A 287,359-nucleotide genomic window follows, 5' to 3' on the forward strand; every position below is an offset into this window, starting at 1 on the left:
GACTCCCCAGCTGGGAGGACGCCAGGTACCTCTCACCCACGGGCTGGAACCGGGTTGGAAGCAGAGAGCCGTTTGCGGGGAAACCCCGGTGCCAACCCTTTGTCAGCTGAATTGCAAAGGTGCTTGGGTATCTCTGCCAGTTGGCAGGTGGATGCGGTCCCACTCCGCGCTGCTAACGACCGTGGTTGAGAAGAGTTAACAGACGGATCAGCTGGGAACAGCCAGAAAATTTTCAGTGTCACTTAGCATTTAAAGGAAGGGGCCACGGGGGTAGTTTGCTACAGACGCCTTCTCGCTGACGAGCCCAAAAGAGCACAAATCCCATCTGATCGCTGTGGAAACACCCCCATACCTGGCAAACAGGCCATTTGCCTTCTCCTCCTCATGTCTGATGACTCTTATGTGCCCTGGGATATGGTCCGGGAGATCACAGAATCATAGAAAATTTGGGCTGGAAGGGACCTCAGGAGGTCACGTCTAGTCCAACCCCCTGCTCAAAGCAGGACCAGCCCAACTACATCATCCCAGCCACGGCTTTCTCGAGTCGGGTCTTAACGTGCTCTGCAGACCACGCTAGGTCTACTCTGCACCGCAAGCTTTTCCTGACACGGCGTCAGCAAGGGAAGGAAGAGACCGCACTCCTCAGCTATTGCAGCTCTGTGAATGGGTGCGGATGCAGGGACCAAAGAAAGCTTCTGTGCACTTGGCTCATGCAACTTAAGGAGGTGGCTAAGTGGACGGAAAGCTCCTCTCTGTCTCATGAAGGCACTCCCATGCCCTAGCTGTAATGGCAGAGGCTTCCTACTGTGCAGACAAGCACTTTGCATGGTGTACGTTGGAGAACAGTCACCGAGGAATCAGGACACTTGGGGTCTAACACCAGCTCTGCCCCCGACCTGGCGTGGTGGCCTTGGACAGGCCATTTCTTATCAGCTGCATGCACAACGGAGACCCAATTCCAGCTGGGTGCAATCACCACCGCCTAGCAGCTTGCTGGCCAGGTCATCTGCAATTTTTAGCTTCAGGAGAACTCTACACCCCCTCACTGCTTCTTGTAGTTTTAATAAACCTATTCATGAGTAACTAAAAAGAAATACCATTTTCAGCTGGCTAACCCTCTAGCAACACTTGCTCAAACTGCTGGGCTTGGTTTCTCTGTCTGTCACTGGGCTCTGGGCAAGACGGACCCGTGGCCTCGACACAGCAGGGCACCCAAAGCAGGCCCCAATGAATATGGATCTAGGCTCACTATATACAGTCTGCACAGAAAGCACCTTGTCAGTCTTAGAAGTGCCTCCAGGGGCACGAGATTGAGGGTGAATCAAGAAGACCAACACAGGAGACCAGAACAAGGCTTGGGGTATCCAGGCAAGCAGGTGGCCCTGCCTGGAGGGCAGGGTGCGTTAATGGGTGAGGAGCCGGGTGTCAGTGCTGTCACCTGTAGTACTCGGTGGCTGTGGCAAACATGAAGTTGCTTGGACTGGTGCATGCAAGGGGTGCTGGAAACCCTTCGTACTTTATCCTGAGCTTAGTAGTTATGGCCTGCAAATGGCCCAGCTAGCACCAGGGACCGGCTGGTCATGGATGCTCACGTCTAGGCGTGTTCGTAGACAATAAACCCGACCACGCTCTTTGTGGCCAAAAACCGATCTCTTTCTTGTCACAGCGAGGTGGTTAACGGCTTAACGTCCCGGACGGGAGGATTCCTGATGGCGCACACGGGCAGTCCCATCCAGCCTCCAACTAACACGAATGTCATCGGACAACGTTGCCGGCACAGGCGAGTCCCTGCAGACCTACAGGTGGTTCCCCGCGAAGGGAAGAGAGGCTCACCTTGGGACCAGGGACGGAGGAGGGCATCTCCAACATCTCATTTGTGGACCGCAGAACAGGCAGGGGCAGGCCACTGCTCAAGCCACCGAGCGTCACCCCGTGGCCTCCCTTCGACTACCACGCAGCCTCTCCTGGAAGGGCCTTGGAGGCGACAGCCGCCCCAGGCAGCAGCGCAGCACTGCAGAGGCGAGTCGGCCCTGCCAGCTGGTGCCGGAAAAGCCAGGCGGGCATTTTCTAACCCGTACAGGGAAGGTGGGCGCACACGCCTTGGACGGAGAACAGAGCCTTGCTGGGAAGCCTCCCTCGAGGCGGGGGAAGAGCCTCCCGCCGGCTTCGCGACTGCACAGACCGCACGCTGCAGATGGTGCGGCAAACGCTGGGTGCAAAGCTTGTGCGGCGATAAGGATCTTAACTGAAGAGCGTCTGGGGGAGGTACCGACGGCTCCTTCCCAGCTGCTGTTATCTGCAGCAATCCCTTCCTCCAAGCCAGTGACTCACTGTGCTTCGAGGCTCACCTCAAAGTTTCCCTGAGCCTACAGCCGGCCAAACCTGGCTTCCCGTACCCTCGCCCTTCCCGCACCTGCACCGCCCAGGCCTCCCCATCAGCACCGTGGGAGCTTGCTGGGATTTGGCCGCCTTTACGCAGGGGACTTTTCTGTCGACTGGACTGCAGCCTCTTGCCCCCTCGGCCAAGCTCGCCGGGACGAAGAGGCAGCCTCCCCCAGCCCCCAGCCAGGAGCAGGAGACCTAGCACAGGCATTTCATTCAAAAGATTGGGTCTTAAATGAGAACAAAAGCCACCTGAGGCTGTGACGGGGCACTGGGTCTAAACACGACCCCATACAACCCCTTGCTACAGCACACGCCCGGAGATCTCCGCTCACGCCATGCTGTGGGCTACGTCCTCCATTAGGGCACGGACAGTCCCTCCGCACAATGCGATGGGCACTGGTTTTGTAAACGGATGAACGTTGTCCTGGGATAAGGAACGGACAGATGTGCGGCTATCCTGGGACAGTTCAGCTAGGGGGCTCGGGAGAAGGTAGCAGCCCGCTCGCCTTTGGGATGGATACGGATAAGGGAAAGCTCAGCTGGTCTAATGGACCTTGGTCATGCTCATTGGCTTCCTGCAGTGGTCGTTAGCTGCTGGACCGGCTGAAGTCGTTCCAGTTCAGAGGTCTGCATCGTTTGTCCACTGCCGGGTTTTAGGCTACTGCAATGCTAACTACACCAACACAAGTGTGTCATCTGCCCATCCCCTTCACCTGCAGCAGAGCTGGGTGGGACCTTTCCAGCCAAACAGGTTTAGGTTTCTGCCAGGACGTATCAGAGGAGGCAATCGGCGCATTGATGGGCCGTGTCAATTCTGCACAACTTGGCGCAGGCACTGGCCATCCTGGCTTGCTCGCCTCCCTGGCGCTCAGCCCCTGACCTGGCGAGCCACCACGGGCCTGGCATTTGGAAGTTCCCAGGCTTTTCTGCAGCTCGGTCAGAGCCGGAGCACGTTGGAAAAGCTCCCCTGGCAGAAGGTTTTGCATCTCCATTCAGGACCTGCCTTTTCCCACAAGCGAGAGACGGCTGCTGGAGGGCAGTGCCAGCTCCCACGCACCAGCAAGGAAGTGAGCACCGTCAAAGGACCCGCTTTGGCCCTTGCACATTAACTCTGGGTTGCAGTTCAACATCGGTGGGGATCCACCTCAATCCCCGTACTGTGCTACCAGCCTCAGTCTGTCCGAGGCTTTTGGATGGCTTAGGGTACAAATCAGCCAGGCATGTGCCCAGATTAACGTGGCTTTGTCCGGCCCATCTGCTCACAGCATCATTGCTCCCCATTAATCACCTCCGTCACTACCTAGAGTTGGCCTCAACCAGGTAGGTGGAGTTAAAAGGTGTTAGCCTGTACCTAGTCTAGAAGGAAAAAGTCACGACAAAATGACTGCTAGCTTCAACCTTCTCTTAATCTAGATGTGGCCTTCAAAAGGGAGCGTACGTAAGACTAGATTGCCCCATGCCGGAGCTAGGCCCTCCGCTACTGCTTGATATCACAGCTGTCATATTGGCCACTTACTTGGTGGAGCTGCCAGGCCGCTCTAGGACACGAGTGGCACTTGCAATATGGAGTGGGCCGGAGCGAGCGGCTCGACACAGCAGGAGATTGAGAAGAACCTCACTTCTGCAAATCCAGGTCTGGCTGCTGCCTGCACAGGGGCTACCCAAGGCATTCAAAGGGCTTGGGGTCTGCCCAGCGAGGCTCATCTCTGATTTGGGGTCACGGAGTTGCAACACCAGGTACGACTTCAGGCACTAGACAGCATCGCCCCATGGCACGGTGTACACACGGCTGGGCGCTCCCAGGTGCACACAGCTGCCGCCAAACCCCAGATGTTTCTCCAACGAGCAATGCAACACGCTCGTTTTGACAGAGGCACTAAGATAAATTCACTGATGTTCAAGAGGCCTCGATACCACGGGGCGCCAGGGAAGATGCCGTAGTCGCTGATGGGCCTGGTGCGAAGTTCAGGTCACAGTGGCCCAAACTTCTGGTCCTCTGCTTTGAAGGTAGTGGGACTTCATATCCACAGACTCACAGGGCTGGAAAGGGCCTGTAGGATCGTCTGATCCATGCAATCTCATGCAGGAAGGTAATGCAGAGATCACTCATACGAGATACAACAGCACCTGTTTAGTGTGGTGTCTATCCCAAATGAAGTGGGTTTTTTCCCTAATGCAATGAGGATCGTTTAAGGTCCCGTGCTGGGAAAGGTTTGAAGGTTTTATGACATCTTGTTTTACATTCCTCCCCTCGCGACTGTGGTTACCTGCTGAGAAACTGGAGTAACGTGCATCACCACATCCTCCTTCCTGGCGCTCGGGGACCTACGGACTCTCAGGGGCTGTAACACCTGCCTTGCAACCTGGGTCTCATGCTGCACAGCCTCAGGTTTGCAGTGCCCGAGGCAGGTCTGCACTCCTTCCTTCGACACCCCGAAGCTGCTACTCCTGGGGCTTTCGCACGTGGGTCCAACAGGCAGACAACTCACCAGCTGCCCGACAGACGAAGCCGAGGGCGGCTGGTTCCACCCAAGCAGCAGACTGATAACAGGAAACAAGGAGGGAGATTTAGGCAGGGAACCATGCGGGCAGCACAGCAAGTGGCCCAGTTAGCAGAGCATAGCATGGAGAGGCTAGAGACCTGGCTGACCATCTCTGCCACCGACCTGCTGTGCAACCATGAGCAACTCGCTTCACCTTCTCTGCACCCATTTCCCCTACCTCGGCCTCTGTGTTGTGAACACGGCAGGGCACAGGCTGTCTCTGCCTTTGCAGGGCACAATGGAGTCCAGATCTCCCAGGAGCTCAAGCTTGTCCCATAGTATAGCAAGGACGAGGACTTAATAACTTTAACGAGCTGCAAGACTCAGACAGGCACTGAAGAAGAGCTCATGACACACAGTGACATACAAAACAGTGAAGCCTTTTATTTTCTCTTGCTTTGCCGGAGGTGAAACCACCTTGGGAATTTTATAAACTCAAAAAAAGTGATTACTAAAAGGCGTACATTTCTTTTTCTTTTCTTTTTTTTTTTTTACACAAGACGTAAGTAGACAGACAACTTTTTTTCATTTAAAAAAAGGTTATAAAGTGTCAAGATCCTATACCTCAGCTGCATATCCAAAGTGATGCTGTCTGGTATAAAAGCACTGGGCATAATAATTTAGCTATGGCTCAGACAAAACAAACAGAAATGTCGACTGGGTTTAACCTACAGACTATCAAGATTGCCCAGAAAAATCGAAAGGAAAGTATGCAATTCTTTGTTGCAGAGAAAGAACCAGCGGGGAGGGAGGGGGGTGTCTTTGGGAGAATATATTATCTAAAGTAAAGCAGAGCACTTAAAAGAGACCCCAGGAATGCCTGTTATATGCTCGAAAAGTGATGCACAGTATTTCCCGGCCCCAGAGTGAGTGAAGAAACCAGGCAAATCCCTTCCTTCCTTCACCAGACAGCAGCCACCAACTAAATTAACAGCTGATGCCTGGCTACGAAGCCAGGCGCCGGATGCGAGCGGAGTAGAAGACCTTTTAAACCGTACTTCAGTCAAGCATCTTCCTTTTGCTTCAATGCAATCAGTTTTGGAAAAGATAAAGCAACTGCTTTCGTTTGGGATGACCGAGACCCTCCGGGTCTTCCAAAGCTGGTTCCTGATAACCCTGCCGTGAAAAGCTCTTCAAGCCCAAGCACCGCCACGTCAGCTTTATTGCAAGACCCACAATCTAATTTACAAATGCAAAGTTACTGAAGTACGCCTAACCAAATCGCGAGCTGCCTATTTGCATGGGTGCGCCACGCTCCTGCCACCGCCTCCTTTCACTAGTCGCTATTTTTAATTTCCCCTCCCCGTCAGACAGCATCGAAAGCAGACGGGAGCCACGGCCGCTTTCAGAACACGCTCGCACACAGGAAGCAAGAGGAAATGCACATTTATTTCTGTTAATAATGTCCCTCCCGCCCAAAGCTCACACGCCGCTCACTTCCTTCGCAAAGTGCACGGCGGCGCTGCCGATGTGGGGAGACGTGTGCGCCCGTGTAGCTGTCCCTTCGGGCGGCTGAAGCGCGTGGGAAGGCATGGAGCCACGCCAGCGCTCGGCGTCTCAATGCTGGGGAAGGTCTGAAGAGGTGATGGGCTGGGGGAGGCCATCAGAAAGGTGGGTGGCCCTGTTTTCGCCCTTTCCCCCCCTTCCCCTGAGGAAAGGCATGGAGTGGTTATTGTTCCTGCTTATTGGTTTTAATTCAAGCGCTCAGAAACGTCAGGCTAGGCGTCCCTGGTTTTTCTGGGAAGATCCAGCGAGGCAGACCGTGGTCTGTGCATCTCCTGACCCTTTGAGAAGGTGCCCAGGGTGCCAAGTCTCTACCTAACAGTTTTCTTCCCCTACTGGGGCTTTTTTCGTTTTTGTGGAGATAAATGAGGATTAGCATTAAATTGAAACAGAGCAGAAAAATCTCTCGCTTTGCCTTTTAGTCAATCAGGTCTGCTTTTGTTGGTATAATACCCACAGCCTACCAAGCTTTCCATTCATCCAGAGGCTTCCAGGAGGACACAAGTCAAGCTGTGGATTTCTCATGTAAAATAAAGCAAGCTGGAAAAAATCCCAACATTTCAGGCCCTTTGTGGTTCCTTTAGGGATACTTCATGGCCAAACATGGATACCCAAGGCCAGGGCATGAGTCCAGCCACTGGGTCTGAAGAAAGCAGCAGGCTTTCTGTAAAACTAGACCATTCATTCAAGGTGTCTACAGATGGCTTTAGACACCTGCTTTTGGACCACAAAGCAACAAAAGGTACAACGAAGCTGCTTTTTTTGGCTCCACGGGTCACCACAAAACCTGGCCGCGGCTGCTCAGCCAAGAGGTCGGAGGGAAACTGCGCGCAAACTTCCTCTCTGGCAACTCAATGCAATGGCTGCAAGGCCGCGTGTCAGAATTGCTGTGCGGAGGCCACCGCTTTGACACCAAACCTGCCACTGAAATCACAAAGCGACTTCACACAGAAGGACAAAGGGCAGATTTTCTTCTCGGTGTTTAGGGGGAAGTCAGTAGCCTCACTGGCTGTTAGGAACATCTGCTGCTGGCCAGCAATGGCAGCACATCTGGAATGGGAGACATCCAAGCACTTTGGTGGAAGGGGGGGTTGCTTGCCTCATCTAGATGGATCCTACAGAGGAATTTAGCAACATGGTTCTTCAAAGCAAGGTGGAAACCAAAGATTTGTTTTTTGGAGCATCTGGCAGGAGCCTCAGGCCCTCAAGCGGGGCCATTCTTGCCCCTCACCCCCACTGACACAGATCCCTGCTCCTCTGCTAGGATCAGGAGGGCAGAGAGAGAGAGAAGCCTCCTTCCAGGAGATAGTAGCTTTGTTTGGCAGCCCCACCATCATCTCAAGATGCCTCCGCACATGAAAATAATAGCAGTCCCCACTGAGGTGGGGGCAAAGCAGTGGCAGCTGGATGCCCACCTCAATTTTGGACTGGTCATGCATTTGAGAGGATTGGCGCCACAAAGAGGAAAACAAGGGTTTGGTGGAGAACACGCATGTGCTCCCGACCTAGCGCGGGAGTGATGGAGCCACACAGCAATCATGTGTCTAGCAGCTCTTGCCTGTGCCAGCACGTTGGATACGATGGAAACACAGGCCACCTTCAAGCTGCATCAGCTACTGCTCCAGCAAGTCTCTGGCCCTCTGATGCAGCCTGTGGGGTCCTCTTCCAGACCAGACATGTCTGCAAGGCCACCGTCACCTTTTGGGAATAACCAGGATGGGGTTTTCTAGGCCTTGGACTTTGAAGCCAGGGCCCACTACAGGCAAATACGCTGCGGTGACACCCAAGGGGCATCTTCGATGGTAGGCTGCCTGCCCCTAACCGAAGGAGGCGAGTCCTATGTCAGGACAGGCCAGCGCGATCCTATACCGTTTAGGCAAACCTGGATGCTCTCACTTCCAGAGACTCTCCCAGGTGATTTCTGCTCTGATCCCAAGGCAGGCAAGAAGAGGGGCTGGCATTACAGCAATGCCGTGCTCCTCGGGAGAGCCCAAACGGGTCTGGAATAACGCACTCGCAGGTACGCAGAGGCACTGGGCGGGCGAGGAGCGAAAGGGTGGGCAGTGGGGCTGCAATGGTCTCCAAGCGCAGTGCCAGGCAGAAGAGTAGCCTCCCTGAGGTGCTGGGAAAAACCCTCCGGGCTCAGGCTGCCACACACGACTGGCGAACGCCTGGCATTTACGCTGCTGCATTCTGGAGAGCTAAGAAGATGCCTGAGTTTTTAAGAGGTGGCAGCTGAGCACTTCGGGAATGTCAGGGCATTTAAGGCAGCTCAAGTCAGGTACCCCCAAAACTGAGGCACCCTTGAGCATCAGGGCCCACAAACACTTCTATTAGAGACAAAAAGCAGGCAGGTGGGTGCTACTAAGGTGGATCAAGATCCCTTCCTAGGATCCCCCAGGACAGGAACAAAGCTGGCCCGCGCACTGTGCAACGGGAACCGCTCACGTCACAACGGCTCGGCTCAGCCCGGCAGGTTGAAGCATCTGTACGTTTGCCGCCTTTGCATGTCTGCAGGCGGGGAAGGGGAGGATTCCCTTCTGCTCGGATGCGTGTGCATGTGTGTGTGCATGCGTGTGCAGGGGGGCGGTTGTACTTCTCTCTCCCTTCAGGAGTCTCCTAGGACCTGCCCGACAGCCACACGCGAACCCGGTGCTGCTTAGAAACAGCCCATGGAGAGATGAAAGCCCCTGTGGAAAGCAAATACCTTCCATTTTAATGCGCTAAGTCCTCCCTACCTTTTGCCAGCAGGAAAAAGTGTTTTACAAGAGGCACCTACAATACTACGATGAGCGCTTGATGCCACAGACGTGGCACTGCTCCCCGGCCTGCTGCATGACGCATGGCCCGTATTCACTGGAAAAACCATCACAGATTTCACCCAGGAGAAAGGTGGCTGAACGAGTCAGTGGTCTGCTACTGGCGGGGAGCCCCGAGAGGCGGCTACTGGAGGAAGCTCAGAGCCAAGCACCTGACTGAGGGGACGAAGCTTCAAAAGCGTGACCAGAAACAGCTCGTGTTTGAACGCTTCGTGGCATCGACCTAAGCAGCATCTCTGCTCAGAGAAAGGTGCCGTCTTTACCACGGCGGCTGCTGCTCTGGGGCAGGCTGGGGATATGAAGGGCACGTGCTTGGAGACGGAGACGGCTCAGGAAGCAACAGGCGGATGCAACGTCTGGCCGTGCCGATACCACAAGAACAACGCGGTGGCACTTGCTGCGGAGGGGTGCGCTGGCCATTTATCCTCTGATCCAGCCGCCGTGCTAGCAGAGCCACCCATCACGGGCCCGGCCTTGCCACTAGCAGACCTGGGTGCTTTGAACTTCCCCCACAACCCATCCATGGGCAAAGCAAATGTGGTAGTGGCAATGCTCACATCAGGTGGCTCAGGCCACGCCAGGGCACCTGTGGTAGCAGCTGTCCCTGTCATCAGACCGGCAGCAAATTAAACAGGTTCTTCACTTTACTATTTTTTCCTTTTTTTTTTTTTTCTTTTAAAGCTTGTGCCTTTAATAAAAAGCTTAGAAATTGCCAGCAGACACACAGACAGTGCTCAAGAGAGGGGGCTGCACAGGGCAATACCGCTCTCCCCCCTCCAAACCAAGGTTGCGTTAAAAAACCAGAGCGGGGCCTCCGAGCTGCCTGGCCGCCCGCGCGCGACCAGAGCTCTCTTGGCGTCACGGCCCTGTCGGCGCGAGGAGCTGGGTGGCAGGGAGGAGGCAGGGTGTGCCCCTCGAGTATTGCACTTCTTTCTCTAAGCCCACGGCACACATGCAAGCAGGGAAGGGTCTCCCTGTGTTACGCGGCCCACTGGGGAAGCCAGAAAGTGGCTACTAGCCCCTTGAACAGCTACTACTAGCCTCTTGTGAAAGACCTGCAGGGCCATGGGGTAATGGGGGGGGAAGACCTGCAGGGCCATGGGGTAATGGGGGGGGGAAGACCAGCAGGGCCATGGGGTAATAGCAGGGGAAGGGGCATATTAGCCCATGCAGGGAGCTGCTGGGCCACTTGCTGGGCTAAGAGAGTATGGAGAGAGGATCAGCACCCAACCCCGCATCTTGAGGGCTGAGCCTTTCTGCTGGTCTTTCAGCCCAGCGGTGGCCTTCAAGGCTGAGCAGACGCTTGCTGAAACCCACCCACCCGCCCACGAGAGTCCAGAAATCGAGGCCAGAACTTCACATTCTGGCACTTTACCTCTCGTGCCTTCCCCTTCCCCCTCAAACGGCCTGGCTGTCCCTTCTCCCGTCCAGCTGGCCCCGTCTGGTCTGCATTTGTGAGCACCCAGACGACCTCCCTCTCCTGCCGGCAAGGAGACCCTTTAGGGCCACAATCCCTGGCAGTCCCTGTGCCCACACTGCCTCCCCAAGACAGACACATTTTAAAGTTGGAGGAAAAGAGCTTCCGGGGGGCTGCGTGCTCCCCGCTAAAGAAAGGCGAGGGAGAAGAGGTCCCCTTAGCACGGACTCTCCGGCCAGAGAGCTCAGCTCTGCCGAGTTAAGGGCAGGGTCAGTTTACCGACGCGATTCATGGGGAGGCGGTCTGTACATACGCTGCTTGTCCTCGCCCCCCAGCCCAAAGCCGCCGACCGGCGCCCCGCTCCGAGGGAGCCCGCCCAGGACAGATGGCAGCCACGCGCGGTCTCGGTGTGAGGTGATCCCACGGCACGGGAAAGGGTGGGCGTGTGCACACGTGCGTGTGTTTGGAGTGGGAAGGGAGGATGGGCAGCTGTGGCTGGCATGCAAACAGGATGTCAGGGCACAACCCAGCAGATCCCATGCAAGGGCTCAGCTGGGTGGCTCCAGCCTCAATGGGCATTCGATCCAGGGCTGGTTTGTGGCTGTTGCGTTCCCAGCTGCAGCTCCGCTCCTCCCCTCCCCGTCCAGGCCCAGGGTGTCATGGCAAGGACCAGGCTCTTATTGCAGGGGTTTAAAAGGGTTGCTTTCCAGCCAAGCAGCCCAATGGACTTAGGCCCTGACTCTGTGTGTGGGGAGATGGAGGGTGGAACAGAAGGAGGGAGAGGATGGGGAAGTGGGCCACGCTAAACTGTCCATGAAAGCCCAGGGTCAAATGCACACCCGGCCTCCCTCCTTGGCTGCAGCTTGCCAAGGGTGAGGTGGCATTTGAGAGAGAGCGTGCCCCTTTACATGGGAACGCGGGTGCTGCCCGGCCCTGTGCGCGTGTGTCGGGTTGTGTGTCTGCACGTGGTTGTTTTGGCAAGAGGTCGTCGAGGTTACATGATGCAGCATTTGTTCTTGTGGTTGTGAGGGTCCTTGAATCGGAGTCTCTGCTTTGGCCGGTACTTTTCCAGGTAGGTGAGCTGCTTGCTGTTGATGGCTCCCCGGCGCTTCCTGAAACACAAAGGCACAGACGTGAGTGCTCGTCGCCAGGCGCCGGCCTCTTCTCCGGAGCACAAGCTGGGCCCAGAAAGACTGACCGGGCCCCTGGGGATGGGTCAAGCAGTGAGCTGGTGGAGACAGGCGACCTACTTGCCCACCCTCAAGAATTAGAGGAGGACACGTCTATGTCCGTAACATATTCCTTCCCTCTTGAAGGAAAAGCGTGGTTGAGGGGCATGCAGGCTAACCGATCTCATGGGGACAGCGATGCCAGGAGGATTCTGGTCTACAGAAGACCAGGGGAAGGACCGGATCCCCTGAGAGGGCTCGTCTCTCCCTACCCTTGTATCCACGGGAATTACAGATGTCTTGCTGCACGTGGGAAAGAGCAGTATGAAAAGGAAGCGAGCGCGAGCAGCATCCCTCAGCTGGCAGCAGGAGCTGGGGACCTGCCAGCGGCCGAGGAAGGGCTGAACTCGCTCCTGCTGCACGGGCCGCTGGCGGTCAGCGCAGGGGGAAGGCGCGGAAGAAGCCACGCTGGAGCAGCGCTCGCTGGAGCTGCCGGGCCGGAGCGGAGCACGGCCGCGGCCGTTCGAGTGAGACAGCGGAAGAGTGCAGAGCCTGCAGCTAAAGGCAAGGGTCAGCAGCGGGGAAGGATGTCTGCCCTAACCCAGGATGAGAGATGCAGCCAGATGGCCTTAATCCTCCCAGAAGGACAGTCAACTGCTCCCCTCCGCAGAGGTTTCACCGGCGCGGAGAACACCCCAGCTCTGCAGAGCCCGTCCCCTGGAGGGCTTCATTCTTCCCTCCCTCTCCTCCCCCTTCCCCATCCCCATCCCCATCCCAGTGCCGAGCCAGAGCCCTGGACCCCCGCTCTGGGGAAACAAACCTCAGGTCGACTCCGGAGGCTGTGACACGAGCATCTCAGATACACGTGCAGCAGGGGACCCGCGTCCTGCCCATCCTTACAAGTCAGCAGCCTGCTGGCCTAGCATCAGGCCTCTCTGCTCGTCTCCTTCCCTCCTCCAACTCCTCCCTAACTCGCCTGACCCAGTTCGTGTCGGAGCCTTTGATTTGCCTAACAAAAAGCTGTCGATACCGAGGCAGCCCGGCCCTTTGCCTGTGGGAGTCTTGCTCTATTAACCAACCGCTCGGGCTTCCAGCAGGAATTCTGCGTTTGTAGGTCACCGGGAGTTGAGCAGACTAATTATTCCCCGATCCCTCCGGCTCTCAGCCACCAACGTAGCTGGGAAATGGTCACCCCGAGGCCGAGCAGCGTAACAGCTGAGCTGGGCTGGGCTGGGTCTCATCAGCTCTGAAGGGAGAGCACAGATCAATCCAGACACCAGGTCGAGAGCGAGGCCCAAGACATGCACAGTCCAGCTGGCTGGGGCGGAGAGGGAAGCAAAGGAGAAAGCGGCGGGAGGATGGGGATAGTGCCTGGTTTGCTCTCTAAATTAGAGCCAAGCTTCATGTCAGAGCTTTGGAGGAGGAGGAGGAGGACAGGCTTTCCCCCACCTCTTCCTACGCAGCCAGGAGGCAGGAGACTCCCTCCCTGCACCCTGATCTCCTTTTGCTTCAGCATCTGGATGCTGTTCTTTTAAACAGCTTCCATGCAAATAGCTCCGAGCAGATAAATCCACATACTTGACTCTGAAATGTGCCATCTCCTGGTTCCCTTGCATGACCCCATCATGAGCACCCCGACTGACCCCTCAGGACAGCCGCCTCTGGGGGACGGCCAAGTTAGCCCGGCTACTGTACGCAGTGGACCTGCTGTGGGGCACATGGCAGGCAGATGCATGATGGGGCACTTACTGTCTAATGAACTGAATGGCATCTTCATACTTCATCCCGCTCTCAATCAGAGCCAGCGCCACGAGAACTGGGGCCCTGGAAATAATGGAGAGAGATGATTTTCTCGCAAGGGCTCGTTTGCTGCTTTAAGTACGGGAATACCAGAAGTGAGGCATGAATAGTCACATACTCTCTCCAAATTTAAATCGTACTAAGTCCCCTCCGCTCCAAACCCTCAGCACCACACATACCCACAGGGATGACGACCCACAGTTACGCAGCGTACATAGCTCATGCAAAAAAAAAAAGCAATGCTCTCACATCTAAGCATTACGGTAGATCATGGAAGGGAACTGCAGCAGCACAAATATAACGAGCATTGATTGGCACGAGGCACCATATAAATGCCGGTTTTTAGGCCTTCTAATCATGGGTTAACATCCAGGTGGAGGCACCGAGCGTACAGAAACGATGCACTATTGATCGTGGGTCAAAATAAGGAGGACAAACCCTGCAGCAGTTGGCCGCCCTCCTACAGGAAAAGCTTTGACCTCACATGAATTTGACAAATGATCAGTAATTAGATAAGATGAATTACTGGTAGGTTCAGTATGTAACAAAGTGAGGAGGGTTAGAAGCCAAGCATCCAAAAGGCACCTTCCCACTTTAATGGGGGAAGAGTTTGCAAACTGTGGCTCCAAAACAGACTGGAACGCAACCTTAAGTCCTTGCAATTATCCGTCACAAGAATGACGCGGGCTTCCACAAGGACCGTCAAGCTCATTTCAGAGGCTGCTGCAGACCGACTGTGCAACAGCTTGTGAAGGGAAACACAAGCAGCTGGCTGCTAGCACACAGATCACCTCCTTGCACATCACAGTAAGGGTGCCAAGGATAGGTATCTGCATATCCACAGGGGTCGGCCCACCATCATCTCACCCCTACCTAGTTCAGGCCATGCATGTCATTTCAGACAGTGCCTTGCACTCCCGGTGCTTCAACAAGCAGCTGTGGCAACAAGGATGCCCACCACACCCTCAATCTTTAGGCACCGGCTGCAATTTTCAAAGCTATCTGGAGTCTCAGTGCCCCCGAAAGCTAGCCTGACTCTTGCATCTAGATCCCCAGGTTTGGAGATGGCAGCCTGGAGCGTTCTTCTAAGTGACAAGACTAAGAGGCCATCTGGGCTGTTTAGCACCGATGGACTTTCCAGACACATCACTGCAATGTATACTTATGGACCAAGGGTTACGTGTCTCCCATCAGCTGGGCTCAAGCAGATGCACAACAGGGCTGTGCTCTGTGCCGTGCTCAACCTTGCACCCGAAAAGACAGAAAGAAGCTAATGAGGGACTGATCTGGTCTGGGGAAGGAGGGAGATCAGGGCTCGGGGTGCCTGTGACACCATTTGGTCTTCCTCCTGCCACATTATGGAGCAGAGATACCTGTAGGTATCAAGTATTTCGCAACACCAGGACTTTCAGGAGTTTCCTCAAAGGGCTGGAGGCCCTTTGTCATCCTCCCCTGTGCCCAGAGGCAGCAGCTAGCCCATGCACAAATGCACATGGAAAGACAGGCCTTGGAAGAGATGGGAAATGTGCTTTGCCTTCACCTCGTCCTCCATGGCACGCTCACTCCTAACAGCTGCAGATAGTGCCCCCCCACCTTGCATCTTGCTCCCTTTGTTGGGGAAGGTTTGCCCCAAGGGCGGCTTTTAACCCCTCCTGACCCTGCTACTTACCGGCCCAGGCCAGCCACGCAGTGAACTGCCACGCAGCAGCCGGGGTCCTCGCAAAACTTGGTCTTCAGCAGGTTGAGCCAGTCATCCACGATCTTGCTGGGGGGAGGGGCGCCGTCATCAAAGGGCCAGTCCTAGAGGAAGCACAAGGTGGGGGTTATGGCTCTGCGGCACTGTGCCCCCAGCCCCACGGAGGCAGCCTGGCTCTGCAGACCCCCAGCCCGGAGAACGGTCACACTCTGCTTCCCTGGGAGGGCAACAAAATCCCGTGGGATCAGAGGGGTCGGAGCACCCGCACGGCAGAGGGAGACTCTGCGGCCTGTCTGACCTCCTTTGCTCACGCCCCACGCGGGCGCTTTGCGGGCCCACATGCTGGGCGATGCATTTGCAATACGTGATGAGGTCGAGGAGGGTGAGACCGTAGGAAACACATGCAACTGCCCGCACGCACCTCCAGTAAGTGACCCCTAACGTGGCTGCTTCGCCCTCTATCACGGAGCATGGCGAGGGTGACGAGAGTTATATCACTTCCCTAACTTGACAAGAGCCCTCCTGTGCCACCAGTGCCTGGGCCCACCCCGGGGGTTTTGCCAGCACAGGCTGGGCCCGCTTTGTACCAAGGCATGCATTTGGGACAACCACCCTGCTTCATTACAAGCTCATGGGGAAGTGACTGCTCTGTGCAGACCGGGGCGTCCACCGTATTTGACTCCCCGTGACGGACACAGTCTGCTCAACCATTCGCTGGACGGTCCAGCTCCTGCCCCACAGGTGACGGGGCCACTTCAAAGGGATGGAGCGACGAGGCTTCAACCTGGGCACGTGCAGAACGACCAGCACGTTTGAAGTCAGCCCGTGTTCAGCTCACAGGGCAGCGAGGGGAGCCCTTGCCTTTCTACGCCAGCTTGGCCGGAGGGAGGGAGGGAGGGAAGGAGGGGGTCCCCCCCGTCCCGGCACACACACGAGGGCAGCTTCGAGGCCGAGAGCTGAGACAATAGCCGATGCGAGCCTCCAAGGTTCATTTCTAGGATACGTGGCCGTGGCTCAAGAGCCCTGTTGCTTCAGCTAGACAGAGCGGCTCATCTCCTGCCTCCACAAACTCAAACCACATGCGGAGCTTGGCAGAGGCTGCAGCTCAGATGGTCGAACCGAGCGTGGGTGGGAACAGTAACTCGGTGCTGCAAGGCTGCCAGACCCACCCGCGGGGAGGGGGCGGCGGGGGATGCCGAGCGTCGCAGGCTGCCTTCCCCAGCCAAGGAGTTACAACTTCCGAGCAGGCACACCCCAGCCGACCACCGAAAGGGGAGCTGCAGACTGGCCCGTGCCCAGGAGCCCGAGGAGGCAGCCGGCGGCAGGCCCCCTTCAGAGAGGCAGGAGGGAGGAGGCCTGCAAGGTAAAAAGGGCAGGAAAGCGAGGAGGCTCTTAACCGCAGATACCGAAACCACAATATTCCCGTGTTTGACTTGAAACAAGTGCTCTCCTGTCCCGCCCCTGCCCTCCCCCCGCGCGGCCTGCTCTCGGCCAAAACAAAAGGAGCTCGGATCCGCTTTGCATCCACTTTGCAGGACTCGGGAGGAGAGATATGCAGGGCTTGAGAATTTGCCTAGGTTAAAAGCAGCCCAAGCCCAGGCTCGTATTAAAGCCTGCTATACAAAGACACAGGCGCCACCCACGTCCTCGGCGTTGCACCCACCTCGAGCAGACCCTCGGAGCATCCCCTGGGCGTGGGTCGGTCACGTCAGGCGTGGGGCAAACAGAGACGGGGTCCAAGTGCCCAGCTCAGTGCCCTGGAAGTGCTCCTGGAGCTGCCTCAGGCGGAGACCCAAAAATATGCCGGGTCTTTTCTGAAGTGTGACCTGGGGGACTTGCTCTAGAAATAAAAGGCAGCGATTGCTAACCATGAGGGTAGCAGAGCTCTCAAAACCCCTCCCGTAGGGACAGGATGGACTCCCCATTTCTTGGGGCCTTTAAATCAAGATCCTTCAGCAAGACTTGGTCCACCTACCCGCAGCACTGCTGGGAGCTTGGCGGGGGCTGCTGGGATGAGCATGAGGGGGAGGAGAGCTGGGGTCACACCTGGCAGCACCCTTAAAGGGGTTTTGCAGCACTCAAAACCTGCTCTCTGATAAGCAGGCCTCCCTGCCGCGTTTAAGATGGGCGCCCAGTTGGAGAAGTGATGGTAGCCGAGACCACCAGGAAACTAGTTACCTAGGGGGAGGCAGGAAGGGTGTCAACAGCTTGGGACCCCGTTTCATTTGACCCTCCCGAGATCAGGCCTTTTTAAAGGGTTGAGTCCACAACAGGGAGCCACTTTGGACAACCTTGGCCCCTCTTGCTCAGATCGGCTGTGCACGTCCTGCATCACGACCGCTGCCTAGACGATCAAAAACTAACACTAAATCACTGCCGACTCCTGTCGAGCTGAACATCCGCTCTCTGGGCATCGTCAGCCAGTGCCTCGTTAGGGAGCAGTCACCCAGATGCCGGCAATCCTCCTGAAATCAAGCAGGGCACCAGCTGGGGATGATGCCGGGGCTAGTCCAACACGACTTGGGCAAAGTTGGTTGCATTGCCAGGGAAGCTGGAAAGGGCCTAAATTTGATTCGGGGTTTGTCTGTGCCCAAATCGGCGTTATGCCAGCGCTGACATTTTGGTCCAGCTGCAATCTGATTCACACTGAAATAAGCCTTTGCAAACCAAGCCTCGTTCAGCCTGGTGCAATTCTGCCATCGCGCCAGCCCTTGAAGCCTGGACAGAGCTTGCAAACCAGCTGTGCACAACCAGAGCGCGTTCGGTACGGGGGTGCCTGCGGCACGACCGCGTGGAAGTGCCCCGAGGGCCCTGCACCAAATCCGGCGGGAGCAAATGCAGCCTTTCAAGATCCCAGCACTGCGGTTGCAGACCCACGGCTTTCGTGTACTTGTGACCAGACTTCCTTACAGGAGACCCGTCTTCAAAGCGCTGCCCGGCAGGGGAGGAGGAAGCCGAACGGCAGGATGCCCGGCTATCCAAATGGCTCCCGGCCCATGCCGTCCATCCGAATAAAGACTTCCCCACCAAGTGCTCAGGCTTGGAAAGAGCCTCTTGCTGGACGAGCTCTGGCGAGAATCTGTTCTGCAGTCGGCGCTGCTCACGAAAGCCTGGCAACTTCGCGGCGCGGGGCTTTGAACTGCCCCGGGCTGCTCCCACGCTTCGCTGACAAGCACGTGCAGGGCTGGGGGCGCGCCTGGCTGCGGTCGCGCCGCTACCCTGCCACATCACCGGGCCGCGTGCTCTCCCGGCGGCGCGTTCCCGAGTCCCGCGAGCGTTTCTCCCCCGTTCCCTCTGCCCTCTCGCAAAGCCTCTCAGGCCGAGCCCCTCCGCAACCCGTACGCAGCTCAACGCTGCATCTTCCCTTTTTCGTTCTCTTCTTTCAAACGCTTATTTCCTCCTTCCCTCCCACCCGAGCTGCCGCCCTCCTCCTCCTTTCTGCCAGTCGGACATCCCCTTCTCTCAAGTTCCCACTGAATTTTTCCTCGAACAGGACTTTGTGCGGGGCAGAGAAGAAAGGGAAGAGTTAGTGGCTCTGTTTTCAAGAAGGGGCTTAATTTCCTCCAAGTCCCAAGCAGCACTAAGCACCGAGGTCTCTTGCACTAGCATGCTCCAGCGTGAAAAAGCCTCCAGCTCTCAGCAGAGGAAGGAGGTGCTGACCTAAATAAGTGAGGACACGTGTCAAAGAGCTTGCACAGCATAACAAGACCACAGAAGTTGTCTACTTTCATGGGAGCTGGAGAAACCTAGAGAAAGCAGGTCGCAGAGGACAGAGAAACAGGCTGGCAGACTCGCACTCTATTCCCAGCTCGGATATATGGCACGACCACATTTCATTTATTTGCCCATCAAACGTCTGCCTTCTCTATTTAGGCTCATGGTGTTTTGGGGATGAGACCATGTCTAACGGTGCCACGACCTTGCTTGGGACCTTTACATGCTGCCGTCATACAAACAGCATTACTTGTGCGATATAATGCCGCGAAGGCCGGCACGCTGCACCATGCAGGAGGAATGCATGCGGTCACTAATCCACGCTTAACGACCGAGTAGTTAAGCTGCCCTGCTGAAGTCATCACTGGGACGGGATTATGCAAAAAGCTGTTGAGGCGCATGGATTATTTCAACCAGGTGATGCAATGTTGCTGACCCCGAGCACTGCTATGAAAATCAGCAGCCGCATCAGGAGGAAATCCTCCCTGCCCGAGTCACCCCACATCCGGCAGGGCATCGCTGGGCAGACACCACTTCCTTCAACTCAGGGGCCTGGCATGCCAAACGGGTTAGCCTGAAGCGATCCGGGACTGGAGATGGTAAATGCAGACTCAATGCATAGGCTTTAGGGGCAAGGAAAACTGGGCTGAAAGGCCTGATCTCCTGCAGGAAGTCCGTCCAGGTCTCCGATCACGTGGAAGCAAGATCGGCACGTGCAATTAGACCAACCTAGCACCTGAGCCTCTGCGATCCTGCCCCCTCACCACCCTGCACAGCCGCCTGCCCTCCAGGCTCAGCCACCTCCTCATCCCGACACCTCTGCAGGCCTCTGGCTGGGAACCGGGGCTGCGAGACAGGGTGGTGCAATTAAAAGACTGCTGCATACGTTAAGAGAGCTCACAGCTTGCCCTGAATCCCTTTGCATGCATTGCTGCTGAAGAAAACAATCAAAAGCCTTGGGCTCCTCCTGTGCACGTCCTGGAGAAGTGAAGCAGCTGCCGAACAGCGAAAGCCGGCAAAACCCTTAGCTTGCGGCTTTACAGTGTGCGGGGCAGAGACCCGGTCTGCTGGGGCACATTAAAACTCTCCGAGATGAGGATGTGCTGCAGACAAGCTGCTCTCCATCACACGCATTAGTGCTTATGGCCACGGCGCTGCTTTTGTCAATGAACGGGGACCGCAAAAGCCACCTGGACTCTGTCGACCTGAACTGGGGGAGGCTCCATTTCCACATGAATGGCTACTACCAGGGCAGCCTTTTGGTAGTGAAGAGCATCAGGACACAGCCTGGCCCAGTGGCTTTAGCACTTGCATACTGCTGCACCGTGGTGGAGACTGAAAGGGCTCAGAAGAGAAGCGGGGTGCGCGTGCACTTGAAACAGGACTTCCAGCAAGCCTGGATGCTAGCGGGGCCGTGTGCAGGCGGACTCGAGCCTCTCCATACGCTCTCGCCAGAAGGACGCTGCGGAGAGACTTGGGCAACTCAGAAGCCTCTGGCCTGGGCACTGTCAGGAAAGAGCCCAAGGCACATTTACAGGTCACAGCCCCTGCTTTTCATAATTCCTCATTGCTGCTCACCTCACCGAGGCTGGATTGTGGAGGACAGTGTTGGTACAGCACCAAGCACAACCAGGATCGTTTTATGCTGCCTGTTAAGGCAAATCAGCAAGGCAGCGATCACCAGGGTATTTGAAGCAAGCTGACAAGGAGGTCTGGGGTCACCACGCCTGCCGGGGTAACACGTAGCTTCAGTCACGCAGCCTTGCTGGTGCACAGCAACGGCCCCACAAGGATCTCAAAACGCTTCCTTGGTACGAGGGACGGAGGGCGGTTCTTGCCCTTTCGACAGGCTAGGAAACAAGTCAGCCACGATCCCCCCGAGTTAGTGTCACGGCGTGGAGAGACCCCAGCAGTCTCCCCGGTCCTGATGCACGTGTGCAACGCCACGCTAGCACTCTCCATTTTGGCAGGCAGCTGTGCAACAGATTACCTGGCACGGGCCGCAGGAATACCAGAGCGCTGCTATCATGCCTGACCTCATCTTCCATTATCCATGATTAGAGAAACAGCCCCAGCTTTTAGAAGATCCATGTCCTTTTTTCATTTTTTTGCTGACAGTCTCAAGTGCCCGTGAGTGGCACCATCCAACTGCTGAGCCAGCAGGAGCAGGGATAACTGGTATCCCCCAAGGATGAGCTCACGCTCGAGGGCAGCAGGAGCGGCTCCCGTCATTCGTTCGGGAACGGGACCTCTAATACTCGGAGGATTCGCGGCTCCTGGGCACGCCGCGTGACAGCCCCCTTCGCTCAGCTCTGTGATCCCCCCGCACCGCGCCAAGCCTGTGGGCATGAACCGAAGGGATTTTTGTAAGACGCTGGGAGCAGCTAATTGAGGAGCTTCAGCAGAGCCTGGATTTGCCAGGCCTGTCATCAATTCGGTAAGCAGGGGCCAAGCCCAGACTAAGGAGTGGTTCGCAACCAGGGTGTCGTATCTGGAGTCCTGTGTCCAGTTTTGGCACCCCCACTACAGAAAGGATGTGGATAAATTGGAGAGAGTCCAGTGGGGGGCAGGAAAGCTGGTTCAGGGGCTGGGGGACAGGACTTGTGAGGAAAGGCGGAGGGAACTGGGCTGATTTCGTCTGCAGAAGACAAGACCGAGGGGGGATTTAATAACAGCCTTCAGCTCCCTGCAGGGGGGCTGCAAAGAGGATGGAGCTGGGCTGGTCTCAGTGGGGGCAGACGACAGGACAAAGAGCAATGAATGGTCTCGGTTGCAGCAGGGGACGTGTAGGTTAGATGCTAGGAAGCACTTCCTCACTAGGAGGGTGGGGGCCAGTGGCTCTGCCCAGCTCTCCTCTCTCATGCTCGGCACAGCCCCCTTCCCGTCCCCAAGGCACAGAAGTGACTGGCTACATTGGGTTCACTCTCTGGTTGGGATCAGGGATGCCTCCTCTGAAGCGGCATCAACCCTGCCAAGAGCTTTTAGTTCTTCCCTCCTTTTATTGTCGCAGACATGGGGATAACTAACAGACGCAGCATGGTGTCCTAAACGCACCGTATTATGGTCAGTGCTTGCATCCTGAATGAAAAGGCCCTTTTTGAAACTTTAAGGTCCAGGTTCCTGGACGGATGTGTATCAAGCGGGCTTGAAGGTGCAGTCAGAGGACAGCTGAGCTGGCAGGTCAAACCCCAGTGCTCAGACCGGCCGCCGTAGATATCCAGTGGCCCCGGGACTTGAATTCTGCAGCTGAACACACAGCTGCTCTCTCTCCGGGGACATTCCTGCAGCTGGGCCGTGCTCCAGACTGCAGGGGTGGCAGATAATGCAGAAACATGGTGTTGTGGGCATCACAGTCTCCAGGGCTTGACTATGGCTGTATCTCCCCACGCCAACACCTGCCAGCACTGAGACTGCCTCGAAAACACGTGGATTAGGAGCGGAGGCCAAGATGAAGTGCTCGCAGTACAGAATTCTCACAGTATTAAAACAGGTTTCCATAAAAATAGACAGACCCGATTCAATACAGCTCTTCCCCACCAACAGACCACCCCTGCCCCCTCCCTCCCCAACACACCGAGATCTGTACACGTCCCAACTCTGGGAAGAAGAATATGTGCAAACTTTGCATCTCTGAGCATCCTGGATTAAGCCAGCCTCCACATAACCATGTCCAAACTCAGAAAACCGACAGGCTTGTGGCCACCCCTGTTATAGGGTTTTCCTTTCTCCTTTCTTTTAAAGCCTTTAGGTTGATTTCCAAGACAAACGTGAGCCTTTGCTGTTTCTGGAAATTACTGCCGTGTTAAAAAACACCATTTTGTTTCAGGTGCCGGGATCTTATTAGAGAGAGGGAATTTTAGCTCTTTTGGGTGAGGCTCAGGCTCAGCCACACAGCAAGATGTTGAAAGAAAAATTAAAGGGACAATGCAAACCAGCTTCACATGGTCTCAGGAGGCCCGGAAAGGCCAAGTACACAGAACCCAAATGAACCCTCCTCATCACACCTCTCTCATTAGGGGACACAGCTTCTCTCAGGCTTTCAAAAGCTTAGTTCACTCATCCATAAAGCAGCTTCTGCCCAATGCGCTGCTGGAGTCTGCAAAGCAGCAGTGCCGAGCTGCTCACAAGCATCAGTGTAGGGCAGGAGGGAACAATTAGGTGCGAGCTGGTCCCCCTCACTCCTCCTAGCAGGCTGCAAGGACAGCAGGAGCAAACTGCACAGCACTAGAAGGATTGCAGCAAGCTTCTGGATTGCAAGAGGGGGGCCCTGATGTCAAGCAGGAGGGAAGCAATGCTGGCAGTAAGCAAGCTAAAGCTCACGGGGGAATGCAGACAGGCATGCAAAGCACTGCTCTAGTGCTCGTCTTTGCAGCCTGCCACCACATCCCCTCCTCTGCAAGAGCTGAAACTCGGGGCCTCTCCCTACACCGGCCCTGAAGCTTCACGGCCTCTCGTTTCCACCACAGGCCGACCTCTCCACCGGAGCATGGATTTGGGGTGGGAATATACCAGGCTAGAGGAAGGAAGCTGCCAGAGTCCCCGTGCCCAGAAGGGTACAGCTTGGTCCCCTGCCAGAAAGTCTCAATGGTGGCCTCCACCAAACCCTTGAGAAATCGAAAAGAAACGGAGAGATTCACAGCTGAATCCACGCACGGATCCCATGGCTGCTACGAGACATGCACAAAGCCCTGAACCCAGAGCTGGCGAGGACCGGGGGGCACCGGATCATACTCCCTACTGGTGCAGAACTGTTCCCAGCAGCACTTCACCACTCGCCCCGAGGCAGCGTGGCGTGAAACATGCATTTCGAGGTACACGCGGAGGCCCTTGAGCAAGGCGCTGCCTTCACACATGCAAACACTGGGCTTCCAGGTAACCTGTGGCCAACGCACTCCAGGCTCTCCAGGATTGGGCTTTTCCTCCCCGCCTCTCTGGCATGTTGGGAGGAGGTTAGAGAGCTGCAGTCTCCTGGTAAGACCCAAGAACACACTCAGGAAGGGAAAAGCCTATCCATGAGCAAGGCTTGGTGGCCCCCAGACCTTGCACCCATTTGGCTGAACTGATGAAGGGCTGCATTCACACACGTCCCCAGCATAAAGGTGAGGGCCATGCCTGACTGGTGCCTGATGGCCATTGTAGCAACCTCCTTCTTCCAAAAGGGGGGAGCAAATTCTCCCTCCCACCACCTCTCTCCAGGGTCTGACCATGTGTTGTTTTGCTACCGGAAGAACCGAGGTGGCACAGCTTGCCTGGGCACCCAGATCTGAACGGAGGGATGAACTGTGCCAAGACAGGCAGGACCATTAAGACCAGCAGGGAGGCCAAGAAGCCAGTCACGGCCTGGTGCACTGATCTGGGGGCTGCCCTTCTTTGTCCCCAGCTGGGATCTGGGCTGCTGGTGAGGAGAGGAGCGATGCACCGTGAGATGTTTGAAAATCAGTGTTGATCTGGGGAAGCGGAGGTCACGCTTGGATACAACCACTCTGCAGAGGTACAGGACACAGATCTCACCAGCACAGGGTGGCTTCCAGCCTCTCCTGCCTGGGGCTGAAGGGCTGGCAGCGTGGTCAGCCGGACTGGAAGGAGACTGCGTAGCCCCGCTTGGTAACTTGCTCCCACCCCACATCTCCATGGCACAGAGTAAAAGGCACTAGGAGGAAGGGGCTCTGTCCTCTCTGGGTAGACCCAAAGCAACCACCTACCATAACAGTGATGCCGTCCTTTTCCAGCGGGGTCTTGTCATAGGTCACCTCGCAGACCCTCACGACCGTTGTCGCGCCGTACTTCTTCAGGTCCTAGGGAGGGAAGGGAGATGGCTTCTGTAAGGGCAGAGGTAGAGGAGATGCACGTATACCCCCTGCCCCCATCCCCTGTCTCACCCAGGCTATTTGTGCAGCTCTCCTACCAGAGAGACACAGGGACTCACCAAGAGACCTGGGTACATGCAAGCAAGAACCACGTGCTTGATGTTACGCACGTGACAGAGTGCCTCGGTGAGCCAGGACCATACAGAGCGTGGCTGGGGCAGACAGCAGAGGTGACATTTCCTGCCATCTCCATACCAGCGTTAGCTCTTTAATCCTCTCTTCCAGCCCACCCAAGATGGCTTCCCTTCCCTGTCCCCAGGGCTGGCAGTAAGCACAACGCACACCTGCACAAAACAGCCCTGCCTATGTGCAGGTGAGGTACAGGGGGCAGGGGTCTGTCCTGGCTCCAACACCAACTCCATGCCCTTGGTCATGTCACTTAACCTCATGCTCCTTCCCCATAGGGAGGGGTCCTGCTGCCTGCCTCGCAGGGGTGCAGCGAAGGCGAGTTACAGTTTGCACAAGGAGGAGAAGGAGCCATTTGTTGGAAGGGGAAGCCTCTCTCTTTCTATGCACTACAACGGTCACCACCCTGGGAACACTGTGGCGCCTTCATGGCACACGGGGACGGCCTGTGATTTCATTACAGGGGCCGGGCCGTCGCGCCAGAGCTCTCCACAGCATACTGGGACAGGGGCGTTTGTCAGTCTGCCCTCGTCGCTCCAGCAGTAGCACAGCTCTGCTTGTCGGAGGGGAAGCGGGGCAGGGACCACTGTTTGCTCTCAGCACCTAGCGCACAACGGAGGTCCACAGGGGCCCTGAAGTGGGGCTCTGGGAACCTGAGCTTTCCCCCTGGCTCTGCCAAAGTCCTGCCACGGACCCTTGGGCAATCTACTCTGCTCCTCTCTCTCCCCGGGTCCCGATGAAGACAGAGCATCTTGCTTTGCAGGGGGCTCCATGCTGTCTGGGTCTCCAGAGCCCTGCTCAGGCACCGCTGCAATGCAAAGAAAGGCTTATCAGCACATAGCTGCGGTGCTGGGACCAGCCTGCTCGGGGCATGGCGAGGAGACCCAGAGGTCACCAGCCCTGTCTGGAGAGCCTTGGAGAAAACAACCCTAGCATAAACAAGGGCTGAGAGGCAGGCGGAGGTTAAATCACAGGGCATGAATGCAGGAGACGCGGCGTGGGCAAGACCAGGACTTCCGAGCAGCCACCAGAGAGGCTGGGCACCTTCCCTGCGCCTTCAAGTGGTAAACACACACACAAGGACACTTATTTTTAATTCTCCGGGGTATTGCCAGGGCTCCTCTGGTTACTCACGTAACCAATCAACATCTGCAGACAACAGAACCGGTTCTAGGAAGAGGGGCGGCTAAAAACAGCCTCTTGGCCCTAATCCCAAGGGCTCGGCAGCAATACCGGAGAGGCAGCTCGTCGCTCCCTGTGCAGATGAAGTGTGACCTCTCCCACCTTCTGCTGCACGGGTTTCTCCTGCTGTGTGGCGTGTGCTTTCCCCTGCTCTTGGAAACGTTTGCAACCAGAGAAACACACAAGTGCTCCACGGACCTGGGTCTGGACTGGCTGCTCTGCTGCCGAGTGGCAACACGACCTTGGGCAAATCCCCTCACCTCTCCGTGCCCGATCTGCTTCTCTGCTTATTTTGGCAGTAAGCTCTTGGGGGCGGGGACGGCCTCTGACTCTGGCTTTGTACCTGGTCCAGCCCAGCGTGTTGCTGGAAACCAGCCTCGCTGGGATGCTGGCACGCGGTATCCCCCGGTGCACAGTCTTCGCTCTCTGCGGCATCCTTCTGGCACCTCTCACCACGGTACCCCGGCACCTGACAAGTGTTAATGCCCTTACCCCGTGCCACCCCCACACGACAGCCTGCCAGGGAAATGGTGGATCAGAGAGAACAAGCAACTGGCTCAGGAAGTCTGTAGCGGAGCGGAAAAATGAAGCTGGGCCCCCCCCGGATCCAGCAAGCAGCCTAACCAGCTGGCTCTGCCTTCTCCACTTGTGACCCCATTTCCCCCACCGTGGGTGCTCAGGGAAGTCTTCTTCCTACATGAGCCCGACTTGGTGGGATTGTTTCGGGCTGCGCCGGGGCTGACCTTGGCCCGGGCCGCTCTGCAGACTTGCCATCACCGCAGAGGTTTTCATGCCCCAACTGACTTCTTTTCCATGGTTGACTTTGTTGTTCTGTAAGAGGCTAGATTATGGATTTGTATGGGATGGCTGGATATGGACGATCCTGTTCAGGCAGGGGCTTGGACGGGACGTGACCTCTGGAGGTCCCGTCCAGCCTCACTTCTTTATGATTTCCATGAAGGGTAGGTGAAGTTTCCTGCCCTCGGCATCACCGCGCGCTCCGAGGAGCTAGTTAAAAACGCACACAACCCGATGCAGCTGGTCAGGGCTCAGGGGGGATTACAGGGGCTGCAGGGCAACATGCCACGAAGCGCTGCAGAGACAGACGCACACAGACACGGAAGCAGCTGAGGGTCCATTTTGAAGTGGGACCTGTTTTTCCAGGGATTTGGGGCGGGTATTTTTTTTAGATCCATTATCAATGCAACTCTTCTTCACTTAAGCGGCCTGAGGAAGCTAAAGGAGATCATGGCTTCGTAGTCGGACTGCGCACAATACGACCAGACACATGGCTTCTCGGTCTCCTGTCCAGCCAGAGCTGGCCTGTTGCCCCCGCTGGGTGAAGAGGGCAGAGCAAGATTTTAACGAGAGACTGGGCTGGGTCCAAACCACACAAGCCTGACAGAGGGACTTGAGGCAGGAGCAGCATTTGCAGCTTCTTTTAAAAGGTTTTTGACCAGATTTAAAGCTGACGGTGCCCTGTCCAGCAGCCTACACAAAACCGCAGCGTGTTGCAAAAGTGCCTGACGGCAGCGTCTGGTCTGGCACGGCTGGGAGCTCCGGGAACACGTTTTATGGGAGTAACTACAGCACAGTTCCCTTTTGCCCTGTTAAACCAAACCACGCAGTCAGGAAGCCTGGTTTTGTGAGTGCTCGAGGCTTCAGAGCCGCCTCTGACTGGAGCAGCTCTCCCCGCAGCCGCCCTTGCAGAGTTAACAGCTGAGTCTGTGCAAAGGTTTCCACTACACTTGAAGCACATGCCAAATCATTTTAATGCAGCTGGAAGCCAAAGTTCATGCCCCAGCTTCAGACAATGTACTGCGGAGGCTGCACTGTAAGGGATCCGACTGAACCGGAGGCCTGCCTGCATTCGGCTTGGCTCGTCTGTCCCCGAGATAAGCCCTGCTCAAACCACCCTCCTCCCTTGTGCGGCTGCCCACTCGCAGACAAGCCCTTCCGTCTGCTTTTACAACGCTGTGCAAAATACCCCCCGGCTGCTGACAGCCATGATCAGGACATAGATTTCATAGACATCAGGGCTGGAAGGGACCTCGGGAGATCATCGAGTCCAGCCCCCTGCCCAAAGGGCAGGAAGTCAGCTGGGGTCATAGGATCCCAGCAAGATAAGCATCCAATTTACTCTTGAAGGTGTTCAATGTAGGTGCTTGAACCACCTCCAATGGCAGGCTGTTCCAGACCGTGGGGGCTCGGACAGTAACGAAATTCTTCTTTATGTCCAGCCTGAAACGGTCTTGCAGGAGTTTGTGACCGTTCGACCTCGTCATCCCTCGGGGCGCTCTGGTGAACAGGCGTTCCCCCAGATCCTGGTGGTCACCCCTGAGAAACTTATAGGTGGCCATCAGATCACCCCTGAGCCTGCGCTTTTCCAGGCTAAAGAGCCCCATGGCTCTCAGCCTGTCGTCGTAAGGTCTGGTTTCCTGACCTCTGATCATGTGCATGGCTCTCCTCTGGACTCTCTCAACCTTCCCCACATCCCTTTTGAATTGTGGAGCCCAAAACTGGACGCAGTACTCCAGCTGCGGCCTCACCAAGGCCGAGTACAAGGGGAGAATGACGTCCCGGGATTTGCTCGAGAAGCACCTATGGATGCAAGCCAGCGTTTTGGTCGCTTTACTAGTCGCAGCATCGCATTGCAGGCTCGTGTTCATCTTGTGGTCAGTGATGACCCCCAAGTCTCTTTCTTCTGTAGTGCTAGCCAGTGTAGCACTGCCGAGCCTATAAGGATGCTGCAGGTTTTTTCTCCCAAGGTGGAGAACCTCGCATTTTTCAGTGTTAAACACCATCAGGTTCTTGTCTGCCCATTTACTGAACCTGAGGACATCCCGCTCTCAGCCCCCTTCAGCAGATCTGAGTCCCCTGCAAATTTCTTAGAGCATCTTCTTTACCAAGGAGGGTGCTGGGCTACTACATCCTGGAGAGGCCTCCTCTTTCCGAGCCAGTGCAATTCACAGCAGCAGCGGTGGGTCTGTGCACGTGTGCACCTGCACATCATGCTGTGTAGCAACTGCACGTCTGGGATGGCGCACGTGGCTCAGAGCAACACCCTGAGCATCCGACTGGGCCCTAGTGCCTTGCCTCTGGACCCGAGAGCCTCCTGGAGCCTAGTGAGAGAGCTCAAGACTGCAGAGCAGCCTGCTGTGAATCCCAAGACGTCAAGGTGAAAACAGGTGCAATAGGCCCCAGCTACAGCCGGACACAGGGGTGGCTATTAAGCTCCTTATTTCCGGCCTGCCACAGCCAACTTCATCAGTGCTCGGTATCTCTTCGGCTCTGGGGAGCCCTGCATGGCTGTGCATGTCCATCGCCATGGCTCTCATCAACCCCAGCTCACATGGACGGCTCAGGTGCACGGCTGACACCTGCTACACAGGCAGCTTCACCAGCAAGGCAGGGGCAGGCACTGCAAGCTCCATCTGATGCCACATTTCACCTCCTGGGCAGGAATGCTCACTCCTGAAATGTGTGCCGGAGCAAGGCTGGATGCCAGCTCTCCTACAAGACTGCACCTAAAATGCTTGGGGCCTTCAGGATGGAGTGTGCTCAGTAAGTCTTAAGGGAAAATGCCCACACAGTTGCAGGATCCCACCAGCACTGAGGTCTCCTCCAAGCCATCCTCTGCACACTGGTCAGCAGCAGGTGGATGGAGCCTGCTGTTGGTGCACCCTGGGCTCTTGCACTCAAAGACTAGTGGAGAGGTTGCTCCACTTCTCACTTCCAGCCCTTTCATAGTCACTCAGGGTTGGGGCCAGGTATGCTGGGCACCGTGCAAAGTGTTTGGCTTGCAAGGCATGCAGATGGCATGCGATACCCAGGGTGCAGCTGCCTTCAGGATGGAAAAAAATTAAACCTTCAGGCACAAGTAAGATACAAAGGTGATGCCCAGAAGGTGAATGCACAGGGCTTGGGGTCCTGAGGAGAATCCATTTCCAGCTCGTTTGCCATTCTGCTGAACCCTGAACTCAAGCCATGTTCTTGCTGGGCTTTGGCCCTTGGAGAAGCAGCGCCCCACCTCCACCCCACCACATGCAAGGAGCAGCAGATAATGCCCGATGCACTGCTTCTCACTGGACCATACGCTACAGGTAGGTGCTTTGCCTGTGTTGTGCTCAACCCAGGCAGAGGGCTCGCTGAGCTACTTATCTGTGCAGCAGTACCACACAAGCTCCAACTCACTTTTAGCCAGCTGGACTCAAATCGGGGACAGGAGCTGCTGGCCTGTGGCTGCGAGCTGGGCGGGCAGAGCTCCACCACCGAGACGGCAGGCAGCAGAGACGGGTGCAACTGTACAGCCATGGGATTGTGTCGCTCAAGCCAAGACGCTGCTTGCTGGTCCCCAGCAGGAGAGGACGGGAGTCCGCTTCTGAGCGCACGCTATGAGTGGCGTCGGCTAGCTACGGCCCTAGTCCAGGAACATGGGGTAGGTCTGCAGACCTCCCCTTCCAGGAGAGATGCGAGCGCAAGGGAGGGAGGCAGAGCACTGCCTGCCTCACTGTGGCCATGCACAGCCCAATACAGACACCCTTGCTTGACCACTACCACATTCGTGTGGGACTGGGCATCCCCAGGGAGACTGCAGCTGGGTCACCTGCTCTGCGTCCTCCTGCAGAAGCAGCCCTAGGGACATTTGCAAAGCATGCCAGCCAGCTCAGCCCAGGCATTTGAAAAGCCAAGAGAAGCCTGCAAGTCGGAGCAGGGTGCTCTGGACTGACATGGCCCTTCTGCAGTCTGGGACAAGCGGCCCCAATAGCTGCGCCCCTGCCCGAAGCGAGCTCCAGTGGGCAAGAGGTTTCACTAGGGAACTAGTGCATTGAAGCCAGTGCTACATGCGATCAACACAGAGAATAGGGATGTGCTCCCAAGAGGGGAAATGCCAGCTTTCAGTGCTGGGGTTACAAGCTCATGCTCTTCCCCGCAGCCAAGATGCGAGGGGAGTGCTGATCCGGTCAGTAGGAAAAGCCCCCCAGCCCCAACAGCTCCTCGCCATCACTTGAGGCCGGTTGATGGAGAGGGAGCCGAGCCAGCACATTATCCAGGGAGCTGTGAGCAGAGGTGGCCTGTGCTGGACATGCCCATGGGCTGGGATCTGCCCAGAGAGCTCCCGCCGGCTGCAACGCCAGCCCTGAGCCTGGCTGACAACGCAGCCCCTGCCCTGAGGGGCTTCCCAAAAGCACTGGCAGGACATGGGGCAGGAGGAAGGAGACAGTGCGACTGCTCTGACTCACAGGCCAGGTGCAGAGGGAGACAGCTCATGGCCCGTGGCCTCCACCTCTACTGCAAGTGCGAATGAGCACCACGTGGATGCTCATTAGCAGGGAACTGCCCCGAGACCAGCCACCCCCTTCTAGCCCCCTGGTGCAGACCAACATTGAGCTGCCCCACAGCTGGGCACGAATGGGTGACCCACGGGTGGAAGGATGGCTCCATCCCCTCCTCCTTACCTCGATGAAGGTGCTGAGCGTGGCATTGGTGGGGTTGTGGGTGATGAGGAACCTCATGTTCTTGTAGCAGACCTCCACAGGTGCCGGCCGATTCATACGGGCCATGGCGCAGCAGTGCGGGGAGCAGCGCGTGCAGGCAGGGAGATTCAGAACAAATGTTGTGCAAATATGCCCAGCGCCGGGCCCGCACCAAGAAACCAAATAATATTAACGATGACAGTCCACAACAGTCTTCCTTTTTGTAGTGTCAGTTCCCTTCGTGTGTGCAATGGAGGGCTGCCGCCTGCCTGGCCGCCAGGCTCCCTCCTGAAAGGCCTCTGCGTTGGGTGAGCTCCTTGCGTGCCGCTCCCTCCGTCACGTTACCCCATCTGGATACGTGGAGTATTTGGGAGCAGCGACGGGAGCCTGGAGCAGATCAGGCCGCGGCTGCAGCCAGCAGGAGTCCCTTGGGCATGAAAGCCATGCACGGGGGCCTTGAATGGTTAAACCCGAGGGCGCGGACACGGGGCCAGGCGAGCCGGCGACGTCTCTTCCTCACCGGGCACGATGCTGCGCGTGGCAATACTCAAAGCCGCTTCCTGGCGCCTCCATAAATCCACAGCCCGTCAGTGGTAGAGAGAGTCTGAGGGGGAAGAAAACAAACAGGGTAAGATCCCTGCAGGAGCGAGCAAACTCAACCTGTACGGGGGCGCGTGGGGCGACAGCACCAGTAGGGATGGCCAGTGATGTGCTCACACCGGTGCATGAGGGGCAGCAGCAGACAGGTCACACATACCCCTGAACTGGGATAACTCTGCGCAATGCAGGGGAACAGACAGTTCAGGTCCAGGGTTGCCTGTGCCCGATCCCGATCGATCTGCAGGGCTGTCCCACCAGAAGCCATAAGCAAGCACACTAAACCAATGGCTGTTCTGGGTCACGTGTTGGACTGCTCCTTGCCCTACGTCACACCTGGCCAGGCTCACGCTAGCACCACGGTTCTGCATGGACCTGCTTGGAAGCTGCAGGTTTCTTCACACGCAGGCCGGTCACCCCGTCTGGATGTTGGGGACTCCTGCACTTTGGAGGAAGAGGACCTTTCTCATGCAAATGCCTAGCAGAGCCTGCCTGAGGGGAGGAGGCAGCCGTAAGGGAGGTCAGAGCTCTCTGCTAGGATGGGACTGCAAGAGGCGCCCAGCCCTGATGCAACTCAAATCCTAGAACCGCTGCTGGATGTTGGATGGCAAGCAGGGTGGGCATGTCTCCTGGGGGTACGGGCTCTGGACAGCAAGCGGGGTGGGCATGTCTCCTGGGGGTACAGGCTCTGGACAGCAAGCGGGGTGGGCATGTCTCCTGGGGGTACGGGCTCTGGACAGCAAGCGGGGTGGGCATGTCTCCTGGGGGTACAGGCTCTGGACAGCAAGCGGGGTGGGCATGTCTCCTGGGGGTACAGGCTCTGGACAGCAAGCGGGGTGGGCATGTCTCCTGGGGGTGCAGGTTACAGCGAGCTAAGCAAGAAAGGGCAGCTGCTGCAGATGGAAGCCTGCACCCCGCAACCAGGCACTCACGAGCGCACCTTCCCTCCCTCCCTCCCAACCCCCAGCTCTTCTCCCACATCAGGTTTTTGGCTGGTTTACAAGCTGCACCAAACCTGGGCCCCTGGCTGGGTGGAGGGAAGGGCTGGGCAGCGATGGGGAGAGCTGCAAGGGAGAGGAAGTGCCTGGAACAGGCTGCATCCAGCCCAGCACGGCTCTGGGAAAGGCGGAGTGGGCGTTGCTAGTGGCAGCGTCTGGGCACGAGGACTTTTCTTATCAGACGCACCCACATCTGCGTTCTTATGCAAGCACTCGCTATTAAAAACCAGCAGCTGCCGGGAAGGAACCTGGCCATCTGGTTCGGAAAGAAGGGATCTACCCTTGAACCCTGGGTGCAGGCAGCCACCTTCCCCAGCTGAGCCTGAGAGCAGGTTTCCTGCGGGGCATGGGAGGGTAGATGGAGGCACCCGGGTGCCAGCGAGTGGCCGGGGAGTTTCACTTCCCCAGAACAGCCCTGGCCAAAGGTGCTATTCTGCAGCTTCACCCCGAAGGCGGGCAGCAGCAAAGGCAGGACTGGCAGGCAAATGCACAGCTTGATTTCAAGACACTGTCACAAGTTTCACGGGCTTCCCCATTCGCTGCCTGCAATGCCCAGGGACTCCCATTCCCCTAATACCTCCTGGTCCCAGGGTGCCCTGTCCCACGCCCTCAGGTCCTGGAGGCAAACCCTAGAGCAGGAAGGAGCAGTAGCCTGAGTATTTCGTGGCTTGTCCCCAGCCAGCTCCTTTCAAACTTAGCTAGATGGAGCCACCACTGAAGTGCTCTTCAACCATGGAGCCCAGAGCATGCAGGGCCCAAGAGCTGCACAGACACACGCGAATTGCTGCATGGGCTGGGAATGGTACGAGGTCTCCTGGGTGCCAACCCAGTGCCCTCCTCACCAGATGACTCTGCCCCCTTCCCTGCACCAGAACAGAGCTTGTCTAGACTAAGGTGTGCAGGGGGATGTCTAGATGCACAGACACCAGGACACAAACTTCCCAAACATGAGTGGACCTGCACTGATAAACCATATGTTGTCAACACAGCTGCACTGTCCCATCCCATGCAGCTCAACAGGGTCAAGAACTCCACCAAAAGCCACGAGGACCTCCGAGGCTTCCTACAGGTCCAAGAGTGGCATTAATATACAGTGCATATCCTGACCTACGGTCTCCAGGAGGCACGAGAGGAGCGCCTCGCTCAAGGCCTGCCCCGAGTTGGGAGCTCTGCTACTAGGGAAGATCTTCCCCTCCGGCAGAAGTAGGGGAGCCGTTGGGAGAAGCTCCTGGCAGACGCAGGGAGAAGCGCACGATCTACCCAGGAGGGAGCGGATGTCCCCCTGTAGGGATCTTTCCCTTCTGCATGCACCTCCCTGGCTCAAACACCCACCTGGGTGCCAAGAGCCTCAGGATCTGAGCCAAGCAGGGCTGCCAGCTTCCCAGCCTGGAGCGATTGCAGTGGGAAGAAAGCCAGGAACAAACAGGACTTGTACCGGCTTCACCAGCGCCATGGAGGAAGGATGGCTCAGTGGTGCAGGCGCTAAGCACAGGGATGGGGAGACCTGCACTCGGTTCCCTGCCCTGCCACAGACTTCCTAGGGAACCCTGGGCAAATCACCTGACCTTCTCATCTGCGAGCAGAGGTCAAAGGCTCTTGCCTACCTCACCAGGGTGATGGGAGGTTCAAGGCTGGCAACTGCTCAGATTAGCTCTAGCACTAGCTCCCAGATGCCAGCAGCAAGCAGTGGTTCAGCCTGGTGCACGTTTCCAACACATACAACACCAAGGGCTGCAGAGATGGGTTGGCTGAGAAACTGGTTTGCGAGAGCCTGGCTGGGGGAGTGATCCTGGGAGGATTTACAAAGCAGGCAGGAGATTAAAAATGACAGGCGACAGAGAGAGAGAGAGATGCTATTGCAGAGCATCCGTGGTGCCGGCGAGCGCGGGTCCTTCCTCGGGGCTGGAAGTGAGCGCTGCGGGGAAGCGCCCTTGGCAGCTGCCGCCGCCTGCGTGCCCTGGCAAGCTGCACCCAACTCCTGCCGTCACCTGCCTCCCGAGACAGCACCGACGGGGTTCAAAGGCAGCTTTACCCACCACGCAAGGCAGCCGCTGCGCTCACCCTCGCCCTGCTGTGGGGCAAATGAGACTGATGTTTCCAGGGTAGAGCAGCTCCCCTAAAAAACTCCCCTTTGGGACAAAGCCACGCGACTTTCCTCCTCCTTCTCTCCCCCGCCACACCGCTCCGCTAGCCGGGGCCGAGGAAACCCCTTCGCACCGAGACACTTTACCGTATCCCTGGCGGTGGAGATGTCTGCTGTCATGTTTGCCCAGGTACCTAAGCAACAGCAGCCTATCAATCACATGCAAAGAGCCCGGCAAAGGCTGACCCGTCTCTTACCTTTAAGTCTCAAGCGTCCGCACCAGCATACGAGACCCCCGAGCAGGACGGAGCCTGCACCGCTTCTGGCCGGAATAGCCCCTCTGCTTGAAACCAGTCGAGTCTGCCCCGAGCGGCTGCATGGCACGGACACCGCTCAACCGCTCATATCAAACTAATGCGCCTCTAATGCTCTTAGGTCAGCTAAGCTTTCCACGGGGTTTTCTCCATCCGGACCCCTTGCCGCAACACAGAAGTGGAGGTTGGCTCTGGAAAGAAGCCTCCTCTACTGCCGGGCTGTAAAGCTTGAAGCCTGTGATTGGACGAGCAGGAGCACGGGGAGCTTGCCGTAGGTCCGCACGCGTGTAAATAAGTAACGAGCAGCACCGGGAAGCAGCCGGGCTGCGAGGAGACACGTGCACTAGGTTAGCCTGGCCAGCCGGGAGGGCAGCCACTTCCCTGGGGTGTCTTACTACTAAAGCTCTCCTGGTTTGGTGCTCTCAGGAGCCTGCACACCCCCACGTGGACACACACGTGTGCACGTCCCAAGGTGTAGCACAGAGCAGTTCATCTAAATTATATAACCTCTGCTGACGAACGTGGATTTGATGGGATCGAATAGCAGCAGCACAGGGGCTGGCTCCTTGCATTGGAAGGGTGCAAGCAGGAGGATGAACAAGAGACGTGCCAGTACTCGGAGAAAGTTGCAGGGCATGAAAATCTCTCCAGGGAATGAAGGGATACCCCACCTTCTGCTACAGGACATTTAGCAGTGTGCTCAATTAGAAGGGAAAGCAACAGCAAACTTGTAGAGCCCCTCCTTCCTGCAAGCATACCATTTATGGGGCTTTCCAGAAAGAAACAGTCCCAGCACATCACTGCTGCACAGATTCAAGCCTCTGCAACTCAACAGCCCCAAAACGAAGGGATGCATTGGCTGGGCGATGACGAACACGTGGGAGAAAGGGGAGAGCTCCAGGTCCGACGGGAGCGCTCTACCACTGTCCGCCGCTCTCGTCAGCGCCCCGTTATAGTCTCGCAAGGAGACTGACTCGACGGCGAGACTCTTGTTTTGAAGCCCGTACCTTCCCCAGGTCACAGGCTGCTTAGCACGATGCGGCCAGTTCTCAAAATAGAAGCTAAGCACATAAGTAAACTGAAACGGGAGACGATCGGCCAGAGCAAAATGCCTCTCCTTGCTGTGCGCACCACGCAAAACCCGGCTGGCATGGGGCTCGCCTGCAGGGGGGGCGGCTACCCCGCGTTTCTGTCACCCTCACCGTTCACGCTACACCATCAATCATGCCCATGTGCCACTGCCCAGTGCGCCTACACGCACCACTGCTAACTGGAGGGGTTAAAGACTGAAGGCAGGAGTGCTGGTCTGGCCAATTTGACTTTGCTCAGGAAGTTCAGGAAGACGGGTACAGCTCCCACTGCGACCCAGCAGGACCTCGGTACTACGTGCTCCATGAGCACAGGCAGTCCTTGTCCCAAAGAGGCTCCAGGCAGGGGAGGCTAGGAAAAGGGTGCAGATGGGAGCGACGTGTGGATTCACCTTAGGAAGTGGGGACCCGGCACGGAAAGACAGGCTAGTTTTCCCAGCAAACGCGGCCTGTGGCATGATGAGCCCATCTGGAAAATCTGGCCCCGATTACAGGTCCGGGACTTTGGCCTGGTGGCCAGTCCCTCAAACCCTGCTCCCGTGCCTTCACCCCAGCCACCACGGTGTTGGCTTAGTCAACAGAAAGGTCTCCCAACAGAGGGGATGGCCCGATTCTCTCAGCCCAAGCCTGCAGATCGAGTCGGGAGCGGAGCAGAGCCTCCCACCTCCTGCTTTATTCCCCCTCCGATCACGTGGGCTGTGCTGACCCCTTCTCCCGTGCAAACTCAGTTCCCTGCCTGGGAAACGTGGTGCTTCCGTGGATGCCTCTGCACTAACATACGGCTGTGGGGGTTTCACCCGCCCGGAGCCGGATGTGGAAACCGGATGACCCAGCCGGATACTGTGCCGTGCTCCAACATAAGCAGCAATCCCATGCCTGAGTGGCCAGAGTCCAGCATGGGGCTCAAATGCGCGTGCATGCCGTCTTCTCACTCCCTGGACATCCCGGCCTGTGGGCGAGGAGAAGGGGATCTTCTCCACCCAGCGAATCCCCCAGCCGGGCAGGGAGAAACTGCTGGACTGGCAACAGAGGAACGAAATATCCACAGAGCAACCCCAACCCCCTCTTCTCCCCAAGTCAGCACGCATGCAAAGGGGAGGAGAACAAAAAGCAAAAAGGCAGTGGAAAGGGGAAGCCTGCTGATGTCCCTGAAAAGCCCTTGCTCCTGCAGAAAGCAGCAGTGCTTCCCAGGTACCTCCCAGGAGACAGAGTCCCCATCCTCGCTGCCTCCCTGTGCTCAGGGGCTGAAGTCTTACCCAAACCGAGGACAAGCTGCAGCGACTGCCGCCAACAAGACTTGGGAGCAGCTTCCGTCCCATGCTTCTCGCCCTTGCAAGGGGACAGCCTGTCCCTGGATGACGACAGTCCATCCAGCACCAGCACAGGCAGCGAACGCCCAAGCTCAGCGGCCTCTACTGAGCCCGCCATCGGGGCAGCCCGGTCCACGCCGGCCTGCAGACTCCACTCATGGCCCGCGTCCTACCGCCGAAGCAGCGAGCTGCCCTAGTTCGGTCCCCGGGAAGCGGCCCCGCGTCCTCGCAGGATGCAAAGTGGCTGAGCAGCTTGCTTCCACGGGCTATTTATAAGCAGTCCGTCACCCGGGCCTGCCCAAGTGGCTGCAGTCGGGACGAGGCGGCTCCGACAGGCTTGTTTTGCACGGAGTATCCGGTGAAAGCCCCTCTGCACTCCAGATAAACACTGGGGTACTTCTCTTCCAGAGAGACACCTGCTTTCTATATTTAACACCCCTCTCACCCCTGCATCTGGTGAACGTGTTTGGTTCAGCTGAAGGAAAAAAAAAACAAAAAACCAAAAAAAACCCCCTGGAGCCGTGAAAGGCCAGGGAGGCTGGGGAAACAAATACGAGTTCACACCACTGCGAGACAAAAGCAGACATTTCCACTCGCTCCTTGGCTCCGGGAAGCAGGAAACGCACATCTGGGGCCCTTGTTCTGTCATCGCGGCAGGAAACGGCCAGGAAGCGACTCTCACAGCCAAAGAAACTTGACCATTAAAACAAGTAGCTTAAAAAAAAAAAAAAAAAAAAGTCACCTGACTTGGCTGTTAAAACCATTAGGTTTTTTTCTAATGAAAAGGTTGATTACCATTCACCTCTCTCAATGCAGTGGCTCTCTCTGGGCCCAGCTGTGTTAGGTGCTGTACATCTGCCGAGCAAAATTTACAGTGGGGAGTTGTCAAAGGAGCTTCAAGTATTAAGGGCTGGGATTTGAGCAGGATTCAAAGGGATGTGAATCCCCAAGTGCTGCCAAGCTCTTTTGAAGAGGTCAGATTCATGGCAAGCCATGGGGTGCAGGAGGAGCAGAGTGCTCGGGCAGGGATGCAGGCATTTGCAGACGCGATCCCAGGCGGCCGCGCACACCCGCCTCCTATTCACTGGCAGAGTTCGGATGCAACGATTCAGCCGCCGCCACGCCGATACCATGAACTCTGCATATGGGCGTGGGTCTCCACGGAGCCGCCCGTGTTGTCCATCGATGCCGCTGTCCGACTCTGCCAGCGCTGTCCGGGGGTTAGGCGTCACCCGTCATCCCCAGCAACCTCCGTTTGGATGAGCTGTGCGTGTGCCGTCACAATACCTCCCGTAATGCCACGCTCTTAACAACCTCACTGCTACAAGAAAGAGGCCTCAGGCTTAGCAACAAAGAGCTCGGCCAGGTTTATTGTCTACAAACAAGCCTAGACACGAACATCCGTGATCAGCTGGTCCATGGTGCTAGCTGCGCACCTGCAGGCACGGTGCAGGCACGGGCGCAACCTCCAAGCCCAGGGCCAAGAGCTAAAAGGACCCTTTTTAGACACAGAGCAAAACAAGTTCATGTTTAGTGCAGCCACATCCTTGTTCTCACCAAGCACTAAAACATCTTCAGGGGACAGTATCCACATCCCACTTCTTACCCATTAGTGCCCCCCAGACAGGGCTCCCTGCTTGCCTGGACACAGGTTTGATCTGGCATTAATTAACTGGATCTTAAAAAAGAAAAATCATCATCATTTCTGAAGCATTTCAAATACCCTCTTACCCAGGACACCCGCTGATCAGAAGACACGGGCCAGTCTGCGGCACATCGCCCTGCGGACAGACCCCAGCACCGAGAACAAGGAGTCTTACAATGCACCAGCAAGGAGGGCTCTTACTTTGGAGGACCAACTTCTGTGATCCCCCAGTATTAACCGTCACAAAATCGGTTACCTGCTACCACTAAATTCCCTGCGATCACTTTTAAGAGCTGGGAGAGCACTGACCCATCTGTATCGGCCTGCCTGCTGCAGCATCCACCCTACCACGCTGTTACACTGCGAACATTAATCCCCACTGCTCTGGAGTTTGCAGCACGTAAAAATCAAAACAGGAAGCGACAGAATTACGGGAGTAATCAAGCAGCCCCTTCCTGGCAAGTTTCACCCAGGGGTGGGACGGATTGGCCGCGGCAGCACCGAAAACCCCCTACGGTGGATTTTGCATCACTATAAATGGAGCCTCAAAGGTACACAGCAATATAAGGCTTCGCCCTAACAGAGGGCAATAAAACCGTTCTGCTGGGATGCATCAGCGAGGTGCAAAACGCCACTGCGTGACGCAAGAATAAAGTGAGAAGTGTCCACTTCTCCCAGTGTTTTCCTGATCTGGCAGTTAGCCACCGGGGATGGAAAGTGACACCTGCAAGCATACCAGCTTTTATTCACGCTACACAGTCCCAGGTCACGGGATTTACATTGGTCTTGCCAGGGTCGAACCTCCCCCGCGTGCACACCCCAACCTGAGGACAAGAATAAGCCCTGAATCTCAGCTGCGGAGCAGCAATTCTGCTGCTCTTTGGTCAGCTGCGTACCACCACGCCGTAAACGCCACGTCACGCGGAGTATTACCATCTCGCTGCTACGAGCCGGGTCAGAGGGTTTCTACCCGGCGCCCTTTGTTTGTGCAGCGCTTTCTGGACAACTAGGAAAAGATGAGCAGCAGCTTATGCTGGAAACACCCCCGCCCAGTTTCTGATGGAGTTTCAGAGGTCGCCATCTCGACTTACACCATAACGCGACACGCACAGATCGAACAGGTGAAGAAGTCTGAAGCTATTCGGGTTTCTGCTGTAAAACATGCGGTCAAGGAAGGTGGAGCGTGTGTCTGAGGTCCCCACTTGCTCTGCAGCGGGGGTGGAGGGGAGAAGGCAGTCCTTGCTCCCACCCTCTCTCCTATTTTTCCCCTCCCCACCCCAGAGAGCGCTTTGCGGCAAGAAGAGAGATGATCTCTTTGTTGACAAGGCGTTAAGTGGCAAGCTTCAGACAAAGCTCCCTATTTATTACCAAGGCTGAGCTTGTAGCAGCAGCTGCATTTCCCTGGGTGTCACCACCCTCCCAGCACTTATCCTTGGGCTTTGCAAAGTACTCTGAAAAGCTTTTTATGCAACCCACCCCAATATAAAGCCCTGTGCTGAGACTTGCCAGTCACTACAGAAACCAGGGGCGCTGCTTCTAGCAGGCATCTCGCCTGCGGCTGAAGCAGGTGGTTTGCCCAGCTTCATCCCGCTAAGGATGGAGACTCGCTGCGACTCAGGGCCTTGGAAGGGCAGGTAAAGAGAGACGCAGGGCACCCAGGGAGGGAGGTTCAGGGCCAGCGTTTGCAAATTGGGCTCCCAACCTAGGCGTCTCAGCCACGAGACGACCCCGATTCTCAGGGTGCCCGGCGTCTCCGGCTGCCCGCGAGGTCTGCTAGGGAACTGCAGAAGTGTCAGGCCACCGATTCAGCTCTGAGCCTACAGCCTCGATCGAAGCCAGCTTGTCAGCGAGAACTGCCAGAAGCAGAAACAGGGACTCCTCCGTGCCCAGCTACCACGACTAGCCCTCTTCACTGCCAGGCTGCTCCGGAGGGCATCCCCTTCCCGGCAAGGCATCTCTCAGAGCCTCAGGCTGTGTCTGCTGCTGGTGGAAGGTGCCCCGCACGCCCGAGCTAGCGTGCCCTTTGCTCCCGCAGAGGACAGTGCCGCGCAGGTGCTGCCCGGGCTTCAGCCTGGTTACGTCAGTCCTACTCACGTGGCCAGTGCTTGCTGCACCTTCACTGCACCCTCAACCCCACGAGCAAGATCGGGTGCAGTACGGGGCTGGCAGCACATCTGCATGCAGTCTTCGAGCGCGAGCAAACGTCAGCTCCTCCTCCTGCAAGGGGTATTCATTCACTCCTGAAAGCCAGAAGCCAGGGCAGCACGGCACCTGGGAGCAACCGGTTCAGCTGCTTCGACAGGCCGACACAGGTAGTGACCTACAGCAGCTCATACCTGTCCGAACCGCTTCGTTTAGGGGCCCCCCCACCCCGCCCTCTACATCCCCCTTTTCACTTGAATGACATTTTCTCCAGCAAACAGGTTTGCTTGCTTTCAAAAGAGAGCTGAAGCCCTTCGAAGGGCAGGGGCAGATTCTGCCCAGCAGCTCACACTCTGGATCTCATCAGTTCAGCTCTCCGGGAGGAGCTAACGACCCGCTCAAATCAGCGCCGCTACGATTATTCCAGTCAATTTACTGGTAACCGATTTGAAAACGGAGCCCATCTGTTCCCGTAGCGCAAGACTTATGTGGTAGCCGTGATGGGCCAGAAATTATGCGAGAGGCAAGGATTTCTTAGGGGGATATCAACGCTGCAGGGCCAATGAGGCAGAGACCCGACGAAGAACATCTTGCATTCAAAGAGCTTGTCTAACTGTGCCAACTACAGACCGATAGGAGACCTCACCTTGCCTTTTCCAACACCTGTAACACCAGCCCCAAAACCCAGCTCGTTTCTTCAGCACTCGGGTGATGACCAAGGCAGACGGTTGCTTAGTTTCTTGGCAATGTCCTCATCGGCTTTATAGCTCTTCAATGCCCCCGAGATCTCTCATGGGCTTCTAGCCTCTGACTAGAGGATTTCTTTTACTTTTTATGCTTTCAGCGATGCGCTCTTCCACCATTTAAACTTGCATCCTAATGCTGGATCCATGGCTGTCACCTGCTTCTAGCGATCTCTCTTGGATTGGATTTCCCATTCCCGAAAGCCGGCCGCTTGCCCCGAGTAACTTCTGGACTCCTCCTCCCTTCCCTGACTACACGTCCTTTTTTTTGGTCAGCAGTGTTAAGGGGTCACCACGTGGAGAGCAAGAATCGCAGCGTCCTCACGTTGGGCGCCTGGGGTCTTTCAGTCTCCTTGGGAATCCTTGGAAAGCTGTGTGTCCAGGGGCTTCATTTCAGGCCTTAGAGGATGCTGAACTTTGTTGTACTGTGGCCATCCACACAGTAGCCCAACAGCTTTGTAAACCAACTACAAACATCAATGGCTTGCATTTAAAACGATGCAAAAGAAAACCGGACTTCGGCTCTGCGTGACCTCAGCTACCACCTGTGCAATGGGAACATTCATCCTCGGATTTGCTTCTGCCATGACACACACAGATGCATGCCCCGTCCTGCCCACTGAGACCGAATGCAAATCCCCTGGGGCAGAGACTGTTTGTTAGTGCCTGGCACGACAGGGCTCCGGTCTCCCTGGCAGCCTCCGCACGCTGCTGTCACACAAGTGCGGGAGTAAAGGCTTCGGCGCCGTATGGTGCTCCCCCGCCCCGAGATGCAGTCACGCCAGGCAGTGCTGAGGAGCTGCTGCTAAGCCGCGTCCTTGCATGACCTCCAGCTGGCTTGCAGGGTGGCAATCCAAGTCTCCGGCTGCTTTCTGGGATTTAGTTTTCTCATCTCCCTCACTCTGCACTCCCTTCACCCGGGAGCCCCCGATGTAGCCCTAGGGGCGTACCCGTATTCCTACAGGTTGGCAAAAGCCACCCGGCCACCCCGCTCCCCCGGGAAATCCTTCCTTCTCCCGCTCCTGCTGCCTCCTTCAGACCAAGGACCTGGACAAGAGCCGTCTTGAGACGGGCCACAGCTGGCAACTCAACTTTGTAAGCCACCATCCTGCACATCGTGTCTGTGCACTGGTTTGCTGTACGCCATCACCTAGACCGCAGGGAAAGCCGAGGCTGGGTGCGGTGCCCCGGGACCTTGGCAGCCTCCTTGCGCCCACCCCGGGTGCCCTCCCTGCCTCTCGCTCCATCACGACACGAGCCGCGCGTTTTCCAGGTGCTGTGCCGGCTCCTGGGAGACCACGATCCCTACGGTAGATGCGAAACACGAGGGGGAGGGGCAAAAGCTCACATGCTCAGAAGCAGGTGCCAACTTGAAAATACCTGGTTTTGATTTGGCTGCCTTGTTTCTTGCCAGGGCAGTTGCTAGCCAGGGATACTACCAGGCAGCGCAAGAAGTGCCAGGCTCATGGGCTCGCTTTGGGCTTAGAGATAAATGAAACCTGCCTGAATCTAATGGGGGGAAGCAGGGTCTGTTTGAGCCCCTGAACTTTTCTGGGGGTTTTCACAGGAAAGGGAGGTCGAAAAAGAGCCTGCAGGAAAACGCAGGAGGCAGAAGTTCACTCTGAGGCCTGCTTGTTACACACCGCCCTGCACACAATAGCAGCAGCAACATTAGGCATGTGTTAGCATTTCCTTTCCTGCCGTTGCTTCCCCACCCCTGCATAGTCCCTTGCAGGAAGTTTAAAAACCACAGGGCTTGCCAAGGTGAATGGCAGGAGAACGCCATTCATTTACATTTGCTGCCCTTGTGTCCTGAATAACCCTAGAGCCGCTCAAACACAGAGAGAGAGACAGCACAAGGGAAATGCAGCCACCTCTGGGGAGGAGACCAACAATCACCGGGGAACACAGCAAGGAGGGCTGGAAGGGGCCTCACAAAGCCATCTAGTCCAGCCTCCTGCTCAAGGCAGGAGCATCCCCGACTCAACCTTCCCAGCCTAGCGTTGGTCTAACCTGCTCTTGAAAACCTCCAAGCACACAACACGTGTGATGTCAGGACAAGACTCCAGGCTAACCTAAGCACCAGGGGAAATGTAATGTCAAACCACAAAGGGTGCCTTTTCGTTTAATTATGCACCTGCTAAACCACTGACCACATACTTCAAGATGGGTGAAGGGCTGTGAAGACCTGAACATGCCTCTGAAGGCAACCTAGTTGGAAGCACGATGCTAAACCTGGCGTCCCAAGAGTGCGATATAGGAAAACTCGGGGAACAGTCAGTGCCAGTGTTTTTAAAATCCTTTCCATCGTTACCAAGTCTCTTTTGTCCCCAACACAACGAAAGTTGCACCTGGGTTGTATGAGGAAGCAAGAGCCTTCCACAACGTGTTGCTGCTCCAGCTTTCAAGCCACTCGTAAATTTTTCCCAGCATCTACTACACGGTCAGGTGCTTTCTCCATCGGAAAGCTTGCCTTAACCAACTCCCCGCCGAGCTCAGTATCCAGGAGTGACCCGGCTCCCAACAGTAACGCGGGGCTGGCGAGAAGGTTGTGGTCTCGGTGAGGTGGTGCTGACAGGCTCAGCCACTACTTGGGAGCCTGTTGCTGCCCTGATGCAGAAGAGCTCCCCACAGGGCAGAAGGTGGCTGGAGCTGACCACCTGCCAAGCATTGCTTCCTGCTTTCCTCTGGGCCCAAAGTTGCAGTGGGGTCTGCAACTCTCCATCACTTCCCTTGCTGTTTTAGATCCATCCCTACCCCTCAGAACGGAGGAAAGGATTATGGGGACTCGCATCTCATAGCAGCCTGGGTACTGGGAAGGGAAGCCCCTGTTCTCCATGAGGCTGCATGAGTCCCTGGGTGTAAGATGTGTCTCGATGTTTGGAGGGAGAGGCTCTCCAGGAAGTTGGTGGCAACACAGAGTGTTATCCCCTCCAACACTGCCACGAGTGCACCTGGCCTTGTGATGTGCTGGATACAGCCACTTGAATAGCCGAGGCCCTCCAAAAGCAAGTCCTTAACCTTGGAGCCTGCATTTTCGTGGGGATACCCCGTGTCTGGCTCCATTTTTGTTGCACTTGCTACTGGGATCACCCGTCTGCTCACTGGGGAGCTGGATGCTGCTGCCTTGACAGGGTTTGGACCCTCTCTCCTCGAGGTCTGAAGGCTTTCTAGGACTATTTTACAAGATACACTTTGAGTCTTGTGAGCTGGAACCTGTGAGCTTGAGCACAGACCCACATGTATTATTGAAACACATTTCTCCAGGCAGGAGGACCATCCCGTCATGCTCATCCTTCTGGATGGCATGGCCACTCCAAGAAGAATAGTGCTTGAAGGCTCAGATGAAAGGAGCTGGGATAAGAGGTTGTGGCCAGCAGAGTTTGGCTCAGATTAGTTCTTGAGAGCGGTACGAGATTTGGCTTCCTAAAATTTCAAAGACTTTTGCTTTAGCTCGGAGCCCAGACACGTGCCAGATGCTGTCCCATGGACGGGAAGAGAGAACCAAAGGAAAGTTGCAACCGCCCACCTTTAACCTTCTTGTTACACGTGCACAAGCAGCCACCAGGTACACGTGTAGCCCCGATGGATGGTTTCTGGGCACGCTGGCATTTGTGCCAGCTCCAAAACACACCTGCAGCTGCCTGGACACACAGCAGAAGGCAATATGCACTACTAGAGCAAATGAACCTGACTAAACACCTTCCTCTTCTTAACACCGATTGGGCTGCAATTTATGCCTGCCATGTTGAACCAGCCTCTCCATCTCGAATGGCGCAGGGCTCAGGATCTGGCCTCGCTCGCAGAAGCGCGGTCAGAGTCCAGGCAAGACTGAATGACGTGTCCTTGTTCACAGCACTTCAGAGGTCAGCCGGCTGTCACCTGCCTGCTCCTTTCTTCAGCTGCGCCTCCATCCCTGCTCCCCCGGCCCTGTGCCATTTGCCCTTAGCCGGTGCTTGGCACACAGCAGCACCTGCCCCCCCGGCTATGTGACAACCTCAGCATCCCGTGGAAGGGAACCATCCTGGCAGGAGCTAAAAATGACACATCCTGTCACACGCCCAGGCCTGTTATTAGGAGCCAGCGGCACAGCTCCCTGCAGGCAGCTCGGGCCCCTCTCCAAGACTTGGAAGTTAAAAAGAAAAAATACGTGCAAAGGAGCGGAAGGGGGATTCTCACTAGCATGGCACGAAGCAGGGGGACAAGGGAGCTCATTTCCAGGGCGGCTGGTGGGACAGAGCAATCATCGCGCCCGAGTTAGCACCTGTGCGTCTCGGCAAGGAGAAGGGCTGATTTCCGTGAGGTATTGCCCCAGTAATGACTTGTATGGCTCCAAGCCGGGGCTGCCAAGATTGATTGTGTGCCATAAACGTTGCCTCTGCTGGAGCAGCTGCTGCCAATGGGAGCTCAGAGAAATGTCACTTTTAATTAAAAAAAAAAAAAAAAAAAATCTCACCAGGGAAAAGCCGTGTGTCTTTTACAGGCGAGAAGAGGTTTCACCCGATGCCGGAGTTTGCCAGACACTCAGAGAGGAACAGGCGTCACTCCCTCTCAAGGCACGGCCAGCGCTATCCCAGCATCCTAGACGTTCCCAGGACAAGTGCTACCGAGCCCCCAAAGCAGCACGTCTAAGACACGGGTCACATCAGCTTCAGGAGACCTCAGGAGCTCTTATTTCCCACCAGGTCTCATTTTCATTTGCAGCGTTTTAAATATTTTTGGCAAGTCCTCTCACTGGCGATTCAGCCCAAGTCCAGCGATTCTTAATGGGTTTTCAATTGCAAATCGTCCCAGCGATACGGGCTGGGAGGCCGATTACCATATGAACCATGGCAGAACGCCGAGAAATGGCGTTTTCCGTTTTAATAATCTGTCAAGCAAGTAAGTATCCTCCTGACTTGAGAGCCACTGGGGATCTGGACGCTTCCCGGGAACGCGCAGTAAATCACCTTTTGGATGAGGATGCCTCTTCCCCAGTGCACACTGCTTCAGGCACTCTTTGGCCTTCAGACTCCTGCGCTGCCCCAACCCAAGCTACGCTTCGGTCAAGCGAGGCCCCGATGAGGGAATGCAAACTGAGAGGACTAAGCAGAGGCTACCAGAGAAAGGGACTGGCCACAGCCAGAGGGTTTAGTCCCAGATCAAGCCACATCCTCCTTCTCTGCACCACTGACTACTCTTTGGGTGCACGGTCCATCTGCAGCTCCCTATCCGTATACACACCATCTAGCACAATGGAGCCCTGACCTCAGACAAAGCCACTAAGCCCTGCCCTGATGTGGGAGAGCAGTTAGTATAAGCCATTTTTCCTAACCCCTCTGCTTTATAGTTCAACCTTCTCAGCCGTCGATACTACAGTAGCTAACAGAAGTGAGCCACATATCAGGGAATTTCTCCTGACCACAGAGCTGGGAAACAGAAATCCCATCCCAGCTGGACTTAGCCATGGTCTGGCGAAGACTTTTGGGAGCTGAAATACTGCTTTATTGTTAAATTGTTTCTGAGCTTCAGTTTCCCCATGGGTACAATACTTCCATTCCCCGCTGTAGCTGCCTGGAGACTCCTGGTTACAACACATCACAGTAACAGTAGCAACAGCAACATAAGGGATGCCTGTACACACCATGGGGTTTAATCCTCATTACATTAAATAAGTTTATAAAATTTAAACTGGATTATTTTGGAGCGTCACATCAGTGTTTCCATGTGCTAGGTTTTTGAATGAATTAAGCCCGGTGCCTGGCCAATGCCACATGAGACCAGGATGGTCCAGCGCTGCCCCACCCAGCCCAGGGCCCCAACTCCATGCCTGTGTCCTGCCACGCAACTGTGGGAAAAGGAAGCCAGCAAAGAAGTGGAAGCAAATCAAAAGTGGAAGCTATTCGTGTTTGCACACAACAAATCCATGGATGTAACGCCTGAATTCGCAGTGAGCCAAACCAAACTACATCCAAGGAGTTTTACTTTAATGCACCAGGACTTTTAAAGCATCCGGAAACCCCACTCATGCAAACAGTCATGCAGTTGTAGCGCAAGAAAGGGCAAAAACCATGGCATGTACAAAGGCTCAAGGAGGCAATGTAGACAAGTGTCCTTTCGACCTCCAGGGAGCAAACTTGTTCTTATAATAGCCCCTACTGTCGGATCCAAAAAGAACGTACAATTTCAGGAAGATCCAAAATAAAGGATTTGCGTGCAAGGATGATAATAGCTTCAAAGGGCCCTGTCTGTGCTCATGGCATTCATTACCTAGAGCTGTAATGAGTACTTCAGGCTTTGTCTTCACTGGGGAAAAGAGATGCTTTTTAAAGTAAGCGCAATTTAAGGTTGGTTAGCTTAGCTTATCATGGGCTGGAAACATACCCTTTGTCTTAGGAAAGGCAGAGCCCAATTCATGGCTGTCGATACCCTGTGCTACAAAAGGCATCTGGAACTTCATGGCAGCAGCTGGCCAACAGGTTTCAATCTAACGTCCGAGCTAAAAGGAGAATCTCCGTTAGCTTCCAGCAGTTGAGGGTCTCTGACATGGCTGAGAAATTTGTACTGCAGCCAGAAGAGGGCAGTGTACACCTAAAACCTAAGCTATATCCCTGGCCAATGCTGTATACATCCTAGCCTTTCACCTCTGGGCAAGGAAGCAGTTGCTTTAGCCCCTACACAGGGTTGTGTCCGTGGGAAGGGGAAGCGCTATTTTTAATGACGGGATTATCCTTGCATTTAGCTAGGTCACAAACAAGACGAGCAAGCCACGAAACACCCCGGCTTCCCCTCAGGACCAATGCCACGCGCTCGCCGGCTGGAGGTGAACACCGACCAGCCCTGGGCAGCCCCGGATGTTGGCAGGCTAAAGCGCGCGGCTGGACAGGGCCGGGGAAGGGCTCCAGCAAGATCCTTTGCCACGCAGTCTGCGATCAGCACCGAGCTCAGGTTCGTTTTAAAGAGAACGGCTAATGCAGAACAAAACAGGGCTGTTTCCACCTGCCACAAATACCCATTTGCCCACAGCATGCGTGCAGGCGATGCTCACGTGCATCCGCACGCAGGCAGACCCCAGGTGAACCCAAGCTCTTACCAACCGTGAGGTGCCTTGCTCTGGCTCATCCCTTAACCCCCGGCAAAGACTCTCCAGTGAGGCTTGGCAGCCTCCAGCTATTGCTCTGATACAGAGCTTAGGTCTGCGGCGCGAGGGGAAGGGGCACAGCTCCGATCAGAGCCAGGCAGCACCCGGAGCTAAGGCAAGCTGTGGGAGCAGACATCCATCAGCGGAGACGCAGCAGGGCGGGCTGCATCCAACTCAACCCAGGGCTACGACTAGCCTTAAAAACTACTAGAAACCTCTACCAGGGAGTCAGAACAAGGCCGAAGGGGCCAGAGGCAAGAAGAGCAGGAAGGCACCAGAAGGAAAGAGGCAGCAGGCGACGAGCACAGGCCCGCTGAACGCTCGGTCAGCATCGAACCCGTGCCCCACTCACCCCCAGGGCTCCGGCGCCTCTCAAACCCAGCCGGCTTTGCAGTCCAGAGCAAGGCAGGCCGCTCCCAGAGCCCTCGCTCTGCCTCCCTGCTGCCGGCCGGCGCCGTATTTAACACGCTGTGCGGGACGATGACTTCAGCCTGCTAAGACCCGTCTTCCGCACTGGAATTTTGCCTTTTAATTTGCATAGGCAGAGGCATTCATTTTCAAGGGCTGAATTGTTTGAAGCTTTTTCCCCCCCTCCCCCTTAAAAAAAAAAAAAAAAAAAAAGATCCTCCCTGAAAGAAACCCTTAGCGTCCCCACTACAATTACACTGTGCCATAAGCATCTTCTGCTGAAACCTCAGCTGGCCGTAATTGTAGGATACAGAGAAAGCGGTAAGCGGGACGGAGTAAAACTCGTTTAACCCTTTGCTCAGCTCGGGAAACAAGTTGGTTAAGGTCTATTACTTGAAATGAAGCTGGGCTTGCCTCAGCTCTGCTCTTTGCTGGGTGGCCTGAAGGCAGCCAGGTTATCGGGTTTCTAGTTCCCTGTAAAAAATAAAAAAATCGGCATTGACTGTTTTCCCCGGAGAGATGCTCCGGGCCCATTTACCTTGCTCTGAGTTCACTGATCGCTTATAAGACACAGGCGAGGAGCCGTCAATGTGCTCTCTACTCCAAAGGGCGATGACAGCTTATGCTGACAAGCGGCAGCTGGGCGGCTGCCCGCCAGCTGTTTGCAGGGTTGTGCCATTGGTCGTGGAAGCTGCGGGGCCCCTCTGCCGTTCCTGATCTTTAGACGCGTTTCATTTTGTCCTTAAACAGCGCGCTCCGAATTACCCTCCAGCCTGAGCCTGGATCCCCGCGAGCACGATCCCCATTGCCTCTCCCCTACACCACGTTAAGCCCTTGTCTAGGAGTTTGCACGTGCAGTACAGCACGACCCTGAACCATATTTGCAAAGGCTCCTCCACCTAATGGGACAAGCCCATGGCATCTTTCTGGGAGCCTCACCGCCCTGGAACAAGCTGCATCCACCCTCTTCCTTCCACAGGAGCAAGACAGCTCCCCTCCTAGCTGCCCCCCATGCAGCTGGAGGCCCCCCACCCAGCAGCAGGCACCACAGGGGAGGCTGAGGGGGGCACCGGTCTCCTGCAGAGCCCCAAGTGTGGGCCAGGGAGTTCAAGCCCAGCTCTTGGAGGAGAGGCAGCCCTGCTCTGCTCGCACAAATGTCTCCGTCAGCAGGGAGGATTAGTGGCAGGCAGCCCCCAGGGCCCAGCTCCAGCCCAGCTCAGGACTTCCAGGCACGTCTTCCAGGGAAGACTATTCATGGAGCTGTAGGTACGGGGTGTTCACGCCACGTGGGGACAGTTCACGGGAGCCCATTTGGCAGGGCAGGCACCAAGGCCCTGCTAACCACGTGGCAAGGAGCATGACCCACTTGCTTAGAAATAGCAGCGACGTTTGCTGGGTGGCACGCTGGCCAGGTGTCAGCCTGCCAACCTGCAGCTGCTTCGAACACGCACGTCTGCCTTTCTCACGCCCGTCCCCTGCACGGCCCGGGGAAGCAGGGGAGATGCACTCGCAGCTCGCTACCGATGAGCTGGCATGCTTTTTTTTTTTTCTGTTTTTTTTGCACCGGTCCTGGAAGTGCTGCAATACCAGGTCAATGCATGGAGTGGATGGAGCACACTCCGGTTCCACCACCCAACACCAAAAAGAATCTGCTCAACATAGACCTCCTGTGGAGGACATATCAGAGACAATCACCTGCCCTGGGAAAACCACCTGATTGATCATGGCGTCTCCCCTGCCAGGTAAGTGCTCCCCCGGGACATCGCCATCCCGCGCACTGCCGGAAAGGCCAAGAAGGGCAGCGAATGCAAAGCACCAGGGCAGGCTGACTGACGCCGGCACATCAGAGACCCACTCCATAGCCACGGCTTTGTCTGATCCCACAGGCGTGTGTGGCATGCTCTGATAAGCCCCACTCCCTCGATACAAAGCGCTGCCCTTTTAGGACGAGGGCTTGAGCTTCTGTCTTGCGAAGGGAATCGAGACCTACGCGAGCCAGGTTCTCACCCCGCGCCCTCTCCGGGAACCGTCTTAAAGGGTCTCATTTCCATCTGAAAGCTCCCATTTCTCCAAGTTGCCCTGGTTACCAGAGATTATCTGGGAACTGGCGGATCCATTGCTTTTTCTCACTGTTATGGTGTGACAAGAGGCTTCCCTGCCTTCGTGCAGCTGGTCATGCTACTGTGTCCCCAACCTGGGGACAGTGCAGCACATACCACCGCTCCCAGACCTCCCTACGGATGCCAGCCCCCTTCGGAGACCCGAGCAGGGGAAAGAGCATCTTCCCTTCGCTTCCCCTAGACTGAGCAAAATTCTCACTTTTCACTGCGGCACTATGGGAACTATTCTCGGAGGGGCTTGAAAAGCAAAAATCACAGAAGGGAACATCTTGACCAGTCCGGCCAGCAGGCTCGGACTCCTCAGCTCCCTTACAGGGAAGCTGGCCCAAGCCAGGTATTACAAAAGATGGAGAATTGGCAAAGTCTGTTTAAGTTTTAACAGAAAGATCCTCTCCTTAAAACAGAGGGAAAAAGACAGACTTTCCAAGGCAATTATGAAAAAAAAGCAAAAAAAAAGAACCATTTCATTTGCTAAAGCTCTCTGCATGGCTCCCGGGAGGGGAATTTCTGCAGGAGTATTAATTCCACAAAAAAATAATTATGTTGCCATGACTTAAAAAAAAAAAAAAAAAAGCACACAAAACCCCTTCAATTCGAGTCATTCTTCTAAAAAAAGATGAAATCCAATTGCTAGGGCTGCCGGGTTGGCTCCTGTGCTAAACTAGTCTGTTTTCTTCATCCCTTCTCCTTGCAATAAAGGAGGATGTGTTTTCCCTCCTCCCCCGCCCCCCAACTCTGCAGGAGAACATCTCTATCCCGAGGCCTCAACACTGTTCTCGAGTTCGGGCATATCACCAAACCCTGTTTATAGGAAGGTCGGTACGATCCTTTTCTTCTAACCAAAGCTGGTCCTTTGCTCCTAAGAGCTACCATGGTGGTGGAGGGGAGGAAGAAAGTTGCTTTTGGGTTGCCAAGAAAAAGCAAGCCTTTAAGGCGACCGATTTGTCGATGGCAGGCGGGAGCATTGGCAGCCGAGATGCTGGCTGGGGTGTTTGAGAAGGCAGGGTGCGTGCATCGACTCCAGATGTCATCAGTGGAGCCTGGCATCAGAGGGCCGGGCAGCTGGGCACCTGAGTGTGGTTGAGCCTACCTTGCAAAGGAGCAAAGGCAGCATGCAGACAACCCGCAGCAAGTAGGACAGGTGAAGCCTGGATGCACCAAGAGTCGACTCCATGCACGGACACAAGCCCTGCCAGAAAGGCTGAAAGGAAGGTGCCCTGGGCATCCAGGCCCAGGCGGGACTTCCAGTGCGGCAGGGTTAAGAAAAAGGCAGATCTGAGGCTACGTGATACTGGGCTGGTTACAACCGTGACTGCAGCGAAGGAACGGCCGGAGGAAAGAAGAGTTCAGAAATTCCCTGTGGGAGAAAGGGCGTGGAAGGAAACAGGAACCAGAGATGAAAGGCCTGCAAGGGAAACAACACAGCCCCACATCTGTGCGCCGCGCCGGGGAGGAGAGCGTGCCAGGTGCAGCCGGAAAAAGCACCGCGCTATCACCCACTCAGGCCCCTCCGCAAAGGCCCTCGCCCGCCCGGCGGGCGGACGTAGGGGCAGGAAAGATGCGTCAATCAAAGGGAAGGAAGAGGCACATGAAAGTACCTTTGCCTCCCAGAAGCCCCTTAAGAATAAAGCCGAGCTGGATGGGAAAGGCGGCGTTGTTGCCACAAGGACACAAAGGGGAAGGATGGGCACTCGGGGGGTTTTTTTTCCCCCTCAAGGGTGGGATTTTTTATTGCTGTTTCCAGAAATGGCAGTTTTCAGAGGGGTTTGCCTGAGAATATGGCAGGGAAATTTTTCATTTCATTCAGGAGGTCATTTGGTTTTAGACAGAGAAATACCAAGCCGCTTTGGCAGGGAGCGTGAGATATGGGGAGATGGAAAACCATTTGGTTGCATGGTTTCCCCTAGGAGAAAGGTAGTCCCATGATGGCACAGACCGAGATCTGGGTTCGAGGGATTGCTCCAATAATCAAAGCCTTCCACGAGTCTCGGGGGGCTGAGCCACGAGCTGCGATCCGCCCTTACACAAGGAGGATGCTGCAGTAGCAGCCATGCAAGCCTGTAGGTAGTTTCCACCCTCCTCACCACGTGGCGACTCTATGAATCACTGCTTAGTAAGGCCATGGGCTGAATGGGGTCAGGGATGCTGGGCTGACTGGCTAGGCAGATGGTTTCCCAACTGTTTTGGGCATTGCAAAACACAGATGGGAGCTCTCCCTCCTGATGAGGCAATGGACCTGCCCTGCGAGCTCCGCTCCAGTTCACGTGCCAGCCTGCGTGCGCTGGATTGGCACACGGCCGATCGTGCCGGACAGACTCGCTGCAAAAGGAGCCTCGTCCGACCCGCTGTGCTGCCAAGCTCTGCTTCCAGGCTCGTGCCTGCAGCCACCTTTCCTCTCCCAGCCTCAGGGCGCATGGGAGAGCTGGCAACCGATCCGCTGGGTCTGTGCGGCAACGGGCTGAGCTCTGGGCTCGGTGCGACGACGGGCGTGCGAGCGGAGGGGAATTAAGGGCAGTGATGCTGCGCCAGGGAGAAGAACGGAGGGGAAGGGAAGAGCAGGGCCGAGATCCTGCGGTTCTGGGTGGCGGCTCTGCCGTGCCACTCGCTTGGCATCGAACAGAAACAGTGTACGTTTTGGGTGGGGGAGCTAGAGCCATCACAGACACCGGTTCTGCACTTAGGATCTCCAAAGCTGCTGCTCTGGGACAGCCGTGCCTATGCCGCTGAGTCCGTCCATCCGCCGTCAGTCTTCTACCAACACAACCACGCGGAAGAGCCGGTCCTTTGGTCGGTGGCAGTGACGTGGGCCACGTGCCCAGACTCCGCTGCTGTGCAAAAGTTACAGGCCAGCAAAGCAAGCTGGGCTTGCATGCCACAGCGAGCGCTGCCTTGCAGCAACAGTCTGCTGCCTGCGCTAGGGAAGCTGAGAAAAACCATCCTGAACAGTGCGCTGAGGCTGCACGGCAACGCTCAGATGGCAGCCGTAAGGGACGGAGTCAGAGCACCTGTAAAGGCGCAGCACCCTCAGCGCTACGTGCTGCATGGATGTACAGGCAGTGCCTCCCCAAGAAGCCTGCAAGCCACCGGCTAAAAAGAGGGCATATGCCAGTCAGCGGCAACGCTTCCAGTTCTTCTGCTCTGAAGTCCAGCGTGCCCCTCTTCCCCTACCATCGCTGCCCAGCGAGTAACCGGACCCGCAGGGTCTTGCAGGGAGCACGTGCATCTCAAATCAGCTCGCCCTGAGAATCTCCCACCACGTCGACAGATGCTGCAGGTGGTGGAGACCCAGTCCCAGAGAGCTGCCTGCCAGCCCCAACCCAGCTGGGTTCTCTTACCCCCCCCAGTCCATCATATGCATCCTCCATCAACCAGCAGGAGGCTCCATGTGGCACAAAAATGGTTTCTGAAGCACTTTGGCAGCTGGGCAGAAGCAGAGAGAGACAGGGTAAGGCCTGGCCCAGAGCCAGGCTGTGCTGGAGAAACGGCGCTGAGAAGGAAGCCGTAGCAAAGCTGCATCTTCCCTCGTGACTTCAAGGTCCCCCCCGCCACCGAGTCCAGGCCCCAGGGGTTATCCCGCCCCTGCGATCCTGTCCCTTGCATAGCAGCAGGAGAGACAGCAGCCCTCTTGCACGGTGCTTCAGCCCCAATCCAGAGGGGACTCGAACGCGCTTTGCACGTGCTGGTCACGCCGAGGCTCAGAGACCGTGCCGACCCGTCACACTTGCCAGGACCAGGCACATTCGCTCTGCTCTCCTGCACTAGGTAGGTCCGGAGGTCTCGCCTACCAACCCTCTTCATACCACCGCCCTCTACTCCAGTGCTTCTCAACCTTTTTTGTACCAGGACCCATTTGTAAACATCGATCCGGCCAGTCCCGGCCCAGTGCCCCCTCGCTCCTGCCCCGCTGCCTTCTGTCCCCAGACCTCCAGTGTGGGGGGCAAGCAGGGTGTGCATGGGGCAGGGGTCCCCAAGCAGCCCCTTGCAGGCTGGAGCTGTGCCAGCCTGCAAGGGAAAAGCCACAGGTTCCCACGTTTCTCTCTTTTAAAGGAGAATCCATTTTTCAAGTTGGTTGATCCATTTTTCAAGTTTATTCACACCCTTTCATACATTCTTGCAAGCCCTGGGTTGAGAAACGGTGCTCTACGTGCCCCACGAGCCGCCTCTCACAGCATGAACGTCTATGCATTTGCACCACGCTCCTCATCAGCGCGTGGCATGGCCGCTAGCCCTCCCAGCACCTCGACAAGGTTTACACAGTAGCTTGAGACATGGGTGCTTGCAGACTCACCCAAAACAGGCATGGATGCCACGCTGGAGCTGAGCCCCAAACAACTTTCTCCCCGGTCCAGTCCCAGCAACCTCTGCTAAGCGCACGTCGGCTCGCGCGACGCCTGACATGTGGACGTGTCGCTGCGATCCATAACTCGCTGCTGGCTTGTCTGCACGCCTGGCTGGACTCCCGGGAGCCGGCCGAGGCTAGCAACTGCCCAGCCTCTCCGGCAAGGAGCCGGGAGCCTCCTTCTCCTCTAGAGGGAGAGGTAACCCTGCAGTCTGCTGTCAGGAAAGCCCAGCTCGCTCCCTGCGCAGCCGTCAGCCAGAAGCAGCCCGAAAACTTTGCCTCCTGCCTCTTTAAGACAAGGATCCAGCGTGCAACCCACACCGAGCCGCCGGCACCAGGGGCTCTTGCGACCCTGACCAGTGCAGTCTGATGAAGCTCGGATGCCCCGTACCGATCACCCCAGCCGGTGCCAAAGGCAGGCTGACAACCGCGACAAGGGGAAGCCAGGCTCGGCCTCCCCGCCAACACTGCTGTCTCCGGATGTCACATGCAGACCCAACCTGCTCGCATGCCCCAGCCCCTTGCCAGGTGAGAAGCCCCCAGCACCACTCCTTCAGACCAGGCACTGTGCAAAGAGAGGCTACTCCCAAATCACCTATATAAAAAGGTCACAGCTACTCCCAAAAAACACCTATGTGGAGGTCCCAGCCACCCCACGTCCCTCTCTGCTCCCCCTGCACGGCTGCCCGCTCTCCACGAATTCAGAGAAGCCAAGACGTATTTACTTTTCCCAGTTACCACGTGCATGGCACCGGACTCTCCCGCACGCCCCTTCGTGGCTCCTCCACCTTGGAAGAATCAGTCCACGCGGCCGGCGGGCTTTCGCTCCCTCGCCTTCCCGGCGCAGACACGGGGACGCGGCCGGCAGCACAGGAGGAGAGCGTCGGCTCCCGCCCGCGAGCTCTAGGCCTCGCCGTGCAGGGAGAGCCCGGCTTTATTTTCTGGGATATCCCCTCCTCTCTTCCCCCAAGCAGCGGCGAGGAGCTCTCGAACGTCGCGCCAACGTCAGAGGTTTTCCTGACTTGGATTCGAAGCAAGGCCAGTAAATCTTACAGAGGGGGTGGGGAGAGAAGAGCTATGAGAAAACTAATGGACACCGTGCAAGCTATAAACACCAGCTGTAGTCCCTGGCAGCAAGTTACCTCCTCAGATCGTGGCTTGATCCGCTTCCAGCCCCACCTTCACTCTCCAGACGGCAGCAGCAGCCCCTCGCCCCTATTCAGTGAACTCAAAAGCCAGCAAAATCCAGGCAGGGGGATAAGGGGAGGAGGGGATGGATCAACATGCTCCCAGCTGCTGAGCGCTCCGAGGTCTGCGTTCAATTAGTGATGTCAAATGCCAGTTCGGAGGAAGGAGGGGAGCAGAGAGCGGGGGGAGAGAGAAAAAGAGAGGCCAACTCCACGGGGAATCGTAATATAATCATTTAAGCTGGCTGCCTTGCAAATCTGAGCGCTCCAGTTGGGCGCTGGCTCCCCGCCAAAGCCTGGAGCAGCGTGCAGAGGGGCCTGGCTGGGAAGCAAGGAAGCCAGCAAGTGTGGCTTGGATTTCAAGGTAGGTACCAGCCCTGCAGAAAGCTGATCCGGATCAGAGCGGATTAATGAATCGCACATCAAATGCGGGGCCGGCGAACAGGAACAGGGAGAACGGGGGCAGCCTCCCCGCTGCCAGAACGCTGCTGCGGGAGCGCTTGGCTTCCCCCTCCTCCGTCGACCACGTTTCCCTCCTTGCACCGGGTGCAACACAGGACCGCCTGGCTCAGACCCGGTGTTGCCACTGATTCTTTGCATGACCTTGTCAGCACCACTGATGCACACAAAGGTGCAGCCCCTTGGTCTAGGCAGGCGCTATCTGCCCACCTTGCAGGGCCACTCCACTGGTACAAGTCACGCTGGCTTTGGCATCACTTGTCTCTACCCAACAGGACCCCTTGCTAAAGGCTAAGAGGCTATTCCCAGCTCCCTCATCCCTAGTGGCAAGGCCGTCACAGCCACCTGCTGCATGCAGCTGCTCATCTGTCCGCTCCTACATAAATTGCAATTTTACACCGATTGCATCAGGTTGTGCCATGACCTGTTCTTGTCCCTCGTGGCAGGGTACTATTGTACTCAAGGTGTCTCACTATGACTTGAGGGGCGAGTTTGCTCCAGCCTCTACAAAAAGGCCATTCCCTCCCCGCCACCAGTTGCCAACAGGCGATTGCTTAGGCAGGGGAGTGGAGGGTGGCTAAATATGATACGCCCACTCCTTTTTTCCCCCCTTGTGCACCACTGGCACTCAACGCTGGCGGTCTTTACCCATGTGCACCCAACCATCCGTTCCACTTGGCATCAGCTGTAGCCAAAAACCACCCCTCCATCCATCCCCGGGGCTACTCATCTCTGGCCTGCTGCAGTCCAGGAATAGTTGGAGGGCGAGGCCAGGACAGGGGTTTCCTCATTCCAGGTGGACCCAAAGCAAGCATCCAGATGGCCTATTTCCAGGCATGAGGAAATACCGGCAATGCCCCAGTGAGCTGGAATCGTCGAATACTTCCTGCCGGGCTCCTCACCCCAGCTCCCCAGAACCATTTTCTTCCTCCTTCCAGTTACTCCAGTGTTTTGATGCTGCCCAGAAATGCACTCCATGCTCCCAACGTGCGACCTCCGTGCCAGCAGCTGGAGAGAAGATTTCTATTTTAAGAACTCCTCCCGCCTCCCCCACTTGCAACCCGAGTCTGCTACCCAGAATCCCTTGCCAGGGGTGCCAAGCACTCGCGTACCAGCCATAGAAAGCTTGGCCAAGAAGCCACCGGGGCTGCAGCCAGCGGAGGGGGCAGGACTGGAGGAAAATTGACTGGGCAATGATGGCCCAGAGCGGCTTGCCCAAAGGCTGATTTAGACCCTGATTTCACAGGGAACTTTGCAGACAAACCTGCTGAGATCACATATGTTTCAGCACCAGGAATTTGGGGGCTACTGGCATCCTTGCTCTTTGCCCCACACCCACACTCCTCCGCCCAGTGAAATGCTCCAAAAGGGACAGGAAGCCTCACACTACAGGGCTGCAGGCAATATCTCCCAGAGACCTGGATGAGCTCCTGGTGGAGGAAGGGTCATGCCTACTTAGTACGGGGTACTTCTGTGTCTACGAGGTACTTCTACTATATCTATTCTACAAGGTACTTCTGTACCCTACTTATTACGGGGTAATAGCCTGAGGCTGTCCAACCTAAGGCTTGGGTGAAGGGACCCCAGGTTCAATCCAGCTGAGCTTTCAGACTCTCTTCCCCAAATAATCCTCCCTGGCACCCATACCCTCCATCTGGAAGAGGAGAGGGAGCTACGTCCCCATCCAAACCTTCCCAGAGCTACGGGATCTCCAAGAAAGGGGTCCTGGAGTGGGAGCCTTGCTTTGTCCTCCTGAGACCGTCAACACGCAAACAAGATCTGGAACCAGCTTCCAAGAGAAGTGGTGCAGGCTCCTACCCTGAGGGTCTTTAAGAGGAGGTTAGATGAACACCTAACCTTTCCTTTCCTGCCCCGGCAGGGGGTCGGACTTGATGATCTGCTCAGGTCCCTTCCGACCCTAGAAACTACAAAGATGGCTATTACATGCAGATGCTCCACAATTCCTCCTTATCTTTTGTCAAGCCCAAATAATCCATGCACCATGCTGCCTCTGCTGTTTTAGAGGATCGTGGCCTTTGGATTGGGCTGTGACCTCTACGCTATACATGGTACACAAGTACCCAAAAGGAGTGGGTTAGGGTACAGCACCCCCGAAGCCTCCAACTGCTCCTCCTGCCCAACAAAATTCTCTTAAACAGTTGAGAAAAAAACCCCAAAACAATTCACAGGGACGAGGGAACCTTTGTGCTCGCTAGAGACCTCTCTTATTCTCTCTTCTCAACTAGACAGTGACTACAGGCTTTGCAGTGCGGTTGTGCAAAGCCATGGAGAAGCGCTTACTCTCTAATATCACACATGGACCAAACAATCAAGGTACCAACTTTATCCAGAGGGAACAGGCAAATCCTCTCTAGCCCCATTCAAATCCTGGGCCCTTCCCCCCCACTCCCTGAAAAGATCAGAAAGCCAGACAGTTGCTTTGGTAGTTTTGGTGGACATTTCTCAACTAGGACCTAGACAGGGGTTATCATCCCATTTTATCTGCTGCATGTAGGCACTGGACGGTAATATTTTAGCCACTGCAAGGCTAGGCTGGATTCGAACCCTTGTCCGAGGACATAAAGAGATCCTGTCAATAATGTGCTACCCACATTTTAATAAGGGGCTTCCACCAAAACACATTCATTAGTCTGCAAAAGCCCAGTAGTAGGGGGAAGAGGAAATTATCCATCATTCCTCTCCCTGCTTTTAAAACCCGCAGACTCCCCTCAGCAGTTTTCCAGCAAGGGTGGGGAAAATATGGATTTCAGAGGATTTTACAGCTCCAGACAGACTTCTCTCTAGCAGGGATGAGCTACTGCCAAGAGAGGAGGGGACAAACTCCAGTAACAGGGGAGCCCTCGAAATTTCGTGGCACTATCAGAGGCTCACGGGATTCCCAGCGTGTCTAGAGCCTGGTCATTCCCCTTCATCAGCCCATCCTTGCGGTCCACCGCTGATATTCCCGTCTTTCCACACCTTGCTGTGTGGCCCTACACTGGCTTAGTTCTCACGAAACGCCCGTCTACATCAGGCACGATTTTTGCGGTGCAAGCCTTGCATGGCATGACTGGCAGTAGGCCTCCGGCGGGGGGTGAGGTTTGCATTGTTTCAGACAATGGAGGCAACCATCCCCTTCTTACACCTCTTCCGAAGCCACGGTCTTACTTGCAGGTCCCAAAACAGCCTCTAAACCATCCACCAGCTCCTCCCAGTATCAACAGCTTGCTCTTTCCCTTACGGAGGCCAGGGACTAGTTGCAAGGAAATAGCACAACCAAAGGGTGAGAGCGGAAGGACATAGTCCTTTTAGTGGTGGCGCCCCTCAACCACCCCCAAGAAAGAATACAGCAATGGACTCGACGTCGGCACAGGAACTGGCTAAAGCAGCATGCGAACACCACCTGGAACAGGCGACATTTTACCCCCATGGGACTGAACATCCTGGTTCAGTTTTTCGTGATTAGCGTTGCTGAGGAACACAATTTTTGTCTGAAGACCCCACGTACTCCGGCAGGAAGCCTGTCCCACCCTCCTGCCGGTTCTGGTGCTGCTGTTGAAGACTGCACAAGGTCTGTGCAAAGCCTGGCTGCAGGAATACGGTGTAGCTAATATATACACCACCTAGTCCAACTATGGCCGAGCCACGCCCCAGGCCAAGCTGAGAAGCTCCACGGGTATTTACGCTTCCTCCTGGGGAAAGACTGAGCTGGGCAAGGGGAAAAAGTTACCAGGGCTAATAGTGCAGAAGGCCCCAAGGTATCTTCTCCCAAGCCAGGGAGGAGGCACACGTGCCCTTGCATGTGGGGCAGGAAGGACACAGGCCAGCTTACATCGTGATCACCGGTCCTGCAGTCACTCCAACGATTTATGCCCTGACGTGCTACCCCCTGCATCACCGCCACTCTGCCCGCGCCTGCGTCCAGGCCAGCTTGGCAGTCAGGGATGCTCGGGCTTCCCTCAGCACCTCCTGGAGCGTGTCCACTCTCCCTGGAGCTTACAGCTTGTCTCGACTAAGTTTTTGCACACATCGCAACGAGTTCATGCCGCCGGGCTTCCCAGAGCCCGTCCGGCTGTCTCTGCCAGTCACGCTCCAAGCTCTCCAGGGCAGGCGCTATGCCCATCTAGGTCCTTCTGCAACCGCTGTGGCATCCGATGCCTCTGACCCGTTTCTTGCTGACTGTGCTAGGGGCTGCAATTCCCCTGCAGTATGGACAAGGCCTTACTCTGGTGCCAGCAAGTTTCCCCAGAGGGATAAGCAAGAAGCGCCCTCCTGTCTAGCATACCTGGCTCCACTAAGCCTCTGCTGTCCCTGCAATCCCTTATACTTCTTGACCAAAGTCAGCAGAGATGATCTCCCCTGCTCCAGACGCTGCTGCTTCCCCCACCACCGATTGCCTGCCACCAGCGAGGGACAGGTGTGAAAGTGCTGGACTTTGCTGTTGAGTGCAGCATAATCCCATGAGTTTGGGGAAATGCTGGCTTGGTCCAAGTGCCCTTTCCTTGTCCGTCTTGCTCAGCTCCCCTGTCCCCAGCTGCTTCCAATACCTCCTTTCTCCACTGTCTTTTCTGCCAAGACAGGACCAAGCTCCTTTGTCAGCGATTCCTGCATCTCAGCACCCATCCGCCCCTGCACAACTCATTCCTGACACACTAGAAACCCTCCCAGGATGTTCCCATCAGGGTAGCAGCCAGCGACGTGCGCTCAGCGCTGTCACACAGAGCGTGACCCTCGGCCTCTGGATGCTGCTAGCCAGTGCCGTCAAAGCCACGAAGAGAGAGACTGCACAGCAGCGTTTTGCTGGCAGCGTGAACACAAGCGCCCAATGGCAGGAGCAGCCCATCCGAGGGAGGCACTTTTTTTTCCCCTCCTAATGCGACACGCACCACATTCGCCAGGCTGGCAGAGTTTTGCAACCAGCCCCATTAAAAGGATCTGTTCAGTCTTGAAGAGCTACTACGTGCAATTTGGGAACCGACTGCTGGCGAGCCTGGAGAAGCCAGCCCTCTGTCAGCAGTTCTCCGTTTGCCTTATAATTTACTTTCCGTGAACGGCACACGGAGGTCAGACCCTGCTGCTCTTGTGCCTGCACCGCCTGTCTGGCCTGGGGTCACGTATGCAGGTGGGGGGGTGATGGGGGTCAAAGAGACGGAGCATTTACCTGGCCTGCCTGGTGGCTTGAGGTTTCGGAGCTCTTTGCGCTCCAGAAGGTGGACGGCGCATTCGGGGGAGCAGCAAGCCAAGGGGAAGCCTCTTTCATAAGCAGAGCAGGGCCTGCCCGACTAGCTGCTGTCCAAACAGAGCCCGGGCCGCAGACAGCTGGTGCAGGCGGGGCAGACAAGACAGGCAGTGGGAGGAGGAAGAGGCGCAGCAGGGGAAATACATGCCCGAGGTCACGGCAGGTTGGGAGTCCAGCCGAGAGCGGCGGCCAGGCCTCCCGAAAGGGCTCTCTGGAGCTGCACCGTGCAGAAATGGGCTCGCCCCGTGCAGGTGGGATGCAGCGAGGACTCTTCCCCTTGCTGCTGCCAGCTCAAAAGGGCATGTGTTTTGGCCACAGTGCTCAGCTCAGCCTGCCACTGCCTGCGTCCACAGGGGTCTGTGGGTCCTGGCTGCCAGGTGCATTAGCGAGCGACCGCAGCAGCAGGTGCTGGGGTTGTGCCGAGCTGGGTGGTGGGTGCAGAGGGCATGCAGGAGATGTGAAAGTAGCAATGAGATCCCTTTGCCCCTTGCGTTCGACACTTCGGGATGCTTCTGGGTTGCTTTCTAGGGCTCATGTGTTACCTTTACATGCCGCCGTTTCCCACAAAGCTTACAAAAACCTTCCAAATGCTGATGGAGCCAGAAGCCTCTCCCCCGCCCCCAGCTCCTCGGCATACAATACGCCAGATATCTGCACACGGTCCACGCAAAGCACAGCGCCACCTGGCACACCCGTGTCCTGGCACACTTAAAAGCTGCACATGTCACGTGCATTTAGCTGGATAGGAACATGCTTGACAGACTGGACAGGACAAGACACAGGGAAACAGCCTAGTGACAGAGAACTTAGTCTTAATCCTAAGCCAGTGGTTTTCAAATTTTTTTCATTTGAGGACCCCTACAAAAAAATCTGGATGGAGGTGCACACCCCTTTGAATTGCAAGTGTGGGGATTCACGTATTTTGATTGATCTTAGTCATCTTTTGCAGACCCCTTAGACAGGCTTAGGACCCCGAGGCATTTGCGGACCACAGGCTGAAAACTGCCGCTCCCAAATAAAGAGCAGCATGTCACATCCAAAGCCCAGACCTGCTCGCTGTGCCCCCCGCGTGACTGTAACCAGGGGAGTCATAAGGAGATCAAGTGACACTTAGGTTGCAAAATGCTCCATCACAGCCTGAGAACTGCCTGTCCCATGCTGGTCTGAAGTGACCTCTCTGATCTTCTCCATCAAGGTCTCCCTTCCACGCTCATGCTCTCTACCTATTACCTGGTCTCCCAAGCTGCCTCTCGCTCGAGTGAGCATACATCCCGGTTTGGCCAGGACGGCCCCAGATTCCTTAGGCTGCTTGGTCAAAAGTCCCAGGCTGGAGTCTGGTGGGGAGACGGAGCAGCATGGCGCGCCAGGCAGGGATGGTCACCCTGCCCAAGATGCCATGTGCAAGGTCTCTGCCCGCCTGCACCACGCTGCTCTTCCTCTCTGCCAGACTCCGAAGCACAGGATTTTTGGCCCTGGGACTGTCCCATCTGAACCGGGACATATACCACTGCTTGGATGGGAGAACGACGTATGGTTGCATAACGCAATCCAGCTGCCGCCAGAACCTGGACTGCCCTTGCTGGGAGCACGGGGCCTGGCACGAGCCACCGAGGAGCAGGCTGGCCATGGAGATCCCGCGGAGAAACTTCTGCTTTACCCTTACAGAAGCACAGACGTGGGAACGGTGCCTGGGGACCGCTGTGCTGGTGGAAAGCAGCTGAGGAGCGCGACGGTACGAAGCACCGCGCGGGGCTGGAACGAATTTACACGTCTGCCTAAATCAGATCTACAACTTAAGAGGGGGCAACTGGGTGCATGCACAGGCACACGTCAGTATTACTCACTCGCGAGGCCAGTCCTCCCTCCTGCCGGCCTATCAGCATCTCTCAGCTAACCGCCACAAAATGAGAACAGCTCGAGCTCCTTCCCAGGCTGCTGGCAACGTCTTTCGGGGCTGGTTCTCCGGCCTCTCCCTGGGCTGCGAACCAGCCGCCAGAAAGTAGGTTACTGTCTCAGCAGCAGTGTCTGCAGCACACAGGGACATTTTAAGACCTGGCCGGTACATTGGCATGATCAGACCAGCCAGCTTCAACACACAGGGATGCCTGGGCCTGGCTTTTTGCTCGGGGCGTTACTGGGAAAGCTGTTGATGATCCTGCACAGAAGGGGTCCGTGCACCCGTCTCCCCTGCCCACACCGGACAGGCGAGCTGTTTTCTTACGTGCCAATACAAAGGAGAAACTGCAGCTGTGTAGACTGGAGACCAGTGCAGCCAAACAGAGCCCGGGCATTGCCTGGCACAGGGAGGGCAGAAATCCCAGGTGACTTTAGCGTGGAGATGAGCTCAGGCTTTCTGTGCACCGCATGGCTGACCTGCACATCCGCGAGCTCAGAGAAACAGGTCTGCTTCGTGACTGGGACCGCAGAAGAGAAAGAGGGGAGGACTTTGCACCCCGAGACACGGGGCAAAGGAGCAGAGGCTGGGAAAAGGCCTTCTGCTGGCTGCTTGCGCCGGAGAGGGAACGGACTAGGCCCTTGAGGGGGGGGGGGGGTCTTCACTGCTGCTGCAACTGCTGTCAGGTGCTTGGACACTGGGAGGAAGGAAAAAGCAGAAAGGGAGATCTAGAGATGCCAGCTCACAAAAGGGAATCCCCTGGGGATTGCCAGCACCGCCTGGAAGCAGTTCAGCTGCTTCCAAAAGCAGGAGGTAAGAGGGGCTGGGTGGCAACGCAGCTCCAAACCAGCCCGGTGAGTCTCCAAGGACAGGAAGCTCCTCGTCATGGCTCCAGACCTGCACAGAGCTCCGGACATCAGCCCGTGTGTCACGGACCAGCCTGACCCGGGAGGGGCGGCTGCACAGCAGTGACCTCGCAATGCTGACACCTGCTACAAGTGCTGCCGCCGCTCCTTCCTGCCACGCTATATCGGCCGCCGCTGGCAGCGATCACGCAGTAGCAACGCGAGCGTGACGAGGACTCGGCCGTGGCGACGGTGCCAGCTGGGAGCAGCGCAGAAAAAAAAAAAAAAACAATACAATAAAATCAGCCCGTTGCACTGACACCGCGCTGAAGGCCAGCTGTAAAATCGCAGATGGCGCTTCTGGTAACTTGTGCTTTGAAACTTGACAGCGCCCTGCTAATTAGCATGTGAAAAGCACCACGTGTCAATCACGGGCACGTTCCAGCACAGGCTCGGCTGTCATGGTAACGCTGAAAGTGGAAGTGGCAGCTCCTGCCGGGTTGTGCGCTTCGCACACCCCCGGGAGGCCGCCTGCCAGAAACCGTGCCAGCCCGAGACGTGCGAAGTCAGGAGAGGAGGATCGGCCACAGCTTGCCTCTGGCCGACCTCGATTCACCTTCCCGAGGGATGCTCGCCCCCGGCGGCACCGCTGCTCCGGCTCCTGGGTCCCTGCACTCGGGAACTATTGCACTGCATCGGGCCGGCAGCCCGTTCGGGTCTGGTGGCTCCCCCTCCAGACCCGAGGCACCAGTGCAGGGCATCCCCTAATCTGTTCGTTATGAAGCTGTTATCCCACCCCATTCACCTGCCCCAGAGAGACCACTCAGCCCCGTGCCCTCCCAGCCGTGAGGCTACAGAGCACAACCCGATCCTTCCCCGCCCCGCTGGCTCACGATGCAGGACGTACCACTGCTCTGCCCACCCTTGCCATGCGACCAGGCGAGATTAGACCAACCGAGCAGAAAGCCACCTGCCACTTGTTAGGAGGCCACTGGAATTGGGTCACCTTTCTAAAAGGGGAAGCAAAGCCCATTATCCGCTTCCAAGGAGGCCTGGCCTTGCGTGCCCAGCCCCATGCAGACCCTGCGCAATCCTGCAGCCAGTCCTTGCTGCCCGATCGCTTTGGACCCGGAGGCTGGGAACGCCAGGTCTGACACTGTCCTCGGGCCAGCGGTCAGCCCTGCGAGTGCTGCTGTGCGCTCTGCAACATCCCGCAGGGGCGGAGGGACAGCTAGACCTACACCTTGCACGTAGGAGCTAAATGCGCGATCGCTGTGAACAAGAGCCCAGGTCTGGGCTGACGTTACCGGCTTCATCTGGGCAAAGGGGGTGCCAGCCACAGCAATGAGACATGATGTTTGGGGGGGCCTCCTCCTCCCTGGGCTACTTGCTACCATCACTACCACAGCCCCCAAGCACCTCCGCTTGCATGCTTGCAGCCCCTGGTGAGGAAGGGGGGTGCTCCTACCTCCCTGCCTACACGCTGACGGATGCGGGGAGGCATGAGGAAGGGAAGGGGCTTGCTCAAGGCCCTGTGGCAGGAATAATGGCAGAGCAGTGCACCCAGAGGCCCCAGGCAACACCCTGTCCTCCTTAGGGAGGTGCAGCGGGCAGGCAGCAGCATAGCTCGAGGGCTCCAGCCTGCTTTTCCCCTTCTCAGAGTAGCTGCTGCCCCCAGACTTTGGGATACAAAGCAGGGTACGGCTACGGGCATCGAAACCCCTCTGTAAGCTGCACCCGCTGAGCCAGCCCCAAACCCGCAGCACCGGCTGCCATCTCTCAGAGGAGACGAGGGCCACGGGTCCGAATTGCTATCCGTCAGATGGGATGCACCGCTTTCCCAGCAGCCGGGTTATTAACCTGGGGACTGCAAGTACCACACGTCCCTCTCACCACACCCTCCTAAATTATTCTTCACCCTGTGGCACGGCATGTCTGAGAATGAATAATAAGCAGAGCCGAGGGAAAGAGCAGCATTTCCTGGGACCCCTTGGGGTGGGAAAAGTGCTGCACCAGGGGACGGCCGAGCGAAGCTGGGCTGGGGATTGGGCGCTCAGCCTGCAACGTCCGCCCCCAGAGCATCGCCTAGATGGCGGCAGGGAGTACAGGGCACTGCAAACTGCCCCCCTTCCCGTCTCCTCGCCCACTGCGCACTACGCAGACAACCCCCAGGCCCTAAAATCCAGCTTGCAGGCGGCGGCTATGGGTTGGAGGGCTGCAAGAGGGCCTCTCCCCTGCCGTGTCCGGCTGCCCCTGGTACCACGGACACGGTCAGGAAACCGTAGGCAGCTGCACTGCTCTTGCCTCCCGGGGCCCAGGAGTGTGACGGCTTCCTCTGGCACAAAACCCCGACACAAAACCTTACACAGCCCCCACTCCCACCATCCTCCTTTGTGGATGCCCGAGCTCCTGCATCCAACCCAAACCGGGTGGGAGGAAAAGGGAAATTCGAGCTCTGGGCTGCGGCTGCACCTCTGAGCGGCGTCAACTTGCATGCACAGCCCGAGACGCCCGTCAGCAAAGCCCGGCGGTGAGCGAGCCAGGCTGAAGGGCAGCACGGAGACGTGACTCAGGCGGGGGAGCATGCAGAGCTGGCAGGACCCCACGGCGTGCGGCGAGCCCCGCTGCTATGACGTGCCTGCTGCAGAGGCTCTCTGGGCGCGTGGAGAGAGGAGCAGACGCAGCTGCTGATTTTGCATCGTGCATAAAAATAATGGGAACGGTTTCAGCCGGGGGCCAACCGCCGGTCTGTGACGCTCCGCTCCTTTAACGTCCACCACGAGCCGAGACCTCGGGAGCTGCCCCAGGCTCGGTGGCAGCACGTGCGGATATGAAACCGCAGAGCATGCCGCCAGCCCTCCCCCTCCTCCCCCACTTGCAGAGAAAGGAAAAAGGTGACATTTATCTACACATCAGAGGACACATGGCTGCCACAGACCCTTTTCGGCTTACTCGAGACAGCGCTACACCCCCCCGCCACCCGCAGATAACCACAACCATACATTGCACCAGGCTGAGAAACAACGAGTGTTGCTGTTTCTGCAGAGATCCCAGCCCGCTTCCCAAATGGGCTGGAAGTTAAAAATGCCGAGCCTCTGCTCAGTCACAAGGAAAATGCATGCGCTGCTGGGGTGGAACCTAGCAGCCCTTTCACACGGCGCCGCAACATGTGTCTCGCCCCTGGGCAGTCAAGGAAAGAAGATCACAAGCCTGAAACTGGTGTGGGGAGAGGGAGAGACTTGAAGCAAGAATTTTTTTGTAGTCCTGCTCCACTGATAAAAAAAAAACAAAACAAAACACTGTTTCAATGAATGATGTGGGGTTTTCATAGTCCAAAGGGACACGGGAAGGCAAACCTCAGCCAAAGTAATCTTTTCCAGCGGCAAGGGACGCCAGAAAGCTGCTTCTATAAAAACAGCACCTAATGCATCAAGGTTTCACCCCCACCCCTGCCTTCTTGTCGGTAAGAAATGCTTTTGAGCATCTTGCTGGACCCAGGACTCATTCAACCCCACAGACATCTACAGTCTTAGGTCTTGCTTGCAAGTCACCCCAACCCCAACTAGCTGCTTGGACCTGACAAGATCATAACACGGCAAGAAAGGCCCCAATGGTCTCAAGCCATGGAGTTTATATTTAAAACTGAAGCCAGCGGTGCAGCTACCTACCGCAGTGGGTCCCAGAAGAAAACTTGTGATCCAGTGCACCTACCTCCCTGGTGTCACAAGCCAACTCTGCAATGAAAGACTCTCCGGAAAGAGCTGCTGCTGTCTCCGGGAAATACTTGAATGCCTAGAAATACTTGTTGATCAGCACACTTCTGCTTTGACTTTCTTCCATGAGGGCATTTGCATGAAAAGGCATGGTCAGCAGTGACATGCAAATATGTTGCAGGAAGGGAAGTGTTTTTGTGGACACTCATCATGTGAAAACAAGACCAAGAAGAGGATGCACTTTGCTGATGAGCTAAACAGCTGCAATGCCCCCTGCTCCCCCCCACAAAGCAGAGTGATCTGGGCCCTTACAAGGCCAGGCCTGGCAGGTGTTCAGATATCCTGTGGCTTTTCAATTTTAGTGCAAAGCTGTCTAGCTGGGGCATAAGAGGATTGCTATAAAAAGTGTGAGACCTGCAGTATAGATGAGCCCACCTGTAACAACAGCCCAGGCAGCAGCTTGAGAGCTGGCACGGAGTCCAGTGGCCTTCCTGGTGCCTGGGGCATCTCGAAACCAGGCATGGGGGAGTCGCTGGCAAGCCCTGCCCCGCTCAGGGCTGTGCTGCACGTCCCACTGTGATCTTCTCAACCAGCTCAACTCCTTCCTTGGCTCTCGTATGACATTCAGCCTCCTACACACCTCTCACCCTGGCATCTCCCGTCTCCCTTCACCCTTGCCACTCCGGCCTCGACATCTCTTGTGATTCTCCATCATAGCACCCATCTGTGCAGCCTCCCTTGCTCTGCGCGCAAAACCTTCCCTCCTGCTCGGCCTCGGAGGCATGCATGCAGTCTACAAGGCCTTGTGCCAAGTCATCATCTCTGCAAGTTGCCTTTCGCCTCCCTGCTCCCTCCCCAGAGCAGCGTGCATCCCTGCCTGCCTATCCAGTCCATCTCCAAAATGTCCGCTCTTGGGGGAGGCTGTGCATAAGTGTGTACAATTTCTATAGACATGAGAGGACTTTAAATCGTTCGGTTTTGGCGCCAGATCGCAGTCATGGAGAAATGCCAAGCCAGCCTACAGTCCAGGCTGTCCTTGAACAAGTCACCTCCAAATATTCGTGCCGTGCTGGCACCGAAGCATTTCCAAACACAGCAGTTCCCAGGGCGCTTGCCAGGCACTGGCCCGCTCCCAGAACAGCACTTCTGCCCGAGGCGGCAAAACTGGGACGTCAGTGGCGAAGCAAGCCCACGGATGCGGACACGCACTGGCTGCATTCTCCGCCACGCTCCAAGGGTCTCCCACCCCGACGGCCTAGCGAGTCCTCTGCTTCTGCTGCACGGGAGGCTGGCGACGGCCCCGTCACAGCTGAGACTCGCCGTCCGGAGACGGCGAGCGGGGAGGGGAGGATGGCGTTCCCACGCTGCGGCCACGCACCCGCATTCGGCATGGCGCCCGCCTCCTGCACCGCGGGGCTGCGGAGAGAACGAGGGCGCAATGCACTCGGCTCAGGGGCCCCCAGTGTGACAGACCCTTCCTCTTATGGGAAGGGAGAGAGGAATCGAACAGCCACCTTGCACTGACACCCCCTGGCTTTACCAAGGAGCAAGCTCCACAGCCCCTGACGGTCGCCGGGCTGCCGCCAGCATGGGCACGAGGCCTCCAAAACAAGGTGCAGCCGCCCGGCCCCATCTCCAAGGAGGGCAGGCCGTCTCGCAGCCTTCTCCGACCAGGCCTGTACACGCCAATTAAAGGATGCTGGTGACCTTCAGCCCCCTGCCGCCCTGCGGGCACGCTGGCTTCTGAGAAGAGACAGCTTTTCTGAGCTGTGCTGGCTGCAGAAAGTGTCGGGCTATTTATAACCGGTACCAGGCTGTAGCTGCTCCTGAAATCCTTGCGCTGCTTTGTACGGCAAACAAAGGCAGGCTCCTTAGCTGGTTTGCTCGAAACAATGCCCCGTCTCTCAGCAGCGGAGACGCTGGCCGTCCTCGCCCTGCGGCCAGAGCGCTCCGAGCGGTATTTGCAGGCAGCAGGGAAGGGTACAAAGCAGTTTCCTTCTCGAGTCGTTAGACACTGCCAGAGGCAAATGCGGGTCTTTGCAGCTACACAGCAGTCAGCGGGAGTCTGTTTCCATTAAAATCAGTACAACCCAGTGGGTAGAGCAACAGGTTAGGAGCCGGCACTGAGTTCTGTGACCATCCTCAGTTTCTCCACCTGTGAAACGGGGCTACCTTCTTTGAAAAGCACCTTGAGAACAATGGATGAAAAGTGCCACAGCCCCAGTGGTGTTAATATTGCCACTGATGTCAAGGGGAGCAGGGTCAAGCCATAGTGCCATTACTCTTCCTTCCCTCCTGGGAAAACATTATACGGTGCTGGCCCTTGGGGGAATGGACAAGCTGGGGCCTGATGGGGCTTTTCCAGCCCGAGCTCCTGGGAAGTCCTGAACTATGCATGGGACAGAAAGCTTAATGCAAACTTTTCAGCACACATTCAAATGATTGAGTCATCAGGCTTAACATCCTCCACTTCATTGCTTCCCAGCAACACGGGCAGCTTCGTTGCCACAGGCAGAACAGGAGTCCTGTGGGCCCAGACTGCCAGGCAGTTGAGAAAAGTTCAATCCTATCCAGAAGGACTTTTAAAAGTCCTATTCTCACAGTCCAAGTCACTGAAAAACAGGATGGAGCAAAGCTCCCGAGACAGATCAAGCATCTGAAGGACAGCTACAGCTCCTCAAGGCGTCAACACGACAACGCCAATCCTCCCACACAATCGCACAACTCCCAGCACCTCTTTGGGAACCAGAGCCAGGGAAGAAAGTTTTGGGGATGCTGACTTCCCGAGAGAAGCAGCATAAAGCAATTGAAGCAACAGGGCCACCCACAGAGCACGTCCCCAGAGACTGAGCAGGAGCTCGTTGGGTTGGTGCTGGCCTGGGAGATGAGCAGGAAACGTGCGGGAACCAGCGCCCTCCAGGAGCGGGTCTGGCATCAATGTGCACGGGCTGTTCTCAGCACCGTGCTGCCGGCGGTGTCCAAAAGACGGTGCCGGGACCTACCGCGCAGCAGTGACGCGCCGACTCCCTTTACTTGCCCACAGCAGTGGGGTCCCTCCATGCGCCTCCCCAACCACTGCACCCTGCAGAGATCGCTGCCCTTCCCCAGCAGGCGAGGCAGGGTGCTTTCTACCCTCTCCCTGCAGCAGCTCCTCGACGGACACTGCGGAAGTGAAAGTTCCCACGAAACGAGACTGCAGCAGTGCTAAGACCCTGACCTGCTGGCAATGCTCCTACCAATGCAGCCCGGGATGCTGTTAGCCTTCTGGGCAACAAGGGCACATTGCTGGCTCGTACCCATCTTATTGTCCTCCGTCACCTCCAGGGCCTTTTCTGCAGAGCTGCTGCCCAGCCAGTCACCCCCAGCCTGTCCCGGTGTGTGGGGCTGCTCCTACTAAGTGCAGGACTTTGCACTTGTTCTTGTTGAACCGCGTGAGATTCCTTTCGGCCCAATCCTCCAATTTGTGTCGGTCACTCTGGATCCTAGCCCTACCCTCCAGCGTACCTACTCCTCCTTCTAGCTTGGCGTCACCTGCAGACTTGCTGAGGGTGCGCTCTGCCATCTTCCAAGTCGCTGATGAAGACATTGAACAGGACAGACCCCTGGGGCACTCCACTTGATACCTGCTGCCAACTAGACATTGAGCCATGATTACTACCCCCTTGAGCCTCATGCTGCAGCCAGTTATCTGTCCACCTTGCAGCCCATTCATCCAGCCCGCACTTCCTTAGCTCTGTGCATGTACTTCACCTTGATTTTAGCAAGACTTTTGGTACAGTCTCCCACAACGTTTTCACAGGCAAGCTATCTCATCGCAGAAGGCAATCAGGTTGGTCAGGAATGGATATTAGGAAAAACTCTCTCTAGGAGGATGGTGAAGCACTGGAACAAGTGACCTACAGAGGACGTGCAATCTATATCCTTGGAGGTTTTTAAGACCTTGCTCCACAAAGCCTCGTCTGGGATGATGTAGCTGGGGCTGGCCCTGCTTTGAGCAGGGGTTTGGACTAGATGTGACCTCGGGAGGTCCCTTCCAACCCTCCTTTTCTATGATCAACACAAAACACCCTTTCCCTGCTGCAGGATTAAGCACTGTAAAAGCCACAGGTCATGCTCCCCTCTCCCCTGCCAAATGCCACAATGCTGACTTAGAAATCAGTGATGCTTAAAAAGCAGGTTTGTTCTGGGGATGTTTGCATTTTGCCTGAGTTTTTAGGGTGCACTTGGATCACATCCTCCAGCTTTGCTCTGCCAACGGAGAGCTGGAAGCAGCAGATGCTGCCACATCAGTGAAAGCTGAGGTTCCCGCCCAGACACAGGCTGCCGGCAGTTAGCGCTTTAAGGGGAAAAATCAGAGGATCTGTTGTAAGATCAAGAGCTGGGAGCACGGTGCCCTGAACAAAGCTGTGCAGAGCCAGAGAGCAGCCTTGCCAACAGGCAGGATGGGTGTGCAGCAGAAACCAAGGGGACGGCAACCTGCACAGCAAAACCTTCCAGGCCGCTGCAAACTGAGAATGCAATTCGGGACGCAAGCCTGTCCCAATACACCTGTGTGCAGTTCCCGGATAATCTTGAAGTCTTTCTAGTGACTCATTCATTAAGTCTCCATAGCTAAAAACAGACACTGGGTTTGTCCCAGGACTCGACTGGAAGCAGGAGCGGGGAGAACAATTATTTCCATACACAGCTTGAATGGCAATTAACATTTTTTCTAACTAATTTCAGTTATCTTAGTACTTCAAGGAGACAGTGGACTTGTACATCTGCAAGGATCTCAGAATAAAAGGCTTTGCCCCAGGAGAAATCTGACCTGAGTTTTTAGCCTACATCTTGTGTCCACAACCATCCAATGTGCAGCTCTTTTCCACAGAGAAGCAGAAAGAAGGCATTAGTTCACAGAAACACAAAATACTATAATTTTCCATATAAACACATGGGGCAGATTTAGATTAAGAAGTCTCAGGGAAACACAACCTTCAGAGGAGCAGGACAACAAAACAAGCCGTGGAAACTCCTGGGATGAGTGTATAACACATTACAGAGGCTCACACTTGCCTTCGAAGTCTCTCCTCCATGCACAGACCAAGTCCAAGCATTTGCTGTTTGCTGGCTTGTCCGTGGAGCTCATCCTCCAGGGTACATAAGCACTTTGGACATGGAAGAATTTATATCCACACATGGGGAAATATCCCCATTTTACAGGTGGGAAACTGAGGCACAGAAAAGCCAAGGGTCTGTCCAGTGTGAAGCCTGACCCACATGTACCCATCACAGAGACAAGGTGATGAGGGTGCTGTAAGGGGTGTCCCTAGCTACATGCTCAGGGTGTAGGTTTCTGGTACTCCGAGAGGCAACTTGGGGCCGGTGCACAGGGGATGAGAGTGGGGAGGAGTTTTGCCAGGTCCCATGAGGAGCCTGCAGCAGACTCGGGCACTGGGCAGGATCTCCAGGACCTTTGCCCCTGAAACCCTCCTTCCACTCTTGCTGAACTGAAAGCTGTTGAAATAACAGAAAACAGAGAGAAGTGGAACTGCAAGAGGGGCCTCCAGAGGTTGCGTCTCGTCCACTCCCCTGCCTGAGGCAGGGTCATCCCTACCCAATCCATCTTCTTCATAAACCTACCATCGTCCCCAACACAACACCAGACATTGCACCGACCCTTCCACAGGTAAAGCAGGGGACCACGGCAGCCACGTCCTGCTGCTATCCAAGGCTGCTAGCATCCGCTCCAGAGATCCCAAGCATGTCCCACATGCCCAAAGGTAAAAATCCCTATGCAAACTACACCAATCTGACCAGGGAGTAAAATTCCAGATCTGGCAATCGGCGTGCGACCTACCTGTAAAATGGGGATACTTCCCCATGCGTGTGGGTATAAATCCTTCCATGTTCAAAGTGCTTATGTACCAGAGGGGCAAGGCCACCTGGCCAGGAACCTCTAGCTAGCAACGAACCCCCCTGAGGGGCAAACATCAGCACTGCAGGACCCAGCCCCTAACCCAGCACTGCCAACCAGGCTCTTCTGTCAGCACCGTGGGAAAAGCAGAAGTGCAAGCAGCTTGTAGCCCTAAATCAGGCTGCCGTCGGTTAGTGGGTTCCCTTCTCCCCCGTCCTGTCTCTAGCCCCTGACCCCATTCTCTTGGGGTCAGGTGCCTTGCAACACTGCAGAGGCTGCCCCAGCACCCCGCCAGCTCCTCCCTTCCCCAGACTGCCTTCCACTGCTTACCATGGGTTGATGCAAGGGGTGCAGCCAGAAAGGGGCCAAGCGGGACCTGCACAGCACGGGCACCCCTGCAGCTGTGGAGGACGACACAGGCAGAACAGAGCCCACGGGGGAAAACTGCTCCTTGACCGCTCATAAATGGAGAGCATCATCAGTGTGGGAACAGCACAGGCCATACAGCCCATGCTGGCGCAGGACTGGCAGTGTCAGCACACCCTCCTGCCAGGCAGGGTCCTTGCTCAGCCACTCAGAGGTTGAAACCTCTCTCAAAGACAAGGCACTGCCAAGGCCCTTTGCTTTCTAGCACCCAGCTGCTGCTCTGTGTGCGACATGTTAGCCAGATCCCACTTGGTCTAGGATGAACTTTGCCATGCCAAGCTGCCACCACAACAGCACGGTCCTCAGAAGCCTGGAGTTCTCTGTAGGACCATCCTCCTTCTGCACAGCAGTGAAATGGTTAATAAAAAGGCTGCCACCGAAAAGGGAAGGGGGTTTGGGGGCCGATTCTGGACCCCTGGGTCCCACTCCCAGCTCTGGAGGAAGCTCCTACAAGGCACAGACTCCAGCCCGCTCCCACATCTCTAGCAGACTGGACCACCTCTGACATTTCCCCTTCAAACTCTCCCTGCCCCTGTCCCACCAGGTCTGTCTTCACCTGCACCTCGCCCTCCCATCCAGCTCTCCTCACCTGCAACCCATTCAGGTGATCTGGGGGCAGTTACTCTCCCAGCCAAGCCGGGATGCTCCTAGCACAGATCTGGCACGACTTGCAGCTGCCAGAAAAATGCAGCTGCAGGGAGAGGCCCCGGGGCCAGAGCAGGTAATGAAACATAATGCCCTCTAAAAAGCCTGCAACCCTGCAAGGACTGAGCTTTTTTTTTTTTTTTTTTTTTTTAAATGGCTTCTAACCTGGCCTAATTTAAACTGATTTCCACAGCGCTGGTGAAAGGTACTGCTCCTTCTTCCCTCAGCCCTAAAAGTCATGTTCTTGGAAAGTCTGGGCAGAACTACAACAGGAGAGGCACCTGGTACTGCAGTTGCAGACCAAACCGCTGCTGCCCCAGCTGCTGAAAAGGGGGGTCTTCCACCGGGGGATGCAAGCAAAGGCTCTGGCAACTCCACTTACAGGGGCAGCACACAGGCATGCTGGAAAGGGCTTGCGACTGTCAAGAAAGCAGAGACCGATGTCCACGCATGCCTCCATAGGCACTTTTCTTTTAGAGCAGCTTCAAAAAACTCCCTCAAGGGAGCACACATGCGCGTGCAAACACATGTATGCATGCCCTCTCAGCCCACGGCCAAACCTCTGAAGAGCTCTGGAAAGCCACCCTAAACCATGCTGCTCCTCTCTGCAACTTTATCTGAAGCCTTATCGGATCCAAAGGCACTTTTTGACCTCGGGCAGGGCGGGCGGGAGAAGCAGAGTGAGAGCAGGGGATGGGCCAACGTCACTCTGTGCAAAGGGAACTACCCGGGCTGTTCGGGGCCTGCCAGCAACCGAGGTCATGTGGAAGCATTTAAGTCCTCATAAGGGACTCATTTCAGCATTCCCATCCTCCCTGAGAATGCCCCTTCTTCCAGGCCTGGCTCTTCCCCTCCCCTGACCCTTTCTTTCCCCTGTAGGGCTGCTTTACCGACATGATTTAATTACGTGCTTGAAAATTGAAATTGCCAGCGAAGTCCAGGGTAGTCTCCCTCGGTCAGCTCCCACCACCCTGGCTCTTGACACTCTGGTGCGTGTGAAACAGGAGGCTGGATTTCAGCAGGCGACAGGTCCCCCAACTCACGTGCCGGCGCAAGCCTGCGCTCCAGGTAGGTTTTTAGCATGGATGGTTAGGATCCACGTAGGATCTTCAGGGACAGATTAAAGTTGGAGGGGGAAAATATTCCTCCCAGGCAGGGCGACCTTGTCAAGCTGCCAACCTGATTTAGATGGGAAAACAAAAAGCAGCTGAATATTTTCTTTCTTTTTTTTTTTTTTTATTAGCCTTGAAGTGCAGACAACGGGGATGGGGCCAGAGAAACCCAGAGCCCCGTGGCACTCCCATCCTAGGAGAGGCCGCTTGGCTGCCTGGATGGGAGCGGGGCTTTTCAAAGGGTTTCGTCACTTATTCGTAATGCAGGCTGAGTTTGGGACTGGCCAAGGCTCTTAAAAGGCAGGAGCCAGCAGCACTGGAAGGACGAGCACTGAGTTGATGCACTGTGCAGAGGCAACGTTATGATCTGTAGAGTGGGTCAGTCGATAAGCAGTCTGAAAGAAGGGGCTGTGCTCCCTGAACCCCTGCTATACAGGGCCAGAAGCGGGTGCCAGACCCTGGACTTTCACTTTAAAGTCACCTAAGACATAATATACTCCTGCTTGGTGCAGCCTCACTGCAAAGTTTGCTTCCAGAGTAAGTCTCAGCTCCCAGGTTTGCCTGGATGGCCATCTCCACACTGCTGGATCCTTGCTTGCATCGCACGCTCCCATGTCTCTAGACCAGCGATTCTCAAAACTGAGAGCTGGTATTTTCTGAGGCGTGCCTCAAGTCTCGAACGGTTGGGAAGCACTGCACCAGACCTCTTTGGGGCTTAGATGCAAGCCCCTCCAGGGCTTTTTGTGCTACAGAGTCCTGTGCCAGCGAACCGAGGGAGAATTTAATCAAAGGAGGGTGGGGGGAGGATAGTGGGAAGACACCGGAGGATCATCACCTGCTGGAGATGTTTAGCCCTCACCCTCACAGCAGCATGAGTGGACTGGCAGCCTGAGTCAAGGGAGAGAGATGGTTTCAGCCCACAACCGCAGCCCTCTGACGAAAGCCGCACAGACATGCCCATACCAACCTGACTTACTGTGCCAGGCCGCAGGTACCCTGAACGCCATGCAGGTGCCTTTTGAACCAAAAATAATGTACCCATGTGTGCCCAGGAGGATGGCTAATTAACACGGCGGAGTGTCAATGCCAATTATCCCATGCCCAGGTTAGCTGCACCTGCAGAGCCCTGCAGACGGGCCAGCCACACGATCTATACAGGTCGATGATGACAACCATGCCCTCTCCACCTCCCCGCACCCCTTCCCCAGTGCAGACTCCACAATGCAGGCGAGGTGTTGTTACAATAACCTGACATTTCTTGCCAGCGAAAGATCAACACAGCGCTGAACTGCAGCATGAGAAGCTACAGGTGGAAGCAACAAGACAACGGTCCTTGCATGTGTCTAGTCTACTCGGAGCATTTCAGGGAGTTACATGGCTCGCTGACGGTGACCTGTGAACCAGTTCAGATGCTCTGCTTATTAGAAATAGTATCCCAGGTGCACTAAAAACTTATGTAAAAAGCATTTACTATTTAGCACATACATAATTAATACATATTTGAAGCCCAAAGGGCTCTGCCAAAACAGTCATTGCACATGAGGAGAAGCAGAGATCTATGCCATACCTAATTCAGCACCAGTGTCCAAGTGAGAACTCGGCAGATCCAGCGGCTGGTCTCCGCGCTTTCATCTCCTTTCAACAGCTTCTTTTTCTGACGTTCTTGTCCGTCACCCTCCACAATTTGCCTCTGTGAAAAGCAGAAGACAGATTTCTCTCATTACTCCTTCTGGCTGCAGACTGATAACCATAATCTGGTACCCGTGCAAAGCCGCAAAGCCTTTTCCTAAGCGGCTGGTAGATTTATGAAAAAATGCTTTTTTCTAAGCCTAGAAATTCTGTGATTAAAAAAGAGGGACAAATCATCAGCATAGGAGGTGACAACACTGACAAGTGCAAAGTGCTGCACCTGGGGAGGAAGAACCGGCACCAGACCTACAGGCTGGGGAACTCCCTTCTCGTCAGCGCAGAGGCAGAAAAGGATCTTGGAGTCGTCATTGATGCCAAGATGAACATGGGCTGGCAGCGTGGGGACGCGGTCAGGAAGGCCAACCGCGCCTTGTCCTGCATCCACAGATGCAACTTGAGCAGGTCCAGGGAGGCGATCCTCCCCCTCTACGCGGCACTGGTCAGGCCGCAGCTGGAGTACTGCGTCCAGGTCTGGGCGCCACACTGCAGGAGGGATGTGGACAGCATGGAGAGGGTCCAGAGGAGGCCACTTGCACAGTCAGGGGGCAGCAGGGCAGGCCCTACGAGGAGGGGCGACGGGACCTGAACCTGTTCAGCCTCCACAAGAGAAGGCTGAGGGGGGATCTAGTGGGCTGTTATAAACTAGTCCGAGGGGACCAGCAGGCATTGGGGGAGTCCCTGTTCCCCTGAGCACCGCCAACAGTGACCAGGAATAATGGTCACAAGTTGGTAGAGGGGAGATTCAGGCTGGATATCAGGAGGCGTGACTTCACGGTCAGGGCGGCTAGGGTCTGGGACCAACTTCCAAGAGAAGTGGTGCGGGCTCCTGACCTGGGGGTGTTTAAGAGAAAGTTGGATGAACACCTCGCTGGGGTCGTTTGACCCCAGTACTCTTTCCTGCCATGGCAGGGGGTCAGACCAGATGATCTACTCAGGTCCCTTCCGACCCTAGAAACTATGAAACTATGAGGTTGCACACCCTGGTTTTCCTAACTTCAGCAACAGTCAGGTTTAACACCCAAATCCCCATCGCTGGCAGGTGGTAGAGTGCTGGGAGGGGGGTACTTCAAATAACAGCATGCATTTAAACCACCACTTGTATTACTTATGTTAGGCTTTGAACACGTGCTCAAACACTATCTCGATGCCAACACCAAGCAATATCTCTCTGCTACGGTCTCCACGTTCTCCAACGGGAGTCCCCTTACTTCTCCCTTGGCCTTGGTGAGGTGAAGTAGTGGGGTTTCCCCATCACAGTCTGTCCTTCCTATTTGTACCAATAAGCACATCATGGTCTCCTGCTCCCTCAGGATGCAGTAGAGTTCGACACCCCTGGGCTATCACTGCATCCAGCAGGAAGCCAGACATGCTGCCACCGTGAACACACGTACAACTGCCACCGATCTTGCCTAAAGTACCATTGGGGGCTGCTGCAAGGGCAGGAGGAATTAAATCAGATGGGGAATGGACTGCATAGATCCCCCTTGCCTGGGTCGCTCTACTTTACTGCTGCTAGTCACGTCACTTGAACCAGGATTTAACACAGCACTTCCACCTGGGAGTAATGCTATCCCAGGGATGGCTTCCCCACCACTACGGCATGTTTGCACGCTGTGGCGTGCTTACACTTGCTCTATTGCTGCCAAGTTAGGCAGCACTATTATCCTCGTTTCAATTGAGGCAAGGATGCTAAGTGATGTGACCAAGGTGTCACATCAGGTAACTGGATACAGGTCCCCCAAATCAGCAGACCACAACTGGGCAATACTCTCTACCAAATAAAAGGCTTTGGCTGAATCAGAGAAGCTTCCGTGAACAGCCCCTTCGCGGAAGATGAGGGTTTCAGGATAACGTGGAGTTGCCAAGCCAACCCCCAAGACTGAGCTCGTGTACGCACGCAATCCCTGTGGGGTTCCCCTGTCTGTCCCCTTAAGAGTGCCTTGTCCAAACAGCTCTCAAAGTTTCCCCATGACAGAGGGGCAGATGCTGTAGGTCCCAACGCTGGAAAGAAAGGGGGACATCCAAACCAGACACAGAAAGAGGAAAGCAGCTCAACCCCAATGGCTCTGGGAAGGGCAGCTGCCTGCAGGCAGGACGGAGCTTTTGGCCATCTTTCCAGGGTCTGGATGCCAAGTCTCAATGCCACCGAGCAGCTTGCAAATGCGGCAAGGGATCGGGCTTGCAGGTTTGTTGGGAGGGATGGGGAAGGGAAGATCTCCCCGTGCCCTCCCATCCCCTGAACAGCATCCAAGATGTCAAGGCACCTGCGGGAACCCCACCTGTGCTAACCTTCAACTTCAGCCGGGCCCTGCTCTCCTGAAGGAGAGTCCCTGGAGCCTTCTCCATTTACAGCCCTGCAACAGGGAAGTAAATGCTCCGACAGCTGAAATACAGGGGTCCCAATACAGGCTGCTGCAGGCAGGGCACAGATCAAGACTGGAGGACAGACCAGCAAGGAAGCGGGGTGAACCTGGGGCGAGCTCAGCTCCACTGCGACAGCCCCCGCCCTGCTGCCACCTCCCCCCCAGCGGGCTACGCGTGGCACCGTAGCAGACAGCTCTTTGCACCTGCCCATTGAAGCCCACTTTTATAAAGCAGGAGTGAGGATGTCCACTGATAGCCAGGATGGAAGCAGGACTCAATCCAGCCATTTCCCAAGGGCCCGCAGCCGTCCAGCCCTGGACCAGGGAAGAGAAGCCAGGCCTCCCGGTTCCCAGCCTGGGACTGAACTCCACGTCACCCCTTCCACCTCCGGGGGCTCGGGCGGGTTTGCCCGAGCCCCCTTCCTGGGATTCCTCCGCTTTCCCCTCTGCAATGGTCTTCGCCCCAGACGATTCCTCCAGCCTTGTGTCCATAAACACAGGGCCGGGCGCGCTGCCAACAGCTGGTGACCCAGGCAGAGTCCTTTGATGTCAGAGCGCCTATAAAACACTGATCCTTGACCCGTGCACTTTCAGAAAGCAAACAGAGGTTCGCAAAACGACTGCACCGCATTGCAGGCACATGTACTTTTTGTTCTGGCCCTAGGACTTCGCTACCAAACTTACCAAAGTGCTGGTTTTAGCAGCTACGAGGAGGAATCTGGGCCCAGCTGTGGAAGAGCCTTTTATCACGACGACGACGAGAGCTGGGCAAAACAACAGGGCCCCCACAAAGATGAGACTGAACATCTGCCCAAGCATCCATAACACTGCCCCTCAAGCTGCAGCCGGGGATGCTGAGGTTGGAGACGGAGGAACTTGCTCACTTTGTACCAGGCTGCCTCCAAGTTGTGGGACTGCCACCCTGGGCATGTTAGACGGACACCTGGCTGGGATGGTTCAGCAAGCGATGATCCTGCCTCGAGCTAGACGTGACCTTGTGAGGTCGTTTCCAGCCCTGTTTTCCTGCGACCCGATCCACCGGCATCAAGCAAGTGGACAACGGAGACCTTTTTCTTCTTTGCTCCTACAACCGAATTGGTTGATCAAACAGCAACCAAGACCCAGTTACTGCTTCTGCACCTTTCTTTCCCCAGGTCTTTTTTGGATGAGGTGCCTTCACTTCTTTCGACTCACAGTGGTTTAAAAAAAGTTTCACTCCAAACAGATGACAATCAAGTTAAAACGCAAAGCAGGACCCCGTGTAAACACTGGAGCACAACAGAACATGTGATAAAGCTTTTAAGAAGCAATTTCAAGCAGCAGGATGTTTCTAGAGTCCATGGAAAGCGTGGCTGTTTCAAAGAGCCCCTTCCCCCTGGGAAGCCAGGAAGGAAACACGCAACACTAACACCGAGCATCCCATCCCCAGAGAGAGACTAGCTAGATTAGAGAAGTGGTGTTTTTAGGAGCATCCCCATCATCACTGATTCTGAAAGCAAACCTCTTTCAAACAGTGGAAAAAGTATTCGGAAACTACCTAATCTCTTAAAAAAAAACCAAAAACTATTTAAGCACCGGGGAGCTCAAATCTCACTGAAAGACCAACAGGACTCGTGAGTCTTGCAAGATCTTTCCTTCTACCACCCAAAGCTTAGACTCAAAGCTGTACTTAGCCTCCTGTCTAAATGCAGGCAAATTTCCAGGGTGCCAAATTTTAGAAGAGCTAAGCTCGGGATAGTTTGAAAGCTGCCTCATTCAGAGAAGAAGTCGGCGGAAAGCTGCTCCACATCCTCCCTTTTGGTTCAGCTCCAGCAAGTCAGATGGGAATACTGAAAGTCCCAACTAACTTGCCCTTCCTGATAGGCACGCTGGATTTCTTTCTTAAACCAATGCAATACCGGTGTGGTTTAGGATACGAATGAGTTTCAAATTTGGTGCCATCAAACCTAATAGACACTTAAAAACCCCCCCCTAACAACGCATCAAACACTAATTGCTTGGTTTAATTTTGTTACTGCAGCAAGACTTAAAGCCCTCTTCAGCAGTCCCAAGCGGATGAGAAGGATGGTCTTCCACGACTCTCAACACGCGGGTCTGAAGACGGCTGGCAAGGCCGATCTGGGATCGACAGGCTCTTGCACGTGTTTCCGAGTCTGGTGGGTGGCTCCGGATTCCTGGTTCGACTCAAAGCCGAACGCCAAGCCCGTAACTCAGCTTTTAGAAGCAAGTTACCATCTAGATGGACCTATCTGGGACGAAAGGGATGCTGTATTTAAAGACTTTCTGCAACCAGAGAGGAAGGAAAAGGAGGAAAGAGTTAAAGCACAGGGTTCATCTGGACTAAGGCTTCCCAGGGGCTTGCTTTCTCAGCCCAGGAGCTGCATTAATTTCAGGGGGCCTTGGAGCCGTGGAACTACTTTTAGAGATAAAAAAAAATGTGCGTTTGGGCATTTCCACAGTTGGCTTATTCCACGCCACCGATGCCAGAATTTCAGCTCCCTTGTTTGACTTTGCCGGGTTATATTTTTGGTCTGAAAAAAGTAAGTAAAATACAACTTTTCTGGCTCTTGCTGAAACTCTGAAACCCAAGAGCTCTGAGAACATTAAACCTTTCTGTGCACTCCTCGGGTTGCCAACAGGCTGATTTTTTGGAGGGACCTGACCCTGGATTTAGAGAGGAGCCCAGCACCGACAGCAGTATTTTTGGTTCCTATGTGAAAGCCCCTGTAATACTCAGCTGCCAAGTCTTGAAAAAGTTCCCAGGAAATGAGCGGCAGTTTGCAGCAAGCCTGTTCCTCTGCAGATCTCACAAAGAGCATTCCCTTGTTGGCTTACCACCGCAGTGGGAGGAAGTCACATCAACTGCAATGTTTATGCAAAGCTGCAGAAACATTTCAGTGGCCAGCAGAAGGTCAAGCAATCCATCAAGACCTACCTCCGTATCAGACCTGCACAGCATGAAGATGGAGGCAGGCAGCAGGCTCCGTTCCCAAGGATCCTCTCCATGCAAAAGACAGGACGCCCCTGCACTAACTTACCCCAGGCATTCCTTTTCTCCTGTCATGGGAGTCCACAAACCCTGTGGCTCCACGTAGGCAGAACCAGACCTGTCAGTCAAGGAAGGCTGGAAATAGTTGTACTTGGCATCCGGCCACATCGACTTGAATGGTGCGGGGCCTGCCTGCAGGCCAGACCGGGCCCGCAGACCACCTCTCCATCCCCTCCTCAGGTCGACCTGATCTGGGGGCTGCTCCAGCCAGACTGGGACCTATGCTGTGTGGATCCTGAAGCCGTGGAAATGGGCACTGAGCGCACCTCAATCTGGTTGGGGCAGCAGCCGTGCTGCACGTGTGGTGCCTGCTCCAGCCAGTCTGGGACCCGTGCTGCCCGTGAGCATTGCACGCAGCACAGGTCCCGGACCGGCCGGAGCAGGCACTGCACGTGGCGTAGTCTCGCCAGGACAGCCACCACGTGCAGATGTTTGACGCTCCTGCTCTATGCAGATGTCTCAAACTGGCTACATCATTCAAGTCTTTCACTTGCAAGTTCTTACCTGGTCTACTTAGGGGGAACACTGGACTGTACACTTAGTGACAAGAAGCATATATTAAAATACCAGAGCCAAGGTCAATGCACAAAACAACATAAGTTATATAATAATATAATAATAGTAATAACAAAAAAATCACACGTTTCGAGTGGGGAGCACATCCATCCGCCCTATGCACCACTGCCGTAGCACTTTGTTTCTCTGTGGCTGAATATGCCCGCACCACCCAGGGATGCTCAAGTCACAGTAAACGTAACAACACTGCCCTAAACGATGCATGCAGAATTATAACAGGCTGCCTAAAACCCACCTCTGTCCCCTGCCTATATGTGCTACCCAGCACACAGCAGCTCCCTTACACCAGGAGCAAAGTCGCAGGCAACGCTGACCAGCAGGTATGACAGTCAGACGACTGCTATACTGTCATCTCTCATCAAGAAAAAGCTTTTTGTCCTCTACCACACCACTGACCACACCACCAGAATCAGCCAGAACTACCCTGCAACAAAAAGAGTGGGAGAAACTAGGCGACAAAGCTGCTGAATGGAGCCGGGGAGGAATTACCACCTAGCTCCACCTACAAATGGCACACATAACGGAGCTGAACAGACTGAGAGCGGCTCTCGGAAGAGGCAACTTTCTCATGCAGTCATGGGGCCTCTATGCAACGGACTAATGTGTCCGTCAGGAGAAGCAAGCCATGGATCATCTCCTGAGATGCACTGTGGTAGCATCACAATGCACCCCCCAAGATCTGGCAACCAGGAGCAGTGGCCTGTGCAGACCATATACAAAGGTCGGACTGGAGACACGACGAAGAAAAGTGTATAGAGAGAACAGGAACTGCAGGCAGGCAGGCAGGGGACCAAGGAGAGCACCCTTGTACTAAGCAGGTCAGCTCTGCAGACTCACTCACTGAAAGAAAGGAAAGGGCTGGGTAAGGCATGGTAAAAAGTTCATTCATCTTAATCTGTTGCTATGACATTCCTAATAGTAGTACAACAACAGGATGGAGGAGAGCTACATTAAGAGATGGTCACTGAACGAGTGTGGCATGCAGAACCTGCCCTCCAATAGGGGAGGCTGCTGAGGTCTTCATACAATTTTTGCTTTCTCCTATGTCTGAAGGGTGCCAGTGCCTGAAAGCTTGCAAATAAACAAGAGTTTTTTGCTATTATCTAATTGGTCTAATAAAAGATACCACCTTGGCCATGACTTCTGAGGTCTTCATACCATATTTATAGATGGGCATGTGACCAGGGGGCCAACACTTGCATCCCTGTATGCATTTCATATCACTTACAGGCCAAAAACTTCCAGTGTTTGGGATGAACAAGAGCACACACTGCAGAAGAAAGGCAGCTTCAACATTTGAATGCTCCAGACCAACACCATTGAGCCCTCTAAATAAATAGCTACCCAGACTTAATTTAAAAAGCTTGTAATGGACACTGTAGGCCAGTGATTCTCAACTGGGGCCCCATGACAGGTGCAATTCAAAAGATAAACCCACAGATTTCAAATGGGGTTAAAAACATGTAGACCTGCTGTGGTCTTGCCAAGTCCTTTGCAACTGAAAAAACTGTTCTAGTATTTCTCTGTAGTGAAAAAAAATGTGTGAAAACAGAGGCATTTCCAAGGGGCATTTTGAGACTAAAGAGGTGGAGAACCACGGCTCTATGCCAACAGTATTTTCTGGAAAGCTGTCAGGCCCGGCCTTCCTTGCTGTGACCCACAGGTCTGAATCCACTTTCAGCAAGCTGCAGGAAGGAGTAAGCCCTGTTGCAAGGGATCAGTAGACTTTCCCTTGTGAACGCCTGTATCTTAGCACCTCTCCTCCTTGCAACATCATTTCCCAAAAGGGTCAAATCGCTTAGCTCCAAGACCACACAGAAAACCCTGAAGCCGGTTTACCTGTTTTCTCCATGTATCTAAACACCGAGCCCGTCCTGTTCCTGACTTTGTTCCACTCGGAGCACTCTGGAGATGACAGGTGCCAAGTAACACATTGCTCACGGACTCTGCTTTTTGTTCAAACAAAAGCCATTCCAGCAATATCACATTTATGCACTGCCTGCAGCCCAGAGAGATCTCAGAGCATCCTACAGATTAAGCAACTGCACAGCACAAGAATCACTTTGTCTGCCACTGACTTGCTGCCAGGCCTGGTGTGAAATACAGCCCCAGGAGACAGCAGTGCTGAAGGTGAAGAACGCCGTGTCCAGCAGGAGCTGCAAGGTGAAAAGTTTATACGCATTATGTCTTAGCATGCAGAGAGAGCAGTCACTGAGCTCTGAATAAGAGCCAACGGCCCTACCACACCAGGGAGTGCTGGGGGTGGATCTTTAATAATTGCAGCAGGTGGATAACCTCCGTTTTCCAGCTCAATGTCTGCAGCACAGGCTCCCCACACCATGCCAATTTGCTAGTCTCCAAAGGACAAATGCCATCTGCTTAAATCACCACCTGCAGGCTGGCATCCGTGGATGAGCTGAACACAGGAGAAACCAGCTTAGCTGGTGAAACGGGCCAGAACTGCACGGCACAGCCCGAGCTGGCACGCACACAGCTTTCATAAGACTCGTTAAGAAAAAAAAAAAAAAGCTGACATTCTTGGGTTTGCCCCCCGCCTTCCTCGGGGGAATTTTTGCAACATGCTATGAAGAACCAGGAGTAAATTCCTCCTTCCTCATCACTACTTGGGGTTTCATTACTCATGGCGAAGCAGTTCTTGGGCATATTCTCAGCATTATTAAAGCCACAAAGTCCCTTGCCTGCAAACAAGGAAGGACTACTTTGAAAACAGCTCTGTAAGGGGCCAGTCCTTTCTAATCCTTCTTCAGAGTTGATATACAGCTTTATGTCTTCAGAGCTGTACAACAAGCATTTTAATTACATGTCACATAATTACCCTGCATTACAGCACGAGGGGTAAAGGACCAGGCTCCTAACAGCAGGCACCTAAACAGAAGCTGGAAAACCAAAATTAGCAGGCACTCGCAACTCGCAAGTTGGGATGCGAGCTGTCCGTGAAAGCATCCAGCGCCCTGCTCGAGGGGCTGGCGCGGACTGCCTGGAGTCAAGTCCTGGGGAAGCAGGCAGGGCCCACCACTCTGAGAACAGATCCAAAATGTGATGCAGACAGAAACAAACCTGCCACGAAGGCAGCAGCTTACAAAGTGCAGTGCGAACAACTCCGAGCCAGCCCGCGGTAAACGCAGCTCCGGGGGCAATGCAGGTTAGAGCCGAGAGGACTTGTAGAATTGGAGGGGAAAGCAGCGGCAATGGCTATACAGTACAGCCATGGCTGCAGGCAGCTGTCTAGTCCCACCTGGCGCCCAGTTTCCAAAACAGTTGATTTTTTCCAAAGAAACTTTTTCCTTTTGGGCAGAAAGGTCCTGGGCTCAGCCCTGATCCAAGGATGGAGATCACATGGACACATGAGCCAGAACAGTTTGGCCCCTTCCAGGATTTGGAAAGGAAAAGAAAGATGCTTTCATTTTCCTCCTGGTTTTAGGAGCTGCCTTTTAGCCCAGCAAGAGCTGCATGCACGTACCATGACACACGTGCACAGGTGGACGCCGAGCCTCAGCATCCTGCTGAGCGCACGTGGAAGAGCTTTCCTCGTCCTCCAGGCCTCAGCCGAGTCCCTGTCCCGCACCGCTGCTATCAGGAGGCTCCTAAATTTGCATGATTTCTGTCCCTCCATCAAGAGCAAGCTCTGACCTGACCAGCTCTGCAGAGACCAGGTCCCCCGGGCACTATTCCCACGCCCCGTGCAGCGAGGGCCTGATCACCTGAGCCAGCTGCATTCGAAGGTCTGCCACAGGGAGCATGGAGAGAGCAAGGTCTTAGGGCAACACACCTCTGGCTTCCTGCCAGGCTGAACAAACCTGTTCCCTTTTGAACCATCAACGCAGGGCTTTACCTTCCACATCCTCCAGCTTGCAGGAAACCTGGGCAGAGTCCAGAATCTCTCCCTGTGGGAAAAGCCCCCTTTTCTGAAAACTAAGAAAGTTAAAAAAAAAAAAAAGTGGGAAAGTAGGCTTTTTGACTTACAATTAGATTCCCCCTGCTCTCCCCCCCCGCCTTGCAACCCCACATACACTCGCTCACTTTTGCCAGCTGGGAAAGAGTCAGAAAATGGGAAATAAACCAATTTTATTTTAATTTTTGGATTTTAGCCCAAAACAATTTTGAAACTGGGAAAATCTGTCTTGTAAAACAGGGGGCTGTTGAAAACGCAAAAAAAAACACACAAGGACAAAAACCAAACAGACCTCAACGCTCCCAACCAGTTCTAGCTTCTACTGTTCCAAGCATCTTGGGAGGCAAGAATGATTTTTCTGTCTCTGCTAATTTTACTAACGGATTACACTAATGAAATAAACCAAGAGGAAACCCATTAAACTAGCTGATGTAATTGGAAAATGAGACCTCCCTACTCAGGCATAATGCAAACAAGTTCCTCTGAAATACCATGTGCTGTTTTATTTTTAAGCGCTACTGAAAATAAGGCAAGCGAGTGCCTCGGCACGAGTCTGGGAGTCAGGTAAGGACAACGGCAGGCTTTTAAGAGTTGCAAGTCTGCCCGCTTTTACACACGCATGTTTAAAACAACTCCCTAAAAATGTAAAGAGAGAGACTTTTAGAAATACTTCAGCCTTGCAACAATTTAATCTTGGGTGAGATGGGTTTCCTGGTTTCCCTCTTCGGTTGGGACATCTGCTCACTGTATCTTTGACTTTAAAGGGTATTTCAGAGAGAAGGAAGGAGGCAGGCTCCTCACTTGCCAGTTTTGCTGGGCTTCTTTAAGACCATCTTGCAGTAGTGATGGACTGAAACCCACAGTGCAAAGAAACCCAGCTTTCTTCTGTAGCATGAATGAAAGGGTCACCTTCTATCTGGAGCAAGGGAGAAAAAACCATGGCTAAACTGCTGCTCAGATACTGAACGCTGTGCCAGCCGACCAGGGTCGGAGGAAGTCTTTTCCCCACCGAGCTTCCCGCGTGCACTTGACTTGCCGCAGATTGTCCCCCCTCCAGCAACTTTCTACTTGCCTGGGACAAGCGAGGGAAGTACACATGAATACTTGTTCAAAAAAGATCAAGCCTCCAAGACATAGCAGCTTTTTCTAACCCTCTCGAGAGCGTGTAACCCAAGGTGATGGCGATCTATTAAAAACTCTGCAAACTGAATGAAAAGACCGAAGAGCAGAGGAAGAGTCTAATGCAATTCATCTTGGAGCCAGCTGCAAAAAGGGGAGGGAAGGGACATCAAAGCATCCCTGGTACCTGCTGGTAGAGATGATCAGCACCTTCCCAAGGTCCCTCCCTCCTCCTCCTCCCCTCCGTGCACAGTCCGACTCGGAAGGCTCCTGCGACAGAAAATGCAATTGCTGCTTTCCGGGGGGGGTCTTTCACCCTGGAGGGGGTTTGCTTGAAACAGCAGTTGAAATGTTTGATGAAAACAGATCCTACTAATCTGGACTGGACCAGCTGAATTGGGCACAAGTGAGTAGGACTCCTGGAGGTTTCGTGCTTTCAACCCATCGCTGTGAGCTCAAAGATGCCTCGCACAACGGGGTCAGAGAAGCGGGATGAGGAAAAAGTGAAATGGTCTCTTCCCAGGGCTTTACAGCTTTCTTCCCGTCCAAGACGGAGTTTGCTAGAGCCAAAATGAAAGTGTTCCTTGCCCCGAGACAACTGTGGCTCAAGAGAGGTTGGCTATTTGATTACATGCCCGGTGCTCAGACGTGCCCGTTTGAAAGGCGGCTGCACTGCAAGCGCCCTGAAGCCTCCAGCTGCTCGGTTCCTTGGCTATACGAGGCTGCAGTGTTAATGGCCACCACGGCAATGAGCGGAGGAGGTGGTGGCAAGCCAAGGAGTAACCCTGGAGATGCCAAGTGACTCCAGTTCCTACAGGATACACAAGCACTGTGTGCATACATGCATGTTCAATCCACTGCTTTCACTTGCTTTCCACAGGCCGTGAAGAGGCTGGGAGGATTTGACGGAGATGCAGACCTAAGAGCTTACACTTAAGAGCAACTATGCAGAGTTTTGCATCACTGCTTTTAGGTGAAATATCAGTGACATCCCGGTCTCATGAAAAATGACACCTTCCAGCTGATATTGTTACCAGGAAGGACATATCAATGGAAAAGGGAATGCAGGACTTCAGTTTCAAATGATATGCAGGGAGAATATTTGATCCTAGAGAGCAATGGATTCTCTAACTGGAGGAGGTTAACATAATCGAGGGAAACTTAAGCCAAAATGCAGCTAGGGGATGCAAACCACTTGGTAAGGGTGCGGAGGCAGAACCGTTGCAAAATGAGTTCTCACCAGTCTCAAGTGGAGAGTGTAATACAGAGACGGCCACCCTGTGACGTGCACAAGCGGTATAGGCGCCCAGCGTGTTTAGCACATGAGCTCAGGCACCACGGTAAAGGGGCACCAGCGATGGGAGGCAGGATGGCACTTGGGGAGAGGGCTGGGATCAGAACAGCACTGGCCCGAGGGTCTGGCAAGAAGTGCAACGGTGGCACGGGAAGTCGAGCCGCCCAAGGCACATTCTTACCCAAATCACAAGGCAGGCTCTTCAGTCATCAGCAGAGCTAGAGTTGGCATCCCTCCATGCTAGAGAAGATGTTCCTGTTATGGAGACTACAACGGTTCCTGATTGCTGGCTCCCATGCAAAGCAGAATCCATTTCTTTACCTTAAGGCCGACTGAGTGAGACAGTCTGCTAACTTGCTGGCATGATTTCCTAAAAATAATCCAGCTGTCCCAGCATGGGCACACCAGGGACTCTGCCAAGACAGATCCTCTACTTCCAGCTCCATATTAATCATAACCACTCGAGTGCAACCCAAGATCTCGTTTGTGGGCTTGATGACTCACAACACTGGTGCACGGGGCTACAGATGTACAACAAGAAGCATCAGCCCCAGGACAAAGCAGGCCTGAAGTCTTGACCCCAGTGAATGCCTTGGTCAAGCCGTCCTACTGCTCTCCGAGCTGAACAAGCCAAGCGTCTTCTTGAAGCGGCGATACCAGCTGGCATGCCAGGAGTGCCTACAGAGCCTGCTGTAGCTGGGAGAAGGGCATATTTGTGACCGATTTTCTTGTTATTTCACACCTTTCCACCTCCCCCTGCATACCCATTAGGAGTTGTCATCTCCCCTCCACCCCGAAACGTGACGGGTACAAGTGCAAGAGGCAGCAGGAGCCCATCTGATGAGTTCACGGGTGTTTCTGCTCCACGCCCCAAATCAGAAAAAGAACAAACTCGAGCAAGACTCTTGTTCTCCAGGTTTCTCCTGGAAGATGGCAGCTGGATGTGCCCAGTTGCAGGGCGGACAAAGCAGCTGAGAAAGCAATGGTCTCTGCCCATGTCCCAGCTGGAGGGAGGAAGATGCTAGCACAGCCCCACTGGGTCCTTCCGAGCCGCGGGATTTGGCGCGCGGTGTCCAGCACATCACCCAAGACTGCCCGGCAGTCTGGCCGTCTTTCTCTGCACTTGGCAACAGTTGGGATATTCTCTTCTGCACATTCCTCGGCCTCCAGTCATCTTGTGGGAGCCTTGGGGGAGGGATTGCAGTTGTGAAACCTAATTCTTCCCTGCTGGCAATTCTGCAGGCCTACCAGAAGCCATGGCCAGGAGCAGCAGCCTGGTATTACAGAGCTGTCTCGCCATCCACGTGAGACCAGAACGGAAGGATATACCACAGGCAGGGCCGAGACACTTATAATTAGACGGCGTGGGGGAAGAGTGGCTGCAATCAGACACCAAAAGGCACGCCACCCTCTCCTCCTTCCCAGGAGAGCACATGCACAGCGTCCTCTTTGCTGCAGCCCGGGGTGGTGTCCCCACCTGTCCAGGGCAGACCAGGGAAGCGGGGATTTGCACCGGTGGAACTCAGATGCTTAACTGCAGCCTGCCATGTCTACGCTAAAGCGAGGCACCCCAGCAGCTGGCCTGGGGTTACTTCCCAGGGTAGACAAGACCAGACCCTTCATGTCAGACCCAGTTTGAAAGCAGTGCGATGAGGAGGCTAATGGAGCCACCACCTGGGGTGTCCCAAGAGCCCTAGGAAAGAACTGCTTGCACCTCTGTAAGTTGGACATGCCCCTCATCCAGGTTTCAGAAACCAGACTGAAAAAGGTACGAAGCACCAATGAGGAAGATGGTGCAGAGATGCCATTGGGGCCTCCACACTCCGCATTTCCATTGCCTCTGGTCTACATTTCTTCCAGATCTGCAAAGAGGAGATCTGGATTCAGCCTGGACACAAAACCCCTAGGAGAGCATCAGAACCAGGTCAAAAGGTCCAGAAATGAGTGGGCCAGTTTAAACCCGCGATGGATGGGAATGTCTCTCTGGTGAATGGCAGCTCTGCCCTCCAGTTGGCTTGCAAATGCCAGCACGGGGGCAAGTCTCAGGTAGTGGGACTGAACCCTCACCCTCCTGGCACGGGGGAGGACATGCTGCATATTGAACCACCCTGATGATACCTCCTTATCTACAGCAAGCTGCACGCGTGCGCATGCAACTGCTTTGCCACCAAGACTGACGCACATTTGAGCAAGGACACACAAACAAATGCTAGCAGGCCCAAAACAGCGGTTACGTATTTGGCTCGCAGCCCATCCAGCTGGGCCAGCAAGGCTTGCTATTCCCAATCAGCAGCAGGGGCAGGTGCATGGGCGCAGAGAAAGCTCAGGTGTTTATACATGCCAGGCATGGGATGGGTCGGTTGTTCCTCTCACAGACTCACCCTTACGGCCCACGCCAGTGCAGGAGGGGGCCAGGGAGGGAGCCAAGCCTTTTCAGCCGAGTTGTGCTTGGGGGAGAGGTCTTCGGGGCTCTGCAAAGCAGGTGCTGGGCTATTAGAAGCCAGTTTTAGTGAGGCCCCAAGGAACTTAATCACATTATTTTGGGCATCCAATAACATCTGGCTTCCACTGTAGGTGCGTTTGCCAAAAAGCAGTTGGTCTGGCTGGATTAGCGCTGACAGTAACGATATGCCAGTGCCTCTGCGGTAGCTAAGGGATCAAAGCTGAGTCTTTGCTCAGTTCATTATGCAAAAGAGCACCTCTCCCTTCAATCAGCTGACCAGCTTATCAAGGGCGAGTAGCTTATCTAGTCTAGCAAAACTTCCCGGCAGCACTTCAGGGTACGATGCACCCCAGCTACCAGTCCAGGCTACGGAAAGAAGCTGGCAGGACGGCTGGGAAACAGCTGCACTTGGGTAAACACAGAGGGGACAAGTCCTTCCTAAGGCCGCTCTCCTTCCAGCCCCTCTTCAGCCCAGTTTGCAGAATCGCAGGTTTTTATTTGCTCTGACAGCCGCTCCTCTGGCCGGGCTCGAGACTAGCCATGTAGGCAGGTGCCCAGCAGAGCTGCACCCGTTTAGCTTGCACTTCCCCCCACCCCGACGATCAAAGGGAGCTAGCTCAAGTAGCAGAGACTCCTTTTTGGAAAGGCACGATGGTTTCAGAAGGGGTTTATCTTGGGTTGGCTCACATAGGACGTGCATCAAACTCAAGAGGCAGAAATCAATAATGTCTTCTGCTTTTTAAAAAAAAAAAAAAAAAGCAAAAAGCAACGTGCATTTTTAAACAAACCACATAAGTTCAACATGGAGAGCACTTAACCGGTCAGCTAGTTCATTCCCCTCGGGACAGCGCTGTTCCCAGTCGGATATTCTCAAACGCTTCGTCCCGCCCAGCCACAACAAAAACCGCAAGAGGGCCTTCCCCGCGTCCCCGGGGCGGAGGATGTTTTGCAGTTTAAATGGACATTAGGGAATGCTGGGCTCAATATCTGGATGGGTTTCCTTTGCTTGCGCTACAGAGAACATACATTCTTAACCCTTTTTAGCACGGCTAAATATACCTCGTGCAGAGAGAGAGAGAGAGAAAGACTCGAGCCACGTCCCTTCCAGTTCCTCTGCTCTTCCCCCGGCTTGGAAACGCTCTTCAGCACCACGGCTCCTGGAGCGTGAAGGGCACCCGCTTGTTCCCGAGCCCCGTCCCGGGAGCGAGCGGACCAGGGCTCGGCATCTCTGCTCTGTCCCTCGCGCGGGCTGCTGCAGACTTCGTCTCTAGTTCGGTCTCGGCTGCTTCTGCTGCCCTGTTTTCTCCCCCTCCCTCCTTCCTCCTCCAAAGACTCACGCACGCCAATTAAATAATTCATTTTTCAGCCCCCCCTCCAACGTTTCTCTGTCCTCCCGGGGCTTTACAGATCTCTTTCCAACCAGGCTCGGTGTTACACCACATCCCCCTCCCTTAAGTAGCTAATGAGCCAGCCAGGGACCCTCCAGCACCGCACTAACCAACCCCAACCTAATATGCCGCTATTTATCCCCTGTCGCTCACCGATTCTCTGCATTTTGATTCACGGGAGAGTGTTCACGCTCAAGCCAACTGCAATTAATTCACTTACGATTTCACAAGATCCCATTAGTGCTGCAGTGAAGTGCCAGGGTTTTACTCTCATTCTCTTCCTTCACTCAATTTTTCACTCGGCCTAACAAGCCGCCAGTCTTTTGCCACCACTTCAGCGCAGCCAGGCTCTTTCCTGCTCAGGGCGCACGCAGGGGGCCTGGACAAGAAAAGTGGATGGACAGCAGTTGCTGGCAGGAAACGGTATTGCATGAACCACCGCCGTGGTGGACTAGCCGCTCCGACTCGACGCTGGTACTCAGGTGGGTTGCCTTCCTCAGCAAGGGCAGAAAGAAGTAGATATGGTATGGTGGTGCCGTAAACCACTGTGCGACAAGAGTGATCTCATCTGTATTAGCCCTTATTTGAGTCTCCGTAGAAGAATAGGGAGATGTTTTAGTGAGACGGTGGTAGGGGTCTGCTACAGGGACTCGGCTTTGCAACAGAAATGTCTAACGTGGAGAAATTGCAACAGAAATTGCAACAGAAATGTCTAACGTGGAGAAATACAGCAGAGAACTGCGTCACGGGCTGCCCAGACACTGGAAAACAAATGCTACTAATAACGCTAGGGCCCGGCTGTTCCTTGATGTTTAATCTAATAGTGTTGTTGACCCAAGAGGGCCTGAACCACAGGGGGAGAGCTGTATTTTAGACTTGGTTTTTGCTAAGTGGCGAGGGTATCGCAGAAGAGCTCATTGCAGAAAATAACCTTGGATCAAGCACCTACAAGTTGATGCAACTTAAATTAAGTGGAACGAGAGACAAAATGACTTCTGTAATGACAGGCTGCCATTTCAAAAGGGCAAGGTTTGAGAAAATAAAAGAAAGTGGTTAGTAAAATCAACTGGATGGAAGGGGCTTGAATGTGAAGTGGCCTGGGACTTTCCAGGTAGTTTTTTTACACTGTGCACTGCTCAGGTGAGGGGGGGACAAGTTTTAAAGCCTAGAGGAAATAGCCAGCTCAAAAAAAGGAGCCTGAAGCAATTAGAGCGGTAGCTAGGACTGGAAAAAAGCAAGCCAATCCATCAGCAAAGAAAGCTGCATCTTAGAGGTTAGGCAGGGTAGCGATAAAGCCAGAACTGATGCATGTCCAACGGACTTTGAGCATGCAAAGGAAAAAAAAAATAATTAAAACAACAAAAGGCTCTTTGGTCAGAAAATTGAAGTAACGAGGCTGCTATTCAGTGGGAATAGAGGGGCCGAACCCTAGAGGAAATCTCCATCTCAGGAAACGTTAATGCAAAAGGCAAAGGCAGGACAGCTAGCTGGAGGGAGGAGATGGAGACAGCTGCAACTCAGAGCTGGAAGTATTTAGAGGTGGGGGGTGGACAGGGCGAGGATAATTGATACCCCAGACCCCTGGAAGAAACAACACATGAAATCCAAGTTTGTCCATCTGGGGGCAGAGACAAGGGAAAACTCTGGGTTTGCCAAAAAGGCAGATCATGACCAGCTTGGTAACTTTTAGTTTCCTTCTCTACGCAAGGAAAACATGGCAGATCCAAACCGCTGGCCTCCAGCAAAGCCTCCGATACAGCGTGACACGGGGAAACCAGGAGCCGAGCTGGACAAAATGAGGACAGGTATTAAAAACAATCACAGGAAGCAAAGCAATGCAACAGTGAAAAGTAAGAGGCAAACAGGATTGTAGGACGTTGCACTATTTCCAGCAGAGACATGAAGGGTGATGCTGAAATCTTGTCTTTGATACGGCGTGGGACGCAGGCCACCCCTGCTCGGAGAAAGGGAGCAGGTGCAGAGAAGGTCTGCTGGGATGATCAGCAGACCCTAGCTTGAAGACCGAGCAGGGGATAAAACCAGCGTCTGCAAAGAGATCACTGGAGCAAAACAGCGAAAGCTGGTGGTTTCTAACCAGAGGCGTGAGATTGTGCAGCAGCCTTCCAACAAACAGGCCCGAGAGCACGAAACCAAAACAGTTTCAAGGTGGAGCTGAAAGCCGGTCAGGGAAGGCTGCTGCCTCATCGCCCAGCCTTGTGCCCCTATTTCAGCCCGTCGTGTGCTGCTCGGTTTCTGCCGCTACAGCCCTAGCTGCGATGCCCGTGCTCCTCCCAGCCGAGCCCGAAGCAATACGACTAACATCTGTTGCATGTGGCTCTTTCCCACTTCCTCTCGTGAGGGGGGAATTGCACGGGGGATTAAAAAACAAAGTCCAAGCTCTGCCTGGCCAGCTGGGACTGCTCACCGAGTACGCAGGCACAGTCTGGAGGGCTGGCGGAGGCTCGGGCACAGGGCCCTTGGTGGAATTAGACTTGGCTTCTCTTAAGACAGCCATCCCGTTCCCCAGGCACCCTGCAAATATTTCAATAATAGCAGGGGAAATGCAGAACTACTTGTAAAGCATGTTGCTATTTGTGTCGGTGCTCTATCCTGGAAGGAAACTTGAAGAACAAGTCTCCTTTTATATTGGACTCTACGCTGGCAGGGCGCCCGTCAATGAGAAGGCATTCGGAGAAGAACAGCAAAAAAGCCTACAGGGCTGAAGGGATTGGTTTAGGAAGAAGAGACCTGGAAATAAATGTGTGGTCCAGCGGATGGAGCACTGGGCAGGAGATCCGAACCAGAAAGAGCGCCCAGACCCATCACTCGCTTGGCACGTAAATGTATAAATGTGTTTCCGTTCCCCCACGTGCACCGACGGGGAAGAGATCTCCCCACCCTCCGTGAAGGGCTTGGACGTTTACACGTTGAAGCACTGAAGGGCCCACAGCAAGCCAGCTTGCCACCAAGTCCTGCTCCCTTCGCTGCGAGAGGTGGGCAGGGAACTGGAGCAGCTTGGTAGCGCTTTGCAAGAGAGACGTGAAGATGGAGCCCCGGCTTCTTCCACGCCTCACTGCCTGGGCATGGCGATGAAGGACACCTCCGTTACAGGCCTCACCAGTCTCTCTTCCTCCTATGTTGCCTTGTTGTCTCTAACAGCTGGTGGCATCGTGCCTTTTACGCTCTGCCACCCTGTTCAGATTCACACGGCATCCACAGAGGTGGCACTGGGACGCGTGGCGATGCACTCCCCTAGCAGGCTCGTGGAGGACCTCAGCTGCAGTTCGAGTCTCCCTCCCACTCCCCAAATCAGCTGCTCTCCAGACTCGCAGCCCATCTGGTCACTGTCGTGCATCCTCTTCACTTCCTCCCCTCCCACCGTATTCCCTTCGGAGCACAGAAAGCAAACCAACAAGTGGATGCATCTGCGCACTGCTGCCCCGGCCACTTCCCTGGCCGATATCCCCTTCCCACACCTCCGCTTGCCCTTGCACGTACTCCAGCTTGGGTGGGGAAGTCATGCAAATACCGCTGCCTCCTGACTGCAATCGCATGACTTTAGCTTCTGCTCCCCAGAGCCGTGCCAGGAAGCAGCAGAGCTAAGTTTACAAGCCTTGGCTCAGTTCCCCTGCCGCTACCCAGAGCCCTGTGGGCATTGGGAAGAGGGGGGGGGAAAAAAAAAAAATAAAAAATCACGTTCCTCACAAAAGGAGCAACCGAGGAGAACTAGCAGCAGCGGGAGGAAAAACAGCTGGGCACGAACGGGTAAAGGGGAGAGGTGGCTTTCTGCCTCTCTCGATGCAGCCAGCCAAAAGGTTGCTTCAAAAGGTAGAAGGAGGAGAGAGGTGGCATTGAAGCAGGCAAGAAACTGGGATGGAAGGAGGCAAAGGACACGGATAGAGCAGCTCATGTTTTAGACCCCCGACAAGCCAGAAATTAAATGCACACGCATCCTTCAGCAGACTCAGCGCCGCACTAGGACAGCCGCCGCTTTCCATGCAGCACCGGCAGGGAGGAAGGCATCCAAGTCGTGGCAGCCCTTGCTAACCAGAGCCCTGCCTGCCTCTTTTTGCACTGCCCTCTGCTTAGCAGGCGTCCAGCAAACTCGGCAGCACTGCTGTAGCTGCAGCGGCAATCCCCCATCCTGCATTTTGGAGCACGGACCCTTTCCTTGAGAAGCATTCCCAGGGAAACGCACCGTGCCTTTCCCTATGTATGCCTGCAGCTCCCCTGCTTATTGGAGAAAAAACCCGGTGCCCACCCCTGCCCCGCAAGAACAAGGCCTGACATTCGCTGATAACAACGGTTCGGTGCCGCTGGGATGACCTGCACGTTCTCCTTGATGTGGAAGTACCCTGGCGACCTCCCCATGTGGCATTTTACCTCCTGCTTCTACATCTAAACCAAGCCCGTTTCCTCCAAGGAAGCTTTTGAGGAAGGGACTGTCATGGTCTGGGTGGATCACATAGCACCGAGCGAGAAACCGAGCCCTGCCCTTGACTACCTCCAAATGCTACCACCCCGTAAGGGTTAATTGATAACTCTGCAGTGCCAGGACGCAGGAACAGGCCAGAGACCCAAGCTGGATTTTTCTTTCCCCGATACGCTCTGTAGCCTAACACCATGTTAAAAAAAAAAAAAAAAGGAAGGGTCAGAGCAGAGGTTACCGAATTGGTATGAGAATTTTCATGAGTATGAGAAAAAGGACTAGATTGGTCCAAAATAGCTTTAAAACAAACTTTTCAGGAGTTCTGAGAGCGAAAAGGAGCTGCTAACTTTGTTTGTTATTTTGTTATGCCATGTTACCAGGCAAACACGAACAAAGAATGCACAAAGAGCTAAAATAATAAGGCAGATTTTGAAGGTTTCAGACCCCACAAATAAAATGCCATCGAGGCCCACGGTAATGATGCCAAACGAGTCAGATTGGATGCATCCACGCAACACCCGCCTCCCCGCCCATCCGATGCTCCGTGACTAAGCTGCAATAGTGCCACATCCCATCGACCCCCCCAGGTTGACGGGAGTTGTGTTTCATGGAAGACCAGCTACTTGTCATTTCTTTGCAGCCGCAGTAAAACCCCTAACCCTGAGCCCCTTCTCCAGAGAGCCGGAGAACAGCGTAGTCAATGACAGGACTCCCAGCCCCTTTCCTCTGGAAAGTTCAAACCCTTTAAATACTTGGCATCTCTCTTTGAGAGAGAATTTATTTTAAAGCTGCTTTAATGGCAGCTGGGAATTACCAGAGAGGCACTTTGCTCTGCAATTTCCCAGCTGCTGACCCTGTTCACATGAACGAGGCGCGATGCATGCTCCCGGGTCCAAAACCTGTGCAGCAGGGAGCACTTACCCAGGCCACATGCAATGAGCCCCGTCAGCTCTTTGCTCTCCTACTGCCTCTCTTCCCACACACGGGCAACATTTGATACCCTGAAGTCATGATTTGCCTGCTGCACACCTGTGCCTTCACTTGTGCCGCTGCAAGATGGCTGGAACAATTGCTCAATGGGGTTTCCGGCACTGGTTGGGAAAATGCATTTCATTGCACTTTGCCCAGGCAAGCTGAAGAGGGACTGACTTTAAGAGGTAAAAGGGGTGGTTATGTCAGCATTTTCCATTTTACTGCAAGAAGCTCGTTACACACACACCGGCGTATCTACGCACGAGGGCGGACAAGGCATTTAAGGCTATGTAAGGGCATCTGCTTCCTCGTGTGGGAACAGCCCTGCCTCTTAACCGCTCCCAAAGGCAGCGTCTCCTATTAGAGCAGGAACACGCAGCCCCTTTGGAGGAGGCAGAGCAACTCGGGACTCGCGCCCAGAGAAGGGGATGATGCCAAGAGGAAGACCAAGGAGTTCTCCATGCGCACTTCAGCACGGAGAAAGCTTCCTCCTCCTGATCCCATTCACAACCTGGCAACGTCTCTTTACCTGAAGGGTGTCCCGAGGCATCCCATTAAAGCTGGGCAATAACCCTGTGCCTGCTTCTGTTCATCTTCCCACAGCTCCTCCAAATCGACCGAGCACGCGCATCTTTTCTCTTTGTCCCCCGCTACTGGAAGGCTGCGGACTCGGTGCCTGCTGATGGCCACCAGCCCGCTCCCCCTTACAGGGCTCCCAGTTCTTTTCCTGTGCTGGGAACATCTCGGCTGGTACCCTTGCAGATCTGACAGGTGTCTGGGATCTCCTACACCTGAGTCAGGATGGATGGAAAAGCTGCTGGGCGCGAGGAAGAGGAGCAAGTAGCATGTTACTTGATCAACTCCTCCATTAAGCCGGTGCAACACGTTCGGGAACTGTGCCGACGTTCCTCATCTTTCACACTGCTGCCTGCAATAGCAGGAGACTGGTCTCAACGGCTGAGAAGGTTTCTCCAGTCCTATGTTCCTGTTTCTAGAGGTCCTCATAGCATCCCTGCCACCCCAAGCTAACCCCAGGACTCATCTCTCCCTCTCCCCGATATCCCCACGATTCCCCACCCACTCCTCAAATCAGGGATACGTTTCCTCACAACCTCCGGTTGCTTTCGGGACAGAGGAGAGCGAGGACTTTAGCTGAGCAGACGCACAGGCCTCAAACTTGGCCAACTGGCATCCCATCCCAAAAGTTGGTGGGTCAGAGCAGGGCACTGGCCTGCCCTGATGAACTGGAACCTGCCACATCTGAGCGAACTAATACAGGAGTAGTCGGATGTGGGCTGGCTCCTTGCATCATTAGCAGATGGGGAGAAGAGCACCACAGCTTAAGAAAGAAAGAAAGGAAGAAAGGAAGAAAGGAAGAAAGGAAGACTCAATATCCACCAATTTCTGGGCTAGAACAGGGCTGCTGGGGTAGCTTCCATGCTTTATTGTTTTAAACCACAAGAAAACACTTCTTGGGATAGGCAAAGAACGAACGCCCGGGGCCACCTCCACACTTGCTCTGCAAGCCACACTTCTCGTTCCTATTCCAGTTTTCTTTTCCTCCCCATGCTCCTTCCCTCCATCCTAACCCCCCCCCCAAAAAAAAAAAAAAAAAAAAAAATCAGACTACTTCACTATACTCTGAAAACAGACCTTCAGTGGAGCTTAGTCCACTAGTAACAGCGTTTGCTTCCCCAGCTAAACAAGGCCCTCGCTGACCCACCCAAGTACTTGCAGCTCTATGCAAGGCTGCAGCAATGAACAGCAGTTGCGTAGCTAGAGGGGAATCAACATCCCAGCACGAATTGTAACCAATGCAGCATTCATCTTCATCCACCTGGACCCCAAAGCCTGAAACGCCAGCCCAAAGGGATGCAATGAGACTCAATGGGGTAGCGATGCTGAAGCCAGACAGCCCATAGCAACTTCCTTTGGAGCAATGGCATCTTGATAGGAACATTTCAGTAAAAGGGCTTTTATCACGTGCTGCTCGATGTTGCAGCTGATGTGTGACAAAAGTAGTGTGCTCCTTAATTCTTAATATGGTATCTGGATTTTGCACTAGCTCGGTGCTACCTGATAGAGCAGCTATTGCTGCCAACAAGTAGCAGAGTCTGGGCTGCCTCTTTCTCCAACACTACGCCAATAAATTTACATCAAGGCAGCATTTGGAGAACATAGGGCAGCACAGCCTTACTGGCTCCAGTTCCCTCTCCCCAGGGGCCATCCAGCTATGCTTGGTGGAAAGGAGGGGTCTTCTGCAGTCGTTCAGATACATAGGAGGGTCTGCGGTTCATTAGGGGAATGAGACGTTTCTATCCACTTTCAAGACAAGACTAAGATGCTCATCTCATCCAGGATGTTGTTACATGCCAAAGCTGCCCCTGTGCAACAAGGGTGGCTCTTCAGCTCCAGCGTCTCTCCTGGGTAGACCCATCCTGACACTTGAACAAGTGGTCAGAGGAAGATGACGACACTCAACGCTGCTGTGGAGGTGAAAAAGAGGTAGGGGAGAAGGGGCAGCCCAGGAGATGCATCCAAGCAAGAAGGGAGAGTCTGGAAGCAGATCTCCATGGAGGTCAGAGCAGGCAGCACCGACGCGAAGGCTGTGTGACCCTGACCAGCGTGCCGCTGACCGGCCGCCCTCAATCAGCTCCCACCCGACTGAATGCTGTAGGAGCAAACCCATGCCACCTCCATCAGATGACCTCCCCAGGCAGCAGCTGCTGACCTGTTTCAAACAGAGAAACTTGCAATGCCAGGCTCCAATAAATACTGCCCCGAAGGCCGGCGACCCCCTCTTTCATCTGCACGGTTTATAACAGGGGCTGTCCAAAGTGGTGGCTTGTAAGGGGCCAGCACATGGCCCGAGAGCCCCTAGTGCTGCCTCTTCCTGGGAGGGGGCTACGCAGCACTGAGCATGCAGCAAGGGGATGTTGGACAGCCCTGGTTTATAACAAAAAGGGCAAGTCATGGGAAAAAAAAAAAACCATGAAGCTTAAGTAGCAACTTGGAAAGAATAAAATTTGGCACCAACTCCTGGTGATTCGGCAGTGAAGGACACACACATCCCCTTCTTAGGGCTGAGCCACCTTATACATTTACTGGCCTGCTGCTCCACTCTCAACAAGCTGGCCCGGTAAACCGTTGCCACAAAGGATGCCAAGTGGTACCAAGAGCAGTCTCAGCAAGCCTCTCTCCACCATGGATGGTCACCCAGAAACACGGAAGACTTGACAAACTCCACTAGGGCCATTTTAGCACAGCAGAGCAAGCCATACATGTTCATTGATGATTTAGTTTCATCAACAATTTGGACTGAACTGGCCAAGTCTGCTGATGACACCAAACTGCAGGGGAGCGTGGTCATGCTCAAAGACAGGCTGGCCATACAGGCCAACCTGGACAGTCTTGCAAGGTGGGCAGACCTCAACCTGATGTCGTTTAATACAGAGAAATGCAAAGTGCTCCATCAGGGGAGAAATAATCCACAACACACTTGCAGGTTCGGCAGTGCTATGCTTCCTATCACCACATCTGTACGAGACCTGGGTGTCATGACAGACAACAAAATGAACGCAAGCCACCGATGTGATACCGTAGCTGGTAGAACGAATCAAACAGTGGTATGCATTCCCCAAGGCATCTCGCGCAAGGCGAAGGACGTCATCCTCCCGCTCTGCTTGGCCTCCATGAGACCACAGCTGGAGTACTGTGTCCAGTTCTGGGTGCTACACTTCAGCAAGGACGTGGAGAAGCCGGAGTGAGTCCAAAGGAGGGCCACGTGCACGCCTAGAGAGCAGGTCATATGAGGAGAGGCTGAAAGACCTGGGCCCGTTCAGCCTGGAGAAGGGAAGACTCAGAGGGGACTTGGTGGCAGCCTACAAGTATATCAGGGGCGTACATCAGGGTCTGGGGGAGCATTTGGGTTGTAATTGATGGCAGTCACTCATCGTGGTGCCCTGTGACCAGTGGGGTCCCTCAAGACTCTGTCCTGGGACCCATACTGTTCAACATCTTCATTAATGATGTGGACATTGGAGTCAGGAGTGGACTGGCCAAGTTCGCCAATGACACCAAACTTTGGGGCAAAGCATCCACGCCAGAAGATAGGCGGGTGATCCAGGATGACCTGGACAAGCTCAGCAAATGGGCGGACGAGAACCTCATGGTGTTTAACACCGATAAATGTAAGGTTCTCCACCTTGGGAGGAAAAACCTGCAGCACCCTTATAGGCTCGGCAGTGCTACGTTGGTTAGCACTACAGAAGAAAGAGACTTGGGGGTCATCATTGACCACAAGATGAACATGAGCCTGCAATGCGATGCTGCGGCTAGTAAAGCGACCAAAACGCTGGCGTGCATCCATAGATGCTTCTCGAGCAAATCCCGGGACGTCATTCTCCCCCTGTACTTGGCCTTGATGAGGCCGCAGCTGGAGTACTGCGTCCAGTTTTGGGCTCCACAATTCAAAAAGGATGTGGAGAAGCTTGAGAGAGTCCAGAGGAGAGCCACGCACATGATCAGAGGTCAGGAAAACATCTTACGATGACAGGCTGAGAGCCATGGGGCTCTTTAGCCTGGAAAAGCGCAGGCTCGGGGTGATCTGATGGCCACCTATAAGTTTCTCAGGGGTGACCACCAGGATCTGGGGGAATGTTTGCTCACCAGAGCGCCCCGAGGGATGACGAGGTCGAACGGTCACAAACTCCTGCAAGACCGTTTCAGGCTGGACATAAGGAAGAATTTCTTTACTGTCCGAGCCCCCAAGGTCTGGAACAGTCTGCCATCAGAGGTGGTTCAAGCACCTACATTGAACACCTTCAAGAGTAAATTGGATGCTTATCTTGCTGGGATCCTATGACCCCAGCTGACTTCCTGCCCTTTGGGCGGGGGGCTGGACTCGATCTCCCGAGGTCCCTTCCAGCCCTGATGCCTATGAAATCTATGAAATCTGTTCACCAAGGCTCCCCAAGAGAGGACAAGAAACAATGGGCACAATCTGATTGAAGACTGCTTCAGACTGGACAGAAGGAAAAACTTCTTTACACGTCAAGCGCCGAGCGTCTGGATCAGGCTCTCCCAGACATGATACAGGCACCCACCCTGGCCATTTTCAGAAAACATCTTGACACCCACCTTGCTGTGGTCATCTGATCCCAGCAGCCTTTCCTGCCCACGTGCAGGGAGTACTGGACCCGATAATCTGTAAGGTCCCTTCCAGCCGCTAACAACTATGAAACTATAATGTCCGCTATACACCTTAAAGCAGCACCCAGGGTCCCAGCAGGCTTGTCACTGCATACACATACAGCCAGCAAAGCTATGCCTACCCCAAATCGCTGACAAAACAGACCGAGGAGAAACCAACAGCATTTTGCATGAAGTCACCCAGCAAGCCAGGGACAGGGGTCTCCCAACACGCAGCCCCGTGCTGTATTCGGCGGGCCACACGGCTTCTCTGAAGCACAGCCCCCAAGCCACCACCAAGATGCTTCTCCCGTCTCCGAACAGGGCCACGCTGCTCACGGGACAGGGTTAGAGATGCACGGCAGGAGGGCGGAGCAGCTCCTCTCCCAGCGGGGAGCCCCGATGCTCAGCAGTAAGCACTGCACCCAGGAGCACAGACCTGAAAGCATCTACCGGATACCTTTCTTGGGGTGCAGCAGGCTCCTTCCTTGCAACCAGACCATCCATTTCCACTGAAAGTCTCTCAGCTTGTTTCTGACAGAGGAAAGCCACCCCCCACCCATTGCGCATAAAGAAAAAAAAGGGAACTTCAATATCACCAGTCTTCTTCTCAGCCTGGCTGTATTGCAGAAGCAGCAACAGAGAGCCCCAGGGCGATGGGGCAGGGCTAGAAACCCCCTTTCCCTTTCCCAGCACTGTGACCGAGCGGTATCTGGCACAACACCACGTTGCTTCTACATATTCATCAGTAGGAACTTTCCAAGCACCGGCAGAGGAAATCTCTGCAAGGCTTTGCTGTTCCCTTTCCTGAAAGGGCTTCCCCACCCAATCCAGCCTCATATATCCTTTATTTCCTCCACGGTGGGGTTGATTGCAGCATCTCTGCTCCTCTGAATTATTTTCAGCAGACCCCCTTCTTATAAAGAACGACATGGTCCAAAACTTTTGAGTGGGTAACACGGAGCCATGGTAGACACGCTGTTTCTGCACGCTCCAAGCACGCGGATGTCTCCCTGATTCAGGCCAACCAGGCGAGCTAGAGACAAAGCCAGCTCAGATCCACCAGATGCCACTTCCCTGAGAGGCTGGTCCAGGCCAGCAATATCAGATTGAAACCAATCCCCACTATAAGGTCCAGGTCCCCAATAGCTTTGTGGAGGGATGCCCATGCGTAATGCCCCTGCGAATCAATGGGAGAACTGAATCCTATCCTCCCTCAGTTGCTTTGAGGACTGACATGGGAAGAGATAAGCTGGTTCAACTTACTAGGAAGTTATCACACAGGGTTCACAAATCAGAGATGTCCCCTGTCCATGCTGAGAAGTGGCCCACAGCACTGGAGACTTGGCTGGACCACGAGGATAAATGGTAGGCAATGGATGCCAGATATTTCAATCAATCCCAGAGCAAAGAGAGATGTCCAGCACACAGGAAGCATGAAGAAGATATAACCCTGGGACTTGCCATACCAGAATAAGTCGCTGCCCATCGAGCTAAATCTCCTGCCTCCAGGAGCAGTCAACAACTGATGTTTCAGAGAGAGGAAACAAAGGCACGACCATAACACATCTCAATGCACGGACTACAGATGAAGCCCCTTCCCGACCCCAGTAACCAGCTCGCTCCCCGACGTGGGAGAGTCCTTATACCTATTTCAGCAAGAGGGGAAAAAAACCCCTGACTGTGTCAGGTTTCCCAGAAGTCAAAACTCAAAACATGCAGACGGGTTCAACTTGAAAGGCTGCACTGAGACCCTTGTCCCCAGTTTGCAGCCCCATGCCCAGGAACCTGCTCTCCCTGTGCCCCCACCCCAATATGTGCAACGCTATAGTGCCCGCAGCGTCGCTTCCCGCTCCAAAGTTCAACTTCTCGTAAACTGCCGCGATGTGCAGAGGAAATTAGAATGAAATACCAGGGAGCCGAGGCCCTGCAGATTTATCACAGATCTGACAATACTGCAGCACAGAGATTCACATGTAAAAAAGGCTATTTCCCCTCCCCGCTGCCCATGTCCACCCCTACCCACCGCCTTTCTAGATCCCCAGTGTCATGGGAAACTAAACCTGCTACCCAAACAGTCGAGAGAGACTCCCAGTAAAAATATTTCTATTGCAAGATAAAAACTTGCCTTCCAGGAAAACATTTGGACACAGACACTGCACAGCTGTGGACACCCCCTTTTGCATGCATACCTCCTGCTTAGACTTGGAACCGGGGAGGGGGGCGGTGGGGTCAGCGAGACTGCAGCCGAGGAGCTGCAAGAGGCTCTTGGCAAAGTGGTCCAGCAATCTCATCTGCAATTCAGACAGACACGTGAGGTGCCTGTCTGCAGATCCCACGCAGATCAGAATCAGCACTTAGTGAACTGCATACACAGCAACTCCCTGCATCACGATCTCTCCTCCAACTGCCTTTGTTTTCTTTTCTTTCTTTTTCTTTTTTTTTTTTTTTTAAAGCCCACACACATGCCAGACGCTCGTGACGGGAGCACAGTAAATCCCAACTGCAAACCCTAATTGCTGTTATGCTCGGGAGACCACCACCAGCACTACCACCACCTTCTGCTGGATTACAGGGCACATCGCAGTCATTTATCGCACCTGGCGGTGCCTCTGCAAGGTGCAGAACCGATCGTGCAATTGGCCCAACATCAAAGAGCAACTCTGTGTTCTGGGAAAAGCCACCAGACCAGACTCAGTCTGTTGTAACCATCAGGCTACACCCTCCCCATGGCTGGCGTAAGGCCCTATTTATGACCGTGCATTTGACCTTTCCTGGTTAGAGCACCTGTTCACCCTCCAGTCACTCGCACACATACAGCCATCCATAGGTGCGTCTCACACTGGACATCCAAGCTGGAAGAAGCTGAAGTCAGGTGAGCCCAAGTCCTTCCAGGACCTGGTTCAAAGTTGAATCATAAGCCTGCTCCAAGCCCTTTTCCTGGCGAACACTAGCTTCCCACGTCCCTTCCTATAATCGGGCTGTGGTTGGCAAGACACTGCTCTAACACAGCTTCCCCCAGCCAGGGTAGCATTGCTAGACCCCTGTGTCTCCCCAGTTTATTTCAAAACACGTCGCTTCATTTTTCAACTGCACCAGTTAAGAAACCATAGATGCTCCAAGTCTTAGGACTTTTGCAAAAATAACGGAGAGTCTCTGGTCTCTAGTTAAAGACCAAACTTCATGCCTATTCCCAATCCCCGTTTGCCATCAGCGACGGCGCTGGACGGAGACAAACCACCCCAGCCATGAGTGGGACTGACTATATTGCTCAATGCCCAGAGATGTGCAAAGAAACAGAGGACATAGCATTTGCTGTCTGTTATATCCCCACAATCCCCTGGCCTGAAGGTGACAACCTCTACCACACTGCCCTTGCCAGAGCAAAAGATGTGAAAAGGAGAAAAGTGGGCGAAAAGGACCCACTTCATGCTCCAGTAAGACTCTGGCCTCATTAGGGATTAAGCACCTGAGCTACAAAGAGGGACTGCATTAGCAGCACGTGGCTGGTCCACAAGGTAACGCAGCAAGCATCTTCTTACTTAAGCCAAGGCTGCGTGTTGGGCAAGGACGGGGTGGAGCAGGGGACAACGGTTCAGTCAGCCCCGCAGTGAAGAGAAGATGCACGCTCACCAGACACCTGCCATTCCCACCTCCACAAATCAGCCACTTCATAAATGCCTAGATGGTCCGCCTGACTGAACAATCAATTAGCTGGTGCCACGCTTTGCAACCCGATATCTAGGGCCTGAAAATATTCACCCAGGACTACTAGCATGAGACTCCAGCCTATGAATCAGTGGGAAGGCCTCCTGCGCTCCTCCCACCCCAAAGCCAACAGCAACCGTAATGTGTCAGAACGAGGGAGAATGACTTATTTTTGGGCGGTCTGACCTACAATAGGCTTTCTATTCAGTTATTTTTAAGCACGTTGTGTAAGCTCTCCCTTGGAAGGCCCCTTCTGACTCCACTCCAGTCTTTCTTGTTGGAGGTCACCTATTTTCTTGCCTTGTGCTCAGCAAGCAGGTTTTCCTACGCCCCCAGCTTGCACCAGTTACCAGTCTGTTATGTTGGGATTGCTCATATTCCCAACCTGACAGGGTGTGAAGAAGAGTCCAGTCACAGTCTCCAGCTTTGGATGCAGAAGCTCCTGGGCTCAGACTTCACATGCTCTTTGAAGTGTGGGATTTTGCAGTCTATCCCAGTGCCCCAAGCCTGCAGGTTTCTACTCTAATTCCTTAGGGGACAGCAGGCAGGAGAGCAAGGGACACAGGCTTAGCAAAGCAATCCCTTAGCTACAGTGGCTTTCCTCTTAAGCACGCTCAAACTTTGCAAACCAGAACTCCCCATATGTGCCCGGGTCCCTAGACTGCTCTCACACTCCCAGTGTGCGAGATCCCCCTCTCTGACCGCGAGGTGTGAGAACATTTCAGGCTGGGCTGGGCTCCTTTGCCCACCCTGCTCCCCAGCCCCAGGTCAGCAATGCCTACTGGATCGTCTGGGGGTTTTGCTAGGTGCTCCACTGAACACCCCCCCACCACACACATACCTGCCAGGCAGACTCATCACATCTCATAGTTTCATAGTAGTTTGGGGTCAGAAGGGACCTGAACAGATCATCTAGTCTAACCCCCCGCCACTGGCCGGAGCACTCGCTGGGATCACATGACCCCAGACAGGTGCTCATCCAACCTCTTTTTGCATTTACCCAAGGTAGGAGCAAGGACCACTTCCCTAGGAAGCTGGTTCCAGATCCAAGCCATCCTCACAGTGAAACAGTGCCTCCTAATCTCTAACCTGAACCTATTCGCCAGCAGCTTCAGCCATTGCTCCTCCTCACCCCGGGTGCACCCCCTCCTCCAAGTCGCTGATGAAGATGTTGAACAGTGCATGCCCCAGGACTGAGCCCTGGGGGACCCCACTATTCACATCCCGCCAGGTCGAATAAGACCCGTCCACCACCACTCTCTGGGCGCGCCCCACCAGCCAGTTTTTGAGCCATCCAACTGTGCAGGCATCAATGCCACAGTCGTTCAATTTATTAATGAGAATGGGGTGAGAGACAGTGTCAAAGGCCTTCCTAAAGTCCAGAAAGACTATGCCCATGGTGATACCATCATCCAGGGATTAGCTACCTGGTCATAAAAGGCCATCAAGCTGGTTGGGCAGGACCTGCCTTTGATGAACCCATGCTGATTTCCCCTGGGCATGATCTCCCCTGCTGGCCCCTCACAGATGTGAACCTTGATCATTTTTTCAAGGATTTTCCCCAAGACTGATGTGAGGCTTATGGGCCTATAGTTTCCTGGGTCCTCCTCCCCCCTACCTTTTTTTTTTTTAAATAAATGGGGACTACATTAGCTAGTTTCCAATCTCCAGGCACCTGACCCGTGGATCACGATCACTCGTATAGCCGGGCCAATGACCCCTGCCAGCTCTCTCAACACCTGTGGGTGGAGGGCATCAGGGCCTGCAGATTTAAAAATATCCAGCCCCTCCAGAAGATCCCCAACTACTTCTGCACAGACCCGAGGCCTGGCAGTGCTACCCCCAAGACCACCCCTACCTGTGGTGGGAGAGCTGTCCTGGCCCTGTCCAAGAAAACAGAGGCAAAGAACTTGTTAAAAATTTCGGCTCTTGTCTGGCATAGCCACAAGATTACCATTTGAGTCTAACAGGGGCCCTACATTACCAGGTGCCCGCTCCTTACTCCCAGCGTATTTGAAGAAGGACTTTTTGTTGCCCTTAATCCTGGTCATTAGCCTGAGCTCCACCCCTGCTTTGGCCTTCCTAATAGCCCTACACTCAGGGGCCAAGGAGGAGTATCTCTGCAAGTCCCTTTGTTTTTCCCCCCATGGGAATGAGCTGAGAGTTGAGAAACGGTCAGTGGCTTGGAATAGCTGCTTGGTGGCTTCTCTGTGATCATCCTTGAGCAAGTCATCGAATGCGTTTCCTGGGGAGGGCAGCAGTCGGGAGCACGGTGCCATGCGCTGCCTTGAGCAAGAGCAGACAAGTGTTCTGCACATCGTGCAAAATGAAAGTCTGAATGCAAACTGCAGCTCACCGTGCCATACAGATGTATCCCACGTCACTGCCCGTCTAACCCGACTGCACCACCTCCCCGTATCCATTTCACCAAAACACTCTGTTCCCTGACACAGCCCCTGGATCTCGCTCCTCCCCGGAGGTCAGGTGAGCACTTATCAGCACTGCAAATGCTGTGAGAGTACAAGGAGACAGGGGCCCTTCAGGTGTGCGTGCAAGCTGCAAGCACCTGCCCAGGACAGGACTACTGGCTGTGTTAAGGGCTTGATCACCATGCCCACTGATCAGCACTCTCCCCACTTGACCCAGCATCTGTCCGCTACACGGCACAGTGTCATCTCTCTACTCTTGGAAGCAGACACTTGGCAGCTTGCAGAAAAAACCCACGAGACAGGCCAACAGCCATACCCAGCTGAAAAGTCACCACTTTCATTCCTACCTCTGCCTCCACAAACACACATGATGAACCAAGCACAGTAAAGTAGGGACCGCAAGAGGTCATCTAATCCAGCCCCCATTTTCTCCTATTTAGGATGCTTTGATGCCGCACCTGTCCTATCAGCCACTTGCTAGGCGACATGCAAAGAGCTCAGTCTTTCCTCCTATCCTTCTCTTCATCTTGAAAAGGATTCAAAACCACTGTCACCTGCTCCAATGCTGAAGCCCACTGGCTACTAGCCTTGGGTAGAATAAAAAAGTGCTTCTCCCAGCCCACAGCCGCTTTCTGAATAGTAATCCTTCGTGAAAAACTCTGTGCCAGCTCCAAAATACCAGCACGCAGCAACATGAAACGGACTGGTCCATCACAGGTGCCCAGACCACAGGATGCTCAGAGGCCACGGCGGGATGAACTGGCCACTTTCCACTCTGGTGCGGCCTGGCCAAAACCTTGAGCAAAAACAGAGTTACTGGAGCCACCTGCTGGCAGATGCAAAGAGCTCGGCAATGCTTGAAACTTCATCTTGGGAAGGGTGTGGGACAGTTGCCAGAAGAGCTGGAACCATGTGGATTTTTATAATGAGCTTTTCAAATCCCCAGAGCGCGCTTATGAATTCGGCTGGAAGTTTCCCACTCCCCACGTGGGAATGGACTCTCTCGCCCCTTCTCCCCACAACCAGAAGCCATTGCAAAATGCGTGCTCACCTGTCTGACACGGCTGCCAACGAACCCAACTCCATCAGGGAATCAGAGTCTCAATGCAGACACGGGTTTAAAAAAAAAAAAAGTAAAATCTTTTAAAGATAGAGTCTTTTCTACAAACAGATGAGCTGCAAAAAAACCAACCAAACAAATGAATAAAATCACTGAATAACACCCCCAAGAGAGATCTTGGCAGAGCCACTGCTCTTTGCTATGAGACGGCTCGTTCTCTAGCCATGGAATGGATCAGGACTACCACAAGGGATAGCAAACAGGCTAAAAAAAGCACCCAAAACCAAGTCACCCGATGAGTACCCAACTCATTGTCCACAGCAGCCAGGCTAATGTTAAAACAGTGAGGGGATGAAATACAGAAATGCTCCGAGAAGCAGAGGTGCTTCCAGGAGAGTGACCCCAACCACAACACCAGAGGTACACTGCACCTCATTTCCACCTCCCGGGGAAGTGCTCTGCCAAGTAGGATATTCTGCCAAAGGTGGATGCTATATCTACCAGTCGGTCTGAGGTCGGGCAGACGGCAGGGCAGGATAGCACCTTAGAGACTAACCGCCTCTCAATTCTTCCCACGTGGTGCTTTACAGGAGCTAGCCCCCAGCTTCCTTCACATCCCAAATTACCATACGTCCTCACATACAATACATATCTTCAGAAAACAGCTGCTGGACACTGGAGCACAAGAGTTAGAAGTGAGGACAGCAGTTTTTGTCACTTAAGTGCCTGCAGGGCAAAAGCAAGAGTAACTGCATGCCGTCCACAGGGCGCAGGATGCTGAGCAGGCACGGCTCCCTAGCTGTCACTACTCAGACACTGGAAGGAAAGAACTTTTTGCATGTTGCCTTTCAAAAACCAAGGTGCAGTTCTTATTGCGAAGCATGTTGCACCTGAGAAAATACAGCACACAGTATCAAAAATACAACCCTCCTGCCACCCCCAAGCACACCGGTCTGAAAGCCTGATACTCCTCTTAAGGAGAGGTAGTTAGCTGTGTTAGGCTTAAGTCAGAGAGTCATAGAAAACAAGGGCTGGAAGTGGGGGTTACATCTAGTCCAACCCCCTGCTCAAAGCAGGATCGGCCCCAACTTCATCATCCCAGCCAAGGCTTTGTCTACCCAGGGCTTAGTCTCTAAGGATGGAGACTGCAGCAACTTTCTGGGTAGCTTGTTCCAGTGCTTTACTACCCTCCTAGTGAGAAAATTTTTTTCTAATACCTAACCTCAACTTCCATGGAGCCCATTGCTGCTTGTCCTGTCATCTGCCCCCACTGAGAACAGTCCAGCTCCAGCCTCTTCACAACCCTCCTGCAGGGAGGTGAAGGCTGCTACTAAATCCCACCTCAGTCTTTCCTTCTCTACACTAAATAAGCCCAGTTCCTTCAGCACCCCCCTAAGATGCCCCCCTAGTCCCCTAACCATTTTCACTGCCCTCCACTGGACTGTCTCCAATGTGTCCACATCCTTTCTGTAATGGGGGACCCACAACTGGACACAGGACTCCAGATGTGGCCTCACCAGTGCCGAACAGAGGGGAAGAGTCACTTCCCTTGATCTGCTCCTACTAACGCAGCCCAATATGGCATTAGCCTTTTTCATAACAAGGGCACACTGCTAGCTCGTATTCAGCAAAGCATCTGACGAAGTAAGCTATCACCTATAAAATCATGTCGCTCAGAACTAGTTTCCAACATCCCTGTCGCAGGGTTTGTTTTTGTTATGTTATTTGTTAAAACTAGGTGCTTACAACCATGTTTGCACAAGCTAATTGTGGGCCCTTATCAAGCTTAGCATCAAGCCTTGGGGTGTCAAGCCTAGTGCTTAACTTGAGTTAGCAGTTAATTACTTCAAGACAAAAAGCTTGATGAAGCCAGGTTGAAAGAGAGCTACTGTGCTGCTGAGTTGAGAGAGGACACTTGGGGATGTCTAGAGCCAGTAAAGAGGGAATCCCACTAACAGCTAAGCCAAAATACAAGAGGCATTTAGCTCTATTATCTTTCTGGCTGTGGTCAGGGGAGTTTTAGATGAAGGGCAATCTCCATTAACTGCATTATTGACACCACTCTTCTACCTTTAACAGTTCACCTTTAATAATCCTTGTTGCATCAGAACTGACATGGGCCAGCTGATCTATGCCATGCTACAAGATAGATAAAATGGGTCAAGCAAGTGAAACTTTGCTTTCAGAGATCAAAGTCCTTCAGGACACATGAGAAGAGTCCGAGGCAAGACAGTCCAAAGATGGTGCGTCTGATTTTGACGCTAGTAAAAACAGCCCTTATTCTGTGTAGGAAAAGGCTGTTATGCAGAGTGTTTGTTTGCAGCAACAGAGGAAACTCCGTTTCCACTTTGAACCCTTGCACCTGCTAAACCACATGCTGAGCAGCCAGAGGAAGCAGCGCTCAAATAATGTAAGAACTTGAAGACTACTGTAGCCCAGGTAGGAGCCTGGGCTAGAGCTAGCTTTTAAAGAGAGTGCTTTCGCATAGTTTGGACAATTCGTAACTAGGTAGAGGCGTGCTCTTAGAGGCAAAAAAGGAGACAGGTCGTCGTCGTCATACAAGTCAGCAGGTCAAGCTAAATCCTTCTACCCCAGCTTAATGCACTAGCTTAACAAGGCTGAAAGTAGAAAGTTGACAGTTTTAACTCTAATAGAGAATTTCTCTCACTGTAGGCAACATCTCAGGATGTGCTAGAACCAGGGCAGATTAAAGATTAGAAATCTTTAATCCTCCAGTTGAGATAGACAAGGATAGATAAACTGTGTGCATGTGAGAGAGAGAGAGAGAGATCCGAGTTCAATCAAGATAGTCAAAGTTAAATTTGAAAAATATCGTCACAAGTGTTGCTAAGGCCTGAATGTATAAGCGATTAAGTGCACTAACCAGCCCTCCCATTTTAAGAAGCTACAAGTACTGATTTTTTTAAATCCAGGAGAAAGTATTAATTATTATTAAATTAATTATCATCATTATAATGCGACACAATGCCATGTACTACATGAGGTGCCTGGCACTTTCAGTCTTACCAATGGAGCAAATCCTAGCAATGGTGTCTTTCCACATGTACACAGAGAAAGTTTTCTTCATTTATACAACTTGGTCAGACACTGAAAGAGTGAGGGGGAGCTGGAGAAGCAAGAAATCTAGGGACAAAACACCAAAAAACAAATGAAACCATTGTCTCTCATTGAGAGGCAGTGAGAACAAATAACTTTGAGGAACAACTGAAGAACCTCCCAAGGGTGAGTTTTCAGAGGTATTTATGTGACAGGCAAAGATTAGGCAGAACTTAGTGGGATTTTCAAAATTATTTAACTTATTAAGCACCAGAATACCTCTGGAAAAAAACAAGCCTGACTCATAACCATTTACATCATGAGGTTAAACAATGTCATTGTGCTGCCTGCTATTTGGATTAAGCTGTATTTGCTTTTCCAGCCCCAAGGAAGGACATTTAACACCCCACAGCTTGTTGAACATCTCTCCACACCATGAAGTTAGTCCAAGAAAAGCTCTCACCAAGCTCATCCCGCTTCCCACAGTAACTAGTTCAACGCATAGTTGTTGTTTCCTGTGTTTAATAAGAGTGTGAAGTACACAGTATTTAGATAAACTTACCACCCCCTTTTAAATTGCATGGAATGTGCATTTTAAATATATATTGGCTTAATTACTTTAAAGATAGATAGATAGAACTAAAATTAAAAATGTACAAGAGCATTAATTGAATCCCAGCTTCCATCCAAATGCAGCTTGATACAAACCCCAAGTGAAAAGTTGCAACGTAGCCAGAAAGATATTTGAAAATAAATCAATGTGTGTTGTGTAATTACTTAAAGGTTCAGCGACAGAATAGTTAAGGTGTCTTGCTACATCCCTAGATGCATGACGGCCAGCTGTACTCTATGCTGCTGCCAAGGGGCCTGCCTCAGTCTACCAGGCTGCTAATGAGTACCTGGTCATTAGACTACGGAAACAAAGACTGATTAAATATGAAGCTGGAGACATTGTCCCTTTTTGCATCATTGGCTACAGATACAAGCCTGCCTCAACCATGTTAACGCAACGAGCTGGCGAGGCTTAGGGCCTTGCTTAGACTGATGGGTATGTAGTGAAGTGATTCTCAACCAGGGCACCACCAGCTCCTTTTAAGCTTTGCAAAGTCTGAGTGCTGTTAGGTGTGCAAACGTGGTTCACGAGATAAACCCAGACACTCCACACGGGAACCCATAGCGTCAAACACTCTGAACTCTTGTGAGTTTTCCCCGTTCTTTGCAACGGAAGAATTGCTCTATTATCTTTCTGTAGTCAAGAAATGAATGAAAATTAAGAGCTGGCATTTTCTGAGGAGTGCCCCAAGTCTACCAAGTTGAGATCCACTGATGTAATGCACTGTCCTGGCTAGCAAGAGCATAGCGCCCATAGGTAACATAAAGGTTGTATTTGACTGCAATCCACTATGTTTTCATTGTTATACCCAAGAGAAGATAAAAAAACTACACGTGCAAAACATGAGGACAGTAATTGAAGTGAGTTAATAGATTCAGAGTTGGAAGGGACCTGGTAGATCATCGGGTCCGACCTGCAGACAGACTGACATTGATGCTTCCCACTTGCAGGCATCAGACCTACAGCTGCCGCTTTTAAAGCAAATACACTGCTTAGGTAGGACAAAGTTAAGCAAGAAGCTTGCTGAAACCCAGATTTCAACCACAGCACCCAAATCAAAGTGGTATTTAACTCTCTTGCCAGGTCCTCATTGCTGCTGCTGACTCCGGGATTACTTCAGCTGGTAGCAAGGATCACGAATTACCCTTCCCCCAGCCACTTGTTTATCTTAATAGCTTTTAAAAAAAACCCAGCGCTTCTCTCTTGGGAACTATTCTCGAATTGTCAGCAATGCAACAGTAGCATTTTTACACTTTGTGAAAGTGAGACTTCAATTCTTTCCAAAAAGCAATGAAAGTTCAAGTTTACTGTGCTCAGTCAAAAAAAGTCTCAAGGGTCCTCTGGAGGAGGGCAAGATTACAAGGCCACTGCCTGGAGATGGTTCCCAGAAGCCTCTTTATCTCAGGTGTAAGGAGATCTGCTGCAGAAGTCAACACCCATCTCTTTGTTCCCATTTTCCTTTCTTCTATTCCAGGCAGTGCCAGTGACTGGCAAGGTGTGTGAACTGCCCCTGATGTGACTGATTAGGCGATCATTTTATTTGCATGGCCCATTGGAAAATGAGTAGCTCTTTCTTTCCCGGAGCATCTCCTGCTGCAGGACTGCGGAGATGCAAGAACCGAACGCTGAGCGCAAACAGTGCGGCATTCAGGCCTGGTTCAGCGAGCCTATGCTGAAACTGTAAGTCTCCCTTCATCAAAGGGAGACCGCTCAGTGCATAGTAACTCAATTCTCAGGACAACAAGAGAGAAAACCAAGATGGGAGTGAAGGTTAGGGGTTAATGATAAAGGTTGCAAGAAGAGGGGACACACTGACCAGGGCACATCGGGCTATGCCCATTGCTCCTTGAACATATCCCAGGAGCCTGTACATATCCCAGGATGCCACCCAGTGAAAGTCTGCCTGGAGACATGCATGGAAGAGTGATAGTAAAATGAACCCAGTCACCCAGGTTCCCCCTGGCCAAAAGCTCCTTCCTGGTCTGGTATCATAGTACTTGGGGTCCAAAGGGACCTAAACAGATCATCAGGTCCGACCCCCAGCCCCAGGCAGGAACGGGTGCCGGGATCATATCATCCAGTTTGGCCAGGAGGTGACCAGGAGGTGTTGGGACTTGGTGGGGACACAGATGGGAATGAAAGAAAAGGTGCAGGGAGATGTGGCACCAGAGCCTCAGGAGGAGGTCGGCATTAGCCCCTAAGGCACTAGGATCTCCCCCTGTCCAGGAAAAGCTGGTGTCACAGTGGTTGAAGTGCCTGTACAGACAACTCTGGACCATCCACAGTGAAAGCCATTTGTTTCCTTCTCTTGCCCACCTGCATGCAGACATCTGCAGGCTCTTGCCTTGCGCAGTCAGGCCACAAGGTCTCCAGGCCAAGGACCACCTTGTACTTTGTCGTCACACCAGACGACAAAGCTAACATGTTTAACGATTTCTTTGGCTCCGTCTTCCTAAGTAGGGACCAGAACAGCCACCTTCCTGCTGGGCCCCCCTCGGGCCCCGGGGGAGGCACACCTGGGCCACAGGTTAGCGAGGATTTAGTTAGGGAGCTTCTGGAGGGGCTGGACGTGTTCAAGTCAGCCAGCCCGGATGATCTGCACCCTAGAGTTCTAAAGGAATTGGCCGAGGTCATTGCGGGACCCCTGGCACGGCTGTACGAGCACTCGTGGTGCTCTGGTGTGGTGCCAGAGGACTGGAAGAGGGCCAACGTGTTCCCATCTTCAAAAAAGGCAGGAAGGAGGACCCGGGAAACTACAGGCCAGTTAGTCTTACCTTGATCCTAAGCAAGCTGTTTGAGAAAATTATGGTGGCACACATCCAGGAGGGGCCAGCAGGGGACTGCATGCTTAGGGGCAACCAGCACGGGTTCATCAGTGGCAGGTCCTGTCAGACCAACCTGGTGGCCTTTTACAATCAGATCACCAGATCATTAGACGCAGGGGTAGCAGCGGACATCGTCTTCCTGGACTTCCGGAAGGCTTTTGACACTGTCTCTCACCCCGTTCTCATTAAGAAACTGGGGGGCTGTGTTGTAGACACCCACACAGTCAAATGGGTCGCCAACTGGCTGGAGGGCCGCACCCAGAGGGTGGTGGTGGATGGGTCCTTCTCAACCTGGAAGGACGTGGGCAGTGGGGGTCCGCAGGGCTCGGTCCTCGGGTCTGCGCTGTTCAACATCTTCATCAGTGATTTGGACGAGGGGGTAAAAAGCACCTGTTCAAATCTGCTGATGACACTAAGATGTGGGAGGATGTGGGCACACTGGAAGGATGCAACAGGCTACAATCAGACCTAGACAGGTTACAGGGGTGGGCGGATGAGAACAGGATGGGTTTCAACACAGACAAGTGCCAGGTGCTGCACCCGGGGAGGAAGAGCCAGCACCATACCTACAGGCTGGGGAACTCCCCTCTTATCAGCACGGAGGCGGAAAAGGATCTTGGAGGCATCGCTGACTCCAAGATGAACATGGGCCGGCAGTGTGGGGACACGGTCAGGAAGACCAACTGTACCTTATCCTGCATCCACAGATGCATCTCGAGCAGGTCCAGGGAGGTGATCCTCCCCCTCTATCCGGCACTGGTCAGGCCGCAGCGGGAGTACTGTGTCCAGTTCTGGGCGCCGCACTTCAAGAGGGATGTGGACAGCATGGAGAGGGTCCAGAGGAGGCCACTCGCATGATCAGGGGGCAGCAGGGCAGGCCCTACGAGGAGAGGCTACGGGACCTGAACCTGTTCAGCCTCCACAAGAGAAGGCTGAGGGGGATCTTGTGGCCTGTTACAAACTAGTCAGGGGGGACCAGCAGGCACTGGGGGAGTCCCTGTTCCCCTGAGCACCGCCAGGAATAATGGGGTCGTTTGACCCCAGTACTCTTTCCTGCCATGGCAGGGGGTCGGACTCGACGATCTGCTCAGGTCCCTTCCGACCCTAGAAACTATGAAACTTCCAAGTCTGCCTCGCATTTGGCACATGGGGCTACCGGGCACTCTAATAACGCGGACCCTGGGAGGAGCGCAGATGATGAAGCCTAAAAGAAAGCAGCTGCTGCGGTGAAGGCTCCCAGCCAGGTTTCAAAGCCGACAGCTCAGGAAGCTGCGGAGGTGGCAGAGGGGTTGGCAGGAGGCATTTTGTCCCAGGCCGGGTTAGCGGAGCAGCGGCAGCACATATGCAAAGGCAAGAGAAGGCAGAGCTCAAGCTTTTATCTATGTGGGTTTAAAGCCAGTTACATTAAACCAACACCCAGCCTCCCCCCCACAGGTGTGTGGGCACTGGAGTTTAACTCCGGTGCATACATATGCATATATATAGATGCAGCATGACTTCAGACTCACCAGCAGATTCCTACTCAAAATTCATCTCAATCAATATAAGGCAGGAGGGAACTGGGGTGTGTTCCTAGAAGGTGGGTTGCATCAGTTTAAAAAAAAAAGATGCCTCTTTTGGACAGCTGTTTCACGAGGACGTAGGCGAGTGCACGACTAGCAGCAGCTCTCACACCGACAAGGAGCAAAATTTAGCAGTCCTTAGGGTAGATCTGTCTGTGATCTGCCTACCTCCACAAGGATCTTCTGCAACCAAGGGGAGATAAGGCTGACTTTTCCCTCGTCGTGCCCACCAACCGGAAAGGGCCAACTCCTCAAAGGCAATGCTTATGTCAGCTGTTCACGTTCCTAACTGATGGGAGTCGTGAAAAGTGGCTTTTCACCCACACGCTCAGGAGCAACGGGGGAAAAGTGACTCTCTCTCAAAAGTTGTGTTTGACTGAACCCATTCCCCAGGGCTCAGACCATGAACACGAAACAACAGGATCTTTCACGTCTCTTCCTTGAACAACTCAAAGCCGGGTCACCGCTCATGTCAAGCTGTGCTCCAGAACCGAAAATACCTGGTCCTGACGACGGAGCAGCAAACCCCCGCATCAAGCCACACCACCCCCGGCGGCGAGCAAAGCGCCTGAAGGAGCCCCTCCAAAACCACCTGTTAACCACCTTCCTCCGAAAACAGATCCCGCCTGCAGACGAGCAACAGCAGCCAGGACAAGCGGCTGAAGCAGAGGCGGTGCAGGACGCGGCTGGATCCTGCCACAAGCTGCTCCCACGGGGAACGTGCACCACGCGCTCGTGCGAAGCGTTTGCAAAACGGGGTAGTAAAAGCTGACAGCAACCAGAGCAACACGTAGCAGGGGCCCTGCACAGCGACCGTAGCAAGCAGCGTGCCAGAGACTTATGAATGAGTCCGCGTTTTGAGACAAGGGACCAGCTTCGGGGGGGTTTGGTGGCTTTTCACTGCCATGCATGCCTGCAGGTCTCTTCCGGCAGAGGCTGCACCCTCCATCCTAGAAAATGAGGGCTGGCAGGGACCCCGGGGGGCACCGCGACCCCGATGTGGGCGGCCAGAAACTTGAAAACGGAGCGAGGACCCGAAACACGTGGGAGGCTCGCTCACGGGGCCCGTCGCGATGCGGGGGGCCCTGCACAGCGCCGCCGGCAAGCGGTCCCGCCCCGGCCCGGGGCTGAGACCCCTCCGAGGAGACAAAGGAGGATGCGCTGAGCGCCCACGTGGAGCCGGCCCGGCCCGGCCGCCCCCGCCGCAGCGCCGGGGGCTCTGCCCTGCCCCGGCCTGCCCTGCCCCAGGCCCACCGCGCCGCCCCGCGCTCACCTGCCCGGCGCCGCCGCCGCCGCCCGTCCCGGCCCCGGCCCCGGCCCCGATCCCGATCCCGCCGCCCCGGCAGCAGCAGCAGGAGCCCCGCACCACGCCCCGCCCCTCGCTGGGAGGGGTCACGTGGGGGCCCGGCAGCCAATCCGGAGGAGCCGATGGAGGTAGGGGGGACAGGGGGCTGAGAGGGCTTCTTGAGGGGGGAGGGGCATTGTGGGAAGGAGGGGCGGGGCGGGGCGGCTGGGCAGCCCTGAGCTCAAGGAGACTCTCCAGCATCAGCAGACGGTACAGGGCTCGTGACACCACGCTGGTGTTCTGGGGCTGCCCCTGCCCCTGCCCGGGCGGCGGTTCCTGCACCACGCGGCCCTCCGCAGGCGGCCTCCGCCGGGTCCCTCTCGGGCGCGCCGGTGGGGAAGCGGGAGCCCCTCAGACTACGGTGGCCGCGTGGGGATGCCGCGGCGACGCCCGCTCCGCGGAGGAAGCTGCGAGGACAGAGCACCTTGTCCGGGGAACCAGGCACCGGCGGGGTTAGCAATAGTACGCGCCCGTTTTCGGACTCCGGTTTGAACGTGGCGACGAGGCGCTAGGAGCAGAAGACGGCGACCGCTGCGCTTCCCGATGCGCCTTGGGCAGGCGGGCGCGGGCCCGGGCGAGGGCATGGCGCACACGCTCCTCCTGGACCTGGCGGAGGGAAGGACGCGGGTGACAGCGAGATCGCAGGAGGCACACTGGGAAGGGGACTCGCGCGGCGGAGGGTGCTGCACGCTGCCAACCTGGGTTAACGCCTTCAAGCGCATTACAGTTGTTGGCCTTACGTTACCCGTCGAGGAGGAGAGCTCACAAATCGCCATGAAGTGTGGCCCAGTGTGCAGCAGCAGAGCAGTGGGTTCTTCTGAAGGAAGCTGGCCAAGTCCAGCCCAGCCATGTGGCTGGTCCCATGAAAGAGATCCCCCACCAAAATCCTTGCTTTCCACAGATTTCCTGGACCACATCACTTGATCATGACTTTGACATACAAAAGGAAACCTGTTTCTTAGCTGCGTTAAACAAAGTTATAGAAAAATCAGAGAAAGGAACTAGCTGGAGTGTGCATGCACTATTTTTGGATATTAGGAAGAACACTCCCACTAGGAGGGTGGTGAAGCACTGGAACAGGTTCCCAGAGTGGTGGTGGAGTCTCCATCCTTGGAGGTTTTTAAGACCCAGCAAGACAAAGCCCGGGCTGGGATGATGTAGCTGGGGCTGATCCTGCTTTGAGTGTGGAGTTGGACTAGATACGACCTCCTGAAGTTCCTTCCCACCCTCATTTTTTATGATTCTGTTATTTTTCTTTGTGTTTTCCATCTGTGTGCAATCATAGCTGAATACTTGGGTACTGGAGCTGAGCTGACTCAACTCAACAGCTGAGGCTAGCCTACTGAAATCCGTGGGGAGCTTCCCTAGTACTACAATAAAGTTAGAAATGTTCATCCTTTGGACAACAATAAAGTTTGAGGGTGTGCGCAGTATCTAAAAAATTAAAATGACCGATGCTAACATCTTATATTTTGCTCTGGGTTGCTGCAGCCGACTCATTCTTCATGCAATGAGAGGTTCAGAAATGAACAGTTCCAACAAAGGCTAGTTAGAGGTGGATACAAGATGACTTGCTCACAGTGAGAGATGGCAAAACCTAGGGTTCGGTTAGGAAAGCACTATAAAATGAAGATGGTCTGCTTGACTGAGGTGTTTTAAGATTAGAAAGGACAGCCTACAACCAAAGAAATTCCCTCCTGCCTATTCTGTTTCTATAATTAAAAAAGGGGGTTACCAGTCAACAGCGATTTAAATTGGGATTTCTTCTTGCAGAACATGACCAGCCTGTGCTGGGGGGATGTCAGTTCAAAGGATGATGCTTGATTTAAAAGTGACTGGCTAAAGTGGAATGTGATATAAATAATATACTTAATATAGTGCAGTTCACATTAAAAGCATTGGATAAATGCTAGATGTAATGAAGTCACATTGAGGGTTGCTATACCCTGGAGACTTGGGTGACTGAATAGCAGTGAATGCTTGACTCTTCAGAGCAAGGGCCTTGTCGTCAGTTGTTGATTCGTTGCTTTATTGCCATGGATCACTGTGTGTATCTCTAGTGCTATATAAATAACTGTAATAAAGTCTAGGAATAGAGTACCTAATTTCAGCACTAGCTGAAATCTCTTAATTTATTTTTGATTTATAGGGGCTTTTATTAGGGAACTCATCATGTTGGCAGCCAAGCACCTTGCAAACATCAGAGTGGTATTATGATTTCCTTTTTTACAGATGACAAACTAAGGCACAGAGGGATTAAGTGACTTGGCCACAGAAAATCTGTAGCAAAACTAGTCAGGAGTCCCAGAGAGATGCTTTAATCACAAGACTGATTTCTCTCTTTGGTGAAAAGTATTCAAGCCTTGTCCTTTCCTTTTTTAAAAGTCTGAGAACAGTTTATATTTCTGAAAGCATTAAATGAATAGAGCCCCTGCGAGGGAGGCTGGTTGTGTTCTCATCTTACACACCAATAAAATAGGGTGTACAGAAACCTGTCCGGGGCTGTACAGCAAGCCTGTGCCCCCTTGCAATAAAACTGCCTTCTGTGTGTCTTCTGCTGCACTGTCTTTAATATTTTGGTACAGGATGAGCCACTTTAGAAACCCATGGATAAGGAGGCTTACCATTCAAATCAGATCCCGTCCTAATCAATATTAAAGATACTGATCTAGATGGGATCTGGCACTGCTTCAGCCAATGTAAGTGTGCCAACTAATTCAGGAGCAGCTTTTCAGCTCTTCACCCTTCATTAAGTCTTTTACCTTATTACTCTGATGCCTTGACTTTAATGGCAGCCTTGACACTGTCAGTTATGTGACTGATGGCAGTGAGAGAACTTGAGATGGGTTAGAAGAATAAACCTCCCACTGCACTTGTCAGGCAATCTTTTGATTGCCAAACAACCCCAGCACATAGACTGTTATAAGCACTTGCTGCTGGGTGCATCTAGACATATACTGTGAAGCTGCCTAATTAGTTCCATAGTAAATGTCTTGGTGTCGATACATGCAGCCCTATTAGACCTCAGGAAACTAAGAAACTCTGCAGCAGGGTAGCACTTGTAAATACAAGTGCTACTCTACTGCGGAGTTTTTTCATGTACAGCACCGCATGCGTAGACGCTGATGGGACTGGCTGGGGCATGAGGGTGCTTCAGTGCTGGGGCTGCTTGCCAGCTAGCCCCGGACTGGAGTACCCTTGTGCCCCAGCCAGCCCCTCCACAGCACGTTGAGCCAGGCAGAAGCAGTCCCGGGCTGGCAGGCTGACCGCCTGGGTCCCCTGCCAGCCAGGGCTGCTCTGACCTGGATCAATGTGCTATGGTCCCAGGCCCATGTGCGAATGGCACTCCTGAGAGCAGGAAACTCTGGCGCAATAAGTGCTGACGTTTATTACTCTGCATTAATTGTGAATGTAGATGCTCCCGTTGTATCTTCACACACTGTCTACTTTAGGGCAGGGATCCAGACTTTTACTATGTTTTCCGTAACGCCAAGCACGCTATCAGTTTTCATCTCATAAAACTATCTATGGCTGAACCAGCAGTAAAACACAATGTGCTTGGGACTGTACAGAATACAGAGGAGCATGGGGTCACTTGCACGATCTAAAGTGCGCAATTTGGACAGACAGCACAGATATAAAATGTCCTGGGTGACAACAGAACAATTTTGCATCATTACAAGGCTACAAGGTTGTTGGGTTTTGCATTGTTTCTTATGAAAGTGGGCTAGCACCAGCTGGCTTTGGAGGAGATGGTAGTTCAAAGGATGGAAGGGAGGATGCTTGCATGAGGCTTATAAGAGATTCAAGCAACAAAGGGAAGGATAGAAGAAAGCAAGAAAATCAAAGTGCTGGAAAAGTGGGCAGAATGGGATGGGGAAGAGGTGGAAATGACACCAGAGTTGCAGAATTGCACACAGCCTTCTGGGGACAAATCTGAACCTGCTCCAGAAAGGGATGTCATGGAGCTGTAGGCTCTGTGCTACAAGCTCTGGAAATAGATCTGGATGTGGCAAGGCATGGTCATTACAGGTACTCCTTACTGACTCTTTAATATACCATCCAGCACAAAGACTGATCTTCAAGCAAACCTAGTCTTTAGCTGTAGGGATGTTGTCACCTAATAGATGTTGTGGCTGGTTATTTTTGTCTTATACACAGAACAAGAAAATATAGTTCTTAGCTACCTAAGGAAATGGTCTGAGAGATAATTAGTGCCTACCACACTGTTTGGTGTCAATAGTTCTAGGAGGCACGTAACATGCTCGTTAATGAGCAGCTATATCTAGATCTCTTTTATTTTTAGGTGAGTTACTTAATTATGCACCAAGCTTTGATAAGCAATACAGTTGTGTTGTCTACTTTGAGCTACCTGAATAGCAACAGCAATAATTTTGTGCTCAGTGTGCTTCTTTATTTTAATTTTAAAAAGTATAAACCACTGCTGAGAGTTATCTTTTCTTTCACTGTTTTTTTCCTTTGTTCAATGACTAATGCCCCGGAAGACTGTACAGAAGACAGGAGCACTGCTAGGTTTCTGATATCAGACATACCCTGCAAGTGAAACCGGATTGAGAAAGGAAATTATTTTTATTCCAGCCATCTGGTAGTCTTTAGGGTGGCATGCGTGTATACATGAAGGCCTATTTAACTCAAATGTTTGGGATACACTTAGGATAAAATCTATCTCTTTTAAAGGTTCAGATTGCTGCTCCTTGAATTAAGGGCTGACATATCACACTTCAGCCTCCTAAGATTTTTGTCTAGCCATCCAGCAAAACCTGAGAAAGCCAGATTTGACATGGCTCATATGTATCCATTAGAAGACAATGGAAAACAGGAAAAAAATTTGAGCTTTCTTTATGCATCATACAAAAGTAATAAAAACTACACCTCCATTTTTATCTTTGCAGATCCTCTCTGAGAGAGCAGCTTCTGCCATTTAGCTTCCCTCTACCTCCTCAAACTGAGAACAACCTGGAAGTTGAAGAGGATGATGGTGGAGATGGATTGACTCCAGGCAATTCATCAACAGTTCAGCAAGTAACCCTCAGGCGACAGCAGCTTGATCCTGCAGCTCTCACTCGGATAAACTCTCTCTTGACTGAATCCCTTTCAAGATCCTTGGATGCACAAGGCCTGACTCATAAATCAGTAAATAAAACAAACGCCGCCAAGGCAAACAAATCACTCTTTTCAGCCACTACCATCAGTTAAATATTTTTGACCAAGTCCTGTCCCTGTTAAACTAGTGTGACCCCATGTCCTTCCATGGGGTTTCCCAGGCATGAATAAAGGCAGACTTTGGCTCTGGAAAGTATTTATCTTTTTGTTTCACTGACTCTTTGATCATACAATATACACAGGTTTCTTTAAAGCACACAGGATTCCAGTAATGTAATCCACTTTACTGGACAGCCTGAATGAGGACTCTTTGGCCGGTCTATATTTTATTTCCTTTTAAAAATACTACAGGTTATACTGGAGTGTTCCTGAGACATCCAGGTTTGAGCTCTGCAGAAGAAATCCTGTTTACCCACAGAGCAGATACAGTAAAGGTTTGTCCTGTCCTTGCATTGTATCTCAGAGCTTGTTTCCCCTGTTGGAAGTGGGAATTAATGCTCCTGGTGATAGTGGTCAGGGCAAGATGAGGACTGTTCACGATGATCTGGACAAAAGCCACAGAAGCATCTGACAGTGGTGCAAGCCCCTTTCAGGTCCCTTGACCAGCCGGTTCCCATAGCCAGCCTCACCCTGCCAGACTTGTTGCTAGCTTTAGAAAAACCCTCCTTTGGTTTTAGGAAACATTTCCACAATCAGGTCGCTGCTCTAAGAGGATCAAAAAGACTCCACGTTAGCTGCAATGTCCTGGATTTGGATGGATTTTCAGCACAAATATTGAAAATCTCGTGTGCAGTTTACCATCTTGCAGCACCCTTTTAGCGTAATACATTGAAAAGCAATTTAGATGCATTGTAACCCTTGAGCAACTACTAATCCTACAGGGCTCTATCCTGCACAGGCTCAGGGGAATTCATGAGAGCAGCTGAAGTGCTTCACTGAACCGGGGGTCCGTTCATCAGGCCTATTTAGTTCCCCTACCAAGTTTGCAAAGCAGGTTGCACCCCCCTTGAAATGATTTCCATTCACCTGCTTTGTCACGGGTTCTGGTCTGTAATCCGCCTTCAGTTTTGGCCCTTCCAAGCCCTGCTGTAATTTCCATTTCAGGTAAACCCAACCCAAACTTAGTTTAAGATACCACCCGACTGATGCAATGGAAATGCTGACACCATTTGGTGTCAGAACTGACGCCAGCCCCCACTGCTTTGCTGATAAGAAAGGAAGTTAGCAAAAAATCAGAGCTGCGTATCCCCTGCTTATTTATAATGCAACAGTAAGCGCTTCTCCGGGACTGGAAAGAGCAGAGATCACTTCTTAGTGCCCTTCGCATTTGCTGTCTCAGCACAGAAGGTTTCTTCCCATCTTGAAGCAACCAGATCGTCTCCCGAGATCCAGTCTGTTTTGGATCTCTGCTTACAGGATTTCCTTCAGCCATGTGCGATTTTTGCAGCTGGGCCTGGGTTTAATTAGAAACCCCAAACTTGAGTCTAATTCCCTGAAATTGTAAACCTTCAGAGAACTTGGCTTCAGATCTTACCATTGTGTTTGGAGCAGTTCTGGGACCGAGGCGAGTAGCACACTACAGTTCACAGTTTCAGGTAGAAAACTGCCAGATATGCGGTGGTTTCAGCTGGGTTTCACTTTGGGTTTGAGGGTTTTACTTCAAAGCAGGAAATTTGAAATGAATCTGTAAAGGTGGCCCAGAATCCCCCAGGGAACTGAAACAATGAAGACCCTCCAGGATCAAAATGACTAAATGCCCTGTTGAGCTGGTTAATGGTTAGCACCCCAAATGCCCTTCTCACAGAACAGCAAAGGGCTTCAGTGCTGCATCACATGTAAGTACCATTTTCATTCATCCTAATGAATTTAGTAGGCTGGATGATAAGCTTCACTGTTACTAAAGCCTCAGTTAGCATGGCATCTTTTTTCCCCGGCATTGCCTCCCATGCAATCTGAGTAACTTGCACCGTGTAAAGAGGCAGGTAACAATGCAGGTGTGCAGCTCTCTGATGGAGACTAAAGCACCAGGGCAAGGGTGGAGGTCTTGGCGTTCCTGCCTAATGACAAAAGATGTGAAAGATCTGCTTTTTTAAAGTGGTCTTTCCCAGCACAGATGGGGGAAAAATCCACTTGGCACCCCTTAGTAGATGTCTTGAACAGCTACAGGAGGCTTTCCCTAAGGTGGCTTAAGGATGTCTTTGGTTCTGGAAAAGACACCAGACTATCCAAAAGCTGAGATGCCTTAAAAAAGAGTCACGAGGCAAAAATGATTAGCATGTGAAACACACTGGGAGTCTCTGACTAACACCGCTGCAGTCAGCGTGTGAATGAAATGGCAGGTTACTCATTGTGTGGTAACACCTTTTGCCTCCCACGCTTGTCAAAACCCTGGTTGCGTGCTTCACTTATCATCAAGTATTGGTGCCTGATGGCAAGTTCAGGCCAGCAAGAGCTAGCAGGGCTGAACTGGGACTGCACCTGGAAGGTGAAATTTGCCTGTGAGTCAAGGTCTGATTGCATCCCACTTGCACCCCAGTTGCATCCCATGACCTGGTTTCCCTGCAGCTGCTTTCCAGCGGGGTGAAAGCTGACTCACGTTCTGTCTTGCAGATGAGATGGTCCCGGGCTTGAGCAGCCTGAGAACATGCTTACATTCCTGCGTGCACCTCAGCAGGGAGCGGCATGCTAACAAGGCAGGGCTAGCTTGCTGCCACGTCCACGGGCGCCCTTGCACGTGTCACACAGACAGATCCCCAGGGTGTGACTGAGGGACACGTGTGCAAGAGGGTAAAGGAATGTGCCACTGGTTTCAGCCCCGCTCCCGCTGACGGATGCAAGGAGCAGTGCTGACACATGCCCGAGGAGCCAGCAGACACTGGAAGGGGGTAGGCCGTGCAGTTTCCTTTCAAACCCAAGAGGGAAAAGCATTTCAGTTCTGAATAATGTTTTCATTCCTGACGCTGGGTAGGATTTCCCAGAGCCCCCGGGGTAGGCGCACAAGTCCCAGGGAAACATGACAAGAGTGGGATTTTTCCCAAGCACTGGGTGCAGACAGACCTCCAGGGCCCTCGTCTCGGGACCAGTAGACAAGCTGTCAGTAGATTCTCCTCTGGTCCAACTGGGATCAGAGGAACTATACCGGTGTACACTGCCTGCGGATCCGGCTCTGGCTCCTCGTTTCCTGATGAGCTGCAGGTTCTGCTTGGCTCGTCTACACCTGGATGTGCCCCTGATCAACTACCCCGGATTAGCTCCTGGTTTAGTTCAATCCCCTTTGAAAATGGGTTAAGCCAGGGGTGTCAAACTCAGATCCAGACCACGGCTCCTTATGGGCTGGATCCAGATCTGGATCTGGCAGCAATGACAGGGTGAGCAGCAGTGGGGTTTAGTGCATGCTGAACGAGGCTCCACGCCTGGGAATTTGGCAGCAGGCCCTGCTCCCGCTCACTCCACCCCCAAATTCATGGAGGCCTCTAGGACCCACCCCCCAGGGGCAATAACTTTGAAAGCCCTGGCTTAAGCCAAACTCTAGAATAATAGAAAATGAGGGTGTGAAGGGACCTCAGGAGGTCACATCTAGTCCAACCCCCTGCTCCAAGCAGGACCAGCCCCAGCTACATCATCCCAGCTAAGGTCTCTTTATCAACCCAGGTTTCATAGTTTCATAGTTGGTAGGGTGGGAAGGGACCTGAGCAGATCATCGAGCCCGACCCCCTGCCATGGCAGGAAAGAGTACTGGGGTCAAACGACCCTGGCAAGGTGTTCATCTAACCTCCTCTTAAACACCGCCAGGGTAGGAGCCTGCACCACTTCTCTTGGGAGTTGGTTCCAGACCCTAGCCGCCCTGACCGTGAAGTCGCGCCTCCTGATGTCTAGCCTAAATCTGCCCTCTGCCAGCTTGTGACCGTTATTCCTGGTCACTCCTGGTCATGCTCGGGGGAACAGGGACTCCCCCAGTGCCTGCTGGTCCCCCCTGACTAGTTTATAACAGGCCACAAGATCCCCCTCGGCCTTCTCTTGTGGAGGCTGAACAGGTTCAGGTCCCGTCACCTCTCCCCATAGGGCCTGCCCTGTTGTCCCCTGACCATGCGAGTGGCCTCCTCTGGACCCTCTGTCTACATCCCTCTTGAAGTGCGGTGCCCAGAACTGGACACAGTACTCCCACTGCGGCCTGACCAGTGCCAGATAGAGGGGGAGGATCCCCTCCCTGGACCTGCTCGAGATGCATCTGTGGATGCACGACAAGGTGCGGTTGGCCTTCCTGACCGCGTCCCCACACTGCCGGCCCATGTTCATCTGGGCATCAATGATGACTCCAAGATCCTTTTCTGCCTCTGCCCTGACAAGAAGGGAGTTCCCCAGCCTGTAGGTCTGGTGCTGGTTCTTCCTCCCCAGGTGCAGCACCTGGCACTTGTCAGTGTTGAATCCCATCCTGTTCTCATTTGCCCACCCCTGTAACCTGTCTAGGTCCAATTGTAGCCTGTTTCTTTTCTTCTAGCATGCCCACATCCCTCCATATCATAGTATCATCAGCAAATTTGAACAGGTGCTTTTTACCCTCTCATCCAAGTCAGCGATGAAGATGTTGAACAGTGAGGTCTTAAAGACTTCTACAGATGGAGATTGCACCACCTCTCTAGGTAACCTGCTCCAGAGCTTTACTATCCTCCTAGTAAGAAAGTTTTTCCTAATATCCAAGCTAAGCTTCCCTTGCTGCAACTGGAGCCCATTGCTCCTTGCTCTGTTGTCTGCCACGGCTGAGAACAGTGCAGCTCCATCCTCTTTGCAACCCCGCTTCAGGTAGTTGAAGGCTGTTAGTAAATGAACAAAATGCCTTCAGGGAGAGTAAATCAAGGCTAATGCCATGGATTGGGAAGCCTCAGGGCCAAATTTGGCCCTTGGGGTGCTTTTCTTCTTCATTAATGAGCCCTCAAAGCAGTGTCGGGGAACAGGTAATCCTTCTTAGAGTTAGAGAAGCAGACACCAGATAGCAACAGGGGCTTGCCTAAAGAGCACCCAGGACCTTGTTTTGAAGCAAGATGCTCAGGGTGGCCTCTCTGCGCCGTCACTGCGGGGTTCCTATAGGTCTGTCATTAGTCATCGGACATTTGAGAGGATATAATGCAACTGTCCTCAGAACAAGTCTATGAGAAAGGGAACCTGCTGGTCTGCGTGTGTTATAGGCCCACAGGCTCTGGCTACAAGGGACTGGCTCCAGTTGTAGCAGCTCATGCTTTTACTTCTGCAGGTTTCCCTGCTTCAATTCCCGGCGTGTCAGCCCCCATGGCAGCTGCCACGCTCCTATTGCCATTTTCCAGAAGAAGAACCGAAGCACACAGAGGATAAGTGACATGCCCAAGGTCACAAAACGGGGCAGTGGCAGAGCCAGGACCTAAAGCTGGATGCCCTGACATCTGCCCTGTCGGCACATCGCGACACCATCTCCCCGTCCTCTAGCACTAGAGGCTGGAGACGAATCGCACGAATAGCAGTCGGTAGCAACTGAGCTCGGTGTGATCGGATATGCACAAGCAAGCTGGAGAAGGAAATTGTTCTGGTTCTGTCTGATTCTGCAAAAACTCCACCCACCCACTGAAGCTTTCCGGCAGGAAATCAAGCTACAAACATGACATGATCTGAACAAATTCTCATACACTGATCCCACCCGAGGGACAGGACACTTTTACTAGCTTCATCGTCCAAGGAATCGCTGTATAGCTATTAACCCTTTATGAGGATCACACGAACTGCCTTCCAGTTCCTTATTTTGTTCAAGTCTTAAGGGGGAGCGGCAAGGCATATAATATTTTGAGTCCTTTTATAATATCTGAAGAAGTCCTGAGATGTTATTTTAAGCTTCCCCCCCTACTTTTTATGCTAAAAAAATTATTGTCTATAATATAGTCCCTGGAAGACTCTCTAGATGACCAAGTAGTGGTCATTTCTGAGGCTATACAGGTCAAATCTATGTAGCTGAGGAGGAAGTGGTTTTTTTTTTTTTTATTTAGATGGTTTAAAACTCATTGTTGGAAAGGGTCCAGAGGACAGCAGCAAACACGATTAGCGGTCTAGAAAATGTGACACACGAGGAAAACTCAGAAGAGATGGGATTATGTAGCCTGGAGCAGAGAAGGCAGGGAGGAGATTCGATAATAATCTTCAAATACAAAAAGGGCTGTTATAAAAAGGATGGTGGTCAACTGCTTTATATGGCCACAGGAGACCGTACGAGAAGTCATGGGCTGAAAATGCAACAAGGGAGATTTAGGTTAGAAATTAGGAAGACCTCTCTCACCTGGAGGGTGGTGAAGTACTGGGACAGATACCAAGAAAAATTATGAAAGCTTTGTGTGAGCCCCCACGTAACTCAAGTGCTTGTGAAACAGTTGGGAGAAAAGTCCTTATGTTAAAAATTCGGAAACCTGCCACGCCTGTGAAGGGCTAAGAAAGCTCCAAATCTGCATGTCTAAGATCTGTGATGGGCTTCAGGAAAATTAACCTTAGCCTTATAAATCAGAATGCGTGGTAGAGCGACATCTTTTATTAGAATGTTGGTCTAATAAAGATATCGCTTTACCACGAGTTCTGACTCCTATTTGCCTCTAGACCAATACAGCTACAACCTGGATACCTTAACATTATTAGTGGCTTTAGACAGCAAAGAAGAAAAACCATAGGTTAAGAACAAACTTGTAACTTCTTTTATACTTCATAAAGAAACCACCCATTTTTCCTCTTCAGGTTATCTATAAGAGCAGGTGAACATTTGAAGATGAGGTAGGGTAAGAAGGATTGCAGTTGCCTGTGGCTTGAGTGGCCTGATCATATCAGGGGTGTTGGGTGTAGCTGTGTTGGTCTAAGGACATAGGAAGACAAGGCCCTTTGGGTAAATGTGATGTCTCTTATTAGAGCAACTAAATAGTTGGTAAAATTGTTCTTTGCAAGCTTTTGGGCACAAACACCCTTCTTCAGGCTAGGGAGAATCTATCAGAGCTCTCTCCTTCTCAACAATTTGGGGTCAAGTTCACCAAATCTTTGGTGACCCATAGCTCCTGGATGCCATGCAACCTTATTTAATGTTTGTGGCGTACATGTATGCAAGAAACAGAGCATGCCAGGAAGTTTTTACACCTCCCTCTAGTGTCTGTGTCCCATAAGCGCATAACCTAGTGCTGTTTCACGCTCTCCTTTAGGAAAGATTGATTACCTTGCGTGCCAAGGTCTTCCATCTTGGCAGCGTAGGTTGCCGGTTCAATCCCCATGGATGACTCTCATGTCTGCTTTTGTATATATCCTCAGTTTGCAATTCTTCTTGCTGCTCTGGCCACTAGACCGTGTCTGCCCCTGCCAAGCAAGAGGAGAAAGGGGTAGAACAACAAAAAGGGAAATATAAATAGAGTCCCTCTAAAAGCCTTCTAAAAAGACATGGGGGAAGGGAAGAGAAAAAGAGAGAAGTTGCTATGGTAACTGCCAGTGGTTTATTAAAGAAGGGCAAGGAGGCACACAAAAAAACAACAGCAAAAAAAAAAGGCAAAGTCAAGCGGGAAAGAGGATCACGGCAAAAACCCATGAATATATTGATGTCTCTTTATTCATACTGAAGTTCTGTGTGAGAACAACGATCTGTTACAAATGATGTGCTTAAAAAATTCATACGGCGCTACCTATTATGAACATATCCTCCAAACGTTATTTTTAAATATTCATTTCCATAGGGGTAATCCGGGGGAAAAAAGCAACGTGGCGATGCACCCTAATGCATGTCAAAACGATGAAATAATCATGAGCGAAGCAACGGATTAAATATGCCCAGTCAGGACCCAGTGGAGCAGCAGTTCAGCTCAAATCCTTCTGGACTTCAGAGGGAAGCCAAGGCACAGCTGGAAATGTTGCCTGGGGGTACGTGGGAGCAGGAGATAAGCAGCGTATACAATAGAAACTGCTTCGACGTTGCAAGCTGGAAATTCAACCTTGGTGTAAACGGGTGCAGAGCCTATTGCACGTGGTGATTTTAGCTCATGGCTCCATTGTGATCAGACACATTGAGGACTGGCACCTTTGGGCAGCTCGCACGTTTTGATGGCCTATGTCCCACACACGGGTAGGAGTCAGTATCCGTACTTTACTCATGGAGTCATTGCTACATAGGGTTGGAAGGGGCCTCAAGGGACTGCTGTGAAGATCTGTTTTGGACTCCAACGTGTACTGTGCCCCTTGCTTCATTCCTCTGGGTCTCAACTTCCCAGCGGTGGCAATATCAGTCCTGGCTTTTTCTTCTTCCTTTTGCTTCTTGAGGGTTGAAACTGTAGATTCTCCAGGGCATGGGTGGTCCCTTACTGCTCACGTGTACAGCACCTCCACCTTGGAGGTGCCAGCATGACACCAATTGCCCGTTGCGTGACCTGTACGCCCTTTCTGTGGTGTTGACCATGCCCTCGCATGACTTTGGAAGTCCTTTTCAAAGGCTTTGAAAATGGTTGGCAGCCCTGGGTGTGCAGAGTGACTCTGCCTGTAGTTTGTCCCTCTCTTATCCCAAGTCTGGACTCAGATGTTTTTGGCCTTCTCTTACACATCATGCACAGGAACAATGGGTTGTAGGTGCTTGTAGGAAATCGAACCAGCGGGGCATGGAGCTACTGGACATGGGACTCCTTGTTGCTGAATGTGGGAGAATAGGCTGGGACAGAGGCTGTGGAAGTGAAGACAAGTAGCTTGTGTACGAGGCAAGAGAGAAGTGCGAGCCAATGGATTAAGAGGGTCCCAGGAACTGACAGTGTCCCCTAGGCACCTGCAATCTGCTCCCTGTAGGCTGCGGAGAGCAGACTGCAATCTCCATGGGGTGCAGACTCAGGGGTGGATGCAGGGGCGGTGCAATGGTGCAGTCGCGCCCCTGCTTGATTCCTGGTCCGTCCAAAGTTTCAAACCAACTGCTTGGCAGTGGCAGCAGCATTTCTATTCAGGCAGCAGACCCAGAGTCATTTGATTTCACGGCTCACTATAATGTACCTGATCCCATCTAAACTCGTCATTCCAGATGTTGACTACCCTCTCTCCATTTTGACCTTCCACTAAATAAGCTAGCTTTTCTTTTGCCGTCCTGCTGTCCACTAGCTAGGCCTGATGACGTAGCTCCTATTTCACAGCGCTGCAGACTCTTTTTAACTCTAGCTAAAAACATCAACGCAGGTGTGGAACGAACTTTCTGTGAAGTGTTGCACTGTCAACATGCTCAGGAAGGGCTATATATTGCTTTTATGAACCTGTTGATTTTATTTTAATGACCACAGGACTAAAGAAACAACACGTGATTATTTTTTTGCTGGGTTTGTTGTGGTTTCTTCGTCTATCATATATGATGTAGCAAAGTTATATTTGATTTTGCTGAAGTCTTACATTGAGTAATAAAGCCGTAGGCCCCCAGCAGGTTAGCAAACCTTCTAGTTTCTTTTTGTCTGGAGGAAAGTCTGGGTTGTGTTACATGTGATGATGCACCCTGCTTTTCAAAATCCTAGATCTGCCCCTGCGAGGACTATGGTTTGCTGTGGCTTTGTGCAGCACCTTGCTCGGTGAGGCCCTTCTCCTGCCTGGCTGCTTTGACAATACGTGCAACAGGCCATATTCAAAACCTGCGTGCAGCAAATGCTGTCAAGGTCCCTAATATGAGCACTGCCTTTCACTGCATCTCTCCCACCAGATAGAGACCAGGCTGCTCAATCTGGAGCAACAGCATGCATTTCTGCTGGCTGAACGGGGCCAGCTTCTGCACTGGTGTGAACTGATTTGCACAGAGCTGTGTGGTTTACATCCGGCGGGGGAAACTGGTCGATTCAGGGTTCACACAGTTCTTGAGGCCTGCTCTGCTCTGTGGCACTTGCCTCGGCAGGACCCAGGTGGTCCAGGGTCCACATCTGCAGCCCTCCTGTGCAAGCAACCCCCTTCTTTCTGCTACTAGAGTAACGCCAGCTCTGCCAAGAGAAGATAAGGCAGCTGGCAGAAGGTGCATGAAGGAGGAGCACCTATGCCTTCTCCCAGCTGCTGTGGCTTCTTGGGACAGCTGGCCCTTCCCTGCCCTACTGCTGTAGTGGTCCCAGCAGGAGCCGGAAGGGGCCAGGTAGAGCCGCCAGAAGCCGCACACATAGGGATACCCTCTGGCAGGTTCCCTGGGGTGGCTGCTACAAGCCAGCAGAACTGCTCCCAGAAACCTTCCGGTATAGATGTGCCCATATCCCGGGTCCGAACAACAGCGGTGATGATCATGGGTGGATCTAAGCGTTTGAAAAGGGGGGTGCAGATGTGGCATCATCACACATAATGCATGTTTTGTATCAAGTTAAAAAGAAACAACAAGTTTGATTGAAAAGTTAGTGGCCTAGGGCTGCATTATTTGGTTAAAGAGCAGAGCAAAAACCAACCTAAATTTATTATAATGTGCATTCATTTGCTAGATCCTACATTATGCATAAAAAACAATACCAAATGCAGCAAAAATAATCCAAACAAGCTGTTTCATTGGTCCTGCAGGCTTTACAATAAATGGATATCGCTTTTGGATGCAAGGAAAAAAGATGCAGAAAAAGATAATTATTTTTTGCAATTTCTCAGCCGGTCTAATAAAAGGTATCAACTCTGAACTATATTTTTGCATTTCTTTTTGTCTCAGACCAATATGGCTACCAGATATCTCTCTGAAACAAAGCCTAGCCTTCGTGAGCATCTTGACAGCACATCCAAAGCTTCACTGAAAGTTATTTCCACATTGGGGTTGATGTTTTGAGCTAGATTTAAACACTCTGTGGGGCTGTGAAATAGGAGCTACATCACCAGAAGCAGCTAACACATCACAGCATTGCAGAAGGAAGGCTAGTTTGATTAGCTGAACATCAAGACCATTAAAAAGAAAGGACGGACATTAACACCTGTGGAACGAAGAGTTTAGAAGGAATCACGTAGATTATAATGAGTCATAAAGACATTTGATTCCCTCAGTGCTGCCTGAATAGAAATGCTGCTCCCGCTGCTGGGCAGTTGGTGTTAAACTCTGGGTGGATGAGGAATCAAAGGAATCAAATTGCACCCCCTGGATCTGCCCCTGGTGGTGGTGATGATGAAGATGATGATGATGATGAATACTCTGTTACTGGAAATAGGCTTGTCATTTCATATGCAGAAATTTGAATGAGGGGGAGTAGGCAGGTTAATATTTTTGCTATGCTACAGCAACATATCAAGAGTAAGGTCCCGGCTTCATACTGATGATGATGGTGATGGGGATGCCTGGCTCTACACAAACAGCTGACTGAACAAAGTTCAAAGAAAGTAGCTATCGATACAACACCAGGGAACAGAGAGGCTGGTGTTATCTTTCCATCTGTCCAAACCAAGAACCGAAAGGGCAAAACGTAAAGCTTTACAGGAAACGCGACACCCGTGAACTCCTCCTCATGCTTCTAGAGAGCTGATCTCAGCATCTGGCTGTAGAGAATAACTGCCCGTGTTAATACAGTGGGATGACAACTCTCATGATTTAATTGCATGCCTTGCAGTTCTTGTCTTTGTCCGTGATGCCCAGCCCTTCTGGCTCTGCAAGTTCAGAAGTCTCAGCTTTCAGATTTTTTTAAGTTTGTTTCTAGGCTTTTTGATTACAGACTCAAAAACCCAGATGCAAATGAAAGGGCTGGAACACTGTTATCTCGTGGGGGGGTCTGACCCGTACTTTTTCTGTGCCTAGGGAATAGGAAGGGGTATTAGGCAGGGCAGGAATACCACGGGTGAAAAACACAAGAAGATACACATTGAACACAAATGTGCAAAGCGGTGCTTTTTTCTAGTACTGTGCACCGATCTTGAATAGAACAGGGAAAACTTCCGACCTTCAAGGTGCCCTTGTCTGTGTGCCTGCCAGGCTCTCTGCTTAGAGGGTCTCACACCCTGGTCGGCTTCACACTACGAATATCAAAGAAATAGGGCGCGTCTCCACATGCGAGGAGAGGAACTCTTCACTTGGGTTTTACATTGCAAGCTGCTTGAGGCAGGGAATTTGCACCTGATCCGACTTCAGCACGCAACGGAAGTATTAACAGGACTGTCCCTTCCCGCATTATTTAAAGTCTTGGCTGTGAACTGACAAGCCCAATTCTAGCAACAGAAGGATCCTTTTCTGGCCTCTTCTCTGTCCTGCACATGTCGACTGTCTGTGGTATAACAACTCACTTTGCTTGTCTATTCATATTCGAGATGAACTTGGATGCAAAGCAACTCGCAGTTCAGTGCGTCTTGCTTAAAGGAGCCTGTTAGCACGGGAAACTTTTTCCCCGCTCAGGTGTGTAAATTTATTCCACCCAAAACAAGCCCTGTCTCATTGACATGGGCCAGGTGCGATGCAAAGCCAGATCCAGAGGCAAGCAGATAACAGCTTCGTGTGTGAGCAGAAATGATTTTCAGCGTAAGGTAAATTGGAGTTTCATTCTCCTCTGCCTTGCTCCAAGAATCACAATCCTTTTACTCTGCTCAGTTGAGATCAGCATCAGGCCTGTGGGATTTTTGTAAGGCATTCAGTGCAGGGGACAAGTACAAAGAAAATGAGAGGGGGGTATATTAAATTACCCCACCCGGCCAGCCCTTCCATGTGAAAGTCAGCGCGAACTTTTCAGAAAAATTTTGCAGGGCTCTGGTTGTGACTTTGACGTCTGCTAGCCTGGGAAAGCTGTCTTTCCTCCGCTTCCCAGCTTGCAAGATCTCAGTGTCGGTATCTTAAAGAGATAACATTCCCTTTTGCTTAGTACAGTGTGGGACATTCATGGGATTTGCCTCCTCACCGCCGGATTGCAGAAGAGATTTCCTAGTAATCAGGAATAGTTTCATCTCGATATGTAGCAAGGCATCCTTGGAGATGCCACGCCGCCCGCAGACGCAGCGAATAAGAGCCCTGTCCTCCTATCTTCTCACAGAGACTGAGTTATGTCCAGCTTTGCCTCATGGGAAACTGCTGCCAGTCCCAGGGCTTCGGCTACTCTTCCTAGGTCGTTGCGAAATCTGTCATTTCTTGTAGGGAGTAGAAATTTTTCCTTTTCTTTTTTGTCAGGCTAGTTTGCCATATAAAAATAAACTCGACCCAGGATGGGAGAATAACGTGCTCCTCTCTGCAAGGGCAGGCCAGCAATCATCGCGGCACCCTCTGGGGTCCTTCCCTGGAGAACTCGCATGGATTATATTCCCTGAGACAGCTGCCACGGCATCCCAGGATAAAACTTCTCCCCGGCATTCAGCCCCCTCCCCTCCATGCGCCCAGCAGGGTGGTCGGAGTCCAGCCCTTGGGCTATAACTCAGGCCACCTTTCAGCTGGCGATCCCCAAACATTGCGCAGATGGGGAGGAGGCCTCACTGTTCTCGTGTGGGAGAGACATCGTTCCCATCTTGCTGGTGGGAAAGCTGAAGCCTGGAAGGACCTGATTTGCAGAGCTAGCCAAGAGGGGGCTGCAGACCAGGCCAGGCTGTGGAGGGGAAGGTGCCCTGGCCCCCAGCTCTAGTCCCTAGCCTCCATCCCGTCATGTTTTACCCATCCACACGCCCCGCAGCCCACCCTCATCCTTTCCTCCCGTGGGCCCCACCAGCACCGACTGATTGTGGAAGAAGAGCTCATTGCAAACCTTCCTCCCCTTTTTTCACTGTCTGCATTACCTTTCCTAATCACTGAGATCTTTGGGCCATGATTTTTGGGCCGTTTGCTATTTTAAGCTGCTTTTCAAATTCCCCCCGGTGCCAAGTTTGCTAGCTATTCCCGGCAAGAACACGCTTTATCGCTCTTCCCTAGGCCTAAATAGTAACTCCCTTCCCTTACTTTTATCTCTCTCTCTCCCTCTCTCACACATGCAAAACTTGTAGCTCCGTGTTTTTTCCTAAACAAAGCATTCAGCTCTGATACCGCGCAGAGGCTCTAGTCCTGCTTTCCAATCCCAGTTCTGCACGTGGGCTTTCATGGAGAAGGGTCTACCACTGTTTCAGCCCACTGGAGCGGGTCAGGGGATAAAGCACGGACTTCTAGGTACGGCCACGAACAGAGGATGCTGCGACTCCCAGGATCCTGCTGTTAGCCTCAGGTATTAGGATTCAGGTGGGCTCTGCATCTTGGTGAAAGCATTTGTAAACCTGGATGGAAACTCGATGCTATAAATTCGGTTGCAATGACTCCCCCCTTGCTTCGAAAGCTGTAGCCTCCCAGTTATGAAGTAAACCCCCCGCCCCCCTCAAAAAACAACAAACCCAAACCCAGAGGGGACTCAGGGGTCCAGTCACACAACACAAACAGCAAAACCCTCCAGCTATGCACAAAGTGAGCCTGTCAAGCCCATTTCCTTTGGTATTACTGTCCTGGCCCATATACGTGTGCACTAGACACACACCATAAGCAACAATGCCTTTTAAAAGCACAGAGCGGGGAGGCAAGAGGTTATATTCTGCCCTCCCCCCCCGGTGTGATCTGGTGGACATCTCCTTTGAGCATGGGCTTGCACGACACAGGTTGTGAAACCTGCCCTACGCCCCAAACCCTGGGGCACGCTGGAAGGAGAGCAGAGCTTAAAGACATGACTGCTGGGCACATCTAACAAGCACAGATCTCGAAACCGTGGCTCTAGCCCGCATGAAACGTGAGGATGAGGAAACACCCAGTGTGGGAGTGCATGAACATAAGCCGGCGAACACTTGCCCTTGTCCAGCTGAGAACTGTCCTGCTCACAACACCCAGTGCTGGAGGCAGGGAAATGAGGGATGCCTTTGGCCCAGCACAGCAGTGATCAAGGAGGGCCCGTTTCTTTGCTTGAGACTCTCCTTATTGCTTCCTGCGGCCAACCGCAGACTCAAAGGCCTGAAATAGAAGTGACAGGCTGTAATTGGCACTGGCACCTCGGAGCCGGGCACCGTGGAGGGGGCATGGGTAAAGCATGAGCAGAGAGAGCTCTGCTATGCAATGCAAGGGCAGGTGGCCTAGCTGGGCGAGAGTATACTTTGGTTTTATGGAGCAGCCTCAAACTGCGAGGCAAGGAAGGGCAGGAGCGCCTGGAAAAGCTGTCTGCAAGGGCAGAGTGCAAAGGTGGGGAGACAAGAAAATCGGTACGTAGGGGTGGGATGCGAGTGCGTTGCTGATCCGTGAAGACATGAGAGGTTTGAGACCTAATGCCAGGGTGAAGCTCTGTCTCATGAATTCAGCCTCTAAAGTGTGGGACGGGGAGTGACCCTGGCTCGCTCTAGGCCTAAACGTGGCTTGTTCTGAATTCTTACTAACTTTTCGCGCCTGTATCTTGGCCGCACTGAAATCCCAATCAGGATTGGGACACTCCTGCACTGAGCAAAAGTTCAGAGGCAGTTTGTATTTTCCCAGGGAGCTATTATCGCTGAAAACAATGTTCCAGCCACTGTCAGCATGAACCAGATCCTTGCAGATGCGGTCACGTGGACTGAAACAACATTGTGCTTGGGATGAATAGAGCGCTCTTCATTTCAGCTGCCGGCAGGAGTGCAGCGGGCTGCCTAAGCACGGTCAAGATCAGGGCACAGTATACATTTTATCTTCGCGACCAAGGTCCCCATCTGCAAGTTATAGGGAAACTCAGATGTATCCACAAGTACTCAGAGTGTCCGCGGGGCAGAGAGGGGAAACAAAGAGATGTCACGCTCCCCTCCAGCTCCTCCCAGGGTCTCAGAACGGTCCAATACACCAGCTGCAATCATCATTAGGGACCAGAGTCAACACCTCCTTACTCCGAGCTGGTGCAATTCCCTGTAGCCTTAGCGATGCGCCTGCCTTCCAGCTGCCTGCAGGTTTGTGAGGATGGAGCGACGGCGCTTCGCATTGGGAAGGCTGTCTTCATTAGCACCCATTCGTGTTTAAATGAAGCCCCCAGCTCCCTTTGGAAGCTACTTGAAAATAAATGAACCGTTTCTCCTTCCTCCAGGCTGGCTTCTTTGGCAAAACCCAGGAGTGCTTGAATAATTCCGCTTTAATCACTCTAAAAATTAACGTGATCATAATTAAATAAGAAAGAAATGCCAGCAGTCCGGCAATGTGTGCTCACGCCCACACTAAGTAACTGTGCGGTCTTACCACCAGAACCGGTCCCTTCTGCACCCTTGTCACAGATGAGCCCTTGTTGCTACGAAGGGACCCAAGCAACCTGGCCGGGTGCCCTGCGGGAATCGGGTGGGTCGACTCATCCCAAACCCTTTGGAGCAAGTTCTAGGTTTTCTATTTCTGACCCTTCTCTGATGCTTTCCTGGAAAGCGCAGCCTCAGCATATGCTGGAGGGCGTGTTGCGAGTCCCGGGTAAAGGATAGACACTGAAGCCGCGCTCCGAAATACACACGGAAGGAGAGAATCATTCATGCAACGTCTGATGCTGTCATGCTAGCTCAATCAGAGTACAACCTCCTGGTAGGAGTAAGGTACTTCTCAGTGTAAGCAGCCTCTGGTTTTCCAAAGTGTCCAGTGATTTTGGGTGCTCTGGCCTTTGGGAGACACTTGAGATGCAGGTCAGAGGCCTGATCTTTGGAGGGAGGATTCTCAGCGCTTGCTGGACTCTCACTCCTTTGAATGTCCTTCAGTTTGGGCACCCAGGAAACTAAATGGACCTAAATCACTTTGTCCTTTAGAAAGGTCGTGGCTTGGAGCCTGAAGGACTCTGGGATAAAATGAAGCAGCCTTTAAAAAGCATCAGGGAAGAAGCAATGACAGTTCAAAATCCTCTCCCACTTGCACCAGTGGCTCAGGGGCATCCCTGTGCTTTCAGGGAGCTGGCGGGGCAGTACCCACATGTGCCTGGGAGCTGGATTTGGCCCATAGCAGGTTTGCACCGGCAGGGCCAAGGTGGTTGTCAAGAGCCACCGTTGGCAAAGGAATTAGGCCAGCGTCCGAGTCCCGCGGGCCGGCGGGGAGTCCTGAGCTGGGATTCGGAGCGGCTCAGCTCGTGCTCCCCGGTGCGTGGCTCCCCGGTCCGTTCCCACGCCTCCGCACTTCCTCCTGCAGCCTCGGCTTGGAAGCAGAAGCAGCGAAGGATCACGCGGGAACTATTCCCATCGTGTCCCCAGTCCAAACGGGACCCGGGCATGCTGGCAGTCTCACGAGAAAGCCTGTTCTTGACAGACATCCAGTCCAGGCCCACTCGGAGGGGCTGGAATAAGTGCCTGAGCTCCAGGTGGCTCTGACGGCCAGCGGGGCTTTTCCTTTCCTCCTTCCCTCCACTGCGGGGGAGTATCTTGGACCCACGCCGGGATACTGCTGAAGACCGGTAGTGGCTAGGAAGCAGCGAGGCAGCTGCCGTTTCTTCTCCCTAGCAGCACCAACCTCGGTACTCAGGCAGTCGGCCTAGGACAGTCACTTGTCACCGGTGCTGTAGCGGGCGTGTTGGTTCAGGTGCAAAGCCAAATGCGGAAAGCCCAGCTCGCAAGCTGCCTTGGCATGGCTGAGGCTGGTGACCGTTTGTCCTGGTGGAGGAGAAAGGAGCCGGCCCAGTGCAACACCTCCCTTAGGTTTGTTCACCTGACGGAGAAATGGCCAGCAAGGATTGCTGCAGCGAGCGGAGGAAGCTGGGTTGCACGTGTCAGTGCCCTGCACAGCAGGACCCCCGGAGCCACAGGTGCCAGGAGGGCCCTGCCTGTCCTCTGCTGGGGCTCAGGGGGCAGATCAGTCCTGCATGTTTTTATCCCAGGTCGTATAATGCCAGAAGTTCCTGCTTCCTCGCCACCCACCTGTCATCCTAGTTACTGTCTACACAGGTTCAATGCATTTAAAGCAGAGAACAGCTCCAGCCTCTTGCGTCTGCTTTCACATTTATCATCTCTGGCCCTGGTGACCAGTGCAGGTAATTAAGAGCCAGCTGAATCCCAGGCTGCCACTTCCCCTGTGCTACTGCGGGCTGCAGCAATTAATCCGCTATGCCAATGCAGCCTCAGCGAAGAGGGGATGAACATAATGGTGGCAGGGACAGAGATAATCTGGGGAGAATTTATTGCTGCATGGGCAGAGCGGGAGAGGCCGCTGGGATCTGCCTGCCTTTTCGTTTGGGAGAGGAGCCAGGTTGCCGATTTACGATGTGCCGGCTGCGGCTCCCTTATTGGTCCTGTCATTTGCATGGTTTCCCCCCAGCTTTATGGTGCTGATTAACTGGTTGCGGGGGAGCTGCATCTGGTGTTAAAGAGCTGGGCTGTCAGGGTCAGGGCAGGGTGGGGTTTAGTGCCTTGCAGCTATCAGCATTGACATCTGGCTGCAGAGGTGGAAAGTCCGCCTGAGCCCAGCGAACCGTCGAGCTGCCCGGGTTAAGGCACCATTATGTGTGTAGCCAAAGGCACACGAGGGAGCGATGTCACTAGCATGCCGTCCAGTCACCTCTGATCCCCCCAGTTCAAGACATCAGGTACCCATTTACAGCTGGGATAACTGAGGAGGCAGCTGATGTGATGCTCCAGCAGGCCTCTTTCAGTCTGATGTTCCTTTAGTGCAAACCCAGAGCTGGACTGGCTACTCCAGCCCCTGGAAACAGAGTGAGACCCCTTAGCCCCCCTGCCACTGCCCACAGGAGAGCGAAGAGGGTAGAGCATGCTGCCACATCGCCCTGGTAATGAACTCCCACCCACTTTGCACCAGGATCACACCTTTCTGAGCACCAGAGGACCAGCCCTGGACCTTTTAGAGAGGGTGCACTGCTCTCTTATTGCATCCGTGTGCCATGGTGTTGCATGGTGCTGGAATTATTCTCTGAGCCCCCAAATTTTGGCTTTTGAATGCATTCCTGTGTGTACGCTTGTGCAACCAGTGCATGGTGCCCTGAAGAGATTATTTGCTTCTTGCACAGGGGAGGAGGACAGCAGCCTACAACAGGTCACTATTTCCCCTGCTGCTCCACCTTGGTCAACAGGTACAGTGAGCAGCACTGCAAAGCTTCATCATGGGATGACTTGGATTTTTTTCCCCCCAGCTCAGCTGGGAGCAACGGCCTAGAACCGCCAAGAGACGTAGGTCAAATGTTCAGGCCAACACCCCTGCTCAGTCTGAAGATGCCCAACACCTGTATGCTCCTCAGTCCCTGACATTAACACTTCCCTGGTGCCTAATGCTCTGCGTCTTGCTGTGCCCAGCTGCTCCTCGGTCTTGAGCTGTTCAGTGCTCATCACAAAGCAGGTGTCCCTCTGCCTACCTGGTCCTGGGGCCTTTTGCACGATGCCATTCACGCTCTCTTGCCTCCTCCAGTCAGGTAGTTTATAGGACGCATTCAGCACAGCAGGGCGACCCACCAAGCTACATAACTATGCCATAACAGAGGAACCGGGCTTATTTAGTCTGCAGAAGAAAAGACTGAGGGGGATTAAATAAGCAGCCTTCACCTCCCTGCAAGGGGTTTGCAAAGGGGACGGAGCTGGGCTGGTCTCAGCGGGGGCAGATTGCAGGACAAGGAGCAATGGGCTCAGGCTGCAGCAAGGGAAGTTGAGGTTGGATATTAGGCAAGCTTTCTCACTAGGAGGGTAGTAAAACACTGAAACCGGCTACCCAGAGAGATGGTGCAATCTCCATCCTTGGAGTTTTTTAAGACCTGGCTGGACAAAGCCCTGGCTGGGATGGTGTATTTGGGGCTGGTCCTGCTTGGAGCAGGGAGATAGACTAGATGTGACCTCCTGAGGTCCCTTCAACCCTCATTTTCTATGCTTCTATGTGCAGCTTCAGCAGGAGGGGCTGAGCACCCTGCGGGCCAGTAGCCTGGGGGTGAGGGCCCTCTCCTGTGAGGTGGGAGCTATGCAGGTACAAATCTCCTCTGGAATAGGCACTTGAACATCCTGCACCGACCTGAGCCTCACATCCTGACCAGTGTGCCGCTGGGGAGCAAAATGGGGGTGGCAGCTTGAACGCCAGGGGTTTGGCTGCCTTATCCTACAGAAGACTCAAGGGCTGTGCATCCTTGCTAGAAGGAGGTACTTCCAAGTAGAGAAGTGCGAGGCACCTCTGTTGTCGCGAGGGGTAGAAGTAGAGACAAAGTTGCCTTTGGTGTTTCCTCTGGACTTTTGCAGAGCCCGTTTTAGACCCCCTAACTTCCCCCCAAGCACCATATAGGAGCTCGGGAACGTCCAGGGATGCCGTGAACCACAGCGCGCGCTCGGCTCCTGGGAGTCTGGCACTGCGTCCTCATGAGAAGACACGTCAGTCTCCTTGCTGCACATTTCCTAACACTTCAGGAGCCATCCCGAATCCTGGTGCCCTTCCTCATGTCTGCTTATCTCAATACACCGCTTCCCAGCTCTCGGCACAGGCTCAATGCAACCTCAGTGGAGAGCGGCACCGCTGATGAAACAGCCTTTTCTGTGACTCGCGGAGGTGGAGTGATAGTCCTCCTTCTCTTCTGGAGAGGTGGGTTCCCCGGCAGAGACCTCACCAGTCTGAGCCAAACTCCAGTCCAAGTGACTCCTCGGGCACCTGCCCTGGGCAGTCACATACACCCTCCAGTCCAGTCCGCAGCAAGTGCCTCACGGATGCCCTCTTATCCCCCTGTGCAAAAGCACGCACCTCCCTCAAGGCCTTTGGCCCTTACATGAGCGGTGGCCCTGCTTCGAGAAACAAGGATGGAGCAGTGGTGCCCTGGGACGCTTTCCTCTATGTGCACATGCAACCAGGTCTGTAAAGAGGAGGCTGAGAGTCATTGGACTGAAACAGGAGTCAAAAGGTTTCCTTTCATCTCATCATTCACTTTCTGAGCGCTGCGCCTCCGAGTTAGCTGGCAGGTCCTGCAGCCTTCCTCCTCAGCCGGCGGGGCTGGCAGCATGGGGGATGCTGTCTCGTTTTAAGATGCGATCTCTTGCCTGGAGTTTTTGGGGCTTTAAAAAAAAAAAAAAAAGCACTGAGCCTCATAGCACTTGCAGCAAAGTCGGAAGGTGAGCAATAGCGTCTTCCTGTTGCTTGCACTGGTGTAAGTCAGGAGTCCATCGGGTTACACTGGGAGAAAAAGTGGTGCAGAAGGAGAACTGGCCCAATGGTAGCCACGAGGGGCGGGGGGTGAGGGGGACCGCATGATTCCCAATAGCGGCAATGAAATCCTTTTGCCTTTTGCTTGCCCCCCTCGGCAGGCGCCACTGAGGACGGTAACCCAGCCCTGGCTGCCTCTCCCACCTTGTCTTCATTGCGAGCCGGGACTTTCTGTGGTTTGGCAGAGTTTGTGCAAACTCTCCCCACACCAGTTGCACTTTTCCAAGAGAGGAAACTCCAGGGCCCGGAACGGGGAAGGGATTTCCACTGGGTTTTATTAGACGGGAGTGGGTGGAGGAGAGCACAGGGACTCCTTCCCGTGCACACACGCGGTTTCCGTGAGCAAGGCCCAGCAGCTGCACGGGGCAGTGGGAGGCCGCCGGGAAGACAGGACCCTGTATTTGGGCCCTGTGTATTCCCACACCTCTCTCTTCAGCAGGGGCAGAGCGAAGTGCAGGGAGCAGGTCTTCAGCTGGCGCTCACATCTATCTTTTCTCAAGGGTCACAAGTTAGGCAGAAGGGAGATGCCGGCATTAGGCCAGCATTATAAGTACAGACCAACAGGACAGGGAGACAGAGCCCCTGCTATCTCCCGGCTTTGGACTAGCACCAGCTGCAGATGTTTCACATAAATGAAGCTGGAGCGCGTCTTCCCTCTTCCTAGGGGAGGGTGCAAGGAGTCATAGGGCTGCAACGGATGGAGCTGTCTCGAGCTGGAGGGGGGGATTGCAACACACGGTATGTTGGTGACATCCGGTGGCGGCGCTCAGTAATGCACATCTGGAGCAAAGCCCAGGGATGTGTGCAGGATTACACAGCTGGTGAAGTGGCTCTGATATGGGACCGTCTGCTGCAAGGGAAGCTAGCGGGCTGGGAGCGTCAGGGAGGGGTGCAGAGGCAAGAGGAGGATGTTTTGGGGGTATGAGAGGACCGACCCCAGGGCTGGACCCTGGGTGCTCGTTAGCAGAGGCGCTGCAGCTCGAGGCCAGCTGAGGGACCAGCCCCTCATGCTTCAAAATCCCTCTGACAAAGTTTGGAAACGCGTAGGCTTTTCTTTCTATGTGCTTCCCCATTTCGAGCAACTTTGTGCTCAGAAAGAGCTGGGTCATAACTGACATTTCAAAATGATTGAAAAAAAAAGAGGCTTGATCCATTCCTTCCATGTTGAGTACACCCTCATGGACGTGGCAGAGACTTTGGGCCTTGGTGTGGGTTGAGAATCATAGATAGGGACCTACTACCATCCACGGCGGGGAAAAAAAAGAGAAAACTTATGGGACATAAAATGCTGGCTCCCCAGAGGGACATGGCAGTGCTCAAGGTGCTGTGGCAGCCCGCTGGGGGGAAGGGGAAAGAGGGGGCTGCCCGCTTGAAGAGCTGCCAGCAAGATGATTACCTGTACGTGGCCCTGCCCTCTCTACCAACGGTCCCGTATCCTGCCTGTGAAACTGCAGGGCAGCAGCCTTGAATTCGGTACCTTATTTTGAAGGGGGCCCAAGGTCAGGAAGGGTTGCCAAGGGTCGAAACACATTTCAGTCGTGTGCAAACTCGCGCAGGATGGAAATCTAGCTTTCCCCCTTGCTCGAAGTTGCAGAGTCCACGAGCACTTTTCCCTCTTGGGATTCATGCGGCATCTCTTGACGATGACTTTCTTGCCTTGTAAGGTCCTTAGGGGCAGGGTTGGCGTTACCTTCGGGGGACATGCATCGCTGGGTACGTAGCTGGCGTGTTGCAGGGTATTCAGCACAGCCCAGCTTCTGCCCTGGGCGAGCTGGACTCCGTCTCACAGCATCCCGTGGAGGAAGGTCACTGATATCAGGCAGCATCACAAGGCAGTAACGCACTGACCCTCCCAAACGAGCTAGTGCTGACCCTGTGCCGTCAGGAAAACGCGGGGTTGACCCATAACTGTATGATGCCGGCATGCTCCTGTAGCGAAGCAAGTGGAGTAAACGCACTGCGCTGCAGTTTAACCTGGGTTCGTTCAGGGTTAACCCAGACCTGTCCAACTCACTTCTATGGCCACAGGCTCAGGCAGAGGCCACAGTTATAGCCTGGCAGCCCCAGCTGCTCATCACTCTTCCTTTCTGAAGCGGCTAAATAGTCCCTCTGTCCCTAGCTGGCGATTGCCTTTAAAAGCTCTTTGCTAACCTACAAGGGAACTGAGCCCAGTCTTTCTTCCCCAAGCTCTCACCACAGAGCCCCTGGTCACAAAGGTGCAAGGACTCTTCATGGAGCTTGAAGGGAAGGGAAGAAGTTGCAGGAGTCCCGGGAGATGGATCAGACCGGACACGTGCGCAGCTGTTAGCTGGAGGGGCTGAGCCCCCTGGGTCCCTTGCAAGACCAGGGTCTAAGCTACTTGCTTGAGTGGCCTGGAGACTCAAGGTGAGGTCAACAAGCTCCCCGTGCTGCATGCAGACCGTACCCACATGCCAGAAACAGGGCACGCTCCTCTCTCTCCGGCCCAGCTGGGTGAGGCCCGGCTCTGATTTGGGTTTCTTGGTGCAGTTGGAGGCTCTCAGGAGGTCACAATCCCGCAGCGCAGCCCGCTTGACTGAGATGCGCCGAAACCTCCGTGTTGAGACGTCTCCCGGGAGCTCACTGAAGCCTCATGATACCGAACGGTGGTGGCTGCTGCTGAACTGGGACACTCATTCCCCACATTGGAGGCCTCTCCAGTGCCCCACAGGGCCCGATGGCCTTATATCTCCCCCTCATGCTGCTGGTTGGATGCTCCTAGCTGCGGCCCTTCCTGCAGGGGTGAATGCTGGCGTCCCTCATCCCCCACCTGGCAGTGCGCGTACAGCCCCTGCCCCGGTGCCCGCATGCAATAACGTTACAATGAGCAATGCAGAGAGCAGGGGTAGCGCGTGCGTCTTGCCGGCTTGGAAAGGCTCCAAGCAATTAGGGACATGTTTCCACCCACCAGGCGATGGCAGGGGAGAGGCTTGCCTCACCCATACCCAGGGCGAGGCGAAGAGCCGGACCCCAGAGGGGACTACCCTCCTCCTTTTGATGGGCCTGTTTTCAATCTGGGACGCAGCCCCGGAAGAGAGTAACAGGGCAGCATGCCCAGCACCCGGGCGGCTGCATCTGGGCACGAAGAAGAGGGCGAAGAAGAGCTGGCCCGCGGGGTGGACTTGTTGCCCCGAAAGAGCCCGATGCCTCCTCATTGGACAACACGGATGGCCTCACCGTTCCCCGTCCCAGAGAGGAGGATTCCCACAGGGGCGGAGGGACCTTCCCCCATCATTTGGGGCTGGCAGCTGGAAGGGCAGCCCCGGCGGGGGGTGGGGGTTCCCTTTGTGGGCTATCCAAGCTGCTGAGCGGGGAGCCCGAAAGGCACTGGGAGAGCTTTTCCCCCTCCCTACCTTTGGGGCGCTGCCCCAGGACAACAAGGGCTGTTTTGCTGTTTCTTTTAGAGATTTGGCTTTGCATCTGATGTTTCTGTTTCATATTTTGTGTGCCTGCCCCGTGTGCTTTGTGAGTGTGATGCCTCATTAGAGAGTTTAAGATGACGCGATCTTTTAATGAGACCCCCGATACCTTTAAAACGTGGCCCTAAATTCCAGTCTTCGTCACCCGCTGCCGACGAGACGCTGCACAGCTGTTACGGCACACATTGCCGGGGGCCAAGGGGTGACTACGGGGCCCAGATCCTTGTCTTCCAACTGCTGGATCTCCTTTCTCAAGAGCCGTCTGTCCTGGCGATTGAGGTGCAGTCGCCTCTTGAAAGTATCATCGTGCTCCGTTTTGAAACCACGGCACACGCACACCTTGAATCCAGGGCCCAGTTCTCCCCCCAACCTCTCCAAAAGGAGGATGATTAGTGGTACGGAGAGGCTTCTGCATGATTTCATAGATTTCATAGACACCAGGGCTGGAAGGGACCTCGGGAGATCATCGAGTCCAGCCCCCTGCCCAAAGGGCAGGAAGTCAGCTGGGGTCATAGGATCCCATGAGGCTAGCTCTGTTCAGTTTAGACAGGAGATGATTGAAGGGGGGACATGATAAGGGTTTACAAAATCCTAAATGGTGAAGAGGGATTTATTAGTTACTCAGCATAGGCAACCATTGATCTTCCGGATCATGGTGTATGCATAAAAGGTCTACAATCATCATACCTAGACCTTCGACCAGCGGCAGGGTGCCGAAGCAGCATCACTTAGCTGCCAACACGGCTGATCTCTCAGAGATTTGCAAGGCCAAGCCAAGTCCTGGGCATGGAGAAGATGTTCCTCTTGTCCGGCCTCGTCTTCACTGCTTCCTTAAGCCTCTGGCGATACTAGGACTCTGGTCTCTGCAGGTTTCTCGGGGGTACAGAGCTCAGATATTGGTAGATGGAAATAGGGCTGAGCCTCTGTTTCACCTGCCTCTGCTGCCGATCCTTGCTGGCTCGCTTCTGCATTTCCAGGGATGCTTCGTGCACGCCAGGAAGCCCCGGCGGTGACTCACCCCGTCATTACCAGAGCCCAGGAGAACAGCCACCACCACAACTAAGGCAAATGCCTGATAAATTCCCCTCCCAGTTAATGATAGTAATTAGCATGCATGCAGCACTTTACAAATATTAACTAATTCATTTCTACTACGCCTCCTCCCATGAGGCGGGATAGGTTTTTTTTCTTCTTTCAGGTTTAATTCTTAGAGAAACTGAGGCAGAAAACAGGTGATCAGCCAGGGACAAAAGCAAAGGTCAGCATCAAAGTGGGGTATAGAAGTCGGCTGTGGTTTTCCGTCGTGAATAAGGGCAACGTCTCTGTGTTTGTCTCAGATGTATTGAGAGATACCGACTAGGCAGGGTAAAATCACATAATAGAGCAGCTTGACATTTTTGACTGATGAATGGATTTCTTAAAAAGGGGGCTGCTCTGGAAGTTGATCCTGTCTATAAAACAAACACCCAAGTTGCAGGCTGAATTTTTAGAAAACACAGCTCCACCCCCCGCCAAATAAATGTTTGGAACTGCAGATAAAAACCTTAAAAATCCCATAGGAGAATCAAAAGCCAAAGGGCTAAATGCACTAAATATATCAGAATAAAAGCTGTACTGAAATCCCCCCCAACATTTGGTGTCCTTGTTGCATGCACAAAAACACTGCACATGCAAAAATCAAGGCAGTAGGGAACTTGGTTGTAGACTGAGGCTACCTGCAAGTTGAGGGGGAAAAGGTAATTTATAAACAGGACACCGCAGTATCATTCTTCTTCCCCAACATACTCTGTTTTTTTGGCAAACTCGGAAAATGAAAAATGTTACCATTTTTGCATTTATCTTTCTTTGTTTCTTTCCTGTTTCTCTTCCCTTGTCAGCTGCAAAATGGAAGAAGCAGAAAGAAAATAGAAACTAAATATTAAAAAAACCCCACAACATTTTCTTAACAAAGGGAAAAGTATTTAAATGAAAAGCTGTAGAATCAAAATGTCTTTGAAAGTCTTTATTTTGTTTTCCAGTTTTTCAGCTGACTCGGGCATTAAACTTAGTGTGTGTGTGTGTTTGTGTGTGTGTAATTCAATGCTTTATTTCTGTGAGTCTATTTTAGCACACTGTGAGCTTAATGTGTTATCAAGTACCCTTGGATCTAGAAGGGACAGTTTGTGTATGCTTGCTAAAACCAGACAAGTAAGTGAAATATGTGGGTGGGATTTTGAAAGGTTTAGAGAACAATGTGATGTTGCCAGTTCTTGTAGTTGTATTGTGAACGTTGCAATATTTGAAGTTTTCCTACAAGTCCCCGCTCCTGAAATTATCTGATTGTATGAGATTCTCAGCTTGCTTTAATAATAATAATAATAATGATAATGATGATGATGATGTTGATAATAACAATAATAATATTGTCATAGTTGCAAAATAAGACCTGGGAAGCACAAATCTTTAAGGCTTTAACTGGAGAGCAAGCTATCAGAAGCCAAAGTTGGTGTTATTAAAACACAAATCTGATACAAAAATCTCATGATTTTCAAGCTTTTATCATCGGGAAGTCTGGCTCATGAATCTTCCTGGGTGATGATGACATTCCTGCTTGCAATGGCAGTCAAAGTCAGCAGGTGCTGTGAGCTCATCTGGGAATCGGAGCTAATAGAGGCACCTGCTCCCTTTTTGACCAGGGCTCACAGACAAAGGTGCCCTTGGTGCTCTTCAGCCAATTGCCCAGATCCCATTATCAGTTTAGTCAGTGGCATCATTTTTATGGACTTTAAAGGAGCCTGAGTTGGGCCCTCAATGTAACTACAAAAATGACGTAACCCAGCCAGGCACTTGGAAATCATGCCTTGTTAATTGTAATTTCATGTACAAGCTCCCACGAGTGCTACAGATTCTGCATAACTGATTGTCATCTATACATTTATGTAGCCCTCGGCACTGCTGGGAGCATGTACCACAACCCTGGGCACGTCTACACATGCACATTGACTGCACAGTAACCTAAATGACTGCGCAGTAACTGAAAACTACAGCGCAGTATGTCTACATGTGCACTCCCATACTGTGCAGTAATTATGGTGACTTATGATGACTTGGGCATAAATTTGATACCTGCATGCTGCCCAATCAGTTACTGAGCAGTAATGCATGTGTAGACGTGTCACTGCGCAGTAACATTGTATGTGTGGACTGACTCGGGACTAACTTTAGTCCCAAGTCAGCCCAAACACAACGTTACTGCGCTTTAATAGCTGCACGTGTAGACGCTGGACTAAAAACCATTTACTCCACAGTACATGCACGTGTAGACATGCCCCCTGTGCCCAAATGCTCTCAAACTCTGTTAGGAACCTGAGGCCAGATCTACACCCAGGTTTTGCAGACTGCCCGTTTCTTCACAACGGGCTGACAGGGGTCCCGAGATCTGAATGTTTTCAGAGTGGGTTTACAAATCTGGGGCTGAATTCTGAGTTTCTGGCATGGGCTCTGTTGCCAAAGCCTTGCCGAAGCAGAGCTCTGGTCTGGGTCCTCCTCAGGCCAGGCTACAGGAGGCAGGGGCGGGTTGCTCTGGGGAGTGGTGGTGATGCCTGGGCTTTGCTCACAGGAGAATGCCGTGTAACAATCCCATTCCGATTGTTGCCCACTGGATGGCACTTGTGGACTATGAGGACTGTTTTAGACAGATTTTGTGGGTGATGATGAGACTAAGTAGCCCTCTTCCCGGGCCAGGAGGTTTACAAACTGCATCTTTCGATTCCGAGGAAAATGAAACAATGTTTTTCTGCAGAAACATCACGGCCCTTTGGGAACGGCGAGGTGTGTTCATATGTATTCAAACTGAAGCAGAAAGGAACAATTAACTGCCTTGTATTAAAAAGATCCATTTCCCCCTCCAGCTACCCCGCCATTGGCCTTCTCCCATCCACCTCTGAGCTCACGGCTTGGTCTGCTTGCGAGCGTTGTCTCCTTCAGTCCCAACCTGCCCCCTCTCCAGTGTAGTTTCCACCTCTTGCACTTCACTGAGACTTCGCTTTGCTCTTGTGATCCCTGAGCAAATCTCTGGACCAGTGCTCCCTCCTCCTCCAGGTTGGCTCCTCGGTTGCCTTTGGCACCACCCGCCACACTCTTCTTCTCTTGGGAAGATGTCCTCTCTGCTTCTGCAGCTCGGGCCTCTTCTGAGCCTCCTTGCACTTCTCTGATTGCTCCTTCAGCATGTCTTTGGGACCTCCTGGTCTCTCCATCTTTGTCTGGAAGCTGCACTGGGCTCCATCCTCAATTACCTTCTCTTCTGCTTTACCCCTTATCTGCAGGGGGTAAACACCACTTCCACAATTATCTCTGTTGCAGTCCCACTGCTCTCCACCTGGTATGTTTGCTGTGTGCAAAGGAAATGGCACAAGGGTTTCCAAACTCCCTTCCCTGCATCTGATTAGGTGACAGCAAGTGGGACAGATTTGCAAAGCAGTGCACAAGCAGTGATTTGTCCTTTGGATTGCATTGGAAACTGGTCCTGCATGTCAAGGCCGGCGGTGATGAGATTTGTGCTAATTGCAGGAGCTTTCTCTGGACTCTTGACAGGCCTGGCCTTTAAATTAGAAACTGGCTTAGGAAGGATGGAGAGGATAAGGGGGGGCCTTTTCTGGGATCCTGAGAGGATCCTCGGCATCCAGTTGGAAATGAAAAGAGGCAGTGCGCAAGGGGAAGGGAAAAGGTGATTGATGCATGACAGCAGCTCTGAGCAAAACTCTTCAAGCCTGATTATTCAGCTCCCGGACTAAGGATGGGCTCAGACCCAGGCCCAGGCCCAGGCCCAGGTAAAAGATGCTACTGGAGTAAGCAAGAGTCATTAGAACCATGTTATTTTCCCTGTGCCTTGGTGTGTTGTCAGTGCAAAAATGATCGAACAAGAGCAGCTTTCAGGCTACTGGACAGGATGGGCTGAGTGCTTGTGCAGTGCATTCACCTCTTGGGCTCATCCCTAAACTTGGCTTGCACTCACTGGATGATGCCTGACTCCCAAGACCTGCTAGGTGGATACTTGGAAGAGGAAGCTGTCAGGGTGCCTGGACGGGTACTCAGTGCTGGTCCGTGCCGTGTGGCAGCCTGCCAGCTCTGGATTGAAATGGGGGCTTTAAGCAACTCTGTTATGGGCCCAGAAGCATTTTCCTGGGATGTCTTCTAGTTGCATTCATGCAAATCTAGACCCAGGCAAGGAACATCGTTCTGCCCTCGTTCCCATCACAGGACAAGGGAAAGGAGGGTGAAGTCCAGGAGACCAGGGGAAGGAACATGGCTGGGGAGCCTGAGACTTCACTGTATCGTGGAGGACTGGCCACGCAGGGGCTGCATTAGTCTCCATACAGAAATCGTGGTGGTGGGTATCATAGTGCTGTCCCAAGTTGGCTGCTTGATCTTCTCCCTATCCACAGCCTGGGGGACTCGGCAAGGTCTCTGCATGCCAGCATTGGGAGCAGGGCTCTGTGCGGGCCCACAAGGGAGCCTTGTGATGCTGGATCCTCGCAGAAACCCAAAGACTACAGTTCGAGTCAGGAGGATCCCAGTGAATAACTACAGGTCTCCAGGGTGTAGACATATTGGTCTAGAGGCAAAAGCAATCAGGACTCGCGGTAGAGGTGATATCTTTAATTAAGCTGACTAGATTTTTGCAACAACAACAAAAAAATCTTTTTTTGCAAAAATCTGGTTGGTCTAATAAAAGATTTCACCTCTACCATGAGTCCTGACTGCTCAGGGCAAAACAGGGCACTTCTCCCCCGCAGGGCACACCTGTTACATGGTCAGGAGACTGTGCAGTCAGAAAGGGGTTAATCCTGTGTGAGTATGAAGGGTTGGCAGCTCCCTCAGCCCCTTTCTATTGAATCCTCCAGACCTCTTCTAAATAGGCAACCTATTAAAGGAGCAGTGTCCTGAAAGGCAGGAACATTTGAGTGCAATGAGATTATTGCACTACTAGCAAGCCTGTTTCAGTAGGGCCATTTCCATCAAGCCTTTGTCTGCTGCGAGCTAACTGGAAGGAGGCTAAATGGCCACTTGAAATGTTACCCTACAATTCACCGTTTGATTTTTCCACCTCCATTGCCCTAGTTAGATTTCTATCTGGCTTCGCCTTGTTGTACAGATCATTCGAATCACACTGTTGACCTGTAGGCTTATGAGTCGGGGTTTTGATTGTCAAATGAGAAAAGCTGGTTATTGCAAAACCAGTCTGCCTAGATCTGCATTTAACTGGCATGGACCTTATTGCTCTTACTTATTTTTTCACACCTATTTGGGCTCCGAGATAATCCCTCAGACACAATCTCACCAATTCTCCCTTCAATACTTCCGAGCTTTTCTCAAGAGGTTGCTCTCCGGATGGCGAATTTAAATCAACATTCCCCAGGGGGCATCTTTTATTAACTCTTCTTTTCTGGAGTCAGACCTTGATATGGAAATCCAGGTACCTGCTTAGAGATAAGGGAGCTCTCAGGAGAGCTGTTTCCTTATTTACTACAGACAGAAGAGGAGGCCTTGCCTTTCTGTGGGAATGACATCCTGCCTGGTGGAGATCGGCTCTCTCTTGGGCTTGTGCAAGTGGGAGAGGTGAGGAGGGCAGCACATCGCTCCCACCATGATAGGTGCACCTGGATGGAAGGAGGGTCTACAGGGCTGGCTGGATGTCAGCCAGTCACTGCCTAGCTCACCTGCAGACTCCCCTCCATGACCTTGGTCACATCTCTTGGGATCACCTTGTGGGATCACTGGTCCCCCAAGTGTCGAACGGGGCATTTCAGGTGTTACTCCATCTGTGGTTGTGAAGCACTGGGGCAATGGCCCTATCAGCATCTGTATTTCAGGCCAGAGGTTTGCCGGATTTCAGTTCTGTGTTTCCGGGGATTGACTCCAGTGTCATAGGGATCAGAATCTGGCCCTCTGGGCATGGATGGTGTAAGCAGGTTGGGGCACCATGCAGAAGGGCTTTGGCCCACTAAGAGTCCTTCAAACAGTCTAAGCAGTGAGCAGGCAGCCCCACGGTCTGGCTTTGCTCCCTTGGGAGCCCCCCAGCCAGTCCTCCTAACTCAAACCCATACTCCTTGATGCGCTAAATACTCACAGCTGGGCTCCTACCACAGGGCTGGCTGCCCTACTTAAAGGGCCAGACGGCTCTGCTACAGACGATGTTACACTAACACCAATATGGCACGATGCTGGTATAAGGTGTTACAGTGCAACTCTTACCTCTGAAAAACAAGGTTAGCCAAACCATTTTAACCTTAACCTGGTTTAATCCATTCACCCTATTGCAGAGGCTCTGGACCTTTAAATCTTTTAACTCTAAGACCCAGCTGGGGTTACCTTATAAACCCATTAAATAACTGTACCATTTGTAGTATGTGCTCCCCCATGTTCCCCACTCTGTAGATGACAAGGACAATGAACTGATCCCTTCCTGGTGCAAAGCACTGGGATGGAGAGTAGCATAGCCATGTCATGATGCAGCAGGGACCAATTCATCCTGCTGTTTTCCCACTCACAAGGTGCAAAGCACCTGTTGTGGATGGACATATAGTGGTAGGACAGCCCTTGAAGCATTGTTGTGTTCGTGCATCAGGGGGATGCATACCCATGAAAGAAAGGAGCTGTTTAAGCCAGGGGACACTGATGGTCCAAGAACAAAGGGACATAGATTGGCTTGGAGCACATTTGAGCTGGGAAATCAGAAGATGCCTCCTAACTGTCAGAGGAACTGGGTTCTGCAATGGGGGCCAAACCTGGAAAGAAGGGTATTTCTCGCTCGCTGTGTCTTTCTGACACAGTGCTTTGGCAGGTTTGGTATCACAAGAACATTTCTAAGCAGAGCCGCAGTCGGGAGCAAGGACGAAAGTGAGAAATGGAGCGATTTGGGTAGAGAATGTGACGCTTCTTCAGCTCCAGCTTAATGGAGAAGGAAATGGCCCCATAAAAAACTTCAAGGAACAGGTTAAAATAGCGTCAGAATTAAAGGAGACGTTTCCCAGCGCGGACAGACCTGACATGGCTAGAAAAGGCCGCGGTACGCTTTGCTGTGGAGGGCGACACAGGAAATGAGCCCCCTCTGGGGAGAGGCACGTGTGAAGGTGCGCATAGGGAAGGTTGTAGGTAGATTGAGCCTTTGCTTTCTTATTCTCTGTAGCACTGCGGTCTCCCTTGCTGCTCCCTGCACCCACTGGCAAAAACGGGAGAGGGGCGTGTGATGTGGAGGGAACAGAAAACATGTTTGTTCTCACCCTGCATCACTTGGCATCCTCGATGCCCTGGCATGAGGGGTCGTGTACTGCCCCTGCTGTGGGCACAGGTCTTGGTTCAGGCTGCAAGGTGGGGCCTGCTGAGCTGTGCATCAGCCTGGCCTTTTTGTGGGCAGCCTCCTCAGGCATGGGCAGCCAGGGGCTGGACAGGGAGAGTGGAAGCCACCCCCTTGCTATGCCACCCCCTTGCTCCTGGTCCAGGGACACGGGAGATGCTGTCTCCATGGGCTCTCTAGGGCACAGTACCATGAAGTTCATGGTGTGGGGAGATCATGGATGCTCCCGGGAACCCTTTGCTTGGGACCCTCTAGCGTTACCCAGCATTTTGGATTGCCCCTGGAAGCCAGACCAGGCGCAGTTCCTAAAAGGGGTGAGCTCTGGCCCCTTGGACTCCGGGACCCGGCCTTTGGTTTCCTAACCCTGTCAGAGAGCTACCTCCTGGCTTAGCTTCTGGATCCATCTCCCATGCCCAGGCTGTCCTCTCGGGGAAGGGGTCCAGACACTGCAGTCAGGTTATCTCCTCTGTCCTGGAGAGGGATGGGCTGCTGCAAGGGGGTTGCTTGGCCTGCTGCCTGGGCGGGTGGGTTTGCTCCCTGGGGAACTCCCACCTCAAACAGTTTTAAAATTTCAAACCAATGAACCAATGAGCAAACAGCCCCCCCCCCATCCCTGATGCCCTGTTGCAGGCACTCAGAAGGGACCCCCTTGGCTCTGGCTCCCAGCACAGGGACCCCCAGGCCCCTGGCTGCAGCAAGCTGCTCTGCCCACTGCTGGCTCTTTCCCCCCACACTGCTCCCTCACAGTCCCCACGTCTGCTCCCCTCTCAGGGTTTAAGCTCCCACTGAGTCACAGAGTCCCACGCTCAGTGGGGCTGGCTGCCCTCTCTTAAGGGGACAGGCCACTCCGTTACAGGCACTTGAACACGCTTCCTCCAGCTCTTGAATCATTTTGGTTGCATCCTTTGTTATATCCTGCAGAGCTGAATGTGGTATTCCAGACCACAGGCCTGGCTGGTTTCCTGTTAGACCTCGCTGCTCAAGGCTGAGCCTCGTCTCCCATTTTCCCCAGTCGTTGCTCTCCCAGAAGAGATGTGTTCCCTGCTTCTCAGCACCTGTTTTAATGCCTTCCCTACCTTGTGTGTGCATGGGTGTATCAAGTTACAGTGCCCAGGGAGACATCACAGCGAGGGCTCCTTAGAAATTCCTGCAACCACAAGAATTAACAGAGGCAGATTGTGTGCTACCAGCCTCTCCTGCATTTTAGCACTATGGGACAGTGGATAAAAAATTGACTGGAGTCAGGTGAAGTGTTTATAGGGTCTATACTTTGGCTTATGTGGCAAGTTGCATCCAAGGATCCAAGTTTCATCCACGATTAAGAACCACAGATCCATTTTATCAGTGAGGAAACTGAGGCACAGAGAAGGTATGTGACCACAAGACACAAGAGCACTCCAGGGCCTGCTGGATCCCACGTCTCATTGTTGTTGGTTGGTACAGGAGAGCGGGTTGCTTTCTCCGGTAGAAGCCTGTATGTGACTTTGCTTAACACGAGGAAGCTGGTGTGTGGAAACAGCAACCCTCCAATCTGGACAAGGTGGAGATCTGGGCCTAGTGGCAAGGGAGAAGTCTAGATGACGCTTCTTCTGTCTTTACAGTCATTGAGATCCTGACATCTTCTTCCACCTGATCTGCTGTTGAGGCTTTGGGGTTGGACTGTGGTTCACCTGGGACCTCCCTTTGGGCCTGCTCACCATGGGTGACCCTGCTAGGAGTGCGAGACTCTGGGCAACATAGCTCTGAGCATCACTGGGATACATAAGCCGCTCCATCACTACAAGATCTCAGTCCATGGAAGAGATCCCATACCCAACCATATGGCCATGAGGCCATTTTCACTTACAGAAGGCCTAGACCAGTGGTCACCATCCAGTGGATCTCGATCTACTGGTAGATCTTGGAGCCTCTTGGAGTCGATCTGAGGCTGGGGTGGGGGGCTGAGTGCCCAGGTGCATGCATGAGCCCCAACCCCAACCCAGCAGGTCAGTCCGAGGGGGAGGGAGGGGGCAGGGGCCAGATCAAGGTCCCTGCAGTGAAGGAGGAAGTGGGGCTAGGGCTGGGGACTCAAGCTGCCCCCCCTTCCCCCACAGACTTACCTGTTGTGGAGGTGCACCCCCAAATTTTTTTTCCTCCCTCTGCCTTGATCTGTACCCCCCCCGGGACTTACCTGCTGGGCAGAGGGTGTGTCGGGGTGGCGGTGCATACTCGATCTCGGGTTGCTTTTAACTGCCAAAGGTGATCTCCTACTTAAAAAGGTTGGAGACCATTGGCCTAGACACATACCTTTTCCACTAGAGTTTACCCACATTTACACTGGTTTAAAAAAGGTGTGGGACACAATGCTTAGGCCTGCACTAGTATAGCATACTAGAAACTGGTGTAGGGTTATCCTAGGGAAAATCAGAAATAAATCTGCAGTGTGGAAGTTCCACTGGTGTAGCTAACCTGTGTTTACCATTACCCTGAGATACCTGTTTGCTCAAGGCAAACAGCTAACTGTATTATCTGCCCATATTATCTGTCGGTTTTATTGTGGTGGTGAAGAACGGTAATAGCTCCTATTGCGTCTACCCTGGGGTAATGTATTGTCTGTCCATGCTGGATCCGGTGTCATTTACACTGGCGTGCAAAACTGATCTGTCTTATACTGGTATTCACATACTGTCTAGGCCCCGAGAAAAATCATGGTGCACGCAAATGTGGCAAAAATTGAATGACAAGCATGTATCAATGGTAAAGGTAGACACAATGGGGAAGGGTGGTGTGATCCACCAAAGCATGCCTATGTCTGTCCCAAGCCTATGTCCCATGTCTGTGTCTGTCCCAAGCATGCAGTTTGTGCAGTGAAAAAAGTATCACCTGTAAGTAATCTTGCCTTTCACATATTTCCCGGACCATCATGGCAACAACATTGCCTTAATACTATCAAGGATGTATAAAAAAGTTCAATACACAAGATCTGGGATGTAGCTGAAATAAAACCGCTAATAGAGATTCATGCGCTTTACCCCGCAGCTTTGAAGCCATTGTACTACTCTTCCCCATTGCAAGGAATAAGTCTCTGGGTTTATGTCTTAGCTGGTTTTCCCTGCAAAAATCTGATCCATTTCCCTTGGGTCTAAAGAGGCACACTTGTCCCACTGCACCCAGCACAGCGGTGCATCCTTGGGAGTGTTGAGGCAATGTTGTTGCCATGATGGTCCAGGACTTTTCCACCAGTGCTGGCCTGGGTATTCCCAGTACTGGGTTGGGAGCTTGGGGCTGGTGGGAAGTTATAATGACTTTGCTGGCAATCCAATCCCAGCCCCTCCAGTCTGTTATCTCCCTCTTGAATGCATGCTCATGCCTCTTCAGATCAGAGGAGCTCTATCATCCTTGCTCTTGTGATTTAAATAATTGCATTTGCTTGCAGGCCTTCCCATATTGGGCAAGGCACTCAACCACTGAAGCAATGAATTGCCGACCATAAAAGCACAATCTGCAGAGGTGACCTTTGTGGTGGGTGCAGAGATTCCACCTCAGTAAAACAGCCGGGTGTTCGTACCCCACCACTGTTTCCAACATGTGAGGCTGGCCAGTAGGGGGCGCTCCTGCATTGAACCGCCCATCTCCCTGCGCCCGACCACCTTCCAGGCTCCGAATGCCTCCCTAGGGGCGCCTTATGCTCGGCCGACCCCTCTCCCGGAGCACACTCGCTAGTCTGGGGGTAACGTGCTGCCACCACCCCGAGAAGGGACTGTCTCGGCCCTGTGTCCGTGGGGAAACACAGGCCTAATAGTCCGACGGGTACTTGACCCGGTATAGGCACTTGGGGCACTTCCCCAAGTCAAGGGGCAAAAAGTAAATTCTCCCTTAGTCCGCAGACCTAAGGGGTCTCTTAGGCATAATTTAGACCCACCCCTCAATAAGTCTCCCACACCAGTCAAAAAAGGAGAACTGTATTGATTACAGGGGGTAGGGGGAAACTAGGGTACAGGATTGAGCAATATCTTAGAAATCCTAAAGAGCAAACAGTGTGGCTGAGGTAGCCTTTTGATCACGCATCTGTGTTACTGCCAGCTAGATATCTAATCCAATTGAGGAGCTTACTCACAAGCATCTTCCCGAGGCTGGTGCAATTCCCGTCTGAAAGCAGGCGGTTTCCAGCTCGTGAGTTTGGGGGAGGGAGCCAATTTTAGATGGTAAAGCTCCTCTGTGTCCCCTGCATGGCTGCTGCTTCACCTCATGGCCGAAGAGAGAGCCCGCCTCCTTCCCCCCCTAACTTATATAGCCCCCGTGACCTCATTCACCTGGGCCAGTGGAGGTCAGCCCCAGTTGGCTGTCAGCCAACCAATTTGAAATACATCACCTGTCACCGGGCAGATCCCAGCTCCCCAGGTAGATGCCCCCCACCCAGGTAATTGATGCCAGTCCCCTAGGCAGAGGGAGCAGGTCTCCCCCCTCGCTCAGGACTGCAGCCAGCTCAGGTTCCCTAAAGAGACGGGCGGAGGGTGCGGTCCTCTGTGTGCAGGGCCCACCCTCATCAAATTGTTGCAGCCCAGAGATTTTAGTCACAGTGTCACAGGGCAGAGATTTTTGGGGAGAAACCAAGGTGGCTTTCTGCCACAACCTTCACATCCTCTTCAGTAGCCCATGTTAATCTGCTTAGACACAACATTTCCCCGTGACTTTATGGAGGCCCGGGAAGTCATTATCCAAGGAGGGGGGAGGAGGTTTGGATTTGCTGAAGAGACAGTATTTGGGGAATTTGAAAGCTCAGATCACTGGCCCCAGTGCCCTTAACGAGCCATTTTGATGAAAGACTCTTAACTGCCTTCGTTCCCATAGTTTGCATATTTAGCATGTTGTGGAGATGGATGAATCTTGAGGGACAGTCAAGTGCCAGCAGTGCAGGGCCAGTAACGGGAACTTTTGGGCTCTAATCCAGATGCAGTTCATCAATCCCCTCCCTTGCTGTGCCTCAGTTTCCCTAGCTGGGCAATAACTTTTCTGACAAGTCATTAGCTACCATTAATGATAGCGATTCATTCATTCTATGCCCAGGGATTGGTTCAGAGAAGCAGCTGAGCACTTTCTTCTGCACTTTACTAAGGCAAGGGATGGGGCCTGCCTTGGTGAGGGCCTGGGAGGTTTTTGCCCCTTGCTGCCATGGAAGCAGAGTTTGGGTGTCACCGGAGGGTGGGGCGGGGGGGGGGGGACAGTCCATACGGCAGCGCCGCACTCGCCTCTGCCAGCCTCGACTCCACCACTTCCAGCTGAGCTTCCTTCACTCTTAAAGAAACACCCACAGGAACTCAAATGGGCCAGGCGTGGAGATGGGGCATGGAGAGAGCCTGTCTTACTGGAAGAGACTGGGCTTGCTTAGCAAAACAAAGGCTCCCTCGGGATACGGCTACAGTCTGGAAATACAGTGCAGGGGGGAAGAGGTCGATTTAAACTAAGGATAGTGTTGGTACGAGAACATGGCATGAACGGGGGACCATCTGGCAGCAGCAATGGCCATGAATGAATTCAGGCTGGAAATCAGGAGGTTTCCAACCATCAGAGCAGCGTGGCTCTACAACAGCCGTCCAGGCCGAGTTGTGCGGGCCACGAACCTCCCGGTTCTTGATGAAGGAGATGCAGCTGGCCATGAATGTGAGGCCTGGGCTCGATGTCCCGGCAAGCCCCTTCTCCTCTTCACACCTACTGCCCTTTTGGTATCCTGTCCTGAGCACTGGGCAGCTTTCCTGCATTTCCAAAGCAGCTCATGCCGCTCCCACTTTGACAATGGGTAGACTACAGGTTGTATGGAATAAGGACCCATCCCAAGGCACCACCCCTGTTTTTATGGGATGGCAATTGGACTATTTAAATAGTGGGGTTTCCCAGGTAGAGCAGCAAAACTGGGCTTGCAGGACTAGACAGATACCAAAAACTGAAATTCTGACTGAGGTGGAGCGGAGCTGCGTCATGGTAGGACAAGCTACCTTGGGAACTGATTAAAATGCATGTAGGGTTCACTCTGGGGTGTCCCAAATATAGGAAGGTTGAATGCCACATACAACCTGACCAGATCAGGTTTAATGCTCATATGTCCCATGAGCTGTAGGGACCAGGACAGACCAGGCCACATGTACATACGTGCATGAATCCCAAGGGTAGTTTGCAAACCTTTGGTTTCTAGGGGCTGGATTCTTGATTGCCCTCATGGTGTGCGGTTAGTGATTGACCCGCCCCCCCCAGCCTTTAAAATACCACCAGATCAAAACCAGAACCTTTCACTTGCCTTTTAATCCTGGACATTGGGAGCTTTTCTAAAAGTAGTCACGCGAGGGCTCTTTTTCTTTAAGTAATGTATTCCAGAAGCAGGAGTGAAGGAGAAAGCTGTACATCAGCAGAAGTGCAATTAGTGCATGGCACTGAGCACCCAAGATGCCTGTGAATTATAAGCTGTCTTAGACTCCAAGCGATGCCTTAGACAAATCACTCGACCCCCTTGCACTGGGGGCCATCCTCAGACCCAGTCAAAGATATGAGGAGCTACCACCAGTCAAAAACACAGCAGTCAATCACACATGGAGTTCAACATCTTTCCAGCTGGCACCTACAATGCACCATTAAACATGCACATTAACTTCCAAATCCACAGCTTAGATGAATCCTCAAGAAAAAACTTCTTCACTGTAAGAACTGCAGGATAATGAAAGAAGCTACATAGGGGAGTTGTGGAGTCCCCTTCACTGGAGGTTTTCAAGCCAAGACTGTAGAGCCATCCATCTGGGATGGTTTAGGGACCATTCACCCTGCACCTGTACAGGGGGCTGGACTAGATGACAGCCCTTTAACTCTACCACATATGGCTCTTTGTTGGCATCCTGTCTCTCACCCTGCCACGTACGGCTCGTTTTTGGCATCCCGTATGCTATTTGCTATTCAGAAGCAAGGTAAAAAAGTTTTACGGCACTCCTGCTAAGCAGTCAAGGAAGAAAAGGTATAATCGATGCTGTTATCCTCTTCTTTCCCAGCTTGTAGCACGTCATCTGGGATAGAAAGGACTTTGGGAGGAGAGACATAAAATTCATGTAATAGGGACTGTTTATGAACATAAGAAACCAACAACCTGCCTAATTGCTGGATTTTCTCTGTTTATCTCATCCAAGAGGCAAAGTTCTCACCAGCCCCAGTGTAACATGGAAGAAAAATGTCATTCTGCTCACTAGAGGGATGGAAATGCGGGGACTGACTTGCCAAGTGATCCTGTTACGACGAGATGAGCACAGCAGCTGTTGCTCAGCAGGGAAGTTTAGGAGAGGAGAAGTCTGTCTACTGTTATTAGGCAAACTTCTGAAAGCCTGCGCTAGGATTTAATAGTAGAGTAATTGTAATAGTAGGGATAGTGTTGGCTGCCATAGATCTCTGGTCAGGCAACTAAATGCACATGGCCTGGTTTTTAGGCGTCAAACACCCAAACATCCCATGCAGTGGGAGGGGATCTGCCCCATTTCTCAGTACTTCAATGTTGCTTTCACTTCAGTGTCTTCCAGTGGCTTTAGAAGCCTAATGTGAGGAGCTCAGGCTGGGGACCGACTGGCTAAGCAGCAGCTCTGCAGAAAAGGACCTGGGGTTACCGTGGACAAGAAGCTGAACAGGAGCCAGCAGTGTGCCCGTGGTGCCAAGAAGGCAACCGGCCTCCTGGGCTGCATCGGTAGGAGTGTTGCCGGCAGATCAAGGGCAGTGTCCAGCACTGGGGAGGCCACATCTGGAGTCCTGTGTCCAGTTTTGGGCCCTCCAGTACAGAAAGGATGTGGAAAAGTTGGAGAGAGTCCAAATGAAAATGGTTGTGGGCTGTGAGACAGGACTTGGGAGGAAAGGCTGAGGGAACTGGGCTGATTTAGTTCACAGAAGAGGAGACAGAGAAGGGATTGAATAGCGGCCTTCACCTCCCTGCAGGGGGGCTGCAAAGAGGATGGAGCTGGGCTGGTCTCAGTGGGGGCAGATGACAGGACAAGCAGCAATGGGTTCAGGCTGCAGCAAGGGCAGTTTAGGTTAGATATTATGAAAAGCCTTCTTATGAGGAGGGTAGTAAAGAATGGGCCAACTGGAGAGGTGGTGGAGTAGCCATCCTGGGAAGTTTTGAAGACCCAGGTAGACCAAGCCTTGGCTGGGATGACGTAGTTGGGGCTGGTCCTGCTTTGAGCAGGGGTTGGACTAGATGTGACCTCCTGAGGTCCTTTCCAACCCTCATTTTCTATGAGTGTATGAAAACATAGCCCATCATTACTACTTTTTAGCATCATCACTTAGTTGTACAGCAGAGGCAGGCAGGATCCCCATTCTCCCCCTAGGGCACCATTGTGCACAAATGGAAGCAAGCTGGTTTCCGTCCTGAACACTTTTGCAGTAGTTAAACGGAAGGCTTGAGGAAATGCATTTTAAGCAAATATATGCTACTGTGTTGGGCAGTTGCCAGGCCAGACTAGGATTTCATGTCTCTCAGGTCTTGAAGGGAAGGGCCAGAAACAGATCAGAAGAGATAATCAAGTTAGGGATGGATACTGGAACGGAGTGGGAGGTATTGGTTCACCTCTCTGCAATCCATAGACCATATGGACCAAGTCACCTGCCAGCATTTGATGGCTTGGTCGACCTATTTGGTGGAAGGAGGGTTTTACGTGCAACTTCCAAGACCAGAGAATTGCAATGAAAAATTTCTAGGAATTTATCCTGAAAGAAGATGTGCCTGATACAAGCTGCCCATGTGGCCACACCAGCAAAATGATCCAATGCCTCAGAGGCTGCAGCGAGGTCCTTGCTAATTAAAAGTACAACAAGTGTTCCAACATCACAGTCACGATAATGCAGAATCGATGGGCTCATACTGAAAAGACAACCAGTGGCATTTCTCCTGGGTATAGATGCAGGCCATCACCAGTTCTGAAAGATGGCCAGGCAAAATTCATGGGACAAATGACCATCACTGGCTATACCAGTGACCCAACATCACAGTTGTGGATAAGAAAGCTAGCACAGCATTACCCGCTGATGTTGCTATCCCTCTAGACAACAATGTGCACTGCATCGAAGGACAGACAGGAACGCACCATGAAGATGACCTGACACTTTGTGAAGATGACCATGGTGCCTGTAGTTCTGTCTGTGAATGGAGTTATACCAAAATGGACTATGAAGGCCTTAAGAGTGCTGGAAATAGGGTGAACCATCCCACCCACCCAAAAAGCTGTGCTCCTGTGGGTGGCAGAGATTTCTGGGGAAGGTCTCTATTTTGGAGCAAATGTCCATGACTTGACCTTCCATGTGCCATCATATCATGTACACACGTGGGCACGTATCGCGAAGCCGGAACATAACAACAGCAACCACAGCAACCGATGGTGCCCAAGCTCCGATAGTCAGGCTCTTCAGTTGAGTCCAACCTTTATTTTAACGCTCCCTCTACTGCCTGGAAACCTGAGAAATGCCAGAGACAACCTGGTCTGGAGTTGTTAGCGTGAGCAGCAAAGGGGGCTTTCCCTTTTTGCACTAAGAGGAACCTTGGGGTGCCCTGCATAGCTTTCTTGCACTTTCTTTCAGCCCTTGGGCACATATACAGGACCAATCTGGACAACTGTGTGCCCCACCAGAAAAACTCCAGTAATAATCTATGCTCCCTAGGGGCTCCAGGGCTTAGTGTTGTACTGTCATAATGGTCACTTGGGACGTCATGGCGGCAGTGGGGAAAACAGTCCCACACTCTTGCACTTGAAGCACAATCCCTCTACCTTGTGAGCTGACGGAGAATCCCTTTTAGCTGTTAGCCACGTGGAGCCTATGACACACAGCTGAGCAGTTCTGGATCCACCCAGGAATGGCTGTGGGAGGTGCACGCATCAGCCAGGTATGCACAGCACAGAGCACGCCCCTGGAAATGCATATGCATTGTTTTGGGAGGCGAGGCTTTGCTCGTGGGTGGTATGACTTCCACGTCAGTTAGAAAGTCCAAGAGCTTTTCGGGGAGGAGGCATAGCCACGTGCATAATAAAAGAAAGACACACCCCCAGGCACCAAGAAGAAGGGTGTGAGTGAGTTTCTCAGCATGAAGTTCCCCGTGAGGGTCTTATCAACTGGCTTGTGTTTCTCCTGGTCATGAATGTCGTTCTGCTTCCAAAGACAATTTATTGGCAAGGAGCGGCGTTCGCACGGCATGTGGGAAAGCCGCACTGGAGGCCATATGAATGCAAAATGAGGTAAGTGAGCTACCGGGGGCTTTCATGCAAATGTACAAGCTCAAAAATGCCAGGCGGGAATTTCGATCACAATGAAGCCACTGACCACTGTGGCCACTGAAGTCGGCAGGGATTTTTCTATCAATTCCCAAACTGTTCACAGAGGCCACCTTACACATCACCTTTTTTTAAACTCGGTTCCACTTTTCCAAGTCTGGATGGGAATTCACTAGTAGGATTGGGTGGGAAGGGAGCTGGGAGGGGGGCAGGGAAAAAGTTTTGATGGAGCAGTTGGGTGCAACTCACTTCCTGATTTGAGACACTCATTAGCTTAAACCTTAGTGATAATTGGAGCTAAAAATGCATTGCCACTGGGCTAAGTCTCATTAATCACTCACCTTGCCAATGCTCGGTGCATAAGGCATCTATCCATACCGAGGACAGATTGGTATTGCACACTCTGGTCACCATTCATAGTAATTTGATAAGATGAGAAAAGCACATTTATCTCAATTAACAGCAATGAGCTGGAAATGATAGGAATTCTCCTCTTTCTGCATGCCCCCACCTTGCATCACAGACATTTCCCCCAATTGCTTGCAAATGGAAATGTGCTCAGTTAAGAAGCAGAGCCGAGAATAATCCCCTTCCCCTTGGTCTGACTCCCTAGGTGCTACTTTGGGTCCATTTTTGCAGGGGTTTAAAGAGATGAAGGGATTCAGCCGTCCTCTATAGCTCTGTTGCACGGATGGGGATTGGAAGGGCAGATGGGCTATGTGACTTGCCCAAGGTCTCGCGGGGGGCCTGTGGCAGAATCGGTGCCCATATCCCATGTCAAGAGATGAGAAGACCTCTCCAGAGGCCTAATGGGATGATCCTTGCTCCTTCTGGGCACCCTGTTGCCTTTCTTCTTCTCAGAGATATGGCAATGGCTGCATGCATCCAGAGCCACCTTTGTTTTACTGCTAAACTCCTTGTCACGGCTGATGGCTGGAATAGAAAAACACTCCTCTTTGACCAGAAGGAGAATCTCCCTTCAGTGAGGGTGGTATAAAGCCTATAACAGCATCAAGCAGGCTAGCTACCATTTGCTAGAGGCAGAGAGCACCAGCGTGTTACAGGGATAGATGGTTTGCTCAGAAGGGAGAGTTTGCAAGAGTTAGTTGTTCTGGAGAGTGAAAAAGAGAGGCTGTCCCTTCCCCTGTCTCACTGCTCATGAAGACATCTAGATGTATCCGAGTAGGGGGCCCGTGCGTGGGGACCCCTGCCTTACCACTCCTGCCTGTCCTTCTGAGAGCTGGCCGAGCACAGCAAGCCCCTGATTTGGCTGGCTGGAAACAAGGGGTTAAATCCTGGTAAATCAAGCTGGTAAATTAAGTTCTTGGCACTGTTCACTGCTTGCGGCACTGCCCTCCCTTCCCGTGCCACCATTGGGCCTAAAAGGGCAGGCGACGCGGCTTCCTAGAAGTCCAGCTGTCACATCGGGTGGTGAGGGGCTGCCTATTCTGCACATGGTCCCATTGCCTGTAGGTCAGGGTGGGCTGGGGGGGTCTCCCTGGCAGCCCCCAGAACATGCCATTGCCTGGGGCTGTATACACGCAGCGTATGACTTCCTTTGAGATGAGGGGTGCCCTGGTTTCCCGTGGTATGTTGTAGAGTGTTTTTGCCTTTGCTTTCACAAGGTGCATGCACGAGGGGCCGGTGGGGATGATTTTGCCAGAGGGTTCACAGAGCCAGGCTGAGGTCTTCCTGCTTGTCCCCTGTTTGTCACCAAGGAGGCAGGGCATGGCGATAGCCCATGTCACCAAGTCCTGGCCCCAAGGGGCTGGAGCACAGCTGCCCGCAGACCATGTCCAAATGCAGAGCACGACACGAGAGAGGTCCTGCTAGGTCAGCCCCCAGGTCCACTAGCCCGGTGCCTGCCTCTCACCATAGCAGAGTTTGAAGTGTGCCTGTGGGCACAGGCAGGACAACTCTCCTTGTCCATCAGTGCTGGGACTAACTGCACTACGGTGTAGACAAACCCGCTCAAGGGACTCACCCAAGGTCATCCAGCCACGGGGTGGCAGAGCCAGGAAGGGAACACGGATCCCCTGCTTGCATCGCCCAAAGGACTTTTCTGCCTCTGTAGAAGCATTTCTTCATGGGCAGGGTTATAAATGTGGAAGGCTGCTTGCTTTGCTGCCTGGAGCATGTGAGCAGGAGGGCCAGGACTCTTTGGTATTCAGTGCAAGAGCAGGACTCATTATGAACACCTTAAATATTCATGCAGATATCATATTTAATTCCAAAGGAGTCCCACTGTAATTTAGCATGAATTAATGCCCACTTGCTATACAAAGTGCTGGAGAAGGGAAATGCAGTTTTTGCAAGCACCTGGCCTCCACATTTGGGTTTGTATACCTAGGAACAAGACCTGTTGCCACTTTTTGCTTGCAAAAGAAGATACAAATAGCATCCAGCCTTCTCCAAGGCTTGGGTGTATGGGCATATAAGAGACACGACAAGCCAGGATGTTCCTGGAGCTGGGGTTTTGCTTAGCTTGGTCTTCTTTGGAGCATGAAACCACTTTTTCTGACCGGTTCAGACTTGGAGAGCTCGGCCCAAAACTCCTGATCAAAGTTTCGTACAGATCAAATGACAAACCAATGCGTGAGCAAAATCATCGACCTGTGGGGTGCAAAATCTGGGATGCTGTCCTGGATACGCCACAGACCTCTGGAACGAAAGTAGTTTTCACCGCTTATGTGTCTGTGCGCTGCGGTGACGGGGTGAGGGACCCTGGAGGAAAGTCATGGGAGGGGAATGAAATGGAGTTGCTTCCAGGAGTATCTCCATGCTGGGGTAAGCACTCAGCAGGGGCTTTGCATGCTGGTGGTCTCCTCTTTGGGATGGGGAAAGGAGAGAGCGGTGCTCTCCATGACGGAAAGGCTGCAGTTTGGGTGCTGCCAACTTCTAATTCTCTTCCAGATGAGCTGGGTTTCCGCAGAGGCTGCTTTGAGGGAGGCTAGGGCTCCCCCGAAGAGTCAAAGGCTGCTTTAAAACAGCTCAAGGGAAATTGCACGGAGCAACAGAGATTGAAAGCCGTGGTGGAGGGCAAAGGAGCATCGACAGCAGCTGTGAAGACCAGCGCGGCATGGAGCCCTGGCAAAGCCCAGCATGGGCCAGCATGAGGGGTGGAAAGGCCTCTGGTGAGGGTCTCCAGCTCTTGCTTCGCCTGGGATAGGTCTCTAAGCCCCTTGCACCGTGTTGTCCCTGAGCACAAGGGACCAACCTGCTTCGAAGCTGGGACTTCTTCCATCTAGAGCTACCAACCATGACAGCTGTGTGACAAAAGGAGAAGGGTAGCAGCCAGGTAAGCCCTCAAGCACGAAGAGCGCTGGGCTGGGACCACTTGCAAAGACCTTTGGGCTTGCCTCATCTGCTGTTTGCCTGTTTAGCCAGGTTTGGTTGTTCAAAACTGTCCCAGTGTTTGGGTTTTCTACCTCTCTTAAATCATTGCTTGCTCTGTTGAAGCACTTATTTCATGGTTTCATAGTTGGTCGGGCCGGAAGGGACCTGAGCAGATCATTAAGTCCGACCACTGCCATGGCAGGAAAGAGTACTGGGGTCAAGGTGATTGTCAGTTTGGGTGTTACATTATTTTCCCAGGTTCTCCAGGGAATATTATTCAAGTTAATAGGAGGAACACCTAGCGATTGAACCTGGTGGCTTTTACTGACAAACAGTGCCCAGCACAATGGAGACATGAGCACAGAAATAAGTGGAGCTGGCTTGGTCTTAAGAGGCCCTGAGTACTAAGGCCCATTTTTGTCCATGGGAGTTACAGATGATACGATTTTTTTCAGGATCAGGCACGCTATACCCAAAGTTGCTCTCTGGAGACAGTCAGATTTCAAGGGACAGGCTCAGATTACCCCCACATCTTTCCACTTATGACATACGGATGCACCCGTGGGTCTGTAAGCAGCCACAGCTCCTCCTGCGGGATTGCAGGATTAGTGCCTGTGACGTGTGAATCGTGATAGATGTTCTTGTAAAGGCTGCGTGACACTTGGAGGGCTTCTGAGCTTGCTTCCAAGGGCAGAGTCATGTCACACGCATGTGCAAATAAATATTCTACATTTCCAGCTTACATTCAGCTTAACTCGGATTTCTGGTTCCTTGTTAGTCTTCCCACGGCTGCTCTGTATTTGTCAAACTCAGAAAAAAAATGCAAAATGGTTTGTTTCGACAATAATCAGCTCAAGGCTTCATTGCTACTGTGCAATATACCTGGTGGATCAGTGGTTCTTTGTAGACTCCAGGCACCCCGTGTTAGACTCAAGGCACCCTTCAGAAAATGCCAGCTTTCACTCATTTTTTGACTATGGAAAAAATAATAGAGCAATTCTTTTGCTGCAGAGAACTCAGCCCACAACGGGTCAGACTGTTCGACGCTGGATTCTTATTTGAAACCTCTGGGCTTATCTTGCAATCACGGGTAGGTTTTGCACACTCAGCAGTGCTCATATTGTGTGGCACCCCTCAGTCCCCTTAAAAGGATCTCATAGCACCCTATGTCGTTCTCAAGAGCAGGTTAGACAGGCACTTGCCTGGGATGGTTTAATCTGCGATGATCTTGCCTCAAAATGGGATTGGACCAAATAATCTCTGGAGAGCCCTTCCAGCCCTTCTCTCCTATGATTCTATTAGGACTGATTCAGCAAAGTACTTAAGTATACATTCAAGGCTAACCATTTGCTTAAGTGCTTTGGTGAATGAGGGTATTTGGGAATGGGAAGGTACAGGCTACCAAACTTTTAGCAGGGTGTTTCTGCTTGCAGTCATATTTTGACAAACTTGTGTTTTTATGTTCGTTATGTGACTAGAATCTGGGTTTAATTTGAAGTCGGTTGGGAGAAATGAATATAGTGCTCATTCCAATAATAGTCTTGGGAAGAAATATTTTTTGGGGGGGGATAATTTTGTATCATTAGGCAATCTCAAATTATCCATTCCATGTTCTCTGAACAAGAGAAAGGGAGATAGAACGTTTGTAATACTTTATACTGAATTTTCCTCAAATTGCATCAATGGCACGGCTGGTATTCATGCTTATCTCTTATATCTTTCCTTTTTACAGATGCCAGAGACAGTCTTTCATGTATGCTTCTAGCTTCTTATGTTAAGTTTATTTAAGTCATTCTACTCCTCCATACTACATATGTGCTTAAATGCCTTGCTGAATTTTAGACTTACACTTCTCACCACCTTGTTGTGTCTGAAAATGGGGGGGTATCCATATGACTCAAGACAGCCCATTAAAGCTGTCCACTCTACCCCATCAAAGGCTTTTGGCGTATCAAGAAATGGCATTAACAAATCATGTTCCTGGTTTGTTTTTTGTTTTTTTGACTGGGCTAAGTAAATACAAATCCGTATCGCAGACTACCTTTAAGATTCCTTTTTAGTAATATGGCCTGCTGGACCCTTTTGTATCATTTGTCAGATCACAGCCTTCATTGTTGTTGCTAGGAGTTTTGCATCTATATGTTATTTTTTTACATGTTTTAATGAGAAATCACTCAATGGGAGTTCTAGTCTTCCTTCGCCTGATGCTATCCCGCTGCCTGTTTTCAGGAGATTATCTACTGCTAGGACTTCAGTGATTAACAATAAATTCCTGACTAAAGGTTACTGTAATTTGTCTGTTTAGCCAAGACAGGCTTTCTCTAACTTTAAACCATTCACTGGTTATTCAGTTATTATCCAAGGCAACCGTTCTCCAACCTAACCATATCTTTTGCTGATAATTTCACTTTGAATGTGGGTTATCTGGGCAATTTGTACAATTTTTCTTTTGGGGACACAGTTTTCTTCACACCCCACATTAAATCACTGCATTCAGTGATAACTTTTGAGCACCTCTTTCCTTCCCTTTCTCTTCTTCACATGCTGGTTTCTTTCTTAGACCCAATGAAAAGTGTCCGATCACAATTAAAAGGCCCTTGACATATAGGACAAATTCTAACAAAACAGTATTAAGACCCAAACCAGAAAAGCATTTATGGTATGCTTTAATTTTAATACAGTGTTTGATAGTCTCATCTAAAGCCTTCTCCCATCAAAAATAAGATCCCAATGACTCAGAAGGGCTTTTGCTCAGGTCCTGGACGTAGGATGATTTATAAAGGCGCTTTTGATCCTGTTTCTAATTTGTGTGGCAGAGAGATGCTTTCTTGAATTGGGAAGTGTTTTCTCACTGGAATAGCAACCTCTTTATTGTTTCCTCTTCTTACAGAACATGGAATATACTTCTCCCATCCTACTATATCTTTCTTTCCTTTCTGTTTTGCCACTGGTGATATTTGTGCGAGTGCATCCTTTTCAACTGGTTCAGCACCTTTGTTTTTTCTTTACTGGGCTATTGGACCAGCGAGCATCCTAGGAAAAATACTCTTAGCATCCATTCCCTAGCAGAGTGAGGGGAGAACTGTTAGAAACAAGGCAATAGCTTGATGTTACTTATGCAAAATGGACAGTAATGCTGTTGTTGGCGAAAGGAAGGAAGGAAAAATGAGAGAGAATAGAGGAAGCATAAAGATGCCCTTTTATCGGAGACCTTTAATAAAGGGACCACACCTGCCTGTCTTTCCCCTCTGATAGAAAATGAATGAGAAGTTCTGTCCTAGCCATAATCTGTTTTGTTTTTCCTCCTTTCCCTTCACCTCCTTTTTCACAGGCATAGACCGATCCCTTCTTCTCTGAAACCCTGCCTTAGCACAGGCTAGAAAACTCACTGGCCTGTACGTGCCACGTGGCATCCTCTGCAAGGGTGCTCGTGCCATTTGCTGCTGCAGATGCTCATGCCATTAGCCTTCATTTCCCTGGGTCAGTCTCTTCTCTAAGACCAGAGGGTGTCATGCTGGCAGAATAGGGATATTACTTCCAGTCTGCACTGCAATAAAACCAACATCCCAGTCCAGGAAAACCCATCAGCATGCCCTGAACTCGCCCTTCCATCCTGCTTAAGTAGGGGATGAATTTACAGTCATCCAAACGTTTCCCTGAACTGAGGCCTGAGTGGGCATCACAAGCATCTATGAAGGAGGCCATTCTTTGCCCATCGATGATGAAGGTGGGTGCAGTCTTGGCTAGCTTTAAGCTTTTTTCTCTTTGTGGTGGAATTATAGTATTCATACTCCTGGGGTGCTTGGCAGGGGCCTGAGGCAAGCGCTGCAGATCAGGCTGCGACTGTGCTGTGGAAATTGCCTTGAAGAAGGAACATACACAGTTTCCTTCCTACAAACCCACACTTCTTGAGTGTGTATAAAAAGAAAGTCAAAAGATGGAAGAACACGGCGAGGAAGCTTGCTGGAGCTTAGAGAGCAGCTCAGAGGATGCCCATCAGCCTTGGAAAATGCTGCTGATGGAGCTGGAGCTGTAGGCAGGCTGCACGGGTGCTCACGGTGCTGGTTCTCCTTCAGACAATTCAAACCATGGCACTTTTTCACAGTCAGGCTCATAGCTGAGTGCTCTCCTGGGGCTCCCTCTGTCTACCCATTGCATCTGTCAGCTGGGCACTGAGCTCACACATATACCCAGCCCACACAGGAGATTGCAGGGTCCTCAGTAGAGGGGAGCAAATGGACAAGCCTCCAGTCAGGTGAGGTTTCCCAGTCGAGCAGAAGAGGGCAGCAAAGCCTAGTGAGAGGGAGAAGCCCTGCATTTATCAAGTCCAGAAAGCGCCTGTCCATGCAGAGTCACCTGGTGATGTGCACAGGGGTGCCACGCACTCCAGCCCAGAGCCATTGATTGCGGCAATTAGGGAGCAATGGCTAGTCAGAGGAAGAGGCTAGCAGGGACCTTGATCAGCTAGCCGGGCTGAGAGAGATCCCTTCTGCGGTACCCCTCCACGCATAGTTGGCATAAGAGTGACCCTTGACGAAGGCAGTGCATGTTGACCAAAAACCTGCAGGATGGCCTAAGATAAATGACAGGAGACAAGAAAGGTGGCTACTTTCGCCTCCGCTTCTTGGAGCAGCCAGGGATTGGCTCAAAAGCAAACTACTGGAAGTGGGGAGTGATGGCATAATTTCGATTGACCATACGGGAAAGGAAGATCTAGATTTTGTGGACACCTTCGCTCTCAGATCAGTCTCCATAAGCAACATGAAGACCAAACTCTGAAACTCAGCTAAGAGAAGGGAAGAGATAGGCTGAAAAGTTTCAGCAACAGAAGCCAAGATGCTCAAAACAAGAGGAATGAATAATCAGCACAGAATAATAAACGGTTAGGAACAAATAGCGGACGTTGAAATATATAATTGCCCCAGTGGCCTAGTAACAGCAGATGACGGCGTACGGGCAGAAACAGAAGTAAGACCTGGGGCGATGGACAGCTTTGGTAAAATGTGGAGTGACGAGTGCCTGTCAATGCAGCCAGAGATGAAGGTGTACAACAGAATAATAATATCAGCGGTGTTGCATGGAGTGAAAACATGACCCACGGCAACAACCCTGGATACTATCTATATCAGACACTTTTGATTTTCTAAGAAGAATACAAGAGTTAAGCAGATGGGCAAGGTGGCAGATTTGGAAGTCCAGGAAAGACCTTGGGCAGGTCCGAGGCACGTCCTACATGCTATGTCCCAAGCAGGAAGTTGCCAGTAGAGCTTATTATGATACTCCCTTGAGCTGTACTGGCTTAACGCCCTAAGCTATTATGGAAAAGGCCATTAACATGATTGAGACACACAGAAGGAATGGAAACACGTGGGATCTGATGCAAGCATTAAACTGTGGATGAACACGGAAAAGAGGCTGTGGAAGACCAAAGAACAATAAGCAATAAAGTGTTACAAACTGGGGCTTAATCTGTGAGAAAGTGATGCCGGGACAAGAGACCGAAATTCTTTGGCAAAGGGGTTCTTTCCCTCTATTCGGCACTGGTGAGACCACATCTGGAGTCCAGTGTCCAGTTTTGGACCCCCACTACAGAAAGGATGTGGACACATTGGAGAGAGTCCGGCAGAGGGCAGTGAAATTGGTTGGGGGGCTGGGGGACGTGACTTATGAGAAGATGCTGAGGGAACTGGGCTGATTTAGTCTAGAGAGGAGAGGAATGAGGGTGGATTGAACAGCAGCCTTCACCTCCCTGCAGGGGGGCTGCACAGAGGATGGAGCTGGGCTGGTCTCAGCGGGGGCAGATGGTAGGACAAGTAGCAATGGGCTCAAGCTGCAGCAAGGGAAGCTGAGGTTGGATATGAGGAAAAACTGTATCACTGTAAAGCCCTGGGACAGGTTATCCAGAGAGGTGGTAGACACTCCACCCTTGGAGGTTTTTGAGACCTGGCTCAGGAAAGCCTTAGCTGGGATGATGTAGCTGGGGCTGGTCCTGCTTTGAGCAGGGGGATGGACTAGATGTGACCTCCTGAGGTCCCTTCAACCCTCAGTTTCTATGATTCTGGGACTCTACTACCAGGCACGTTTCCAAGACATGTCGAAATGCAGACATTCAAATAGACCCTGTCCTGTCACAAGTACAGCACTGAAACAGGAACTGCAGGTCCCCACATGACCGTGAACAGCACTACTTACCGTTACAGGAGATGGTTGGGAAAGGGAGTATCCATCCTGTGGGTACCAACCTGACTTTGCGACATGTGTTTTTCAACAAAAGTGCATTTTCCAGTGAAAAATTATTTTTTTTCCCTATCGCAAAACAGCTCAGCAATGGCACATGTGACAAGAAGTGCTGAACGAACTCCATGAACAAAGGCGGGGCAGGATTCCCAGATCTGACTTTTGCATTGGGCATTCAGACTCCTAAAATCTAGGATACGTCTTCCCAAACCACCCTTGCCCAGGCTAGCAAAGAGGGGCTGGCCAGACGGCTAAATTATTCCATGATTAATTGGAATAATTAGAATTCCCCCTTGCTCGGTTGTAGAATTAATCACAGCTGCCGCCTGAAATTGCTGGGATGCAACTGCTAAGAAAGCGCTCTTTTTCTGTCTTCCTTTCTTCATGTTGCAATATGGCTCATCAGGATGCGTTCCTGCTGTTTCAAAGAAAGGCATGGGATGAGGCTATATGAAAATGGAAAGTATAAAACTGAAGAGCCTGGGGTTTTTTTCCCTCTGGTTAATACTGCACATTTGACATATCAGTTTAATGTGATTTTTGGCAGCACTTAGAAGAGACGAAGGGAGAGCCTGAGCTGAAGCAGCAATGATAGATGACCTCTATCATATTCTAATCTAATAAAAACCGTACCACGTCCGTCCGTCTGTCCTCCCGTAATGCTGCGGGCCAACCGTTCACGCGCAGCCTGGAGCCTTAGGACAGACAGACGGCCAGACAGGCAGAGGTGGGGGCTGAGGGGGCGGGGCCAGGCTGTGCTCCCTGCGGTGGGGGCATGGCTTACCACCATGGGGGCGTGGCAAGTGGTCACGTGGGAGGATGTGGCGCACCGCTGCGTGGTGACACGAGGGGAGTGGGCAGGGGGTGTGGGAAAGAAGCATGCGGCCACGGGGCAGGACACGTCCCCTGGGCACGCTCCCTGCGTGGCACCCTGCAGTGGCACGCCATGCCCTCCCGCGCCAGGAGCACCCATGCGGGGAGGGAGGCATGGCGTGCGAGGGGGACACGCGTGGCTGCACGGTGCCACACAGGGAAGGGCCACATGAGGCGTGGGCAGCGCCTGCCACCTGTAGCACACGGGGAGGGGCACGCCCCCCATGCCTGCTTCCCGTGTGGCACCCTGTGGCTATGCGCCACGTCCCCCCTGTGTGGGGTGGACTCCCCGTGCAGCACCCTGCGGCTGTACGCCCAGGCGGGCGCTCCCCGCGCGGGGCTGGGGGTCGTGGCCGCGGGGTGCCACAGAGGGAGCAGGCAGTTATTGCTAATTCTTGTCTTGTAGCACACACAACCTGTACAAAGCCATTTGGTATTGTAAGATGTTCTGTTGTGTATATGGTTTTAGTTTATTATAATCGTATTTTTCTGGATCTGCTTTGCTGTATATATTCCTGTTCTGTATACTCGCTGTCTATCTGGCCATCTCTCCTCTGGCTCGGTAACTTGAGGACAGACTGCCGTCTGCATGTAGACAGAAAAAGCCCTGCCAGTAATCCCCGTGGCTTTTGTTTAGCACATGCCCTGATGATTGCACATGCAGACAAAAAACTAGTTTTGAGGAGGTAGCAGGAGGGGAAGCAGACCCCTAGCCTAATTGGCTAGGCTGGGGTAGTGGTCTTTCAAATTAATTTACTAATTCATTCAGCAGAGGCTGAAGGCCTGGCAATCCCGAACTGAATACTTGGGGTGATGCCATGCCAAAGTATATAGAAATCTCTCAGCTGAGGCTGGGGTCTTTTCAGTGGCCGCAAGGAGGAAAAGAAAATCTGCTGCTGCGGCATGGGTGGGGGGTCTCCCCCGCTTCGCCGGAGAAGCGAGCTGGAGCAATGTGAAGGGGAAATCCGAAGTAAAGGAAGAGAAAGTCTGTATCTGTGCCAGAGTTTGGGGGACAGCTTTTCTTCTGCTTCCCCCATTTTTTTCTTGGGTTTTGAGTGGGATGATGCCATGGGGGTATATTAACTCCTGGAGCATGCTGACTGGGGTTGGGGCCTGGCAGTTTTGCTGGCAGAGTTGGGCCAGGACTGAAAGCCTGGAACGGTTTGGGCCAGGGCTGAAGCCCTGGCATATTTGTTGCTGTTACAACTCCTTTTTTCCCATCATAGCTGCGTGGCTGAACCCCAGCTGTATGCTTTGCTGGCAGCGTTGGGCCAGGATTAAAAGCCTGGCATGTTTTGGGCCAGGGTGAGGATCCTGGCGTGTCACGCTCTTTGATGCAGGCCTCAGTGCAGAATAGGCCTGGCTCTTCTTTGACTGCTTTTGCCATTTTCTGCCCCAGCAGAGCTGGGGATCAAGGCTAGGCATTTTGGGATGTGGTATGCTGATGGGAACTGCCGTCAACCCCTCAAAGCCACCATGCAGAAGTGGAGATCGGTGCCCTACAGCTTCCCAGGGATCACTGAGGGGCCCCTTGAAGTGGAGCAGGGCTGATGCTCACAAGCAGCCCCCCATGGTGCGGCGAACCCAAGGAGCGGCTCATAGGACTATGGTGTGGGCCCTCCTGTCCAGCCCATGGCTGAAGGGCAGGTATAGGGGTGCAGGCCCCTTTTGGGTGAGCCCCTTCCACATCTCAGACTGCCTGGATAAGGAGAAATCTCCCCAAAGGGGTGCAACCTATAGATTATACCTCTAATTACATTTGGTGTTCTCCTTTGTTTTCCTTGCCTTTGCTTTCTATAATACCCCTGTCCTTTGTGCTGATGCTGCTGTTGAGCAGGGGGTTTTGTGCATGCAGCCAAATTCAGAGATCCCAGATTTCTGAGTGGGGCCTTGAGCCACAGAGAAAACTATTTGGGTGCCCTGAAATTTGAACCTGACCCTTGTTGCTGCCAACCGGTTGCAGCAACGGCCTTGGGCAAGGGCTGAGCTCTGTTGCACTAGGCGCCGCGGAGACAGAGGCAGAGGTGGTTCTGCCTTACCATCTAGACCCGCGATCCTCAACCGGGGCCGTGCCTCGGCACCCTCGGCGCCTCGAGATCCTTTCAAGGGCGCTTTAAGTTGCCGTGCATTGTTAGCACTGAGAGATGCACAAATGTGCTTCAGAAGATAAACCCAGAGATTTCAAATCCGAATCTGGAGTGACCTGCTGGAGTCTTCCTGAGCACTTTGCAGCAGCAGAATTGTTCCAATATTTTTCCATAGTCAAAAAACAAGTGGAAACTAAGAGCAGGCCTAGTGTCCTGGAGGCAAAGTAATGCCCCATGAGGATCTGGGGTGGGAAGAGACTGCGTGGTGCCCTTTGGGCACCACATCTAGAAGGACTTGCTTTGATCCCCCCACCCTGACGTGTGCTGTCCTCCAGTGAGGATACACTTCCACCTGTCCTTGTGTTCAGGGTCCTTGACTCGTACTAGGCTCGTGGTCCTTAGCTCTTACCAGGAGACACATGGATGTGGGGAGAAGTCCTGGGAATCAACTTTTTGATAGTCCCCCAGGGTAGGTCTATACCCCAGTTCCTCTCCAGGGAAGACAGCCAGAGTATTGCAAATGCAGCAAAGGATCAAGAGATTTTAATGACTGGCTTTATTTGACTTCACTTGGAAAGAAAAATGTCCAGAATAACGTGCACAGAATAACTTGCTTAAACCACAGCAAAATTCAATAGCACAACCTGAAACAAATGTCACAAAGTTTTTGCTAATGGAAATCCTGGGTCAGTTCAGGTCAGGCTGCACCAGTTTGCTGCAGACTGGGATTTTTTTGGTTTTATGCTTTGGCGTCTTTGCAGCGCAGCAGACTGAAGGAGAACAGCTCTCTCATCACTGACCCAGAGCGCAGACACAATGAGCCTGCCTAACGGGATGCAGAGCATCTTTTCATTCAGGCCTCACAAGCAGATGTCCTTGTTATTCCAGATGTTGCTTCTCCGTGTTGCTCCGTCACATCCCGAAGGCTCAGGGGACCCAGGTTTTATTCCCAGCTCGACCACTGATCGACTGTGTAACTCCGGGCAAGTCCCCCCATCTCTTGAGGGCTCTGCTTCGGTTCCTGCCTTGCTTCTGTCTTGTGTAGGCAGGGTACAAGGTCTGGGGGGAGAAGCTCAACAGGTTTCCAGCTGGATTCAGCACAGACTCCAGCATTACTTGCCTCTTGCAGCCTTCATTGCAGGGAGATCAACTATGGTAGGGTGTCCAACTGGTGGCCTGTAGCCTCTGAGGGGTTTTGTTGCAGCTCCTGAGCTACTACCCGGCTGCAAATCCCGCTATTGCTCGGGCTGCCATAGTAGTTGGGGTCTCTGGGCTCCCTCTCTCCCTCCCTGGGCTTCCTGCGCCTGCCCCAGGGGACGATGTAGTGCGGCACAGCACGGGGTGCTCAGGGTGAGGCCAGGGCCACGTGGTGCATGGTGTATGTGGCCCGGGGGCCCACGACCCTCACTGGTCGCAGGCTAAACCCAGAGGAATCCAGAGTGGCAAAAAAACATTGCCGCCTCTTCTGAGTGCTTTGCAATGGAAGAATCGGTCTCTCATTTTCCTGCAGTCAAGTGAAATACAGGTGAAAGCAAAGAGCTGGCATTTCTGGAGGGGTGCCTTGAGTCTAATGAGGGGTTGCTTGGATCTAAAAAGGCTGAAAGCCACAGGGGTTCAGTGCCATATTTCCTTAGCAGTACCCACCAGGGCTGAGCTTCATTTAACAGCAATTGCCGTGACTGCTTTCTTCTCCAATCTGTTCGAAATGGGATCCCTTCCTGCATCTCCGCTGGGTATGCGGGAGAAATAGATGAGCGGGATTTTGCACCGACAAAGCCAAAGATTCTTTAATCATCACAATCTTCTGGCTTTATTTTTTTGTGTGCAACATTTGTTATCTTGACCAAAATAACAGCAACGACAATAATAAAAAAGACGAAAACAGCTGAAAAGGCCAATTTTCCGAGCCATTTTTTATATTTGCTTCCTTCTCTACTGATGTTCATAAATCTTAGCTGTTCACCTCAAGCCTGAAAGATGCATGAGACGGATGAAGAAGAATGAGAGGGGACCGGACACCGGGTAATGGGATTTCAGCGCCCTGAGAGCATAGATTGCAGAATTTATTCACTCTTCGGGTAGACTCAACAGGTATTGATGTCTGAAGACACAGGCCCCGGCTTGCAAGCCTAGGGCTGTTCGATTCACAGAGCTGCTTTGCACACTGCTTCTCTGCTTGGCCCCTTCCCTTCAGGTTTCTCAGTCAGACTACAGGACTTAGTGTTACCTACATGCTCGAGCATGCCGTCGTGCGGCAAAACAATCTGGCAGAAGGCGGCTTATTCCCTGCTAGAGTCCCTACATCACAGCCCTAGAGAACACTATAGGGCTGTGCCATAAGTCTGGAGGAGTTCAAGGAATAGGTCCTTTAAATAACGTATCAAGTCCCCATCCTGAAGAACTGGCCGTGCTCCTGCAGAGCTGGTACAGCTGGAGGGGACATCTCTTTGTCCTGATCCATTTATATGCTTGCATGAATGCTGACCCCAATCCTAGGCGAGGGAGGGGGTCATTTATACCAGCAGAGCCAGAGAAAGAGCATTTGACATGAAATGCGGGCCTCTGAGCACGCTTAAAGATGATGGGAACCCCGTCTCGGCCCTCATGGGCATCCTTTCCACAGCCCAATAGTGACAACAAGAGCAGAAATAAAAATCGCGGGACCTCTGGAGCCAACTTGCAGTAGCTGCGGCTGAGTTTAAGCTGGAGACAGGGAGTTTTCTATCCTAGGATTTGGGAGGTTCAGCCTGTGTCTGTGCTCCAGCGGCAACAGAGCAAACCTGCCCAAACCATCCTGAAAATGCACTTGTAACCCTGGCTGTGGGGCTACTCACGAAGCCACCCCCCAACTCTGCATCCTGGGAGGTGCCCGCAGCCGGGAACCTGGAGTGAGGGTGGCTCCCCTGGACCTTTGATTAGACACCACCCAATTCACATCTATGTACGCTTTATTCATAAAGAGTTAAAGAAAAGGAAACTAATGAATACACAACTGTTAAACTGTTAGAAACATATTCACACCCTCCGTCAGTAAAGTTGTGCATGGCGGCCTCGGGTGATATGCGTGCATGGGCGGCCTGGGCGGGATGCCCAGGAAGGCAGAGCTGCTCCCATGCCTCTCCTGCGAGGGTCTTGCGAGGTGTGCCCCAGGGGTGGCTGTGCTGTCCCTGCCCCGATCCTTGCCCTCACACCGGGAGCAGGGGCTGGGCTGGAGCTCTGGCAATCCCCTGCCAGCCCCCATACAGCCCCGCTTGCCGGGCAGTCAAAGTTGGCCCCCTCCCTTGGGCCTGAACTCCTTCTGTGTGCGAGCAGGGCTAACGTCCCCTTGCTCTGCCGCCCACCAGAGCCCATGGGGAGCTGGATCAATCTGTCTCCGGTCTCCGCTCCCCCCCAGTGCACCTCGTGTCAGACCAGGGCTCGGGGAAGAGCCCTCCTTGTTGGGGGGTCTCATCCGAGCAGGGCTCCCCCGGGGAAAAGGAGCAGGGGAGGCGCTGAACCTGGGCTTCCCAACCCTCCAGCCCATAGTGCTTGATGAGCCATGCTGCCCAAGCATTTCCCCCTGCTCCTGGGCTTCTCTCACCCCTCTCCCTTTCCCCAGAAATAGCTATCTGCCCATATCACATTATCTCCCTTTCCAAAAAGGCTGCCTCCGGAGAGGGCTTCCTTTGCCTGTATTGCAGGGTCCCCCCAGGAGCCATGCTGTCCCATGCTGCTGCTCGGCTGGGTTCACCCTAGCACAGGGGTGGGCAAAATGCGGCCCGCGGGCTCCTGCCAGGCTATTCTATCTGGCCCGCGGGGCCCCTAAAAAATTTAGAAAATTAACATTTATCTGTTCCTGGCTGCCTGTCATGCGGTCCTTGATGGCCTGCCAAAACTCAGTGAGCGGCCCGCTGCCCAAAATAATTGCCCGCTCTTGCCCGAGGACCTTGTTCTCTTGTTCGTTGCTCATTACGCACTGACGTTCCTGAGAAAGGACGCCAGGGCAGGAGGGCATTGCATCCATGCCCCTCGTCTCCTTGCCTATTTGCGATAGCACGGCAGCAAGAAAATGCCTTTCTGATCCCCCCCACCTCCCCTGCCCAAATCCCCCTCCCCTACTTTTGCTGCGTTTTCTAACAAATGAACACCAGCATTATGTTTTCTGGCACCAGCAGGGGCCAGAAAATCGATGCAGAAAGCAGAGCTAATTCAACTAACCAGAATAAAATAACGGGTGTATTTCCTTTGTTTTTTTTTTAAATAAAGAACCTTTCTGGCGCGTGGTCTGCAGCCCTTCTGCCTCCGAATCCCCCGCAGAGTTTCAAGAGGGAAGAAAAACTCCTCAGGGAACAAAACAATCGCAATAGTCCAGGCATTGTTCACTATACAGCAAAACGAGAGTCGATCAGGTTTGAAGACAAGATGTTTTCCCGATTCCTATGGCATTTCACAATTGAGTAACATTTTCCCAGACACCGGTGGTTAAAATACGATCTCAGTCCCACTCATCTCTTTGGTTGCATTCTGGTTTTGTCATGTTCGTTGACCCAGGCAGTCTTAATTTCTAATCTTACTATTAGAAGCCTTTGTGTGGAGAGGACTAATTAAGGTGGCGGCCATGTGTATCTCCTTTTCTCACGTTGTGTTTTGATGTAGCACTTTGATCTGAGATTTCAAAACAGGCGAAAAATGGGCAAATATCTGAGAGTTGTCTGTTCTGCTGGTGAACGGGACTGAACGGTCTCCAAGTATCTTGGCTCTGTAGGAGCGGTGCGTGGCACTTTTCTAGCAGCTTTCATCTTCAAAGCCTTTTGCAAATGTTAAAGGCCTAATGATGGCTGTGCGGTTGGCGAGATGGCGCAAGAAGGCCAAACAACTGCAGGGGTAGCATAAAAATTTGCTATTCATTTAACTGGACCCTGACGTGGTAAAAACTACACTCAGTCTCTAAGGCGGTGCCAGATGCTTTTCTGAGGTCATCCCATAGGAAACAGCTGCAAAATAAAGTGCAAGGAAAACGAGGTACTTTCTGAGTGTCCGAGTAGAGGGAGCTCAGAGAACCTGCTTTTTCCAGAGCTCTCCCCTGTCCTTTTGTAGACACCCCCAGGTCCCATCAACCCTGGGTAGAAAGTAGGACTGCATCTAAAGCTGCTACAGGTCCTTCCCTTTTTCTCTCTGGGATTTCAGACACAGAGAGAAGGAGAAAGACAGAAGGAGAGGCAGAGAGCACAACCAGACACTAGCGCCAGCTTGGTTCCTCACCACTGAAGGACATGCGGATGATATCCCCTCGTGAAATGCTAGACTTGAATAAGCTGCTAGATCCCCAAGCCTATTTCTTCCTTAGGGACACACAGGATCTTGCAGGCAGGCCTGGGACAGGGTGAGACTGGTCCAGGAGGGTTTCTTTCCTTGTAGGGTGAGCAGAACTAGAGAAGAGGGTCAGGCTTCACGTCAAATTGAGCTCAGTGCCCCACTAGAAGCTCAGCAGGGTGAGCTACGCCAGGGTAACGACAAGCAACCTCAGGCCCTTTGGCGTGTAACCATGGCCTCCCCATGTGTGAGCGGTTGATTGCTTTCCTACCTCTCCTCTGTCTGGCTGCTTCAGTTCTCGTTAATGAAGCAGCCGTGAACACAGACCCCTTCCCCTAACCCTCTTTACACCTTGTTGCAATAACTGTCCTTGTACTCTACCAACAAGGGCTAGAGCCTAAGAGCCCTTCTCCCGTGGGAAAGCAGTGCAATGGGACTAAAATGGCAGGCATAGTACAGGAAAAAAAAAAGTGTTGATAGGACCTGAACCTGGAGCTATTTTAATGCTTGTCAAGATATGACAAAGAGAAACACTGCACTGTGTAGAGAGGTGACAAGAATACTTTTTTAATGTTTTATTTTAAGGTAGTGGTGGTGGGGGAGAAAACAAATCTTTAAAGAAGACAGTTATAATTATAATACTAATAATAGTCATGAAGAAAGGCTGTGCTGTGCAGAAGGTTGATCCATCCGAGCTGTGTCACGGCTTTTGTGCCTATGGGTTACTGTAACAGGTTGCCCTCCCCAGCAGCATTTTTTTTTTTTGCCCATAAGGCGCACCTCTGGAGTCCCTTAATGTTTCATTTCTCTTGTTCGTCTTATATCCTGCCTTTACACGCCTGCCACATCTTGATGTAAATATTATTTAGATGTTCTTACAAGTAGGAGACTGCCTATTGTAATTCTATGTTGGGGGTCTCAGCCACCATGGGCCTTGTCCCCAGTCTTTCTCTAGCTAGGCCTATCAGTCTAAACCCACCAGGTAGGGGTTGACTCTGAGGCGCTAGCTCATTAATCCTCTCAGGGCCTGTGGCCCTCCTTTTGTTTTCAATCTGGAGCGCAGGCTTTCTAGCCCAGAAGCCTGTCTGCCAGGCATGGAGCCAGCAGGCTGCAAGTTCCAGTCTGGGCAGCGGCCCAAAGCTCCCACTGCCCAGGGGCACCCTTTTCTTTAGCTGGAGCTACTAGTCGAGATCCCCCCACTGGGGCCTGGCTTAAAAGTCCTGCAACCAGCTCTGAGCTCCCGCCCTATACAGCTGCACACTTTAGTGCATTAGGCCCTTTATGACTGCGCCCAAGGCGCTAATGAGGCCTCCCCCTCCCCTACAGCCTTGACCACAAACTACTGGTGTCAGTCAATCAAAAAATTAAAGAAGGCAGCATGCCAGCTTACATTTTTCCCATGCTCTGTGCTTCTGCTTCCCACCGTCTGTTATGGTCCATCTTCTGGGGCTGCTTCCGCTTCCCTGAGAGTTTCAGTAGTTCCCCTCCCACAGCAGTTGGACAGGTTGCCAAGCCTCTCCGCAGAGCTCTTATACACAAGCCCCCTTCACTGCTGGCCCCAACTACTGCTAAGCCCAGGGTTTTTATAGTGGCCTGCCCCCTTCCAGTCACTTGACTAGCCGGCCAGGCTCTGCTTTTAACCCCTACCCTGCCAGCAGTCTGTGCCCAGAAAGTTCTGGTCTTAAAGAGACTGTCTGGCTTTCTGATTACACGGTTAGTGTTCCTTGTTACAGTCACATACTGGGAGTTATTTTGGGGCATATGTAGCATGACTCAAGCTCCAATTGAAACCAAAGAATGGTGGGGGCTTCATTTTCTTTTGACCTTTCCACATGGCAATTCTGCCCCTCCCCCCCAGACATCACAGGATGAATCCTTAGTTGGTAGAGAAGGGATGTTCTTGGAGCCCCCAGTCTCTCGTGATGGCTGGGCTCAGTGCAGGGTGGGCAGTTGCACCTGTCATCCACATTCAGAGCACATAAGGGATCTGCCGATGCAATAAGGATATATCATAGTAGCATCTCTATGGCATTAGAGAAGATTTCTCCAAAATATGCAGTCCATCCTCATATTTTAAAGAAATAAGCATATTTCTTTAAAGTATGAGGATGGACTGGAGGAAACAACAGGGTACCTGGGATGTGTGCACTGTTTCTTTAATACTGGGGCAGCGAGTCTGGCTTGGTGGGATTGGGTATCATTAGAAGCAGTGGGAGAGCAAGAAAGAGAAAGGGTTTGTGGACAGACGAAACATCTGCACCAGGGTAATCTGCCTCATATTGTAATGAATGTAGCAGATAGATGGCAAATTCTCCAACCAGGATAACATTGTCCAATATGTGGAGAATTACCCTTGAAAGAATCAGGGATAAAATGACACTGGTGTAAATTAAAATGGTTTGGGTTTCATTTACCTGCTTCTATCCTAGAACATCTGTTGAGGTTGTACAGTTCTCCCCTGGCATCTTGTGATGAGGCATTGTAATGGTTCCTACTGACCTGGGATAACTGGTCAGCTCTCTGATCCTGGAGTCACTTATTTCATAGATTTCATAGACATTAAGGCTAGAAGGGACCTCGGAAGATTATGGAGTCCAGTCCCCCGCCTGAAGGGCAGGAAGTCAGCTGGGGTCATAGGATCCCAGCAAGATAAGCATCCAATTTACTCTTGAAGGTGTTCAATGTAGGTGCTTGAACCATCTCCGATGGCAGGCTGTTCCAGACCTTGGGGGCTCGGACAGTAAAGAAATTCTTCCTTATGTCCAGCCTGAAACGGTCTCACGCTAGTTTATGCCCTTTTGACATCGTCATCCCTTGGGGCGCTCTGGTGAACAAACGTTCCCCCAGATCCTGGTGGTCACCCCTGATAAACTTATAGGTGGCCATCAGATCACCCCTGAGCCTGCACTTTTACAGGCTAAGGAGCCCCATGGCTCAGTCTGTCGTCGTAAGGTCTGTTTTCCTGATCTCTGATCATGTGTGTAGCTCTTCTCTGCACTCTCTCAAGCTTCTCCACATCCTTTTTGAATTGTGGAGCCCAAAACTGGATGTAGTACTCCAGCTGCGGCCTCACCAAGGCCGAGTACAAGGGGAGAATGATGTCCTGGGATTTGCTTGAGAAGCATCTATGGATGCAAGCCAGTGTTTTGGTTGCTTTACTAGCTGCAGCATCGCATTGCAGGCTTGTGTTCATCCTGTGGTCAATGATGACCCCCAAGTCTCTTTCTTCTGTAGTGCTAGCCAGCGTAGCACTGCCGAGCCTATACGGATGCTGCAGGTTTTTCTTCCCAAGGTGGAGAACCTTGCATTTTTCAGTGTTAAACACCATCAGGTTCTCATCTGCCCATTTGCTGAGCCTGTCCAGGTCAGCCTGGATCACCCGCCTGTCTTCTGGCATGGATGCTTTGCCCCATAGTTTGGTGACTTCGGCGAACTTGGCTAGTCCACTTCTGATGCCAATGTGCACACCATTAATGAAAATGTTGAACAATATGGGTCCAAGGACAGAGCCTTGGGGGACCCCACTGGTCACAGGGCACCATGATGATTGACTTTTGACAATTACCACCCTCAGGGTCTGACCACAGAGACAATTTCCCAGCCAGAGGATCATGGTGGACCCAAGGCTACAACTGGCCAGTTTCACCAAGAGGTGATCATGGGATACCAGATCAAAGGCTTTTTTGAAGTCAAGATATATGACATCAATCTCTTGTCTCTTGTCCAGGTGATAGGTCACCTGGTCATAGAAGGAAATGAGATTGGTCAAGCAAGACCTACCTGCAACAAACCCGTGCTGGCTATCCCTCAGGACGTTGGCGTTGGCCAGTCCATTAAGGATGGCCTCCTTAATAAACTTTTCTAAGATCTTTCCCAGGATAGAAGTCAGGTTGATGGGCCTGTAGTTAGCCGGATCCACTCTCCTCCCTTTCTTGAAGAGAGGCACCACATTGGCCTTCTTCCAGTCTTCGGGCACTACACCAGAGTGCCAGGAGCTCTCGAAGATCTGTACCAGGGGCTGGGCTATGACGCTCGCCAGCTTCTTGAGTACCCAGGGGTGCAGATTGTCAGGGCCGGCTGACGTGAAGGTATCCAGCCTCTCAAGGTGTTCCTTCATGAGGCCAGCATTAATGGAGGGCAGGGGATCTCTCTCACCCGGACCTCCCTGTCCCGTGGTGGGCCTGGTGTCCCATGGGACTGATGAAAGACTGACGCAAAGTACCCATTTAATAGGTTGGCTTTTTCCTGGGCGTCAGTTGTGAGTTGCCCCATCTGGTTTAGCAGGGGTCCACCATTGCCCTTGCTTTTCCTCTGGCTCCCCACATATCTGAAAAAGGACTTTTTATTGTCCTTGGTGCTCAAAGCTAGTTGGAGTTCAGTTGCAGCCTTGGCTTTCCTGGTTTGCTCCCTGCAGGACCGGACCAGTGCAGAATAATCCTCCTTGGAGGTGAATCCTGTCCTCCTTCCTTTGTAGGCCTTTTTTTTTAACCTCAGGAGGTCTGCTAGGTCCCTGGAGAGCCAGGGGGGCTGCTGTACCCTCTTGCTTCCTTACCTCCAAGATGGAATAGAATTAGCTTGTGCATTGAGGATCACTCCCTTAAGTACAGTGCTGATATAAATGACATTGGGGTATGTGGATGTACTTCCATACACAGAGATAGGCAGACAGACTGCGTCTAAAGTTTGGCATTATTTTCCTAAGCTTAGCTAAGTTCCTTGTTCAATGTTAAAAGAAAGGGTCTCCCCTTTGGATTCTTTATTAGTATCCTGTGATTCTCTGAAGCTACCACCATCCTTGTTAAAAAGCTACAAAACATGAATGGTTTCTTTCCATTCATGTGATTTTAGGCACATGCAGTGTGACCCTGAGGACCTTGGTCCTCTGTTTCAGTCTTTATTTGACCCAAGTGTTCACAACGATCCCACATGCAACAGTAGCTCAGTAAAAACGTGGCTAGGGTGCAAATAACTCACTCCTCCATTGATGCTGTTTAGGACTAAACAACTCACACAGCTTCTTTCTGAGATTCTGTGATGAGCCAGTGCAGTTTCCACCACAGTTGAACACCCCAGGCCTAGGAGAAGCCCAGTCCTCCATTCCCCATGTATTGCTCTGCTCAAGAATTTATGCACATAGTTAGCCATATACTCCACACCAAGGCAGTGTGTCAAGCCAATGGGCTGCTCATGCCAGCTAGCCTGTCAAACTCCAGAATGGGAAGAGGCAGCTCTCATCAGGAGTAACCGGGTACAATGAATGGAGCTTGTATTCCTAGAGATGTTTTGCCCAGCCCTTTTCCCATCTCCTTTGCTTTGGGACCATCCGTGTCCTTCCTGAAGTGCTCATCTTATGAAAAAAGAATCATAGAAATGTCAACAAGAAAAATGAATCTTCTCCTCCTAGATGACAGAGACATTTTTTATCCAAGTAGGAGAGAAGTGAGCTTGGCAAACCCCTCCTGACATCAGCCTGAATGTTGAGCTGCTAATGAGAAAAGCCATTTAGACCAGTCATGCCAAACTACCTAGAGATAATCTGGCATTTTAGGAAATGTAGATATTAAAAAGAAAGCAAGCAAGCGCGTGGCCAATTTAGTGCTAGTGGAAGTCGCTAGATTGACAGCTTCAGAGACAGGGCAAATCCATCAGCTGAGAAAGCTTCCTGTATGCTGGTGTGCGGATGCATCTCAGCCCTCAGCCGGACAGCCCCTATCTAGATCAGTGGTTTTCAGCCTGTAGTGCATGGGCCCCTGAGGGTCTGCATACTGTCTAAAGGGGACTGTGATCAATCAAAAGTATGTGAACACCCACATTTACAGTTCAAAGGGGTCTGCCCCTACATTTGAAATTTTTTAGGAGTCCACAAATGGAAAAAGATTGAAAAGCACTGCTCTAGATCTTCATCGTCCATGGATATTCAATGTGTGGTCTCACTTTGGGTTTGTGCAGCCAAGCATAAGTGGTCTTTCATTTCAAGTCAGGACAATGTTAAATCGTGTTTACCTCTCATGCTGCATTGCTTCATGGTGATGGTTGTTCAAGAGCCGAGTGTGCCCGTTCTGTCTTTGTGCTTTGGAAGCCCATGACTTGCTCAAGCAGAGCTCCCGTGCTAGGGACAGAAGTTACTCATAAACCAGTTTAAGTCATCAGAAACTGGTTTAAACCCGTAACAGAAGAGAAGCTCAGTGTACATAAACCAGTTTCAAAATGGCTGAAACTGGGTTAAGATAAAAATGGTGGAATGTAGTATCAGATTTAACTGATTTGGGTCAAACCAGTTTATGAAACTTCTGTCCCAGACCCCTTCCAGGTTCAAGTTAAATCAGAGTCCCCCAGCATCCCAGCATGCTTTTGAGCCCTGGGCTGGGCTGTGCTGTCTGGTCCGGCAGAGAAGGGGTGGAGGGAGGGTGGTGAAAGGAGAAAAGAGGCAGGGACTGCCCTCCCCCACCCGAAGCAAAGCCTGGCTGGGGTCTGGGACCAGGGAGGGGAGTTAAACCCCCCTTCCCCTGAGTACAGAGCTGCCCTGCCCTGCTAAACTTACTGAAAGTTACTGCAGGCTATGACTATGGACTACAAATTCCAGAGGCACCTGGAAGCAGGAAGAAGAAGTGATGGGCAACCCTGCAGAGTCCTGCTGCTGTGATGAGGGACAGCAAATCCCAGGGACTTTGTGGGCAGCAGGAAGAGGAAGTGCCACAGAGCCATGCTTTAGTGCCTATGGCTTCTGCAGGCATGTGGCTGCATTTCCTGAATCAAAGGTAAATATGTGTCCAGTTGTTTCTCAGTTTAATCTTTGCAGCTTAGACTAACCTACAGAGACTGAATCCATTCAGCCTTGGGCTTTTTGACTGTCTGTACTTAGCCCCAGTGACGTTGGAGGGCCACGGTGCTGATTCTCGGCAAATGCTGCAGTTATCAATCTTCAGATAGGCCTGAATGAGGTGCCCAGTTGCCACTAGGAGCCAAGTGTCTAACTTCTTAGGGATCGGCCTGAGGTGTTCCCTAAATTACAGATAGATTCCTTCTGTGCTTGGCTGCAAACTTCAAAGCAGAGTGCTGTCAGAGAAGAGGGGTCGGGGTAGAGGGAGTGAAGAAAAAGGCCAGGCTGCAGCTGAAGTCCCAGGACAAATGCTGACTGCTTTTCTGGGTTGCATTGCGAGTGAACAAAACACTCTCATAATGGCTTGTGCAGAATACACTGCATTGTCCGTCTGACACAAATCGTGCCACACAATTGATTTAGCTGCAAAGAATTCATCTCTTTCTCTCTCCTCCACAGAAGCCAGAGCAGAAAGGGGAAAACCTCCTGGGTATTTTGACCTACAAATAAACACCACAGCATAGTTCAGTCACAGGCTGGATAATTCCTCATGTCTGACAGGAAAACCACGGTCAGAACTGAAATACAAGATCGCCGCGTGCTATGTGTGCCGTTGTCCAAAGAGTAAGAGAAGTCCAGCACATCCCATTGTACAAAGTAGCTGCTAAGACCAAGCCAAGGTTGCAAACAGAAAAAGGTTGGTACTGCCCAGACTGCGTGAGGTATAGAAACTGTGATAAACCGTTTTTTGCACCTCCGGGAAAAGACAAGTTGGCCAACCTGAGGCAAAGGTTGCTGAAAGTGGAATTTCTTTGGCCTATCTTGTTCCTAGGAATGGGAGGACGTCGTTGTGCTTGAAAGCACCAAAATATGCTTTAATTGGTTGATTCAGAAAGAAAGAAGCTGCCCATGCTTTTCACAATGCTAAGTCAGCTGGACAACAGAACAAGTGGACTGGAAGAAATGAGCTTCCCTTCCAGTCCCAAATCATCCCCCTGCCCTCTCCTGCATCACCAGTGCGGCTTAGTTGTCCTGATCCTGACCCAAGCGGGAACCAGGTTGGAGCCCAGCCCTGCTAGCTTTGGCTTAATCCTGACCAGCTCTGGAGATGTGACCCTCTGGCTGGACATCCCAAGAACTGTTTGCCCTTTTCCTTCTTCAGCTTATTTCTCCTCTTTCCCATACACCGCTCATTTTGTCTTCCGCCTAGCAGGAGCCTGCACTGGCCAGCCACAACAACTCCATGTTTTAAGAAAAGCCAGCTAAGTCAGTGGCTGAAAAATCTGGGTGCTATGACTAATTCCCTATCAGTGAGTTGGAAAATGAGGAAGACCTGGTGAGCCAGGCTGCATTAGCTAGCCTTTTTTCCTCCTTTCTTCTTCCCTTAGCATGGGGCTTTGTTTTATCTTAAAAGAAACACGGTCAGGATTCAATAATGTCAGCTCAAGACCATCCAGATTTTCTCATCTTTCCCTCCCCCAAAAAGCACATGAAAAGACTTGAAAGCAGAGGCTTTTCCTTTTTGAAAACTCTAAAAGAAGTAAAGGGGATGGAGAGAAAGTGTATGAATGAAAGCTTCATTTAACATTCCCTGAGTTTCAAACACTTGCACTTTTTTACTTCCTGTGCTTAATAAGAGGCTAAAAGACTTTTAATAGTGGTTATTTATAATAATGTAAAGTTCTCGTGGCAGCTCCAGCAATTCTCGGTCCCGGTGTGCCACGTACTGTACAAACATCCAGCAGAAAGGTGACAATCCTCTCTGTCGGGGTACCTGGGGCACGCTCAGCGAATCTCCGGTTTGCATCCAGCTGGGTGGAGCTGCAGATGCTCTGTGATATTTGGATTAGGATTCAGAGTGACTTTCGTAAATCGGAGAAACAGTCTGAAGTTATTCAAATGGCATTCAGTAGGGAGAAGTGCAGCTCTGCCCTTAGGAGAGAACAAGCACATGCATGAACACGATCCCAAAGATCTCTTCAGTGAGACTTTGCAGCCAATCAGTAGCATTGCAGAGGGTGGAAGAATCCTTCTCTACCAGCATCTAGCCTGGAAATCAGGCTGGGCACTTGGGGCTGGCTTGCAGACGCCAAGCTCATTTCCTAGCTATTTAGGAAATGAATGTAGTCCTCACAGTGGGTGCTGCATGGGTAGCCTTGAGTGCTGATGTCCTCTACATGGAAAGATCCAGGACAGCTAGCAACGGTGTGGCCATCCCCCCCGTTCAGTGGGCTTTCATGCTGCCCTACATGGACCACCATTAGTTTTTGGCTTCTCAGCTAAGACAGCCAGTGACTAGAGCCTCAGTGAAGAAAGAGGACTCAATTGAGGACTCTGAGTTAAGTCAAAGGATGTGGTGATCATGAGTGACCTAACCTATCCAGACGTCTGCTGGGAAGAGTAGTCAGCCAGGTCTGACAGCTCATGTAGGTTCCTAGATGAGTTACAGGACCTCCGTCTAATCGAGGAGGTGCACAACCCCACCAGGGGAGATGCCTTGTTGGACCTGGCCACAGGAGATGACCTGATGAGGGGGCTGTGGGTGCTTGACCACCTGGGCAACAGTGATCATCACCTGCTGGGATTCACCATCCAGCGCAAGGTGGCAAAGGCCTGCAGCAAGGCAGTGGCCCTTGACTTCAGGAGGGTGGACTTCAATGAGCTAAGGAGAATAGTCAGGGAGGCGCTGAGGTCCCGGAGGGGAGGGGAGACAGGTGTCCAAGGAGAGTGGTCGCTCCTTAAGGAGATGATCCTCCAAGCCCAAAGGGTGACAATCCCAACACGGATCAAAGGGGGAAAGAGTGCTCATAAGCCCCCATGGCTCACCGCAAGCATCCAGGAACATCACAATGCTAAAAAGGAGGCGTACACTCAATGGAGGGGAGGGGCTATCACCAGGGAGGATTATACCTCCATTGCTTGGGACTATAAGGGGGCTGTAAGGAAGGCCAAGGCAGAGATGGGACTGGGACTAGCTTCCCGAATCAAGGACAACAAGAAGTCCTTTTTTAAACACATAGGGGGTGAAAAGAAGGTACGGGGTAACGTGGGGCCTCTGCAAGACACACTAGGAAATCTGGTCATCACACCAGACAACAAAGCTAATCTCTTTAACAATTTCTTTCTCTCCATTTTTCTGAGCAGGGAGCAGGTCATCCCCCTCACCAGGACTTCTGTTGGCCCCAGGGGAGGCGCACCTAGACCTAGGGTCAGTGAGGACCTAGTCAGGGAACTTCTGGAGGGACTGGATGTATTTAAATCAGCTGGTCTGGATGATCTCCACCCCAGAGTGCTGAGGGAAATAGCAGAGGTCATTGCAGGACCCCTGGCACAACTTTATGAGCACTCATGGTGCTCTGGCATGGTGCCAGAGGACTGAAAAAGTGCCAACGTGATTCCCATTTTCATAAAAGTGAGGAAGGAGGACCCAGGAAACTACAGGCCCGTTAGTCTTACCTTGGTCCTGGGGAAGCTGTTTGAGAAAATTATCCAGGAGCACATCTGCGAGGGACCAGCAGGGGAGACTCTGCATAGGGACAATCAACATGGGATCATTCGAGGCAGGTCCTGTCAGACCAACCTGGTAGCTTTCTACAACCAGGTCACAAAAGTATTAGATGCAGGTGTCGTGGTGGACGTAGTTTTTCTGGACTTTAGGAAGGCCTTTGACACTGTCTTTCACCCCATCCTCATTAAAAAAATAGGTGACTGTGGTGTTGATGCCTACACGGTTAGATGGGTCGCTACTTGGCTGGAGGGCCACACCGAGAGAGTGGTGGTGGACGGGTCATTTTTGACCTGGGGGGATGTGGGCAGCGGGGTCCCCCAGGGCTCGGTCCCACACTGTTCAACATCTTCATCAGCAACTTGAATGAGGGGATGCAAAACACCTTGTTCAAATTTGCGGATGATACTAAGATGTGGGGAGAAGTGGGCATTCTGGAGGAGAGGGACAGGCTGCAACTAGATCTGGACAGGTTACAGGGGCGGGCGGATGACAACAGGATGGGATTCAGCACTGACAAGTGCAAGGTGCTGCACCTAGGGAGGAAGAGCCAGCACCATACCTACAGGCTGGGGAACTCCCTCCTCGTCAGGGCAGAGGCAGAAAAGGATCTTGGAGTCATCATTGATGCCAAGATGAACATGGGCCAGCAGTGTGGGGACGTGGTCAGGAAGGCCAACCGCACCTTGTCCTCCATCCACAGATGCATCTCGAGCAGGTCCAAGGAGGTGATCCCCCCCCTCAGGCTGCAATTGGAGTACTGTGTCCAGTTCTGGGCGCTGCACTTCAGGAGGGATGTGGACAGCATGGAGAGGGTCCAGAGGAGGTCACTCGCATGGTCGGGGGCAGCAGGGCAGGCCCTACGAGGAGAGGCTACGGGACCTGAACCTGTTCAGCCTCTACAAGAGAAGGCTGAGAGGGGGTCTGGTGGCCATCTATAAACTGACCAAGGGGGACCAGCAGGCATTGGGAGAGTCCCTGTTTCCCTGAGCACTACAAGGAGTGACCAGGAATAGCGGTCACAAGCTGGCAGAGGAGAGATTCAGACATCAGGAGTCGCGACTTCATGATCAGGGCGGCTAGGATCTGGAACCAACTTCCAAGGAAAGTGGTGCTGGCTCCTACCCTGGGGGTTTTTAAGAGGAGGTTGGATGAACACCTTGCCGGGGTCGTTTGACTCCAGTACTCTTCCTGCCATGGCAGGGGGTCAGACTTGATGATCTGCTCTGGTCCCTTCCAACCCAAGCAACTATGTAACTATGAATTTTGGTCCGGGGGTGCCTGCCCTCCAGAATGCTCCCTCATCTCGCAGCTCATCTCTTCCACTTGCAGGCCTTGCCGCCTGTAGCAGAGCCCCCTTTAACCAAACCTGTAAGAATCCTACTTGAAAATGATTCAGTGCTCATGTTCTCATGGGCTATGACAGTGACTCAAAGTAAATCAACCTGTCACTTGTACAGTATTCATCTGCCATGTTCAGAGTTTGAAATACGGCCCAATGCGCGTTTGATGTTTTATTAAATATTAACCAAACATAGCAGTAATGCAAGTTATTGGCAGAAATTTTTTCTTAAGAAATTACTCCCCACTTTTGCTTCCATGTGCAATGGAGAGCCTTGGAGTTGAGCATGGCATTTCTTTTTATGATAATGCCATTACTGGCAATCCTTAAAGGTGGGATCAAGGACGTTATTAAATGTAATTTACTTTTTCTCATTACTGCTCAGAGTTGGAGCTAGTATGGAGTGAAATAGGTGTACTCTGGTGGAATTTGCTAGTGTAAATCTGTCTGCCATCAAATGAATCTGCCTTGGAGAAGTATTTCTAATGTGGCATCTCCAAATGAGAAGCATAAAATATATGCAATGGCTTTGCATCAGTGTTGTTATTTGTCTGTCCAGAGTGCCCTTTTTTCATTAACCTGTTCCACTCTCCCTCTCCTTCTGCCCTGGAGGACTTCTTACATAGGTTCCCATTTGAATGCTCCTATGTAAATTTTAGTATGTGATAATATTCATAAAGAAGACAGTTGCACTTGGTCAGAAACGGGGTTTTATTTTGTTGAGTGGTGGCCAAGCATAAAAGAAAAGATCGGTCCTGCCTCAAGGACCCATCCTTAAACACTACAATGAGTTCTGCACCAGAGGCGGATGCATTTCATTGGTGGGTGAACCTCTGTTCAGGCCGCAACCACAAGCTAATAGCACAAAGCCATTTCCAGGCCAATTGCATTTTCACATGGAAAGGAACTTTTCTCTGTCAAGTATCTGCCCGACTTATGGGAGATGGGGAGGTACCAGAGGACTGGAAAAGAGCCAACATTGTGAGGCTGTAGACATAAGTCTCTGACCAGTGCAGACTGCAGACCTAGATAAAAACATGTGGATTTAGTCAAAACCTGAATTATAAATGATCTGTCCTTAAGCTAGTATACAACCAATGACTCTGCATGAATAAACTTGCATTTATATCACAAGCAGTAGCCTGCAAAAGTAAAATAAGCATCTGTTTATCAAGCCACTAATATTAGACTAGGCCAAGAATGAATAACGGCTTGTTAGAAGAGTAGGTAACAGGAGCTAAAAGTAACAGTGATGATAACGATCGAGTTGGATGTAGACAGCGAGAGTCCTTGTTAAGCTGTTGTCAGCTTTGGCCAGTTTCAAGGGACTTATGCTAAGTTGTAGATGTGTGGCTAAAGCAGGCTACGAAGCCTGTTTCAGAGTGGACCTTTGCAGACGTTACGACTGGCTTAGTCAAACAAGAAACAGAACGTGGCAAGGAGCATTCCCAGGTGGTGAGGGACAGAGATAAGAAGTCCTTTTTCCCAGAAGGGTACTTTTCACAAGGACACAGCTCAGTGGCATCTTCCAAAACCACAGGAAAACTGGTTCAGTCCAGTTCCCAAAATCTCAGTGAAATAAAGACAGCTGAATGACACCGATCAGAATATTTATTTAAACAACACATATAAATATTGGGTGTAAAAGGGAGAACCTGGGGAAGACCTTTGCAAACTCAAAACAACCTGTTGCCAGCCTGCATGCCAGCTTTCTCCTTCCCCCTGTATCTCCCCTACTTGGTATAGGTGAGGATTTGCATTATATGGTAGTGCAGGTAGCCTGACAAGCATAGAGTCAACTGCTTAGTCTTGTACTTTTGGGTGCGATCAATAAAATGTTGGGTTATAGACCTGTCTCTTGCCTCTTTTTCTGACTTGGGTGGTTGTAATACCTTACCTGCTAAGAGGGCACAGAGGAACATTAAGAAATGTGATTGTATCTTGATTTGGTGTAGAAAAGGGTAATCATATCTAGTTCAAGACCCTGCTCAAAGCAGGACCAGCCCCAGCTACATCATCCCAGCCAAGGCTTTGACTACCCGGGTCTTCAAAATCTCCAAGGATAGAGCTTCCACCCGTACCTTTTAGGTAACCCACTCCAGGGCTTGCTTCATCACCTGCCTAGTGAGAAAATTTTTCCTAATATCCAACCTAAACCGCCCTTGCTGCAATTTGAGACCATTGTTCCTTGTTCTGTCACCTGTGACCACTGAGAACAGCCCATCTTCATCTTCTTTGTTAAGATAATCTTGGAATGGCACAAGGTTTCAAGTCAAGTCCCACAGGGATCTGTCCTAAGGCTTGGTGCTGTTCAGTGAATTCACTAGTTATTTGAACACTGAAATAGAGAGCTTTTTGAGCAAGTCTGCAAATGGCACAACACTGGGAAGAACTGCAAATGCCCTGGAGGACAGGAGCACAGTTCCTAAGGATCTTGACAGACTGGAGAGCTGGGTCGGAGCTAGCAGGATCGGAGAGCTGGGTCGGAGCTAGAAGTTTAATGCAGACAAATGCAGGGTGTTGCACTGTGGGAGGAATAATCAAAAACAGACGTACACAATGGTTTTGGTGGCAGCAGCCCCATGGCTGGACTCCTTGGGAGCCAACACTAGTGACCCTTTACTCTTCCCCTGCCCCAAATACATACATATTGGATACAGGGCTATGCAAAGATTACCTGGGGGTAGGGTGGGAGTGTGGCAGAAAGCCACCTTGGTTTCTCCCCAAATTCTCTGCCCTGTGACAATGAGATCAAGATGGCCTATCACCGAGGATTCACACCTCAGCCTGTCTCTTTAGCTAACTTGAGCTGGCTGCATTCCTGAGGGAGGGGGAAACCTGCTCCCTCTGCCTACGGGACTGGCACCAGCTACCTGGGTAAGGGGTTTCTACCTGGTGGGCTGGAGTCTGCCCGGTAACTGGTGATGTATTTCAAATTGGTTGGCGGACAGCCAACCGGCGCTGACCTCCACTGGACCAGGTGAATGAGGTCACAGGGGCTATATAAGTTAGGACTGCCCAGGAGGAGGGGGCAGCAGCCATGTGGGGGACACAGAGAAGCCTTACCATCTAATATTGGCTCTCTCTCACCCCAAAACTCATGAGCTGGAAACTGCCTGCCTCCAGAGGGGAAACTTCACCAGCCTCTGGAAGATGCTTGTGGGTAAGCTACTCAAGATCTGATTAGATATCTAGCTGGCAGTAACTCAGATGCGTGATCAAAAGGCTACCTCAGCCACACCGTTTGCTCTTTAGGATTTCTAGGATATTGTTCAATCTTGTACCCTATTTTCACCCCACCCCTGTAATCAATAAAGTCTTCCTTTGTGACTGGTGTGGGAGACTTATTGAGGGGTGGGTCTAAATTATGCCTAAGAGACCCCTTAGGTCTGCAGACTAAGGGGGACTCTACTTTTGCCCCCAGACTTGGGGAAGTGCCCAAAGTGCCTGTACTGGGTTGAGTACCCGTAGGACCTTAGGCCTGTGTTTCCCCAAGGACACAGGGCCGAGTGTGAGTCCATTCTCGGGGTGGTGGTGGCTACATTACCCCCAGGCTAGCGAGTGTGCTCCAGGAAGGGGTTGGGCCGGACATAAGGCGCCCCTAGGGAGGCATTCAGAGCCTGGCAGGTGGTCGGGCACAGGGAGGTGGGCAGCTCAATGCAGGAGTGCCCCCTACTGGCCTACTACAGGGAGCACCACTCCACTCATCCCACTTGTCTGTCTGCCTTCCCCAGTACACTGCTTGGTGTAGTGCTGCCTTGCCTGTTTCCTATGGCTGGGCATTGGCAGTGTCCAGCTGTCCCTGCTATGGCAAAGACTCTCAAGGGGGTGATTCTCTGGCGTCTCCTCATAGTTGGTGCCTGGAGCTGGTGCCCTGCCTGCCCCACCTAGCTATACTACTGCTTGCTGTCAATAGAAAAAGTATCCTCCATCACAGACTGTATAGTCAGTTAATCTATAAGGATATATAATATAATAAAATATATAAGCACAGAGCCGGCAGGTGAAGGAACTAGGGGAGTTAGTCTCAGCCCCAGAGACCGCCTCTTTAAGAAACCAAACAATAACATCAAAGGCATGGCAGGCGAGAGACTGGAGGTGAGGTGGAGCTGGAGAGAGGTGATAGGTGGGTTGAACCCCAGGGTGACCCATGAGGCTTATTATAGACATGCACTTCCTGCCAATTTTTACATGATGCCTGAAAAAAGCTAAAGAACCAGGTATAAAAAAAAGAAGCCTGCTGAAAAAGGACCCAGATTCTTTGTATCTTCACTGTATAATGAGGTGCTTTTAGGCCTAATCATCCTTAGGCATTTCCTGTGTTTATTAAGCAGGTGGAGGATGTCGAATAAATCCAAGCATCTGACATTTGGCTGGGTAAAGGGACATGTGATGTAAAGATGAGCATTTAGGGGATACGGGTGAAGAACAATTTTTAGGTGATGTCTGAATGGGTCACAGAATTTCACCCCACCATTCTCACTTTGACTACAATGCCTGGGGCCTAGCTAGAGCATACCATTTTAGAAAATCTTGATGCTAGGCTCATAGGAAAGTAAAGGTGGAAGGGACCTCACAAGGTCATCTAGTCTAGCCCCCTGCTCAAGGCAGGATCAGCCCTAACTAAACCATCCCAGCCAAGTGTCTGCTTAATCTGCTCTTCAAAACTTCTAAGAATGGAGATTTCTAGGTGACTTGACCACCCTCATAGACAGAAAATTCCTAGTTGTTTCCAACTAACTTTTCTCTGCTGCAGCTTGAGGTCCTTGCTCCTAGTCTTGTCTGTTGTGGACACAGGGAAAAGTCCCCCTCCATCCTCTCTATAATCATACTACAGGTATTTGGAGACTATTATCAAATCCCCCTCAGTCTTCTCTTCCCCAGACTAAATAGCCCTAGTTCGTTCAGCCTTCCCTTATAAATCTTGCCTCCCAGGTCCCTAATAAATTTTGTTACTCTGTGCTGGACCCTTTCCAAACTGTCCACATCCTTCCTTCTTGAAGTGTGGAGCCCAAAACTGAACACAGGACTCCAGGTGAGGCCTTTCCAGTGCTGAATATGACAGAAGAATCACTTCACTTGATTTGCAGGTGACGCTCCTGTTAATACAACTTAATATGCTGTGGGTTTTTTGGGCAACAAGAGCATACTGTTGGCTCAAATTCAGCTTATGGTCTACTATAACTCTCAGGTCCTTCCCTGAAATACTGCAGCCTAGCCAGTCATTCCCCAGTCCATATTTGCTCCATCCAAAGTGCAGGACTTTGCACGTATCCTTGCTGAATGTTATCTGATACACTCCAGACTATTTGTCCTATCTGTTCAGGCCATTTTGGATCCTAGCTCCAGTCTGCAGAGTATCTGCAACTCCACCCAGCTTGGTATTATCTGCAAATTTGCTAAGCATACATTTGGTCCCCGCAACCAAATAATTAATGACAATATTAAACAATACCAGACCCCTGGGGAACACTACTTGATACCTCCTCCCAACTAGGTTGCAAGTGATGGAGAATTTAGCATATCCCAGATGCAGTTTCAGTGGTTAATTGACCCCTGTACATCTCATTTGCCATTTGAAAAATGTTGATTTCAGCTTCCAGCCCAGGGTTTGCTCTTGCCATCCTTTTGGCTGTAGGATAACCCCCCCTCTTGCATCCAATGACAGGCTCTTGGAGATTGTCATCAAGTCTTCTCCACTGAGAGATCTTAGGGGCACACGCACTTGGACTTTGTTGTTCCTCTTGTTCCAGGTGCACACAGTGCTGAAGCACACAGTTGTGATGCTTCTCGGGGCTGGGCATGAACATTATAAAGCCTCCACACCAGATCTTAGCATGGGTCCATGGGAGTCAGCAGAGTTTGGACAGATGTAGGTGGGCTGCAGCTTCACCAGCATACAAAGGACCCATCAGGGGAGGCTCTTTCCCTTTGGTCCAGTGAGCTGATAGAAGGAACAGGCTTGTGTGCAGCGGGGAGCTTTCAGGAAGCAACTACTATGCAAGGAAAGACGTTTCCTCCCTGAAGCCCCTCCTGCTCTGAATAATGCTGCAGCTGCAAGGGTGAAGACTGCAGGGCTCACAGGTGGACAGGCAGGAATAGCATGAGCAAAGACAGAACAATCAGCGGTATTTTTCTGTCCTCCCTGCCTCAAAAAATTCATCACTGCCTTGCAGATAATGAAGAGCTCCAATTACCCTTGCAGGCAGCATCCTTTCTACGAGAGGAGGAAGTGTGACATCGCCTCTGAGTGAAGCAGCCCGATTGCCTAGTGATCAGCTCATTAAAGCTGAATCAAACAAGCAGTTTCCTTCACATGGCTTGGAATCAAGTAGGAACATAATTGAATAAAAGCAATAATGTACTTATTGATCGCTCAACGTCTTGAATTTCCCTTGAAGAGAGAGGAAATAATGAGCCTATATGCATTATGCAAATAAGGAAGTGCCCAGTGGGTGCGTCTACACAAGACGCTGACTGTGCCATAGCTTAATAATACTGCGCAGTAGCGCGTCACAGCATGGCCAGCGCTAATATGCCACTGTGCAGTATTATAAGGCCACTGCTCAGCAGCGTCACTAAAAAGGTGTTTGCTGATGCTACTGCACAGTAACCCTGGTTACTGCACATTTATTTACAACTTGATTATACAAGTACAGGCAGTCCCCGACTTACAACATTTTGAGTTACAATGTTTTGCACTTACAACATTTAAAAATTAACACCCTGTTTCAACTTTCTGACGTCAGTTTTGACTTTACAACGCTTGATCCGATGCGACGCCACACCAGCGAACAAGTTTGTTGCGTCGCTTGTCTCCCTGGAGAACTTCTCTCCAAACTGCCGTGGACGCTTTCTTTAAGAAAGCAGACAATACTGCAGAAAAACCTGCAGCCAAGTCTCCTGTGAAGACTCCAGCCAAGATCCATTCAAAAAGTCCAACCAAGAGCCTTTCAAAAAATCCAGCAAAGTCACTTCAAAGAAGTCTTTTGAAATCAGTATGATTGTTATTTACAATATAAATACATTAATGTAGCTACATTATAAGTGATCGAGTACAAAATTCTGGGGTATTTTTGGTGAAAATAGAGTATCGGGCCTTAGTTCAGGAATAAATCTCCCATTTATCACATTGTTTCTTATGAGAAAACTGGTTCCAAGTTACAAGGCTACGATGCGGTTTTCAGGAACCAATTGTGTCGTAAGTCCGAGGACTTCCTGTACTAAATTAAATGTACAGTAACCACTGCATGTTCATGAATGTGTAGCTGCACACAGTGTGACCTAAATGTGAGTCATGTTTGCTCCCAGTCATAGTTTCATAGTTTCATATTGCTTAGGGTTGGAAGGGACCTAAACAGATCATCAGGTCTGACCCGCTGCCCCGGGCAAGAATGAGTGCTGGGGTAATAAATGTATTTGGACCTGCATTTCTAACCTCTTTGCTTATATATAGCCCCCATCTTAATCCTCATCCTTCTTCTCTGCTGTACTGTATTAATACATGGACCCAACCTGGGCTCCACATTGCTGAGAACTGTGTGCATCATATAATAAAAACTTGGTCATTGTCCCCCAACTGGTTTCACAACCTCGGTGCTGGATGGGAGCTGCAGATACCGTAGGGATACTGCAAGATGAGGGCAAGACCAGTTGTGACCTGGTTTCAGCACACCTCCTGCTTATACACAGGCCAGACTTTTGTTGCCTGCATCACAGGATCTACTTTGAAACGCTTCCATTTGAAATCAAAAGCAGGTCCCGAGCATCTTATTTATTTCCTTGGTGCAATGTTATCTACTGATAACGATATTCAAACAATCCAGTAACTTCTATAAATAACAGCAATTACACTTCATACTGTGATGACACTTTTGCCACGAAGGTGCTAATGTTCTTCATGAACGTTACAGAGCCACAATCAGAAGCCTCAATGACGTGGCCATGGAAAGTGGATCTTTGCTTTTCAGTATCCCGCCGGCCACATCCTGACTTATTGCTACGCATATGAGTTTGCACTGGAGACACTGATGACATCAGAAGCGGAACAAGTGGCATGAACTCAAAAGAAACAAAGATATTTTAATAAAGCTAAATCAGAATATCTACAAAGGAAAAGAAAAACCGCTAGGTCCTATGCTTATATACTCTAAAGTGAGAGGGGATCCTTTGGCCTCCTGTGTAGCAATGGTATCTAGCCCTTCATGTTTCTATCCACCTTAGAGTGTAAAGTCTTTGGGGAGGGGGTTATCTTCTTATCCTGTGTTTGTGCAGCACCATACACAATGGTATTCTGGTTCAGGAGGGGAGTTCCAGGTACCTCAGTGAAATAAATATTCAACAGTAATTATCTATCGGTGGGTATTACAGAGAGACTGTGGCAGGGTAGGAAAAGCATCTTGCTGTGGCTGCACTAGTTTGAATTTCAACCTGACTCCAGACTAGTGTCAAAGGCTGCCCCGAGCTGTGAATGAGTAACTGGTTAAGTGGATTGGGAAGTCAAAGGCTGGCTGGTGTGGTGTTGACCACCTTGTACCATTTGCTACAGAAACTGGCATGTTTTAACCACACTAGCCCAATGGGCTGCTACTCTTGATCTGATCTTTGACCTATGAGTTAATACCGTCACCCTTCCTTCAAGTTCTTGGGTGCCAACCCTCTATAAAGAAGAGCAGTATTATGGTCCTTACTGGACATTGTGCTTTTTTTGTTCGTATGGGGTTGTTTCCTACAGTACCTTTCCATGTGCTTTCTCCAGCCTAGTGTGATGAAGTCCAGATGAAGTTTCATAGATTTCATAGACACTAGGGTTGGAAGGGACCCCCAGAAGATCATTGAGTCCAGCCCCCTGCCCCAGAGGCAGGAAGTCAGCAGGGATCGTAGGATCCCAGGAAGATAAACATCCAAATGTCTCTTGTGACTGCCACCAGCTCCTCAGAGAGGGACTTTTCACCACGCCGCTCAGAGACAAGAGCTTTGAAGTTGTAAATGGAGATGGAAAGAAGATAAAGTTCATTGCTGAGTTTGTTTTTGGGGAGGAGGAACTTGGCCTCAAATGTGTGCGAGCAGACCTTCAGCTGATGCAAGCTGACCCATCATGAGTTACTGAGTCATGCCAGCTCATACCACCACTGGCTCAATCACAAGTGCCTGGGCTCAGGGTGGCAAGTGCTAATTGGGATCCTGTGGCCAGGATTATGAAGGAAATCAAACTGTGTGAGCACAATGATCCCATCTGGCCATGAACTTCTACCAAAATATTAGTTATGTCGCCTGACCAGATTCTTACTCACCTGCCATCCCACATCACCCAGGCTGATCAAAGCCCACTCTCTCTTCACTATCCCCATATAACCCCACAAACCAGAACAGGAGGTGTCTGGGCAACAGAGTTCAACCTGACCCAAGACCACTTCACTGGTCCCTGCAGCTTGCTCCTTGGCTCTTCTCTCCTATTTGATCTCCTGGTCCTTTGGCTTGGCTTGCTCCTGGACTTTGCCCTCAGTTTGATCTCCCAGCTTCTGACGCTGCTTGATCCAGGACCCTGCTCCTGCATTTGAACCCCTGGCTTGCTGACCTCGTTTGACCTCTGAATCTGCTCACTCATCCTGACCCTAGTCGACACCTTGATTCCCCGAGAGACCTGGTTGCCCACGTCCCGGCTTGACGGCCTGCTAGGCTGAGATCTCCACCATGACAAATCCAAGTGGCACAAGTCCTTGAAGCAGTGACATGCATCCATATCCCTTAATAAAAGATACCTATCTACTGGTATATTTTAAATTCCTTTTACAAGGCTAACTAAAGCTTTCTGTTCTAGCGATAGTAGTATGAGACAACACTTCTCTAGTTAAAAATAAATAATCTTCAGGCAACTGGAAAGGCATCCAGCATTCTCTAGTAATGGTTAGCTACTATTTTTTTGGTTCCCTGATATTGATATTTCAATTTATGTTAATTTATACCACTTGAAAAGCCCAAATAAATCACTCAGGCGGAACTGAAGAGAGGGTGAGTATTGAGGAAATTAAAATTATAAAGTTGATGTCTGTGCTAAGATAGCAATTGAGACAATGCATTTGCAATCACTCTACCATGCATCTAGCCTGTATGATACTTAATTAGTTTTCCAACAAGTGGTATGAATTCCTTTTGAAAATTTATGGACCTTTGTTTGCTGCCAACTAGCCATCTTGTGTCCGCACAATAAATAATCATAGAGCTGGGACCATCTGGAAACCTGAAAGAAGGATATTTGTCAAGACTTGCTCAAGAAGAGCTTCAGATAAAGCATGAAGGTACCATGACTTTCTGTTGCTTCTCTTTGATTTTATACAGAAAGAGCTCATTTAGGTGTTTTTAGATTGGCAGTTTGGTCCTTTGACTCAACTTTTTCAAAATATTAAAAAGAAGTTCTCTTAAAGGGACAGCATGGCTTTCTGTATGCATAATGGAATAGAGAGCATACGGGCACAGTGCTAATATGACTCAGGTTGACTGGACCTGATCCAAAATTAATTCAAGAGTATGGTGGTCTACAGTGTTATTATATTAACTTTATAAAGCGCTACTACCATAACCAGCACGGATTTGGCAAGGGTCATAAGAAAGGTTGAAAGCTGCCCTCTAATTATGGGTTAGCTACCACAAGACAGACAGTTTTCATTTACCAAAAGTCAAGAGCATGCACACAGGCAGTTACCATGCAGGAGCTGATGTAGAGTAAGGTATTGCCCTCCTGGTAATGTGAACGTATGCCCAAATCTATAATCATAACCTTGATGCCGATAGGTTTTGTCTCAGTGAAGAAAGAATGATGCTAAGTGAAGTTTTGGCCTATTACCATATTTCCTGGTATACGACATACACTTCCGCCCCACCTCCCATTAAATCATTCCTCCAGAATTGGGGTGAGTGCCTTCAGTGGGGAAGCTCATTTTCAGTGCTGGAATAGATGCATGGAGATGCTGTAATAGCTGCCACCTTCTGTCTTGGGCAGCAAGCAATAGGGGCAGCCCCCTGTTCACTAGAGCTAGAGTTAACCCTCTTATAGCTGCTGTTGAATTGGCAGCAGCTTTTGGCTCAGTTTTGGTTTGAGGCATCCACTGATCGCTGCTTTACCTCTGGGCTTTTATAGGCTTTGCTGGCAGATGATACAGTAGTAGGTCTTGGTGTTTCTTTTCTAGTTCTTCACTGTGGGGGTTGCCAAGCACAGCCTATTATTTTTGGGAGGCGGCACACAGCAGTAATTAAAATTCCTGCATCACTTTCTGGAAGGATGAAAATGTTGGCCCTGCTGCTCAGGCTGAAGTCTAAATGGGACAATTTACTCTGCTACCAAACACCTGGGTGATGTACTCTTCAATATGCACTCCAGCCCACAAGGTGTTCAGAAAGCTCAGCTGGGGCTGGATTTCTGATCAGTAAAATCACTCCGAGCCCTATGAGATTAGCTCCATTGGGACTGCTTCTGATCTGATGTAAATCAGGAATCACTCCACTGAAGTCACTGAGCCACTTTACCCACTCATCCTGGGTAAAAGTGGCATTCCCCTATTGACTTCAATAAAGTTATGGTAACTTATACCACCTGAAGATACGAGCATAGTATGAGTATGTTATTGATTTGGGATTTTGATAAGTATCTTTTCTTGCCTGGAAAGGAGATTTAGCTGCAAAGCTGGCTTTCCTGTGTGAAAGTGAAGTCAGAAAGGGAGCAGATTATCTGGAGAGGGTATGGATCCTCCAATGCTGGTATTTAAGCATTGGGTATTTAAGCATAGGATAGGTAAACATCTGTCAGCAATGGTTTAAGTACAGCTGATCCTGCCGGGGGCATGGGGGTGGACTAGATGATCCCTTGAGAAACCTTTTAATGCTTTTCTCTGTGATTTCAATGGTAGCGCTTGAAATTAGGGGAGTTCCATCAGCAGGTCCTTGATATGAGGGTGATAATCTTCCAGTAAACAGGGAAGTCATTGGTGAGTCCATAGTTGACTAAGGAGGCCGATCTGAGATCTGCGTGTTTGACTGCCAATGTAGCAAGTCGTTCCAGGAAGGAGTAGATCCTGGTGATGTCAGGTCACAGCTCTTCTCATTTGTCTCTCCTGTCTGTTCGCCTCCACGGTGAGTTTGGTTGAAAAGACAGGCGCCTTGCCGTATGTCTTGGAGCTACTGGGGTTGATTTAGTGCTTGAGCCTCCCAAGTGTTGATGGCAACGCCACATTTCTTCAGATTAGTTTTCAAGGTTGTAACAGGGACCAAGGGCCCATCACCTTGAGAGAGGAGAGGAGCTGGTTGCTACAGCAGAGAGGGCAGGCTGGCCATCAAGCCCAAAAGGAAACCCATGTGTGGCTGGGAGCCATGTGACAGGAAGGGGTGGGGCTCCAGGGCACATAAGCCCAGTGCTTGGGGCCAATCAGGCAGTCTGCCCTGGAGTCTCCAGGAATTAGATATAAAGCTCCAGGAGACTGCTGAGAGCCGCCCAGGAGATAAATGCTAGGGCATTCATTAAAATAAATATTAAATGTCAAATCCAGTTTATACGGTAGTCCAGCGGGTTTTTAAAATGTAATAATAATGTGCATTTACCTTCTTGACATAATGTCTATGCACTGTGATCTGCAACTGATATACTCAGGCTGTAGGCATGCTAGCATTGTGTGTCATGGGCACGCTGGCGTTTTGGAAACCTCCCAGAATAGCTTCAAAGAGAACTGGCAACCCTGCCCTGCTCACTGCAGGGAGAGGAGCTCCTGGGAGAGAAAGAAGGGCTGCTGGAAACCAATAGGCATGCACCCAAGCCACGCGAGGGAGCTGGGACGAGAGGGCTCCAAGGGTGGTATGGCTTGCGGGCAACATTTACCCTGAGTGGGGAAGACTTTTAGTTTGTGAAGTGGCTGCTTGCACTGATGTTATGTTTGGAGCTTGATACTGGAGGACCGGGTTGTGGCTATGGGAGAGGTGTGGAGGCCATGGAGGGGTGCCTAGTGGGGCACTCTGTGATAGGCAGTCAGGCCTGGGGTCAGGGACCAGAGGGCTGAGCATGAGATGGGGCCAGGGGCCCAGAGCACACGTGAGATGGATCTGGGGCCCAGAAGCCAAGGTTGGGCGCAGTGGGGCTGAGCTGAGGGGCACAGCCAGAATAAAAGGGCCAAGGCCAGGAAGGCTTTAATAAAAGGTTCAAGGCCTGCGGGCCATAGGCTGTGTTGGGGCTAGGGGTTCCTTCTAATGGAGTAACAACTGCAAGCCATGGGTGTGAGTGCGGATCTTCCCAGCTGTGGAGTAGCGTAACACCATGGCTGGGTGCCCAGGGTGGCTGCTGCACACAGAGGCAGCAACAACTTCCAGTTGCCACAGCTGCCACGATCACGATAGTGTTGCTGTGGTAAAAGAGGTTTTTTTGTTGATGTCCCCCCAGCCCTGCCAGCACCCTGGGCACGTACCCTTGTTGCCTTGCCCTGGCTATGCTACTGCAACCCCAAACAGGAGCGCACTACCACGATTATTGCTGCAATCCGATCAGTCTCCTTCCTTGAATACGGTAATGACTCTGGCACCTCTCAAGCTACCAGAAATCTGTTCATATTTCCAGACAAGGTTCTTTGGGGAAATATGACATCTTATTCGACCAACTCAAATAGCTGGAAAAATTCTTCTCTGCAAGCTTTCTTTGCAAGTTCATGTTTCCAGATTTTCATGATAGCGATGAAAAGTTGGTGGGAGAGTTTTGTTTCCCATTTGGTTTCATTTTTCAAGTGTTGCTTCATTAGGGCCACATGCTTTGTTGCTCTTCATCTGCATAACAGCTTGCAAGATGTCTCGGTAAGATGGTGGATCTGCAAGGTAGTCCTTAATGTGTCGTGGGATGGTTTGGATAGTATTGTCTTCTCAACGCTAGGATCTCGGTTCAGGAGCTCTTGACAGTGATCCCTTCCACCGTGTGTTGATGGCGGAGCTGTCTTTAATGAGTGCTGTGTTTAACGAGTGCTCCACCCTTGGGGCTCAGAGGGACAGCTCCTGGTGTCCCTAGCCCAGAGATAGCTTTGGTTGCGCCAAAGAAACTACGTATGTCACGGCTGTCAGCAAACTTTTGAATCTATTTTGCTTTGGCCTCCCACCACTTGTTCTTTCACTCTTAATTTTTCCTCTTGGCCTTTAATGGCAAGATAAGTGTCTTGCTCTTGTTTGGAGTTGATGTCCTTCTGCCAAGCCTTGAAGACTCTCCTTTTTCTGTCAATGAGAGCTTGAATTGCCTTACCTTTCTCATCGAACCAGTCCTGATGTTTCTTTGTGGAGAAGCTGAGAGATTCTTTGCATGCCTCATGGGTACCTTTCTCAAGACTCTCCTACTGATCGGTGGTGTTAGGGTCATTATGGAGGTAGGAGAGGTCCTCACGGGTCCTTTCAACCACTTGATTTTGAACTTCTTCCTTGCTTGCCTTTTTTGTTTACACTATTTTGGGGCAATATGAGTAGAAAGTATCAAATGGTGACCTACCCAGCAGTTGCCTGTGCTGGTCTTAGCTCTGGAAATATGGACATTATGATGGTCCCAGGGACTATGAATCATTATTAGTCTGCAGACCTCACTCTCAATCTTGCTGCCATGGGTGACCCTACCAGGAGTACAAAACTCCGGTATAGCTCTTGAGGTCATTGGTAGCACACAAGGCTTTCCACCATGTCAAGGTTATGATCCTTGGGAGTTCAGCTGGTATGAGAGCAATGTAAGGGAAAGGTATCCAGGTTGTAGCTGTATTGGTCTAGAGGAAAAGGCAATCAGGACTCACAGCAGAGATGATATCTTTTATTAGACCAACAAGATTTTTGCAAAATTTTTTTCTTTAATTGCAAGCTTTCGGGCACAAACACCCTTCATCAGGCAACAAAGAAAAGATTGTAAAAGTTGACCTGGGTAGAAGTGAAAGTTCGTATTTCATAGGATTTCACAGAGGAGTCAATAGATGGAAAACTGCTCTGGGCAGTCAGTTCATGTAAGGGAAAAGGAAATCAAGCTTCCTGCGTCCTGAATGACTTAGAGTATTGCACCTTAATAACGCTCTGAATGTTTCATTGGCTGCATTTTGTTGAAGACTGGGTTTAGTGATATAACTGCACATATCCAATTTCATTCTCATCTTGTTTTCAGTACTTTCCCATTTTTGGCTGCAGTGAATGATCCTGATTTACACTCCAGTCCAGGAGAGGAGAAGCAGACCCAGGGACTGAAAACTTTGTCAAGGACATTGGGTTCCCTTGTGTGGAAAGTTGTATCTAAATAGTTTTCCGTATTACACCAGTAGCATTTTAATGTAGCAGCTCGCTGTTCCCCTGTGCCGCTGGAAGAGGTACTTACCTTCTCAGATTGGCCTGCACCATGGAATCGAAATCAGCAACGCGCCCTCTCATCGCTGGCACGCTGAGTCACAAAAAAAAAGAAGAGCGGAGCCAGAATTATTACGTTTGCTCCCTACAGATGAGCAACTTAGTTCACTGGCTCCTGCGGAGGTTTGAGTCCTCATGCTGAGAAGGAGGGTTCCCATTTTAATCCACCTCCTAGTTACAAAAAATGCCACGGCCTTGGAAGAGCTGTTCAACGCGCAGCTGACCCAGGCAGCAGAGCCAGAGCCCTCATCTGGGGCTCTAGAGGAGAAGGCAATCAGGACTTATAGCAGAGATGATATCTTTTATTAGACCAACAAGATTTTTGCAAATTTTTTTTCTTTAATTGCAAGCTTTCGGGCACAAGCAAACCAGGTTAGCGATCCAGTGGGGCTCTGCTGTCTCTCCTTTCAAATCTCAACAGTGTTTTGCTGACGGTGGCTTTGCTCCCATTGTGCTGCTCTCGCTCCGAGTGTCTCGGAGACGCTGTTCAGAGCCGTCTCTTTGTGATATGCACCCCAAGGAAGCGCTTTCATGCTACAGGCGGGGGGAAGGAAGACCAGCACTCGAATCCCAGCGACTGTAATGCCTTCTGGGGTAGCACCACAGCCTTTAAGCTTTTTCAGGCCCAAAGGATATATTGTTTTTTACTCCCTCCCACCCTAGTACAACTTGGAAGCGTAAAAAAAAGCATTCTTGCTAGCGGCTCATTTTGTGTGGCTGGCTTGCTGGTGTTTTGAAGGTACTAGTTACCCGCTGGGGGCTTTCTGTCTCTTGGAAGAGGCAAACGATGATGACAGCTCTCGCTCTAAGGCTGCAAACGCTGTTTTAACTGCTGCCCTTACCTCCCTTCGGTTTTTCCCTAATCCTTTCAGGCCGCTAATTAAATGAAGCTGTCAGTCACATGCATCCAAGGAAATAGCTGGCAAAGGAATGCAAGTGTCAAATGAGTTTTCCAAGATTTCTTATTCTTTTCCAGTTTTATTTTCATTGTCTGTAATACTGGCATCGCAGCTCAGACAATACAATACCTATCCCCATTGCTTTCAGCTGACAAACACTTATAAAGGGTGTTTTTACGTCTTGGTGCATTGGTAAATAGGATCAACTCCATCCTATTTACACCTGTGTATTTAGGGAAGAGTTATTGATTGTAATGATCTACACATACTGGGACCAGTCGTAGGTGTGAGATGATCTAGGTTTGGCTTTATGTGTTATGCATTTTAAAGGGACACTAGCCTCAAAATGGGGAAAAAAAATGTTTTGTAAAAGCAAGCGTTTGGAAAATCTGAGGAAACTTCTATGAATGTAAAGGAGACAGATCTCTTTAAAGAGAAAACATGTCTCCTACAGCATTGTTTTTAAAAGCAGTGGTTCTCAACCTTTTTAGACTCAAAACATCCCTAGTTAGACTCAAGACACCTCTCCATAACTTGTGAACTGACCAGTACCCTGCTTCAAAATCTAACTTATTACAGTGCTTACCTCCTTGCAGAGGGGCTGGACAGTGGGGGCTGGGGACAGGTGAAGGCTGTGCTTATCTGCTTATCTCCTACTTCATGGCACCCTTCAGAGCATCTTGGGTCCCCCGGGACCCTGGTTGAGAATCACTGGTTTAAAATCATGTGCTTCATATACTAAACTTTTCAAACTAGCCTCGTGCTTTTTGAAGTTTTCAGTTCTTCAGGGTCACCGTCTGTTGGTAGCAGCACATTGGTGCTCTGGTTATGTGCCGTTCCTGAGCGACTGTTCCTATAACAGAGAGGATCATCTGAATAGGTGTGGTGGAAAATGTCCCCAGGTGAAGTGTTGCTGCTACCAGGGTGTTGCTCTCACCAGTATTTGCTGCAAACGAGCACCAACCGCATTGAGGGTGGCAGCGTATGACTGTGTCCCCTTGAAGTCAGCATCTGTTAGCGAGGGAGCAGATGTCTTTCTGAGTCTTGTGTATGCCAGTTTGAGTACCAGATCCTGGAAAAATCCTTTGATGTGTGAATACTTCTGTCACATGGAGTCCTGTGGCAGGAGGTCTGCAGGCAGAAGGACTTCAGGACCTAAACCCTGCTGCAGAAGTAACTGGAAGACCCAAGCAGGCTGAAAAGCATTATTTTGGGGTTTGTCTCACCAAAATCATGGCTGCCATTATTGCTATGCTTGGAACAGAGACATGGATCATTAGTTTAAGATTTTCGCATCATTCTCAAGCTGGACACTGCCTTTAAAGAAAAGGGTTCACTGTGGCTAAACTTTATTCTTCTTTATAGGGTCCTCCCCCCTGGGCATGAGGAGGAATCTTCCTTCAGGGACTTCAGTTATTTTATAACTGTGACTGTTTCTAAAGCATCTGCTTCTGGCCATGAACAGTGCCACGGTCCAGGAGGAGAAGGACCGCAGGTGAGACCCAGTCTGGCCCTTCATATTATGTCCCTATGAATAGATTCAGATGATGTGAGAGTTGATCCAAAAAACTTAGCCCCAAATTGTCCATCAGTCAGCAATAGCCTTGGTTACACCACTGAAGCCACCAGTACCACGTCCTTCAGAGATGCCCGAGATTCTCTAGCAAGGGGAAGAGCAAAAATGTGATCTATTAAATATGTGTTGGGGGTGGACCCTGAAGAACAAAGTGGAGCAAGTGCAGTAAACGCAGTAGCCTAACAACCTGTGCGCTCGTGCTACTGGGCAGTAGTGCAAGGTCCTGCGTGTTGAATTAGTACTCGATTATCCTGCCAGCAGTGCTGCAACCACATGTGCTGCACATACAGGTGCTCACTGTGCTGCCAATTTGCAGTGCAGTGGGTTTTTTTGATGCTAGGAGATCCCAGCATCAAAAAACCCTGCACCAGAAAAAAGCAGGGCCTTGCACATGGCTTTAGTGTGTGCCCCGTGAAACCATAGCCTACCCTACTCAGAGCACTTTTCCCCACATTAACCCCATGTGCAGGGGCATGCACTGGGCCAAAAAGCAGAGGCACAAATTCCATGCCGCTGATTTTTTTCCCCTGCAGCAACCATACGCCCCTGTTAGAGGGGACATGGCCTATGTCTTCTTTATGCTTCTTGCTTCTGTAGCAACCGCTAGTCTAACTCAGCGGTTCCTCAGGGCTCTGTTCAGGGTCCAGGGCTATAAAACAACTGCATTGTTTCACTGGAAATAAGAGCAAGCTCTCTGGGGTTTGGATGGCTTTTGCCTTTTGTGCTCATACAGTGCCTGGTGCAAGAGCTTTTGAGTCTGTGACAATGGCTTCTCTTGTCTCGCATTCATGACTTGGCTGAAGGAGGCTGGTGGGCTCCATCTCAGCTGTTGCAAACCCATGGCTTTTCATTGCCTTTGGAGCTGTGTGGATTTACACGAACTCACAATGTGCCTTTGTTTGCTGTATGTGAAAGGCGGGAGGAGAAAGAGATCATGTTTGGCTCTGGGGGGTTTGTTTCTGCGGCATGCTGTGATATTTGTACCCCATGAGATGGTACAGGAGACCATTCGGACACCAGCATGCACACATGGGTGAGACGTCATATCAAAGAACAGGAGCCTTTTTTGCTTTTACCTGCAGGGTTCCCTATTAGTGGCCTCAAAACCTCTTGGCCCAACTGTACGTGGAGAGCACCAGCATCTGCTCCCCACAGGTCAGCAATGGATGCAGGGACTCAGCATTTAAACACATAACACTGCACTGTCACATAGCATCATCCCAGCACTGGGCTTGCAGAGCCTGTGCTCCTGAGAGCCACGGAAGTACCTCGGTCCACAGGTACAAAGACCATAATGACCTATGATGTACATGTACCACTGCCCTCATGGATGGATTGAGAAGTATGCTACTATGTGCCTTAGACCAGTGGTTCTCAGCCTTTTTTGTACCAGGATCCATTTGCAAACATCAATGGCCAGTCCCGACCCAGTGCCCCTCATGCCGACCGACTGCCCCCAGGCCCCCAGTGTGTGGGGCTGGAGGGGTGGGTATGTGGGGCAGGTGGGGCTTTGAGTGGGGCAGGAATAACCCCAAGCAGCCCCTTGCAGGCTGGAGCTCTGCCAGTCTGCAAGGGAAAACCCACTGGTTCCCATGTTTTTCTTCTTTTGGGTCGCAACCCACGGGTTGAGAAACACTGCCCTAGACCCTGTACACCTGAGGGAGGTTTTTTAGGAGTCTGCTAGGAGCATCTGGGCTCTGTGAAGTGTCCCACAGCAGTGGTGGGCAGCCAGAGGCAGCCCTCAGGTCCCAGGTGGCCAGGAACTGGTTAAATATGTTTCCCTGCTTGTGGCAACACCCACCATCGGTATTTGCTCTTCATGCCACGTCCTGTCTTTCCTGATTTTTTTTTTGTCCTGTTCCATAAATAGTCAGAAATCAAGGACCACACATGTGATCCCTACAGCTAGGACACATCATGCAGAGGCTCAGGCACCCCCCTGCATGGAAAGCAGCACAAAGGCCTGGCTGAGATGGCATATGGATTAAGGACCTCCATTGTTTTTGCACATAAAAGTGCCCCTTTCACACCCTGGTGGCTTTGCAGAGCCCTGTCTGAATAGCTGTTTTGCTGAAGCCATTCTCTGATGCTACCCGGATGAGGCATAAATAACAACTCGGGTCACAGGCACAATTCATCATCCCTGTAGTAATCAGAATAGCGCCCCTCCTGCCTCCCCCTTCTTCCCTGATCATGGTTCAGAGTCTCAGGCCTATTAGAAAGCCATTACTAGAAATAAGAGTCCTGCCCAAGAATGCTCCATAATAGGCAGCACTTTTCTGTTGTGCGCCATCAGAATGTGCAATTTCATCATAGGTAGCAAGGACATGTTACACCACACTAAGCTGCTAATGATCAAATTACCATACACTAATAGGGAGCTGGGCAGGTTTTACACCTCCTGTTAGACACAACAAATGCTAAATGCCATTCAGTTAACTTTTACATATAATAGCTGGAGACAAGGTTGGGCTTTCTGTGTGTTTCCTGTCCTTTTTGGTAGAACATGGGAGAATAAAGCCTCCTCTAGCTGGTTGCCACCTTCAAGCAGCAGCTTCTGAAGGCAGTGATAGACAAAATAGATATTCAGAATAATTTTGGTGTCAGAGAATATTGTGGTCATATTGGGTTTGCTAGGAGATAGCTCTTTTAGGTATTCCTCCCCCCTTCCAAGCTGAAGGTTTCTCGGGTCTCTATTAAATTCCACAATAAAAGGCAGATAATGGACAACAATGGTAAAAGCACTTTCTCAGAACTATGCATGGAAAATGACAAGCAAAGGAAGAAAATAAAATTGGAGAAATGCTGGGTAATGGAAGAGAGCTCTTCCTTTCGGCCATCCACTTCTTTGCTTGTGCAGTGCAGTGCCAGGGATTGCTCGCACAGTGCATGGCAACATGCTCCATTATGGAAGGGGCAGTAAGATAGTTCTAAGAGGCATATTGGTTGTAATTAAGAAAATGACCTTGAGGAATGTTCTCAATTTTTTTAAAAGGAAGTAAAATGGCACAAAAGGTTTGTTCACCAGAGCGCCCCAAGGGATGACTAGGTCGAACGGTCACAAACTCCTGCAAGACCGTTTCAGGCTGGACATAAGGAAGAATTTCTTTACTGTCCGAGCCCCCAAGGTCTGGAACAGTCTGCCAGCAGAGGTGGTTCAAGCACCTACATTGAACACCTTCAAGAGTAAATTGGATGCTTATCTTGCTGGGCTCCTATGACCCCAGCTGACTTCCTGCCCTTTGGGCAGGGGGCTGGACTCGATGCTCTCCCGAGGTCCCTTCCAGCCCTAATGTCTATGAAATCTATGAAATCTATGAGAACAAGTTTATCCACCCTGGGACCCAGTAAAAAATGGTACAGTTGCCTCTAGGCAGAAGGGATGTTGATGAAGCCAAAAGAGGCTGGGTGCTGTCAGATTATGGTAGCTGGGCTCATTAGGAGGCTAACGATGGTGTCTGTCTTGCAGCTTGTTGGGTTGAGTCATGCTCTTCAGAAACTGCTGGAGTAGGGGACCCGCTCACGTTAGCTTCCTTCAAAGGTTCCACTGATGCCAGAGCCTGTGGGAAGGAAAGGAACCAATGCAGAGAAATCATAGGTAGCCCTAAAGCATGCCTTAAAGAGCCTGCATATTGTGCTATTGCAACTTGTTTCCTTTCCTTTCTGGTTTTTTTTTTTTTGAAGGCAGCACCAGCAGCAGGGCAATCCAATGTTGCACATTAGGGCCTGGATGGATGAACAAATTATAATGAGTTAAAGGAGCGGGGATTTGTCACTCATTGGCTGTTCTGTGGTAATGGCTATGTGTGTCCACCCCTAGCTAAATGGTGGTCACTTAATCCGGTTTCTTTCAGGGCTAAGCTGCCCTGAGAAGCTTTCACATATCCCAGAATAGGGATGGACATGTGAAGCAGTTAGTATGGAACCAATGGTATATGGTAAGGTCCTGCCACCTTTATCTTTTACCTTGGTATAATCTATTTGTCTGTCCACACAGTAACATCTCCAAGCACTGCACTCCAGTCTCTTCTGCTCTTCATTGCAGCAGCTCCTTGATGACTAGAAAACAACATTTTGAGATTTGCTCTTAGCAATTGGCTTGTAGGTAGAGTAGATATGGTATTAGAACAATGGTCCAAAGGAAGGACAAAGGCTAACTGGTTTCTAAAAACCTGTTTGTAACAAAGTTTCATGTTCAAAGCCTTCAAGGCCCACTGTGTCTGAAGCTAGCAGAGATAAGGTAGCATCAGGTCATAGTGACCAGCTGCAAAGTCCCTGGGATTTCTGGTTTTGGTGGATAGACCATATTAGGAAGCCGGACATGCCCAAATTAAGATATCAGTAAACAACTGAATTAAGATGTATGCAGGTGATATATTTGATAAACAAAGGGATATGCTGACAGAACAGAACATGGACAGTATGGCAACCACAGGGAAGCCAATCAATGGTACCCAGAAATGAAGAGACATCAGAGGAGAAAAGGAGGAACCCCCAAGGTGGGGAGAATCCTGAGGCCATCATGGGCAGAGGACAACCACTGGCCTGTCTCACCTACTCCACTGGGGGGGTGGGCATTGGCCCCTCTATGTCCAGGCTGCTGACATCTGCTCACATACCAGCCGGATGCGCTGCTCTCCTTCTGTACCCCCTGGGACCTGAAAATAATTGGTACTGTATTCTATAATAATTTGGTTGCTTTGCTTACATTACTCTTATTTTCTATCACTGTGTATCAATAAAATTCGCTTCAAATGGAAGAAGTTGTGGTTGGTCTGAGGGTTTGGGTCCATCTGGAACAAGGTATTTGGGACCAGGTTCATCGTTAACAAACCTTACCTTATGTGTTTGGAATAATTTGATTTTTCCCACCAGGTTGATGTGGTCTGATTTCCTAGGATGCAGTCTTATTGCAAATCATATAGCTAAATAAAAGACTAGCTGTCCTCATCCAAAGATCTCCAACTGCTTTGTGAAAGTGGGAAAGCAGGATTACCCTCCTTGTAGTGGTGGAGAAAAAAGGCTTAAATAGGGTTAAGTGGCTTAGTCAAAGTCACACTCTGACTCAGTGGCAGGGCCAGGAAGAGAGTTCAGTATTCGTGAGGCTTCATTGCTGTATCCATCAGATCATAATGGCCATCACCATGGATCTCAGTTTCTCTTAACCCCTGCCCACCCCTTACCCAGAACACACCAGCATGGCTGCAAGCACAATAGGGTGCTGAATGCACATGGACCAGACATAATCATGTAGACCAAAGTAACAATCCTCTACTCATGGGACTTTATGTTTATTGTCTCCATTTGTTCTCCTTCCCTTATTGTTCCTTCCAGACAGACTTCTTTCCTAGCTGTATCTCTCTCTCTCTTATCTCTGCCTCCTCACAAATTTCCTGCTAGTTTCCGCTATATTAGGTGTGTCTTGGAGAATTTCTCTTTAGAACTGCCCAATGGGTTGACCATTGCAACTGCCCTCCTGGCAGACCGCTGACCTGGTTTAAAGTCTGTCAGATCCTGAAGGAGATTACTCATTGAGTCTCTTACACTGCAGAGCAGGCTGGGAGCTGAATGGGATGAGCTAACATGTGTTTACTGCCTCTAACATCTCTGAATATATCTTTCCTATGCACCAGATGGCTCTGGAGTCCTTGTCATGGATTAACTTTACTAAACTCCCATCTATATTGCGAAGGTCTTGTTCAAAGCTCCACAAGGGCAGTAGAAAGTCTCCCATTGAGTTCAGCAGGCAGTGGATCAAGGCCTGTCTCCTCATTTGCTGCAGGCCATAGGGAAAAAATCCTTATGAAGGGACATCCCAGGCCCAGTGTTGGCTACTACTTCTGCAGTTGGCTCTGTTCTGAGCCACCCCCAGTAGGTGCCACTAGAAGCCTGCACTGTGAGCCAGAGCTCTCCACACACCGTGGACACTTAAATTGAGAGATTTGAAGCAATCTGAAGCCAAAGAAAAATCATTTGTTTTGCTTCCTGCATTCTCAGTGCATTTTCCTTCTAAATTAGTTGGCATGATAGTTCAGCCAGAGAGGAGGGAGAGAAAAAAGCCTGGAAACCCATTTCATTTGTATTTCATAGAGGGCTGCATTTTAGCTACTAATGCTTTCTCTGCAAGTCAGAAAGGCATTTGCCCTCTACAAGGAACAGAGGCATCTTGTGGGCCCCTTTCTATGCTTGGGGACCGTGACCAGCACTTCACTTTCTGGACACACCAAGGATGTAGAGCCTCAGATTGCCTGGCAGAAGTTCTGGCAACCTTTGGAAGGGTTCAAGCAAGCTACAAGTGCCGTGCAAAAAATTAAAAAAAAGTTGCTCTTTTATCAGATCCCTGCAAGTTAGGATACCTGGATCCCATATCCTGCTGCCTGGTGTTTGGCAAATCACTTCACCTCCACCCTTCCATTTGCACTTGTGTCAAGTTGGGGGAATAGTCAGCTTTGCTAACCTTATTGAATCCACATCCAGGGAAGTGCTGGGGGACTGTAGATGGAGCATAATTTATTAAAAGCAAGTACAGATTTCTTTCAATTTCTGCAGTAGATGCATTCCCAGAGAATGGCACATAAATTGAATTCACATAAAGTTAACCCAGTTTACAATGGAGCAGATAGGGATGCATTCCCATGGCTGTGAGGGAGGGAGTGAGCCTGGGGCTAGGGAAGGGGCAGGGTAAGGGGCGCGGCGCAGCCCAGCGGCTGCAAGGCGGCGGCGTCCACCACTCCCAGGACTGCAGCAGGGGTGGGCATCAGCCTGCAGTGGGATGAGAGCAGGTTGGGGCCGGTAGCGGTACCAGGCTTTTCTGCATGGCGGTGGTGCTGGGAGGGCAGGTTGGGGGGGAGCCACAGCGAATTTTGGCGTGGCAGCAGCACTCTCCCATTGCTGTGGCCTGCCCTGAGCACTGGGAAGAGCCCAGTGCCACTGCCGGCCCCACCCTGCTCTTGTCCCACTGCAGGCTGCCTCTTGCCCCTGCTACAACCCTGGGCGTGGCAGACCCCACCTGCTTGCAGCCACTGGGCTGTGCTGCACTGGGGGGGTGGGGCAGGGAAGTTTGGGGCACACTGCCCTGGGGAGGTTGGAACATGGTGCAGACCAGGGGCTGCAGGCTGCTGGCAACAGCTAATCCCAGGGCCGCTGTAGCAGGGGCTGGGGTGAGTGGGACCCCATCCCCATGGCCCTTTCCCTTCCCCTCGCCCTTCCCCTCCATTCACGGCCCTTTCCCCTCCCTTCACAGACTTACCTGCTCCGGGGAATGGAGTGCGCACCAGTGCGGATCGCGTAAGAGGGAATTTACCTTGCATATAACGAATTTTGGGTATAAAAAGGGTCACCGCATAAGAGCGAATTGGCATAAATAGAACCTGCATAAATCGAGGGAAACCTGTACTGAATAGCTGATATTATTCTTGCTTGCATTTGGGACCATCCTTCGTTGCACCTATGCCAGTTTTAGGTGCGAGTGAAATCGTTGTATTAAGGGAGAAGTGAAACCCAAGGCAGTAATAGAGATTTGTCCAAATACACTTGATTATTTGCACAGTTGGGGTTTTGAAGTATTCCTTCCTGAATTCCTGATGGTCTGGACAGTACAAGATACATGGCTTGCTTTGCAGCTCACACACACTAAGCCAAAGCTGTTGAGCTGGACTATGGCTGGGGAGGTGTGGGCATTCAAACAACAGTGCATATTCAGGGAATTAAAAGAAACGCCACATAACTGGAAATCCCTCCCTTTAATATTTGGTTTAAACTTTAAAAAATTAAAACCTTAAATTAGCATTACTTGACATGCCATAGCTGTGCCTCTTTAAAGTATTCTCCCACCAACGTGCATTATGTTATGGGTTTGTCCAGCCCTTTACTGTGTTCTAGAAACAATATCTGGAGAAAGGATTTCCAGAGCAGCATTCTGGGATATGGGAGGACCCATACTATGGATTCTGCTTTTTCAGGCCACTCCTTGACATCTCTGAAGACAGATTTGTCCCGTTCAGCTTGTGGCAATCATTCTCAAGGGCCTCAGATTACAGAGCTATGGATTTTTTTGCAATGACAGAGATAGTTGAAGCACGTGATGCTGGCACCAGATGCCTCTGCTGGGTGAAATTCTAGACAGGGCATGGTCCCTGGTCAACAAGGGAGACAAAACTGGAGTTCAAGCAGTATGAAAGCTTGCTTGCTCATACATCTCAGGACCGGCATGTGGGTCATAGAACTGAATGGCCGCAGCTGGAGTCCATGGTTGGCAGCTGTGATACCAATCCAGTGACTGAGAGTTAGAGACAGGAACTGGGATGCCAAAAAGTAAAACCCCAGAGGTTGGTAGTTTAATGAAATCCAAAGATCAGGACCCTGAGGCAGGGACCAGGAGGACAGAAACAGGAGATTAGGCTGAACGGGGACAGGCAGAGGTAGGGCAGGAACTGGGGAAAGATGCTGAGGAGTCTGTTGCTGATTCTGGGGAGGTCCTTTAAATAGCTTAGTGGCTGCCTGCTTCCTGTGAGGAGTGGACCCATGGGAACCAGGTGTGTAACGATCAGTCAGACCACAGATGGTCAAAGATGTGTCATCTTCCTGCCGGTAAGGGGGGCATATCTTGTTCACTGAACTGTTCTCTTTAGCTGATGTTTCCATATTTGACTCCACGAGTCCATTTTTGAGCTGACTGCAAAATGCTCAATTCCAAAATGCTCCAATTGCTTTTCTATATTTGCTGGAAAATATCATTTTTGATACAAAATAACCAAAAATGAAAAATGTTTTGTTTTTGAGAAATGTTTCCCACGGATGTTTTAATTTCTGATAACTAAAGCCCCTGATTTTTTATGAAAATGCCATATTATTTAACATTTTAAAAACAAATGTGTGGGTATTGTCTAACTGTATGAGTTTTGAGAGGAAATGGAGTCATTTAAAAAATGACAGAAAAATATATTAGTGATTTTCAGTGAAGCAAAAGTCAACTAGCAATATTCCATATTTCATAAAATAACATCTAAATTTGCAATGAAAAAGGCTCATTAGTTTGATGTGTGACACAGTAAAAGCTTAGCACTGTTGGGTCATATTGTTTTTCAGCCAAAGGTCTCAAAATATTTGAGAAAGGTGGCTTAATTCCCACTTTACAGAGAGTCATTCCTTGTGAGAACTAGTGAGAGCTGCCTGTAGCTCTGAGAAAGAGTAGTCTATATAAATTCATAGAAAAAAAATTTACCTTTGGTATCTCTTATCATAGATTCATAGACAACAAGGGCTGGAAGGGAGCTCAGGAGGTCACATCTAGTCCATCCCCCTGCTCAAAGCAGGACCAGCCCCACCTACATCATCCCAGCCAAGGCTTTGCCTACCTGGGTTTTGAAACCCTTCAAGGATGGAGATTGCACCACCTCTGGGTGACCTGTTCCAGTGTTTTACTACCCTCCAAGGGAGAAAATCCTTCCTAATATCCAACCTAAATTTCCCTTGCTGCAGCTTGAGCCCATTGCTCCTTGTCCTGTCATTTGCCCCCACTGAGATCAGTCCAGCTTCATCCTCTGTGCAACCGCCCTGCAGGGAGTTGAAGCTGCTATTCAATCGCCCTTGGTCTTCTCTTCTCCAGACTAAATCAGCCCAGTTCCCTCGGCTTCTGCTCACAAGTCATGTATCCCAGGCCCGCAAACATGGTCATTGCCGTCTGATGGACTTTCTCCAATTTGTCTACATCCTTTCTGTAGTGGGGGGCCCAAAACTGGACACAGGACTCCAGATGTGTCCTCACCAGTGCTGAGTAGAGGGGAAGAATCATTTCCCTTGGCCTGCTGGCAACGCTCCTACCAATGCAGCCTGGTATGCCATTAGCTTTCTTGGCAACAAGGGCGCACTGCTAGCTCATATTCATTTTATTGTTCACTGTCACCCCCAGGTCCTTTTCTGCAGAGCTGCTGCCCAGCCAGTCCCCCCCAACCTGCACCGGTGCATGGGATTGCTGCCTCCTAAGTGCAGGACTTTGCATTTGTCCTTGTTGAACCGCATGAGTTTCCTTTTGGTCCAGTCCTCCAATTTGTCTAGGTCACTTTTATGCTTAACTTGTAATCTCTTTAGGCCTGGGCCTATCTTTTTGACCTGTGTTTTTACAGCACCTTGCACTATGAGGTCATGGCTCAGGACTGGGATTCTAGGTTGCTACTGTAGAAAATTATGCATAATGCCTTCATAATTAACATAAAACAGATTTGTTATGGTCTTTAGGCAGTGTTACATTAAATATACTAAGGAAAAAAATGGCAAAGGGTGACTGAAAAAAGTGTCTTTGTGTCCTTTTGGTCTCAATCTGTTGGTTTGTTCCCCTCTGTTTTTTTCCCCTTGTCTTTTTAAGTTCATATGCTGCAGAGACTTGGTCACAGAAGCAGTCTCACGATCAATGAGCTGTCATATAAATAAGGTTTGATGACATGTTTAACGGCTTCAAGGTCTTGGTCCTTGATCCTTGGTTCTGCAAAAACGAATGCACCTGAGTAATTCTTTTCTTGGAAGGAATCCCATTGTGGAATTGCTCTGAATTGCTAGCATCTAATCCAGACATGATTTAGATCAGTGCAAATCATGGTGCACTGGTATATATATAAAGAGGGTGCACACTCGTGATAGGGACCAGCAGAGCTGCCCCAGGGAAGAGGTACCCCTGGCATAGAGAAGGTGCTCTAGGGCAGTGGTCTCCAAACTTTTTTGATCGCGTACCCGTATCAGTAAAAAATTTTTGAGCACGCACCCCCAATATATGTATATTTATATGAATATAAACATAAATAGAAGTTCTAGTATTTTCTTCCTGCACCCCAATGGATTGTCTTGCGCACTCCCTGGGGTGTGCACACCCCACTTGGGAGACCACTGCTCTAGGGGAAAAACCCATCTTCTGACATGCTTGTACCTTACTAGTCATTAAGAGCTTCATGATGGGAGCAATTTGCAGAGTTCATTCCCCACGGCTATTGGTCCTACAGAATCTCTGAATGATGCTGCATATTCTTGAGTCCTACCCCCGGGCAGAGCCCCGAACAGACAGACATCTCTTCCGTACAGCGGTGTGATCCTGCTGTACTGCTCACGTATGTGGCCTAAGAGCAACTCATTTGGAGTACTGTACAGTATTTTAAGTGCACTCGGTTTGGATGGGAAACCCCTGCTTGACTCACCTGAGCTGGTCCTCAGGCTACATCATAAGACAGACAATTATGCTAAAGGTATGCGCACAGGATCTGATCTGACCTTGGGTCCCACGCAGTCAGCTGTCACTTGTCACAGTCATACTTCCTTTGCAGTGTTGAGTTTCTTTCCTGTGCTAAATGGTTTCTATTTACTCCCCTGTTCCTCCCCTGCTTAGCTGGGTAGGCTGCTTGTACACGCCACAGGGGTTTAATTTGATTTAGTTCTCCCGAAATTGAAATGCTGGGTTTTTAAAAACCCACTGTTTCCACCATTTCAGTTTAGGAAGAATTAAACCAAACTAACCCTGCATGGCATGTACACAAAGGTGGGGGCCTGATCCTTACCTGCCTCTCTGGTGGTGGGGGTAGGGGGGTGAGCTGCCAGCAGGTTGAGTGGTCCCTGAGCTGCATGGGGGCCTGGTGCTTCTCTCCACAGTGGCGGTGGTACCCCCAGGCAGCACCCACCCGCTGGCACCCAGCCTGGGTGGTCCTGGGGGCACTGCAGCTGTGGAGGGAAGCATCAGGCCCCTGTGCAGCTCAGGCAGACAGGGAGGCTCCAGGAGAAGAAATTAAAAAAAGATCAGGCTGCTCACCACTTTTTTTTCCCCCTCAGTTGGGCCTGCCTGCCTGCCTGCTTGGGTGGCCACCGGGTTGCACAGTCCCTCACTGCCATGGAGGAAAGCACCGGGGTCCCCGGTAGCTCAGGGAATCACACGACCCAGTGGCAGCTTGCCCCCCACCACCGTGCGAGGGGCAGGTAAGCTCCAGCACTCCTACACTGTCCCTGCCAGTGGGAGAAGGCAGTGGGGACAGTGCATGGGATGCTGGAAGCCCACCAAGCCCTGAACACATCAGCCTCCAGTGCCTCGTGCACTATTGCACTTTGTTAGGTAGAAAACCAAAACACCTCAGAGGTGTTTTATCTTGCTACGTAACAAAGTCATTTAAAGTGGAATATGCTGCCGAGTGTGCAAACAGCAACAACATTAAAGCGGAATACGCTGACGAGTGTGCAAACAGCAACACCATTAAAAAGGAATATGACAACAAGTGTGCAAACAGCAATGCCATTAAAGGAGTGCAAAAGGGCATTTAAGCCACTTTAAAAGTCAATGTTGTGTTGTGTACAAAGGCCCCAAATGTCCAATTTTGTGGGTAATGTTTGGTATTTTAAAAACGACAGGCTTTATTCATCTCAAATGGTCTCTGATTGGAGCTGTGCAAGGAGCCAGACCAGACCTAGGCTTCCAAAGCTCTCGTCTTGAAATACACAATGGACATATACCCAAAGAAGGGAGGGAAACTGGTTACACTTGTTAGAGATGATGGCTTTGAAGGCTCTGATTTGATGCTTACCGATGGCTGTGGATACTTTACAAGTACTTTGCTGGCATGAAGTTGATTCATAATTTATAATTAACATAAAAGAGAAAATGGCCTATTCATAGTGGAATGGGACATAGCTTTGAGGTTTTCTTCTCGGCTTTGCCACCATTTCCCTGTGTGACTTGCAGGCAGCCATAACAGAAACTATTTTCAAATGTTTCAGTGTTTTCAAACACTTGTTGGACTTTTCAGCTGATGGTTCCCTGTGACAACTGTGACAATTTTACATTTCTATTTCTATAGCACCCCCAATCTACAGCTCTCAAATCAACCTGAAAATAGGAATAAACTTAGCTTTGCAATACTTCTGTTATGTGAACAAACATTATCGCTGTCCTTATTTCACAGTCATAAAATGGTGACAATTTTCATGATTCTATTGGGAAACTCACAGTATTTGGGTGCTATTCATGAAGTCACTTCATGATACAAAAATCTCAGCTTTTATTCTCCCTGAAAGTAAGGTATAGTTATACGCTCTCATCGTTGTCAAAAAGACTAAGTTAGAAAAAAAAGCTTGAACATGTCACCCAAATGCAATTTGAAGACTCAGAAATCAAAAAGCTGATTAAAAAACTCCAGCATTTATTATTTAAAAGAAACCTCTCTCATACTCTTAAGGTTAAATGAATTATTTTTGAGGCCTTAGATCATGCAAAAAACAGGTAAAAACTGGAAACCTGAAACACAAGAGAGCTCAAGGTAAAAGCATTCAAACACAGAAGCATAAAGTTAGGTATCTCTATCTATATTTAATTACTTAAGTAACAACATCATATGCTTCACCAATAAGTCCTGTTATATTTTTTTAATTGCATAAAAGAGAATTGAGTCTGAACAGCACAACAAAAGACTCTGAGTCTGCTGAACAAGGATCTCAAGGGAAGTAGTGGATGCCCCAACATATAATTAATTTAAAATGAGATTGGAAAATGTCCTGGAAAATAAACTAAAAAGGAACAATTTTTCCCTGATTGGAGGGAGAGAAAAAAAGAGATGACCAAATAAAACATTTCTATATATGATTTCTGTGCAATTTTACTTAGATAGCTACAAAGACTCTGGGAATAGGAATAGTTTATTAAAAAAATGGAGCCCCACTATTTTTTTCTTGGTTTCAAACATGTTCCTTAGTGTTTTTCTCTTTTGGGTAGGTTGTTATGTAAGTTATTGGCTGAGGTAATCTAAATAAGCATCCTCATTGAGCAAGATGGATGTGTTGATCTCGGAAACATCAGACACTATAACGGCTAGGGATCATTCATAGTTTTATCTATGGTGAAGGCTGCAGCAGCATTTCCATTCAAAGGGTCACTTTCTGCTATGACTTTTTCAACCCTTTATTTGTTTTTCTCGATAAAATTCTCACTCTAGAAGTGATTTGTAATGGTGAGAAGGACGAGGGAGTTTGAGCCAAGACAATTCGGCTGCATTGAGATGAAAAGGGCGTGGGGGAGGGAAAGAAGTATTTTTTCACATCTGTCTTTTTAATGGGTAATATTTTTGAGTAACTGTTGTAGATTAGCAGAACTTTTAGAGCTGGTAGAGACAGAGTTTCTAAGCTGAAAGATGCACCTGGTCTGTTGAAAACTGCTCGTGATTTGTGAACGTTAGAAGTATTTTAAAACGTACTTGGTGCAAGCTGTCTGTGCTTTGCAATGCAATCTCATCTGCCCGCGTCCCATTCCTTCGGCAGATGAAGCTCAGGAACGTTTATCTCTGAGTCTTTCGACAGGGCTGGTGATGGGGAGAGGAGGGAAACACGCAGCGTATAGGGATGGAGTCCGAGCGCCACTTTCTGTCGTACAGGGTGCCAAGCACTGCGTGCAGCAGGTCCCTCTGGACCGTACCCTGCAGGGACTTCTGCCGTGTCGGTCAGTCAGCTCAACTTGGAGGATCTCCTTTCTTAGATGTAGTGTAATCATGGGCAGGAGATAATGCTATCCAGACTTGTTAGCCAGCAGCTCACCACTGCCAAATCTGGGCACGGCCAAGTTTGGTGTAGCAAGACCCCACGTGGGCTTCCTAGGCTTTTTTGGCTCGTCCGTCTCTACTTGAGGGATGACACCAGTGGACTCAAGGCACGCATCCAGCAGACTCCTCTGCCATCCTTTGAAAAGGGCTATTAGGTGCCTTCTAGTGTCAGGGCTGGTGGGCAAAAGGATGCTTTGCAGGGGGGTGGGGGAGGAGGGGGTTAGCAGCTGAAAAGCTGAATTTTGGGCTGCATCAGTCTCCATGTCCAATCCACATTTCCCTCCAGCTGTAGCCAGAGAGTAAAACGCTTTTCATTGGTCACTTGCTGCTTGTTAGCGCCGGCAGGGAGGCAGCTTCTGCCATTGAGTGCTGTGTTGTTAAGTACAGCTTTGTTCCTGCGGGAAGGAGTTGTTTTCATGCATTTCCTTTGGACTTCAGGGCTACTTTAAAAGGTCCTTAAAGAAACCCCAGGAACCTGTCTCGACTTTGTTAGCAATCCTTTTCAGGTTTCCAGGGGCTAAAAGCCTCTCATTACACATCGCGTTCACTTTCCAAGGCAGCGCAGCATGTAATGCAACTCAGAGTGATTGACGCTGCCAGCGGTGATGCTGGCACCGGGAAACGGGGAAGGAGGCTGTGGCTCAGGTCTACTGAGAGGTAATGAGCCATGAGGCCAGACAAAGCAATGGCCCCTGCTTGTGACAAGTAGTCTGTGAGCCTCAGCACCCCGCTCTCTGCTCCCGTGTGATGCAGGCGAGGTGGACCTACGGTCTGACCCAGTAAACAGCAATTCTTATGTTCCTCTGCAGTGCTAAGCCAGGGAGAGCCCAAAAACCGCACCTGTCCGTGCACATCCCTGCAACTTCCCCCCACCAGCTTCTCTCCCCTTCTCGAACTGGATGTGTGTATAGGCCCTGACAGGCCCCTGAACTTTCTGCTCCCTCCCAGCCTTTCTGTAAAACAGCCCATGGCCCCTGCTGGCTCCACAGTTTCCCAGTGGGGAGGAGAGAGCACAGAGCTCTGTCCAGCTCGCATTCCCTGCCAGGATGGCCAAATGCAGCACGGCCATGCGCTTGCACACCCAAGTGCCCCTGCAGCCCTCCCAATCTCACTGCCAGCACCAGGCTCAAACTCCTTGCGGTCCCCCACTCCTCTCCCTCGCCCAGAAAGGAAGAAAAAGCTGAGTCCTGGCTTGTCAGTAGCTCCCTGGCCTCATGTCCCCCACGAGCAGGGTGTGCAGTGGAGGAGTGAAGTGCAAGGGCTGGGCGGAGGAGACAGGTCTAAGTTCCTCCCCACAGTCACGTCTGGAGGTCCTTTCCCAGGCAGCCTGGCAGCTGGAGGCAGACAAACCTGTAGGGGCTTGTAAGAGGGAACCCTAGCCCTGTTACTAAGAGGCAGGGATGCCCCTTTAAGACCCGAGTCTACAGGAGCAAGCACCAGGAGGGTAGGGGTTAATAGCCCAACCACCCATGCCAGTCAGCTGACAGGAAGGGGATGGGCCTCTGGGCACATATAAACCCCAGCGAGGCTGGCAGGAGGAGTCTCTGGCAAGCAGCCAGGGGAAGAGAGCTCCCGTATGGCCGAACTACCCAGGAGCACTGCGGCTGCTGGCCAGACTGTTGCTGTGGCTAATGAGGCAATAGGAGTCTGGAAGGTACCTGGAGCTGGGGGTGTGCTCAATGCGCGAGGAGCAGTTTGGGGTTTTTAAGGAGCCAGAGTGTGGCTTTTATGACTTGTATTAAGTTATAGCCCAGGGGCTCATATTTATGTTATTGTTTTATCTGGAGGACCGGGATGAGGCTACTGGGGAGGAGGAGGCCTTATTGGGGCACACGACTGTGCAAAGCCACAGTGCCAAGGGGGCACAGCGACAGGGGAGTTGCAGTCACACATGAGCGCCCTTCACAGGGCAGGAGAAAGGACCCTTTGGATGAGCCATCCAGAAACCTCTGGTCTTTCACACCTCTGCCTGTCCAGGACCATACGATCTGATAGGGCATAGACCACGGCGCAAGCTCCAGATAAGCAAGACCCACTGGTGAACGATGAACTCAGTCAGCCAAACCCTCCTGGCTCAGGACTAGGCGATGTCCCGTCACCACCCTCCTACTTCCACAGCCCTGGCATATGTTTAGACTTATCTCCATGTGTGTGCAGGGATTTTGGTCTTATGTTCTGTTGACTGCTTTCCAAGTTTCTTTCCATGATACAGACAATTAGGGGTCTTAGTAGAGATGACATCTTTTATTAGATGCAACATTTTTGCAAAAAAAATTCTTTTATTGCATGATACACACATATAAGCTTGCCCACAAGCACATATAGGCACACAAGGGTATGGGATGTCCCACTACCCATGAAGATTCACGTTTTATTTGCGAACCATGCATCTGTGATGTGAAATTGCCTAGCTACACACAGTCCAGTGCTATTATCCCCTGACAAGACTATGCTCCTGGGATCTTTCTGGGCCTTTACTTGTCAATCATTTGTAAGCTGCGCCCACTTAAAGACATAGTAGTTCTTGAAGCTGTGCAGCTTATTAACACTAAGAGTCTCTTCTATTAGGAAGCAATGGTGGCGCACAGCCAAAATCCTTAACCGCTCTTGAAGATCAAAATAAATAAAAAGAAGCTTACTTAATCAATTGGCAGTGTTTACCACACAATCAATAAAAATGATAGCATGCAAAAAGGCTCGGAGCATTCGCCCTTAAATTATGTTGAAAGGCTGCAACAATGTCTGCAAATTATAAAGAAGGCTTTTGTGCCCTGGGAATAGCTTCATCAAGTCGCCGCAGTTTGCTGATGCCCTGCTAATAAATTCATTCAAAACGAGCTGCTTGGTTCCAGGCTTTCAAATCAAATTGATTAACATTTAGGCTAACTCAGTCGTCGCCACAACATCTACAGGGATTGGGATGTGACCTCGGTCACTTTGAAGAGCAACTTTTAAAAAGGACCCTTAGACTTCCCAAATGATAATATTGGATTTTGCGGTCCCATTCCAGCTGAGACGGTCTAGCAATTAAGCAAGTTGTAGCACTGCTTAATAAAATTCAGTCTTTTATTTCACAGCAACAACTTTCTAAAATCTTCCTGAGCAGCACATAACCTGCTATCCTCTGGTTGTGTTTCACAGTTGTACTGCATATCAGCCTGGTCTCCAGATTCAGGTATTTGCTGAGACTCCAAGCTCTCTTCCACACTATGCATGAATAGAGTCTGGCCAGAAATATGTTATCCCATGTTACCAAAACTTAAATTTGAATGTTCACTGCTTGTCATGCTTTTTTAAAAACAGTTTGCCATTTTTTCAGTGTTTGTCATTCTGAAGTGGAATCAATAAAAGCCAGCTGGTATCTTCCTAAATGGACACGGGTGTAGGTTGTAGCTGTGTTGGTCTCAGGACATAGGCAGACACTGATCTTTGGGTAAATCCAATATCTTTTATTACACCAACTCAAATAGTTGGAAAAATTGTTACCATGCTTTTGGGCACAAGTACCCTTCATCAGGCTGAGGAAGCATCGGCTTAGCACAGACCATCTGCAGACGCTTCCTCAGCCTGACGAAGGGTGTTTGTGCCCAAAGCTTGCAAAGAAGACTGTTTCCAACTATTTGAGTTGGTCTAATAAAAAATATCAGATTTACCCAAAGAAACTTGTCTGCCTAATATACATGTCACTTTTTAGTGACCATACTATTCAGATTATAAACTGACCCTACATTTTTAATTCAATTTTAGGGCAAAGAAAACAGCTTTCTCCCTAAAAATTAGCTGAAAATTACAGGTAAAGACTTTGAACTGCTAATGCATGTACAAAACCCCACAAGAGAATCAGATAACCAAGGGAAGGCCCCATAGGTTCAATGCATGAAATGTTACAATAAAAGCATCAATGAAAAAAAACAAACCTGAGGCTGCATTTTTATTACATGGAAAACATACTGCAAGGGCATAAGACAAGATTATAGGAGCCTGATTACAGGTTGACGCCACCTATCAGTAAAGTCCAAGTTTTATGGTTTATTTGGAGAAAATAAAAGGCAGGTCTGTAATCAGAACAATACAATATTTCTAGTTTGAGTCAAGTTAGTAATGGCCTAAAGTTACAAACCATGGTAAAAGGAGGGCAGTGAGTTGCTTCTTAGCAGGTTTATGGACTCTCCTTTTCTCCTTATGGACGCTAGCCGTTCATCTCCCAGGGCTCCAGCTCTGGGATAAAGACAAGGGAAAACCAGCAGGTAGCTCTGAGCTCAGATGTGAATCCCCATCTCTGAATTCAGCTTCCCCGGATGCAAAGGTATTTGACGCTCATCAGTGTCAAATCCCACTAAGGCAATCAAAAGAGTGTTGCTATCAATGACAGAGATTAAGCAAGGCAAAGGGTCAGGCAGGACTACAGATTGATTATTTTGTGTGTGTGCAAATAAATGGCAAGATAGTCTAAGGTAAGATGGTCACTGTGATCCAACAGAAGCAAAATGCACACAGGTAGTGATGCATCTTGCCTTTCTTTCATTTCGGAGAACAGTGAGGTTTCTGGATTGGTTTCAGCTGGTTAGGCAGGAGATATCTATGGAGATAGCTATAGCTACAGGTCTATAGATAGACAGTATTACTGCCTGTAAATGCCTAGGATGCACTGGCTACTGCTTAAATAATAATGATCATAGTCTTCAATAACTGACCTTCCTAACTCCGAACTTCTCCCTTTTCCTACAAGAGCAGAGAGAGAAATAGGCAGGACAATGCAAGCCCACCCTAACTCATGGTGGCCCCTCTAGGCCCCTTCTATGGGGTCTGACCGGGTATTAAAGCATCTTGATTCGGAGGCACGGAGTTTGCAAGTCTGGCAAAAAATTTCACCGCTGTCAGCCAATTGTTGGGAAAGTTTTTTGAGCTCCATATGTGACCTTCATGAATGCTTTGTTCCCCAGGAAAGCAGCTGTGGTGGCCATTGCTGGAGGAAGTCTCCAGCTCACCGGTGCTCAGTTCAGTTACATGGCTAGATGAAGTCCCTAGCTCACCGGTGGTACTCGTTACAGTTTGTGGTGGGTAGCAAGGAAGGTATCCCAAGCTGAACTAGGTGCAGCACTTTATTCCCAGTCGCAGTGTGCTTAAATAAACACCTGTATATGACATACCCCACATCTTAAGTGGCCAAATCCCACCAGGACACAACGGGTTGGGACTGCAAAAGTGTTGCTAGCCTTTATTTTTGTCATGGTAGTGCCTAGAAATTTCCCTGTAACACTAGTTACTGGATAGACAAGAAAGCTTTCAGCTTCGGTGCTGGACAGAGGGCAATAGGTGAACAGTGAAGGGTCAAAGCTGGTTGCTCTAGGACGAGCAACGCCGTGTCCGAGTGATGAAGATCAGCATGCCAGAGGCAGGCATGTACAGGGACGTGAGCTGCAGCTAGGATCCTCCTTTGTGAACTGTTGTTTCTGGCAGTTTAGTCTCCAGGTGTACTAGTAGCATCACTTGAGGGATGGTGCCAAAGGCTAAAGACCGAGCACGTGTCAGTCATTGTCCTTAGTAAGAAGGCTGCCGTACACTGAGGTGCTATGTGTGCGCCTTCCTTTAAGGGCATGAATATCTCAGAGTCCATTGCACTACTAGGTTCAAACATGTGCATCGGAAGGGAGGATCTGGTCCCGTGAAGCAGACTGGTGGCAGCTAAGTCAACGTTAAAGCCCTTCCTTAAATAGTGTGAAAAGGGGCGAAAAGCATCGATGGGAACACTCATCTCACATTAAAGGAGCATCCAAACTATGCTGTGACTCCTATAAGCTGGAGGAGAGAGTAGATAGGCTTCTGAGACAAGGAAGTTGGGTAGAGGTAACATAAGCTGTAAGTTGCTTTGCTTCAAGTATTTAATATTTGTTCAAGCTTAATACACTTGGGCTGACAAGTGTTTTACACCCCAAATACAGACGAGAATTGTGTGACGCAGGTAATATGCACAGACCGTTGTTTCTGCAATAAAGACAGTATGACTTTTCTAATCTGACATTTACAGGGGTAGCAGACTGAAACCCATCTCCCTGTGTGTAAGCAGCACCATTATCTGTACACATTTTCTCAGCAGCAAAATCTGTGCAATTCTTAAAGGACCAGTTTGCCTGTCTTCGATCATGTTCTTTTCTCCCATTTGACTCTGCGTTTCTTCCTTTCTGCCAATGCAACTTTTACAGGCGCAGGAGGGCATTCACAGCCCAGGAGGATGGAGCAGGCCTCCTGGATTCTCCATCCTTGGAGGTTTTTAAGACCCAGGTAGACAAAGCCTTGGCTGGGATGGTGTAACTGGGGCCTGGTGGGTGGCAGGGCTGGCCAGAGGGAGTGCAATTGTGCAGGCTTGTTCTGGCTCCTGGTGGACCCTCTGAACAGGATCTATAGAAAGGGTGTTCTTCAGAGACAGCCTGTAGCAGCCCTCTTATTTCCTGCACCAGGGAAATCCATGTACAGCCAGAAACTAGACCTTCAAGGCACCTATTATAACACTCCAGCTCCTCCAACCTGCATAAGTGTTGTTGATGCAGAAGGTATATTTAAAAAGGCAGAGCTGGAAGGGACAGCGCTAGGGGGTCTTGTCCAACTCCTTGCAGCAAAGCAGCATGAAGTATCCTTAGCTTGTCCAACCTTTCCCTTAGAAATCTCCAAGGAGGCTCCCACAACCGCCTTCACTGTGAAGGAATCATTCTGTAATCTTTTCTGGTGACTCTGTTTCTTTTTGCTTCTTTTCCATTATAAACTTAAATGCCTTAAACTTTTTTTTTCCACTTAATTCTTTTTTTTCCCCTAAACCAGTCCATTCTTCTTTTGTCTTCAACAGGCTAGTTTTATTTTTATACTTCAGCTATAAGTAGCTACTTACATAGAACCATCTTCCATCTATACATGCAACCACAAGCGTATCGGATAGTGGTGACTGATTAGCTGTGTTAGACTGAAGTCAGGCAGAAGGCATGACAGGGTGACACCTTAGAGACTAACTGGTTCAGAGAGACATGAGCTTTTGTAGTTCATTCCTAGCATCTGAAAAAGTAGGCTGTTGCCTATGAAAGTGCATGCCTCTCTGAACCAGTTAGTCTCCAAGGTGCCACTCTACCTTGCCTTCTGCCTGACTTCAGACTAACATCCCATGCCCTAGCTTCCAGAAGTGTATTGTGGTTGTGACTTCACTGGGAGCACTATATGCTTTTCTAAAGGCAGGATAGGACCCAAAGAGAGTTGTTCAATTAGTAAGTGAAGCACATGGGCTTAGTTAACTCAGTGTAAACAAGCAATCTCTCCAGGACTATTAGAATTACTTTCTTTACAATGACTCAAAAGCACTCTACAATTTGCTTCTGATGAGGCCAATGCTTCAGCCCCGGATCAGGGACCATATTGTGTCTTCCGTTTTGTGTTAAGTGCCAGGGCATTTGGGGCACTAGATTAATGGTGATCTCTAAAATTGCTACTTCAGAGGTTAAAATGCTTCTTATCCTGCATTAATGCAGAGCTCTCTGAAAATGTACTGTAGACAAATTGGAGAGAGTCTAGCGGAGGCCATGAATATGGTTAGGGGGCTGGGCACACGACTGGTGAGGACAGGCTGAGGGCACTGCGCTTATTTAGTTTGGAGAAGAGAAGACCAAGGGGGGATTTAATAGCAGCTGCTGACTACCTGAAGTGGGGTTCGAAAGAGGACGGAGCTGGCCTTTTCTCAGTGGGGGCAGACAGAGAACAAGGAGCAATGGGCTCAAGCTGCAGCAAGGGAAGTTGAGGCTGCACATTAGGAAAAACTTTCTCATCAGCAGGGTAGTGAGGCACTGGAACAAGTTACCCAGAGAGGTGGTGCAGTCTCCATCCCTGGAGGTTTTTAAGATCCATCTGGACAAAGCCTTGGCTGGGATGATTGGGCTCCCCAGAGAGATGGTGCAGTCTCCATCCTTGGAGGTTGTTAAGACCCAGGTAGACAGAGCCTTGACTGGGATGATGTAGTTGGGGCTGGTCCTGCTTTGAGCAGGGGGTTGAACTAGATGTGACCTCCTGAGGTCCCTTGCAACCCTCATTTTCTATGATCCTGTGGAGTTCCCTTCCTTTGGCTAGAAATGCTACGGGTCTGGCAGACCCACTGGGATGTTATAGTGCTTAGTGGGACATGCTGTTATTTCTCCTACCTAGTGGAAGTCTTTCTTCTCACCCTTGATTTCCATTCAGAGCATAACATAAAACAGCGAGGAGTTTGGGAGCCCCATCACACACTCGTTACAGGCTTTCTCCATGAACGTCTAGCTCTGGTGACTGCTTCAGTGGAGACAAGCGCTGCTGACTGATTTAAAGCTTTGTTTTGAATCTAACCTCACTCACAGTTTCCCCTGTGTGCTTGGCATTATTTGTGGGAGCCTAGATTGCTGCTTTTTTTGAACATGCCTGCAAAACCAGTGTAAAACTGCCATGCCTCATACCTCCAGCCGCATGCATTCCAAAGAGATGTGGCCGATCCTATACCATCCCATTAATAAGGATGCTGCCAGGCAGTGCTGATGGATGACTGGGTGCTTCAGCTAAGCCACACAATTGATGCAGTTAATTGGGGTCCCTGAGGTGGAATAGGCCTCTCATTTGTTGCTGAAAGAGGGTTTTTTTTGCTCTTATTCATATCTCAGACCATTGGCTGTCACTCCAATCCCATTTCTGACAGCAGGATGTTTTTGATCAATCCAGTTGCTGGCTGCCTCCCAAAGAGCTGTGGGTAGCTACAGCAGTCACCCACATACAGCTGATGCCATTTCCACAGCACCTGGCATAAAATAAAGCTGTCCTCAAGAAAAAGGCACTCTGAAGCTCCAAACCAGACTGGGGCGACAGACACGATTCATTAGCATGTTAATGTGCTTTGCCCTGCGAGCCTCTAGCCATATCAAGCCTTAATGTCAACGCTGAAGAGTCGCTGCGAGTTTGACATGTGTTGATCCCAAGCGGCTCAGAGAGATTTGCAGTTCAGCAGAGAGGAGTCCGCGCTCCATGGCAGAGATGCAAAGCAATCAATTTGTGTCGCTTCTCCAACAGCTTCATCATCCCGAATGGCAAGTCGGTAGCTGGACTGGCCGAGCGGCAACGAGTGCAGTAACTCTGCCCTGTGGGGCACCGCAGGATGGATTAGCGTGAGTAGGGAGGGGAAAGGATTTGAAGAATGAACTCAATACTGCTATTGCAACAGGAGGAACCGTTTCTCCCACAGCGCCAGCCGCCGTTCAGGCAGCCTGACTGAGCGCCTATGTTTATGAGATCTGGTACCGAGATCCCAGCTTGGCCTTATTCCTAACCTCCTGGATTGCAGTCGGTCCTTCTGTGTGCAAAACACTTTCCTAGGTTTCTAGGGAATGGGAACAAGCCAATTACCCTGGCATCCCCTCTATTTCAGACCATGCTACATAGGCCAACCACATTGCCGTGAATCTATAACTCAGGCCCTGTTGATTTATCATTGCTACCTATGAAAGTTTCTGGGCCAGCAGCCAGTCATTGCTGTTTCCTCAAATGGTTAACTCAAGTGTGGAACTGCTACCATGCCAGGACACCTGCCTGTTTGCAAGCAGTGATTTCTTTTTGGTGGCAGCCCATGAGAGGTACCTGTCCCACGTGCTGGCGTGCTGCTGCAACCGGAGCTGAACGCAGCGGCCCTCGAGTAGACGGTGGTTGGGGGACCAGGGAAGTAACTGTCAATACTCTCTATTGGGGTGCTCAACCTGGTCCCTGGGCCAGATTCAGCTCCCGGTACTGTGTCATCAGATGTCGGGGGAATGGTGGTATTGCTCCCCTGCTGCCAAATTTCTGGCCCTGTGGGGAGCCCTGCAGGTGAGCTCGCTTGGCCCTGAACACTGGATTGAGGTGCAAGGTGGCATGGGGGTGGATCACTGCTCACAGGGCCAGGCAGGGGCAGCATGAGGCCCCAGGACCCAATCCCAGCATCCTAAGCCAGGCAGGGGTGCTGTGGGGTCTGATCCCAGCATGTGGCCCCAGGGCCCAGTCCTGGCATGCAGGGGCCAGCCAAGGCTTCATGGGGCCCAATCCAGGCATGTGGAACGGGCAGGGCTTCATCCTGGCACAGGGAGCCTGATCCAGCCTGTGGACCAGCTCCGTGCCACTCATTTGGCCCATGGGGCCAAAAGGTTGAACACCACTGCGCTACGTAATGCTTTTGAAAGGAGTACACAATGACACGTACCTCCTCTGAACATTTCATTCCCCGGACATCACATACACACCAGTTTCCTTCCTCAGTGCACGTTTGGACATCATCTCCCAGCCAGCTGGACCCCATGGTAGCTCCTTGTGAATCTGTCAGGGCAGCCCTCTTCCTTTGCAGGCTGCCTGGTGATGGCTCTTTCCAACAGCCTGGCTTTCTAATGTCAGCTAAGCTATATCATCACTGTACGGCATGCTTGCCTTCTAATGCAAAAGATGGCCGAAGCAAATGAGACCTGTTGCTCAACATCCAACTTTGAACAACGGTTTTTAAAAGAATTTTGGTGCTCTGCTGGAGAACCTCTTAAAGCCTTTGATTTCTAAGAAGTGCAGGACAATGACCCTCCAAAAATAAGTCCATTTAAGATGTCTCAGGCTCAGGCTCGAATCATAAATCACTCTAAAAATCTTAGTTTTGCTTTTCAGTTTGTTCCCAGTGCTTCCATTCCAGTATGTAATACTGTAGACTGGTCTGTAGCTGAAGTCAGGGCCATTTTCTTCTTGGCAGGATGTGATGTAAATTTTGCCCTTATAGTGAACACGGTCATGCCATTGCGTTAACAACATATTACCATGAAAAAAAAAATCTATGACCTATGGAAAGATGAGACACCGCTTATCTCAAACGTGCACAAAAAGAAATGTCTTTAATAATTCCTTTTAATATTCAACAGGTGGAATCAGACATCGAGTTCCAGACAAAAAAAAGGACATGTATGTTTGTTCTCTTAAAATCGTTTGTATATCATTAATTAAATGCCAGGGTATGAGTTAGGGTCTCCCCTCTCCTTTAAATATTGTTGGCAGTTGGAATAAAATAGAAATAGCTTCTTTTTTTTTTTTTACAGGAAAACAAAACATCCTCTTTAATATGAAGAGCCCAGGCTCAGTTAGGTAACAACAGTTACCAGTCGAATCCAGAGGAAAGCTGGAAAAATCCTCTCCAGTACTCAAAATAAAAAATGTCCCAGTGAGACAAGTTCCTGATTCCCAGCAGAAAGTCAGCCTCATCTCATCCTCATTGTCACCAGTCCCTCAATGCGATAATGATCTCTACCGTGTTTCATCAATGAGTCTTGAGGTGACTTAAGAGTCTAATCCTTGAGCCACAGATTTGTCTGCAGAAGTTGAAGGTCTTTCCACAGGGAAGAGTACACTGTAGTCTGGGATTCCTCTCCTTTTCCTTCTTTTGCTCTCTCTCCTCTGCTTCAATGTCAAGCTACTTTCCATAAAACCAGGCTGCCGCTCGGTTGAGGTTGCAGCACCATTGGAGTCAATTAGCAGACTCCATCTATTCGTTAACAGACTCCATTTCTGCTATCTATCACAAAACCAACCCTCCCAAACCACTGCTGCTACCTCCTTTAGACTCTGCGCCATAATTGCATTTACACAATCCAATGGCCATCATCTTGCCTCAGAGACCCTGTAAGGAGGTACATAGCCCTCAAGGAGCCCAGATGCAAGCAGTCAACAAATTGTAGTGATACCCATTAATAAGGGTAGAGGCTTAAAAGGCCCAGGAGGGAGTGCTGGAGGAGGAGACAGAAGGTTGTTGTGTTGAGGGGATTGTGCCTCTCTCAAGGTCTAGAAGAAGGCAGAAGGATTTTGGGGTTTTTTTGTTCTGTTTCTTGGGGAGCCAAGGCTGGTCTGTGTAAAATAAACTGGGCCAAAAACTTGAAACCACAGTAGACAGGCCTACCTAAGCGTGCCTGTACACACCACGAGATTTAATCCTCATTAAATAGTTTTATAAAATTATACTTGTTTATTTTGGAGCATCGCATCTGTGTTTACATGCAGTAGGTTTTCAAATGAATTGAGACTTGGAGCATCGTATCTGTGTTTACACGCACTAAGTTTTTCAAAGAATTAAGCTGGGTCCCTGGCCACTGCCACAGGAGAGTGGGATGGTCCAGTGCTGCCCCCCCTGGCCTGGGGCCCCCCACCCAGGTCATGCCCATGCTTTGCCATGCAGCTGTGGAAGCAGGGAGCTGGCAAACCACCCAAGAAAAAGAAAGAGGAAGCAATTGGAAAGCAAAAACAATTGGAAAGGGTGAACTACAAAAAAGTCGCAGTGCCATCTGGTGGACAAAGGGTCTCATTACACATCCTTGAGTGCTTCTGTGTTTTGCATGCAATGAATTCATAGACAGATGTGACACTTTAATTCCTGGTGAGCCAAACTAAACTATGTCTGAGGAGTTTTACTTTAATGCACAAGAAAGACTTTTAAAGCATAGGGAAATTCTGCTTGTGCAAAGAGACATGCAGTTGCAGTGTACGAAAGGGCAAAAATCGTGGCATGTACATAAGTCCTAAGGCTTTAGGGTAAGTGACCCCCTTACATGCCTGTAGAATACATAGGGTCAGGGTTGCTTCCCAGAGTCTACTATCACTGCAGTCCCCCTGAAATAGGGAACTGAAGGGACATGCTTTCTGGTGAATCTGACTGGGCTATGCACCCAGTGCATACTGTTGATAAAACACTCCTTCTGCCCCAAAGGAGTCCTAAACGAGTTCTTCTTTTGCTTCCCACAGGCTCTGCCTGTTCCCTTTCAGCTATGCTTTTTGCAAAAACAATCTTGTGAATATGGGAACATGTTCAGACCTGTGGGAGGACGAGCTGCTAGACCAGATAAGTCAGCATTTTTTCAGAGCAAAAAATTGGGCAGAAATATCCCCTTTTGAAAATGTTTGATGGAAAAAAGGTTTCAGGGGATGTGTTTTGAAACAAGAAATGAATAGTTTTCATTTTTAAAACTAAAATAATTTTTGGGTTGGGATTTTATTTTCCACCCTCTCTTCTCCTTCCACCACTTTTCTTCCTGCTGTCTCAGAATTTCATTATTTTCTAATTTTTTCCAGGCCTAACAAGAAAAGTATGAGGAAAAATAGGAAATAGGAACACTTTTTTAAAGCAAAAATTCAACCTCTTCTCAGTAATGGGAAAAGCAGTCAGGTTCTCCATCTAAAATCCTCCAGCATTGCATTTCTGAGGTCAGGAGAATCATCTTTCTAGGGCAGGAGTTGGCAATCTGCTGCCCACAGGCTTGTCCCAGCCCATGAAGCAGCTATATCTGCCCTGCAGAGTTGAAGGGGTTCTGCACCATTTTGGCAGCATGGGGCTTCACCTGGGTGGTGGGGGAACTGCCAGCAGCTGCACAGTGGTGGGGGAGAGTGGTGATTGAAACTGGCTCTGGTGGCAGTGATGGTGGCATTGGCATCTTTAATGTCTTTATTAATGATGTGGACACTGATGTCAGAAGTGGACATCCAATTCTGGGCTCCACAAGTCAAGAAGGATGTAGAGAAGCTTGAGAGAGTCCAAAGAAGAGCCACATGCATGACCAGAGGGCAGGAGAACAGGCCTTCTGAAGAGAGGCTGACAGCCTCTTCAGTCTAGAGACACACAGGCTCTGGGGTGACTGGGTGGCAGCCTATAAGTATATAAGGGTGTCACAGGCTGGGGTCTCCAGGGATGGCCGTGTGACCCCCAGAGGCCCTTGACCATGCCGATTCCACCCAACGAGCACTCTCTTTCTCGCCCTCCGTGTCTTGGGATAATAATTATGAATAGGGAGGCTGCTCTCGAGTTTACACTGGGCATGGTCCTGCTGGACCCCACTGGCCTCTGTGAGTTCTTGGACCCCTTTTTGGTCCTGCTCCAAAATGGATGTCTTGGGACATCCTCAGCCTTATGGGCTAGATGCGTGGCTCCAAACCACCCCTTTACCATGCCCCAAGCCTCACAGATGGCATTCAGGGGGTCCCTCTGAGGCCTTAGTTTCACTTGGCCTCTGGTTGTTATTGGGCTGTCCACAGCCCTGTCTCTCTCTCCCTCTCTGTGCCCCTTGGCGCTGGGGCTGTGCACCCTGGACACTTCACCCACACTGGCACTGGGGTCCCCACACTGTAGTGGGACCCCAGTGAAGCCTCCTTCTTTCCCAGTAGCCTCAGCCCAGTTCACCTGTCTACAAACACAAACCAAAATACAAGCTCCTGGGCTATAACATAATGCAAGCTGCTCAGGGTATGCTCTGTCCCTTTACATGAATCACCCTTTTCCCAGCACAACATGTCTTGTAGGCCAGGTTCTGGTGAGCTCCTGAAATCCCTTAAATTTACCAGCAGCAGGAGATGGGCCATCAAGCCTCTTCCCTTAGCTTCCTCGGGAGAGCTCCTTCCCCCTTAGCTGCTGTTAGAGAACTGACTCTCTGGTCCCAGCCCTGGGGTTTATATATGCCCCAGGCCCTGGCTCTGCCGGTCAGCTGACTGCCTGCCGGTGTGGGCTAATGCCCTCATTCCTGCTGCCCTGGTAACTTGCAGCTGGGGGGTTCCTGAGTGACTGCTAGGGCTCTCTCCCTAGGCATTTTCAGCCCTCAAAGGAGCAGGCATCTTAGTGCCCTGCGACAAAGGGTATGCATCAGGATCTGGGGGAACGCCTGTTCAGCAGAGCGCCCCAAGGGATGACAAGAACCAATGGTCACAAACTCCTCCAAGACCATTTTAGGCTGGACATAAGGAAAAACTTCTTTACTGTCCGAGCCCCCAAGGCCTGGAATAGACTCTCCCCAGAGGTGGTGCAAGCACCTACTCTGGACTCTTTAAGAAATGCTTGGATGCTTATCTTGCTGGGATCCTTTGACCCTAGCTGAGTTCCCGCCCCCACAGGAGGCTGGACTCAATGATCTTCCAAGGTCCCATCTAGCCCTAATATCTATAATGTCTATAAAGTTTTAAAAAAGTGGCCTGTGCTCAGAGTTAAAATCTATGGCTAAGTACAGACAGTCAAAAAGTCTGAAGCTAAATTGATTCAATCTTTGCAGGTTAGAGTAAATTGTGTAGACTGGACCCGGTTTCCCCCCCTCCACTCTCTTCTCAGCCAGGCAGAGTAGTGATAGTGCTCTGGCTAGGAAGAAGAGTGGCAGAGCCAACCCTTATCCACTAGAGCATACAGCAAAGTCCAGGGCTGCAAAGCATCCTGGGATGCTGGGAGACTGTGAGTTAACCTGAACCAGAAAGGGGTATGGGACAGAAATTCCATAAACCAGTTTGACCTAAATCAGTTTAGTCTGATACTGCACCCAACAAGTTTATCTTAAATGAGTTTTGACCATTTCAAAAGTGGTTTAAGTGCACTGAACGTCTGTTGTGTTACAGATTTGAACCAATTTCTGATCACTTAAACCGGATTATATGTAACTTCTGTCCCCAGCCTACTAAAGCAGCCTGCTTGCTCCAGAATGTTGTCAACCCCTGTCCTAGGTCACCGTGTGACCAGGAGAACGTCACAGTGAGTAAAGTCTCTTTAATAATAGTGGATTGGCAATAAAACCAACCTTTCCCATTAAAGGTACGTGGCATCAGTTTCTTTTCTGGTCATTGAAAGCCTTGTGAAGAGACAGCTGGATGCTGTCCATGGCCCTGTAGGAAGGATTAGATATTGTGAGGGACTTTGACCAGACCTATTGGTGGAGGGAAATCTGCCTGTGCAAATACAGAAACGTAAATGGCTTTTAAATTTAACCTTCAATAAGGAGAAAACAGAGAGGAAGGGACACAGCAGGCTCATGGGACATGAATGTCAGAGTAATGGCTTGGAGAAATCACTGTATTTCTTTCTTAAACACTTGTCCAGGATCCTTTACCTCATTGTGCTAATGGTAAATCAGAGTGCTTTTTCAGAGGCTACAGCTGTAAAGTGAAGCCCAACACGAAATGGGGAGGGTCATACATTACATGAGCAAAAGCCAGTTCTCTTCAGGCCAGGGAAACAGCAAGATTGAGAGGAGGGTAAATGCACAACTAAATGGAGAGGAAGCACAAAACAAAGCCAGGCAAGGTACAGTATCCCAGGGATCTGCGTGGAGCAGTGGTGCTCAGCCTTTTCAGACTCAAGGCACCCCTCGGCAAATGCCAGCTTGTTAGCTTTTGCTTGTTTTTTTTTTTTTAACTACAGAAAAATAATAGATAATTTTTTTCTCTTGCAAAGAAGTCAGAAAGACCATGACAGGTGAGAATGCTTTTGATGCCATGGATTCCCATTGAAATCTCTGGGCTGAACTTGTAAATTGGATTTGCATACCTAACAGCGCCAACCTTGCTTGGCACCCCGCGGAGCACTTGCAAGGATCTAAAGGCACCCCCGGGTGCCAGGCTCCCTGGTTAAGAGTCACTGGGGTAGAGCTGACAGACAGATTCACAACTTCCAGGTGGGATGCTGTGGCCTCTGGTACTCAGCTTCCCAACCCAGTGACACCACCCCCTTGGAAACCACTTTCTCCTATGGTACAGGAGACCTGGAAATGGCTCTCTCTCCGTCACACCAACAGGGGCCCAGAAACAGCTGCCACCAAACTGGATTCACAGATTTATAGAATAATAGAAAATTAAGGTCAGAAGGGACCTCTGGAGGTCACATCTAATTCAACTCCCTGATCAAAGCAGGGCCACTCCCAACTAGATCATTCCAGCCAAGGCTTTGTCTAGCTGGGTCTTAAAAACCCGGTAGGCACAGCACCAGCTGGCTGGTCCTGCCCAGCATTTCTACCCCATCCCTGCCCATGTTCTCCCCCAAACAATTCAATAATGAGCCAAGTCCCTCTCTAGGTGCCTCCCAGAAGTCTCAGGGAGGCATCAACCATTCTAGTTATAGATGGTGACTCTGGGATTCAGTTTATCAGTGATCTGAATACTGGAGTCTCTATAGCTCTAAGACTCATGGGACTGGACTTTGAAAGCTCTTTGTTATGTACCATGGAGGAACCACCAACAATTCAGCCTGATTCATTTGCTACCACCAAGACTTTGTTATAGCTCCAAGTTCTCTTCACTGCCTCTTCACCTCTTGTCCAAATGCTGCTGCTGAATCTTGTTGACAAAACAGTCCTATTTCACTCAAGAACAATGTGATGCCATGAATCGTATGCTATACCCCTGGCTTCTGTTTGCTATTCCACTGCTTTAGTCTGTCCGATAGTCTGATGTTCTCGTTTTCATGTTGTGACAGTTTAATTAGTTAGGAGCCATGCCATTTGTATAAAAGCATGTATAAAATTCATTTAATAAGCATAATGTGTGACTGGAACTTCTTTGTTCATTGGTTTCAGCCTCCTGTTGCATTTTTTTGTATCTTCATATCCAGACAAGTTACCCTTATGCCTGAAGTCATGCATAAGAAACTAGTTGTCACTGAGGAGTCTGCTTGTATTCCTGAGCCCGCAGCCTCACAGCAATGTCCGTGCCCTTTATAATTTGACCCTCTTTCTCCATTTCCAGTCATTGGCAGCCTATGCATAGCCAAGATTGGGTAAGAAGTACTTATTTCTAAGGAGCCTATCACCAAGCAATGCAGGAACTGAGTCTATAATATATGTGCTACCTAGCAAGGCTGTGCGAGGCTTCGGACAGAGCTTCAGATCCGGAGAAGCTTCAGATGCTTCGGTGTCCAAAGCAGCATGTCTGGATCAAAGTGCTGGCTTTGTTGGGCTTTCCGAAGCAGTCTGGAGCTTCCGAAGTGCTTCGGAAAAGCTTCTGAGCTGCTTCGGAGATCTGGCCATAGGGTATAATGCGGAAACAATGAAATAGCTATAACTTTGTTGCTTTTTGTCTGATTTGAACGAAACTTGCAGGGCTGGTAGCCTCTGCTGAGAGCATGAAGCCTGATAAGCTTCAGGAAGATCGGTGCAGGGGTTTGGGGGGAACTGCACCCCAAATTCTTGAAAGCAAAACTAATGTCACATGTATGTGTTACATCACAGGGGGGGGTGTAAACTGCAGGGGTGGTGGCCTCTGGTGTGGCCACGAAGCCTTCCAAGTTTCAAGAAGATCGGTGCAAGGGTTTGTGGGGAACTGCACCTCAAGCCACGAACAAGCAAAACTCGTGACACGGGTGACACTGTTTGTTAAGGTACAGCAGAGTGAAAGCTGCAGGGATGGTAGCCCCCACTGAGGCCAGGATGCCTGCCAGCTGTCAAGGAGATTGGTGTAGGGGTTCTGGCTTCTGGGGCCTTGTACCCCTAGCTGCTGACAGACAAAACTCTTGACATAGGTGCTTGTGGGACTGACTGTGTCTGTCTTGGGGCGTGGGAGACACTACTGCAGGCCTGGCTACTAAGCTATTCTGTTACCAGTTACCAGTCAATCATGATTCGCTCAGGGACCAGCTCAATACTCAATAGCTAGCTAATGTAACCAGTTATTTACCAATTAACACCTACAAAACCTCAGACTAAGGAGAGGAAATAATCAATACAGGCAATCAAGTGCCCCAAGACAGAGACAGTCAGTTGCACAAGCACCCATGTCATGAGTTTTGTCTGTCAGCAGCTAGAGGTGCAGGGCCCCAGAACCCCCCTGCACTGATCTCCTTGGCAGCTGGCAGGCATCGTGGCCACAGCAGGGGCCACCATCCCTGCAGTTTTCACCCTGCTGCACCTTAACGCACACAGTGTCACCCATGTCACGAGTTTTGCTTGTCCGCAGCTTGAGGTGCAGTTCCCCCCAAACCCCTGCACCTATCTTCTTGAAACTTGGCAGGCATTGTGACCAGGGGCTACCACCCCTGCGGTTTTGGCCACCCTGTGTTGTAGCACATAGATTTCATAGATTTCATAGACATTACGGCTGGAAGGGACCTTGGAAGAACATCAAGTCCAGCCCCCCCACGAAGGGCAGGAAGTCAGCTGGGGTCATAGGATCCCAGCAAGATAAGCATCCAATTTACTCTTGAAGGTGTTCAATGTAGGTGCTTGAACCATCTCCGCTGGCAGACTGCTCCAGACCTTGGGGGCTCGGACAGGAAAGAAATTCTTCCTTATGTCCAGCCTGAAACGGTCTTGCAGGAGTTTGTGACCGTTCGACCTCGTCATCCCTTGGGGTGCTCTGGTGAACAGATGTTCCCCCAGGTCCTGGTGGTCACCCCTGATAAACTTATAGGTGGCCATCAGATCACCCCTGAGCCTGCGCTTTTCCAGGCTGAAGAGCCCCATGGCTCTCAGCCTGTCGTTGTAAGGTCTGTTTTCCTGACCTCTGATCATGCGCGTGGCTCTCCTCTGGACTCTCTCAAGCTTCTCCACATCCTTTTTGAATTGTGGAGCCCAAAACTGGATGCAGCACTCCAGCTGCGGCCTCACCAAGGCCGAGTACAAGGGGAGAATGACGTCCCGGGATTTGCTCGAGAAGCATCTATGGATGCACGCCAGCGTTTTGGTCGCTTTACTAGCCGCAGCATCGCATTGCAGGCTCATGTTCATCTTGTGGTCAATGATGACCCCCCACATAGACATGACATGAGTTTTGCTTTCAAGAATTTGGGGTACAGTTTTGCCCAAACTCCTGCACCAATCTTCTTGAAACATGATAGGCTTCATACTCTCAGCAGTGGCTACCAGCCCTACAAGTTTCATCCAAATTAAAAAAAAAAACAACAAAGTTATAGATATTTCATTTTTTCCTCATTATACCCTATAGCTAGATCTCCGAGGAGGCTCTGAAGCTTCAGAGCCACTTTGGCTGGGTTGATGCAGAAACCTGGTCTGGAGCTTGGGATCAGATCCCTGGCATCTGAAGCGGCCAGATCCAAAGCCGGATTGGATCATTGCTGACTCGCACAGGCCTACTACCTAGTGAGCCTGAATGTACTTGCAGCTCTGCAGACAGTACAGAGGTTTCATGTTACAGGGGATGGAACTGAGTTACCTCTCCATATAGCCCTGCCATGACCTGACTGAAATAACATGTTCATTTTGGGGCATCTCCATCCTAGAAGGTCATTGATATATTAGACAAGGTTTAATAAAGAGCAGCAGAAACTATGAAGAGGGATTGATTTATGAAGGAAGATGGAAGGAATAGAACATAGCCCTTTTGTCCAGACCCTGAATAAGGGCATGTCTGTGTTTCAGAATAAGTATACAAATACGTAATATAACAGGGGTGAACCCACAGAAGGGAAATAAATGGATGTTAGCACAAAGGCAGTGACTAGTTTGGGTGGCAGATAGCTGGAAGCTGGCTCCTGTTCCACATTCACTCCATTTTATTCTATTACATGCAGTATCTGTATGATCTAACTTCCATCTGAATGGCAATGAAAATGGTGAGGGGGCTGGGGCACATGACTGGTGAGGAGAGGCTGAGGGAACTGGGCTGATTTAGTCTGAACAAGAGAAGAGGGGGGTTTTGATAGCATCCTTCAACTCCCTGCAGGGGGGCTGCAAAGAGGATGGAGCTGGGCTGTTCTCAGTGGGGGCAGATGACAGGACAAGGAGCAATGGGCTCAAGCTGCAGCAAGGCAAGTTGAGGTTGGATATTAGGAAAAAGCTTTCTCACTAGGAGGGTGGTGAAGCACTGAAAGGGGTTACTTAGAGAGGTGGTGCAATCTCCATCCTTGGAAGTTTTTAAGTCCTGGGTAGACAAAGCCTTGGCTGGGATGACGTAGTTGGGGCTGGTCCTGCTTTGAGCAGGGAGTTGGTCTAGATGTGACCTCCTGAGGTCCTTTTCAACCCTTATTGTCTGAGTCTATGATTCTGTGACTGCATGAGCAGCAGAAATAATATGCATGTGAACAGAAATTTAAATTGGCTTGTGATTTTGGAAGAATAGGTTGAAATAATGTGTTTGCCATGATTCCAAGAACTTGACAATGGTCAGACACATGGTGGGCTGCTACTGTCTGCTATGCGAACTGATCTGTTTGTCCTTTCAGCACCTCCATGCTAGCTGTATCCAGGTTTTGCCTCTTGTCTTTATTGGTCTGTAAGCTCTTTGAGGGCATGGCAGCATCTTTTTATTATGTGTTTGTATAGCACTAGACAAATGGAGCCCTTGTGCTTGACTGGGGCACCCATGAATCACCAGGAAACCAGTATATTTTCCTAGTGCTCCCTGGCACTTTCTAAGTGACTGCTGATCAACTCTAAATTGTGGTCTATAAAATTGTGATGCCAAACCCCTAAAAGTGGCTGGATTTAATTATAAAATGGCTTCTATCATATTAATGATCCATGCCCAAAATACCAATTTGAGGCATATGCAAATCAAGAAGTCCTGCTTCAAGCTGGCCTATTAAAACATGATATATTCACTTAAAAACTTGCCGTTGACTACGGAGCAAGGAAATTTAACATATGCAAAGTTTTTAATGGCAACTTTGTGCAATTTTTTGAATATTTCAAATAGGGAAGGGAGTTTGATTGCTGTAATCAACCACCTTATCTCTACCTTCTCATCCAATTTCCATTTTGAAAGTCTTTAATGGAGAAGCAAGGCATGTTTAATTAATTGCCATTAAAATCTTCAAAGGAAATGGAAAGATGAAAGTTGTTTCTAATTACTGCATTATGATGTAAGCTTAACGATACGCCAGTTCCCTAAATTGATTTTATTAGAATTTAAGATGAGGAATTAATTGAGTTGCTGTATAGATCCATTTTATTTTCCACCCTTTAAAATGTCCAGTGACAAAAAAGGGCTATTGAGCTGCAGAATAGTAATGAGGACATAAGAGGGGATGCTGGAGTGAAGATGAATTGGCCAGTAAAAATAACATAAAAAGATGTACTGTGGTGACAGGGTGTAGTGGCAGCATCCAATCTATCTTTAGGTTAATTAGGGTAAATCAAGGTTAGTAACTTTTTTTTTCTTTTATCCCTTTTTTCCAAATTTACCTTTTGCAGGTGACCTAATGTCTTCCCTCGCCTTTCCTCAAGGGCCTCTCATGCAGTAGTTATCTCTCTTTCCCCTTACATTTTTCTTTGTAATGTAATACCAGGATTGCTCTAACTAGAGCCACAAGGTTTTTTTTATGTATGGTTCCTTTAAGGGGTTCGTAGCCTGGTCCCTGTACCTAGGAGCTGACTGCTACTGCAGAGCGAATCACACACACTGTGTTCTCTCCTATGTCTCCTGCTTCTCTTAATCCAGAAGGAAAAGCCATGGTGCCTGAAAGTATATTTGATATTTGTGCAAGGTAACATAATGGTAATGAATCAGTTAGAGAAGGGGACCTTCTTATAAACAGTGCTGGAAGTTGTAAGAATCCTAACCTTGCAAACTATGATGACGGTGGTCCACAAGTGTAATTGTTTTTGATATTCTAGCGATTCGATTTGAAGATGGCATTTCTTACAAGGTTGAGTGCTGGTAGCTTTTGATTGGTAGTAGATGGGTCAATAAAGTTCATATCTTGCAGAGTCTAATGCACACCTTTTCATTTCCAGGTGCACAGATAAAAAAACAACTTGTTATTGCATATTACAACATTGCTTTTTCATACAAAGGTAATTACCTCTGCTGTTTATCGACCCAGAATGCTGATGTGAAGAGCTTTTCTAGCTCATGGCACTTCCTCCTTATATCCCCTCCCTGGCTCCTCCTTCTCTATTGCAGCAAATATAAGCCACTTGAGCACATTTTTAAGCAACACGTAATGCACGTTAGTTTATTTTAATGTGTATTACCTAAATAGCATGTTTTTAGTGATGCTTTAATGTGCATTAAAACTGGCTAATGTGCATTAAAGCATGCGTGTAAATGCGCCCCCTTCTTATTTTCTCTTTTGAGACTTTTTTCCTATCCCCACACTATCTGCCATCTTTCATTCAGTATCACTTTGACTCCTACATCTCCCTGGGCTGTGATAGCTACCTCTAGCACCCACTTTGTTATATTTCCCAAAAAGTACATTTGTGATATCCCTTGTGCTGCCCAGCATTCTTGGGACAATCTCCTTATAAATGTCCACAAAGCTACTACACTGTTTGTGACAGCTGAAAATTATGTCTGTGTGATAAAGGTGCTTGTTGAAGGCTCTATAAAGATTAGACCAAGTCTTTTTCTGTCATTTGTTCAGACATAAAGCTATATGTTGTTGCTTAGAGCCTAATTCATGTCTAAAATGTAGTAAGGCCTTACATGAAGTAAGGCCTAGTAAATTTAGCAAAGCCTTATAGAAGTAGTGACGGTAGGCCCTGTGGCGTAGTTAAAATTAACTTTATCAGAAGAATGCAAGGCTTGTACTGCTATTGGTCAGTCTAAGGACAGTTGAAGTAAAAAGAATTTGAATGGCTGTAAGTTATCAGCATAGCTCAGAAGTTATAAACTGGCTGGCACATCCGGAAATCATTTAGAAGGAAGATACAGCTCTATGAAAGGAACTACAGATTAGCTGCTGGCCTGGATTCAGTGGACCCGTAGATCTTGAGGAGCCCAAGGACTGAATACCAGGCTCCTTCCCGGTACTCCTTGGACCTCACGGATAGGGGACGCCTGCCTTCTTTGAGCTTTGTGGAAAGAGAAACTTGCCATACATCAGGCATCAGAGGGGACTGCTGATAAGTTGCTGATGTGAATTATTATCATCTGTCATTATCTGACTTAGTATACTACACGTATACTTTTGTTAAGTCAGTTTCTTACCTTTCTACCCCTGACCATACTCTCAAACCCGAACCCTCCGCAAGTGGCTGGGACACTGTTCTCCTTCAAATCCTTTCCTCTGATGCCACAGGTGGAGCTAGCATTTTGACAAGAGGGGTGCAAATGGTGAGGTGGATCATCAGTTGTAAAACAACACACATTTTTTCCCAGCTAAACTGAATAACACAGCTCTTGCATATTAGTAAAGCTTTGAGTTTATTTTTAAGATGGATGCAAGACCAAATATAATTTCATTGGAATGAGTTAAAAACAATCTGCAGGGCTGTGAAATAGGAGCTTCATTACCAGGAGCAGCTAACAGCAGAATTGCAGACCAAAGGATAGCTTGATGAGTGTAATACCAAGACCATTGTAAAGAAGAGAGGGTGGTTAACACTTGTGAAATGAAGATTTTAGATGGGATCAAGCAAATTATAATGAACCACAAGTCAGTTGATGCCTTTAACACTGCCTGACGAGACATGCTGCTGCCACTGCCAGGTAGCTGGCTTTAAACTTTGGATGGAGCAGGAATCAAACAGGAGTGTGTCCTGGGCAGCTAGAGCAGGACTTACCGGCACAGCAAGAAGAAGAGCACGCGGTGCTGCCGGAGAGATCCGCATGGCACGCCAGCTGCTTTTTTATGCAAACGCGCCCGGAAGATGACGTCATCGGGAGCAGGCGGCCGGTGAGGATAAAAGCGGCTGCGGAAGAAAGAGAAGAGAGAATGGAGGAACCGGGACCGGATCCTGCAGCAGGAGGGGCGGAGAGCCCCAGAACAGAGCAGGCAACAGCCCCAGCAGCGAGAGGGACGGAGAGCCCCAGGGAGGGGCAATGACCGGCTCCACCAGGGAGGAGAGCAGCAGTGACAGCCGGCAGCAGGGCTTCAGACGAGCAGAGGCAGGAAGCGTGGCTGGAGGCGGTTCACGAGGGAAGAGAAGCCGGAAGAATGGCCGACGAGGGACCTTCGGGATACGGATCTGAAGCCAGCGAGACCCACAGGTTGAGTGCTGGGGCGGCGGTGCAGGGACGCAACCCCGCAAAAGGGGGTGAAGACCGGGAGAGCCCTGAGAGGGTGTAGTTGGGTGGAGGTTGCCGCCAACTGGCAGTGATCAGAAGCTTAAAGGGGGCACTGGGGAGATTGGGGATAGATACAGCCTGGGTGGACCCAGGGAGGTCCGGACAGGATCCTCAGCCAATAGAAGGGCTGAGGAGCTGGTCTTTAAGTTGTTTGTAGGTTTGTTTTCCCGGTTAGCAGGGACAGCTGAGGAGGTATATTCATGGAAATAGGGTCAAGGGTGCTCTAGAGAGTCCAAACCTGTGCTGCAACCCCATGCAGGGTCAAACAGGGCAGAGGAAGGAGGGAACAGGGACAGGCTGGTCTGTGAGTAACCCGACGAGGGCAGGCCAGGCGAAGGGGAACTACCATCCCACCAACAGGAGATCTGACCCATAGAAGGGAAGTCACTAGAGGTGGTGCGAGGCCAGGGTGCAGGGGTGGCGGAGCCCTGCGACGTGACCACTGAGGGATCCTGGGCTGCGGAGCACTCCACGAACCAACCTTAAAACTGAATGGAGTATCAAGTCGTGGCAGGTGAGAATTAAGGCGGGGACTGGGCTGAAAGAGATCCTCTCTGATCCCATAGTAATCCTGTGAGAGAAGCGTCATCCCTCTACCGAAGGTGAACCACTTGTGGGTGAGGACTCTAATCTGGCGGTCACAGAGTGCAAGTGCACCAGTGGTACATTTATATTTCTTCGTCGGTGCCTTTAATTCTTAGAATCAAGATTTCACAATTCACACTGGAGGATCTTTCTTTTTTTCATGTTAATCTATACAAAGAGGTTGCAGTGATCATTTATATTTTAAATCTCAGCAGACTTCAGAGAGAATTGTGTCTCCTTAAATTAAGGTCAGCTTTGACTGGGGATATGGAACTGATCATACAGAAATTTGAATGGACAGGTCAAGACAAGTCAAACAGCATTTCTAGCATCATATCCCAGGCACGTAGCACATCACCAGGTTCACTGGGGGCTGGGATGGCATAGGTGCTATGGTGTACAGTTGACAGCCCAGAGATTGTAAATTCAAGGCTGTAGCAGAAGTGCCCATAGCGCGGCCTGTCAGATTCCAACGAATCTGCAAATTCTGCTAAACACCATGTCACACAAGGACACAAAAAAGGAACGGGCCAGATTTACTCAGCTCCTTTAAGAGACCCAAATTTACAATTGAGAAGCAACAGACTCAAAATAATTCTATTGGCCTCTTTCTGTGGGGTTTGGATGGAAGATAGCTTGGCTATGAATTGCTTCTGGTTGCTTGGAAACTCAAAATGGGACAATGAGAATTTGCAAAACGAAATCTATTCCAGCCTCACCCATTTCTGAATGGGAGAGTTCAAGGTGCAACATCACAACCCAATGCTGGCTCTAAAAATAAAAATCTGGGGACATTCTCATCTCCTACATGGCAGAGACAAGATGACAAGAGACAAGTCCATGCCAGTATGCTGCTGCATTAGTGACTCACTGATTAAAAGCTTCTATTAATGGAGTCATTTTTAATTCTGACAAACACAAAATTTACTCAGAGCAGCATAGGCTCATAGGATAGTAAGGCTGGAATGGACCACATGGAGATCATTGAGTTGACCCCCCTGACCAGGGCTCACACCCTCCAACATCTCATCTGCTACTTGAATGAATGCAGAGGGTGATAAGGACTCCCCTGTCATTTCAGATAGTCATGCCTGGGGATACAGAAGACAATTAGCCTCCCTCTTAGAAGGAAAGACGTGGGTTGTTTTCTCTAACCCATGGGGGAGGCAGGGATTCCTCCAGATTCGTTACAGCTTGGAGGAACAACCTTAGTATTTCTACCAGCTGCAGGTAGAAAACCTGAATCAACTGAAGGAATGAGTGAAGTCACCCATTACCCACAGGAGTCCAACAAGAGGGGCATTATGTTATGAATCCCAGATGCCTAAGACAAGACTCCACCTGAATCCATTAACAGAGCTGTCGCTCCAACATTACACCCCTAAACCCGTGAAAGGAAAGTCCTGATCCTGTCTCTTTCCCTCCAAGATTGTCAGATCTGGTATTTTAAAGGAGTCACTTAAACTAACCATGGTCTTCATAGAAATGTTTTTTTAACTCCATCCTTCTCTAGTAGGAGGAACAATATTTCACCAATAATATCTGGTGACATGCGGAAAGTGCCTGAAGGCAGGGTCAGGGTATTAAAGGCACTCCTGTTGCTAGGCCAGATGGGTGGTAGCAGTGGTAGGGTCATAGTTTGAACCTCACCAGGTCCTTATAACCCCCACATTCCTCCCGGGGACAATCAGCTTCTTGCCTTGTTACCTGCTACAAACCCACCCTGCTGCCATGGCCCCTTCCTCCTGGCAGCTGTGCAGCTGCCCCCTCTTGCCAGCCTTGCCTCCTGAAAGCTCTTCAGTCCCACTTGGGGTATGTGGCTCTATCTAAAGTGCTCTACCATGCTATCAAACGGTGTACCCCGCCGGTCCTCATGTATCTGACCTGCATAATAGACTTTCTGAGCTTTGCCTGGGAGTAGCAGGCCTTGAAAATCCAGCTTGGGGGGTCTCAATTTTAGCATTTTTTCTCACACCTCACTGAGCATTTAATCCAGGTCGCCAGCTTTGTCTTACCCCAGCCTTCATGATCCATCACTCCCCCAAAACTTCCCTTTATTGCCTTCTCAGTGGAGCTCAAGGAAGCTCTAGAAATGTCTGAATTGCTCAGTCCCATCATTTGAATACCTCTCAGGTGTCTCATACACCCTCCTATTTCACACTGCTGGCAGCAGCACTTCCAGAAAGATTCACCAGGCTGGGGCTTCTTCCCTGGACTGGATGTGTACCAGGATCTCACCCTCGCAACCAGTATAATTATTTTTGTCTCATACTTCTTGTGCGCTCACAGCCTGGGTCCTCATGGTCTGAAGACACCCTGGTTTGCCAACTCCCCTTCTGCCCCCATCTCTCCCAGAAGATCCATCCAGCTGCTTTCACCATCTCGTCTCCTCCCTGCCAGCTGAAAGGTGAAGAGGGAAGCAGCAGCATCACTTACTACCAGGCTCTGTTCAGACTCTTTTCCCTGGGCCAGGCTTGCAAGATCATCCCTGCCCTCCCAGGAGCAAGGGTTGACTGTCCCTCAGCAATCAGAGGACCTTTGAGTGTGGTGCTTTGCAAATACCCTTACACAACTGCTGCCAGCTGAAGCAGGTGCTATGGGCAGTGCAGCTGGTAAGGAGCAAGGGCACTAGACCAGGGTGCATAGCTGTGAATGTTTCCCTGATGACCTTCATCACCTTATTCTCTATGGGTAACTTGAAAAGCCTGTGAGCTCTCCTTCTCCATGCCTGAGCACCACCCCTTTGCTCCCATCCCAAGCAGAGGGCTTGATTAGGAGCAGACTGGCCTCAGCTTGTGGCCGATGGACTAATAACTGACAGCTGTTTTCCTAGACAGCATCTTTAACCTTTTGGCTCCCCAAGGGAGGAATTGCAGCATCCCTTTGCCTTAACCATCTGCTAAGAGGTCTCTGAGCTAAAGGAGACTCTCCTTCTGCTTTTGGTCATGGCTGATGTACACGGGTGGTAGAGTGAGCCCCGGTCCTCTGCACATCAGCTCTCCAACCTTGTCATTAGTGTGGTGGCCAGGGCTGTTTCCTCACTCCCATCGGGTTGGCTGGAATAATGTAGTACCCCTCTCAGCTGCTCTACAGCCCTGCTTTAATCCTGCCAGCTGCCTGCTCTCACCCTGGCCATCTCTAATGACCCTGACCCATGGGCTTAGTGAAGCCCTTTCAGCCGGAACCAGCTAAAACCAGCGACCGGCTGAGTCTCGTTCAGGCTGATCTTAATTTACGCCCGGTCGAGGGTCTCACTCTCCAGCTCTGACGGCAGAACGTACTCCTATGTTGCAGCTCATGCAATGTAGAAGTCTGCCAGATCTACCCAGGCCTTTTGAAGGGTGCCTGGGGCTATTGACTGGCTCAGCTGGGTGACTGTAACCCACATAGGGTGGGCTAATTGACTGGCATTTACGTCCTCCAATGAGAAGACCCTCCTCAGCATCAAGAAGCCAGAAGTGAGATTTTCTGCTAACTTTCTAGCAAACTGGGGCTATGAGGGTATACACCTTCCCACCCCGACCCCAATCCTGTCCCTTCTTCAGCTGCTCCCTAAATAATCAGCCCATAGTATTGTTACTTCACAGCCAGTCAACAGAATAGTGAAGCCCTATGTGAGTCACACTGTGAAACAATAAAAGCAATATTATAGGTTGTTATTCTCCATATGGACCTAATACTAGAAATAGTGCCATGCCATCCATTTTAAAGATGGGAAACATTGGCAGGGGACACAGTATAACACACGCTGAGGATTTATCTCTCCATGTTTGCGCATGCAGTCTAGAGAATGATCTACCCAAGAGACTAGGGAGTTTTCAAGTAAGTGAAGATTTTGGAGACATCTATAGCACCTCTGCAGAGATCCTTGGGATCACAACAATGAAATGAATTTGGCCATTTTCTCTGAAATGGCACATGCCCCATACTGGAAAAACGTTGTATTGTTGCCTGTGTGTGGCTCCAGCTGCTTCCGGCATTGCTCCCAAAAGTGGGGGCGTCCCCGGGTACATACTGGGAAGTGATGACATGTTATTTTTGGGTGCTTGCAGAGTAGGAGGAAGAGGATGGGACTCGTTTCCTTGGAATCACTGTGGAAGTGTTGTCTTCCTGTTGAATTCAAGGTCACTGATGTACAAATCAGAGAGAGAACTTAATGGGGTCCGGAGAGCCTATAAGAGCACTGGGTATCTGTGTATACTTTATTACAATAGCTAAAACTCAGACTCTTGATTGGTTCTAATCACATTAGGGGTAGAATAATGAAGTAAAAAAAAATCAAATAAAAATCCAAAAGGAGAGACAAATAACCACCGAAATCTTGAAAGCTGGTTTCCTTGATTTTTTTCAGAAGAGGCTCATTCACCAGCTATAAAACCAAGACATGCAAATAATGTTGTTGAGTGTTAAATGAGATGCTGATTACAAAAAAAAAAAAAGTCCCCAGTGAAGGGAATCATTAACAAAAGCAAGAAAATGGACCTAAGGCATGTCCGGAAAAGCTCCACTAAAACAGCAATAATGGATGTGTCAATTAGTTAAGATTAACTTCATAAATCTTTGCAGTAGCAGATAACCCGCTGATTTATGTATTGTGGAAATATATGGTTGCATGCAAGATGGTTGGCTGTCTATCACATCAAAGAGACACAGCACAGATGCTGAATGAACATGGGATACCACAAGGTTGTAAAAAATAAGAAGACAAACTATGAATCTTTGTAAGTGTGAAATGTGACTGCATCTCATTTACTTCCCTTCTGGCTAAGCAAGGAAATGGGATGGAAAACACATAGGGCTTAATTAGCCCAGTCTTATTTCCATTATCCACAGGAAAGGCTGAGCCAGGTCCAGGAGAAGGATGTGGACTTTCCCCTGGAGGATCTGCTGGAAGTCTGAGAGGTTGGGTTGTGTTTTGTCACTGAACTGGTGGCAATGCAATAGCCTTGTTGTGCAGCTGGGAGCTCTCCCTCTCATCCCATGCAATTATCTGCTTGCACACACACACACGCACAGGCACACCCACATGCACACACACACAATTTGTGTCTAAAGAATGGGTGGAAGTCAGGATAAGAACCAATTCTTTTGGGGAGCATAACTGCTCTCCCTAGTTGTAGGGTCAAAGCGGAGCCATAAAACAATGTTTGTGAGTCCTGAAATAAATGGCAGCGATTGATTTTACTGCTTAGCATCTGATGTGCATCAGGTGGATGGAGCTGAGAGCAAGCTAATGAATTTACTGGAGGAGATGAGCAAAGTAAATACTGCTTAGGAAAGGCAGATTTTGGGATGCTGCCTCTTTGCCCATCCACCCATCCCCTGCCCCATGGTACTGGCACTTCTCAGCTCACTCTCCATCATCTCTCTTGGGTGTGAGAGCAAATGCTGAAACCTCACCTGTTTAGGTAATGTGCCCTGGCTGGGGAAATGGTATGCTGGCAGCTCCCTCTTGGATCTGTAGCACACTTTCCAGGGAGTTTGGCTCTTATCAAGCTCTCACATCAGGCTAATCCACTTCCTCAGAGCTTCCTCCCCTACTCAGATGTCATATGTTTGGCTTTGTCATGGTTGACTACTGCCATCACTTTGAGCCAAGTGCTGGTGAGAGTTTAATTGGTGCATGTACCTGCTCCCTGCTCCCTGTCTAGGATACATTATCACCCCTACCGCTAAGCAGGAGTTATCCTGCGGAAAGCCATGTCTCATGTAATCTCTCTGTAGTTATTGCATAGGGTAGCAATCACCTCTCCCGTTTCCCATCTCGTTCTGGAACGAGCTGCTCTTGCCAGTGCAAATGAATGCTTGCCATATCATCCTTGAAGACCTGCCAACGTCATTTCTCCATCATTCAGTCCACCGGTTTCTGCCGAGCCCTTTCCATATCAAGCCATGATTCATTCTCCTGGGAAGCACCATATGAGACCGGTACTAGAGGAACGTTGCTCGAACATTTACTGTTTCTTTTATCTGGGATCTGTGCATATTTAAGCACCGCATTTCAGTTGAGGAACAAACTCCTAGCTGCTTGAAGTGCCCATAAAACTGCTGGAAAGTGACAGTGCCGATTAATCTGTTAACGGATTTGTTGTTTAAATATTAACAGTTTTAAGCAAATGTTGGCTGCTACATGCAGATCCATTCCCAGCTCCCTCCACGGTTGCTCTGAGACATCTGAAGTTGTCACAAGCACAAGAAGAGCAGAAGGAAACATGAGCCACATTAAGCATCTTGCATTACCCAGGAGTTTTTGATATAACTGGGTATTTACAGTGTGTCTTTCCAATGAGCTATGAGCATGCACCATCACAAATGATCCTGTGAGGCAGAAGAAGGGAAAAAAATCCTGCGTCTAGGAGCCATGATTTTGTTCAAGCACAATGGGGGCTTGATCACTGGCCAAGGTACCCAAACAGTACAAACATAATTGTACACTTAATTTGCCGACCAAATCTACTATCAGAGAAAGACAGGAGGAAGAGACCATTGGCTTTGTTTGTGGTGGGTGTGCCGGTAGTAGCCTGGCTTGTCGGCTCAGAAAGGCTCTGGGCGACTGGTGGGGCATCCCCACCGATCAGATGATGACTGGGAAGAGACTTGCCCCACCCCTACCCAGGTGAGGTGAAAAGCCTGGACCTGGTTGAGGACCACACCCCCCCTTCCTGATTGGTCCATTTCCAACTTGGGGGCGGAGCTTCCAAAGCAGATAAAAAAGCAGCGTGCCTGGCACACAGGCAGATGCATCGAGGGACGGAGAAGAGAGCGGGTGAAGAAGAGCTGGCAAGAGCTGGCCAGCGGGGCAGAGCTGTTGCATTGAAGAGCCCGAAGACTCCCCCGCACCGAACAGGGAGCGGCAAGCTGCTGGAGGTGTCTCGGGGCCCAACCTCTGCCACGAGGCCAGGAACACGGTGCACGGGCTGGTGCGCAAAGGGTCCGAGAGCAGACCGAGACCCCCGTGCCGCACAAGGTGGCTCGGGTCTCCAACCCCAGCATAAGGCAGAGCCACCGGTGCAGGAAGTGGTGCACAGGGCTACGAGCAAGCAAACAGCTGGGAGAGCCCAGAGCAGCTGCAGGCCCCTTGCTGAAGGAGGAGACACCTCACTTGGGGAGACAAAGACAGCCTCACTGGGCTCCAAGTCATGAGTTACTGGGGAAGGCCTGCAGAGGAGGAGGGATTTCTACCCCCTCTTCCCCATCTGCAAGACTAACCTCTGGAGAGAAAGCCCTGAAGGGGCAGGGCTCTCTGGGTTTGGAGGGTTTCCCTTGGGAAGTGTCCTGGGCTGGGTCGAGGAAGGCCTAAAGGGCATTGGGGGCCTTCCCCCTCCTTGTCCCTGCCACTGCTCCAGGACAGCCTGGGCCTTGGTGTCCTTTAAAGTGTTAGTTTGTATTTGATGTTCATGCGCCTTATATTTTGTGAGATAGCACCTTATATTTTGTGTATCTATATTCCCTGTTCGGTGAGCTTGTATTTTAATAGAGTTTAATATTGCATGACCCTTAGTGAAACCCTTGTTTGGGCTGTAACCTATTACTTACCTGTATTCTGAGTGATGGTATAGGATTGAACAGGTATTGCCTACAGTTTTATGTTACTGTATATGTGTGTGTGTGTGTATATATATATAGAGAGAGCGAGAGACATATCTATCTATCTATATATTGAGATATAGATATAAATATATATACACACATCTATAGATCTCTCTGTGTGTATAGGTAGATAGATAGATAGATAGATAGATAGACACATAGATAGATATAGATCATAGAATCATAGAAGTCAGGTCGAAGGGACCTTATAGATCCTCAAGTCCGACCCTCCCCCTGGGCAGGAGAAAAAAAAACTGGGCTCAGATGACCCCAGCCAGGTAGGAGCCTCCTCTTAAAGACCCTCTTAAAGCCTCCTCTTAAAGACCCCCAAGGTAGGAGCCAGCACCACTTCCCTTGGAAGTTGGTTCCAGCTCCTAGCCGCCCTGACCGTGAAGTCGTTCTTGCGGCTGTCTAATCTAAACCTCCTCTCCAACAACTTGTGGCCATTATTCCTTGTTATGCCGGGGGGCACTGGGGGAAACAAGGTCTCCCCCAAACCCTTCTGGTCCCCCCTAGTGAGTTTATAGACTGTCACCAGGTCTCCCCTCAGCCTTCTCTTGTGAAGGCTGAACAGGTTCAGGTCCCGCAGTCTCTCATTGTAGGGTCTGCCCTGCAGTCCCTGGATCATTTGGGTGGCCTCCTCTGGACCCTTTCAATGTTGTCCATGTCCCTCCTGCAGTGCAGAGCCAGAACTGGACACAGTACTCCAGCTGTGGCCTGACCAGTCTCACGTAGAGGGGGAGGATCACCTCCTTGAACCTGCTCGAGATGCATCTGTGGATGCACGGCAAGGTCCGGTTAGCCCTGCCAGCCGTGACCTCGCATTGTCAGCCCATGTTCATCTTGGAGTCAGTAATGACTCCAAGGTCCCTTTCTGCCTCCGTGCTCTCAAGAAGGGAGTTTCCCATCTTATAAGTGTGCTGCTGGTTACTACTGCCCATGTGCAGCACCCTGCGCTTGTCAGTGTTGAAACGCATCCTGTTTTTGCTAGACCACCCCTGTAACCTATCCAGGTCTTCCTGCAGTCTTCCCCACCCTACTAGTATGCTCACCTCACCCCAAATTTTGGTATCATCAGTGAATTTAAATGGTGCTTTTCACCCCATCGTCCAAATCGCTGATAAAGAGATTGAACAGCGCGGGCCCAAGGACCGAGCCCTGGGGGACTCTGGTGCTCATTTCTCCCCAGGTTCATGAATTCATAGATTCATAGATTCATAGATGCTAGGGTCGGAAGGGACCTCAATAGATCATCGAGTCCGACCCCCTGCATGAACAGGAAAGAGTGCTGGGCCTACATTACCCCAGCTAGATACACATCCAACCTTCTCTTGAATACCCCCAGGGTAGGGGAGAGCACCACCTCCCTTGGGAGCCCGTTCCAGACCTTGGCCACTCGAACTGTGAAGAAGTTCCTCCTAATATCTAATCTAAATCTGCTCTCCTCCAGCTTGTGGCCATTATTTCTTGTAACCCCCGGGGGCGCCTTGGTGAATAAATACTCACCAATTCCCTTCTGTGCCCCCCTGACGAACTTATAGGCAGCCACCAGGTCGCCTCTCAACCTTCTCTTGCGGAGGCTGAAAAGGTCCAGTTTCTCTAATCTCTCCTCATAGGGCTTGGCCTGCAGGCCCTTAACCATACGAGTGGCCCTTCTCTGGACCCTCTCCAGGTTATCCGCATCCTTCGTGAAGTGCGGCGCCCAGAATTGCACGCAGTACTCCAGCTGCGGTCTGACCAGTGCCCGATAGAGGGGAAGTATCACCTCCTTGGACCTATTTGTCATGCATCTGCTGATGCACGATAAAGTGCCATTGGCTTTTCTGATGGTTTCGTCACACTGCCGACTCATGTTCATCTTGGAGTCCACTAGGACTCCAAGATCCCTTTCCACTTCCGTGCCACCCAGCAGGTCATTTCCTAGGCTGTAGGTGTGCTGGACATTTTTCCTCCCTAGATGCAGCACTTTGCATTTCTCCTTGTTGAACTGCATTCTGTTGTTTTCTGCCCACTTGTCTAACCTGTCCAGGTCTGCTTGCAGCTGCTCCCTGCCCTCCGGCGTGTCCACTTCGCCCCATAGCTTAGTGTCATCTGCAAACTTGGACAGAGTACATTTCACCCCCTCGTCCAAGTCGCTGATGAAGACATTAAAGAGTATCGGTCCAAGCACCGAGCCCTGCGGGACCCCACTGCCCACACTCTTCCAGGTCGAAACCGACCCATCCACCACGACTCTCTGGGTGCGACCCTCCAGCCAATTCTCCACCCACCGGACTGTGCAGTCATCCAAGTCACAGCCCCTTAACTTGTTCACCAGTATGGGGTGGGATACCGTGTCAAAGGCCTTCCTGAAGTCCAAGTATACGACATCCACCCCTCTTCCTGCGTCGAGGCGTTTTGTGACCTGGTCATAAAAAGAGACTAGATTGGTCAGGCACGATCTACCTGCCACGAACCCATGCTGGTTTCCCCTCAGCATAATTTGTCCTGCCGGGCTCTCACAAATGTGAGCCTTGATGATTTTCTCAAAGATTTTGCCAAGGATGGAGGTGAGACTGACTGGCCTATAGTTACCCGGGTCCTCCTTCCTCCCCTTCTTGAAAATGGGAACCACATTGGCCCTTTTCCAGTCCTCCGGGACTTGACCCGTGCGCCACGAGCGTTCAAATATTCCCGCCAGTGGCTCTGCAATGATGTCGGCCAGTGCCTTCAGTACCCTCGGATGGAGCTCATCCGGGCCTGCCGACTTAAAGGCATCCAGTTCCTCCAAGTGACCCTGCACCACCTCAGGGCCCACGCATGGCAGTCTGGTGCCTTGCTGCTGCCTCCCTACACTCCCAGGGAGAGACTTGTCGTGCCTCTCGCTTAGGGACACTGAGGCGAAGAACTCGTTGAGGAGTTCAGCCTTGTCCCCTCTGTCCGTCACCAATTGTTTCTGCCCATTTAGCAGGGGTCCCATTCCTCCCTGGGCCTTCCTTTTACTCCCTATATATCTAAAAAACAATTTCTTATTGTCTTTTACTTGGGTTGCCATCCTCAGCTCCATGGTAGCTTTGGCCTGTCTAACTGCCTCCCTACAAGCACGAGCAGAAGAGGTATATTCCTCTTTGGTGATCTCTCCCTGTTTCCACTTTTTATGTGCTTCCCTTTTGGCCCTTAGTCTGCCCTGGATTTCTCTGGTCAGCCAGGGAAGCCTCCTGGCCCCTTTCCCTCTTTTACCTCGCACGGGGATCGTCTCGCTTTGTGCGAGAAGGATAGCTTCCTTAAGGCACAACCACCCTTCTTGGGCTCCCATCATTTCAAAACTACTACTCTGCAGTGCATCCTTCACTAATCGCCTGAGTTCGCTGAAATCAGCTTTCCTAAAGTCCAGCACGTTCACCCTACTGGTTACCTTACCCACTCGACGCCTTATGTTGAATTGTACTTTTAGGTGATCACTGTCCCCCAGATGGCTACCGATCTGTAGGTCCCCTACTATGTCATCCCCCGTTGCCAATACCAGATCCAGTAAGGCATTCCCCCTAGTGGGACCATGTACCTCCTGCGTGAGGTGGAGGTCCTGTACACAGGTTAGAAACCTGCGTGAGCGGTGGGACTTTGCTGTCTGTGTCTCCCAGCAGATGTCCGGGTAGTTTAGGTCCCCCATGACCACCGCCTCTTTAGCTTTTGTGGTCTCCGAGAGTTGCCTCAGGAGCCCCAAATCTATTTCTTCCCCTTGATGTGGGGGTCTGTAGCAGACCCCTACCACCAAATCCTTTTCTCCTTGCCCCCCATGTAGCCTAACCCACAGTCCTTCTACTTCCTCATCCTTTGATTCTGTCTTGATGAGGGTTGATGTATATTGCTCCTTAACATAGAGCGCAACCCCTCCCCCCCTTTTCCCCACTCTGTCCTTTCTGTACAATCTATAGCCCTCAATATGTACCGCCCAGTCGTGGGATGGATCCCACCAGGTTTCCGTCAGCCCCACTAAGTCGTAGTCGTTTAGTGCAACCAGGAGCGCTAGTTCATCCTGCTTGTTCCCCATGCTCCTAGCATTAGTATATAGGCACTTGAGCCCTGTGACTGGTGCTTTTGCTACCCCCTCGCTCCAAGTCCTAAAGGGCTTTTTGTCTCTAACCTTCCCGTTCCTTACCTGTGCCGTATTGCTGTCCACCCTCTGCCTTTCACGTTCCCAAAGCTCTCTTTCTTCAGGCTGGGCTGTCCTTGTGGGTGCCACCTGGTTTGGTGGTCCACAGCCTCCCCCACCCTCATCTTCCCCTCCCCCCGACGAGCCTAGTTTAAAGCCCGCCGGAGGAGATCCGCCAACCTGGAAGAAAACACACGCTTACCTTTGGGGGACAGGTGAAGCCCATCCCAGCTGAGCATGTCCCTCGTTGTAATGTGTGGGTCATTGTCCAGGAAGCCGAAGCCTGCCCCGAGACACCACTGCCGAAGCCGCCAGTTGGTCTCTCGGATGCAGTTCTCATGCCGTCTTCCACGTCCGTTCACTGGTAGGATGGAAGAGAATACCACCTGTGCACCAAATTCCCTCAGCACGCTGCCGAGAGCCTGGTAGTCCGCCATCAGGTGATCGGGGGTTCTCCTGGCCGCATCATTAGTACCCACATGGACAAGGACCATGGGGTAGTAATCGGTGGGCTTGATCCTGGCCTGGATTACCTCCGTCACATCCTGAATCTTAGCTCCAGGCAGGCAGTAGACCTCTCGTGCTGAAGGGTCCTGGCGACAAATGGGCCCTTCCATACCTCTCAGGATGGAATCGCCTATAACGAGCACACGTCTCCTCCTCTTCTGGGTCCTCTCGGATCTCTTGATCTGTTTGGAATGTGAAGAATGTGGCATTTCTTCCTGCCCAAGGGTTTCCTCCTCCCTTTCCATCTCCTGCAGAGTCGCCAAGGCCTCGTACCTGTTCTCCAGTCGGACTGGAGAAGCTTGTACCTGCTCGCTGCGAGCCGCTCCGGTCCTGGCTGTGACCGTCTGCCACTCTGCCGTGGAGGTCCTTCCCTGGGCTGCTGCTACCACCCTCTGAGTGAGACCCTTCAGCCATTCTGCAATCCATCTGACTGTGTAGGCATCAATGCCACAGTCACCCAGTTTCTTAATGAGGATGGGGTGGGAGATGGTGTCAAAGGCCTTGCTAAAGTCCAGAAAGACTACGTCCACAGCAATACCTGCATCCAAGGCTTTTGTGACCTGAGCATAAAAGGCAATTAGGTTGGTCTGACATGACCTGTCCCTAATGAAACCGTGCAGGTTGCCCTTAAGCATCATCCCTAAAGCTGGCCCATCACAGATGTGCTCCTTGAGGATCTTCTCAAAGAGTTTCCCTAGTAGTGAGGTAAGACTGACAGGCCTATAGTTGCCTGAGTCCTCCCTCCTCTCTTTTTTAAAGATGGGGACCACATTGGCTACCTTCCAATCATCCGACACCTGGCCCGAGCACCACGAGCGCTCATAAAGCTGTGCCAAGGGCCCTGCAATAATAATAGATATATACACACATATACAACAACATCAAACTATATATATATGTATGTATACATATTTTTATGATTCATTATATTTAATAGATTTCATAGACATTAGGGCTGGAAGGGACCTCGGAAGATCATCGAGTCCAGCCCCCCCGCCCAAAGGGCAGGAAGTCAGCTGGGGTCATAGGATCCCAATGGAGTCTATAGTGGTGTTTTAATGATGACTAACTCAGTGAATATACACAATTATAAAATGCATTCTTTACTAGTCTGTAATAATAGGCCATATCACAATGCCAGATTTGGACACCTGTGACTTGTGGAAGTTTGAATTAATAAATTTGTATATAGTTCAGCCTCAGTGTGTCCTGGTTTGGCTCTCTATAGGGGGAGGTGGGAAACTGCGTGCAGCAGCAGTTTTCACCCCACAGTGCATGTGCCCTGCTAACTTCTCCCTTCAAGTGGAGAGGGGAATACTTACCCAGGTACTACCCGGGCTACATTGACATGCTGGGAGAGCATACTTTGAAATGTTCTGCCTCGATGTTTTGTATGGGAAATACATACTGATATTTTAACTTGTGACCAAATATGCAGGCTTCATAGATTGAATTTGCAGGCTCTGCTCCTTGCACTTAAAAGGATTACAGTAAACAGCGTGATGCAAATATGCCGCACAGATTGTGTCTGTCCCTCAAGGATTCGCCTCCGATAAAAAATCTGAGAAGCGGATCCAAGTAATATTGCATGTACATAATGCCTTTTTCCCCCCCTCATCATCCTCCTAGTTCTTATCTTTGTTGCTTAGTGGTTTCAGTCCAATAGTCTTTCCATTTCCTTTCTCCACTGAACACATTCATAGCTCCAAAGTTTCTCATTGCCCTTTTACCCTCATGCCTCTTTTAATCCAACAGTTTTCATTTCTTGGAACCTATCCCCTGGGCTTCATCTCTCCCCGGATTTGTTACTGCTTTTGCCTTGGTACTCCGTTATTTTGTCTTCTCTGAAAGAAGACAGAAGCTTTCCTTTCCATTTTTTGATAGGACTTTCCCTTTTCTTTTAGCTTTGGGAAGTTTTCTAGTCTAGGCGCAACCTCCATTCGTCCTTGGAGGTATTTTGGTAAAAATTCAACCTCTCCTTTCTGAGGCAGGCCTGCAAATGAGACTTTGTTGCCTGCCTACTTCCTTCATTTAAATAATCCTTGTTGAATGTATGTGTGCTGAACTCCACTTTGACCACACCACGGCCATCACAGTTCACGAATGCTTTCTTCTACATGATATACTACTTGGTCACTTTGGTTGAATTTGGAAGCTATATCTTATGAAGCCCACTGCAGGTAAAGATAAAGAGTTAGTCAAAGGTTTTGTGTAACACTCACTGCAATCCCATCACCACCATAATAAAAAAGAAAACAATTTTTGTGCTAAGGCCTTAGACCAATTTGAAATAGTCTGGACTGCTGCAGGGGTGGGGCACAGTGAGGTTGTGGATGAGACTGTTTTAAGCTCTTCTGCAGCAGCTGCTCTTAGGTTTGCTCAAGACAAAGGGCTCGAAAGTGGGTTCAGAGCAATGAGCCTGGAGCAGCCTCCAAGGTGAATCCTGGGTCTGGGATGTGCCTGTGAACCCAGGTGGGTGGGATGCAGTCTAGACAAGCCCACCGCCAGCCCTCTAAGTCTGAGTCTGCAACCGAGCTGGAGTGTATACTCGGGTTACTAGCCTACAATGACTCTGTGCTGCTGTGTCTCCACTGTTGCAATGGCTACCTGTGCAAGCCAGGTGAAAGGCAGCATGAGTACGTCTCCCAGTGCCATCATCACATCTTCAGCTGCAGCACCTACCTCAAATTATAAGGTCAGACGGGACCGTTGCCATCATCTTGTCTGCCCTCCATTGTACCATAAGCCACAGGACTTCCTTGATTTCAGGACGGCAAACTTCAACGAGCTAAGGAGGATAGTTGGGGATGCACTGAGGTCCTGGAGGGGAGGGAAGCCAGATGTCCAAGGAGAGTGGTTGCTCCTTAAGGAGGTGATCCTCCAAGCCCAAAGGAAGGTAATCACAACAAGGATCAAAGGGAGCAGGAGAGCACACAAGCTCACCAAAAGCATCCGGGAATGTCTCCTTGCTAAAAAGGAGGCGCACACCCAATGGAAAGAAGGGGTCATCACCAGGGATGACTATTCTGCAGTCGCTCGTGGATGTAGGGGGGCAGTCAGGAAGGCCAAGGCAGAGATGGAATTAGGACTAGCTTCTCAGATTAAGGACAATAAGAAGTCCTTTTTTAAATATGTAGGGGGCAAAAAGAAGGTCCTGGGTAACGTGGGGCCCTTGCAGGACGCGTTGGGAAATTTGGTCATCACACCAGATGACAAAACTAACACATTTAATAATTTCTTTGCCTCTGTCTTCCTAAGTAGGGACCAGAACAGCCACCTCCCTGCTGGGCCCCCCTCGGGCCCTGGGGGAGGCACACCTGGGCCACAGGTTAGCGAGGAACTAGTTAGGGGGCTTCTGGAGGGGCTGGACGTGTTCAAGTCAGCCGGTCCGGATGATCTCCACCCTAGAGTCGTAAAGGAATTGGCCGAGGTCATTGCAAGTCCCCTGGCATGGCTTTACGAGCACTCGTGGTGCTCTGGTGAGGTACCGGAGGACTGGAAGAGGGCCAACGTGGTTCCCATCTTCAAAAAAGGCAGGAAGGAGGACCCGGGAAACTATAGGCCAGTTAGTCTTACCTCGATCCTAGGCAAGCTGTTTGAGAAAATTAATCTGGCACACATCCAGGAGGTGCCAGCAGGGGACTGCATGCTTAGGGGCAACCAACACGGGTTCATCAGTGGCAGGTCCTGTCAGACCAACCTGGTGGCCTTTTATGATCAGATCACCAGATCATTAGATGCAGGGGTTGCAGTGGATATAGTCTTCCGGGACTTCCGGAAGGCTTTCGACACTGTCTCTCACCCCGTTAAAATTAAGAAACTGGGGGACTGTGGTGTTGATGCCGACACAGTCAACTGGGTCGCCAACTGGCTGGTGGGCCGCACCCAGAGGGTGGTGGTGGATTGGTCCTTCTCAACCTGGAAGGACGTGGGCAATGGGGTCCCCCGGCTTGGTCCTTGGGCCCGCACTGTTCAACATGTTCATCAGTGATTTGGACAAGGGGGTAAAAAGCACCTGTTCAAATTTGCTGATGACACTAAGATGTGGGGGGACGTGGGCACACTAGAAGGAAGCATCAGGCTACAATCAGACCTAGACAGGTTACAGGGGTGGGCGGATGAGAATAGGATGGGATTCAACACAGACAAGTGCAAGGCGATGCACCTGGGGAGGAACAACCGGCACCATACCTACAGGCTGGGGAACTCCCCTCTTGTCAGCACGGAGGCTGAAAAGGATCTTGGAGTTATCATTGACTTCAAGATGAACATGGGCCGGCAGTGTGGGGATGCAGTCAGGAAGGCCAACCGCACCTTGTCATGCATCCACAGATGCATCTCGAGCAAGTCCAAAGAGGTGATCCTCCCCCTCTATGCGGCACTGGTCAGGCCGCAGCTGGAGTACTGCGTCCAGTCCTGGGTGCCACACTTTAAGAGGGATGTCGACAGCATGGAGAGGGTCCAGAGGAGGCCACTTGCATGGTCAGGGGCAGCAGGGCAGGCCCTACGAGGAGAGGCTATGGGACCTGAACCTGTTCAGCCTCCACAAGAGAAGGCTGAGGGGGGATCTTGTGGCCTGTTACAAACTAGTCGGGGGGATCAGCAGGCATTGGGGGAGTCACTATTCCCCCGAGCACCGCCAGGAGTGACCAGGAATAACGGTCACAAGCTGGCAGAGCGTAGGTTTAGGTTTGATACCAGGAAACGCTACTTCATGGTCAGGGCAGCTAGGATCTGGAGCCAACTTCCAAGAGAAGTGGTGCTGGCCCCTACCCTGGGGTTTTTTAAGAGGAGGTTGGATGCACATATTGCTGGGGTCGTTTGACTCCAGTACTCTTTCCTGCCATGGCAGGGGGTTGGACTAGATAATCTGCTCAGGTCCCTTCCGACCCTAGAAACTATGAAACTATGAAATTCCATCCTTCCTTAGAGTGCTTCTATAACACCTACTTGATCTAGAGTCCAGGCTTCATATGTCTTCAAATTTGATTGATCTGCTTTTTTAGCCATCAACAAGTCCAGGAACTGTGTGGTTCCTTGCTAGCTGCCATTGATTCCTTGCTCGTAGCCCCCAAACTGTGCTTACAATTCAATGAGCACCCATTTGTAAAGTAGATGTGCTTTTTTTGTAACGAGTCCAATGCTGATTAGACACGCACAGTACCTGCTGATGAGCAAACACAAAATATATCCTATCGGCATACTGGCGTCCTGATCCTATGCAATTATTTTTCAATGAGTTCAGAACCAGTTGGGGAATGTCAGGACACTTGGGGCATGTTTACACTGCCAAATAACAGATCTAGGGAGCATGGTCCTCCCACTTCTCTTGTGTTGTATCCCCAAATGCAAGCCAGACAGTCATCTTCACATAGTGCATACCCAATACCTCTCTAGAAGGGGATCCATGGGATACTTTTGGGGTGCAGAGTGCGTAGGCTTCACTGCAGCAGTCCCTAGTGATGTCCTTGGATGGTGTCATCCTGCCATTATTGACTACTTTGCAGCAGCATTAAATGTTCACACATGCATGCATGTGCTTCCACATCCTTTGCATTACGCATGGGAACAAAGTTCAGCGCAGTCTGAGCTGTGACGTCAGCCCTGTTGCCTCCATAACATATTTCTCTCTGTCTAAAAACTGTATTTGATTTTTATTTTATCCCACTGTAGCAGAATTCAGTTTCAAATCACATGGAAGAGGGTAGCCAGCCACGCACCAAAAAGCTCAGAAGAACAGGAAAATGCAAAGGCTTCTCTGGGCTAAAAGCCAATTTGCTGCAAGCAGTACCATAATAAGATATTGATTCTAGTTTTTCTTACGAGATTAATATTGAGTCAAGTAAAGCTTCAGTAAATAGTATCAGAGACAAAGAAAATCCTGAAGTCTTAGTGATAATTACAGTTTGGAATAGTTTACACCGATTAATATTTTTTGTGAGAATTGGGTAAACAGTGAAAATAATTTAGATGTTCTTTCCTAGGCAGACAAGATTTGGAGATTAAAAGAAAAATATTAGGCTACATAAAACCTCGTGTAATGTCCTTATTTTTTATTTTGTTTACATTTTTCCACTATATTTTTATTTTATTCCCTTCATTTTCTTTTCTTCTACTTTGTCTCTTGCTGCCTGCAGGGAGGACATACCTGCAGCAGGATGATTTACCACCACAGGGTGGGATCTACGCGCAAACACCAATCTGGCCTTCTTTTATGGATGCCCTGAATGTCCTACAATTGTGCAACTCATAGAGCATTGATTTGAACTGGACAATTTTGACAGAGTTTGGAGGAAAACTCAGCATTTAAAAAAAATCTTTACAGTGTGTTCAAACGGTAGTTAGAGCTATGTGGAAAACTCTTTGTAGGCGTTGCTGGAATACAAATTAATACAGACACTGCCAGTGTATATTCAAATCACACAGGGCACGTCTACACAACATGTTTACTGCGGAGCTGCCTAATTAGCTCTGCAGTAAAATCTACATGTTTACACATGCAGCCCCATTAGACCTCAGTAAACTAATAAACTTCCGAGCAGGATAGTACATGTAAATACAAATACTATGCTGCTGCAGAGTATTGTGTGTGCAGCCCCACACATGTAGAGGGTGACAGGGACTGGCTGGGATGCGAAGGTGCTTCAGTGGGAGGGATGCCTGCTGGTGATCTCCTTCGTGCCCCAGCCATCTCCCCTGCAGCATGTGGAGCCTGGTCAGAGCAGCCCCAGGCTGGTAGGCTGACCCTCTGGGCCCACTTCCACCTGGTGCTGCTCCAACCCAGCTCAGCATGTTGCAGTCCTGGGTGCACATGTAAACACGGCACCTGGAAGCAAGAAGCTCTGGCATGATACGCGCCAGAGTTTATTGAGTTGCATTAATTGCACATGTAGACATGCTTGGTGAGAAATAGGATGCATCTGCTGTAAATGAGAAATTGGTTTGACAGGCATGCTGGGCCTGGGAAACCTTAGTACTTTGTACTGGGCTTAGAGGTTCTGTTCTTGTCTACATTATTCCTGCAAATGACCCAGCCAGCACTGTGGACTGGTTGGTCATGGGTGTTAGTGTCTAGGCTTGTGTGTAGATAATAAACCTGGGCAAGCTCTTACTCACCAAGAACCGAAGCTTGCGGTCTCTTTCTTGTAACAATGAGGTTGTTAGGGGCACAGCATCACAGACAGCGTGCACAGACCATCCAAACTGAGGGAGCCTGGTGCGACTGGTAACACTTAACCCACAAACAACGCGACTGGACTCAGATAACAACACGACCAGTCCATCCTTCCCGTCAACACTGGTGACTCCCCAGAGTCCTACACAATTACATTTATCCTTAGAGGTAGCTGCATGTGGATGAGATGTGAAACTAAAGTCTTCATCCTTCATGGTTTTTAAGACCTACATTTAGCTCCCGCATTTAACTTGAACAGCTGCACTAGGCGTCGCCTACCTGAGTGTCGGCACGTGCACGGCTGGCGCAGAACTGACTTCCACGCCATGGCCAAGGCAAGCATCCCTCTGGCATCCTGCCTCAGGACTTGAAAAGGGTGGCATAGAATCAGACATAGGTGCCTAAGTCCTAGTAGGTGGAAGAAAATCTGACCCTTTATGGCCACGTAGGACAGGGAGAAGACTTAGCATGGTGTGCAACAGGTGATCACGTTCCATCTTGTTTTTGACCTTCTGTCCTCTCTGTAGCACATCCCCTCCTTCGTCCCAGCTGACTGTGGTATTCTTCACTTCTCCTAAATCTGCTGTGCCTTGATCCTGATGAAGAATCCCTACCAGCTGTATCCCACAAGTGGGAGAGCATGCTCTCGTCAGCACGTTGACATTTTTCTGCTTGTAAAGGACTACATAAAATATTACTGGCATGATCTTGAAGCTTTTTTGCCAGAACTGCACAAGTCAGTGGATATTTTGCTGGCACACAGATGGAAAGCTTTGGCTCTATAACATACTTTGAAGGCTTTTGCTTTGGATGAAATCTCTCCCCTACTGCCGGTGCATTTGGCTTTCCCTTTTCTTTCTTCCAGAGAACCAAGGTCAATTGTGTGAGCAACACGGTGCAATTTTGATTTCTCAAGCTGGGAAATTGCCCTTTCCCCCCCTCATGTGCATTTTATGCAATTTTTCGTAATGCCAACAGCTTTTGAAAGGCAAGAATGAAGAAATTGGTTCTTAATATTCTGTTGCAAACAAAGAATCACGATTCATTATGTTTCCCTTGGCTTTTGCCAGTGTGATGTAAATGAGCATCCTTTCTACAGACCTATTCGATAATGACAACAGGCTGTACCTTGTCATAACACAGAGCAACACAGACTGAAGCTTGCACCACAGGGAGCAGACAGAGCTATGCAAAAAACAGCAATTTTGAGGTATCCAGGTTGTAGCTGTATTGGTTAAGAGTCAAAAGGAATTGTGGTAGAGGTGATATCTTTTATTAGACCAACTAGATTACTTCTGCAATTCAAGAATTTTTTTTTTTTCCCCAAAAATCTAGTTGGTCTAATAAAAGATATCACGTCTACCATGAGTCCTGATTCCAGCAATTTTGAGTAATTATAAGCAAAACTTCAGAAATGTAGGCAACTGCATCTTTACTTCAATAAAACACCAGGAGATGATATCCTATGCAACGATCAACAAGCAACTGTAAATACAGATGGTGATCAGGGAAACGGATAAAACGGTAGGAATAGGCTTGTAAAGCCCAAGCTAGAGATAAATGTGCAGTAGAAAGCAGGTGGTCTGAGAAGTGAAATCTGCTCATGCTAAGACCCTGATAAGCTTGAAAGGAAGTGCATTGGTTTTTCTGTTCTTCATATGCCACTCATTGCCCTCATAGAGACAGAGTTAGTTGTTAAACTAACTGCTCACTGGCTGTGCCAGGCCTGGTTGAAAACCAAATCTCTGTTTCTACTGACAATAACGTAGAAAGACATTCACTAAGACATAACATGCCAGACACAAGCAGCGCCTTTAAAACCCTTGAACTCCTATACGTGCAGTGCCTAAACCAGATGGCCACTTTCCACACTGTCATGAGAGGCTCCCACAAGCCTGTGTGCCTGAGATATACAAAAGGCATTTATATACTGCTACATACATAGGTCTGCATGTAAAGTCACTACCTTACAAAGCCCTCAGCTGGTCCCCCAGCAGCAGTCCAGCTTGCCTCCCAGCAGCTTGGATTGGCAAGGCATAAGGACAAGTCTCCCCTGAACTAGCCTACCTCTGTTGTGTGTTTGGTACACCCCGAGCTGCAAGCGTAGGGAGAAATCCTGCAACTTCCCATGCATGGCTTCTATCCCTTCCTGCCTCTACTGGGCTACATGGGCAGCAGCTGCAAGATAAGGTACATATGGAAAGGGGCATCTCCATGGCTTGGGCTGGAGGAGGGCAACCCTAAATAGCAGTGTGGAAATACCCCTGGAGAAAGTTCAGATGACTTAAGCACTTGCATGGGGTTCAGCACTGCTTGTGAAAACTATTCTCACAAGGATCCCAGAGAGTATTTAAGACAGTGGGAACTGGATCCATTGGAGTTGGTGCCACATCTTGGTGTCTCCTGTGCCTCGCTCGCCCCTGGAAGGGGCAGGTGGTGTCCACCTCCTTCCTCTGGCCAAGGTCCTTCCACAACGAAGGAGGCATCCAGTTCAGTTTTCGGCTGGGGCTGCAGCAGTTTCACGCGGGTGGCAGGGGATATGCTGAAGTCATATCACTCCCGACCCTATTCCTAGCCAGCATCACTGATGTCTTCATGGGCCTGGTGCCCTACATTGCCTTGTGAGGCCCATGATGTGAGCACAGGACAAGCAGTCATTATGCTGGGATTGAATCTGACACTGATTCTGGAGAGGATTTTGCAAATCCTTTAACTTGAGCATTTGACTTCCCATCTATAATAGGAGAATGTACTACCCTGTCTCCAAGAGGACCGGGGAGATACACTTTGTACAGAGACCTGAACATCAGGGATAAGGACCAGCTATTAAAGTGCAGCAGGAGTCAGTTGGCTTCATTCTGCTCTCACTTACAGCAGTGTAAATCAGGAGGGAATCTACCGAGGCCAACAGATTTATAGTGGTATAAAAGCAGAGTGAGATCCAGATCCGTGTCTGCATTTGGTCCTGAGCTTGCTGTTCTTTTGCAGCAGGTTGTTTGGCTCCTACTGCAATTACAACCCCGGTTCACTCATGTTTGTCAAGATCTCTGAAAATGCGTTAAGTGTTAATTCATCGAGAAAAACAATACATTTGGAAAACAAAGGTCGCACTTACTGAACGTAGTGCAACAGCAGGAATTACATCGAAGCAGCGATTGTCTTAATGCCAAACAGCAGCTCATCAGGATTAATGCAATTGTAATAAACACCAGAGGAATTAACAGGGATTAAGCTGTGACTTAAAAAAAAAGAAGTTAGCATTGCATTGGGACTGGGTGAAGTATTACCATGAAATGAGTGGTATTTGGCAATAAAAGCAAAGCAACTCCAATTAAATGGGCTGCTGTATGATAAGGAATGATTCTGTATTGGCCGGGCATCGACCAGCTGATTCTACCTACTCGCGCAGACCTTTGTTTTGCCTACTCCTAAGATCCCACAGTTGTGGCTGAACTGTTATAAACCCCTGTCCACTTTGTAAGGATGCCCTGGCCTAAAGAGAGAGCACAGACTGTATTTACTGACAAGCAAATGCCTGCATTCGAGTGATCGCTGCATCATTTTGTTTCTTTCCACTTGTACAACTTATATGTTTAAGGGGCAGCTTGACGGGCACTTACCTTCCGAGTGTCCTACGTCGGGCTTTGCCTGAACACTTGAGGGAGATCGTCCCAACAGGGGCATCATACTTACAGTTCAGTGTAATCCTCAGCAAGGAGATGCAAGATTGTCCCAGCAGGGACACTACATTTGTAGGTTAGTATGAACCCCAGCGAGGGGATGCATGATTCAGAAAGCGGTTAGGGAGCCTGGGAAAATTCCAGCCCAGGGACTGGCTGGGTGGCTCCCCTTAAAATGAGTATCTCCCCGTCCCCGGGATGGAGAGAGAGAGGCGCGCGCTGCATGAAAAGGGCTGAGAAGAGCCTGCAGCGTGGTCCCACCCCATGGTTGCCTGCCGGACCCCTCGGGGGTGGGCCAGAGGCCAGCGGAGCATCTCAAGGGTCAAGCAAGAGAGTGCAGACCCCTAGGACGAGCCAGTGAAGTTTGCGTGAAAGCTGAACGAATCCCTTAGGGTGGAGACACAGCCCTGGAAAGCTCCTGGAAAGCGGGATGGCAATTCTTTGCTGGGCTTGGAGACTTGGGGGTCGGTACGGGTGTGAGAAATCCCCACTGTGCGAGTGGCCGGGCCTGGGTGGCTTGGTGGCAAGAGCCAGCTAGGGAAAGTCCCCAGGACGCTGGTGTAGGTTGAGGCCCAGGGAGGCACGACCGGAGAAGAAGCCTCAGTGTGCCCCAGTGCCTTAAGGGAAAGTAAGCCTGGGGGTGCTGTCTGGCCTGCCAGCAGCTGCTGGCTTTCCCGCTGTGTAAAAAGCTCTGCGGGCTTGAAGAGGCCATGCCCAGGCAGAGAAGAGCGCACGGAGGTGCGGGGAGGAGAATTTGTATTTTGCAGGAGTCTGAGTGGAAGCAGTTTCTGCAGACCGCGAGACACCTGGGCCTGCGTGGAAATCCCAAGGCAGCTGCAGCCCGCAAGCATGCGATGTGAGGAGTGGGGAACTGACCCTCCCTCCAATCGCTGGGCATAAGTCGGGGTGACTGGCTATTGGCTGTGAATAGTTAATTAGGGATTTAATATAATGGGTGTCTAACATGGTGCCTAAGTTATTAGCTATGCATTCATTGATTTGATCATCCTTTTAGTGTAAATAGTTATCGACTGTTATTCTTGTATAGACTTAACCTTGTGTGTTGTAAATACAGAGTTCCAAATTTTTAACATTATTTAATATTCGTTGGCACGTAGCACTTACCTCCTGTAGATAATTAGGTTTTGTAAATAGCTGTTCATGAGTCTGCAAGGTCTTTCCATTGTAAAGGGAGTCGCTCCTCTTAGGGACCCTCTGGCCACTCCTAGGTGAGCGGAGCAGGGGGCAGAGCTACCGGGCACCCCAGGTCCTGAACAGTTGGACATGGCTGTGGTTAATTCTGTGTGCCAAGGGTGACATATGGATGCCACTGATCGATTGTACTTATTATTTATAGTATCCTGGGACTGTCCACAATACTTTACAGAACATGGAAAAGACCGAGTTGCCAAGCAAGGCGTGGAATCTGCTCACCCATGGCGTGACTCTCAGCGGCAGTAAGACTGCAAGATGTGACCGCTTGTCAAAGAGATCATAAGACCTCCAACAGGCCGAGGTGTCAAGGAGTATGATCCCCCACTCAGCCCTCATGGTTACGAGGATATATAGGCTCTGGACCTTTTGGATGATATCTGACCCTTAATTTGGTATAAGATTCTGCAACAGATGGCTCTTGGCAAGTGACTGTATAAGTATAAATGCCAAGTGCTGTTAAGTTACCCCTGAGCATCTTAAGACATCTTAATTTGGTAACACAAACCATGTCCAAATTAGCTTAGGCTTGTATTCCTCTTAAGTTAGTTCCCAACAGGATCAGTTATGGGTGCCACTCCTCCCAACTAAATAAGTGTGTTTATCTTGTCTGAATATGGGGGGCACAATAGCTGTCTTTTTAGAAAGCTTCTTGATCTACTGCTCACTTCAAGAACTCAGTGGTGTCTTTCCAATGGTCTGCCCCATGCCACACATCCATCTCCTCGCTGATTGTCTTCTACCAACATGACTTCCTGCCATTCCCTCCAGAAGGACTGCTCTGAAGTTGTTGCCATCTGAGTGCCTGATAAGACCAAAGTACATAAGCTTCGACCTGGGGATTTCTGACTTTTCTTCAGCAAAATAGCTCATTGCCTTTTTCACCCAGGAGATGCAGGAAGAAATCAAAAACAATTCAAGTGGAGCTAGAGACATGAAGACCCTCCCATGCCACATCGTATGACAAATTTCACTGGGAAAGAAGCCGGGGCCATAAAGAACTTGTCTATGCTGTATTGATGGTCGGTCACATGATGGGTTGAACATGCTCCATTCATGGCCCAGCCGTGTTAGTCTTCTAACTATCTCCATAGCCAGAAGTGCATTGGTGAGGCTGCTCCAGACCTGTCCCCAAAACTCACTTTTGAGTCCATCTCAGATGGGTCTAAGAGCAGATGCTGGGGACAATCCCAGAACAGCTTATACATTGCCCATACGCTACTGCTGGGCTGTAAACAAACACTAAAACTACTGGTTGTATTTATGACGTAGCTGTGCCATATCCTCCAAAGCTCATAGCGCCTGACATTCACACGAAGGAAAAGTACGACCTGAATCTTGGCAAATGAACTCCATCTGAACACAGGGCTGTTGTTCTTTACATAGACTCTACATTACTGGGGTACCTCATGATCCCATTAACCGGGAGATGAATGCCTTCCTCTTCATGTCTTTGTGCAGTTGGCTAAAAACTGAAGCTTTTGTGAAAGGCTGTTTAGGGGCTGCTGTCTCAGGAGGAGGGCAGAGAAAGTACTTCAAAGACATCTTCAAGGCCAGCCTGAAAAAAATGCAACTGGTGGGAGATTATCGAGGACTGTCCCAAATGGAGGAAGAGTCTGCTGCAAGGATATCACTACTTTGAACACTTATGATGACTAATTAGTGCTTATTAAACATTTTGTGATCAAGAATCAAGAGTCACCCATCCTGCACAGAAACACGTGCCCAAGTTGCAAAAGAGTCTGTTGTTAACAACCCCTGATGAGGCCTATCTGAGATCAACAGGCTTCAGGCCCCCAGATAAAGCAGTCATGGAAGACAATCATCCTTGATGGAGAGGCACTACTGATGGTGATGTTGAGGGCTGCCATAAATCTCCATTCCTGTCACTTGCACTATCGCTCCGCTAACTCTATGGCTTTGTAATTATACGGAGGGATGAACAGCCATGGGTTAGCTTTTATTTCCTGCTGGTCAAAGGCAGGCACGTGGGTAGTTACCACAGAGCAGATGATGCCCTGTAAACCCCTGCCCTTGTTGACTTGGCAGTATTGTGTCCAAACCTTTGTTGAGCTCCTTGTCTGTCAGTACAAGACCTATTCTGTAATCTATTTAATCATTCTCATGGTTTTATCTTGAGGCATGAATGCCAGAACTAGATACAACTTTCCAGTGGCTGGATACGACCTCCCTACTCTTAATGGATATACCCTTGCTTATACATTCATGGATTGCTGTAGGCGGTAATGCCCTTATACTATATACTCCTTCACTCCCAGGGAACTGTTAACAACCTCTGTGGGACGACTCATGGCGTAAGGTAACTGAGAGTGAATCACCATCTAGCCCAAAGTCTGCATCTTTAAATGGCATAAGCTGAAGCCGGGGGAGCAGGGCCAATTTGTCCAGCTGATGATTTTGACTCAAATTCTCACTGCTGATGGGGATGGCGGGAGAAAAATAACATTTGCAGGCTCTTTGAAAGTCAAGAATCCTTTCACTCAATTTTTTATCTCACATTTGCTTCTGTGGATACACAAGGCATCTGTGGTAGGTAGAGAAACATTATCATTTTCACACAGAAATATACCCATGGTCAAGCCAAGTTGTGCACAGCTCTGTTTATGTAGGGGATTGATTGTGTTTGGATAAAGCCCAGGATAGTTCCCGGAGAGCCTCCAAAGTGTTACAGTCTCATTTAGGTTGCGGGCTCTGTCCAGAAAATAGTAATGTTTCTCCATCAAGACAAGCTTTGGTGGGATCACAGGTTGGTTCCTGGGGGCATCCTGATGTTGTAGCATCCTTGCTACATTTGGCTGTTTCCTGAAATGGTTCAGCGAATGATTGCATGCATTTCTCATTCTTCACTCATATAACCTCACGTCTTTCAGGCTTCAGTATCTGCTGAAAAAAGAAAACCCGCAATTCCCTATGCCGGCCTGAAGAGTTAATGCCTTTCATTTGATTGAGAAAGACAAGTGGATCTTAGCGTGATGCATTATGCCATTTATGAAAAGTCACAGGCTGGCTACAGTTGATAATGTCCCTGTGATTTAGTTAAGTCTCAATTTAGCACTTGAGAACAGCCAGCTAATTGGATGTGGCCCATTCGCACTGTTCGAGAATAATTCAGCCAGATGATAAGGTGAGCAGAAAAAGAGATTGGTGTCGGAGCAGCATTTCAGCTGATGCTTCTGGGAACAAGTCCCACTCTCTCCTCGCAGCTGTTCTTGAACATCTCCCTCTATGCACCCTCCTGCAGAGGACTCTTGGAGAGCTGGAAGCAGCGAGTGGGCCTGAGCCCCCCAGGTCGTACCCAGCTCAGTGCTTGGCCTGGGAACAGGGTAGGGGCAGAGTCTTGGACTTGCTGCTATGGGGATCCACTTGTATTTGATCCCTACAAGCATTAGATTGGAGCGTTCCCCTGGACAGCCACAGCCCCGTGGCCAGGTGCATGGGGCAGCTTTGTCCATGTTACCCGTTGAGATCCCTACGGATCAGCCCAAGTGTGCGAGCTGTCGCACCCAGCTCTGTGAGTCTGCGTGTGAGCGACATTCAGCATTTCCCCTCCCCAAGAAAGCCCAGCTTGGTTTATGGTCAGCAAATAAAATACTCATGGATGTGCTTGCCAGGTGCTCCCTTAGGACAGTGCCTAGTGGTGCTGGGCAAAAATGTGTGAGGAATGGGAGAATCTCCTGGAGGAGGGAGCTTTAGGGGGACTGAAGTTCCAGGCCAATTTAGGTGGAATTCAAGGACCCAGTTTGAAAAAAAACCAAAATTGGGAAGTTTGAAAATGCTTAAAGATTTGACATCACCATTTCCAGAACAAAACCCTTGGCTCTGGAAATGCCGAAAAATTTCACTCCGACATTCTCAAAAGGAAAGTTTTGACTGTTCCCCTCTCCCCCAAGAAGCGGCATATCTTTTTGGTTTCAAGATGAATTAAGTGAAACGAATAACAGTTGAACAAAAAGGTGAAAGCTCCCCAAACCAACCCGATCCAAATCTGCCCCGGTGAAGAACGCCTTGCATTCAAAAAGCTTGTCTAACTTTATCCCAAGCATGCCATTGGTCCAACAGAAGATATCACCCAAAACATCCTTGCCTCACAAAACCAAACCAAACATTTAATTCTGGGGCAAATGGACTGTTTCCAGATGAATTAACATGAAAATGTTTCCATTTGGCCAAAGAGTTCCCCGAAATTTCTGCGCCAGTTCAGAACATACCGCTAATTTACCAGTGAAGGAAGAGACAGGAGGAGAAGGACAATCCCCAAGTTGAAGAATAGGAGAAGAGGCTGAGCTTGTCTAATATTCTGCCTTTCTTTAACCGCTTCCTGTATCAAGGCCAAGGCACCTTCCATCCGAGATGCAATATTTGCATTTACTTTCATGGGCCCAGAGCCCAGCTCTCCCTCTTTGTTGTGCCTACTTCTGGAACACTACTGGAGCAATCCTAACCCTCGTGCAAACACGCTCGCCAACTCTTGGGATATAATTGTGAGTCTGGTGATCTCTGGTGCTTTTCTTAATGCCTCCTTTCTTCTGTTCATATGAGATGCTCAGATTCCATTAAAAATAAAAGGGTGGGGAAGCTAACTTTCCAGCCCTGTTGGC

General features: G+C 51.1%; 1 protein-coding gene across 6 annotated transcripts; it reads right to left on the reverse strand.

The window, feature by feature from the left end:
- Positions 1–5,287: 5,287 nt before the first annotated feature.
- PTP4A3 (protein tyrosine phosphatase 4A3) lies at positions 5,288–123,113 on the reverse strand. 6 transcript variants are annotated; one of them, XM_090040729.1, is made up of 7 exons: positions 122,974–123,113; positions 79,589–79,711; positions 31,681–32,302; positions 24,749–24,841; positions 15,306–15,436; positions 13,586–13,660; positions 5,288–11,779 (listed from the first exon to the last, which is right to left on the reverse strand). In XM_090040729.1, the coding sequence occupies exons 3-7, from the start codon at positions 31,783–31,785 to the stop codon at positions 11,662–11,664; spliced, it is 522 nt and encodes a 173-aa protein (XP_089896855.1). In that variant the 5' UTR covers positions 31,786–32,302; positions 79,589–79,711; positions 122,974–123,113; the 3' UTR covers positions 5,288–11,661. The 6 variants fall into 6 exon arrangements, with proteins under 6 accessions (XP_089896855.1, XP_089896861.1, XP_089896860.1 ...); XM_090040735.1 differs by lacking the exons at positions 79,589–79,711; positions 122,974–123,113 and adding an exon at positions 63,413–63,433; XM_090040734.1 differs by lacking the exons at positions 79,589–79,711; positions 122,974–123,113 and adding an exon at positions 57,748–57,893.
- Positions 123,114–287,359: the final 164,246 nt, after the last annotated feature.

Source organism: Crocodylus siamensis, chromosome 3 (assembly GCF_052110815.1).
Source record: "Crocodylus siamensis isolate JL-2025a chromosome 3, ASM5211081v1, whole genome shotgun sequence".
In the NCBI taxonomy this organism is placed as follows: Eukaryota; Metazoa; Chordata; order Crocodylia; family Crocodylidae; genus Crocodylus; species Crocodylus siamensis.

Excerpts from the sequence above, each read along its gene's own strand:
- PTP4A3 (XM_090040729.1), bottom strand. The coding sequence starts at position 31,785 with ATGGCCCGTATGAATCGGCCGGCACCTGTGGAGGTCTGCTACAAGAAC. Across the intron at positions 24,842-31,680 it reads CGCTCAGCACCTTCATCGAG|GACCTGAAGAAGTACGGCGC; the intron begins GTAAGGAGGAGG and ends TTCCCTCCCTAG. Across the intron at positions 11,780-13,585 it reads GCCATTCAGTTCATTAGACA|GAAGCGCCGGGGAGCCATCA; the intron begins GTAAGTGCCCCA and ends TTTGTGTTTCAG.